Source organism: Podarcis bocagei (assembly GCF_964188305.1).
Source record: "Podarcis bocagei genome assembly, chromosome: 8".
In the NCBI taxonomy this organism is placed as follows: Eukaryota; Metazoa; Chordata; class Lepidosauria; order Squamata; family Lacertidae; genus Podarcis; species Podarcis bocagei.
This window is the reverse complement of record NC_138133.1, coordinates 44,251,231-44,489,790: the sequence shown is the minus strand read 5'-3', so window position 1 is coordinate 44,489,790 and position 238,560 is coordinate 44,251,231. Positions and strand designations below refer to the sequence as shown.

General features: G+C 41.6%; 2 protein-coding genes and 1 long non-coding RNA gene across 27 annotated transcripts; 1 reads left to right on the top strand and 2 right to left on the bottom strand.

The window, feature by feature from the left end:
• Positions 1 to 20,860: 20,860 nt before the first annotated feature.
• ZBTB14 (zinc finger and BTB domain containing 14) lies at positions 20,861 to 29,503 on the bottom strand. Of its 2 annotated transcripts, none has more exons than XM_081205642.1 (3): positions 29,328 to 29,503; positions 26,108 to 26,188; positions 20,861 to 24,987 (listed from the first exon to the last, which is right to left on the bottom strand). In XM_081205642.1, exons 2-3 carry the CDS (start codon positions 26,108 to 26,110, stop codon positions 23,644 to 23,646), a joined length of 1,347 nt encoding a protein of 448 aa, XP_081061768.1. In that variant the 5' UTR covers positions 26,111 to 26,188; positions 29,328 to 29,503; the 3' UTR covers positions 20,861 to 23,643. The 2 variants fall into 2 exon arrangements, with proteins under 2 accessions (XP_081061768.1, XP_081061767.1); XM_081205641.1 differs by lacking the exon at positions 29,328 to 29,503 and adding an exon at positions 28,597 to 29,262.
• A 5,646-nt stretch (positions 29,504 to 35,149) lies between these two features.
• Positions 35,150 to 171,437, bottom strand: EPB41L3 (erythrocyte membrane protein band 4.1 like 3). 24 transcript variants are annotated; one of them, XM_081205561.1, is made up of 25 exons: positions 127,509 to 127,665; positions 99,268 to 99,488; positions 96,038 to 96,235; positions 79,901 to 80,005; positions 79,282 to 79,324; positions 75,835 to 75,910; positions 74,334 to 74,552; positions 74,004 to 74,091; positions 72,695 to 72,847; positions 71,428 to 71,525; positions 69,992 to 70,167; positions 66,038 to 66,258; positions 59,563 to 60,126; positions 54,517 to 54,570; positions 52,837 to 52,872; positions 52,640 to 52,705; positions 51,789 to 51,980; positions 50,844 to 50,918; positions 47,672 to 48,388; positions 47,036 to 47,158; positions 46,160 to 46,543; positions 45,047 to 45,178; positions 44,341 to 44,439; positions 41,047 to 41,127; positions 35,150 to 39,066 (listed from the first exon to the last, which is right to left on the bottom strand). In XM_081205561.1, the coding sequence occupies exons 2-25, from the start codon at positions 99,475 to 99,477 to the stop codon at positions 39,061 to 39,063; spliced, it is 4,116 nt and encodes a 1,371-aa protein (XP_081061687.1). In that variant the 5' UTR covers positions 99,478 to 99,488; positions 127,509 to 127,665; the 3' UTR covers positions 35,150 to 39,060. The 24 variants fall into 24 exon arrangements, with proteins under 24 accessions (XP_081061687.1, XP_081061667.1, XP_081061666.1 ...); XM_081205541.1 differs by lacking the exon at positions 127,509 to 127,665 and adding an exon at positions 171,161 to 171,437 and having other exon boundaries at positions 38,986 to 40,781; positions 99,268 to 99,467; XM_081205540.1 differs by having other exon boundaries at positions 38,986 to 40,781; positions 46,460 to 46,543; positions 127,509 to 127,668.
• A 119-nt stretch (positions 171,438 to 171,556) lies between these two features.
• LOC308593374 lies at positions 171,557 to 177,755 on the top strand. Its single transcript, XR_014010930.1, has 2 exons — positions 171,557 to 171,927; positions 177,125 to 177,755. It is a non-coding gene; the product is annotated as an uncharacterized lncRNA (long non-coding RNA).
• Positions 177,756 to 238,560: the final 60,805 nt, after the last annotated feature.

Below are 238,560 nucleotides of genomic sequence, written 5' to 3'. Positions count from 1 at the left end.
ATTAGATTCATGGGATGGAATTTTTACTGTTTAGTATTAGATTGTAATGGATTATTGAATATTGCTTTATTTGATAGAAGTTGTTTGTTTTAAAGTTATTGTGACTTTTATATTGGATCAGATTGTTACTATTAATGTCTGATGTCTTATGTTTTTATATGTGTTGAAAGCTGTCCAGAGTGGCTGGGGCAGAGTATTGTTGTTGTTGTTGTTGTTGTTAATTTGTTGTTCCCCACCTCACTGCTAATTAGATATTGTGATACCAGACATAAGCTGAGTAATGGTGGGATTATTTGGAAAGTGCATTTTTCTGTGTGGGGAAAATGTAAGAAGTGAACTGGGCTTAGAAAACATTCTGTAGGATTAACTCCCTCTGAACAGCCATACAGGAAACTGTCAGTGAACAGGAACTATAGTGCAGCACCTCTGAGAGTCAGGGGACATTCACCAGTTGCAGCACAGGACAGAGATCCCTGCTTGGAATAAGACGCTTCCAGTCACACAGAAACTTGAGAACCTTCTAGGTACAATGTTCTGAAGAACATTTAAATAATTAAGGACATGGTGATCGAGCAGCTATTTTTGCAGGCACCATTTTTTCTTTCTTTTGCTCTTTGTGGAATATATGGGAGATTGTGACGCCTTGCCCTTTCCTCAGACGTCTGTAAAACATCTGATTGATGACTCATTTGCAAAACCATGCTGTGGAGCCATTTTCCATTTCTATTATGAGCACTTTAGCGTGTAATCACTTGCTCCTAAAATATGACAGAATTAAGTAGTTGGGTTGAACCCATTATTTAGTCTCTCTCAGATCTTAGTCATGGTGGCAGGAGACACGCTGGCCATTTTCGTTTCACACGGCATAGACTTAATGGAGTGCAACAGACATTTAGACTTGAAACTGATACTGCTGCTCATGTACAAGCTGTGTATATGATGCTACAGAAGGTCAGAGCTACTTCCAAATCCCAGATTAATCGATGAGATCTCTGAATACACATGATCAGGAATAGGATGGACCTCATGCACACACTATACCCTGAAAGCACATTCAAAGCACATTTTCTTGTGCTTTCCACTGTACGCCCTCTTTTCTTCCTCCTCCTTTTTCCTATAAATACAAACAAAAATGTGCAGTTGAAGGCCAAGGCCACATCTAACCAGACCCTTTCCAGGCCTTTTAACTATCTGAGTCATCTCTACTGCTTTTATCTTCCATTGCAGCTTTATCATGCATTTGGCTTTGTAGTTTGTTTCATAAAGTAGTCCTGAAAATGTTTTCTTGAAGGCAGGACAGGCATCCTTAATCAAATAAAACTTGCAGCTGTTAATGTTGTTTCTGAAGCAACTGGGCTTGGGCTTACATCAACAGCTAGGACAGTTGTTAAAGTTGAAAACAGATGCACCTCATTTGGCTCCAATACTCATATGTATGAACTGTGTTGTTCTGAAGTAATTTCTGACTGCCTTATCTATGTTATTTATCTTATATTTGTAGATAGCCTTAAAATAATCTGAGATTATTGCAATAATATTCTAACCTATCATATCAAAAATATTCTAACCTATCATATCATAAAAAGCAGAGACATCGCCTTGTCAACAAAGGTCCTTATAGTTAAAGCTATGGTTTTCCCAGTAGTGATGTATGGAAGTGAGAGCTGGACCATAAAGAAGGCCGATCGCCGAAGAATTGATGCTTTTGAATTATGGTGCTGGTGGAGACTCTTGAGAGTCCCATGGACTGCAAGAAGAACAAACCTATCCATTCTTAAGGAAATCAGCCCTGAGTGCTCACTGGAAGGACAGATCGTGAAGCTGAGGCTCCAGTACTTTGGCCACCTCATGAGAAGAGATGTCAGAGCTGCTTCCAGATCCTAGCTCACAGAGGATCACGCTAGCCAGCGGTCATTAAGTAAAAGTCTTTATTGAATTACAGTTTCCATTCTCACGCTGCTGTCTGCAACTCTACGTCTACTAGCTAGATCGGCGAGGCTCCGTCTGAGTCTCCGCCCCGTGCGCACCAACTTAATATCCTAGCCTTGCTCCACCTTTTCCTCCTGACTGTCCTCCTCTGGGTCCCTCTACCCCCCGGGGCTTCTTCCTTCCGGGATTCTTCTGACGCTGACCCGGACCCTTCTGCCTCCTTGCGCCGGGCTTTAGGACCTGGTTCCCTTTCGGGGCTGCTCACTGCGCCGCCTTCCTCTGCATTTGAACTTGGCGCGCGCGCCCAACCTTCCACTTTCCTCTTAACCGTTTCTTCGCTCCCTGATGGAGGTGTGGCCACTCCTGACTCCTGCCCTCCCTCCTGTGGTGAGCTGCCAGCGCTTCCCCCCTGGCTCCTTTCCTCTTCCCTGCTTCCTGGCGGTGACGCTGGTCCCGATTTCCAGCTGCTCCCCCCTGAGTCTCCTCTGGCTCTATCTTCCTGGGGTGCCTCCCTAGACTCCCCCCTTGCCCTGGCCACTGGTGCTCCTTTCTGTGAATCCTCTGATTCACTGGAAAGACTGGGAGATCTCGGGTCGTCGTCATCACTCATCCTTTCCTCTGTCTCCTCCCCTTCGCTCTCTGTTTCCTCCCTTGCCCGTGCCTCTGCACCTAAACCCCTGACATCCATCCCCCCCTCGAAGCCCCCCAGTCCCCCCTCCCCTCCTTCCGGTGCTGGAGCTGGGGGCTGCTGTTGCAAAGGGACGAACGTCGGATATCGGTCGCTTCCCGTGGCAGGCCTCCATCGGAACTCTTCCGGGTCTTCCTCTCTGCTCTCGTTGACGACAGTCACCTCCTCTTCCATCTCTGTGCCGCCGTGCTCGAAACCCGGGTCGTCCCCGAAAATGTCCATGTCCGTCTCTCCCGCACTTCCTCCAGGCGGCGTTGCTCGGCCGGAACAGTCCAGCCACTTCCTGCGGAACTGCTCCTCCGGCCTATCGTCCCACCAATACGAGGGTTCTGAGACAGATCCCGAGGGTGACCCCTCCGGGGAACGGACGTCTCGTGTTGGTTCCTCGTCCGAGTCGAACCCCCTGAACGTGCTGTCCGAAAGCGTGGGCGTGAAAAGCCAGTCGTCGAAAAAGTCTGCTGGCATAGGTCTATGTGGGAAGAGGGCATGAAACTCGTCTTTGAGCAGAGGTTCGTCCAAAGCGTAGCCCGGCACCCAGCTGTTCGCACTGGCCGGGGTGCCCTCCCTGGCGAGAAAGTATTCTACTCCCTCTTCCCCCCATCTGGAGTCCAAAATCTCCGTGACTTCGTTGATGCGCTCCTCCTGTGCCACTCCCGCGTGCCCCGTTCCTTCTCTGAGCGGACTCGGCGCCGTTCCGGGTTCCTGGAACCTGTGCGGTGCCTTGTAGGGAGTGAGCACCGATCTGTGGAACACCGGATGCATTCTGGAACCCTCCGGAAGCGCCAGCCTGAAAGCCACCGGGTTGACCTGCTCTTCGACTTGGTATGGCCCCAGTTGTTTATGCCCTAGTTTCTTCTTGGCCAACGACCTGGCCGGCACTGCGTGGGCTGCTAACCAGACCCAGTCTCCCACGTGGAGCTCTTCGCCAACCCTTCTGTGTTTGTCCGCTTGTACCTTGTATGCGTGTTTAGCCAGCTCCAGGTGGCGCCGCAGCTGATCGTGGACTTCCTGCAGTTCCGACGCGAACGCATCTGCTGACTGCGGCTCCCCTTCTCCCCTGCATTCCAGTCCCGGGAAGGTTCTAGGGTGCCGCCCGTTGTTGGCGAAGAACGGCGTGACGCCCGTGGATACGTGCTTCGTGTTGTTGTAGGCAAACTCTGCAAGCGGCAGGTAATCCACCCACGTCGCAGGCTGTTGGTTTGCATAACATCTCAGGTACTGCTGCATGATGGCATTGGCTCGCTCCGCTTGCCCGTTGGTCTGCGGGTGTCTCGCCGACGCCAGATTGATCTTGACGTTTAGGAAGCCCATCAGCTTCTGCCAGAAGTTCGAGATGAACTGCCGCCCGCGGTCGGACAGAATAGACCGTGGCAGACCGTGAACCTTGAACACGTGGTCTATGAACAGTTTGGCGGTTTGCTCTGCCGTGGCCACCTTAGCACACGGAATGAAATGCGCCATCTTGGAGAACAGGTCCACAACCACCAACACTGCCGTCTTGCCCCTTGAGCTGGGCAGATCCGTGACAAAGTCCAGAGCCACCCTTTCCCAAGGTTCGACCGGAGTTTGCAGCGGCTCCAACAGTCCAGCCGGCGGTTTGTGCACCGGCTTTGCCCTCTGGCAGGTGTCACACCTCGCCACGTAGTCTGCGACCTCCCCTCTCATTCCAGGCCACCAGAAATCCCTGGCTACTAATTCCACCGTCTTCTCCTTGCCAAAGTGCCCGGCCGTGGGTGCGTCGTGCAGCTGCTGTAGCACCTTGGCTCGAAGTTCGTCACCCGGCACGTAGATGGCCCCTTTACGGATGAGCAATCCATCTCGTAGCTGGAAACCGTCGGCCGCTGCCTTGCCCCTTTGCACCTCTGCCATCTTTGCTCGTGCGAAGGAGTCCCCCTGCAACGCTCGCCGCACCGCCTCTAGGTCCACGGTCGCCGCGGCGCACGCCCACACTGTCGGTGCAAAGATGTGCATGGCGGCCGCTGGTGTTGCGTCCTCCAGATACTGTGGCTTGCGGGAGAGAGCGTCTGCCATGATGTTGGTGTCCCCCGGGACATACTCAATGCGGAAGTCGAAGTCCGCAAAGAACTCAGCCCAACGTATCTGCCTCTGGTTCAGGAACTGTGCCGTGCGCCAGTGTTCCAGATTCTTGTGGTCCGTGCAAACCTGCACCGTGTGCTTGGCGCCGATCAGAAAGTGCCTCCACGCCTTGAACGCTGCATGAATGGCCAGCAACTCCCTGTCCCATATGGTGTAGTTCTGCTCGGACTTGCTGAGCTTCCTGGAGTAAAACGCTCCCGGCCGCCACACGCCCTGCGGGTCCTTCTGCAGCAGGACCGCCCCCACTGCTCTGTCCGAAGCGTCTGTCTCCACCCTCATCGGCATGCTGGGGTTGACATGAAGCAACTGCTCTTCCGACGCGAAGAGACGCTTGAGGGCCTGAAAGGACCGCTCCGCCTGCTCTGTCCAGATGAACTTCTTCTTCTTGGAGCTAAGGGTGTCAGTGATGGCCGCCGTCTGCATCGCGAAGCCCTTGATAAACTTGCGATAGAAGTTCGCAAAGCCGACAAACCGTTGGACCTCCTTCCGGTTGCGTGGGCTCTTCCAATCCAACACTGCTCGAACCTTGGCGCTGTCCATGGCGAGCCCCTTGTCAGACAGCTTGTAGCCCAGAAAATCCACCTCCGGCACGTCAAATTGGCACTTCTCCAGCTTGGCGTAGAGCCTGTGTTGCGTTAGCCTGCCCAGCACTTCCTTGACGTGCTTGTCATGTTCTTGCTGCGACTCCGAAAAGATCAGGATGTCATCCAAGAAACAGACGCACGTCTTGTAGAGAAGTCCCGCCAACACGTGATGCATAAATGCTTGAAAAACGTGAGCGCCATTTTGCAGTCCAAAAGGCATAACTCTGTATTCGTAGGTACCCAGTGGCGTGAACATGGCTGTCTTCCACTCATCACCCTCCCGCATGCGAATGAGGTTGTACGCCCCCCGCAGGTCCAACTTGGTGAACACCTTTCCCTTCCGTACCTTCGCCAGGAGGTCGTCGATGCGGGGCATGGGGAAGTCCGACGGCTTGGTCACACTGTTCAAAATCCTGTAATCCACTACGAGTCTTTTTTGGGGCGTGTCTCGCTTCTTAACAAAGAATACAGGACTGCCCCCCGCTGCCTTAGACTCCCGGATGAAACCGCGCTCCAAATTATGATCGATGAAGTCTTTGAGTTCCTGCAGTTCGTCCTCAGACATGGAATACAGCTTCCCTTTAGGCAGCGCCGCCCCCGGCAGCAGGTCAATTTTGCAGTCATATGGTCTGTGAGGGGGTAGCCTGTCCGCCTCCTTCTCGCAGAAAACTTCCAGAAATTCTGCGTACTTGTGGGGAATCGCTTGCAGCGTGCCTAGCAGCAGCTGTGACTCCTCTTCGTCTCCTTCCTGCCTGGGTACGATGCAGTGTTCAGCACAAAAGGAAGAGCCGAAGACCAGCTGCCTCTGGAACCAAGCCATCGTTGGGCTGTGCTTGTCCAGCCAACTCATGCCCAATACAATGGGCGTGTCAGACAGTTGAGTGACGTTGAAGCTGATGACTTCCCTGTGATTCCCAAGTCGCATCACCATTGGTGGCGTCTGCTTCACCACTTGCCCCCCTAGCAGCTCCCTGCCATCCACCGTGACAACCTGCAGGGGCAGTGTGGCCGGCAGCAACTGCACAGCGTGCCTGTCGACAAATTCCTGCCCTATAAAGTCCGCGTTGCTGCCGGAGTCGATGGTGATTGGCACGTCCATGGTGATTCCATTGGGCAGCTGGAGAGATGCTGTGAGCCTCACTACTGGTTTGGGCGGGAGGGGGTTCACTGGCTGTAAAATTTCTGGGGACTGCGTCACTAACACGTCTGGCTGGGCCCCAGTGCCTCTTCCTCCAGCCAGACATCGTCGTTTCCCTGCTGTGGTCCTCCCTGCTGCGTTGCTGCAGTCACCATTGCTGAGGCTGCAGTAAGCTTGTGGGGCCTCTGGGGACACTCTTTCGCCATATGCCCTGGCAGCTCACAGACGTAACACTTCCTGGTCCCTCTAGGAGGCTTCGCCTTCACTGCTGCCGGTGCTAGGGCTCTGGTTGCTGACTGAGCCCTTGCACCTCCAACCTCCATAGGTTCGGCTCCTCCTCCTGGCGGAGGCGTGGATTGCGCCCGCGCTGCTTCTCTGGGAAAGAAGGAGGGGCCCCCGGCTGGTTCGCGCCCTCCACGTCCTTCGTCCTTGCTCCACGGACGTCCTTCCAGCCTCACCCCCACTGTCAGTGCCCTCTGAACGACCTCCTGGGTGGTTCGGGGTCTCTCCCCCCTCGCTATCTCATCTTCAATCGAGTTGTGCAGTCCCTCCCAAAAGAGGTCTCTTACAGGAGCCGAATCTCTGTCCCATTCCAGGGCGCTGACCAAGGCGAAAAAGCGGGCATGATACTGTCTGACGCTGGCCCTCCCTTGTCTCAGCCCATGCACCTCCTTCCGTGCAAGATCAATGTCAATACTTGATAAGAAACACCCATCCATCGCTTTAATAAAGGCATCCGCATTCTGGAGCGCCGGATCGTTATCTCTCCATAAATTGCGCAACCATGCTTTCGCCTCCCCATGCAGATGGGACATGATGAACCCCACTCTCTCCTGTTCATCTCTAAAGTCTTTATGTAACAGTTGCAGTGCACACAGTACGTCGGCTCTAAAGTTGGGATACTGTTGCAGGTTCCCATCGAAGTGAGAGAGCAGCCCGCCTGTCCGTCTCGCCAACCCAATTCCCTCCTGCCGGGGTGTTTGCTTTGCCAGTACGTCTAACCTGACCTGGAGATCCCTGCAGGCGGCAGCTGCCTCGTCCTCTCTCTTCCTGGATGCAAGAACCTCGGCGTTCAGTTGTGCCACTGCTTTTCTGAGGTCCTCTATCTGCTGCTCAGCCGTCATGTCTCCTGCCGTTCGTGAGCTCGCTAGTGGGCGCCTGTTTCTCTCCCCTCCTCGAGGCTGCAGATGCCCACAATGTAGAGACGGAGCCTACTGTCAGAGCTGCTTCCAGATCCTAGCTCACAGAGGATCACGCTAGCCAGCGGTCATTAAGTAAAAGTCTTTATTGAATTACAGTTTCCATTCTCACGCTGCTGTCTGCAACTCTACGTCTACTAGCTAGATCGGCGAGGCTCCGTCTGAGTCTCCGCCCCGTGCGCACCAACTTAATATCCTAGCCTTGCTCCACCTTTTCCTCCTGACTGTCCTCCTCTGGGTCCCTCTACCCCCCGGGGCTTCTTCCTTCCGGGATTCTTCTGACGCTGACCCGGACCCTTCTGCCTCCTTGCGCCGGGCTTTAGGACCTGGTTCCCTTTCGGGGCTGCTCACTGCGCCGCCTTCCTCTGCATTTGAACTTGGCGCGCGCGCCCAACCTTCCACTTTCCTCTTAACCGTTTCTTCGCTCCCTGATGGAGGTGTGGCCACTCCTGACTCCTGCCCTCCCTCCTGTGGTGAGCTGCCAGCGCTTCCCCCCTGGCTCCTTTCCTCTTCCCTGCTTCCTGGCGGTGACGCTGGTCCCGATTTCCAGCTGCTCCCCCCTGAGTCTCCTCTGGCTCTATCTTCCTGGGGTGCCTCCCTAGACTCCCCCCTTGCCCTGGCCACTGGTGCTCCTTTCTGTGAATCTTCTGATTCACTGGAAAGACTGGGAGATCTCGGGTCGTCGTCATCACTCATCCTTTCCTCTGTCTCCTCCCCTTCGCTCTCTGTTTCCTCCCTTGCCCGTGCCTCTGCACCTAAACCCCTGACAAGAGAAGACTCCCTGGAAAAGACCCTGATGTTGGGAAAGATGGAGGGCACAAGGAGAAGGGGACGACAGAGGACGAGATGGTTGGATAGTGTTCTCGAAGCTACCAGCATGAGTTTGACCAAACTGTGGGAGGCAGTGGAAGATAGGAGTGCCTGGCGTGCTCTGTTCCATGGGGTCACGAAGAGTCGGACACGACTAAATGACTAAACAACAACATCATATCAATTCCCCATGAGAACTTCTTTACTGAATTTAGTGAATACGTCTAGTTTCTCCTAATATTACAATCCTATGCAGAAGTTTCATTGAGACCAATAGGACTTGCTCCCAGGTAAGTGCATATAGAATCACAGCCTCAGTCTTAGCTGCAATCCTGCATATCTGGGAGTATGCCACATTGACCTCACTATGAATTACTTCTGAGTAGACATGCATAGGATTACTTTGTTAGCCTTCCACTGATGTGAATCCAACCACTGCTTAAACACCCCAATATTTCCAGTAACAAAAATTGGAATGCAACAGCAAATGAGATATTTTGTGAGAGGTTAGTTTCTTCTCAAATGCTATTGTGAGTCACTATTTAATACCATGAAACAAACACTTTATTACCATATGGCATGTGCACTGCGCTATATATCAGTTCTCCACAAGTCTCCAGAATGACTCACCCTGCAGTCTTGATAAGAGCTTGTTCTGGGCTGACACAGCAGAAAGGCAGAGCCGTCTGACACATGAGCTCAGTGCAAGGTAAATCCAGATACATGATGGCTACAGAAATATTACATCAATTAAAATTCTTCCCACTTCATTGCTGTTTTCCCAGGTGGGGAACCTGCAGATCAGGTTCTTAATACAGATATGTAACTCTTAGAAGAAAACATTATCCCTGAAGTGTTGCCTTTGTTTCATTACTAGGATAACATCAAAGGTAATGTGTTCTTCTATACGTAGGAGCTATAAGTTTGTGTTCTACACCTGGAAGAGCAAGGCAGAGGAATGCAGATGTTTAATCCAAGTGAATACTTGTGAAATTTAGGTGGCCATCCTCAATCCACTTACCTGGGATTCTGGGAATAAGCTCTTCTGAATTTAGTGGGACTTACTTCTGAGTAGACATGTAGGGCTGCACTGTTAGGCATAAAAAGCACATGGTGAACCATTTTATCTTGCATTTATTAGCTTCCTAGTGATTAAAAAAATAAACAAAGCTTATAAAATAAACTGCATTTTTAAAGACATTTTGATAATTCCAGATTTTTCTTAATATATATTTATTCAGAAACATTAAATCAGCCCCAGGTGATACATTAGACTGTGTTTTAATATATGATTGCCTTTAAACAAGAATTATGCATAAGGACAAGTATACCAGTCTGGAAGGCTCCTGTGGATTAAAAGAATATATAAAGCCCATTATGAAGGAAATGAAGTTCTTTGTCTTTCCCTATATGCAAGGAACTCAATGTAAAGCCCATTCATTGAATTGGCTATCTATTTCCTTGTAAGATGGGATTCTCCACAGAACCCAAGGAGGGTCTTCTGCCCATGGCACCGGACACACGATATATATGAAGTTCTATGGGCACTTGGGAGTTGCTTGCAGACAGCCCTCTGCTCTTCCAAAGAAATATGCTGAAGGTTTGTAAATAAATAAAAATAAACAAAAGCAACAAAGGAGCAAAACCCAGAAAAAGTTGGTTGTGTTTAATTCCAATGGAAATAAACTGAACGTACTTATAAAGAGTTTGAAGTGCATGGATTTTAAGGGGCTAACATTGCAATCCTATACGTGTTTTCTCAGAAGCCCCACTGAGGTCAAAGGGAATTATTCCCAAGTAAGTGTGTGTGGGATAATACACATTTTCTCTGGGTTGTGCCCAATGTCCCATTCATTTCCCATCATTGAATACTGATTCAGTTTTGAATTAAAAATAAAGTTTTTAAAAGCACAAGAACCTAAATCAGCAGCTTCAAGCTTGTTTAACTCTGGGTTGGATTAAGGAGAGAGTATGTTTCTGAAAGACTCATTCATAGATTTCATTTGGTCATTTAGCACGCCACAGTATTCACTCGAAACGTGGTGTAGGTTTGTGCTTCGAGGAGTTTTAAAGCACATCTTTGAACAGGTGTGTCAATAGAAAGGCTTCCTGGAACCCCTGAACTTCAAGGGACATCTACTAACCATCTGGAGATGATGACACACACAACAGTACAGGAAGTCCTTCAGGGAGTGTCCTTTGAGAAGGACTTGCGCTTAAGACTACTTCAATGGCCACAGCATTATTTTGTTACGTGTGTTCAAGGCACTGCATAAATATCGAGTGGCACTACCTAATGCACTTAAAACCCTATTTCTCAGCTGAGGACTATTGCAACGGTATACATCTATCGCTATGTGCTGATTATACTTGGATTTGCTTTTTCTGATGTAGTGCGGTACTGGCGACACAGCTGATGCTGAGAAGGTGGAAGTGCTGCAGACTGGAAGATTCCCTGAGAAGAAACCAGGGCCCTTTACTTCTTCTCATGCTTCTTGGTTAGTTGCCCTCTCTCTAGCTGCAGGCTCCCACTGCCATGCCTCGCCTTCTCCTTTTGCTGGCTCTCCTGGGAGAGCTGCTGGACAGCTTGCTGAATGACTGTGTGGACAATCTGCTTGCTCATGTTCTGCAGCTTTGCCTCCTCTTGTTCATTTCCACATTTATCCCCTGACCAGGAAAGAAGAGAATATGAGTTTAATTCACACACACACACACAAACTGAGCCACCCTATATTTCAAAACAATATTCCTTTCTCCACGAGAGTGGTCTGCTATATAACCATGCCCATGACACATCTGCCCCCTTGCTAAAGCAAGTCCGGAGTTGTTTGGCTGTGCATCACAATCTGTACTCATGAACAAGCTCCCATAGCACAAACCCTTTGCAATTATTTTAATTAGGGGTGGCTGCTGTCCACTGATTGTGGCTGCTGTCCACTCGAAGCTACCAGCATGAGTTTGACCAAACTGCGGGAGGCAGTGGAAGACAGGAGTGCTCTGGTCCATGGAGTCACGAAGATTCGGACTAAACAACAACAAGCTGTCCACTGAAGGGATGCGGGTGGCGCTGTGGGTTAAACCACAGAGCCTAGGACTTGCCAATCAGAAGGTCGGTGGTTTGAATCCCCGTGAGGGGGTGAGCTCCCGTTGCTCGGTCCCTGCCAACCTAGCAGTTTGAAAGCATGTCAAAGTGCAAGTAGATAAATAGGTACCGCTCCGGCGGGAAGGTAAACGGCATTTCTGTGCGCTGCTCTGGTTCGCCAGAAGCGGCTTAGTCATGCTGGCCACATGACCCGGAAGCTGTACGCCGGCTCCCTCGGCCAATAAAGCGAGATGAGCGCTGCTACCCCAGAGTCAGCCATGACTGGACCTAATGGGGTCACTTTACCTTTACCTGCTGTCCACTGAGACTCATATGGTGGAAGCTAGGGAGGACAACAGTAGGTGGAGCCAGAGCAAACAGCAGGTCCTCCTCGCTAGTTCTACAAGGACAACACTGAGACTATGGAGGAGGAAGCTGACAGCTAGGGCCAGCCAATGGACTGGTTGTTATAAGTAAGACAGCCAATAGGTATAGGCTGCCTGTGGATGGGCCAAGGTTGGTGAGGCAGTGCTCCATTTGTTGTAATAGACCAGCCTACATTGATTTTAATTGGAAATTTAATTTTCTTAAATTTCCTAGATTGTACCCATATTTCTTGAGATTTCTCATCCTGGCAAGTGGCAGTGTCTGCTTTCTAACTTCACAGATAATATAACAAATAAAGAAGGCTATTTAAAAATGACACTCATCATATGAAAGGGAACAAACATTTGGGAATTACAAAATATCCTTCCTGCAAGAGCAAGGTGAAAGAGAATCATTACATTAAGCAAACATTGGCCTGTGAGTGTGGAGAGCCTGTTCCTTCTGACACAATACTCACAAATGGCACATTTATTATCAACTTATCAGCCACTGGAAATAGTGTTGTTGTCTTTATTGTAATTATAATCTCTGGCTGCTGTTCTCCAGCCTCATGTGTTTGCCTCAAAAACAGGCTGTGAATAATGATGTGGACCATCTGTGCTCTTAGATAAAGGGTAATTAGAAGAGGTGTAGAGACTCTGGAGGGTGCTGCTGGCAGCAAAGGATTGTTGGGTTAAATAAAGTTGTCCCAGGTAAAAATGTCTACCAATGTGTCTTGGAAATAATCAGCACACTGGGCAATTAAAAAAAACACACACATTTTAACTTGTCAGAAACTGATCTCTTTTTGTTGGTGTTTCACTTTAGTCCCAATACATTATTTGGAAGTAAGTCCCATTCATTTAAATAGAAATCCCTTATGGATCTCATTCTTTGAATTCTTGTAGCACATGCAGCAATTGTGGCCTAGGCTGCAGTCTTTTTTAAAAATAATAAATGTCTGAGGAAAATCCAAAAAGTTGAAAAAATGACTTGTGGTTGTGGCACTGGTTTTTGTTTGCACAACGTGTCATTTTATACATAGATGACTGGGGCTGAGGGATCAAATATATCTATATCTATACTTTTAATAAATTATTTCACTAAATGATTTCTCATGCAAAACGCTGTGTAAGCTTGTACCTTTGTAGGGCATGAGTGCTAATTACTTACCTAAAATTGGTTATTATATAACATATATCACAGTGGTTTTCAAGAAATCAATGTGACTTACACCAAAACTAACTTGCCCCATTGATTTCAGTTTGAATTTAAGTTCATTTTACTTAATCTGGATATTGCTGCACAGCTCTGAAAGAGAATAGGTATTACCTGGTTGAAGCTTATAGGCCTAAATCTGCTCTACATGTTAATGAATTTTAATGAGTTATTAATATTTCTTTTTAATGTTTTACTATTTTGTTATAAAGTTTATTTGTTTGTCCTACATTACACAAAGCTCCTTTTAAGGAAGGGCAATTTATAAAAATCTTAAGTACCCAAGTAAACAAATCAGAATTTATTTCAATGAATAGTGATTCTCCTGCCAAAGAAATCTTCACCCAGAGAGCAAGAATAAATCTTCAATCCTAAACACACTTACTTGAGAGTAAGTCCCATTGAATTCAGTCACATTTACACCTGAGTAACCACATTGTTGAAAGCATAGGAGTTTCTTGGTTAAAACAGACCTTTTAATAATCCTGTTTGCAATTATCTGATTGTTCCTTAAGCTACATTCTTCAAAATCGATTTCGCACCCTAATGGGCTTAACTCCAGAATTAGTGACTTGAGGACTGTGGACAGAGGGAAGAGAGCATAGGAATTCAGACTAGACCATAACAGCACAATTTCATGCATATCTACTCAGAAGTAAGTCTCATTGTGTTTAATGAGACTTACACCTAGAAGAGTGTGTATAGGATTTCAAGCTGTGATCTGTAGTGGTTAGAATACCAGGCTGGGAAAGAGTTGAGTCAAATCCCCACGCAGCCATGAAGCTCCTTGAGGACCTTGGGACCAGTAATTAAAAGACCCTGATGTTGGGAAAGATTGAGGGCACAAGGAGAAGGGGAAGACAGAGGACGAGATGGTTGGACAGTGTTCTCGAAGCTACCAGCATGAGTTTGACCAAACTGCGGGAGGCAATGGAAGACAGGAGTGCCTGGCATGCTCTGGTCCATGGGGTCACGAAGAGTCGGACACGACTAAACAACAAGAACAACATTTCTGTGAAGAAAAAATGGGGGGGTTCCCTTACAGTGCAATCCTAATTATGTCTACTCAAAAGTAAGTCCACAGAATTCAGCTGAGATTTCTCCCATGTAAATGGAGTTAGGACTGCAGTCCAAGAATGCTACTTTGAGCTGCTTGGAAGGAATCATTGAATCATAGAGTTGGAAGGGAACCCAACGGTCATCTAGTCCACCCCCTGCAATGCAGGAATATCACCTAAAGCATCCATGACAGATGGCCATCCAACCTCTGCTTGAAAATCTCCAAGGAAGGAGAGTCCACCACCTTTCGTGGGAGTCTGTTCCACTGCCGAACAGCTCTTACTGTCAGAAAGTTTTTCTGAATGTTTAGTCGGAATCTCCTTTCTTGCAACTTGAAGCCATTGATTTGAGTCCTACCCTCCAGAGCAGGAAAAAACAAGCATGCTTCCTCCTCCATGTGACAGCCCTTAAGATATTTGAAGGTGGCTATCATATCTCCTCTTAGTCTCCTCTTTTCCAGGCTAAACATACCCAGCTCCTTCAAACACTCCTCATGAGGCTTAGTTGCCAGACTCTTGATCATCTTGGTTGTCCTCTTCGGCACATGTTCCAGCTTGTTAACATTCATCTTAAATTGTGGTGCCCAGAATTGGACACAGTATTCCAAGTGTGGTCTGACTAAGGCAGAATAGAGTGGTACTATTACTTCCCTTGATCTGGACACTATACTTCTGTTGATGCAGCCTAGAATAGCATTAGGTGTGTTTTTTTTGCTGCTGCATCACACTGTTGACTCATGTTAAGCCTGTGGTCCACCAAGACCCCATGATCCTTTTCACATGTACTGCTAGTAAGCCAGGTGCCTCCCATCCTATATTTGTGCATCTGGTTCTTCCTGCCTAAGTGCAGAAGTGGGAGATAATGCAGTAAATAAATAAATGAGAATAAATAACAAGATCTGCTTGGGGATTATTATTTTTTTAAGGTGACTTTAGAACCAGCTTTTACTACAGATAATTTTTCTCCTCTCTCTAAATAACTAAACAAACAAACAAACATGATTTGGAGAAACTTTCAAACTAGGGAGAGAATTCCTTATGTCTAACCACCATGTGACCTTATGATTCAGAGAGAGGGAGAGAAAGACTCCTATAAGGACAAACCGCTAGTAAACACTTTTTAACACACAGGCACAGCCCTGTTTTCCTGCTGAAGAACAGTCGTTCCATTTATCAGCCTCCCACTAACTCAGACTCCTCCCGTATGCTTCCCCGCAGTTTTCTTTGGCCCAGAGCTGTTGGGATTAAGAAGAAGAACTTTATTTCATCTGGTCCCAAACAAAACTGACTCCACAATAGCTCCAGATGGTCCTCTGCGGCGTTTCTGCCCGCATGTCTGTCGGGACAGCATATCAACAGTCCCGGTCTGCATTCGGGTGGAGGTGCGCGCGTGTGTATGTGTGCAGGCACGCATGCAGGCATGTACGTACGTATGTTTGGGGAAGAGCTCCGCCCCTGCTTCTCAAGGAGAGCAGAAAAGGCCCACCGTGCAACGATCTAAGGGAGTGAATGCGTGTGTGTGTGTGTGTGTGTGTGTGTGTGTGTGAGAGAGAGAGAGAGAGAGAGAGAGAGAGAGAGAGAGAGAGAGAGAGAGAGAGAGAGATATGAAGTAAATACGTTACCTGGAGCAAACACCATGGTCTCTTCCTGCCAAGGGAACAGTACAGTATACTGAGAGGACGTGGATAGCAGGGGGGAAAGGCGGGAGCCGGTCGAGCGAGAAGCACCAGAGCGCGCGCTGCGCAAGGACTCCCAGGAGAAGTAGCACCTTGGACAGCTCCCAGAGTAGGACAGCGGAGTCAACGGCGCGGTGCTTCCTCGGCAATTACCTCCACAATGCACCGCTCTGGAAAGGAGGAGGAAGAAGAGGAGGAGAGGGGAGGGGGAAAGAGAGACCGGGACTCAGCTCATATCTCATTCCTTCGTCTGCTGTACGCACAGCAATGCTGGACTCTGCAGCAGCAGCAGCAGCAGGGGAGGGGGAAAGGGAAGCGCAGAGGCTCTCGGCAGGAGGATAAACTAATTGCTCCTAATTAACTCTTCTTGTCAACCTCAGCGCTGGATGCAGCAAGCCTGACATTTACGGGGTATTTTGCAAGGGTAAGCTTAAAAGCCCCTTGTTAAACAGGCTCTGTGGAGTTTTCGGGACGCTGCAGCTTAGCATCTCATGTAGGTTCACCACCGCAAAAAATAAAATAAAATATCGTAATTAGCTGTAGATCTTTCCTGGGTCCGTCCACTGTAGGCAGTTTCAAGAGAACAGAAAACAGCCTCTTGAAACTGGAGCTTGGGGGTGGGGGGAAATACGATGCAGAAAATATTTTCGCTGCTATCTTTTTATCCCAGTGTAGTCTTAGTATTGCCAGATGATCACGACTTAACAGAAGCAAGAGTGACTTCTGAAAACGTCTCATCACTTGAGCTGGTTATTGCATATGCCACTTTCGGCATGCAGGAAAAACAAATATACTGTTATGGGCTTGGGGGTGCCAGACCCCTCTAAATTGCTGAATCCAATAAAAGCTAATCAAGCCAGGCTAGCCTCCTGGGTTTTGCCTGGGTGATGAGCCATTAAGAGAGCAAAGGAGAGGGGACTCTGTGCCAGATAGCATCCTCCAGCTCTTAGACAAAGCCTGAGTCTTGAGGGCAGAGTTTGCTGTGATGTGATGTAGAGGAAAAAGCTGCAGGCTCAAGCGAGCACCATGGTTGATTTCTGCTTAACACACAGTGTTGCATGCCACCCCAATCTTCAAGCAGTGCAACATTCCAGGAGTTCTGGGTACTCACTCAAGATAAGGCACTTACACAGCGGAGACTATGGTGTCTTTATGATATGCGGTTAATTTACACATATATACAACCTGAACCTATGATGAAAGGGTTCACAGGATTAACATCTCAAGAAGGTTCTGCTTCTCTCATAGTCATAGCCTTGGATTCAAGTAGAAATAAGCCAAGGCTCTTCCTGCTTTTCCAGCCTGAATGAAGTTCATGTGGCACTGGTGGTCCACAGACCAGTTTGGCGTCTTACTGTTCATCTTCATGATCTTTAACTTCATTCTCACCATTAAGGCCGACCCACCCATGAGGCAACATGATGTGAGACTGGCTGAGGCAGCAGGATCCACAAGGACAGCAGATCCTGCTGTCAATCTTTCTTTCCCCACCCCCACCCCCACCCTGTTCTTGGGTGTAGATGTTCCCTCATCCTTTCTTTCCTGGTGGTGGGGCTTTTTGGGAGTGCACCTCAAGTGCCAAAATGAGCCATCCCTGCTCACCATTGTGCCTGAACTATTGGGCCCCTGAGTTCTCCTTCAACCCCTTGACTTGGCCCTCAAAATGCAGCTTTTGGCAAGCATATCCTGTTGTATAATTTCTGATTATGATGCCCGATTTGCGTTGAAGCAAAAAATAAAACAAAGTTTATGTGGGTTGTTCCAAATATTCTGAGAGGAAAGGCTTCATTTGTTTGTTAAAGTCACAGCCTCTTTCCTGAAGGACAAAAATCGCAAAGTAAGAAGGCCAAGGGATTCAATATACTGTTTATTTATAGAAATGATATTTATTTTCAGAAGTTGTGTTCATGCTAGGATTTCTGGTACCAGATCAATGTTCACTAAAATAGACTCCGTTATGAACGACATCTAACATTAGGTTACGGCAAAGTTGAATACTTTTATAAATATATATAAACAGATCCAATGTCATCCAATGACTGCAATAAATAATTGAAGCTGGTCCAATGACCAGCAAGAAAACTACCATATTTTGTCCCATCCCAATGATTCAGGGTAGCATTCAAGATATTAAAATCTAATAAATTAAAATGCCACCTGGACTCCCTAAATGATAGCACAAATGTCTAAGAATGTAAGACAAGCCCTATTGGCTCAGGTCAAAGGCCCATCTAGCTCATCATCGTGTTCTCAGTGGCCAATCAGATGCTTCTGAGAACAAGCAGAACATTGCAAAGCAGCACCATCCCTACTTGTGAATCTCAGCAATTGATATCCAGAGGCATATTGCCTCCAACATTTAATCTCTTTGTCACTATCTACCTCAATTCCTATTCTTCAAAAAATTCATCCAGACACAGGGATCTGCACTATTGCTCCCATTTTGAAGACAAATATTTCATTGTTTCTCTGCAATCTTCTTCTTCTCCTTTAGAACGCTTTTGTCATCCAAAACTCCCAACCGCTTCCCAACTGGGCTTCCTGCCACAAATGTCTACAAAGCATTTTGTTGCTGTTGATCTTGATGTTTTAAACAAAGTACTCCTTGAAGGGTTTTGTGTGAGAGAGCATGTATCAGTTATGGCTTACTTGTATTTCTCTTGCCAAAGTGTACAAAAGATAATGAACAAGGCATGTGTGGGTAACGAAGAGGTCACAACAGTGGCACAACTGTCATTTGACTTTCAACTGAATTTGCTTATGTGCCCAAAAATCCCAGAAGTTGTATGATCTGGTTTTTTCCATGCCATCTCAGGCTGGTTACCTTAACACTAACTTCTGCAGCCTGAGAGTCAGTCCGTTTCTTTTAAAATCACATTTCTAGCCATTAAGGGCATACATTTTTATTCAGGAAAGGAAAGGGCAGGGTTAGGAATGGCGTTTACATCACAGAGATGAGGACACCTGCTCAAAGATCAGTCCAATCAAAATGTACTCAACTACAGTAAGAATTGAATTTACTGCGTTGCAGTGTGCCACTTTACCACTTTTTATTTTTAAAAAACTTATCCTGCTCCTTTTATCATCAGTCAGGTATTTTTTTTTCTTACCACTTACCTCATCAATAAATGCTTACTCAGTTTCTGAACACCAGAAGGATGGATAGAAAAAACCAAGGGCCAGCCTGCTTCACAAAACGTGGACATAATTGTTTTCCTGTCTTCTGTTCTTCTGGGTGCAACAACCTACAAATCTTAACCTATAAATCGCTACTGTGGTGGAAATATGGCCATGGTCAAATATTGAATGGTCCACGAGAAAGCAATCAAAACTGTAATAATTATAGTCTATCAGTGGGAATGTGACATAAGTCATTATCGTATTGAGGCTTAACATTCTCAAAATCCTGAAGCTAGAATGTCTCCTGGTGTTTTGAACAAATAAATATGAATACTAGTAGATCTCATGCTTGCATTAGCGTGTTTACAAGGAGACATGCTTTTAACAGAAATGTACATGTTGGATTGAATGTATATCCTTAGTCTTTCTACAAATACATGCATACAAGGGGCTGCTACCTGCTTGCCAACCCCGGTGTGATGGCCTGGGATTTGGACTCGGAGGCTGAACCTGAGGAATCCCAGCCTGCACAGGATTCCCCGCCTCCAGAACCAGCTGAGCCGGGGCTGGGGCTTGAGCCTGAAGGGTCCTCACCTGTGCTGGATCCTCAGGTGCAGGCACCAGCTGAGTCTGCTCTGGCTCCTGAGGTGATGGAGGACCCATTGCCTGCAGGTGCTCCACTCTCAGCACCGTCAGGGGAAGAGGAGGTTGCCTCTGGGTCCGGTAACCCTCCAGTTTCTCCTGAGCTGCAGAGGCTCAGGGCAGAGAGGCGGAGGGAACGAAGTTCTCACAGGAGGAGTGCTCGCCTCCAGGCCAGGAGAGGCGAGTCACCTGTGGACCGGGGCCGCCCTATGCCTCGGGGCAGATAAAAGCCAGTTAGCCCCAGTCCCAGGATGCGGGAGCAACATTGTTGGTAGCCTGTTCCTGCCTGCTGGAGCTCCTGACCTCACCCGACTCCCTGCCTTGGACCCTGCTTCAGCTTTGATGGACAGCCTCCATACTGCACCCTCAACCTCGGACTGGACTTGGACCTCGCCGCACGGTTAACCCTTGGGACCAGCACACCCGCCTAGCCATCAACACCCCTTCTCCCACATCTGGCCAACTCTTCCTCCCTTTACACATAACCAAAGACATTTTACATTTCACCCATCCCCTTGCCTTGCCCATCCCCTCAAAGCTCTCTCAAGCCTGCACTCCTCCTTACAGCTCACCCCAAAATACCCCCTCATCCACTTTAGGAGCATGTGAGGGACCTTAGAGAAGGGTTGAGCAGACTGCTCTCTGAATCCCTGCCATTCAACACTGCTCCAGTGATGTTTAAAGAGTAGGGTGCTTCAGAAGTTTGCCAAGCACCTCCCACTCCTCTTAAAGGGCTCGCCTGTGATGCCTGCAACCTGCACTGCTTGCCTGCCTGCTGGTGTCATACTGGAGTTGCCATGAATGTCTATTGGCAGCCAGACAACTGCTGTGTGAAGAGAGCTTTACAGTTCTATTATATGGTAAGATATTATGCTATTTATTTGCATTTTGTTATATAATTATGAGGCATAGCTGGCAAATTGTTGCCGTGTACATGTCTAGTGAGTGTGTTACTTAACAATATGCATGATAAGTTTCAGTACTAAAGTCATGTTAATCTGTTTATGTTACCTACAGTAATTCATTTCAAATACTAAGGCAGGTGCTCCAGTCATCATTCACTACTTGTTAAGCACATAAATTGGATCCTTATAGTCATCTCTGTCTGACTTATAAACCAAGCATCTTATAAGCAAATTGGTTTTAGGTTATATAAATTCACTGAAGTTGCATATCAGACATTCTAAAACCAATATATCAAAAAGTAAAATAAAATAAGAATGCTGTAAAATGTATAGACACATTACACCATGTATTCTAAAATATTTGTGTTTTATTTACAAGACAATTTTCAAACAGTTGGCATTTTAAATTTAACTTAAACTTGTCTATTCATTGAATGATTCACAACATTGTAACAAAGATCAATAGTTAGATGCAATTTTATTCTAATACTTAAAAATGTTAGTCTTAATTATTATTTAGAAATGCAATAGGTGATTTGACACACAATAATTTATAAATACATATTCTAATAACTAATTCTAACCCAATGTTATAAACATTTTTTGACCAATGTTAATTAAAATTTAACCTTGATAATAGAAGTGTGTTAAAAATGTGTGGGGAAATTTCTTTAAAGACTTGAACGGACTTCAGCCTTCTCTTACTGCATGGAAATCCCATCCTATAGTTCATTACAAATGCAATTGTAATCACTGAGACATCTTAAAGCATATCTGAATGGTAAGTTTGTATTTCGAATAAAACTGGTTCATTAATTCAGGGCAGGCAGGCTAAGGAAGCTTCACAAGCTTAAAATTTTCTTCTACCCAAAATGATCCCAAGATCATACATTTCCTATCAATTCCCTGAAAGCATTTCGCACTAGACATCTCTGGAAGAGATATACAGGACCTGTTCCAAAAAGCTGATGATTTTTTAAAGCAGCGTAACTGAACCTAAGCTCTGACACTAAGCTGCAAACCGAAGCACACTTCATAGCAAATGAGCCTAACTGAACATTAAGCCTAGCTGAACTTAAGATTGCTTTCCAAACAGAAATGCTTAGGATTGGGATGTAAATCTCAAACACTAAATATCACAGCTAACTGTAACGCAGCCAAAAGCTACAAATCTATACACACTAGCTAGGGGGTGATCTCCACTGAATTCAGTGGGATTTCGGAGTAAACACACATAGGATTGCACTGCAAGACTAGTGGAATTCTTACATTACTGAGCAGGGAATATGGTATGAAATCATAACAAAATGCAGCTGTGTAACTCTAAATGCCTTAAGGGATATTGATACGTGTTGCCATTTTCTCTATCCTTTCCTAATCACCTTCCCATCATCCCAGTTCCTCCAGGTTTCATGAAAAGGCTGCTCAAGTAGGCCTAGTTCTTACCAAAGTGTTGGGCTATACACTTTACAGACTGCAGGTCAAGCTCAAATGAATGCTCCCCATAAGGAAAACGACAATGTTCTGGAGAAGACTAGGCTATAATCTTTCTTCTTGATGTCTAATTTTCCACTGAAGCAATTTGTATAGAAGAACATCATTGTGAACTGCAACCCAGCATGAAGAGGCATCGTCTATTGAAAACCAGGTTGTAGAGTCTTTAAAGCTATCCTATAGTAAGCTTCAACCCAATTGCCTGTTGTTCTGAACTATTTGCTTCAGATCTTCAAGCTATACCTAATTATCAATCATTTAAGAACAGTAAAAGAACCTTGAAAGAAAGCAAGGATTTACTACAGCTGACTGTAGCAGAGCAACACTGCCTTCCTTGAGATGATTTTCTCTACTTCTTTTCTTCCCTGTAACAATATGCCTTGGCTCCTTTTAACTCTGCACTGGAATAAATTATGCTGATGGAAGAGCAGGATGGTGGACCTGCGCATTCTTGGACAATGGCCATGGAGACCAGAAAACCCTGGGGATGGAACCTGAGTTTGTCAAGTAGTATTTGCACCTTTCCAACTGTAAGCAGCAGTGCAACAGCTGTTCCCTGCCATTTCCATTTTCTTAGGGCTAGGCTCCCTAACAGAATACAATTAAAGGCCTCCTAAAATAAGACAAAGACAACTGTTATTTTTGCCTTGAGCTGAAGACAGGAATAGCAAAGCAAAATGCAGGCACATAGGTAAGGCGGACCAGGGAGGAAAAACATCTGCAAGACAGAGAGTGGTTCTAATGACCTTGGGATACACCAACTCACCAGCTGAGGAAACAAGATAATTCCCAGTGTTCAAATGCCCACACAGCTACATTAAAAACTTGTAGTGACCATCACAGTGGATTAACAGACAACTGCAAAGAGCTATTATATAAAGACTAAAGTCATACCTTCATGAGTTTTGGTTAGAGGGACAACAATACATTTCTTATTTTAAAATGATTTTTTGCACTCATTGTAATTCATAATTTCAAAGTAAAAAAAAAACTGTTGTAGCAGACATTATTTATTTAAACTGTTCAAATACTCATTAATAGCCCAATCTTCAGGCCGATGGAACCAAAAGACTTGGAGTGACATACTTACATGGAACAAATTTCCACTGAAATCCATGAGGCTTACTTCCACATTAACAGCTGCAATCCAGTGAATCCCTAATGGGCACACCTTTTGGTCCAGCAGCTTTTCCTGTCACTTGTCACCATCCTGAATGGACAATCTCTAAGGTATTTAGAGATTCCCTTGATCACAGGAAGCATACTTATGATTGGGGTGCCAAAGCAACTGAAATCAATGGAACATAAATAGTTTAAATTGAAATATTTTAGTGTAATTTCCCTGTGCACTGGAGTGTAAGGCCTTCCATTCCACATGCGTAGAGTTTACTAGACATGCAATGAAACCCAGAGTTTTAAGAGGAGTAAAATACTGGCTAGAGTCTGACTCTGTTTTTGATTTATGCCTGGACTGTTGCCTAAATCAAAGCCTTCTCCCATGTTTAACGTCACTGATAGGGTAGTTCTTTGCTGCAAATTTCAAACTATATTTCTACTCTCAAAATCCCTTTAAAAATACTTTTTCCAATGGTGAGTTATCAGACCAAACATTTTTCAACTTGTGGATTCTTCTGCTTTTAACTACAAGCTATAGTTTCCAGCTGTTGTTCTGCCTCCGCAGCCATAGCTGCTGCCTGTAATTGTTCTGTTTCACTTTGGAGAGCACTGGTTGTGGTTACTTGTTTCCTTTCGCTGTGCATATTGTTCTCATGTCTCTTTAAATCAGATGCTTTGGCAAATGCTTTAGTACAAGAACCACAGACAAAAGGCTTTTCGCCTCTGTGTCTTCTTTCGTGGTCTTTCAGGTGAGACTTGTGCTTGAAAGCTTTGTCGCACATGTGGCAGGCAAACGGCCGTTCGTTACTGTGAACCCTCTCGTGCTTCTTTAGGTCTGGAGCACGAATGAAAGACTTCCCACATACTTCACAGCTATATGGCTTATAGCCTGTGTGGATCTTTAGATGCTCTTTCAAATGGGCTTGGGTGGTAAAGCCTTTAGTGCACATTTCACAAACAAAGGGTCTATCCGCAGTATGAAGTTTTTCATGTTTTCTCAATCGTGCTTCGTCTGAAAATGTTTTGCCACATGCCTGACATGCAATCTGCTCTCTGTGACCATAAAGCAAATATTCAAATTTCATGTCGCCAGCTGCTGTTGTCCATGCTGGCGTCTGTTCGTCCTTGACTTCACTGATGCCATCGTTAAATGCTAGAGCTTGAGGAGTTTGAGATCCTAGTTCTTTTGTTTCGGCAGTGTCTATGGACTCTACTTCCTGACCGTAGCAGTTCACTTTTCGAACCTCTTCACTGCCCAGCTCTTTCAGAATTGCTTCCTGAACTCTCAGAGTCGCAGTTGGTGACTTGCCATCTTCTTGACTGGGAGGGGTTCCTTCCATTGTCATATCTGATGGGCTATCATCATGATCTCCAATTTCTTCAACCTCATCGTCTTGGTTATCATTAGATTCACCCATTGATCTGTTTATTTTAAGACAGTACTTATTTTTTGATTGCGAATTATCTTCCGGACTAGAAACATCACGTTTCTGAGAACAGAGTTTGTCCAAGAATCTAATCCCAAGAATCTGACCAGACGACATCATTAAATTAACGTCTTCTTTTTTAACTGAAATCTTGGCTGTGTACATATAATTTAGCACTTCCTCAAATATATCTGACCGAAGGAAATCAATCTCTATTACTGATGAGCTGTCAACTTCCAGTTTTTTGAAAAGCTTTTTAAAATAGGTACTACAAGCAGCAAGCACACACCTGTGGGCCCTGAATTTCACGTCTTCAACAACAATAGCGATGTCACAAAATTCTCCTTCCAATCGCTGCTCATTTAATGTTTTCAGAAATACAGTTTTGTGATCGTCGTCATTATATTTAATGGTTTCAGACATACTGAGGAAAAACTCCTGCAGAAAAATTATGAAAAGATTTATTTGTAAGCTACTCTGACAAAACAAAAGACATTTTGAGAAATGTAGTATTAGATCTGAACTTTATAACTCAGATTTACTCAACAACATTTCAAGCAATTAATAACCTTTAAAAATCTCAATACAGTGGTACCTCGGGTTACATACACTTTAGGTTACATACGCTTCAGGTTACAGACTCCACTAACCCAGAAATAGTACCTCAGGTTAAGAACTCTGCTTCAGGATGAGAACAGAAATCGTGCTCCGGTGGTGCGGCAGCAGCAGCAGGAGGCTCCATTAGCTAAAGTGGTGCTTCAGGTTAAGAACAATTTCAGGTTAAGAACGGACCTCCGGAATGAATTAAGTACTTAACCTGAGGTACCACTGTAGACAAAAAGTTGATCTACCTATTATTGTATAAGCATCACAGGAAAACAACAACAACAGTGCCATTCTTCTCTAAGAAAGTGGGCAAGTGAACTGTGGACCACAGTAATAAAAACTCTAGGATTTCCGGCTTGCCTGCAAGTTGTCCACTAGTCTGGATTGAACATCATCTGGGATAATGAAAGGTTGCATCCCAACCCAATGCTCAGCAGTGCGGCCAAACATATAAATCCTTCCTTCCAACTATATTAGGAAGGCAGCAACAACAAATCTGAGTTTGACGGGCAAGAGCTGAAGCAGGAGGAGTAGAGAGTGCTGAGAACGGGCGAGGAAGACAAAAGTGAGGAAGAGGAGAGGCAAAGAGGAAATGGTCCTCCCTTCTCTTCGCTCTTCCCAAATATGCCCCATCATTTCACTGGCAAACTTGTACAGTCATACCTTGGAAGTCCAATCAACTTCCAAAGTGTTCAACTTCCAAAGCGTGCTTCTGATTGGCTGCAGGAAGCTCCTGCAGCCAAACAGTTCCCTGTTAGACGTTCGGCTTCCAAAATAACCTCAAAAATTGGAAAAGTCACTTCCGGGTTTCGATTGTTCAGAAGCCAAAATGTTCGAGAACTAGGTTGTTCGAAAACCAAGGTAAGACTGTATAGGCAATTACCTAATGACTAAAATAATTTACTGAAGCAGAAAATTAAGGAAATGCAAAAAAGAAATATTAAGACTGTACCATGAACAATGAAGGATTTTTTTCTTAATATCTGAACAAAATGTTGACGGTAGGTTAACCTTTATCCTGAGGACCCTGAACCTGAAAGAGAAAACGATGAGGTATCTTTTAAAAGAGTATTATTTTTCTATTATCCCATTTTTCCTTTAAAGAGAATGGTCTACCAGGTTGTCCCTTTTATGATGAGTTAGAGGAGGCTGAGAGGACTGGTGAGCTTCATTGCTGAGTAGGGATTTGAACCCAGATCTGACTCTGTAATTTACACCACACTGGCTTCCATGGCTTTATTGCTAGTATAGTATTTCTACATTAAAATCAACACAACTTATTTCTGAAAGCAGAATCTTTTCATACTTGCAAGGACAAAATGCACAACAGATCCTATAGTTCCATATAATCCTACTCTCTCACAATTTAGGCCACAATTTCCAAGATAGGCCATTCTCCAAGCTGAGGTTCTGATATCAGAGATCAGGCATGTTCAGGGTAGTATAGTTGTAGACTAGGCCCTTCTATGCCTTTAACGTGAACATCAGCAACTACTCACCTATAGGCCTGCAGGATATTTATAAAAACACTAGTAACTTGTGTGGTGGAGACTTGGGGAAGAGCAGGAACTGCACACATATGTGTACGTGTGTGTGTGTGTAGAGAACAGGAATGTGGCTCATGTACATATGATTCAAAGGGGGGGGTTCAAATTGTTGCAGCTATGGATAACTTTTATTAAGCAAATTATTTTTGCAAGTATATGAAATATTCCACTGTAAAATCTGGTACAGCAGCAACTGTATGGAATTTTGATTTTGTTGTTTATCCTTTGACTTTATTTTTAAGCAGTAAGAAGACCAAGAAATGAAGGGAAATATATAGATGTTTTTATCTCTTAAAGCATAAATCGTTGCCTCTCGGGTTTCTAGTTTTTATTTTCATTTGTTCCACTTTTTCTGTTTCACAAAATCCAAGCAAGTTATTCATTTGTATCCGACTTTGGTTGCTCACAGCCATTAGCAAAGGTGTTACCGTATGTCTGATGTGTGTCTTGCCTAATACATGTCCTGTGCGCTTGCTGGCTTTTATTTCCCCTCCAAATAGCATTGCAATGCAATGTTGCAGGTAATGTTTAGCCCAGGCTTCCTCAACCTCAGCCCTTCAGATGTTTTTGGCCTACAGCTCCCATGATCCTTATCAGGATCAGGCATGTTCAGGGTAGTATAGTGGTCAGGAATGATGGGAACTGTAGTCTCAAAACATCTGGAGGGCCGAGGTTGAGGAAGCCTGGTTTACCTTCACAAAAGCAAGTAGTTTAGACTTGTGTGTGAAAAAAGTCTTGTCATGGGCCATGCCAAGAAGGTGGGACCACCTGCCATTGTCAAGCCCACAATGGTTGATATTGCAGGAGGTGCTTCTTTAAATACTTTGGTCCAAAGCCATTTAAGGCTTTGTGCGCTAGTACTAGCACCTTTAATTATTACTATTAACAGACAACCCTAGGAGCGGATAAGAGGGGATGGGTTGCTCCCCACTAACGGAATGTCCACCCTGATGAGATGCATCTGCTTCCTTCATTATCAACATTCAGCATGCCTTCAAAAACATTCTTGTTCTCCTGATGACTGAACTGTTACTGGAAACTCTGAGTTTCTGAGTGTTACATTTTCATATACTTTTCATTTTTAGGGAATTCAGACAACACCTCTATCTGTTCAGCCCACATGAGACAGGGTTCTTGGGCAGATGGCTTGGCATATCCATCTGACAAATCAGAGCAAGAGGCAGGACTAGTACAGGTGGCTCTGCAACCCACACATCAAATTTCTTGAATATATTGGGAGAGGAACCATCTGAGCGTAACTATTGTTAAGTTTGCTAGATTTAAGAAATACAGTATGACATTTTTTATATAAAAAAACCTGCATGTGGGAATCCTGTTGCAATCAATTAAGATTTTCCCCATGTTAACAGATTTCAGTTTTGTTTATTTACTGAAATGCCTACACCTACCCTTCAGTAGCCACCCAGCCTTCTCAGAGTAAGCAAATATATTCAATCTAATGGAACTAAAGCAAGACTAATAAAGCAATCCCATAACTGTCTGCTTGCATCCAGTTCAGTAGCTTCGTCTGAAGGTGATCTTAAACTCCTATATCTAGGGATATATAAGTTTAAGATCACCTTCTAGGGACCTTGGACAAGCTACTTTTTTATGTACTAAGTATTTTAGTTATCAAAGATACCACTTTAAATTTACTCACATAACTTTTTAAATAAAATGTGATGACGTACACTTTTTGTGCTTTTAAAGGAAACTAAAATTGAGATAAACCCTAACTGCAGCAATGTTTATTTAAAGAATATGGTTTACTACCATCGCAATAAGCACCATAGACTAGTTTCGTGAATACACCCTCAAACAATCCCCCACCCCACCCGCGCGCCCTAAATCAGATTTGAATTAAAGAGGGCGAAAGCATAATAAACACTCTTACTCGGAAATCAACACCGCGACAACCATTATGAGTCAGTCCCGATTCCTATTTGTTTCGTACTGAACCGATGGCGATTTTTTCCTCTATAGGCGAGCAAGAGCGTGCATTCGCGGCGTGCACGTACTGGAACACAACTCCTCCTCCGGCAAGCAAGCGAGCAGCGCGCGAGTAACCATGGAGCAGACGTGCACGGTGCATACTCGGTGCATGCGTGCTAGTGCCCGTTCGGGGACGATGCCTGTGCCCCCGCTAAGAAGGGGCTGCAGCGGAGTGGAGCGCACCCTCGCCTCACACGCGCGGCTCCCCCGTCCTATTCCGCCCGCCACCGAAGAGGCGGAGCCCAGCAAGGCCCGCGTGCGCGGGAACGGAGCGAAAGGCGCTGCTGGTCCCGCAGCCGTCGCTCGCGCTCGCTCGTCAAATGGGGGGCGGCGGAGAACGGAAGGAAGGCGGGGTGGGGGCGCTGCGGCAATCTCGGGCGCCGAAAGCAACCGCTTCCCACCGGAGAGCGCCCTCGGCCGCCGCCGAGAAGGCGGCCCTTTCCTGTCGGGACTGCCCCGAGTGGCGCGAGGCAGCCTAGCAGGCCCGAGCCAGGCGGCGCGCGCGGGAGCAGCTGCTGCAAAAGGGCGGCGCGCGGCGGAGCCTCCCCAGTGCACCTCCCCTCCCCCTCCTCCCGCTCGCCCGGTTCCGCCAGCCTAGCCTCGAGTGCGCGCGCAGATGCCCCTCGCGCTTACCTGCCACGCTCGGCGAAGGGACAAAATATGGGGAGGGGAGGGGAGGAGGAGGGGGGTGGCCGCGGCCGCAGCAGCGCTCCGCTCCGAGTAAAGGGATATTTTGGGGGGGTTGGGGGGGGATGGGATGTAAGGGGAAATGGCGCGCGTCTCTGACCGTTACCGCCGCTTCCTGCACGAGCATTCAGTGCGCGCGCGCGGCGGCCAGAGGAGGCGCGCCAGAGGCGGGAACGTGCATGCGCGGTGCGAGCAGGGCGCGCCCCCCGCAGGGAGAGAGCGAGAGAGAGGAGGGGGCGGGTGCTCCGATGAGGAGGGAGGCCGCTCATTCGCGCAGGTGGCCTGGAGGGGGCAGAACGGGGAGCCCGACCAGCCATTCTGAGGCGGCCTCGGCGGGCTCACGCACACGGGAGGGCCGGCCAGGCGCTTTCGCCGCGCGTCGCCATGGACGGGGCCGCGCCGAGAGTTGAAGCGGCCTCGAGAACCATATTAAAGTGCGTGCGCGCGTGCGCGTCTCTCGCTCCCATTCTCTCCAGAGAGAAGCGTCTTGTCTGCCTCGGCGTGTGAGCGCGCGCGCGCCATTGCTCGCCGGTGTGATGTCAGAGCGAGCGGTTACGTGGGAGGGCGGCAGTGCCCGCTTTTGCCTTCGCTGAGGGAAGCGTAACAAAGCCGCGGGCTGAAAGCCCCGAGTCTCTCGCGGCTACTGCAGTCGAAATCCTCCCCAACACAATTCCACGGCTGTGCTATCCGGGTCTTTGTGTCTCTCCGCTTCGCCTGCATCTGCCATTAAGTCTGAGGGGGCAGAGCGGGCCGCGCGCACTTCGCGCCCCTTCGCGGAGGTTTGGGCTCCTCAGACTTGACTCCCTTTCTTTCCGGTGAATATCCTCGTTTTTCTCGCGCCCCCAAGAGCGAGAGAGAGCCTTGTATGTATGTGTTCCTGTGCTGCGAATACAGTATTAAAAAGATAAAAAGCACGAGTTTCCTGGTTGGGAGGACCTAACTAGTATTCAGCAGCCCTTGGTACAGTATTCAGCAGCCCTTACATGTCCTTTATCCTTGGGTGCAAATTAGTTTGTGAATGAAAGCTTTCAGGCTGCTGAGCCACTAGTGCTCGATCCAGGTTTTGTGAGGCCCTTGAGCAACAATACCTCAAATATCTGACCTTGTGCGTTCTTTCAAGATATCGTAATCTTAATCCTCTATTCCACCACGTCCAAAATCGTCTAGTGGTTAATTTATTCTCTCCTTCCTAGGGCTGAATCTATCCATATTTTAAATTGGCCCCCTATTAACTGGCTAGAGTTCGGTGGCAGAGCATATGCTGTGCATGCAGAAGGTCCCTGACATTTACTGGTTTTTTAATTTATGTATATTTATTAAATTTGTATACTGCCTTTTATCCAAAGACCACAGTTTGGTTCACAACATAAAAATACTAAATGAGAATACTAAATATGTAACAAACAACAAACACAAATCAGTAACTCCCACTTCCACAAATGTGTTTAAAAACCGTAGATGGTTTATTTACCCAAAGGCCTGGTTCTAGAGAAACATTTTCAACAGGCACCTAAAAATACTGTAATGAAGGTGAGCCTCTCTGGGGAGAGCATTCCACAAGCAGTGAGCCACCTCAGAAAAGGCCTGATTGCAACGTATTTTCAAAAGCTCTTTGACCAGTGAATTTTTTTTTGCTGTGAAATCATTTGGAAGCAACGCCATAGACTTTCAGTTTTGCTATTTAAAGCTGAAACAGGTGAATTTTGTGAAGACCTTTCCCCAGAATAGTGATTGAGGTTTACCCTAGTGCAGAACTGGTCCTGTTTCGGGTTTGTATGCGATTGTTGTATGTTAGGGGTTGTATGTTTAATCGTAGAATCATATAATTGTAGAGTTGGAAGGGACCATGATCATGCAACCCCCTGCAATGCAGGACTCTCTTTCCCAGTGTGGTGCTTGAATCCTTGACCCTGAGGTTAAGAGTATTCATGCGGTACCAACTGAGCTAAAGCTCAGTGTAGAATAGAAAGGTGGTAGAAGGACTGGCTGAGCATTCAGATTCTCATCTGGCCACACTTGCTTTAATAGGACTGTATGCTAATTTTTAAGTGGGATTTTATTTTAAAATACAGGTTTTCCCCCACTGTACTTATTTTGTTTCCTGTTGTCTCTTGAACGTAGGGCTGTTGCACACATTGAGAAAGCATTACAGCTGTTTCTGTCAGATTTTTGAAGTGTAATTCATGTACAGTATCTAATATCATGAAAAACACCTTATGAATTATCAACTTGCTTGTGTTTTGGACACAATAAAAGGTTGGAGTCCATGTTTTGTTGCTTTCTGAATGAAGTTGAAGTAGCTGGGGTCTATGTATATTGGGTACAATTCTATGAACCCGTAATGAAACCACACTGAACACATTGGGGCTTGTTGCAAAAAATAATAAAATGCAAAAGAATAAATTATTAGAGAGCCAGGCACCGCCCCACACATTGTGAAATGCTGCCTTGAGTCTCCCGGAACCTAGTCTAACAATTATAAACATTTCACTACATTGGCTTTCTTAAGTACATGGACCTTGTTTTATTGTTTAGTAATTATTATATACCGCTTCCAAAGCAGAGAACATGCAGTATACATGCTAAATAAAAGGCACTGGATTGTGGCCTTCTGTTTCAAGTTATGATTCTCTCACATACCCTCCAAATGTCCCGATTTTCCAGGGGCAGTCCCAGAATAATGAAAGCCATTCTGGATTTTGATTTGATCCCAGAATGTTCCTTTTTCCTCTGCTAGTGTTGCTGTTGCTGAGCTCAGGGAGTAGGATGAGCTGGCACTTGTCCCGAGTTACGACAATGGGGGTGGCAAGGGAGCATCCAATTGCCTCTCTGTGGCTGTTACTGCTGGCCTCCTTCATTGGGCATTTCATAGCTGCTGGAGAGTGGACCCAGACCTGCATGATACGCCAGCTCTGAGTGGCAGGCATGGGCAGGGCTGCCCTGGGTGGGAAGAAAGTTACAGTGGAATGGAGATTGAAGTCTTGATTTTTTTAAAAAAATGCTTTGTGTGGCAGCGTCTAATCTTGCCCCTTCTAAAATTTATAAAATCAGGATTAAGCGGTTTTCTCAGAACAGTGGAGGGTGTGTGTGCTGTGTCCCATTGGTGTAGTGGTGGTAGCATTTTCCCTTCTTCTGATATGGAATGCTGTGGTGAGGGGACAAAAATGGGGAGCTGTTAAGGGTCAGGCGGCGGGGAGTGAGAAATGTCCCTATTTTCATCTGAGGAATGTTAGAAGATATGTTCTCATGCTGCAATGTAATAACTATACCCTTCCATTTTGGAATAACCAGAATTTTTTATTTTATTTTATTGCGGCAATCAGTGAACTCATCCAAGACATTTATGGCTATTTTAATATAAATATGAGTAGAGACAGGAATCCTGACAGAAGGTGGGGCAGGAGAGGCAGAAGATTGCAAATACAGCCCTTACAAGAAAATTAGTTGTGATCTAAAGGATCAGTTATATGCAGAAATGGAGAATTGGTGGAGCAGGAAACTGCTGAACTGGCAGTAGAAGCAGGAGGGTTTCGGAACATGGACAAAGGATAAAGACAGTGTCTATGGCCAGAGGAAGGATGGGATAAAAACTGGAAGAAAACATAAAAGGACTTGGCTTAAAAAGGCCCAAACCCAGAAAAATGTGACCAGTTCAAATATGCAGTTTTGGGTTGATCACAATTATCCAGTTTATTAAATGATTTCTTCATGAAGACAGCTAAGGTTCAGTTTTTAAAGCTGACCTTCAACATATACCGTAAATGCACATTTAGAAATGCTTATATTACTTCACCTTAGTTTCTTTCATAGTCTCAGCGTTTAGAAACATGGCTGTTAATTTGTTTCTAGGAGTATTTTATTTTATTTATTGAATTTATATACTGCCCTACACCTGCAAGTCTTAGACTAGAACATGTTGATTTGGAATTCAAAATGCAACATGTTGCATTTCAGTTCCCCCATTCTGGCTGTAGCCTTTCAGGATGCCAGAAATCTCACCCAATTGCTTTTAGGGCACCCTTCTATCGGACATAGCATTTTTATAAGAAAACAAGAACTTACTATCCTTTCTTCCATGTGCATGCAAATGTACTTTTCACCTGGGGTCTGTGGATCCTGGCGACTATATGTAGACATGTACCGTATTTTTCGCCCCATAAGACGCACTGGCCCATAAGACGCACCTAGATTTTAGGGGGGGAAATGAAGGAAAAAAATTTTATTTCCCCCCCAGGTGCGCTGCGCTACACCAGGAGCTTGGGGCGTGCGGCGCTCAGCGCGCCCCAAGCTTCTGCGTGCCGGCAAGGTCTCCGCTAGCGTGGGAGAGCCGGCGCCTCTCCCAGGGCTAGCGGACCCCTGCGCTAATCCAGAAGCTTGGGGCGTGCTGAGGTCAGCGCGCCCCAAGCTTCTGCATGCCGGCAAGCAGTCCGCTGCCGCCCCAAGCCTTGCGCACCCGGCGGGACCTCCTGCCGGGTGCGGGAGGCTTGGGGCGGCAGCGGACTGCTTGCCGGCATGCAGAAGCTTGGGGCGCGCTGACCTCAGCACGCCCCAAGCTTCTAGGTGCGCGCAAGCAGTCCGCTGCCGCCCCAAGCCTCCCGCACCCGGCGGGACCTCCTGCCGGGTGCGGGAGGCTTGGGGCGTCAGCGGACTGCTTGCCGGCATGCAGAAGCTTGGGGCGCGCTGACCTCAGCACGCCCCAAGCTTCTAGGTGCGCGCAAGCAGTCCGCTGCCGCCCCAAGCCTTGCGCACCCTGCCTTCAGGGCGCCCGACGCTCCGAGAAGCAGGCTGCTATCCGCAGCCTAGGCAGCCCTGTGGGACCTCCCACAGGGCTGCCTGGGCTGCGGAATGGTTCCCGAAGCGTCGGGCGCTCTGCCTTCAGGGCGCCCGACGCTCCGAGAAGCAGGCTGCTATCCGCAGCCTAGGCAGCCCTGTGGGACCTCCCACAGGGCTGCCTGGGCTGCGGAATGGTTCCCGAAGCGTCGGGCGCTCTGCCTTCAGGGCGCTCGACGCTGCGAGAAGCAGGCTGCTATCCGCAGCCTAGGCAGCCCTGTGGGACCTCCCACAGGGCTGCCTGGGCTGCGGAATGGTTCCCGAAGCGTCGGGCGCTCTGCCTTCAGGGCGCCCGACGCTCCGAGAAGCAGGCTGCTATCCGCAGCCTAGGCAACCCTGTGGGACCTCCCACAGGGCTGCCTGGGCGGCGGAATTGTTCCCGAAGCGTCGGGCGCTCTGCCTTCAGGGCGCCCGACGCTCCGAGAAGCAGGCTGCTATCCGCAGCCTAGGCAACCCTGTGTGACCTCCCACAGGGCTGCCTGGGCGGCGGATATCTTCCTGAAGCCTGGAGAGCGAGAGGGGTCGGTGCGCACCGACCCCTCTCGCTCTTCAAGCTTCAGCGAAAGCCTGCATTCGCCCCATAAGACGCACCCAGATTTTCCCTTCATTTTTGGAGGGGAAAAAGTGCGTCTTATGGGGCGAAAAATACGGTACATATGCTGTATGTATTTGCTGACACACACCCCAATTTTACTACTCTCTGGCTATGTGGCATGGCCCTTTATCACAATAAGGCAGAACTGACAACCCACAGTGCTGCATCTTCAGAAATTATGATCCCTGTTGTAATTAGAAGATTTGCCCTTGTATAGTTCTGTGTAAGAATGATGCCTTCAAACAAGGCTAGTCTTGTTACAGTTACTTTGTATGGATCACTACATGCATAAGAGCTGGATGAAGACCAACAAACAAGAAAAGACTGAGACAAAAGGCAGCTGTTAGAAACAGGCAAGAGCTTTTTATTTCATCTGGCACAGGATTAGGCAGTCAACCCAAAAAACAATCTATCAAAAAGAAACATTTATTTCCCAGGAAGTACCCCCACACAAAGTTCACTAACATTGAGCCATCATTGTGCACTTCATTCTTATTCTAGCAGTGAGTACCCCTTTGAAGTAATCTTATAAATCAATGAATTAGCTTTTGATAGCGTTCTTATTTTGATATGCCATGCTAAAATGTAGGCAATGTAGCAATAATCGTGGACAGGAGGTTACTGTCCAAGCACAAATTCTGTGCAGAACAATACAGAACAACCCTATGCACGCTTACTCAGAAGTAAACACCACTGTGTTCGGTGGGGCTTTCCCCCTAAGTTGTGTGCTTAGGATTGCATCCTTTGGGTAGATTCTGATGCCGTGCTTCAAAATAATGATGATGATACTATTGCTTGTGTAGTGAAGCTTTCCCAAGCCTGGTACTCTCCAAGTGTTTGGACTACAATTACCATTTCAACATTGTGACTACGCCTGATGGGAGTTGTAGTCCAAATTATTCAACATTGTGACTACGCCTGATGGGAGTTGTAGTCCAAAACATATGGAGACTATGTAGGGGAAGCCTAGTGTAGCGGCAACTGAAGGTATAACATTGTCACATGAACCACTGTTTGATTGTCTGAAAGAAGCTGATACTGTTTTTCACTATGACCTGACCTAGTTCTGGGAATCCACCTTTCAGCCACTTAAAAATAACTTTTCCCACATTTTAATAGCAAGTTTGAAACTGAGCTATGTGAACGTGTTGTTACAAATGGAATAGTGGACCTGTTCAAGGAAAGATACTTTTATCATGGGACGTATCAGTTAAACTGACCAAGTAGTTCTTATTTATTTTTGGGGCTGTTTTATAACCCACTCTTCATTAAAATCAATATGAAAGGCTTACAAAGCAAATATTGTGACAATGGAAAAGGAATCTGGTTTCAGAATCTATTTTTAAACGCTTGATGCCTTAACAAGGAGCATGGTCTCCTATCCCATCAACAGCTGCCACAGGTAAAAAGCTGATTTGGCATTCACAGAAATGTAAGATTATACTTGGATACTCTATTCCAAAACAGCACAATATGACGAGGGAAAGAAACAGATAATCTAAAGCCTCACATAACTAATCAATCTATGCTTGTTCACTATGTAACAGAAGATGATTGTGCTGGAAGGAACAAGTTAAATATGCAAATAGGAAATCTTCAACAATAAATTAATTTAAAATGATTGGATGAGTGCTGCTTCCTACATTATAGGAGGAAGAGAGTTCCTGTGAGTCAGGTAGGAGTGGGAACACAACATAGTAATGTCTGTATTAATTATGTAGGATAGTAGAAGGTGCACCAACTTACATGTGTTATTAGAGTAAAAGAAACACTTTACAGCACAATCATATGCACATTTAGAAGTAAGTCCCATTGTGTTCAATGCAATCAGCATTGCATTCTTATACAGAAAGCTCCCTATTCAACTGGGAATGTATTATGCAAAATTTTCACTGTTGTGCATTACCTGATCGTGATTTTCACTGGGTTAGCTAAGTATATTAGCTATTTCTCCATGATATTTACAGATATAGGAGTCACTTATTAAAATATGCCTATTGATAGAATATGGAAGATAGTTCCAAGAAGAAGGTCCCAAAGACAAGACAAAACCTTCATCCCAATTGAAAGCTTTGTAGGAGCTGCAGTGAACAAAGGAGACACAAGGATGGAGCTGTCCCCACCATATTGGGCATCAATGAAATGGCTAGCAAACCCATCCCAGCCTGTGGATGTGTACAGGGCCAGTGGCAGATTTGTGACCTAGCTGAGAGAATGTGACACCAACTGTGAGCTAGACATCAAGCAGCCATTATTTATCTTGCTCCTGGCCATTGGAATCACAGAAAATGTGATGGCCATGTATTAGCTCGCTCATAGGTGCCAGTTTATACTATCAACCACCATGCATTCCAGCTGGGTCACAAGCCCATGGTGGCCCTGCGTACTCCTATAGATGATCACTGGGGTGGAGTGAGCACCTAAACTTGGCCTGAGATTCCACACATGCAAACACTACTGGACAATGGTTCTTAATTTTTATATAATTTATCTATAGATTATTTTCTCTTGATATATACTCTTTAAAAATATTTTTTTTTAACTTTTGATCTGTGCTGAGTCAGTTTTACTTCACAGAAGCTCCTACCACTCAATTCAGTTGGAAATCTGTGAATTTGGCCTTTATCAGTAAAAATAGCCATACAGATGGCTGTTTATGTATTTCAAAGGCTAAAAAATAGACTTTCATTTTTTCCTTCAATGAAAGGATACCATGAATGAACTGTGAATAGAAAGCTAAATCAAAACAGTAAAGGACATGACCCAGCCCAAATTAAGTAGTTTTAAGTCCCACAGCTTTTAGCAAGAGAACATGAAACACACACTTAACTCTCTTATTGGAATGGAACTTAGAAGTGCTTAACTATGGCTAGATTGTGCCCAGATTATTTGCTGAAACAAATAGTGCTCTAAAGTTTTAGAATAGAAAATATAATATATATATATTTAAGCTAATACTCAAAAATAGTTAGCTGGTTGTACTATTACCTTTCGCTAACATGAAGCACATTACAGAGCTAAATTTCACACAAGAAATTAGAGGGCACCTATTGTATGTGCAAAAATTGTACAGAAGGAATATATTTGTACAATATTTCTTTAGACTTGCTCTTCTATTTGTACCCATCTAAACACCATATTGTGGTCAATTGGAAGAATGTCTCTGTAATGTACATTAAAATGCCTGTTACATTAAACAAATGGTATTGATGTTTGAATACAGAAAACATGTTTTTTAGACATAGACAAATACAAATTTTGGTGCGTTTACCACTTTTATTTCACTATGCAGAAACATACATTCACCATGTGTTGTGATGTGACTGACAGTGTAATGAAGACAGTATCCCTCAAGTGAATGTGAAAACCAATACCAAATAATGTTTAGTAGGTGTTCTGTACAGTTTAAGGCTTAACTCTGACCTAGGAAATGCTGACCAGACTCTGAAAATAAACATTTTTCTCTGAGAACAGAAGGGAAATCAATACAAAAAATGTCAAAAAATCAGACTAATATTTCTGAAATGGTAAGGAAAACACACATTTTCTTTAAAATAACCACAACGTAATTTATAGAATGAGGGTTTGTGAAGGGTGACCGAATTTCTAATTTTAAAGTCCTAACAATGCTAAAATTATTACTATCTATTAAAGGTCTCAAACCAGGTAAACAAAGCACATTTTGTAAGCATTTAAATAAGATTACCGATTTGCCATTGTTTATTGGACAAGAGTAATAAAACCAGATGAAAACAATTATATGATTCAAGTTGTTTACTGAACAGTGTGTGTTATTGGCACATCTAACGTGATAAAACATTATACACAGTACCTATACAGCTTCTAGCATTTCAGGGCAATCTTCACTTACCCTAAACAAAAGTTTTGCCACCTAAGAAACTGTGGTTTGTTTAGATTTTCAATAACTGAAGGCATGAACTGATTCATGTGTAGCATGAGATCACTGTTTTATATTGTTGATGAACGTGCAGGTATAGATGGAAACTTAGTTTATGAAAATTAAAATGCTGTGTTTTTTGTAATTTGTTCATTGCTTCATGCAAATATTGGGTTGCTAATGCTGATTCAGATTGCTGTAAATGGGACGATATTTCTGCCAGTGTCTTTAGTAACAATCAAGATTGATTCTTCCACATTGAAAATTTCTCTGGAGAGATGCAAGCCTGCTGGATTAGAACCAAGATTGTAGGCTCTGGTATTCCCACGTATGACTGAATTCATAAGGAAGCTACTTTATTCCTGCAGTAGAGAGAGTGTAGTTAAGATCTGGAAGCAACTGATTTAAAGCAGTAAATAAAACAAAAGTATTACAATGATTGCCACTAAAATTAAGACCAGATTCAAAGCCAATTGCAGTTAATGAGATTATAATTTGTATGAGGAATGTTTCAGGCTTATATGCTTTTTTCTAGAACAATATACAGAATACATTAAATTATTCTTGAATTAATTTAAGATTCTGAGTTTTATGAGGACAGGGATCTATCTTTTTAAAAATGATTAGATGACAGTAGACAAAACAAAGCCCTTGGATATTTTAGATCAATAAAAAGATATGCAAATAAAATTTGCATCTCAATTATTTAAAGAGTTTAAAAATAGGGAAGGAGCTATAGTACAGTAGTAAATCACGTACTCTGCATGGAGAAGAACTCAGATTCAATCCCTGGTAACTCCTATTGAAGGAACTAAGGAGATAGGCTGGAAAGATCCTGCTTGAGACCTCAGGAAAGCCAATGAGTACTAGGCCAGGTGGACCAATGGTCAGATTCAGTAAGGTATATTGAATTGAAACAATTGTTGAATGTTCGGAACAGAAAATTATCTTTAGCTCTCATTTTACTAAATGGGCCTAACCAAGGATGTTTTTTCTTTATCAGGTACTGATCTACTGGCCCTGCCTTTCACCTCAGAACAGCTTTGTCTCCTCTTCTCTATCATTACCACACTTCTAGCCAGCAGTTTGTAAATCTGCTAAGGCTACACAATGCACTGTCCTAATATTCCATATGAAAACATAATTTATATCATTATTTGTGAATACTTGTTGCTTGAAAATTATGCTGTCGATTCAAAAAAGCAGAAAAGTCTTTTTCCCCTCCTTTTTTTGCACACAACATTCAAAGCCATCTACAGATGATGTAGTAATAAGAGCTCTTGCATAGCATGTTAGTATGCACAATATATTCTAGCACATGCATTCAGTAACTGACACATTTTCAAGATGCCCATTTAGCCAGAATTTGTCAGCATGCCTTTATTGAATTGCAGCAATTAGAAAAACTATGAATGTCTCCCTTCAAGAAATAATGTAATTATTTGGGACGAACACAAACAGAGACAAAGACATTCATACCAGCACTTATTTCTCAGTAAAACCGAGAAAATGATATCATTTAAACGAAATGTCAACCATACCTGAACAGCTTTGCACTGAAAGTCTAAAATTAATGTTTCTGACCACTATATGGTAAGATGCAGCTGTTTTATTTTGCAGGCTTTTTATGACATTATTTTATGAAATGCTTCCCTTCCCCCACAAGCCAAATGCATACAGTCTTTTCAGCTTTGGAAATTACAGAGCAAGATACTGGATTGCGGAAAATGCATAGCAACCAGCAAGCAGACAGAAGCAAATGGGTTTCTTCTATTTCTCTAACTGGCATTAATAGGGAGAGTGGGAGAAAGCTCTGCCCCCAAAACATAACTTTCAGAATCACTGTTTTCACAAATGCCAGAGAGAATAAATAGAAAGGGTTAGAGATGAACTATGAAGGAAGAAATGATCTTTGACACATGCCAGCCCACGAGTGCCTGGGAAAAATCTCATCTTCTTACCTGTATCAATCCTCCCCATCTTCAGGTGTGATTTCTGTTTCTTTATGTACCACTACTTTGGTCACTGACATGTCAGGGTGCTGCTCTTTGGCCTCTTTAATTGCCTGAGCCAGCGCCTAGCCCAAGGAAACCACAGAAGGGCAAAAACAAGAAGGAGGTGGAACATGCATGATCAGTAGCAAGGTGAAGAGAGATTCATGATAAATTACACAATTTGCAAATGAGGAAAAGTGATTCAAAATAGGAATTTCATCTTTGATCTAAGTACTAATAATCCAGTTTAATTTAAAGGCATGCCAGTACTAATACTGCTTTTTTTCGGTTTACAGTTAAAAACAGCAGATTAGCTTATGGATAGTTTTAGTTGCTTATAGATCATACCTGATCATGGTCAATGTCTGCATCTCCTGTGATGACTATTCGCTTTTCAATTCTTGTTTCTGATATGCCTCCTTTCACTGTCTAAAGGGAAGGAACAAATGTAGGCTTCACATAAAACATACTTTTTGCTCTTCAAAGAAGGGGAAAATCCTTATTTGAGTTTTGCTGAAAGAAATGTATGTTGAGTGTTTCAAAATGGTTGACATCAATTATAAATGTATTTCTGTAGAATCTGTATCTAATATTTTGTAATGTTGCTTGTTTGTTTGTGATGCAGTTTTGGACACCTCTTAATATATTGCAACCAAATTTTGCATAACAGTTCCTGAGATAAAGGAGCAGTTTTGCTTTTCTGCTAAATGTTCATCCTGGATCAGGACAGCAATCACTCTTTCCATCATCATCGTTGTTGTTGCTGTTGCATTTATTAGTTGCTTTATACAGAAATAAATAGCTCAAAGTGACTGAACAGAATAAAATACAAACTAATAAAATCTATTAAAAAGTATATGGTCCAGGCAAAGTGGGGAGGGTACTCTGTGTAACTGTTCACAGTGGACCGCTGCTTCTTTTCCATTTCTGTATTGGCACTTAAAGCCACAATGCATCTTATTTTTTGTCAGCTATTTTGTATAAACAAAAACAGACATTATAATTACAAATAATTACAAATGAACTGTGTGGCTGTTGCTTGTGCCTGTAAGCATATGAGATAATAATGGTTATTACTGGTCACTACTGAATTCTTCAGAATTAAGCCAAGAAAGGTCATTACAATAACATCTGAGGTGCACAACTGTTTCTAGTAAATATCCCTAAATCAACTGCTTTGTGAATATGCATGTAAGATGAGCACAGCAGCAGATCTGGCACCCTTTATAAAAACAACAACAACAATAATAATACAGTGGTGCCCCGCAAGACGAATGCCTCGCAAGACGGAAAACCCGCTAGACGAAAGGGTTTTCCGTTTTTGAGCTGCTTCGCAAGACGATTTTCCCTATGGGCTTGCTTCGCAAGACGAAAACGTGTTGCGAGTGTTCCGATTTTCTTTCGCTCCCCCCCTTTTTCTAAGCCGCTAAGCCGCTAATAGCCTTTTAGCCGCTAAGCCGCTAAGCCTTTAATAGCCGCTGAGCCTTTAATAACCGCTAATAGCGCTAATCCGCTAAGCCGCTAACAGGGTTGCTTCGCAAGACGAAAAAACCGCTAGACGAAGAGACTCGCGGAACAGATTAATTTCGTCTTGCGAGGCACCACTGTGATTTCTTATTTATACCCCGCCCATCTGGCTGAGTTTCCCCAGCCACTCTGGGCAGCTCCCAATCAAGTGTTAAAAACAGTACAGCGTTACATATTAAAAACTTCCCTGAACAGGGCTGCCTTAAGATGTCTCCTGAATGTCAGGTAATGACATCTGATGGGAGGGCATTCCACAGGACGGGCGCCACTACTGAGAAGGCCCTCTGTCTGGTTCCCTGTAGCCTCACTTCTCACAATGAGGGAACCGCCGGAAGGCCCTCGGCGCTGGATCTCAGTGTCCGGGCTGAACGATGGGGGTGGAGACGCTCCTTCAGGTATACAGGACCGAGACCGTTTAGGGCTTTAAAGGTCAGCACCAACACTTTGAATCGTGCTCGGAAACGTACTGGGAGCCAATGCAGATCTCTCAGAACCGGTGTTATGTGGTCCCGGCGGCCACTCCCAATCACAAGTCTAGCTGCCGCATTCTGGATTAATTGCAGTTTCCGGGTCACCTTCAAAGGTAGCCCCACGTAGAGCGTGTTGCAGTAGTCCAAGCGGGAGATAACTAGAGCATGCACCACTCTGGCGAAACAGTCCGTGGGCAGGTAGGGTCTTAGCCTGCGTACCAGGTGGAGCTGGTAGGCAGCTGCCCTGGACACAGAGTTAACCTGCGCCTCCATGGACAGCTGTGAGTCCAAAATGACTCCCAGGCTGCGCACCTGGTCCTTCAGGGGCACAGTTACCCCATTCAGGACCAGGGAATCCCCCACACCCACCCGCTCCCTGTCCCCCAAAAACAGTACTTCTGTCTTGTCAGGATTCAACCTCAATCAGTTAGCCGCCATCCATCCTCCAACTGCCTCCAGGCACTCACACAGGACCTTCACAGCCTTCACTGGTTCTGATTTAAAGGAGAGGTAGAGCTGGGTGTCATCTGCATACTGATGAACACCCAGTCCTAACCCCCTGATGATCTCTCCCAGCATCTTCATATAGATGTTAAAAAGCATGGGGGAGAGGACGGAACCCTGAGGCACCCTACAAGTGAGAGCCCAGGGGTCTGAACACTCATCCCCCCCCCACTTTCTGGACACGGCCCAGGAGAAAGGAGCGGAACCACCGTATAACAGTGCCCCCAGCTCCCAGCCCCTCTAGACGGTCCCGAAGGATGTTATGGTCGATGGTGTCAAAGGCCGCTGAGAGATCCAGCAGAACTAGGAAACAGCTCTCACCTTTGCCCCTAGCCGGAGATCATCAACCAGCGCGACCAAGACAGTTTCAGTCCCATGGTGAGGCCTGAATCCCAATTGGAATGGTCCGCATCCTCCAGGCATGCTTGGAGTTGTTTGGCAACTACCCACTCAATCACCTTGCCCAAGAATGGTAGATTTGAGACTGGGCGATAGTTGGCCAAATTGGCCGGGTCTAAAGATGTTTTTTTAAGAAGCGGTTTAATGACCACCTCTTTCAGCGGGTCTGGGAAGGTCCCTCACAGAGGGAAGCATTCACCACCCCGTGGAGCCCATCGCCCAGCCCTTCCTGGCTTGCTTTTATCAGCCAGGATGGGCAAGGATCAAGGAGTCATTTACCGTATTTTCCGCCCTATAGGACGCACTTTTTCCCCTCCAAAAATGAAGGGGAAATGTGTGTGCATCCTATGGGGCGAATGCAGGCTTTTGCTGAAGCCGACCCCTCTCACTCTCCAGGCTTCAGGAAGCTCTGTGCAACCCTTGGGAGACCGGCGTGAAGTCGTGGATAGCAGGCTGTTCTGGGGGCTGGGGTCGGGGGAAGCTCGTGCTTCCCCCGTGCCAGCCCCACGCCTGGGGGGGGGAGAAATAATTTTTTTCTTTATTCCCCCCCCCCCAAAAAAAACTAGGTGTGTCCTAAGGGGCGTTGCGTCCTATGGGGTGAAAAATATGGTAAGTCTTTAAGTCATTCCTGAATTAATTAATTAAAAACTTTATTGAAAAAATCAAAAATAATTACCAGACACAAAGTTTTGTCTTCCAAAACAAATACATATTTGAGAAAGCAGAGTTCTGAGAAACTTACTTTAGTGATATGTGTAGTAGTTGTAGTACTGGTAGTTTCAGATGTGATGGTCTGTGCGCTCATCAGAACTCCTGGTTCAGAATCAGCACTAGGATCCGCCTAAAACAAGCAAGCAACTATTACCCTAATGTGATGAAAATATTGTTAATCATCTGAATATATTAGTGTACAGTGGGAAAATACTCATTTAACCTGGGATTTAATAGGCTACAATTTTTAGTACCGAAACACAAAGGGAATGGCAATTTTCTTATCACTGAAAACCAAATAACAATGTATCACAGGGCAAACAGCTTCCTTATTATTTTAATATAATTAATATACCATTCATCTTTCACTCCTGCTAGCTTGATTGTGAGTCATAATTAGGAATATGTTGCATGCATTCTATGCAAATTGGAAAAACCCTTCGAATAAGCCTTTGAAAACTTGATATGAAACTAACTTGACAATTGAAATATGAAGTTTAACCTGTATCCTCTCTTGAATATTTATTTCTTTAGCACAAACATGGCAATATTATCTAAAGTGTATTCTAAAGTATTTTTTTAAAAAAACAAAAATGGGATTTACAGCAACAGTTAGGACGTTACTAGGTCAAAATTATATTGGAGGTCTCTTAGTCCAGATTCAATTAGATTTTGTACACACATTGCATTGGCTTTGGTATGTCGCTAGCATCTGTCTGTGTTATGTTATGTCTCACCTCTGAGGACTCATACGTAATGGTTTTTGTTTCAGTATGAACGATGGGCACTTCCTTCATAGAAACTTCCAACTTCTCCCCACCTGAAGAAACACTGCCAAAACTGACTGACTCAGTCTTCACAATTGGTGACTGTTTCAATGAAAAAAGGTAATTGTATGATATATCAAAGTAGTTCAAGTTTTGTAGTAATTGCAAAGGAAAAATGTAAAAGAAATGTTCTCTGCTACAGCAAGAGAAAAAGGATCTCTATTATACAGAAAGAAATACTCAGAAACATATCATAAGCACTTTAAAGTACTATTTATATCTCTTTCAGGACTATACTTATTTGGAGCCATCTTTAGAAAATAGGCAGCTATGGACTTTTCATACCTTAATTTTCATTTTGTTGTAGCCCAGACTAGCTTAAACTTATTTTCTTTCACTAACATATGCCATGTGTAATCAAATCCATGTTTATACCCATAGCAATTTGAGAGATGGGGGATTCTTATTAATGAGCTGAAAAATCTATACAGTAGAGACCATTCTTCGCAACTTTGACAAGTATAGTGCCTAAATAAAGTGACAGCTCTTGATGTTTCCAGGGAACAGCCAGCAATATCCTTAGGCTAAGGATCAGGTAAGACCCATTGCAATACCAACATGGATAGTCCCTGATCCTCAGCACTATGGAATCTTCTTTATAAATTGCATGATGCCCAAAGAACAATAAAATAAAATAAATGAAACCAGCAACAAGCCTCAAGGCTGCCATGCAAGGGGGAAAACATGGACTGCATCATGAGACATTTGCTACACAGAACACACACCATCATGTAGGAGAACAGCTTGTACACCATGTGAATATTGCCACATGTATTTCATCTCATGAACATGCAGTGCTAATTGCATGCAATTGTGTACATGTGGTCTAAACTCAACTTTTTTACATGGAAGCCATCGCAGCTAGGAAACCATCACACATGACTATGTCATTTAAGGTGAGAAACAAACTGCTTACAATAACCGTCTAGCATTTGTTTTAACACTTCGTTAGTGAATCTGATTTAAAGAGGACACAAATGTATGCTTTTGTGCAGAATTGGCTGCTCAGATATTTTTAGTTACCTCAAAAAGAGGTTTTCTTTCCAGTGCATCCAAAGCATGGGCTGCTGCACTCTCCTCCTGATCGTGAGATACAGTAGCAGTTTCTTCCTGTTTGGTTAAAGCTTTTTCAGCCTCCTGCATCTTTTCCTCTTTAGCCCCCTCAGTCACAGCAGAGCCCTCCTTCCCTTTGATGCTAGAAGCCACATGCGATATTGCCTCTGCTGTAGTATCCAGCTGAACGCCAGCCAATTTAGCAGCATCCCCACTTGCATGCACACTCATCACATGTCTCTCCTCCACCATTACAGTTTCCTGCACAACCTTCTTCACAGCCTCCTGTTGCTTCTCCTCCTCTGTCTTCTTCTCACTAGAATGTATCTCCTGATCGGTTTTAGCTTCTGTTCTCTGCAGGGAAAAGAAGTTGATATCAAAAGCTAATGTGGCGTATAACTACAATGCTAAAGCATATTAGTCTTGGCCATTTTTTTTTTTGTTTTGCTTGCTTTTTTCCATTATACAGGGTGTTTGCTTGAGTTCTGAAAAACTGGATAGTGATACAAAAGCTAACAGAATGTAATTTATCCTCATTTGAAATACTCATTTAAAGTCTCAGTGTACTTCCAATATATTAAACAGCTCAGAATGAAACAACAGAAAACACTCGGTTGTTCTTTTCAGGGTTTTATGTGTGATCTAAATTGAGGGGAAAGCTAATCAGCATATGGTGTTATATTTTCCATGCAGATTTTGAAGATAGTAATGTATATAAAGTAACACTAGTACACCTACGTGCAAAATAAAAATCCAACTATCACCACAAAGGTTTTTTTTAAAAAAATCCCCAACCCCATCAGGGTAAAATAATAATAAAATCTAAAGATGGAATCAAATGGCCACCTGTGCCCAGCTATGTGAAGTAGATGTAACCCCTCCTATGAACTCAGTTGGTTTTCTTGCAGACTCTATTAAAGTGAAGATATCTGAACCATCCAGAGCTTTTTCACCGGAGAGCTGTTTTGTCTAAATGGACAGAAAAATGTAGAGTCACACACAAGCACATACACACAAATAGAAGCAGATACGCACTCGCACGCACGCACACACACACACATACACACACATTATGTTAATAGACAAAAACAGACAGACAAAGGAAAAGAGGTAAAGTGGCGGGGATACAGAGAGGAAAATAATGGGAAAATAAATTAGCACAAGTCTGTAATGACTATAAGCAGTAATCTAAAATTAAAAAAACAAAGTTGTTAGCATTAGGATTTTGCTGGTCTTGTGAAGTATTTCCCCCCTTCCAAAACAAGCCATAGCAGCATACTACTGTTCAGTAACATTGAAAGCCTAAAAATGCCTGGTTTGTATTGTGTTAATTGGCTTAAACCATGAGGAAATAATAAGAAGCTGGGTTGGCTGTTGTCAACATAAAGCCAGGCAGCAAAAGGACCGAAAGGCAGGGTAGTGAGGGTATTGCCTAAAGAAGTCATGCTTTTATCTTTAAGCTGTGGCAAAGTTGCATGTTACCACCACTCTTGATGCTGATGATTCAGTAACATAGTGAGCAGTAGCAATGGTCAAGGGTGGTTCTCTGGAATACTTCCACTCAGATATACTCTTTTCTTTCCGACCAAATGCCTCTCCTTTTAGTCTTTCACTGTCAAGAGGTTTCTCAGCTCTGGAAATCTGTATGCTGCCCAGTGTATCACGCAACTGCAAATCCTGGTCCATCTTTAAGGTCTTCTTCAAACTTTCGTCTTCAGGGCTCTGCAGCCGGGAGTCTGTCTCTTTAATAGGTGTCAAAGATTCAGATACCCTTCTTTTTGAATCAGATAATTTTCTGGCTCTCTCATCAGTAATTGGTTCTAGAATTTCATATTCTGCTACTACAGGAATGATTTTCACAGATTCTGGCACTGCCCTTTCCATTTTTTGAAATGCTTCGAGTGATGATGGCGCAATTTTTTCTCCCTCTTTTACTTTAGTGGTCATGGTTAGAATTTTCCCAGAAACAGTATCGTAGGATTTTCCTAAGGTGTACATTTTCTGCTTATTGTAGTCTTTCGACTGCAATTCACCTTCCAAGTCCTCAAAGCTCTGTATGTCAGTGGATTTTAAAAGCTTGCCAGGGATGTCACCAGTTTTACTGCTCACAGTCATTACTTTGTATGTCACAATGGTTTTCGATTCACCATCAACTACCTCAGTGGGTACTTTGTCTACAATAACCCAATCCTCAGTGCCCTATATTTGAAATATAAAAGCTAAATTAGAACAACTAGTGGTTTACCTTTGTGTTAGGAAACTAAAATATAATACCTTTTAAGAAAGTACAATAGCCATCTAGAGATGATATACATTTTATCCTGTGTAGTTTTCAAAAGTCTGTAGGCATCTTAAGTATTTCAACTTGTAGAAACTAAACTTAACAACATAAGTAATATAAGAAGGAACATCACATTATTATTCCTAAACAAATTTACTTAAAATATATTGACTACTGAAAATATTGTATATTGCAGGGTAGTCTTATCAGAAGTTATTTACAATATTGTACAGTTTTCTATTCAGTATACATTACATTCTAAGGATTCAGTCCCAAACATGCATACTTAGAATATGTAGCAATGAAATAATTTGCACTTACTTCCAGTAATAAATGTTTAAAACTGGCGTGCAAGTATTACAGAGTTTGAATGAGACAAACTGGATCCTTGTTTGCTGAGAAGTGGTCAACATAATCTCCCTCTTGCAACTTAACCTTTAGTTCCACTGGCTAGGGGAGAAGTCTACAAGTTGCTCTACATTACTTTTTAAAGAGTATTCACAAAGGTATGATCCTTTCTCACATGAGCACAGAAGGGATTCTCATAAATTTATTTTCCCCAAACATGACTGTATGAGAAATGACCTAGGACAGCACTAGGATAGGGGTCACCAACGTGTCACCTGAAATGTTATTGAGTGGTGTCCCCAACAGCGGCCCCAGATTTTGAGCTTTCATTTTTTTTTAAAAAAAAGGAAGTCTCTATCCTTCCTAGAAAGAAAGTTATGAAGCAAAATGTGTAGATACCCTTCTATGTGATTTCTGTGTAATTAGCCAACCTGTCAGTGTTTCTAGTCAATGTGTGAATTCAGAGTGGTTTTGGTAAGTGAGTTGTTTGAACACCAGGCAATAGGAATATCTGTGGAACTGAGGAATCTCTGGAATCTCTAAAGAACTGCTGTTTTTTCCCCTTCTCCTTTGTGCACTTTTCCTGCTTTGTCTTATTTTACAGGGTTTTTGGAATCCGTATAGCTTGCTCTTTACTCTTTTCTTAGCAATCAGTATGAATATTTTCTTTGGTGGGTTCTTTGGTGAGATCAGGTACTCCCTGGAATTATTTTCTGCAAATATTATTGTACTATAAGTACAGATGGAAGTTAAAGAATGCTCTCAAGTGGCAAATACAAAATGTGAAAACTCTGCAAAGAACCTTAGGACTCAAACTCAATGTACTCATTCGCTGTATAGTTAATTGGCCTCCACAGTCACTTACGGACTCATTGTTAAAACTGTGTTTATGGAAGACAATCTTACACGGCTACGAGTGATCACTAAAGGAGAAGAGTTAACTTACAGTATAGTTATATATTTGTCTACTCAGAAGAAGAAGAAGAAGAGTTTGGATTTGATATCCCACTTTATCACTACCCGAAGGAGTCTCAAAGCGGCTAACATTCTCCTTTCCCTTCCTCCCCCACAACAAACACTCTGTGAGGTGAGCGGGGCTGAGAGACTTCAGAGAAGTGTGACTAACCCAAGGTCACCCAGCATCTGCATGTGGAGGAGCGGGAAATCGAACCCGGTTCACCGGATTACGAGTCTACCGCTCTTAACCACTACACCACACTGGCTCTCGAAAGTAGGTCTCTTTGTATTTAATGGAGCTTGCACCCAAGTAAGTGGATAGAGGAGGGCAGCTGAGGCTTTGGTTTAGGTTTAGAATTGGGGGAACCAGGGTTAATGTGCCTTTCAGCTGTATCTCCACGATTAGGACCAGCAGGACATAGCTCTCCCAAAATTCAGGTGTCCAAACTGGCTGGGAATCCTTGCCTTAGGGCAGTCTGGGGCTTAGCTTGCACAAATATGTCATTTAGGATATGTGCCCTCTGAAGAACTTGACCAAGCATAGGGAGAGAGGCGAGTGAGGTTATGGGTATGTGTGCAACCTTTCCCTGTAAGCCTCTCTCCCTGCCTGGATATATTCGCATGTGGAAGAACAAGAAGAGAAAATTGACTTTCTTGAATCCTATTAGGATCTTTGATTGGGGACACCATACTTGCATACTTACAGATATTGACAATAAACATTAACATCTGGCAGCAGAAAGTGAATGTGTTCAAACGTGTATGATAATGAGAATATTCATGAAGAAGCTGGGATTGGACATGAACCCCACCCCTTCCAGATGAACACAGCATAGTATTTTCAATGAGACATTTACACATGCAAATGCGAACGAAGGGATTCTAAGCTGCAGATTTCACAGACCTTTGCAATGTATTCATTTAGTCTTGCATTCTGCTTGACAATTTCACCTGCTACTGACTTTTTAAAATAGAAAATTGCTTAGAAAAAGGAGTATGATGTGTTTATAAAGCCAGTACCACAAAATGTGGCCTGTTTGAATCATAAGAAAGTGTGCTGCTTTTTACCTGAGAATCAAGGTATGCAGTGCTTTCCTTCTGCAAAAATATACGCTTTTCAGATTTTTCTCTTTCTTCTTTGGTCTAATGAATAAGAGGTATTGGGGGACGCATAAATATATGAGCTTTAATAAACACGCCTTATCTTTTCACTTGCTAAGGCACAAGTATCATCATCATTATCATAATTCCCTGCCCATCTCACTGTGTTTCCCCAGTCACTTACTGAGCTATCTTGCTTAGCAAGCGAAGGAGAAAACTGATTTTTGAGCAATGTGGGGAGAGAAGCAAGTCCATCAAACATCAAAGCTAGCATTTCAGATGCTGGCTTTAAAAGCTCATCTTATGTAGAATTAGCCATTCTTAAGTTCATTGATTTCAGTGGTCTAAGGGATGCCTAATTCTGCACAGGATCATTATATGGGACTGCACAGTGCCTGCAGACGTTCCTAAAATTATGAATGAAAACAGGATGCAAACTAATTCCCTGTCAGTAGTCTGTAACTAATTTTCATCTGCTACCAGTTACCTTATGGGGGGTGTTTCTTCTACAGGGCCATAGGTCTCCCTACAGTAGAGGTGGGGAGGCATGTAGGAGACTGGTCCCCTGAGGGTTAGCAACAAATAATAATCTTGACTGGGTTATGTTTTGTATATGTTATGAATTCAGGAACAGGAATCCTCTATGCTTGGCTGATCTGTGACCAAATTACCTCCTAGATTTGCTTGGTAGAATAATAAAATTCTACCATCTTTTCTTTTCCTCCAGCTACCAAAAAAAATATAAATATTTTTGTTTCAGATCTTTAGCATATCTTGGCAATTTTGTACCCTAACTGGTATTTATGGCAACCTAATTTAACATATGCATTTTTTTAATTGAAATTGGTTGGCCTATTAAGCAACTATGAAAGTTTTACTGGACAGTTAAAGGTTGAAGGACAGAAAGATCACCTCTTCAGGCACAAGTGGTTCAATCATAGGAGCTTCTTCATGTCTTGCAGCGAGCCGGACTGGTGATGTAGAAAGCCTCTTCTCCCATTCATTGGTCCCTGAGGTATCTGCGGAAGTTTCCAAGAATGTCCGTTTCAGCTCACTTATATTGGTTTGGTGTTTCATCAGGTCTTCCTGGTTTTTATCTAGTTCCTGAAAAGAAAAAAGAAAAACAGCATTTTAAAAAATACCTACTTTATCTAAATTGACAAGATATGAAAAAAAAACACCAAGTCATGTGCGTTAGTCAGCAAAAGAAACCTTGACAAGATTATGTCTCACAACACTAACACAACACTCTTGGGAAACTGTGGTGTTTCAAAGGATAGTTACATATAAACTCTCAGGACACTTTGCACATAGCATGGTGGCAAACTCACCCTTGCCGCTCAGGGTACACTTGTGAGGGATCTCTGCAGCCAGTCCTAGCTCCCTGGCAAGTTTACCTCTATTAACAGGCATTTCTACTTTATGTTTTTACACATATGTGGAAAAGATTTTATAGGCTTACTTCAAAATGCAATGTGTAAAGTGGTCCTAATTCATTAAGCATCAAATATTCTTAGGATGGCCAGATTTTATACACACTCTACCTGTTAAGAGGTACATCTACATACCCCTGATCTACATATATACAAACACAGTCCTAAACAACAGTGTAACAGAAAGTCATAATCATAGGAGAGAGAGAGGCATTTGATTTATTAGCAAGTGAAAATACACATCTCATGCATCAGAGTGCAGATCCACAGCTTAACCACTATATTCAAATCACAAGGAGAGTACATGCACTGGTATATACCAATACCAACCTCTAACATAAGATTACTATGTTTGACATACACATTTTCACCCTTTATGCGCTTAATCAGACTATTCTGAAAAAATTGAAAGAGAAAGGGAAAAGTAAGGGCCATAGTACTGAAAGGATACAAAATGCTGTTCTAGGTAAATAGGTAGAGGAAGAGTACCAACAATTAAGCATAAGACAAGCCATTCTTCCACCTACCTGTGCCTTGAGATCACCATCTTCTTCTTGATCAGACTGTTAATATAGGAAAGATTGGGAAAAAATACTTTATGTCTACAATAATTATAATAGCTTTTAAAAGTGATTCATATACATTATCTCAGTAATCTGGCCCTATAGAAAATGGATGTGCACACTGCAGTGTACCTTGGACACTCAAATAAGGAAGTTATGGTTTAAATAACTTGGATAAGTGAATTCCAAAAGTGTACAATTAATTGTATGGTGCTGATTGGCTTATTTCGTTCTACATTTGTATTGTTAATTGCAATTTTCATATTGTTTGTACAATAGGATTCTTGAATGAAGGGTGGACTAGATTGCACTGAAGCAGGTTTTGAATCAGTGAAATGCAAATAAGCTCCTCTCTACCTTAATAGTTTTGGACAGTAAAATAGTATTCATACTTTTATTTAGTATGTTTTTTTTAAAATCTTAAGATAACACTGAGGCAGATGGTTCTTTCTGTCTGAACATTCAGAAGAAGGATTGAAGAGGCTTCCTAAATTAGGAAGGTATTTAGAAGCTGGAGACTATGGACTGAATTCAGACTTCTTGTGAGTGGACTTTCCAGGGGCTGAGGAGGTGTTTCATGTGCCAGAAATAGAAATCAAATCTGAGAGCATTCAGCACAGTAGCCCCTGTATTATGGAACACTGTCACAGTGGAGTTTGAGGCAGGTGTCAACATTGTATGGATTTGGGTATACTATGAAAATTCAGCAAATATTTTTTAAAGAATGCTAATTTTATGTGGTTGGTTTTAATCAGTGCTTTTTGTTGAGATAGTGCTCACTTATGGATTACCATCACTTCTTTTTTTGCTACAGCTTTTTTATTTTGCAGTAAATCATTTAGGAGAACTCTGATTATAGGCAATTCACTGTCTGTATTTATGTGCAAGCTATATTTCAGAAGCCAAGTAATGCTACTATATGAATTAGTTACCTTGCAACAGGTTGCTTTGCTGTTGTTTTATTTCTATGTAATATGTTTCTTTTATTCTAAAATAATACACAACAAAGGGTATTTGAAACATTGAGTTTTTAAAAACACGCCACAGAAACAAAATGGCTTAGGATGATAGAAGTAGGCTTCACTCTCAGAAGCTGAAGAATAAAGGGCAGAGAAATGCAATCCTTCCCATGCGAACCCTTTAAGTTTCATATAAGTGAATATCATTCACTAAGGGAAAAAGCTGCCCTCCATGCATGAGACTGACAGGAATCCCATTGTGAAGTTACTGTGTTTCTTGGTGCACAGCATACAGAGATGCACTGTATCTTACAGGAGCTATTTCAGTATACAGACTCTGACTCCACCCCCTCACCTTAGCTCATCATGATCATAGGCATTTTGCTAGTGTTTTATGTATTTGGGCTCCAATATCTGGATACTACATACATGAATAGCACCCAACTGCAGCTTTTCTAATTAGTACTTGTACTTTGAGATGAAAAGCTGCAAATCCTTCATGTATGCAAAATGTGTGTGTGTGTGTGTGTTGTGTATTAATGTATCAGATCCTGAGCCCATATTGTGTTGAAAAGGGTGTTCTGTTCCATGAATAATAGGCAAAACAGTGCTAATGTGAAAGATCTGATGGGAGAAGGTACATGATACACTCTTTACCAACTATGTGATTATCAACTGTACAAACCTCTGTGGCAGTGGTTTCCCCATCAGCTGCAGTATCTGTCCTTTCACTGTCAGTCTGTTTTGTTATACAAGTAACCAGGTTCCAATGGGTAAGCAGGAATAAAGAATAAACCCAGTTTGTGAGTAAACACAAGTCAGAGGTTGATTTGCCAAGTCTACATCCCTGTGAACTGCACTTGAGTTGATTTTCAAACTATAGGCACTTTAAAAGAAGCAAAATCAGGGGGGGAAACAGACCAGACTCAGAGGAAGGCTCAAGGCATACTGTACAAAGAATATGGCTTTTGATTTAATACATTATTAGCCAAACAAAATAGTACCAGAAAAAGTATGTAAGTGTAGCTTTTAATTCTACTGAGGAAAGCCAGGTGGCTTTAACAAGAAGTAAAACTTCCAAAAGCAATTAGTCCAACTACAATGCACAAAAAGTATGTTTTTAATGAAGAATTAGGAAAATGTTGGTAGTTTATTGAGTTCATATTTGAAAAGGGAAAAAAGCAGAAATAAATTTGCTTGTATATATACATATACATAGCTACTTTAACAGTCACCTGACTTTCAGCCCCTCATTTGTACAGATTTTATTTTCCTCACATATAAAAAAGGGTATAAGGCTGTCTGCATTACCAAAGTGTTTCAAGAGATGGGTTAAATGTAACAGAATCTGCTATTCTTTCTTTGAGAGAATTGCAATTCTCAACCAACATATGAAATGCTGATACCAATTCTAACACTGTAAGGACATATTTAAAAATAAAAAAGACAATACTTTCCATTCCAATTTACAAAACATGACAATTATTTCTTTAAAAATAAAATAATAATGACATTTAGTAGGTACAAATGATCCAAGTGAAACAAAGCACAGCATTATCCATCCTAATCTACTGGTAACTAAGAATGTATCAAGAACACCTTTGTTATTAGTGCCTGAAAATGAATTACTACATCCAGGTATTATCAACTTTTAAAAAGTTGATGAGGTATTGGGATGGGGTTAGGGAAATCTTTCAGATTTTACAAATAGTGAAACTCTTTTTAAAAAATCCTAGATATTTCACACACTTTAAATTATATTCTTGCTGTGTTAGGATCATCAGATGGGCAACAAAACTGGATTCTGCAAGCCCTTATAGTTGCAAAGAGGCTTATACAGTATTTTAACAGTATTTTATACAGTATTTCAAAGACTGATGGATAGATTCCTGCCACCCACTACTCAGTGGTCTTGCTGGCCTTTCTGTGTTCTGAATATATATCTTATAATCATTGCTCTTGTTTAGATATCTATTTGGACAAATGGACTACTGATATTAATATATTTGTAAGTTCAGCCCAGACACTGAGGTCTAGTTCTGAGGGCCTTCTGGCAGTTCCCTCATTGTGAGAAGTGAAGTTACAGGGAACCAGGCAAGAGCCTTAGAGCATCCGCTCACTAAAACACCCTTCCATCAGTTGCCAGAGAGATAAACAATTATACAGCCTTCCATAGACATCAGAAGGCAGCCCTGTATCAGGAAGTTTTTAATGTTTAATTATGTGGGTGTAGGTGGGTGGGTGTATTCTGCTGGAAGCTGCCCAGAGTGGCTGGTGCAACCCAGTCAGATGGATGGGGTACAAGTAATAATTTAATGGTATTATAAGTTAAGAATGGGAGATTCTTTTTATAGTTACTGTGACAATATTTTATACTTTTTGTATTTGCAAAATAAAAAAAATTATAAAAGAAAACCAAATTATTTTCATAAAAGGAAAGCTGTATGGTAGCTCAGCGCAATATAAAGCTTCCATTCTCATCTGTACCGGTTTTGCCAGACAACACAATGTTGTAAGAATATGTTAGATAGTTTCTGATGGCACCATGCCAGTTGCGTCCAACACTGAGTACAATAAATATTTCAAGGGCTTGAATAATCTGTAAAAAGACCATGTGTGAGCAATGTCAGGCTCCAAGAAGATATTCTGAGAAAGTAGAGATTCTCACAGCCACTCAACTTGCTACAGTAAACTGGTAGGCTGTTTGGTTTGATCAGCATGAAGGGTACATGTACATATATATTCCCTATCTTGTACTGGGCTTGACCTAGACTGGGACCCCATCCCCGTGTATTTGAAAGGGAAATGCATGCAACAAACAAACAAACAAAAAGTCACCAACTCAGCACACACATGCCCTTAATACTTGAAAAATATTTTTCACCCAGGAAACCATACCGCAAAACAAAAGCATGATTTCCTTTCCTTTCTGAAGTTAAGCTGGCCCACATCTGATCAGTGCCTGAGGCAGTCCACATGGAGGCCACATGTACATCTTATGTCCCACGATATAAGAATGGTGAAATATAAATAGAAGTTAGATACAAGTCCAGGAGTCAGCAGCAGGCCTGGATCTATACCAAGGGAAAATCTTCACTTAAGCAATATCCCTTACATGCTAATGCCTGTGCTGCCTGGGGCTCAAAGGATGTAGACCAAAACATTTGGTGGACACGATGTTGTGTGAGCCTGTTGTTCAGATCACTTAGCAAGGCAAAGTTCAGTAGTGAGTTTGTGAATGGCAGAACTAATAGATTTGTATTACATATTTAGTATGACACTATTCTATAATACTAATTAAAATGATTTGCATATTTTAATTGTCACTGGGGGTTCACATGAAACCATCTACTCTATTGACAACTTTTTGTAAAAAAATCAACTAACCCATTTTATTAAAAAAAAATGAAAGTAACAGGCTGCAGTTCTATACACACTTACCTGGAAGTATGTCCCATTGAACTCAGTGGGGCTTACTTCTGAGTAGACATGTACAGGGTTGCACTGATAGCGAGTTTTACATGTGTGGGTTAATTTTAAACTATGAATAATTTAAGTATTTCCTCTGGTGTAAAATATAAGGACTGAGTTTGGCTTACTTCTATCAAGGTATGAGTAACCATATGCTAAGTATGCTGGTGGGCAGGGTCTTAGGAATACTGGTAATTAACCCTGCAGTATAAAGTGCTATTTTCTGCACAGGAAAGCAGAAGCAATATCTCTAGAAATGCCTTTCAACTAATTTTAGAGGCAATGTTCAAAATGGAGATTCTATCCCCTTTTACAGCTTTTATCAATTGAAGCAAGAATCTGAATGCTAAATTGTATGTCTGTGGATGAAGCACACTCAAGGTATACAAAGCTAACAAGTTGCTAGCTGAGTGAAGAAAGCAAACCAATGCAAAACAGTAAAATGAAATCTCAAGGGGCCTCAAGAAAAGCAGGTTTCCCCAGGAGCAGGAAGTTGTAAAAGGGTAAGCAGATAATCACTGACCAGCATTAATTTTGAATGGTACACTACTGCGCTGGAACTAACAGACTGAAATGGCCTTTTCAAAGAAAATGTAAAATAGCTTCAAAATATAGAAAATTCCAGCCACCTGTTTTCTAACTTGTCATACTAACTGCTGTGTTTTGTTTTGCTGGTGTAATGCAGACATGCCCAAGTTTGAAATAAAGTAAACTTTCATGCAGTATGTCCAACAAGAGAAGCACCCTGGATTAGGCACAAGTCTGTATAAATCTATTAAAGAAGTCCTGGTCCTGAGATTATTATAGGGCTGGTTCACATATAATGCCAGAATTTGGTATCATGCATGTGAGCTTAATACTTGTGAACCCTGACCCCCCCATCCCACTCTTTTCCTCCCACTGTGCACTTCATGTCAATTATTTACTTTAACTTTGGTGCAAATCTTTGTTTGTTATAGTATCTGAACTGGCAAAATATAGTTTGCCCTGTCTTCCAAATGAGGATTGATCCTGGTTTGTTGGAGAAACACAACCATAGTCTTCCAATTCAGATATCCTAGGAAACAATCATTTGGACTAAAGTAGGAAATTTAAGTGGTGGACAAAAGAAGGGGGTGGAAGTGTGCAAACAGAAGACTAATTAACATAACACCTAACCATGCTTTGACTCTATATCTGAACCAAGCCAGTTTCAAAAACCTTTCACATCCAACCCAATTTTATACATTTTTACTTAGAAGTAAGTAATGTTGAATTCATTGGAAATTAACTGACAAGTTAGGTTTGGAATGAACTCTAAAAAACATTATCCTGATGTCACAAATGGAAAAAGGGGTGTGTTCTGGATTGCAGCCTGATTAACCTAAATATTGTTATATTTTTACTTGGAGAATACAACATATTAATATGATTGTTACTATTAATTGTTATTTGCAAGGTAATATAAATGGCAAATTCTGTTTAAGATTTTATGCCAGTACAAAAAATGACCAGATCTATGGGCAGAAGATTGTCATCCCTTTTAACTGTAATGTCCTTGGAAACAACAATTTATGGATAATTTATTGCCAGTCTAGACTATTTCCTTGCTAAACATACTGGAAAGTGCTCTTCACTGTGATTATAGAAAACATTAATTTTGGCAGTAAGTGAAGCATAGCACATGGTACCACGAGATAACTGATAGTTATATTTTCTGTGGGGACTATTTTATTCATTCAGTGGGTCTATTTAATGAAACACCAGCTGGATTTACAGGAAAGAAGTTCTAATACCCACAATGAAATAACAAACACCTCAAAGATTCAATGTATTTTATTGATGCTGAGAGACTGGCTTGGTGTCTTACAAAAATAAAAGGCTACTCAAACAATTCAGACCTAATTTTAATTTTTACCTACTACAAATGTATAGTTGGAATATATAGTGTTTCTAATTCTTTACTCTTGGGTGGCACTGAAACCTGTAAAATAGATTTTGGATGTACAAGTACAAGAGACAGCTAGTTAAAAGTTCTTGAGTCTTAGAATAAGGTGTTTTTTTTTTAAAAAAAGTTGATACCACTACTTCATAAATATAGCATTGTGCCTAACCCTGAGGCTCAAACTACACTCAACACAACAAAAATTAAAAAATTCTGAACATATCAGCACAGACAGAAATGAGGCTCTGAAAGTAGGACCACTATTGCAGCATTCTAACACTCTTTAGGACTGAAGCAATGAACACCAAAAAGTGTGTTCTGTGCCGAGGTACACACCTCTTCCTCTGAACTGTCACTCAGGTCATTGTCAAGTGAAGCACTCAAGGAGGCCGCCTTGGGCTCCAGGTAGCAGAGGCACATAGCCAGAGGAAAGGAGAGAGTGAGAGCATATGGCACTGAGAAAGAGGCAGAAAGCAGAAAGAAAAAGATGAAGAGGAAACAAGGCACAAGGGATGGTGAGCGAATGGGAAGGAAGTGCTGCACACTTTCTGGCAGAAAGTTGGTTTCAGAGAGATTAGGAAAGGATAAGTAGCCATCATCATCCAGGAGTGTGGGGAATGATTCTGGAAGTTGCAAGGAGAAGGAAAACAATGTCCCGCCTTTACCAGCCTTTTGTTTATAGCTGAAGGCCATATCTTGTTCAACTGAGCAAACTCTTCCTTTTCTTTCAGAGTCCAACTCAGACTCGTCAGGCTTTTGAACAGTGTTTTTATGCGACTTGCAATCTAATGGTTTTCGACCACTCTCCTTACATCTCCTACGGGGCTTTGTTGAAGATGCAAAGGGACCAGATTGTGAGGATGGTGAGGTATGTAATGGATCTGTACCAAGCAAAGGTGGCTGATGAAAAAGAAGAAAGAGCAGCAAACAAAGTGCAAGAGCAAAAGGACAAAAGAAAATTGTAATTAGTTAATTTCCTCTGTATATAAAAAGTTAATTACATAAGTTTTAAAAAAACAAATTTATTCACTGGATTAAATTCCCTTGCCACATGCCATAGCTATTCAAATGAAGGAGAGCAGTCCAATAACACAAATTCGAAGGTCAGTGGGTCTGTTAACAGTATTAGACATCTTATATTTTAAAATATTCAAATGTACATATTCGGTAGAAACCCAGCTACTACATTTGGTTAATAAACTAGATATTCTTAAACATGAAAGCTCAATTGAGATAGTCACCCAAACCATGATTTGAAAAAATGGAATTGTGTTATAGACCAGATGTGAGGAACCTTTGGCCCTCCAGATTTTCTGAATTGCAACACTCATCAACCCCAGCAAGCATGGGCAATACCCAGGGTTGATAGGAGCTGAAGCAGAACATCTGGAGGGCCAAAGGTTCTCCATATCAGCTACAAACCTTCATAGTCCTTCATCACCTTGGTACATGCACCAATTCCCTCTTCCATTTGCAGTCTGCTCTAATCCTATTTTACTATAACATACCTATTTGCACATCAAAGCTAGTGCCAATTTCCAGGCCACTGTTTACAAACCCACTTCAATCCCATGGTTTGGAGGGTTACCACCACCATATTTTGCCCAACTTAGTCATTACTTTAAGCTACAGTTAGAAGGAATTGGAAAGTAGAACAAGACATTAGCATGAGAGAGAAGCTGATCCTCGCAAACATTCTTTCCAATGAATGCTTGGAATTGTTGTTTGGAGGCAGTTAAGGATCTGTTAAAGAAAATTTTCATCACCTAGGAGTCTTTTGAGAAGCTGTTAAAAGTGGGATAAAATTTATGTATGTTTGTATAAATGTAGCCAAACTGAGAAAAAGAGGTTGGTATCAGCCTTCTTGGGAGAAATACGAAGGTCCGTAGAAGTCCAAAACATCTTGAGGGGTGGGGATTTTAAGGGGTGAAATCCCCCAAACCAAAACATGCTCAGTGGCTATACAACACTGAGTGCTTGTTGGGAAAATGGATGAGGGCATGGCTGGCTGGCACCCTAAGCAGAAGCACGCCACACTGCAATGTTTTGTTGGCCATCCCACTTTCTATAAAGAATTTCCTTATGAGAAGTACAAAATGTCACCGTATATTACAAAGAAGGAACTACAATGGAAATCAGGTGACATGTAGCTTGTGTATAGATAGTAAGTGTTCTTGGGAAAATACAATCTGTCCCAAACTACCCATTCCCTGATAATATACAGGTAATGTGCTGTACATGGAACTGCCTTTCTAGACTATTGGGAAATTTCAATTACTTCAGACGAAAGTGGAAAAATCATTATCTGGACCATCTAGAAATGAGTATGGTCCATTTTAAAGATCTGTTTACATATCTTTGCTGCCTACCAGACTTTCCAACCAAAAATCAAAATGCTAGTTTTAGGTCTAGGAATAGGGAGCCTGAAAGACTTCTCCCCTATGAACTTGCCCAGCCACTGATACTACTGGAGACATGACTCTGAAAGCTCTCACATTCTAAGATGGGTGACTATCAGAGATTATGGTAGTAACATCTCAACTATGTAATCTTATCAAAGGATTATGTTCTTGTGAGTTTATAATGCTTTCTAACAGTTTAGTCCAGAGGCTTTGGCTTACACAAATTATCTGTCTACAGGTAGAAGTACCCCAACGGTGATGTCTTATTTATCTGGACACTTTCCATTTGTAGTTACAACTATACCAGCTGACAAAATTTTCAAATCTATTCTTACACAGCAAGCTTTAGATGAATTGTCTTGATTCCAGGGAATCAAAGTTACAAACTGGATAGGTTCAGCCTGTTAGTGGATGAACTACTGCTGGTAAAACAGTGTGAATGCACAGTGCTTTGCTGGATCCAGTCAAACTCCATGTACTTCACTGATCTGAGGTTTTTTACACTCACACTGTGTATAAAATTTATGAAAAAAATAAATAACATTGTATTTTCAAATGTGGCCTTCTAGATGGCTTCGAGATGTTCTAAAACATAGTATGATAGCTATTCCTAAGTCAATCTGAGTTATCCTTTTACAAAGTGTCCTGCAGCTTTCATAATTTTACCTGCCTTTGCTTTGGTTTAACAATGGAGCTTGTGTAGAAACCCCCCCACCTTTTCCTGTTAAGTTGTGCCCTATGGTAATTTACTACACTGACATCAAGTTTTTAAGTATTAAACAAAAATGGTAATCAAATAAAGGATGATGAAGAATCTGAGTTAGCATAAGTAAATGTATAACATTAGCAGATTTGGAAGCTAATGCATTAGTCAGATATTAAATGGAGAGGGAGACATAAGGTGATATCCAATTAAGTGATGCCTAGAAGAGTGATTGTTGGCCTCCATCTGTCTTGAGAGACAATGGAAGAGTGCGTCTTCAGGGGTAAAGTGAAACTATTGGAGAGTTACAGCACCTGCTGTGGCTGTTGAGACCAAAATTCGACAGTGGAATTTGCTGCCAAGGAGTGTGGTGGAGTCTCCTTCTTTGGAGGTCTTTAAGCAGAGGCTTGACAACCATATGTCAGGAGTGCTCTGATGGTGTTTCCTGCTTGGCAGGGGGTTGGACTCGATGGCCCTTGTGGTCTCTTCCAACTCTATGATTCTATGATTCTAAAATGGGAGAGACATGTTTTGTTGCAGCTGGACAGATCTTCAGTCGAGCACCAGGGAGAAATATATGCCAAAGAGAGTTGGGGCAAGAACACATCCCTGTTTTACACTGCTCTTTATAGGAAAGGCGTTTGAGGATGAACCATCATACTGGACAGTGGCATGCATGTTCTTGTGGAAGGCTACAATCATCTTGTGGAGCTTAGGTGGGCATCCTCTTTTGTTGAGTAATGTGAAGAGTCCTTTTTAACTGACCAAGGTCAAAGGCTTTTGTCAGATCTATGAAGGAGATGTACAAGGAGGATTTCTGCTCTTGGCATTTCTCCTGCAGCTGGTGCAATGAGGAAAACATGTCGACTGTTGACCTCTGAGCTCTAAAGCAACATTGTGACTCTGGATAGACTCTGTTGGTGAGAGACTGTAATCTGTTGAGAACTACAGGGGCAAAGACGGTTTCTACAGTATTCAGCAGGGAGATTCCATGATAGTTCTTACAATCATGGCAGTCACCTTTGTTCTTATAGAGGATCACAATCCTGGGGGTCATGAGAGGTGCATTATGTTGGAGGAACTGAAGCTAGCTTTCAGCACTTCTGTTGAGATTCTGTCCTGTCCTGGGGCTTAACCTTATGCCTGAGAGTTGATGGCATTCTTCAGCTCATCAAGGAAGGGGGGAGCATCCAACTCTCCAAGACAAGCCGAGTCTGAATGCTGTCAATTGCTGTGCCAGAGACCATGTTTTCCTGTGAGTACAGTTCTTCATAGTGCTCTGGCCATCACTTCATCTGTTTGCTGCAGCCTGTGATGATCTCTCTAGACAAGGTTTTTAGCAGTGCAGTTTTCCTGACAGTCTAAAGGTTAGACTCAAGTAGACTCACTGAAATCAATGGTCTTAATTTAGCCATGAGTAACTTAAGTCCATTTATTTCAAGGGGGCTGCTCTAAGTACAACTTAATTGGATGCCATGTATACTGTACATATTTAAGTTATTTAGAGCACAAGAGCAAATTCTATGACAATCAGTTTGATACAGCATTTTCATATATGTATAGTGCAGGCCTATGCATGTCTTATCACAAGTACGTCCTTCTAAATGAGGAACCCCATGGAAGCTTTCAATAAATCTCCCATACTTCTATGATATGGTAAATGGAGGTAAAATAATTAAAAAGAGAAATAACTAATTTTAAAAGGATTTTTTTTAAAGAAAAGAAAATCCAACAGATGCAGCTAAGCAGTGTGTGTGTGTGTGTGTGTGTGTGTGTGTGTGTGTGTGTGTGTAATGGATGGATCAAGTTGCACTTTAAAATAAAAATCAACAGAGCTGCTATTGACTTCAGTGATCATAGCATCCGCACACAGGGCGAGTTTTTGGTGAATCAGGTCCATGTACCTGGTGGCTGCCTTGTTACCTGGTGGCAGAATTCTGACCACCTGTTTGAGAGGCATAATATAGTTTATTTTTCTTCTGCTCTTAACAGGTAATTGGCACTGTCAGAGCTGACAGTTACTAACAGTTTGGTAGGTTCATATGTAAAGTTATTTGCACCCAGTCTACTACTGTGCACTGGAACCCAAGACATAAAATCTTGAATTTAGAAGAAGACAACTTTTTCTTATTTTCCTATCTTACTGTATTTATCTCTGTTCATCTAATTTGCTTGTATGATTTAATTCTCTTAATCTAAATATATGGTCCTCTTAATAAGCTGTAATACTTTCTTATTAGTAAGAGTAAAAGTCATTTTAGAATTCATTAAGCATCACCATTTAGATTTCCGAAAATTTCTTCAACTTCCAAAAACGTTCAAAAACCAAGGCGCGGCTTCCAATTGGCTGCAGGAGCTTCTTGCACTCAATCAGAAGCCACAGAAGCCCCTCCGGACATTTGGGTTCCAAAGAACGTTCACAAACTGGAACACTCACTTCCAGGTTTGTGGCGTGTGGGAGCCTAAACGTTCGAGTCGCAAGGCAGTCGACAACCAAGGTACGACTGTATAATAAACACACTGCTTTCAGTGCAGTTTGCAACAACAAATTTTCTTCTTTTTAGCCCTACAATTGAATTAAAAGTGCAGGGTGAATGCTGTCGCTTCAGTTTATTCTTACAAACTTATTTCATTTGCCTGGAGCTGCAAAATCAAAAATTTTAAGCAACCGAGCAGCTATGAAGACAGAATTAAGAATTTGTACATTTATGTAAAAGCTTTACAGCCATATCCTGTGAGCTTCCTAGTCAGCAAAGTAATTAGAAAAGGTGCCAGCAACATCACAATTTGGGGTGACACTGCGCTGGTGTCAGCAGCCAACCTCAGACTGTCATACAGGAATGGCTGTGTGGACCAGCAGTGCAGTGCAAAGCTGCTAAAGCAGAGTGGTTGTGAAAGAAATGAACAGCGGGCATGCAAAACTAGGGATAATAAACCTACATTGTATTATAAAAGCATGCTATTATTGGAACACACTGGCAAAGACCTAGATGCCTCAAATTTGAAAAACAGGACTGAAACTAAAGAAGCAGCTCAAATGGAATAGAATGCTGTTTAGAGTATATGTGGCTGCAACATTAGGCTGAAGCTCCTCATTTACATTGTTGATTGAACCTATTGGTTGTGTGCAACAGACACTGAAGGAGACCTACTGGCTCAGAAAATTGCTTGGTTTGCTATGGATCCAGAATTAGTTAAAACCTATTTCTCCAAGTACTGTGGCTGGCTGATGGAATGAAATGCCAAAACCTACACTTAAAAGTGTGCCAGCAACACTGATTCCAACAACATGAAAAGGAAGGTAGTGATATTTTAGATCAGAAAAATAATAATTCACACAAGAGCCATTTGGATAAACTTCTCAGGAGTAATTAAAAAAACATGGTAAAAGTGAGATCTTTTAAAAAAATTACAAACATAAAAGTCCTGGTCTTCTAAAAATAAGAAAAATGTGAAAGCCATCTCAGTCCATAATAGCAAAGCTATTTACATTTTTGCAGAGTTCATCATAATGCTTAGAAATAAACCATTTCTCTATAAAATAAGATGTGTTGCAAGTCATCATATTCAAATTGCAGAAAAAGACTCCACAGGATCATAAATATATTTCCTGTTGAATATGAATATATATCATGACAAATGTTTCTTTCTACCACTTCTAATTTTGCTTAGCTAGTGGAGCTAAATATAAACCAGAAAACTATACCTTTGTATCATGCCGTATTGTTGAGACTGGAGTGACTTCTTCTGATTTCTTCTTTTTATTCTGGTCCTCATCCTTCTCCTCTTCCGCCTTTTTCTCTGGAGTCACAGTGGTTATCAAGTTCGTTTGAGAGATGCCCTTTGTCGTGGCATACTGGCCAGTACCAACCTCTGCAGCAGACATAGAATCCTTCATGTACATTTCATGGTTTTCATTGACTGATGCTAAAAGCAAATATAATTTGAAGAGGTAAAGTCTAACATAAATTGCGCTGCAAAGCCAAATAAAAATAAATGTGGATTAAAGCAATTTGCCAAGGAGCTAAGAATATCATGTTTCAGAAACATGCAGAAACATGTATAATTACTAAGTAAATTTGCAAAGGGATAAATATACAAGTGTGCATTTGCATACACACATATTAAGGCTTTATATGTATTCATACACATGCAGATGCTCCATAACACATATTCAGAATACATTTATAATATTAGTTGCTAGAATGCTCAACATCAAAAAACTAACATGATTTGAGCACGTTGCAGCGTTTCTTGCTTAAGAAAACGGTGTAAATAATAATCAATATGCAATGCACATAGCAGGAAAGGGTTCTGTTTACTATTTTCATTATAATGTAACCAGATGCAATGCAACCAAAATGGAGCCAAATAGGAGGACAGTATAAACCTAAAAAAATAAAACTGTACATCCAAAGAAGATTCCATAATTTTTGGAAATGAAAAAGATTTTTTTAGAAAGCTGAGTATGTAAAAAACAATTTATAGGACTGGTATGATTGCATTGAAACATTATGATAAAAAAAACACCTCTAATAGTCCAAAAATTGTATGTTATTATGAATCAAACTTATACTTCTGTGTATATTACAGACCTTTTCCTCTCTCCATATCAAATGTCACCACTCTATGGCAAATCGATCTATATAGCTGTTTCAGAATTGCACTGTAAATCATAATGGTAGAAACCTTTTCCTAGAGTAAAATTCTGGCGGTGAGAAGCTATAATAATTTCCTTTCCATTTTTGTAGACTTAAATGATACCATGGTACTCTGCAAGACTGCCAATGCGGGGGGGGGGGGACAAACTAGATGTGTGACGTTACTCAAGTTGTTAGCCCTTGCATGGTTGTTGTTTTGAAAACCAAAAAACAGCTTTATAGGAGGCAAGTAAGTCAGATCAGAATCATGACATGAGGCTTTATCACATTCCCTCTGTTACAGTCCTGATCAGAACTAGGCACCAATGGCAGTTTTCACTCCACTAAAAGTAGCAGGCATAGTTCCACTGACACCAATCAGAGAAACATCTGTCCAAGCATTAACTCACTTCCTCCTTCCCATTCTAAGGCCCAAAACTGGTTTGACCTCCCCATTCATACAACCTGCTACTTATTAAAGAACAAACAAACTGCAAGCACTAACTATTACAGTCCCATTTGTCCCTCCATGGTAAGTCCTGGGGAAACAGTCTTACAATAACTGGTTCTGTAAGATTTCCCCCCATTTCCACCCTTATATATTGAACTTTCAAAAAATCTAATTTTTCTTTCCAATAAATCAGTGAGCCTCCTTTAGATCTGTACCAGAAGCAATGCTTTATGTTTATTTTATTGTGCCTTTATTTTGGCGTTTTTCAGTTGTTAGATTCCTTACACAGTGTCCTGATGGGTGGCCTAAAAATCTTTTAAATTAATAAAATTATTTTTTTAAAATTTTCAATAAAATTATTGTCTATGGCTATATAGTGCTAAAGGCTTCCATTTAATTTCAGTGATGCACATGGATGCCAACTGAAAGCTGAGCAACAACTTTGAAAGGAATAATAGTAACAATTATATGCATAACTTTTCTAAGATGTATCTGGCCTGAATAGAATATAGAAACTGGAAAACTAGAGGTTACACTAAGTATAGGCTTGAATCCAGAAAACCCAGGATCAAATCTCCTCTGTACTATGAATCTCACTGGGCTTTCTTGAGCTAGTCACTATTTCTCAGCTGAACTACCTCACAAGATTGTTGTATTATAAGCTGAGCTCTTTGGAGGATGAGCAAGATACAAATGAAATAACCAAATAGCCAGGTGTATACTTGTGCCATTGAATTCATTGGTAACTTTACACAAGTATGCAGTTCCCCAAATTAGTAACCAGTGCAAAGTAAACCTACTCCATGGTTAATATCTAATTACCAATTTGTAATCATGCCATGTTCCACCTTTTTATATGCTTCACTCAGAGTGATTTTTCAAATTAATATAGTCATAATTCTGTTCTGCCTCAACAAACCCTTTGGAAAAAACCTAACCTGCACTTTTAGAATTCGAGTATATTATCTGAGATTTAGAGATACATGTACATTCAATTTGTATGCACATCAAAAATTATTGGAGCACCTTTCCCTCTATTAGTAAACTGAAATCACATTTTACACCCCCTATGTTTAAAAAAGGGGCTCATGTTCTGCCCAGAAAAAAACACTGTCCAATTAACCATGATGTAACCTATGCATGCATACAAGACAATGATTAGGGTTATTCTGATCTGATTTTTGCTAGAGGTATTTACTAAATAAAAACTAAGCAAAAGAAAAACAACACTGAGAACAATTTGTACTCTGAGATGCATGCATAGCAGCAAGGTCACGAGTTGCTTGGTAACCAGCAGGAAGCATATTAGTACTCAAAAGGATCAAAATTAATGAGTGATAAGCACTCATGTTATCAGTTTCAGCAGGGAACACCAAGGATTATCACTAATTTATATGGATCACAATTTTTTCCATTGACCCCGGCAGTTTCTTGGTATCTGCTTTATATTCTTTTTTTTATGTATAGAAATTTGAATAGCAGCTTCCTAGAAGACAGTTACATGCCGATTTTCTATCTGCAAATAAATAGTATTAAACTGAAAATTGATTAGGCGAGTTCACATTTTGAGCATCATGTTTTGTTAGTTTTAAAGGGTTGCAAATTGTCAATAAGCGTAAGCAACAAAAGTAGCAGTAAAGAGGGAGGAAAGAGCTAGCTCAGGAGCCTTGATTTGTCTTTCACAACATATATTAATTTATTTACACTGTATGCATGCAGGCGAGGCCGGAATCTAGGCAACACCTGAAAATTAGAATGCTGCTTACCTGGGACTCCATGGAGGTAGGGTTTGTGGCCTGGCCTGGCAGGAGCCTGGATCCGAGGCCTTCTCAGGCTACAGGTAGCCATTGAGGGATGCCAGCACCTCCCTCTGCAGCCATGTGGCATGCCCAGAGGCCTTGTTCAAGTGAGCCAGTCAGGAACGAGCTGAGGGGTAGGGCTGTGGACCTGACAACCCTAGTTCCCAGTTAAATCCATCTAATATTAATAAATACTAGCTGCACGCAGCCACCTCAGCTCCAATCCTTGCTGAACTTCCAACCCACCTGCCCTGTTTATGGGTCCTGACTATAGGTGTGCAGGCAGCTATATGGAAATGACTTAATTTCCATATAGGCAGGCAGACAACTGGTGTGACACCAATCTGAAACCTAAAAATGAGTTCTGGTGGCAATTGTTTTATGTATTTATTCGAGTCTCTTTGGGATCTAGGTCAACTATCGAGTACATATTTGGTTGGAACACCCTAAAAAGCTGAAGGAAACAGAAAGCATTTCGGTAACTGGAGAAAGACTGGTGGTTGAAGGAATAGGTGGGCCAAGGTTGAAGTTTCATTGTTCTTCTTTCCACAGCTTTTGTGTACTGCCGTATGAATAAGCCCAGGAAAAGCAGAAGGCTAGTATTTATTTAATGGGCATTTTATAATGAATGAAGTATCATGCATATACTTACAAGCATCATCCGACAGAAGCTCAAGGGACATGAGATTACAAGAAGCTTAAATCTGTTCTCTAACAATATAAAAAAATTAAGATAAAACTCCAAATAAAGACCATCAAGAGCATCTTACCCCCATCTAAGCTGCGAGACATCGTATAGCGTTTGCTTGATGAACGCTCAAAGTAAGGTGCTGGGCGGTCTATCAGTGCACTTGCTCTCCTTGTCTGGGCTTGTGTCCTTCCACTGTAGCGAAACTTGGAACCCAGTGTAAGAAATTTTTTGGGAGGAGCCTCTGGGAGCAAGAGCCTAGAACATATCACACAGAATGCTTGTGACGAATTCAGGTTTTAAATGGGAAAAATGAAGTGAAAAATAAATTCTGGGCATCCATGTCTCTATTCCATAATCCTTTATTTGAATAGATACGGTTATAACACAGTGCTCCTACGCATGCCTCCTCAGATGTAAATCCTGTTATATCCACTGGTACTAACACCCAGGCTAGGTGGACACAGATCTACAGCCTTAGTTTTATGCTAGAATTAAATACTGTAGAACCTTCCCATCCCTCCCCTTCTGTCCCCTGCAACACGCCAGTCACCCTCAAAATCTACTCCAGAGGGTTCTGCACGTGCAGTGTTGGATACAACCCATAAATTATAGTTAGAAACAGCTGAATATTTTGAAGTCTTTGTCTAATAACAACAACAACAACAACAACAACAACAACAACAACAACAACAACAACAACGTCTGTTATTCTTTTCAAAAACATGTATCAACAACTGCTTCTTCACAAATATATCTACATATCCACAAACACATCAAACATCACATACCCCAGTCATTTTGTGTGGCACTGACACTGATTATGTATTGGCTATGATATATAAGATATTATATCTAGGTGAACCAGCATACAGGTAGACTTCTCTCAAACCCACCACTACAGTAGTATTAAAACTTTCCACATGAACTTTGCCCCAGAATTCACTCTTCATTCTGGAGTTGGTATCCCTAATCTGACCCCACCCTAAAAAAGAATCCCTAGATAATATCAACTCATTATATAGTAACTGTTCTCCCACATCATTGGTGAAATTATCTTCATAGATGTAGTCCTGCCCAGCCATGATTCTGGGTTTGGGGCTTATCCAAGGAAGAGGAGTGGGGCTCTTGCAGAGGCCTCAATTACCACCAGGGACCATGAAGTGCATCCTCTTACAGTCAAGCATATATTTTGATTTTTTCTCTACACCAACGATCAAGAAGAATGCTACATTTTAATGGATTGTATCCAATGCTAGCCCTACTCAAAGGAGACCCATTTGATGTAAATGGACATTATGTTTCTACCTGCCCAACAGAACAACCTCCCATCTCCTCTGCTGTTCTGGGGTTTCTGGGATGGGGGTGGGGAGTCGAGAAAGCCCTGCTGCACTAATAGAAGCCAGTATGCTGGCTCCTGCAAGCAGAACTATTTAGTTGTATCCTTCTTAAATACATTTTAGTTTTTATTCTTTATTTCTATGTGTCATGTTTTAAAATATAAAAGAGATTGTATACCTGAAAAATGTATGATGTTCAACACATACTTTCCATAAACGCTTCGCAGCACGATGATTTGGTAATTTAAACCCAATTGTGCTTTCAAATTGCTCAAACTAGGAGAGAAAAGAACATTTAATTTCGAGTTAATATGTAACAAATATACAATGAAGCATATTACCAACTCAAGAAATTTGTATACATCTGCATATATTACATACAAGCAGACTGGGACAACACTGTTAGGGTTGCCAATGTAATATGTATGTAATAATATGCAGTGTATTCTAGATTTATGGCTGCACATGAAACCTTAATTTGGTCCCTTGCAGCCTAGGTTGACTACACAGACATTCCCAGGGGAATATATATTGTAAGTAAATATAATGGCATAAAACCAGGATCAGTTCTGGTTTGCTAATAAACACTGTGTCAGAGTTCCTCTACACATTTCAGATGTTGCTGGACTACCAGTGCCAGGCTGATGGGAGCTGAAGTCCAACAATACCTTTAAAAGTTGATCACCACGGACTTAGAAGAACTAGCATACAAAATCCACAACTATTTAAGAAAGGGATATTTGATTAATGTCTGTCAAAATATATGAAAGTGCATCTTAACTGCTATTAATAAGTTTTACTGGACTCGTGGACCAACCATGAGATACGTCAAGTGCTGTAGAGAAGAAACTTAACACATCAAGACAGTATTATTGCTACATTAATCAACTGTGACATAAGATTCTCATCTTGCTGCCACAAAGAAATCAGCTGTTATTTCTGACAATGTGGTGCTCTGGGGTTTAAAAGTAGGAGAACAAAGTAACTTCCTACTCAGATATGAAGTTTAATAACAGCTTCAACAACTCAATATCCCCATTACTAACCCAACCTTAGAAATGTTCTGATTAATAAATTATACAAGAATTAAAACATGGGGGGGGAGTGTCTAAAATAATGTGAAAATGATGATCTTGGTAAGTAAACGTTTGTCTAGTACAAAGAGGGTGAGGAAGAATGAAGCAGAGTGCGTACGTAAGAAAGGGCACAAGTGTATGCTACAATTCCTACTTGTGTTAATGCTGCCATATGTAGTTTGGCCCTCAGAAAGGCAAGGGGGTGGTTCTGGCAACAGGGGAAATACAGCATAATGCCATGACTGCCATGGACTTGGTTACATACACTTGCATGAACTCAGTTAAAGATTAAATGAAATTGGGCAACTGGAGTAGTCCAGTTTGCAAAAGGAACACTGAAATACATTCGGTTTGCTGAAGTCCACTTACTTCCCCTGGTCGGATTTTGATATAGAAGTTATTCCTCTTGTATGAAATTTTGAGAACCTTAGGCCAAGCAAATCTGTTTATTCTGAGTCTGTCCCGATATATCAAGAGACCACTTGCGCAAACCCCTAACATGATTTCAACTCCTTCAGAATCCTAAAAAAAAGATGTTTCAAAAGATGTTATTTTTTAATCTTTAGCGCATCAATGGTTCATTTCCATTTTCACAATCACAAGCTTTTTGAACATCAGATTGGAGGTGGACAGCATTCCTTTGTGGGGAATGCCATCCACTGAATCACAGAGTTATCCCATTTCTGGCAAAAACAGTTAATGTAATTAACAGAACACAAAATAAAAGACTTTCTTTCACTCAAATATCTATGCAGATTTCCTTCTGAAATGCCCTACAGTACTTTCAAAACCTGTGTATATATTATATACATTTATCTAAGCTTTCGAAAAGATTTTATGCAGAATGCACTCAGAATAACATGCACTTCATAATTTTCTTCTGGTCAGCAACATTTTGCCAAAAACATGATCCATTTAATATATAATGACTAAGATGTAAACGTGTGATCTTAAATTGAGGAAGACTAAAGCCACATGTCAAGCCAAACCACTTTTTGCAGACACTGTTTCACCATATATAAGTACAGTACATTTTGGTTCGGTTAACTCTATTCCATGGCACCGATTACAGAACTTTCCACAGGTACGTAAGACAAAGGGCCGATTCACACACAATGGTAAGCCAAATCATGGTCTGGAAAGAATGAGCAAGCATGAGCAAGCTCAGAGAGAAATTCATGACTGCTTTGGCGCTTCCACAGTCATCCTGCTGCCCTGATACCTGGAGCTAAGCCATAGGTTGGCTTAGCTTTTCATGCAAACTCAGTCTCAAGGTTTGTCTCACTCCCCAAAAGCCATGAGCTGCAACCAATGGTTTACCATTATTTTCTTACTGATTACCCACCTGCTTGCTTGTCACAAAGCCATGGTTTAGCTTAGCATTACATGCAGAAGAGGCCAGAGCCTCTTCAATGGCTCTGTGGACGCTGCACAATGTACCACTGAAACTACATGCCAGGTGAAGGATAGGACACTCTATAACATAGATCTGACTGAATTTCCCTTTTAGTTAAAAGTGCTTTAGCATTCTTTTTATTTTATAATCATCAGTTCATCAAAATATATTCAATAAACTAGACAATAAAATCAACAGATTATTTGCAGACATATTACTTAATGAATGAATGGCAACACTTCTAAGTTTCTAATCTGAACCATCCTGCTACTTAGACTGTACCTTGGCATGGTGCAGATCTACTCCGTACATGGACAATTTTTTTGCATTCTCCAAAAAATGCATCTCAGCTTCTGCAGGTGTCATTCCCCTAAAGATAATCAACATGAGTAGAAATAAACACACTTAAAAATGAACTTGTTTCCCGGAAAATAAATGTGTCCTTTATGATGATTTAAATGATTTCATGCAGTTGTCTGTTTTACACTATTATTCACTCCATCCAATCATTTCCCCCTCAGTTTAATGCTTTGAAATTCAGTACATTTTTCTTGAAGGAGGATAGATTTCCAAAGGACTATCTTGTATACATTTCCCACCTGCTAATATTACCTGTGGCTTTTATGAAGCTCTATTACTTTGTCTTCCAGTTCTTTAGTATGGTTTGGTGCAAAGCGAAATTCACTGACGTAATCACTTCCGTATTCATCAGGATCATAATCTCCAAGCTCTGACTGAACTGTATAGGAGCCCAATAGTGCAAGTGTAACAAAAGAACATGGCAGTCGTCCAGAAACTATGTCATCTCTCAGCTGTAAACAGAGGTAGTACCTGCAAAAAAAAAAATTGTAAAAAAACCCCTCATTAACACCTCCATACCTCCACAAGTTCTAGCAATTCACAAGCAGTTTAAAGGTTCCATTAAGCCTAGACAAGTGCAGAATCTTTCCTTTAACCAAAGCAGTAGGAAGCAGAAGAAAGGACAAACAGGAATGTGAAAGAAATCTCTTCTTTCCGTCATAGGGCAGTTGGGGGATGACCAGTTAGGTTGATACATAATGGAGCACTTGAAAACACAATCCCAAGAAGTGGTGTGCACATATGAAGAAACAGTAGATGCAGTCAGAACTCCAGTTTTTATTTTAGGCACAACAGAGTTCTACCTCCCCACGCACTATATATTAATTAGAATAATTTATACATTGAGCAGAAGTGCCAAGGCTGTTTACAAACAAACAAAAACAACAAAATACCGCAACAGAACCAGCTCAATAAAACAAAGTTGAAATTTCAAGTCACAATAAAACATTAGAATATCAGTCATAACAATCAGGAATGGTGGGAATTGGTTCTTCTCAGTATGTCACTGCTGTATTATTTTAATTGCAATTCATGTTTCCTCTTCTGCTTACTTTTCATTTAGTGCTAACCACAAGCGGCAATTTCAGAAATATGTCTTTCACCTGCTAATGGTAGCAAAGAACTATTCCCTCCGTTTACTGCAGCATCTTTATATGTTCATGATTATGTGAATGCCACAGCCACTGTTAGGGACAGATGAGGTCTCCTAAGCTCAAATTTTCTGAGATTTTTCAGAGAAAGCACAGAGTTTTATTTGAGATGCTGTGGGAAACCCAGCCTTCCGCTATGACAGTTATCCAACCCTTCCCCAAAACTTACTGTAGGCAGGATGGGTCAGTCATTAACAAGGAAGTCTGGTTCCCAGCAATGGAGGCTCATGAGTATGTGCAGCAAGCATGTGAAATGTAGTTTTCAAATGCTCTTTGCTACACTTCACAGGATGGATGCCATAAGGCTGAGGTGTTGTCTACTGCAAGCCTAGCCTAATACACCTACCAACCCTTCAACAAAGGTAAGGGGATGGCAGTGAGGCAAGCTTATTATAAGTTAAACCTTTGGGCAGGGGGCAGGTGGATAAGGTTGATACAGCTCCAATATCTACATTTCCTTCCATCACCCATTATCAGTATGGTAGTAAATAGTGTTCACCTCACATTATACAAACAATTTTTTAATAATTGTTAGTCAGAGGTTGCCACTACCAATAACTTTTCATGACCAACTTATAAAGATTGCTGGGTGTTTTAAATACCTGGTAATATCTTCAGAAAGCTGGGCAGGATCAGGAGGATAGAATTTCACATTAAAAGAGAAATGCCAAGCGCCACCTATAAGAAAACAAAACTTAATTAGGATTCTCTGCATACCGTGTCCAATAATGGTTATCCAGTTGTCTGAACCATTTCCTTTGCTTTCATAATTGAAGATTGAAGGCTCCTAACTTAACAAAAAATAAATAAAAAGAATTGTCCCTTGGCAAACAGCAACTTATCTGAAGTGTCTGCAAAAACATGTAGACCCAGGACAATTTTCTTGGCTAAGATACGGTTTACACAATCAAATACAAAGATAAGAACAATGCCACCTAAACATTTAGCAAGGTTGTGCCCACAACTGAGTGAAGCATATAGTTATTTCTATAAACACATTCATCAGCACCTTGGGGATATCTATCTCAGCAGAATTTCTTTGTCCTTCACCATGTACAAAATTGTAAAGATAAAACATAGAGGTCATTACTCAGAATCAGCCCTGAAAGCCTCAAGATGAGGCAATAATACCACTACAGTCAACTAGCCAGCTTAGTTCCCCTGCTCCGACCAGTTACATTGCTTATTAGTCTTAAAATGGTTCGGTCTTGCTACAAGAACGCTCTGACAAAGCAAAGAGGTATAAACATTCGCATTTTACAGCCTGATCTTGTATACCAGAAAATAAAATAAAATGAGAGGTTGTTTTGGTTTGTTACTATAGTATGTATCTTTGTGTTTTTATGTTGTAAACCACCCTGTGTTCTTCAGCTGAAGGGATGTTTAGAAATTTAATAAATAAAATAAATATCACCAGTGCCCCTTCTTGGGCCTGGCCTCAGTCATTCAAGTTCTAATGACAATCAGGTTACCATAATGCACTCTTATGTGGGATACTCCCTTGAATGCAGCCTGGAAACTTCCAACAGGTTCATAATGCAAAGCTGCCAGAGTTCTGACTGGACCTAACAGAACAGCGAATGCTGATGGGGTTGTAGTCCATACCATCTGGACAGCATCAGGCTGGTGAAGGCTGCAATGTACTGATATTACACACATCCTTTAACCACAACACCGTGTACCAATTTTTTTTCCTCGATTCAAAATTGCTTTTGACCTTTACAGCTCTCAGTGGCCTGTAACTGGAGTATCTCTAGATTAATCTTCCTTCCCATGAGTCTAACCCTGAGGCTTTTCTCCAGATCACCTCACTATCGGATACCTGGTGAGAAGGGGAAAGTGCCTTTTTGGTTGTGATGCAACTAAACTTCTGTAATGTTCTTTGGAAAAGGTACACACAATTTTTAAAAAACACGATGCTGCTTTAAATAAGGATTCGACTGTTGCTGTCTTGTAAGTCTGTTTTTAAAACATGTACTGTAATCGTTACGTTTCTGCTTGCTTGCAGTTTTTATTATTTATAAGATGCCTTGAATATTTTAATAGAAAGACAGGGTAGAAATGTTTAGAAATAAAACATATAATAAATTCAGCCCACTAAGGTAAGTAAATAAGCTTTATTGTACTAGCCAAAGGCCATGACTAAACCATACAAACACTATGCGGAAAAGGAATATCTATATGCCTATAAAACTATATAAAAAACAGAGTCTCTGCCTGAACCATCAAAATCATAAAATGCAGATGAACATGTAGACTGGGGACTCCACACAACATACAATATTTTTCTATTTAGACCTCTGAATATCCCTTACAGTTTACTGAAATTCTGCCCAAGTTCTTCTTCCACTAAGGTGCCATATATCTTACCAGCAGAAGCTGTGTAAAGTATATCTTTTAATTTCAGTTTTAAGTACTTTTTTACTTTGCAACATCCTATTTTTAACTATTTAAACTGAGCACGTCATGATGAATATGCATGTTGAAGGTGTGTCAAGTTTCATTACTGAAGCCTTGGTGTGCTTGACAGTAGAGGGGTCATGTTAATCTTGACAGTACAATATATATTAAATTGTGTGCAAATTTCCTACAGGTTTTGTCCTTTAGGGTCTGGAATGTTATATACATGAATGAACCTCTGCCCTTAAAAAATACAAAGACTCTCTTTTCTTGGTCCTTCCTTACATATATTTCTGCCTGAACAAGTCCTTCGCTTGAACAAAGCTCTTGGTTTATTCAGGAAAACAGACTTCTAAATGGCAATTAATCAGAGATCTTAACAATCCTGGTGTACAAATCTCTGAGCTACTTTGTAAAATGTTTGGATTCCATTCATTTGTTTGGGAAAAGCAAGAAAGACTTCAAGTAAGCCTGCTGTGCTGTACTGATTTTAGAAAAAAGGCAGAGTCCATATTTCTTTCCCACATTGGGTAAAACAAAGAAACAGGGTGAGAAAAACTGTATACATACTTTTGCCAAATTTTCTTATGTGCCATTGAACATTATTACTTTTAACTGCAATGATAACTGGGTGCCTTTCAGGGTAGAGGAGCCCAAAGGAGATCCCGTGTGCTAATGAATTTTTGTCTATGATTTGCATTCTTAAATTATCAGTCAATAATATTTTATGTCTGGAAATATTGGGTTCCTAAAGTAATTCTCTGAAACAGCAAGTTTTGCATTTTATATGCTACAACTGCATCTCTTCCCACTGTCAAGAGCAGGACTAGACTTTGCTGTTCAGGATAATCTCCTGCAGTTACCATTGTTCACATTTGGCTAAGAAGTCTACATCAGATGAATCTACCATAACAAACACTGCACATTTTCTTGACTACATCAATACTGATTTTTAAAAATGGCAAGCAGCTGAAACCATTGCTGTCACATATAAACCTAGTTCAACTGAAATCCATGTGCTTAGGCTTTCAAAACAGGTTTACATAATTTGGCTATTCAAAGCAGACATTTCTTTACAGAAATTTTGATGTTTTAAAGCATTTACAACATTTTATTAAATATTTCTCATTACAAGTGTACCACTTCGCTCATACTATAAATTAACATTTGTAAACCAGAAACCATGTTTTAATTCCAGATGGAGAATGCTTCCTACCAAATGTAATTGCTTGCATATACTTGGCCACTGGAAAGATTTTATTTGTGAAGCGTGATTGAGAATGAACACTGACATCTGTTTGCTACAGCAAATTCCATGTGTATGCATTACACCAAGTTTGTAGAAAGGATCTTAAATATTCAACTTGGTTGCCTTGATGCTTAATTTATGCTGGGTACTTTTAGGTTTCTAAAGCAGTTCACAAGTACATTTACATGTCAAGCACTGGTAACAGGAGAAAGGAAGTATAAAATTGGGTAACAATGTAGAAAAAGAAATTTAAAAATACAAGGTAGAATCACAGATATATAGACCTCTTCTACAGGTATAATCACATCTTTTAGGCAGCATTCCTAATGTTACTTACCTGGAAGGAATCCCTATTTAAAACTTACAGTTAATGTCTTTAAAATGATTTAGCACAACTTACTTCGGATCTGCTTTTTTATTTCCTTGGCTGGGTCCAACCAATTCTGAAAATAAGTATTTAAAATATTTGAATGTACAAACATGTTTTTAAAATCATCAAGAAGAACAACAGCAACTAATCATTTGTTTATACCTCATCCATCTGACTGCGTTGCACCAACCACTCTGGATGGCTTCCAAAGTATAAAAACACAACTGTGCATCAAATATTAAAAACTTCCCAAATACAGGGCTGCCAGCAGATGTCTACAAAAGGTTGTGTAATTGTTTATCTCTCTGACATCTGATGGGAGGGCATTCCACAGTGCGGGAGCCACTACTGAGAAGGCCCTCTGCCGGGTTCCTTGTAACCTCACTTCTCACAATGAGGGAACCACCAGAAGGCCCTCGGAGCTGGATCTCAGTGTCCAGGACTGGCAGGGACCCCACTCCATTATGAAAAGTTCAACACTGTTGCTGACAGGAGGATGCTACTGCCTCCACTCTGACCAGTTTTGAAGGCTGATGATTCTGACAACACAATCTCAGTATCATTAATAAGACTGAAATGCTTGGATTTGATATATTTTCCCTATTTTATCCTTTCTTTATGAATTTCCTAAATTCTTGTCTAATTTTACCTTTTGGCTTTCCATATCTTTGTATGTTAACCCGAAGTAATCTTTTTCCAGCAGGTTCAGATGTTCACACACTTTGTCAAACAGCACCTGGCCTTTTGAACGTTTCTACAGAGAAAGGATAGGAAATAAAAAGTCTGAGTATCAAAACACATGAACCTTTAAAAAAACCAAGACAGCTTAAAATGATTAAGTGAACATTCATTTAATTTCATGCTAAAAGTTTGTTATTAACTGGGTCATAATATGAATTTTCCATGCCTGAAATACTTCCTTCTATTGCAAGCTATGTTGCCTTACCATTAAATTATTACTTTAATTGCAATAAAAACATAATGGGAAGGATCCATCCTACGCAGCTCACAAAATTCAGTTTTCCTGGCCCCTTCTCCACACTGAACCCATCCCAAAAAACAGAATGGCACAGGGTGGGACATGGGAGACTGCAGCAGGAAGGAGAAATTAGCAGAATTGGGGGGAAGAGGGTTCCCCTAAATGCCGCTTTCGATCCAAGTCTGTTCTCTTCAATATTATTTGCAACAGGCCCAATGGTAGGGAACATTTTCAGGACATATGCAGAAGTTGAAAGCATTAACGTCTTATTGGCTCTCAATGGAACTGTCCTGATTTCTGAAATTAACTTGGACTTTTTGTAAAACTGAATATAACTTACCTAAAATTAGAATGTCATGGTCCCAGGGCTAGGAACATCAAGTATGCCTAAAGGGCAGGATATGCATCATGCAAATGTATTTTTTATAACAGTGAATGCATAGGGGTTAAGGAAAACCAAAGCTGATTGTTTCCCCAGGGGTGGGGGTGGTGTTCCTCTTGATCAAAGAATTCTGCACACAATCCAAGAGAGGATTTCATGGTTGTCTAGATAATGCATTGCCTTCCCTGCACTTGCAAAGGAATTTCCAAACAGCACTGCAATAAGACATTATTGGCCAATTTAAAATGAAGAATTCTTTTTTTCAATACGGCATTCATGACTCAATTACGATTGAGCCAGAGGGACTTTGCTCACCACTAGACGAAATACGTTGGGGTGGAAGAGTTTAAATTACAAGATAACACAGATGTGATAATATCTAGTAAGATGAATAACTATGACAGCATTTTGAAGGAAATGTAAATTACTGTAGCATTTTGAAACTTTTGAGATAATTTACTGGAGATTAAATGAAAGCAGGGCAGGGGTTTTATAAGGCTATCTGGAATCTGAAATAATATTCACTGTTATCTGGCCTGAATTCACCATTTTGAGAATTTTGACAGCATTAACAAAGAATAACACACACACAGCACACAAGCATCAACAATCAAGCAGAACCGCTCCCTGGTCTCCAGCCTTTGACATCTTCACCTCTGCAGCTTAAAGGTACCCTGCCCGTACGGGCCAGTCTTGACAGACTCTAGGGTTGTGCGCTCATCTCACTCTATAGGTCGGGAGCCAGCGCTGTCCACAGACACTTCCGGGTCACATGGCCAGCGTGATGAAGCTGCTCTGGCGAGCCAGAGCCGCACACGGAAACGCCGTTTACCTTCCCGCTAGTAAGCGGTCCCTATTTATCTACTTGTACCCGAGGGTGCTTTCGAACTGCTAGGTTGGCAGGCGCTGGGACCGAGCAATGGGAGCGCACCCCGCCGCGGGTATTCGAACCGCCGACCATGCAATCAGCAAGTCCTAGGCACTGAGGTTTTACCCACAGTGCCACCCGCGTCCCTCTGCAGCTTAGCCAACCTATAAACAAACCTCAAGCTCCCTTCATTGGAGATGCAACTATGGACACTTCTCAGTATGCCCCTCATTCCTTTGTGGCAGATGTCACTGCAAGACGTGCACACTCGCCCAAACACTGGCACTCTTCTCAACAGTTACAAACTGGAGTTCACCTCCAATCTGTCTCTGAGATTCTTGCTGTCTTCGATATCCAACGATCCACAAAAATGCTTCAGTGAAGCATCTTCTACAAGCAGAAGCCATAGATCCAGGGAACAATTTTGCTATGGAATCTGTTCAACATTCTTTGTGGTTCTGAAGAAGGAAGGAACATAATGGAGAGCAATCCTAGATCTAAAATTCCTCAACTGATCCATCCAGTACAGGAAATTCAGGATAGAAACCCTAAGCTCTCATCAAAGGAGTTATCTACCCTCAGGATCTGTTCAAATCTATAGCTCTCCAGGAAGAAGCCTATCTTCACATCCCAATCTGTTCTGGGGTGTGTGGTGAGCAGAGGTCAGAGGTATTGCTTCTGGTGAGGTTTGTTGCACAAGACCTGACAATAAAGTTGCAATGTTCTACAACTGCTTTGAGTTTCTGAATCAATATTTTAAGCTACAATATGTGCTATCTACATTAAGTGGTTAGAGTTCATGTGCTTTCCTTTAACAGTGCATGTATGTTTACCTTTTTGAAGAAACTGTTTCTATTCAGAAAGAAGTTTGAAAATTTGGGGGTATTATATTAGTTTTCAGATTAATCACTATAAAACAGAGTGATTATGTAATGTGTACTCTTGATTATTTAACTGATTTCAGCATTTGTATGTCAGCCCAGAACATTTAGCTCTCTGCGTGGTTTACAACGAATAGTAAAATAAAAATAGAAATGTAAATATATGAAATAAAACATGAAACCACAAAAAGAAAGCTCTTCATACCCCCCCCCAAAATCAGAAGCACAAATTTAAAAACTGTGAGGCCCAGAATATATAAGATATTTAGGAAGCCTAGCTGAACAGAAATGACTTTGGTGATGAAAATACCACAAAGCTGGTGCCACGAGAGACTCACTGGGGAGGATGTTCCATATCCGTAGTGCCACTGCTAGAAAAGCCCCTCTTCCTGTTGCCTACCTGCCTCATTTCATTTGGTGAGGGCAACTAAAGCAGGATATATCTGAATATAATGCTCTAGAAAACACAGGAATTATTTTGATTGTACACCCTTCAGACTGAGATTTCTGAACTATTTTGTTTTAGGAAACATAAACACAGCCCCAACTGTTAGGGGAAGATGCCTAAAAACACCCAAAAAGCTTTATAACCGTGAGGTACAAAACATAACAGGAATGCACTATCTGCATTAAAAATAATGAGTAATCTCTACAACATTACAAGTGCCATTATTAAACTAATTTGTACTGAAACAAAATTATGCTAATTCATTTCATTCCACAGCTTCCCCCAAAGGCTATACATTTAGCCTCAAATTATTAAAGTTCCTCAGAAAGAAATGATGAAAAAGGGGAAGTCACTATGCAATTATCTATAGTGTCCTCAAGAAATCATTTAGGATGATAGAAATGGGCAGCACATAGGAAGAAGAAAATTATGTTTTCCACCAAACTGTCAACTTTGCCTGAGTTTTTCCAGGTAATTTTGCAAAAGGGAGAAAAGATTTTATTATCTCCATTTAGAAGACTGAGAAAAATATTTAAAAAACCAATAAACCTCTCCAAGGTGAAAAACAACAGGGGACAGATACTCTTTGTGTTCCTTAATTGCTACACATTCTAGATTCAGTTTTCACCAACATAAGGCTTGTACTAAACACCAACTAGTTGACAATCACTTAGGGATGTAAATTGAAGGAACTAATTCAAGACATAATTGTCAAGAGCCATGATTGTGGGTTTGTTTTTCTGTAAATCCTTTGCAACACCCTTTCATATACACCTAGCAAGAAGTTCCAGATCAATTTAACAGGGAACAGGATACATGCTAAAAAGAACTATTTCGGTAATATCTAACACCATATGCTTTCAAATATGGGTCAGTAGCTTGAAGTACTACAGTGTAATTAGACAGTAAGATAGAGGTACTTGCTTAATTGGAGGAACAAGTGTGATACTTGATTTTTCTGGGATTTTGTTGTCCATTTTAGTATCTGTCAATGCAGATGTGCTAGCTGAAAGACTGTTGGCAGATTATTAACAAAATTGCTGGGCTCAGAATTATATTAAAATTCAAGGGTGCAATTTGCATCTATTTGCATTTTCATGATGACAATACAGCACCTTGTCAATTTAAAAGCCAGGCAAGGTCAAAAATCAAAGATGTTTCAGCTGGCAAATCCATATGCTGGCACAGCTGACTGCTTTGATAAGCAATAAGCAGTTGCTGGTTAAAGGTGTTTTACTGGAGGCCTGCAGGAGGCAGGTGCCTTTTTTAATACGTAACTTTACGAGGTGAACATTCATTGGCAGCAAATATACAACAAGTGACCAAACATTGAAATTCAAATTACCATCAAAACCCCATTGTGTTGGATAGGAGAGGATAAGGGAACACACAACAATGGTTTGCAATATACCAGTTAAATTAGCACATCATGTAATTTCTGATGTGCACATTCCACTGTGGCTTCATCTGACTTATAACGAGATCAAGCAAACAAAAGTATATGCTTCTTGGAAACAGATATGCAGGCAACCATGTATATAGCACATATCTACAAAATGTGTTAATTAATTTATTTAGAAAAAAAATGTATGAACTACTTAATCAAAGCTGTATACAGAAAGTAATATAAAATAATTGTCAACGATACACCAAAAAAAACAGCTTTTTTAAAAAACAAAAACAAATATGCAACACTAAATTACATGCCTTGGTAGACTTGTTGAAATAAAAATGAAACAATATAGCGTGGGTGCCTGCCTAAGAAGTGTTCCAAAGCACAGACATTGCCACACTAAAAGATACAATGCTCCACAAAAGAGGAACAAAGACCCAAAAAGAGAAGTGGCTGAGTAAGTAGATGTGGAGCAAGGTGATCCTTCAAGTAAACTGGTCCCAAGCCATTCGGAGCTTTATATACCAATAGGAAAACCTTGAATTTGGCCAGGTAATAAAGAGGAAGTCAGTGCAGGTCTTTAAGTAAAGGTAATATTGTGGTAAGATCTCAGTCCTGCCAGCAGTTGTGTTGCGTTTAGACTGTAACTAGTAGTTTCCTTCCCTACTAACAGCACAAACCAACTCTAGGCCTGAAAGAATTAAGAGTCTGGCAACACACCATTCAATTATTATTTTTTTAAAAAATCAACGGTGGCAACAGGACTAAATAATTTATTCACCCCAAACCATTATTTATTGTTGCCTTTGCTGAAAAGAAAAGGAGATGGACAAAGAGAGACTCTAGGCCCCCCAAGCTCTAGATCTTAGTCCCAAAGCATTTTTATGTTCCAGATTGCTTTCACCAATCACTTTTGCAGTTTCCTTTTGCTTCTCAAGTCTTTTAAATGTATTCTTACAATTTTGCCTGTTCTTCTGTCTATTAGGACAATTCTTCACCATTTCACCTTAGCTGCTATTTACATTACAAAATGTGCATATTAATTCCATGAGTACAAATGATGTCTCAAATGGTTTGGCCCCTGACACCAACAATTTGTTTAAAGAGCTGCAATTTTAAAGCCTCTATGGCATAAAAAGTGCTGTATTTTAATCTATTTTAACTGCTGATTTACTGCTGGTTATATTATAAATGATTTGCATTTGTAACATAACTAGCAATAAATTGTACTGTATTGATTTTATAGTCATTTGTATTATACTGAGAGCCGCACTGGCTGAATAATTGTATACAAATACACAAAATGAGTGAATAAGTATAAGAAAGCAGTCAGTTTAACTAAAGCTAGTCCATGGACCTTAGAATTCAGCTTCTGAACTTTCTCAAGTAACCTTAAGCACCCAACAGCCTAGTACTAATGTATCCTGGCCCATAGCCAACAGCAGCCTGAAGGACCATGGTGCCCTGCCCTGGGAGCCCACCCCCTCATATATTGAGCAAATCACACTGGCATTGAAAAAAGCAGAGGCTGAGAAGACATTGCAAGCCTCATGGCATTAGAGGAAAAAGTGGAAACAATAGGGAGGAGGTTTGACTACAGTCACAGTCATACTGATGAGTCCTTTGTTAGTCTGCAAATAAATATATGGGTTATCACAATTTGCAGCAAACAATGTTAAACATTAACTCGTTAGTATAAAGTAATTTGTGTTCTAATATACACACACACACACACACACACACACACAGGTAAATGAATATGCGGCAAGTGGGAAGGGTTCTGAGAAAAATGACTCTGGCAATCCCACCCGCCATTGAACCCAGTAGGTTTAGACTTTATGTGCAATCCCCAGAGTGTAAGTTGAGAATTCCCTGTATGTGTATGCCATTTACAATACCAATAATTTAATGTCACAGTTCTTAAACAGAGTTTTCTTCCTTTTTATGTATCCTTTGAAGAATGTCACAGTTCTTAAACAGTTTTCTTCATTTTTATGTGTGCTTTTGAAGATATGTATCGGTTTGAAAATGGCTCAATATACAGCACCCACATAATTTAGCAATAATGATTGAAGTATGCAAGGAAATATTGACTACAAATTAAACATCTGGTGGATTATTATAAATGCCTATTATTCAGTTTAAATACTAGGGCATACTTTGGGGAAATTTCTTAGGACAGAGAAATAATGAAGAGATAAAGCAATTTTACAAGCTAATTGTTCTCCCTAAACTGTTTGTGTCTCGGACTTTTGCACTGGGAGAATGTTTAATAGAGTATAAGCTCAAGACTATGGCTCATTATATGACAATCTCTACAGAGTGTTTCTCAGCTACAAAGGGAACTGTGGGACTTGCTATTTGCCATATAACCAATAAATCTACACCATGGATAGATGCTCTGAAGCAACAAGCCCTTCAAAGTGTTCAAAGAGTGCTGTCATTCCCCTTTCGGTCTTCCTCTTCAGGGTAAATATGCCAAATCCCTTTACCAATTTTTCATAGGAAGGGGTATCCATAATGTTAGAATCTTCACTACCCTCCTATGGATCCCATCCAAACTTCCTGTATCTAAAAGTAAAGCACCCAGAAGTGGGCACTGTACTGCTGAAGATGACTGTGTAATGCAGAACGAAGTGGACCTAAAATGAAATAAGCAAAGAAATACGTCACACCCCCTACAAAAGGGAGTATGCCAGTGAGCAAACTTCTAGACTAAATAAGAACATGGGTCCATCCAGACTGAAAGAAAAAACAGAATGCAGTATAGACATTATATTACCAGGTAGCAAAGAGGAATCAATAAGCATATCACACACATACCCTGTGAGAAATAGAAAGAAAGAAATATATATACACACAAAAATACACACACCTGTCTATGTAGGGCAAGGACAGTTAACCTTTTTTCTGTTAAAGGAAATTGAGGACTGGCCACCTCTCAGAGGGCGACATACCTGTGGTGGCTATGGCCAATGCACATGTGTGGAGGCACACACACAGCATACAGAAAGGCAGGAAGGCATGCACACCGAGTCACACATTCGGGCATGCAACACTGCAATGAAGACTTTAAAATGCTTTGGTTCTGCTCTCTCACAGCAGTGCTAGAGTGGGAGGCTTTCCTACTCAACTCTGCATCTAGAGGAAAGTGAAAGCATTTCTCAATTGCAGTGCTAAGAAATGAGGCAATCCTACCTCGGCACTGTAATGGAGAAGAAAAACAAATCAATGTGTTCAATCATTCAATCAACACATTCAAATGTATTCTTGCCTGGCAAAGGCACCTGTTCTGCTCTTCTGGTTTGGTACTACTGCAAAAAAGAAAAGAAAGAAAGCTTTCCTTCCTGTTTCCTGAGCTCAAAAACCTTGCCATTGTACCATTGGGAGGGAGAAGTGCCTTTGTAGGGAAAACTGAGGCAGAGGCTCCTGATTTCTGGAGCACTGGTGATACCCTACAGTATCCCTCAGCAGAACATTTTTTAAACAATTAACTGCCAAATTATTGAGGGTCCTGGGAGCCACCCAAACCACTTGGGGGGGGGGGCAAATTCAGCCCATGGGCCGCAGATCACATACCCTGATCTAGGGTCAGGCAGTAAGTATAAACAACTTGAAACATCACTTTACCCATCCTAAACCAACTATAATGATCCCTTTAGTGAAGAAAAGCCTGAAGGTTTAGCCAGTTGTCAGGAATACTTTGTCTGTAATACAGTAATAGCACATGTCCACCACTTCCAGTTGACTGATTTCAATGTTTACAGTAGGTCAGTCATATGAACTGTTGACTTCTGGGCAGAAACAATTTAACTGTACAAGTTCCTTTCTTGTGATATAGGCATTTAAAAGCCCGAAAAGCTAACAATGTTCCACCAAACTTTGCTCTTAATGCAGGAGGTCTAGGTCAAGAGTTTGCAAGCAGAACAGTATGTAAAATTTAAGGGAGTGAACATTCAGAGTATGCCTCTATTTGCATTTCCCCCCTTTCCCAATACTAATATAGCGTTTTTGTAACAATAGTGGAGTGTCCCATCCTATACCAGCCTAATCTAAATAGCAGGTTTGCTCATGTGTGAGTGAAAGAGAGTGCACACAGGTGACAAGATTAATACTACCCAGTTTCATTTTAAATCCCATGAGATTTATGACACAATGTTGCATAACTATTTCTTGCAGTAAAAATGTCACTGCACATATACATTCCTTAGCATTAGAACATAGGAAGATGGCTTATATACAAACTTTTACTGACTAAACACCCATTAGCTTGTTCAATTAGCTTGGTATTGTCTACACTGACTTACAGGGTCTCATAGACTTGGGACTTTCTGCATGCAAGGCAAATGTTCTGTCCCTGATAATCTCGTAGTGAATTCTCTCAGTGCAAATATAGAAAATACAGAATTACCATATAGCCTTGTGTCTGAATGCTGAAACACCTATCCTTTGAGAATGGATGATAAAGTTTGACAAAGAAGCTTACTGCTAACGTTCTTCTATCAGTTATCATTCTATCAAAATATGAGTTTTGTCACTTTCCTTAAGAACTGCAGGCAGTCAACAAAGTCAACATTTAAACTAATTGGATTAAGCTAAGAAATGGAAATACCAATAAATGAGGCAATAATAATAATAATAATAATATGCAATACTTTAAAGACTTGTAAAAATTCACTGAGTTATCCTGGTACTGCCACACAGGGAACCCTCCTTTGAAACAGTTGCAACACAGGCAGCTATTGATGCATCATCTTTAGCACTGATTTTTAAACTCAGGGTTAGCTGAAAATCCTTTGAACATTCTTAATCAAAATCCTAAAATACCCTTGGTTCACTTCTGTCAGGAAAAAAATGCTTCACAAATGCACAGACATTCCTTAATATGTGGCTTGTAAGGAAGAGCAAGGTGGCAATTTATACACATTCATGGGAGTAAGCCCCATTGAACTTAATGGCTCTTACTTCTGAGCAAATGTGCACATGATTGCGCTGTAACCTTAATGCAGGCTAGGTTGTTGGCCTGAATTAACACCTTGTTTCTATCATGGCATTTATTCCAGACTATTTTCCTTTGTTCTCCTTCTTCATTCACAGGACATTGCATGCATGCCAGCAAATGAATTATCTTGAATAAAATATTCGTTTGTTCTAAGCACAAATACACAAAGAGAAGTAGCGTTTGGCATTTCTGGACATGTTGTTCTTAGTCCACAATAATAGTTTTGCCATGTAATGTAGAAATCCCATAACAAAAACTTGGTGACAACCTTTCTTGCTACTCAACTGGCAACAGCTAAACTCATTCAAGCAGCAAACTAAAATGTTAAATATCTGTTACCTAAAATGTCACATGGGAACCATTAATTTGTGTCTTCTAGTTATCCAAAATAATGGCCTGTAGTAACATGCCTGTAGCACAATGAGTAGCTTATTTTTGTTTTATAAAGAACTTAGTTCAATAATACTATGTTAAATTTCAATTTGTGGTCTTCAAATGTAGATATTTTAAACACACATTCTTTTGCTACTCTATCATAGATTGTTTCTTTATTCCATATAGCATGTTTGGATCTGTCTGTATTAAAAACAATCCTTGCTGTGCAATTTTTAAAACTTGCTTAAAATGTAATGCTCATGATATGAAGGAATAGTACAGCACAATTCTATGCATTGTTTACCCCAATGTAAGCCCCACTAAATACCATGTGTGTACAGGATTGCAGTCTACAACCTCCACTGAATCTCATACTGCCTCTGTGTTGCAAGTACACATTAATGTAAATTAAGCTTCATTAGAAATAAACTTCTTATGATCAGTTAGAAAGTGTTGATAATACTCAGTTAAGGGCTTCTGATTTTTCCATTTAATTTCACACACACCCTTTAATCTATTAAACAAACAAACAAACAAAAATAGTGCTGGAGACAAATGGCAATGCTAACAATTTACCCAGCAACACAGTTGCATTATATCTGCATTTAAAATGTCTTCTTCTAATAAATTTTCAGTGTGCAGATCAATGTCTCACACTTTTGTATATTATAGTAACAATCATACAAGTGTCAGTGACATTGTATAATATGGCACACTTTCTATTAGGGCCAAGAGTTTATTTTTAATAACCCTTGAGCTCACAATCCTAAAAAGCCAGCACTAATCTAAACAGAAAAAAAGCCCCAACAACCAAAGGATTGCTAAATCCCAATAAGAAGATTGGTGACCTAGTCCTCATTTTGGAATCAGACCAAATTAGAGCCTTTTCTCATGACATCAGCAACAGAGCTCTCAGCAGGCCTAGTATTATGAACGAAAACTGTAATATTCAGGATGGTTTCTTAAATTTTATAAAATTACACATGCAGAGGCAGAAACAAACATGTAGACACACATCCTCACACATACAAGCTACCCACACATGGTTTTATAATCTGTCTGAAGCTATTAGTATGCAACAGACCCATGCTAGTTACTCCAGCCTCTCTCTTTCAAGAATCCCAGTGCGGCAACCCTTGTAGCTTGAATTCAAAGTTCTAACCTGTAACCTGCTCTAAAGCTGCTGTGCAGGTAAGGGGGAAAGAGAGAAAAGGCAATTCAGGCACATTTTTTAGAATAAGTGGATTGAATGGAACAGTCCAGGGAGAAAATAAGCCCAATTGAGCTGGTCCCCCTGCTAACTCACTTTCAATCTTGCCCAGGTGGTATCTCTCCCTTTGTAATGACTACTGCTGGTTGGTAGCTGAAGGAAAGAGGAGCCACTTCCAAGTTGGCCCACTTCCATTTCTCTCTGTGCTGTTATAGTCTGTCGGGTGGAATGGTAGCTAAAAGCTGTATATTGTTTGAGAAATATTAGCAAGAAATTGTTTGCTGGTAGTACTCGAATCTTGTAAGATCCATAGACAAGAAATTTAATATGAAAGCTCACAAAGATGAGTGCAGCATAACAAGCTTGTTATCAATATAAGCTAATGCTGGCAAGATTGTCTGTTGTATGTCAAAATATTTTGGGTTTCAGAAATAACAACGTTAAATAGCAAATTTGCCTAATTGTACTCATGATTCACTCAAACTGGTCAGATTCTAATGCATGAGTTGTTAACACGGCTCTGGCAGGCATTCCCTGGTGCTCACAGGGACCTGTTCCACACACTCCAATCTGGCTGAAATGGGGCTTGAAAGAAACCTTGTAAAATAGTCAATAGAAGACATTTCTCAAATCCATTTGCAACATGAAGGGGTTAACTCTCCAGCTGCTGACTCATATGTTCAGAATTCGAGAGGGAAGACAGTTCTCTTAGAAAATGTGAATTCTACTTCCAGTCAATATGAGAGCATATTCACCACCACATGAACCTCCATTTCAAAAAGAGAATTAAAAATGGGCAAAAAGTTATAGATATTATGTTAAATCCATTATGAAAAACTGTAACAGACACAGTAATATACAGTTTACCTCAAATGTCAGTGCAGCTAAGAACATCTCAGGCGAGGCAAGCAAAAGGTAGGTAATTTGCTAGCAGTGGGATGGTGGCAGCGGCAGCAGAAATGGTAGTGGATGGGATCAGAAGTACTTCACACTCTTTCTCTTCCAGCCTTCTCTTCCCTACTTGATGCTTCCTCAGCTGGTTAAATCTCACCACCACCTTGTGATTCTCATCACGACTGGTGTCATGCTACTATTAAGGCCCCCCCCCCATAAGCTTAATAACAGCATGAATGCACAGGGCAGATAATTTCAATCAGAACTATAGATTTAAAGATTTAAAGCTCCTGAGACGCTTCCTCTTCTCCCTCCCTGCTGGGTTGGCTACTTACACAGAAACAATTAAATACCCTTCCTTTGCATTGGAAGTCCTTGCTGCACCAACTATCTTAGTCACAGAATAGAATGAAACAAAACCAGGTTTCCCTACTAATTCAAGGAGAAAATAATCTGACTTGGCAAAATATGACCATTGGGTTCCAAGATGCGTGTGCTGTGGGAGGAAGGGGTGGACAGCCTTGCCATTCAGCCTTGCCATTCAGTGAAGGAAGCTAGACACAGATATTTTTACAGCCTCTGTTCCTTCATCCCCAACTGAACCTGGTGCTTTGGATAGTTGTTTCTGTGTTGGAATTGTTTTGCTTTTAGAAGTTTTAATTGTTTTATCACCTGTGTGCTTGCTGCCATGGGTTCTTTTGGGATATAAATTTAATAAAGTTCTGGTTGCTTGCCTTGGTCCCGCCTTCCAGGAAGGAGAAGGAAATCCTATCCCTGTTTTATATTGCAAGAGACTCTTGACCTATGCTGCTACCAGTACTGACTAACCTAGAAAGCACATTTTTTGCTGAGAATCTATTGACCTTTATACACAACAAAATCTTGCAGGCTTACACGACCAACATTTACATTACTCTGTCAATGCACACCCACACTTGGGATTTCCCCCTCCATTTGAAGAGAAACTCAAATATGAATAAACTGATTTGTTATTTTCAGTGTCCTATTTTCAGCAAAGGCCAACCAGATAACTTCAAGATACTGGCCATAAAGGAAACAGCCCTCCCAATCATGTTGTCTCATCCCATTGAGATCTGGTTGGACACTGTCACAACAGGATGCTGGACCAGATTGTATTTGGCCTGATATAGCAGGGCTCTTCTTATTTTCTATGTCCCCTCTGGCATCATACGCACCTAGCAGGACCAGCACGGTTCTGGGTGAGACCTTGGAGGAAGAGCTGGTCCAATTATTAATCCCACTTAAGGAAGCCACAGTTCTGATGGAACCAACACAAACTGGCTGGCATCAGCACCAACCCACTCCCCACACTCAGAATCAGAAATCTGATTGCAGGTCAGGAAGGGGTGCAGCAGCTAAACCAGCTATAAACCTGCTTAGTTGGAACGTAGCCAGAATTGAAGCAACACTGTATCCTGCTATGCTCTCTGCTGGACAACTCTATTATCCTTACTACAGTGGTACCCCGCAAGACGAACGCCTCGCAAGACGGAAAACCCGCTAGACGAAAGGGTTTTCCGTTTTGGAGGCGCTTCGCAAAACGAATTTCCCTATGGGCTTGCTTCGCAAGACGAAAGCCCATAGGGAAATCTCCGGGGACCTCTTTTAAATGCTAGCGGTGGGGAGCAAAGCCTTTCCCCCCCCCACCGGCCTTCAGAAGAGGTCCAGGAAGGCTGGCAGGGGCCGAAAGGCTTTGCTCCCCAGCGCCAGCATTTTAAAAGCAGTCCGGGATAGCAGGGAAGCGCTTCCTGCTATCCCGGACGGCTTTTGAAGGCAGGAGAGATCTGCGAAGCCTGGGCGCGCTGCGCGCAGGCTTCGGCATGCCGGCAAGTCTCCGCCAGCAGCGGCAGCGCTGCCGCTGCTGGCGGAGAGGTCCGCGAAGCCTGGGCGCGCTGCGCGCAGGCTTCGGCATGCCGGCAAGTCTCCGCCAGCAGCGGCAGCGCTGCCGCTGCTGGCGGAAAGGTCCGGGAAGCCTGGGCCGGACAGCTTTTGAAGGCAGGCGGGGGGAGCAAAGACTTTCGCCCCCGCCAGCCTTCAGAAGAGGTCCAGGACCTCTTCTGAAGGCTGGCGGGGGGCAAAAGTCTTTGTCCCCCCTGCCTGCCTTCCCAGGGGCTTTTAAATCGCCCCGACAGCGGAGAAGTCCTCCGCTGTCCCGGGGCGATTTTAAAATGCCGCCCGCCAGCATTTTAAGATCGCCCCGGACAGCGGAGAAGCCCTCCGCTGTCCCGGGGTTTTTTAAAATGCTGGGGGTGGGAAGAAAAGCCCTTGTCCCCCCCCCAGCCTTCAGAAGAGGTCGGGGGACAGACTGTCCCCGGACCTGGTCTGAAGTCGGTTTCCCTAGGAACGCATTAATTGATTTTCAATGCATTCCTATGGGAAACCGTGCATCGCAAGACGAAAAACTCGCAAGAAGAAAAAACTTGCGGAACGAATTAATTTCGTCTTGCGAGGCACCACTGTATCTTGATGTCTCATCCCTAGATGGCTCATTGGTCTCTCTGAATTTTGAGCCACGTGTAAGGGATGGCTGGAATGGGATACAGCAACTGGTATTCAGTGGTAGATACCCTATAAACTAAATCATTTAGTTATAGCAGCTAATAGCCGCCGATAGACCTCTCATCCACATTTTTTAAAGTTCCTCATGACAATGTGATGCGGCAGGCTTGACAGATGTGCCTGATGAGCTGCCCATCAACTGGAAGGCCCCTTCTCCTTAACATAATATAGGGAAAGGGGGGGGGGAGAGAGAGCACACAGCTTCGCTGACAGTTGAGATGTGTCAGAGAAGTTAGGTGACGTCTCCCAAACCTGTCCTTGTTACACACACAGCTGTTCTAAGCCTTTACTTGAGACCCTAGGGATAGGAATAAGGTAGGTAGGTAGGAATTGTTAACAAGCTTGTTTGCATTAGAACTGGAATGTATGTTCTATAAACTAACCCCTTTCCCCAATCATCAAGCTCTGTCCTTTTAGTCTAGGAATAATGTTAAGCACTATTTTTGGAATTTGGTGGAACTGTGGTGGACTCCTGAATGGAGAAATATTTCCCTGCTGTCTTCTCCCTTGATGCCTGACCTTCTACCCTGCTCACATTGTTACGATTTATAAGGAATAAGGGTGCTCTCAGCCCAAGCAGAGAAAAGTAGCAAAACAAGGAGTAGTGGCATTAACCTCACTGGGGCAGAAATAGGATGTGTTTTGCTTTTTATTTAATGTTGGAGAGCCTCCTAGGTCCAAGGTGTTGGGTGTCAAGTTTCCCTTTTAAAGTAATCATCACCATAGCTTATGATCACAAATTCCCATATGAACTAAGCATTGTGAATAAGTACTTTTCTTCTGAACTGTTTGTTAATCAATTTCATTTGGTGACTCTGAATTCTACTACTGTAAGATAAAAGGTCCCTAGTCATTTTCTCTACATAGGCAAACTTTTACAAGCCTCTATCCCAGCTCATTATAATTTTCATAAACTACTATCATATCTCCACACTCAGTTACCTTTCTTCCTAAGCTAAAAAGCCTCTACATTTCCTATTAGGAAGGTGGTCCAACCACTTTATCACCTTGCTTCCTCTGTCTACACCTTTTCCCAGTTCTAAATATATGTATATTTTAAATGGAGAGCACTACAAATACACCCACAACATATATTTATTATACTGTACAGGCATTACAATCTTGGTGGCAATTTTATTTTCAGTCTATTTCCCAATAATCCCTAGCACAGAATTGGCTTTTTTTACCACTGCCTCACAATAATGCCTTTGATGCTATACAAATTGCTTGCTCTTTCTGAACAGTTATCACCAAGATCCATACCCTGAGAATAAAAGTGTGAAATTCTAGACAGGCCTTTCTTTGAAGAGTATGTGAACCAAAAGTCTCTTGACTGATAGAAAGCCTGAAACAGCACACTTCAGATAGATTCAGACACAGCTATAGAATCCAACTGCGGTACAGAATAACCAGCAGTTCCCTATCTGTATCGTTACTGTCTCTTTTCCTTGCTGGTGTTTCCTGCTGCTCTGTACTCTCACTGCTCATCAATATCACAAGGGCAAATATATTTTGAGGGAAAGGCTGAATTGCTAGGTGAATTATCACATAGAGCCTTGGGAGAAGGACTATTCAATTTCTGTTTTTGTTTTCTACTGCCAGTATTCCAGACTGAATACACACAAACCACATGCTTTTTTATATTTCCTTTCTTACAGGTACTCTCCTTCTGATATAAAAGAGAAGTAAGTTTCCTTTGCAATCAGCCTTCACCAAATGAACACCTTAGATCATATATAGTAAAAAATCTTCCTCCCTCCCTTCCAGTATTTACCTCCACTTCACAGCCGTATTCTGAGCCATCTAGAAGGATTACTTTGCACTGCATATTTTTCGGTTTTTTGACAATCTTTAGAGGAGATCTGGAAAGCTTGCTTGAGGATGATTTCTGAGAGAGCTTGTCGTCTTCAAACTGCTGGTATTCCAGTTGTTTTGCTGCTGCAGCAGCAAATTCGCGTTCTTTGTCACTGCCCTACAAAGAGAAAATAGGGAGATTAAGTTCTAATTTCAGATTAAAAAAATGTGGCCGATTGCAGCGAGCTTTCAGAATCACAAGGTACAATCAGACATCCCTTACAGAGGACTAGTTAGAGCCACGTTTTGAAACTGCAACGTAACTGCAGTGCAGAGAAATTTCATTCAATATTTTGAAAAGCTTTTCTAGTCAATGAAACTGCTGCTCCATTTTATAACTGCTAATTCATGGTGTAAAGTGTTGAGAATTATCATTTCGGTATATGACATATATTAACCTTTGCAGGAGTCTTGAGTTTTATATTTCTAATAATTTAGTTTTTTCATCATAGGTACACACACAATATTTACATTTAATAGAGAGATCAGATTTGATTATTTATTTTTATTTCATAAAATGTATATGCCACTTGATTGTAGAAAAACCGCAAAGCAGTTTTTTTAAAAAAAAGATATAACAATAAAACTATCTCTAAAAAAATTGCGACCATAATCTTAAACATACAGAAGGTTAAAACTGCAGTGAAATAGACTAAATTAAAATGCCTACAAACTTTCTAAACATCTGGGCAGAGCTGATAATTCATAATGCATAAAAAGAAGTCTGAGTTTAAAAGATCCAATGTGACATATGGCTGAATGCAATATGCCCCCTTTCAGGAAAGAAGGGGATGACGATTATATTCCAGCCAACACAGTGTGCTCTTCCCACCTGGCAGTTACATTCCAATGGCATTGCCACTTTAGTAGCAGCTAACTCTGTACACAGCTCTTCCACAACTAGTTCAGAAGCAACATTTCAGCAGCAACTGAAATGTAGTAATACGTTAGTTAAAGCTTAGAAATTTAATCTTATTTTCATCTGGCCATCATAAAAAAAAAAACAAATCTGATTCAGCTCGAAATGACTTCATAGTAAGTCAGCAGCCTGCAGAACTGACATCCATCACAAATTAATCCTCCAAGTCCATTTCCTTCATTGTAACAAGTCTCCATGAGAATGAATCAAATCTGGCCAAAAGCCTTAATCTGCTTTCAGAGCCAAAGAATTGTGTGTTGCACAATATGTGGGAAAGTGCAGGGCTTCTCTGAATATAGTAGAGCACATGGTGAAAGGAATTACATTTGCTTGTGAAAACGAGTGGGTGGTGCAGAGAAAACAGATATATATACACACACAAACCTGCTGGTAATGTTTAGTTTGAACTATAAACAGGAGCATTAGTATTTCAAAAGGGAAGGATGTGGATACCAATGTCTAGAAGTAGCTAACCAGGACAAAACTAAGCCGGGGAGAATTTATCCAGGTTAGACTGTCACAGAAGAACCTTTATAGTAATTTGTGCTGTGCACAAAAACATGCCAGGAACTATTAGAGCAGGACCCCAAACTGTCAAGATGTGTTCATGCACCTTCACAGGGAATTAAGTCTCATCTTCCTAAAGAAGCCTGACATCCTGTTCATGCAGTTATCTAGGGCAAAGTGACCAGGGAGACACAACTTGCATTCAGTATTTTATTTTTTATTTTACATGCATAAATGCACATTGTTTCATGTGTGATGAACTCTTTTTCAAAGGTTATTTATGATGCATTCCACAAGCAATTTGATTATCTAGCTAATGGCACCATAAATTAACATCTAACAGGGAAGAAAAAATGTGTTAAGGCTCTTTTTGGATCAAGCTACCTTCAGCTAGACTCAGAGCAACACTGAAATTGCTCAAATTTTCACACAGGAGGACTTCCCACTGCGTTTTTTGTGTGTGTTTGTGTGGGGGGGGAATCTAAATATTTATTTCTAACCGGACTAATCTATACATTTTGGTTTGTAACTTTGGTTCAAAGTTTGATATAATAATGTCTGATTAGCCCAACAACACCTGTTGTTGATGGAGTAAAGAATGTATGCATTATTCTAACCAAAGCCTACTATATAGCTAGTTAGAGATGGGGAACCTATTCCATACCTGCCTTGTTTTAAAGGGGGCAATGCAGCTGGTTATCTATGCACACCACTCTTAGCTTAATGCTAATACAGTACACATACCATCTCTTCAAACAAAGTTGTGGAGTATTTAATCCCAGTCATTACTGTTAGCCTCCTTTGTTTCCTTTCCCAATAACAACATTCTAATGTGATGCACCTTGTTTATGTCCCAAAAGCAATGCTTTGTTAAAGAGGGGGAAAGCCTCAGGGCTGAGTAATTATTCAATGTTAACACAACTGAAAGTAGTTAAAATGTAGTCATTTTGTAAGTATAGGTAAAGGTAAAGGGACCCCTGACCATTAGGCTCTGGGCTTGCGGCGCTCATCTCACTTTATTGGCCGAGGGAGCCAGCGTACAGCTTCCGGGTCATGTGGCCAGCATGACTAAGCCACTTCTGGTGAACCAGAGCAGCGCACGGAAACGCCGTTTACCTTCCCGACGGAGCGGTACCTATTTATCTACTTGCACTTTGACGTGCTTTCGAACTGCTAGGTTGGCAGGAGCAGGGACCAAGCAACGGGAGCTCACCCTGTCGCGGGGATTCGAACCGCCGACCTTCTAATCAGCAAGCCCAAGGCTCAGTGGTTTAACCCACAGCGCCACCCACGTCCCCATTTTGTAAGTACCAGGCCTTAATGAATGGAAGGTTTTGTTAGTTTCAAACATCACTCAACCCCAAATAAAATGGGATTTCAACAGGTGTCAAAGCTGAAATGTGTTTCCAACCTCTCCAAAATTTGCAGTTATCTAACACTGTGATGAATAGCGAAAGGTTGCCCCCCTTTTAACAATGGCAATAGGTTTTAAAAATTAAGCCCAGCATGTAAGACAATCTGACAAAAATTACAAAAATATTATATGACTGAAATTGAGAGAGGGGAATAGTATCTAACCTCTCCCCTCCATCCCCAGCAGATCACCAATCAGTGTGCAAGAGTACTGTTTAATCAGACTGATATATGTGTTGAAGTAAAGTTATGCGTTGGCTTTCTAGTGTATGTTAAGACTTTTAAAGAAATTGTCCAAGTTCTGATCTTACCGGTTCCTTTTTGACAGGAGTGCTGTGAGCTGCAACACCAGAAAATTGTTCTAATGCATTCTGGTGCTCTTCACTCAGCTGCTGTTGTTGTTTCTGTTGCTGTTGCTGTCCTTGGGCCCCTGTCCCACCCGATCCTTGTTGACCCGAAGCTTCTTTCTGCTCTTGATCCTGATCCTTTGATTCAGAATCTGATCCAGATTCTGTAGTCATGGTTGATTATTCTACAACACAAATAAAACTATTCAGTATCATAAAAAAATCAAAAGAAGGCAAAAACTGAATTGACAAACAAGTAAGATGGTTTTAAGTGTCACAAAGTATGGGTGGCAAAGTTAAGACCATTTGTGGGTGACGGGGAGTCACACCTACCCACCTACCTCTACATACAAGGGGATTTTTTTTATTAAGTGTCTTCACACTTGCTCTCCTGTCCCCTCATCACACTTAGGTGGTCTGAATTTGTTGGAATGCAGGTTCTTCTTAACTCTGGTCACTGAATCCAGCTACCAGAACTAGTCCTACTTAGGGACTTAAGATTGTAGAGGACTATAAACCATTTGTCAGATAACTAATCACCCTTTGTCCAACTCTTCCAACAGAACCCCAAGGAAATTAAACTGAAAACATCCTGTTCCTGCTTGGTGCAAAATCTCTGTGCGACTCAGGGATATCACAAAAATAAGGGTCTCATCATGGCCTGGCTGTAGCCTATGACACACCTTTTAAGCATTTAGACAATCTTAAAACTCAAGAGTAAAAGTTTTCAGATGAATAAATGCAGCATTGTCACAATTTGAATCTATCAAAAACAAAAGTATGACCCTAACGATCTGATTTTGTTAATCAACATGTAATTTGCCTTAAATCTGGTAGCCATAATAATTTATTTAATTGAGGAACTATGCAATTAACAGAGGGGAAATACTCCTTTAAAAAGAAAATCAGTATTTTTGCTGGTAAGGACCTGTCCACTACCTACTGCTATGTTCGCATTGTGATGTTCTTCACTAATCATCAATTATCACTGTAGGGGTCACTTTAGTAATGACTCAAAATCATCACTTAGATGGCTCACCTCCAACTCTTCCCAGTTAAATATATTGTATGGGGTTGCCTATCTTCAGAAGGGTGGACTAAAAGTATAACAAATTTTAACTATGGTTTAATCATGTGATGGCTGAACCAGGCCACTGTATGAAAGTCTAGGATTATAATCTAGTAAAACAGCCCTAGTAAAAATAACAAAATCCATTCTTGCAATCCTATTGAAATTTACTGTGAAATATAAGCTCACACGTGCCAATGTATCAAAAGTTATCTATGGACGTTACAGAGCAAATTGTACATTAAAAAGTTTATGAAAATAGGTTTGATGTATTTATTTAACAAAATTTATATATCACTTGATTGTAACAAAAACCTCTACACACTTTACAAAAATATAAAATAAAAACATTTAAAATATAAATAAAAAAACAGTAAAACAGGTTTTTTAAATGATAAAAGTGCACGGGTTGGGGGGGGGTTGTAGCCTAAAAATTTCAGTCTGCAAATAAACAACAAAGGAAAAGAACTGGAAACACGGGGTGCAAATTCTCACATGAGGTTTATTGCAACATTTCTTTTATAAGTAAACAGCAATAATAAACTTATTTACTTCACTCCATACCAAAAGCGAAAAGAGTATTTGTGAAAGGCATTATTATAGCCAGATAGCTCTGGAAACTGAATACAAATGAACAATAAATATTTCATCAAGCAATTAAGGAGGAAAGAAGGGTTCACTAAAATGGCTCATTACAATCCTCAATAGACTCACTTTTTAAAAAAACATTCAGGTCTAATCTTCTTTTCTGACCTTTTTTTTTTTGGAAAAAAAGTATTTTTCTTCTGATTTCCTTCCTGTGCATTAGCTTTCTTCCTTTCCCTCTGATTGATGACTACAGTGCACTTTCTGTAAAGGCTTCACTGGGATAGTTCAGCTTATTGCCTCATCACTTTTTTGTTGAAGAAACATCATTAGTACAACCTACTGCTTCTACAGTTGCTGTAAAGTGCCTTGCTTTCAAGGGGTGCATGCACACACATTATCCACCATTTAAAAGCTTGATTAATTTAATGCTTTTAAAGACAATACAGTGGTGCCCGGCAAGACGAATGCCTCGCAAGACGAAAAACTCGCTAGACGAAAGGGTTTTGCAGTTTTTGAGCTGCTTCGCAAGACGAATTTCCCTATGGGCTTGCTTCGCAAGACGAAAACGTCTTGCGTTTTTTGCAAGTTTGCTTCCTTTTTCTTAACACCGTTAATACAGTTGCGACTTGACTTTGAGGAGCAACTCATAGAACACGGTGTGGTAGCCTTTTTTGAGGTTTTTGGTGATTTTTGAAGCTTTTCCAAAACTTTTCCGACACCGTGCTTCGCAAGACGAAAAATTCGCTAGACGAAAAAACTCACGGAATGAATTAATTTCGTCTTGCGAGGCACCACTGTATGTGTTTGAGACAGAAGTTTATCAGCAATTTATCCCAGCTATGCACAAAGTACTGTAATTCTCTGTCTTTTCTCTAGTATGGAACATGTAGAAATATCATCAATGATCAAGATTTTGCCCCTGAACTAAAATGTGACCTGACAACTACATAGCTGGTAATTATAAATCACTAACGTTTCTTATATTTCCTATTTATTATGCTTGAGTTGCTTACATCTTACTGTATCCTAGAGAAGAGCATGGCTGACAGTAGCAATCCTCCCAGGGGACAAGGATATATACTGCATTATTTTGTAAGTTTATTAAAAGCATGAAGATCTGCACGCCTGCCTAGCCAGCATGAGGTTACCTGTATATTTCATTTCCCCCAATACTATCACAAGCTCCTGAAATGAGTCTAAGATGTCTAGAATGTCTAAATATCCTATTCTGTTTTTTTCTATGTGGATCATATTGAACTGTGCTAAAACATGCAACAGGAAGCAAAATGTCTATATTTTAATAATATAGTAAATGGGGCCCAAATTTTCAAGAAATAGCCACATGGTTCAGTGATACAAGAATATAGAAAAGGCAACAGGAAGCAAAAAAATCCCATACAATCTATGGGCAACTGCTTATATGTATTGTTTTTAAAGCGATATAAAATAAAAACATTTGAACACAATTTACATTAATGGCCGCTCGATCACTGGTGTAAATTCTGTAAAGATCTTAGGCAACACAGCTAACATTTAATCAAATCAGTAGTTTTTAACTATAAGAATTTAAGGATCTCACGACACCCATTTTCTGTTCATGATCATATTATGCTCATTAGTGCTGTCATATATTCAGTTTATTTTAAAATAATCAACAGTAAAATGCCAACAGAAACCAAAATGATGTGTCTTCAAGAGACTTTATTTTTCCTTTGTTCTACACATTGACTACTACAGCACAAACAAAAATACCCTTACTTTATGTAAATGAGGTTATTTAAGCATTGCCTTTTAGTTTTGCTCATCTAGGTAGATATGTTTCTGTGAATGTCTCTCTATGCTCAACATCTAAATGTGAATGAGACTGCCTCACACTTTTAAAATGGTTATCCTAAACTTAACATATACATACTAATAGGCTCCAACTCCTAGGGGCCAAGGTCCTTTTGCCCCCCCCCCAATTGAATATTTTAGGGGGCTGCCTCCCCCCAAAGTTGTGCATTTGCCATGTCTTGTGGTGGACTATGTGGGGTGGGGCTTACATGCCCCTCCCCATATTGTATTCAAGTTGGAAACCCTGCTAGCAATTAGAAAAACAGTATATATTAAGGCAGCCTTGATATTGAACCGTGACACTGGGGAGAGATTTTTAACAATTCCCTCTACACTGAGGGAAATTTTTTAACATTTACATTGGCCACAGAAACACAGTGCCAGCAGACCTTCAAGACACACATGCCCACGTTAATGCATAACAACAGCTGTTTCCTATATATGATTAGCCTATGGTTTTTTGGGGAATCCCTTTTTAAAAAATCATTGAAACCATTTGCGAAAAATGGACATTTGAATTCAAAATTGTAAATACCATTCTTATTAATTTCAGGGCTTAAGTTTAAATTTGCAACTACTCAAACATTTCCCCCCCAAAATGAACTACGATCCCCTAAAAATGGAGTTTGTGATCCTTCTTTGCTCTAGGTGTAACGTACAAACAAAGAGTAAAAGGCAAAAGTAGGGCACAAAGACAGATGTTCTGTGCCATCAAGCATCCATCACAGTGGTTGAACAGAAGATTAAATCTTAGGTTATTTTCCACATTAAGGGGAAAAATCCTTTTGAGTTTAACCATGAACACTGGTCTCTCTTCAAAGTCATATAGCTTGACCCTGAAAACATCTTCCAGGTGCACCTTGATCAATTGCAGATGTTTCCAAGATTGAACTAGCAGCTGCAACCACAATCAGTTTCAACTGAACACTGACTAGAGTAAGCAAAGTAAACAAACCCTAACTTTTACTCTTAGTCACCAAAAGAATTGTTTAAAGAATTTTCTCCTCCCCCACAAATCATCTCTTTTTGTACCTACTGGGTTATCCTAATTTATGTTCCAATTTAGTACACACACTACAATATGATCCTTGATGTCTGCTTGCTTTCGTTTAAACTTTGTAATTGTTTGGGATAAAAAAATATTAAACTCCGGATAATACACTCGTCTTCAATTCATGGGTCAGATCCTGACTAATGATGGGTATAATAGTAGCACTACTGTCATATGAATGCATAGATAGATAGCACTATAAATGTTAAACACTGCTAACAGAAACAAAATCTAAACCATTTCCATTTCTGTCTTGACTTCAGAAGCTTGTGGAATATGAGGGGATCTCCGATGCAAGGCTAGCAGTTGCATAATTTATTAATAGGTTGAGAGTAAGTTCATGTCCATTAGACGAGCAAATTATAGTTGTATCTATGCAATCTGTTGGTCTCCACTGGAATCAAGTACATTAAAAGGAACTGCTTCTGCCAGCTTGTCACTTCTGGCAACATATGTACATGGAAATTAATAATCACTCACGGCACAAAAGAAACGGGGTATTTCTAGAAGATAATTATATCTTTTGGGAAGTTTTTGTAAATACATGCATGAAAAGTCGAATAATGAAATGAAGACGACAGTAATTGCAGAGCATAACCCATCAGATAGTTGTTTCTATTCTAGTAACTCACTCTTTTCATTTCTATTGGTGCATCTTAATTAAAACACGACGTACAACCAATTTCTCCATTCTGAGTGCAAGATCCACTTATACTGCTTGTCTGATCCCACAACAGAGTTTGAGTGGGATTTACAGACAAAAGTGTGGTGATTCAAGCTGAACGACTTTGCGTACGCAGAGGCTATCTACACTGACATAAATTAACAGCAACACTATTATAGCAATTCAGCATTCTTTTTTAAACTTGGGTGGGGGTGGTGTAAAAAAGTATTAAGCAGATAATGGCTTACAACAGTAACAAATTAGGAACATAGGAAAGCTACCAAGTCAGACCATTAGTTCATCTAGTCCAGTACTGATGACTACCTGCAGCATTTCATGTTTCGGACAGGATTGGGTAGTTTTCCACTCCACCCAAAGGTACCAGTAACTGAACCTTGAAGTGTACCATTCCTTCCTAGAGGTATTGAACCAGGTATTGAACCTAGGCATCCGTGCATACAAAACAGATGTCCTTGCCCATAGATAACCACAGAGCAAATAAAAATCTTAAATCCATAGAAATTGGACAATTTCTAAGCACGTTATTTATTATCGTTGTTGTTTCAATAACTCATCTTTCGTCCCGAAGGAGCCTACCTGTATGTACAATCCAAAATATTAACCTACCTGACTTGGATAATATTTGTGAAAGGCAACCCCTTTCCCACACTTCCTTCATCTGCTGTGCAGATTTGCCACAGTTGCTCTGCAATAATTACCGTGGGTACCTCATCTGGGAAGCAATCCAGAAAATGGCTCAACACAAAGTCATGTAAAACTGTTCTAGTTAGCTGAAACACCAGTTTCCAGACAAAAGATAAAGGCACAAAGGATGCTCTGGTGCTTGCATGGAAGTTCACTCATGCTGTCCTAAGTAGTTATTATTCTGGATCGGCATGATTATGAGCTCGCTGCTGCTGTAGAAGAATGTTTCAGGGATGGGAGCAGGATTCCTGAGCAAACTATCATTCAAAGCCTGTACGCTAGAGTTACAGCTAGAACAGGTTTTCCCGTACTGGTGTTTTTAACAGGATTAGGAGAAATGGAAGAAAACACAGTAATCTGAGCAAGGAAGCAAAACAACACACACACACATACACTATCCTGACTCCACATTTTACTATTTAGCATACCATTGCTAGAAAACCTGTTTTAGCTGCAACCCTAAAGAGAGAACCAACAAGATCTGCTTATTAACTTCAATTAATTATTTCAAGATATATTTTTTTCTATGAACATGGTTAGTTGATTCCTTACTAGGAAAGGGTAGAACCTCTTTGCCACATTTTGTTTGGTCTTGGTTCATTCCGACCTCAGGAAACCCCTCTGGTGAATCCTTGTCCTGAATTTTAAGTACTTTGTGAAGTGCTTTCTTTGTCATACGAAAGACTTTACCAAAGAACACTAGCACTTAAAAAGACAGAGGTGCAAGTACCTTTTGTCCTGGCATGTTGAGGAAAATTTCACTGGACTTCAAAGCTAGCAGTAACTCACTTAAAACAATTGAGCTTTGATTTGAGCCATGTAATTGAGTCAAGAGTTCTTGGACTTTGAGACATGGTTATATGCCTCAAAATATCATTGGGAGAGCAAAAACTGATGCTTAACAATGTTTAATTTAATTTATGCAGTCCTCCAGGCCTCTTTCTCTTGCCCTCAAGACTCTCATTAGGCCATGTCCCCTCACTGGTCCTGCTCTGCATCCTCCTTGCATTTTCCGCCTAGCTGGAACTTGTCCCTGAACTGTGATAATGTCTCTTGTTGACCTGAGAGGAAACGGGAAAGTGGTGTTTGTGTGTTAGTTGCATCTCTGGCTTCTGCATGAGTGAAATTTAGTCTACCATACAGGTAAGAGAAATATCACTGCCCATTTTTTCCCTGGCCCCACTGAAAGTGGAATGTGGCCCGTGGTAGATCCCCATGAGGGAATGTGCCCCTCGGATTTATAACTCCCAAATTATAAAGTAATTCAGGGCAATTGTCATTTGGACTTCTCAGAGATGCAAGCATAATGAGAATAAAAAAATTCCTTCCAGTAGCACCTTAAAGACCAACTAAGTTAGTTCTTGGTATGAGCTTTCGTGTGCATGCACACTTCTTCAGATACACTGAAACAGAAGTTGCCAGATCCTTCTATATAGTGAGAAGGTGGGGAGGGGTGTTACTCAGAAGGGTGGTGGGAATGGGAGATAGGCAGATAGCTGGGAGAGCCTGTTGACGACTCTTAACGACTGTAATAGGTCTTACAGGAGAAGGCAAGGGGTGAGGAGGTGAGAAATGGTTTAGTCATGTATAGTGAGCACTATACATGACTAAACCATTTCTCACCTCCTCACCCCTTGCCTTCTCCTGTAAGACCTATTACAGTCGTTAAGAGTCGTCAACAGGCTCTCCCAGCTATCTGCCTATCTCCCATTCCCACCACCCTTCTGAGTAACACCCCTCCCCACCTTCTCACTATATAGAAGGATCTGGCAACTTCTGTTTCAGTGTATCTGAAGAAGTGTGCATGCACACGAAAGCTCATACCAAGAACTAACTTAGTTGGTCTTTAAGGTGCTACTGGAAGGAATTTTTTTATTTTGACTATGGCAGACCAACACGGCTACCTACCGTATTTTTCGCCCCATAAGACGCACCGGACCATAAGACGCACCTAGATTTTTTTGGGGGGAAATAAAGGAAAAAAAAATTATTTCCCGCCCAGGTGCGCTGCGCTACACCAGGAGCTTGGGGCGTGCGGAGCTCAGCGCGCCCCAAGCTTCTGCATGCGCGCAAGCAGTCCGCTAGCCTTGGGAGAGCCGCGGGGCTCTCCCAGGGCTAGCGGATCGCTGTGCTATACCAGGAGCTTGGGGCGTGCTGAGCTCAGCGCGCCCCAAGCTTCTAGGTGCGCGCAAGCAGTCCGCTGCCGCCCCAAGCCTCGTGCACCCGGCAGGAGGTCCCACCGGGTGCGTGAGGCTTGGGGCGGCAGCGGACTGCTTGCGCGCACCAAGAAGCTTGGGGCGGGCTGAGCTCAGCTGGCCCCAAGCTTCTCGGTGCGCGCAAGCAGTCCGCTGCCGCCCCAAGCCTCGCGCACCCGGCAGGAGGTCCCGCCGGGTGCGCGAGGCTTGGGGCGGCAGCGGACTGCTTGCGCGCACCTGGCCCCAAGCTTCTAGGTGCGCGCAAGCAGTCCGCTGCCGCCCCAAGCCTCGCGCACCCGGCAGGAGGTCCCACCGGGTGCGCGAGGCTTGGGGTGGCAGCGGACTGCTTGCGCGCACCTAGAAGCTTGGGGCGGGCTGAGCTCAGCCGGCCCCAAGCTTCTAGGTGCGCGCAAGCAGTCCGCTGCCGCCCCAAGCCTCGCGCACCCGGTGGGACCTCCTGCCGGGTGCGCGAGGCTTGCAGACACTTGCCCGAAGCAGGGGGAGCCCTCCCGAGGGCTCCCCGTGCTTCGGGCGACAGGCTGCCGCCCCAAGCCTCGCGCACCCGGTGGGACCTCCTGCCGGGCGCGCGAGGCTTGCAGGCATTCGCCCCATAAGACGCACCCCGATTTCCCCTTCATTTTTGGAGGGGAAAAAGTGCGTCTTATGGGGCGAAAAATACGGTATCTACTACTGGAAGCATAATGAGGTTATTCAGAGACTATGGCACAATCCAAATTATATCTTTTGGGGAGTCATTTACTGGTGCTAGGGCATAGTTTTGTCTTGAACAACAAAATACTGGTTGTAAATAAATACACACTGAATTTGGCTCTACTGAACATAAATTTAAGCTCTGAAAATCATTCCATATAAACATGCTCCATGATTTCAGAAATGCCCTGGGGTTTTATAATGCTTAAGGCACATGTGCCGGACATTACACTTTAGTCACACACCACACACATATTCTCTTTGCCTCTTGGGTCCTGCGGCAAACAGCTGTCATTAATATTCACCCCTTCTGCTAACACTTTCCTTAATCCCAGTAGGGCTTCCTAGCCTATAATTAAACTTTCCAGCTGCTGCACTGCTAGACAGAACCCAAATGGATCATTTGCTTTTAAAACATTCCCTCTTTGCTAGTCCAAGGATGAATTTGAAGAAACTTTTTTCACAATGTCATGGTTCATTCTATTTCTTCCAACCTATGTCATGTACTAAGTGCTTTGCATTCCCTAACATTACGTTCTGACATGAATGGGCAGCATTTTCAAAAGTGCTACCTGTTTCATGTTCAGAACTACTTAGTGAGAGCTGAAAAATTTGAATGCATGGATGTGATGTTAGTATCCGAGGAAGGGTTTTGTTCAGTTAGAGTCAGGGAAAGCTAAGCTAAGGGGTAACAATCGTAGTTAGGCAACAATCATAGTTTAATGGCAATTTTAAAAACCAAAGTAGCAGAAACACAGTTAAAAGAGTGATGTACTATTTACATGCCAAAAATGTCAAATCTTTAAAAGGAATGAATACATCCACAGAAATGCTCTTTAAAAAATTAAGAAGGTACTAGGAAATTGTTGCTATCCAATTAACGAAAATTCTGATCTTCCTTCAGACAGGGAGGTGCAGCACATACACCCCAACAACAACTAGAACCAGGATATATATATATATATATATATATATATATATATATATATATATATATATATGAATGAGAGAAACTTCTTCAGCTTGAAGCCTAACAACCCTATCATCAAATTACACCCCAAGTATTTCAGTGGAGCTCATCTGAAATGTCCTTGAACATCTCATCTAATTTCTCTCAGCATCTTCAAAACATGCTACCTGGCCTTGCAAATGAACTTCTTCCCCAAAAGCCAATATTGTGTTGCATCACACACACTCCCAAAGTGTTTACTAAACAGGGATTAAACTTCTACATACAAGCAAATCCTATGATTCATTCTGAATCAAAATATAATCAATTTTCAAAAAGAAAATCAAAGGCACTTCTCCCACTACAAAAAGTAGTACTGCTACAATAAATACATTAATTTTTATTGTTATTTTAAATATATTGTTACTAATGATTACTTGGTTTACTAAAGTGTGCCCAATGTCTCTTTTTTCAAGCTACATTTTCTACAGATCAGTTTCATTTGTTGAGATCTTAGTGTTACATTAGGAAGAAAATAGGGAAAGAGGTGGAGGGGGGCATGGTGAGCGGGGGGGGGGTGGCAATGCTTCTATTCTACTTAGTATATGTGTGGGGTTTTGTGTCAGCGTCACTTGTGTGGGAATACCTTTATGAACTCCATTCAAAGGAAAACTGGCAAGTGCCCACCAGCCATCTCAATAAAGCACTGCCCCAAATGAATTGCTTAGCCTCCTGACAACAGCAGCATTCTAGGTCACTTACCCTTTTTGTCTCCCTCAAAATATTTAAAGTGACAACATGCCTTGGCTGTCCATTTTGAACTGCACAGCAGAGATAAAAAGCAAGTACTCCGGATACCCGGGATTTCATGTTGGAAGTGTTTAACAGTTTAAACTGAGATATTCTCCTTTTCTGAAACAGTCTTCTGTTTAAACAAGGGAAGATGCCAAAGTATAAATTTAAATGGTGGTATCAAGCTGGTCTTCTTTCACTTATGGAGATGATTTTGATCAAGTTGATGCCTTTGCTAACGGAGGAGGCAAGGTTAGTGTTTTGCCAGCAATCCCCTTCCAAAAGCAGCTCTAAGGAGTTTGGGGGACCCTCCAAAACAGGGTAGAAAGTATTGCCAGAGCTTCAAGGTGAAGAACAAACTGGCACGCCCTCCTCTTTCATTAGTGGAGGTGTTCGGTGGATCAAAACTCTTCTGTAAATGCAAGGGCACCGACTGGATTCCACCCACTGGAATTAACACTGCTAATTGACCCATGTATAGATTATGCTATTTTATTTTCAAAAGGCTATCTCCATTTTGTATGTTTAATAACTAGACAGCCCTTCACATCTGTGGTGATTTTACTTCAAAACGATGGCTCTGTTGTTTATTTTACGAGTTTACAAGATACTTAACTTCCCGATCATAAACATGCTAGGCTAAGAAAGTAGGTGGTTATCAGCAGGTTTACCAGCAGCTGCATAATCAAAACCTTTATCAAGTCGTATAAAGGCATATATATATATATATATATATATATATATATATATATATATATATCTCACTGGATGAGAGTTAGAAATGTAAGGGATTCCAACTGAGATTTTGCATTAAGGAAGTGCAGCTACTGTATAGCTATAGCCCAGGTTCAGCATGACACATCCATAACATAAAATGTGAGACATCCCTACATCAAAGGACAGGCTATGGAAAACACTACTTCACCCTTTCTCTAATTAACACCATGCCGCAGGCTTGGAGAAAGAGAAATGGCACACTACAGCAACTGCTCTTTAGGATGGCACGTCCATTGCAGGTGTTTAAAAAGCTAAGCCTGTGTGAAATGTTTACAGCTGGAAATTTAAGCATGTAAAAGATGTAATTTGGTAAAATATATAATTTTTTGTTAGCTGTTGTAGATTTGGTCATAGTTCAGACTGGAAAATGTTAATGGACATTAATAAAAATATATATCATTTCTGGTGGCAAAAGATTAGACCGTGATGAACATGTTCATTCAGATTAGCTGATTATATAAACAAACAACTCCTTTTGGTTGTTTTTATTTTTAATATTGGGGGGCCTCAGTGTGTGTGTGAAGACCTGGTGAAAGAAAAACAATAAAACGGAGGAGAGCAGAACAATTTCTGCTGTGCAGCAACAGTGATGTTTCTAAGAACAATAAGGGGCTGAGGATAACAATTTCTTCTGCATAAGAGATAATTAAAGAGAAAATAAAAATAAGTAGGAACTTAACACAAGAATGGGCAACAATACCACTTTGACAGAGCTGTACTTGATGCAGGAACTAATAGGCTCCTTGAACCAGCTGTGTGCAAATTACAATGTCATTAACTGAACACAATTTACAGCCAAGAATATATAAATGCTCTTAAAAATGTATCCCCCCCCAATAAAAGGAGAGTATATTGTTCTGATACTTTCTAAAAATTTACTTCTAGTCAAAGTTGTTCTTACAACAGCGATTCATGCATAAGTTCCTCTCACATCCTCTTGTCATATTTATTATTTCATATCACACAACCATCTCTCTATACAATTGTAGCTCTCAGTAGTTTCCCAGATATCATTAAAATTAGATGGCCTATACAGGATGACTTAAGAATGCTCCCTACAAGAACCTTTTGTACCTCTTGTATCAACATGACTAAAAATTTAAAACGAGCCTTTTACTTGCTTCAACTAGCATTACTGGGACTTGCACATACTACCAGATCTGCATGAAGTCACTACAGCCAATACAAGAATTTGAATATCGTTTCTTAACAAGAACTCAGTCGTTGCTTCAAATCTTTCAACGGAATATATTAAAAATGCCACTGAGACCATTCCAATGTCACTCATTTATGCTGCCTGTCTCCTTTTGAATGATAATGTGGGTGAAAGTTTTATCAAACTTCTCTGTTCTGCAACAATAATTAACAATGTATGGATAGTAAAGGGAAATGGAGAAGAGTACACTTGGAGATACACAGTGTACAGGAACATTTCAAAAGGTTGTATTACTTCCTTGGCTTAGACTGAAGCAACTACAGCTTTTATAACTTTTTCCAGTGCTGACTGAGAAACAAACTTTTTCTTTTAGTGCTGCAGATGGCATTCATCTCTATCTTTCCCTATCATTGAATCTAGATGTGGTAGTGCAACTGATGGGAGTTGGGAGGCCAACAAGATTTAGACTCTACAGAGCCACATTCCGTATTGCTTGTGCTCTGCTGTAGCAAATGCCTGATCTCAAGATAACTCCTGGTACTCAAGTTTCTGAAATGCTCATATTTAGTAGGCTCAAACCATTAAACTTAGAAATGATGACGCTTCCGGCTCTCCTTTTATGATATAAAAATGCAATAAAATCTCTCAGGTTACCACAATGGCAGGCTAAAATTGCATTCCATGTTTTTTAAAAAATTAAAATTTGAGAAGCACAAGTTTGCTCGGTGTTCCCTATAAACAATGCTATATAGGGTTCCATGGCTTTTGTCTTGCTTATAACCCTGAATATTGGTGTATACGGTACATTAAAATGGCATTTTTATAACTTATCATTCTTGACATTATATATTACAGTTGCTCAAATAAATATCTATAGTTTTATTATGAAGACAGCAAAAATAGTAAACTATCATAAAAACTTCAACAAGGTAGAGAAGTACAAATGTTAAAGTTTACTAAATTTTGGATGCAAGTTGTAGTGCTCTGGCTCAACAATCGTTGGATTGTGCCATTCTTCTTTACTAAAGCTTATTTTCATCATTTTTGACAAAACAGATTTAGTGACGTACACACAGAATCTAAACCATTAAGTTCAAAAGAACTGGAAATCCTGTTCTCTATTCTGCACTCTCAGTCTGTTGCAGTAGAGAGAATTACGGTATTCACATTGCTCACACTGCTGCTCCAACAAAGTAATCAAAAACAGCAATGTGCTGGCACCAAACTAAAAGGCCCTTATAATTGCCATGTTTCAAATTCCATTTAGTCAGCCCCTAGCAAAGAGGCTACAAAACTCTTTAATAAATCATAAAACCAGAGGGGGGAAATTAGGTCATCTTGTCCATCCCCCAACATTTTAAACTTGCATTCTCCATTGTACTACTGAATACTCGGTCAACTTGTAAATGATTCAAGTGATGGGATTTTTACTGGTCCCCTGGAGAAACTGCTCTATAGTCCATGAGTGAGCTCTTTCCTGATAACATTTTCTCCACCTATTTACTCATTTTATAGGATAACATATTTATTATATTATAGCCATTACTATTTTCACATTTTTCGATAATTTAGCAAAAGACTTTGCATTGTTTACTGATCCCCACCACCACAAAAACCTTACTGCTACTTAAGAAACATTCTGTAACCCATTATAATTTGCTGCTATCTATGTAATTTAGGGGCACAAACGAATCAAAATGTGTTACCTACAACAATAGTAGATGTGTGTTATTTCATTTATTTAGTAGATTTATATCTCACTTTTCAACTGGAGTTCCCCCTAAGCAGCTATCAAGCATTTATAAAACACAACACATGCTCAAGAAACAAAACAACCATGCCTCCTGAAGCATAAACCAGCTTTAAATATTCCTTCCTACAGGGCAGTAGCTAAACATTAGCTCTTATGATGGTCAGCCCTGATGCTCCCTTTGTCTAACTCCCTCACTGCCTTCTTCCTTTTCACAGGGCACTTGATGTCAGTTGGCTCTCTGACATTGCTTTGATATCAGAGAAAGCAGATTGTTTCCTGAGCAGCAATACTGGATTGGGAGGGGGTGGGGAGGACAGTGGACAACCAAGTAGGTGACCAAAAAAGAAGTGCTACTGAAGAGATGAAATGTAAATATTTGTATTTATTTATAAAATTATTTATATACTGCCATCTCAGAAAATATCAGGATGATATACAACAACATGTATACAAATCATAAAACACCATTAAAAACAGTGCAAAATAATCATTAAAATCAAGAATATTTTAACCAACTGCTTAGGCCTGTCTGCATAAAAAGGTCTTCAAGAGATGCCCGAAAGTCAAAAGCAAGGGTGTCTGCTGAACCTCTGCAGCAAGAGTGTTCCACAGCATGGACGAGTGACACCAAATACCCAACTTCTATTGGAGGCCAGTTGGGCCTCCGTATCTAAGGGAACAACCATCAGTGTCCATCTAGATGATCTCAGTAACTAAGCTGAGATATAAAGACTCAGGCAGTCCTTAAGTTATCCTGGATCCAAGTGGTTCAGGGCTTTGTATATCAACACATGAGCTTTGAACCTGACCCAGTATTGTATGGGCCTGCAGTGCAGACCTTCTTTCAGAGGTGTCACATAATGTTGAAGGTCTGGCCCCATCAACAGCCTAGACGCTGATTTATGCACTAGCTGGAGCTTCCAGACCAGGCCCAAGGGCTGACCACATAAAATAAACATGTACTGCATACAGATTATCAAAGTCCTAAGTTAGAACACGTAGAATGCAGACTTTATGCTTGGTGGTTTTTCTCCAGCTTTTACACATCTTAACCAAACAGATACAAGTGTGGAAGTACTCGTATAATATTTAATGTACAATTCTTCCTGATATCCAACCATGGTTATTTCCACCACACATGCATGTAATGGTCCTATTTTAAATAGAATCATAGGATTGCAGAATCGAAAGACACCATGAGGGTCATCTAGTCCAGCAGTGTACAATGCAGGAATCTTTGTCCAACATGGAGCTTAAACCCACGACCCTTAAATTAAGTGTCTCATGCTCTACCGACTGAATACATTTATATTACTTGAAATTGAAAGTGAACAAACTTCTTACATCAACCCTTATGTGAAAGCATGCTACTTCTTGTTCACTTGAAACTGATTGCCCTTCAATTTTAAAGCAATTAGCTAAATCCTGGCTCTTGCAGTGTGAGACACCATGAGACAAGAGCTATCTTTCCACACACTATTACTGATCTTATCTGCTAGTGCTATTATATTCTCTCTTTAGTCAACTCTCTGCTAAGCTGAAGAAACAATCACTATTTGTTACATTAGCAGGTCCACACCTCCTGTTATCTGTTTGACCTCCTTTGTAACTGTTCACATTCTAATGTAGTCTCCTTGAAGGGGTGTGTGTGTGTGTGTATGGCATGTATAGCCACACTTTAGTCAAAAAATCTCTTAGAGAGCCTACAAAAATCAGTATTAAAATAGTGCCTGTCCTCAGGCTTACAACCTAAAAAGACATCACACATAAAGAAAAAATAGAATGAGAGGGAGGAGGGAAAAACAAGCTCAAGTTCTTAAAGTTAAAATTAGATATAACAAGAATTTTAAATTAAATTTTAACATCTCTATTCTATATCTCACATTTATAATTTCTTTTTATTTAAAAATATATTTATTTTCTTGAAATTATATCTAAACAGCTGGAGAAATGCAGTACATGTAATGAAATTCATTTGCACACAAAACGTCAGTATTGGGAACAGCAGAATATTATTTCTCTTCTTGGGTTGCACTGCTAAATGACCTTGAGTGGTTATATCACTCACTGCTTTCTTTTTCTCCTCTCTCCCATCATCTATTTTTATCATGCATCTCTTCAATGCAGGTACCACTGTGTATGATATTTATAGGCTCTTGTGCATTAGAGATTCCACAGAAGAGGATGAGAAACAGAACCGTAATTTCAAAAGGACTTACTGTTCAGAAGTACCATTAAAATTGGAAACTACTCATATTCTGATTGACACAGGTTTTGGCTTCAACTTAGCTTGCCTTTAAATAAATATGAACTGCTTATATAGGCATGAATTCAATCACCAGATACCGATCCTGAGCTGGACATGGTGCTAAGAATAACAATCCATGTCTGAAAGTAGAGCTATATACACTGGAGGAAAGAGCTTGGATTTTGGCCAGGGCCTGATGTGCCTACAGACCCCAAAAAAAATATTTACGGGGGCCCTGGGGTCCCCAAATTCGATAAGTGGTGCCATTCAAATGGTGTTTGCGCACCATATATTGTGATCAATTATGTGTGGTGGGGCTTATCTGCCCCTCCTATTTTATGTAAGATGGCACCCCTACACACAATTATCTCCATGGTGCAATGGTGTTTGACACAGTGTGTGTTGAAATCCACTCACTGAAGGATAAACGTGGCCCTTTGTGTAGCGATACATTGTGGAAATGGGCTGATGCTATGACATAGCACCCGAGGAGTGGTCCGCAGCAACCACCATGGCCCTAATGATGTCACTAGCCCATACTGGGTATTGCTAGACACTTCTTGGGTGCTAAACTAATGGCATCTGCACAACAGTATTCAAGCCACAGATGTTCCTCCTACTCTGATGTCCTGAGTGGTGTTGTTATATTTTACAAAGTGAGAAAATTGCTCTCTTTAGGCTTTAATGTATGCTTTATTTAGGCCTAAACCAAAACTGAACAGAGTCATGCTTCTTCCACCATATATAAGAGTTCAAAGCTACCACAGATGAATAGCAGATTCTTTTTAATAAGTGTTTCTGACATGAACTATATTTCTGTTATCGCACAAATGATGCAGTTCAGAGAAGCATACTTCTACCACTGCTAATCCCTAACCATTCAGGCAAGAACAAATCTATATAAATAGATAAAAGGAACTTACAAGTGTCTCTCATACCTCCTTTTGCCCCCATTCAAAATTACCTGCTCGTCCAGTTTTTAAAAATCTCCTAACATCCAGTGTTTGAGGGAAAAGGTCAACTGAATGCCAACCTAGCTAAGCAATGTTTCAATACTTCAGTTTCAATTTGCAAAGGGTTTCGTAATATGTGTTTGAGAAGCTAAGAGCGCAATAAAAATGGACACCCCCAACATGCTTCCATGTGCTGTAAAGATCTTGTTTGAAAAGGTTACAACAGAAAAATCCATGGGAAAGATGAAGAGTTCAGACCAAAAATAATTTTTTTATTCCAATATTAAATCTGAACTAGTAGCATTACCTTTCCTTCAGTTTCCCTGAGACAAAAGAAATCTGCCCGAAAAAAACAGCTCCCAATAGGCTATACATCCAACACTTGTCAAACTAAGAGGAGACCCACTGATTTCAGTGAGTTTACTCTCAGTATGACTTAGTTGGATATCACCCAAAGAGTTTAACCTGCCTTACCAATTACATACATACATACATACATACATACATACATACATATACACACACTCTCTCATACACACACATACAGGAGTTGCTAGTGAGCGTAGCTATTAGCCATTGTACAAATTTGCTACAGCTCATGAAGAATGTATGGAAGTGAGAGCTGGACCATCAAGAAGGCTGATCGCTGAAGAATTGATGCTTTTGAACTATGGTGCTGGAGGAGACTCTTGAGAGTCCCATGGACTGCAAGAAGATCAAACCTATCCATTCTTAAGGAAATCAGCCCTGAGTGTTCCCTGGAAGGACAGATCGTGAAGCTGAGGCTCCAATACTTTGGCTACCTCATGAGAAAAGAAGACTCCCTGGAAAAGACCCTGATGTTGGGAAAGATGGAGGGCACAAGGAGAAGGGGACGACAGAGGACAAGATGGTTAGACAGTGTTCTCGAAGCTACAAACATGAGTCTGACCAAACTGCGGGAGGCAGTGGAAGACAGGAGTGCCTGGCGTGCTCTGGTCCATGGGGTCACGAAGAGTCGGACACGACTAAACGACTAAACAACAACAAATTTCTTAGTCAATATACATATTCTCCAACAGGCCTTGGGCATTGTTAATATTTCAACAACCTTTTATGAATTCTCTGGCCATTGTGCAAATGCCCCAACAGAAGTTGGGATATGTGCCTATCTCAGCTACATTTTTACATTCTCTGGGCAATAGTGCCTGTTCTCCAGAAATTATGCATACATGCCCTTGATTTCTATCCCTAGTTGAAAACTGGGCAAATCATTGCCTGCAAGCTGCAAGCAGCCTGCAGTTGGAAAGATATACACATTGGTCAAAGCCTCTTGGAAAACATGCATACTGACTGGGAAATGAGTACAATTCTTTCTTCGTGGACATATGTGCACATTCTCCACAAACTGTGAATGTACACAATGGCCAGTTGTTATGTGCATTTGCTGTTCAGCTCACATTCCCCCTAACATTTGTACATTTCACACCTGGGAACAGACTTTACATGATTTATCTTCCGTGGAGAATACTACATTCTGGTTTAAATTTGTAATCATCCGGTCCTGGAGGTGCTCTTGAATATGATCAGAGGGGACCGGTTGGTTGAAGGAATCCAGGTCGGAGCTAAACAGTACAAACTTAAAGCTTTTGCAGATGACTTGATTTTGACATTACAGGAGCCAGAATCTAGTACGAAAAGGGTGTTAGAATTGATTCAAGAATTTGGTCGGGTGGCGGGATTTAAATTAAATAAGCAGAAAACTAAGGTTTTGGCAAAACTTGACAACTTTAGAAAAAGAAAGGTTTCAGAAGGAGACAGACTTAAATGTGGTTAAAAAGGTGAAATATCTAGGGGTTAATATGACGGCTAAAAATTTGAATCTATTTAAAGATAACTATGAAAAATGTTGGTCAGAAATCAAAAAGGATCTAGAAATTTGGTCAAAACTGAAGCTTTCCTTGTTGGGTCGAATTGCTGCTATAAAGATGAATGTATTGCCAAAAATGTTGCTTTTGTTTCAGACCTTGCAGATTGTGGACAAGATGGAATGTTTCAAGAGGTGGCAGAGAGATATTTCTAGGTTTGTCTGGCAGGGCAAAAAGCCCAGAATAAAATTTAAAATACTAACTGATGCTAAAGAAAGGGGGGGGGGTTGCCCTGCCAGACATGAAACTGTACAGTGGTGCCCCGCAAGACGAAATTAATTCGTTCCGCAAGTTTTGTCGTCTAGCAATTTTTTCGTCTTGCGAATCACGAAATCCCATAGGAATGCATTGAAAATCAATTAATGCGTTCCTATGGTCAAAAAAAGTCCAAACAAAGCCAAATTTGGTACAACAACAGTTTATTAACTGCTCTTTAAAGTCACACATACTGTAAAGAGCAGTTCAAAAACTGAAGGGAAAATAAATTAACTTTATAAACAAAACATGTCTTTGTTTTTAGACAAAGGAAACAAAGTCGCGAGACGTTTTTGTCTTGCAAAACAAGCCCATAGGGAAATTCGTCTTGCGAGGCAAATCGAAAACGGAAAAACCTTTCATCTAGCGAGTTTTTTGTCTTGCGAGGCATTCGTCTTGTGAGGTACCACTGTATTATGAATCAGCAGCTTTCTGCTGGTTGAAAGATTGGCTACTTCTAGAGAACACTGACATTTTGGATTTGGAAGGGTTCAACAATGTATTTGGGTGGCATGCATATTTGTGGTACGACAAGGTTAAAGCTCACAAAGCTTTCAAGAACCATATTGTCAGGAAGGCAGTGTTTAATGTCTGGACAAGATATAAAGATTTATTAGAAAGTAAGACCCCAAGGTGGTTGTCACCAATGGAAGCTAATGCTCAGAAAAGACTCAATATGGAGGCCAACTGGCCAAAATATTGGGAGATAGTAGAAAAAAATGGAGATACATGGAGATTGCAGAGTTTTGAGAAACTGAAGGATAAAGTGCGGGATTGGTTACATTATGGTCAGATCAGGGAGGTTTTTAATAAGGACAAAAAATAGGCTTCCAGGTGGAAAAATCAAAACTAGAAACAGAACTGTTAGAACCAAAAACTAAGGTACTTTCAAGAATGTATAACTTGCTGTTAAAATGGAATATCCAGGATGAAACAGTTAAATCAGCTATGATAAAATGGGCGCAAGACATTGGCTATAACATTATGTTCGCTGACTGGGAACAGTTGTGGACCACCGGTGTGAAATTCACGGCATGTAATGCCTTGAAAGAAAATATTATGAAAATGATTTACAGGTGGTACATGACCCCAGTCAAGCTTGCAAAGATATATCATTTGCCAGACAATAAGTGTTGGAAATGTAAAGAAACTGAAGGAACATTCTTTCACCTTTGGTGGGCGTGCCCAAAGGTTAAGGCCTTCTGGGAAATGATCTATAATGAACTAAAAAAGGTATTTAAATATACCTTCCTCAAGAAACCAGAGGCCTTCCTTTTGGGCATTGTCGGTCAGAGGGTGCTAAAGAAGGACAGAACTTTCTTTATGTATGCGACAACAGCTGCAAGAATACTTATTGCAAAATATTGGAAGACAGAAGATTTGCCCACTCTGGAAGAATGGCAGATGCAACTGATAGACTATATGGAACTGGCAGAAATGACTGGCAGAATCCGAGACCTGGGAGAAGAGACAGTGGAAGAGGACTGGAAGAAATTTAAGGACTACCTGCAAAAGTACTGTAAATTGTATGAATGTTAGAATGATGCAGGATACAAAGATAACTTGGCATTAGTAACTTAGCGGAAAGAAGTATGAAAATAACCGAACTATAAGAACAAAGGTGAAATCTGAATAATATTATGTCAAGCTTAAATATTTAAATATTTGATAACAAAGGGTAAAATTGGAGACATAATAGTTGAAAGGTACAAATTTAAAACAAGATTTGAGAGAAGGTGAAGTATTGCTGAACATGATATTGTAAATGGGAACACAGGAAAGGGAGATGTGAGGGAGTCCGAAAGGAGGGTTATGGAAATTTGGTTTATGAAACCTAACCACGCTGTATGTTTTTTATACGATTTTTTTTCTTTTGTTCTGTGTGTATTTTTCTATTTTGGTGTTGGTGTTTTTGATTGTTTTTGGGTTGTATATGTGTATGGTGTTATATTGTTTAAAACCTTTAATAAATATTTTATAAAAAAAATAAATTGTAATCATCATAGAAACTTTACCACAGGGCAGATACACATATTTTAGTTTTACAGTGTGATATTAAGGTTGTGTTGTTTTTTTAAAAAAATCTAACTTCACTGTTACTTGCTCCTTAATAAATGTGCTTAAGATTGCAGCTTTAAGATGCAATCCTATATGGATTTGCTTGGCAACAAGTCTCACAGCAGTCAGTGAGGCCTACTTGCAGTAAGTGTATATAGATGACGCCTGCAAATTTTACATTTTGTTTTACATTTGTCATTGTCCTCTCTGCCATATCTTTCTGTATGCATTCATGGTTGCCAATCCCATTAGCATCTATATTACTTTTGATGTGGGATTCTCAAACCTAAAAGACAGGTTGTTCATCTCATTTCACTTTATACAGAGCAAGGCCTAGGAGAAACCATGGTCATACCAAAACTAGTTTTCTTTCAGATGCTGTTGGTCATGCTATATATTTTGTTGTTATTTCATGTGGTTAGTTAGGAGATTTCATATTTCTCAAGACGCCAAGTTGTATATTCATCTCAAATCTCAGATCAAATACAACTTCAATCTATAACTAGAAATCTTGTCCAACACTTTTGCTGGATCAGTGCAAGCCTATTCATTGCTATTCAGTTGGACGTGCCCTTGAGGTCAATGGGATTTACCTCCCAACAAATATGCATAGGATTACACATATTTGCAAACCTCAAGAGACAGACTATATGTAATTGGTAAGGTGACACTGAATGGTCAGAGACAAAGTATCTTGAAACAACTAAATTTTAGTTTCTCAGAAATCCAACAGATTACATTTCTCTAGAGGTCCCTCTGCCCCCGTGCCTATAGTGACAACATGGTAGGAGACAGAACAAAAAGCCTGCAGAATCTCCCTTGAGGAAGCTATTAAGATGTGCCGGACTCTCACTTCCTACACTCTACACTGTTTCTCCTCTTGGAGGACTACAGAAAACAGCAAGGGGTTGGGTTTTTTTTTTTGTTTGTTTTTTTACCAATAATAACCACAAAGGTCATCTTCAGACCTTATGTCCACAAACAAAGCAAAAGATGCTGTGTTAAGTTTTATGTCTTTGGACCACAGGAATACCCAATATCTTGTGAGACTAGTTATTTTGTTCATTGAATGAAGAAATAAATTCAGTAAGATTTATTTTGGTTTCAGCTTTGTGAAATCAGACCTCATATTTATCAAAAATCAGTCTAAAGATAGGAAGACATTAAGCATATTTCATAAATAATTCTATCAGCATTTCTACTGGATAAGTAAAAGGTTAAAAAATTAATGAAACATATTTTATATAATATTAACAATAGTAGGCATGTTTTAAGGAGTCAATTTAACTACTAAAAATCTAAAGTCTGGAGAGGAGCAATCATGAGCAGCCTGTTATAGAAATTAATTTCAGTTAGCATTTCTCTCAACATCCCTCCTAGCATACATTTCTTGGATGTTTTTACAACTCATATTTCTTTGGTGAATGAAGTGTTAAAAACTCATATATAAAAATTTACACACACACACATATATGCACTAGGTGTCAAATGGCTCCTTAAAGGGTTACAGTCATCAAAATGGAATATCTAGTTGCCATTTTTGAGCGACAGGGCTCAAAAGACTTTTGGGTTCCTGAAATCTGTTCTGATTGTACAGATAAAATAGTACAGATAACATTCTACAGGATATGCTGTTGGTATGTGAAAACAAGCAAGATCCCAGGCATGCACTTCCAGGTGGTGGAGATGTCAGGCACCATTCAGGCACCCAAACATCTTCACTTGGTTGCAAGTGGTCGATAGCCAGGTGCAAAATGTGCCTGGCGAATTTCGATTGCTGGGTAAAAGCAATCCATCAATCTACAGGTAATACATTCTGGTGAAATAAGTGTATCCCAGTTCTAGACACAGATGGAATGTAATCATATTTACAAAGTTGTATGTTTGTTTCTGGTTTCTGGTAGAAAAATAAACCAATTTATGTGTGCAGTCACATGGCATCTTGCTTTACTTGTTCATGATTGCTTTCAGAAACAATTAGACTGAATTATTTCTCTCTTTTGTTAAACTTAAGGCACTGGCCTGATCACCTACACATGAAATCATATTGACATGAGTTCACTTGATTTAACTGGAGTTGTTGCACAACAAAATCTGCAATGTATTTAAAAAACAACTGATTTATTACTACTACTAATAAAATATTAATACTAATAATATTAATACTACTACTACTACTACTAATAATAATAATTTCTTATACCCCTGCTATCTGACTGGGTTGCCCCAGCCAGTCCGGGCTGCTTCCAACAAAAATATAGAAAATATTAAGAAACATAATAATTTTTAACCACACAGACACACACAGCTTGGATAAAACTTCTGTTACAACACAACCAGAATTTGAAACATACTCTAATTTCTTCCTGTCTCAGCACTTCTTACTTATTTACTTATAATACAGTAGTGCATTCGCCTGAACCATATAATCTTGTAAGTGTATTTTGTCCCATCAATGGTCTTCACAGACAACCTTCTCATCTTAATAATGTGGTGGATATATTAATGTTAAGAGAAATACATTCATGTATGTTGCTGCACATCTATTCTTCAAGGACAGCTTTGCTCACTCAACCCATTACCATTCCACATTCCTTACCAAACAATGAAATTTTCATAATTATAATTTGGGGAATAAAATTGTAAGTACATGGGCAATGAACACCGCTTTGACCTTTTGTCTTCAACTCAGCTTGTTTTATTTGCAAACACATATGCAAGCACAAACTCCGCATTCATCTCTCCTAGCCCCTCCTTCAAATGAATGTCCAACAGGGAAACAGTAGTCACATCTATTCAGCATTATGTATTATGATAAAATATGGCTCAGACAGACTGTGTCACTGCCCCACCCTCATTTCCTTGAGCCAAAGTGATGTCATGGTCAAAGCAGCAATAGGGACTCCATTGCTACAATTCTAGAGACTTCTGTGTCTCCACCCTCTTTTCCTATAACATTAGACTACAGCAGCAGTTAAGGTCCGCTCAAAGTTAGCTTACAACATGGCAGACACTTCCTGCAATAACAGATAGTTTTATAAATCATCCACTGGCCTCATGGGGAGCTAGTTCAAAAACCAAGTGATATGAGTGTTGGCGGCATTAATATAATTAACGACAAAACATTTATTTCTACCCATGCCAAAATGTATTTAAGGTGACGTGTTGTTTCTACCCATGGACCACTGCTATTACCAGGATAATGACCACACTAGGTTGCAAACCATGCTGCCAGACACACTGTCAAGTGGAAACTAGAAAAATAAACTTGTAGCAGTTTCTTTTCAGGATAGGTTGTCTCTTTCTCCTGATGTATCAATTTTACTTCCACTCTAGCGCTCCAGTTCAATTCAGTGGTTATTAAGATCATGATTAGGACTGACATCCTAAATACATTTAACTGGGAGTATGTCCCATTAAACCAACTAGGCTTACTTTTTCATGGAATGTAAAAGGCTGCTCTGTAATATCACTACTAGCAGAGTACCAATATCACACTGAAATGCAATGATACATTTTAAATGAAGGAATTTGGGGCAGTTGAGTTTGCAGAACATAGTATTTCCCTTTTAGCCTATGTAAAACAGAACAACATAGAACAACAGAGTGACAAGTATTTTTAAACATTAAAAACCACCAGTTAAGTTTGATAACTGAAGTATAAAACTAGGGAACCAGCAACTAATCTTATACATTTTTGCTCAGAAATAAGTCCCAAACACTTCAATGAGACTTAATAGATCAGACTGCCTACATGTACACACCTTGATTCATCCTAGTCCTCTTTTAAAAAATGTATATTTTAAGTAACAACTGAATATGAAACTTCTCTAGGGTAAAGTCAAAGCTACTTTTTCCAGAACAAGAATAAATGTGCTTTCAGTTGCAATGAAACTGATGTGAAGAGAAATTAGTCCTCTGAATACAAATTTAAGCTATATTAACTATACATCAGCTAAAATCACTATTCAAACAACACTAAACATGTTTTATAGAAGGTAATGAAGCAACCTACAGAAAAAAATCGCATATGTAACTTTTAAAAATTATTGAAATAATATTTTTTAAGCATTTTAAAATAAAATCCAACCCAGTTGATATCTTTGACGTCTTTTAACAAGAACAAGCTTCCTTGCAAGTTTCACCCACATGCTCAAAGATAGGACATGAAACCAGTTTTAAATGCTCGACAAAGTTTGATAACTGAACCACACCCTTTAAATACCAACCCTTCTCTCTACTTGCTACTACACTATGCATCACACCGTCCTCAAACCCTTGGCATCAAGAGGATCTTCATCATCACAGGCTGTAGAATTCACCCCACTTTGCGGTCAGGTAAGCGGTGGTGATCAGCTACTGAGTCATTCTTTCAAAGTAGCACTTAGGAACGAGGAAAGTAACACTTCCAACCCTAACCCGCGATTTAAGCACTTTAAGCGCTCCGCTTGATTCCCGACTCAACTAGCCCTCTCCGAGCGCCTCTCTTTTTCCTCCCCCATCGCACACGTCTGATTAATACCAGCTGTTTCCCTCGATCTTTCCGTTTAAGCTCGCAGCAGCAGCTTCTTCTTCCCCAACTTTAAGCTCAACTCTGCAGCCGAGAGACATGCAGCCATAGGGAACCTTGGGATTGGGAATGCGAGAGAGAGAGCAGGAGGAGACAGCGCTTCCACTGCAGAGGTCCAGAGCTACAATTTACTATATAACCACACCCACCGCATTGCAGAAGCCACGAGCTGGGGAGAGGCGAAGTGGGGAAGGAGGGAGGGGAGAGAAGGAACAAGCAGGAACCCACGGGCGAGGCGGGGCGAGACATAGCACGATGCCAAGGCCAGTTCCCAGGCACGGGCTGAGGGCGGAAGCTTCTTTCCCCGTGCCTGCGGCACTCTGCAAAGGAGTTAACCGCCCAAAGTTGAAGGAGGCCCAGCAGGTAAGCAAGGAAAAGGGATGCACGATGTTGTGCTCAGCAAAAAGTCTGCCGAGAAGGAGACCTGCTACATCAGACCACATGGAGTTGAAAGGGAGGAGAATGTTGCCACTTCCCCCACTTTGGGACGCCATCCTGCTACTGATGCGAAAACTGCTTCATAACCATCACCAGCGAAGTTTAGATAAGTTTTGTAGGGGTTTTTTGTGGGGAGGGTGTTTATTTATTTACCTCACATCACATCCACGTCCCTCCACCTTTCGGCTCCCTAACGTTACTCAATAAAAGAGTACCACAGCCAGGAAGGTCAATATTGCCATACTGGAAGAAATGGAAACGGCCAGTAATGGTGGGCGAAGGGGGCAACCTCGAGAAGATGCCCACGGCTGCGTTTGGGCACCAAGAGAAGGCGTATGACAAGCAGGACATCCCATCTCCTAGGAGTCAAATGAAAGGCTGTACAGAAAGGGGGAAAGGCCACGAAGCCCCGTGGAAAGGCACCATCTGGATGGCCCCTGGGACAGCCCGATGCTGGATACTAGATGGGCCTCTGGCCTGATCCAGCTGCGCGCTTCTTAGGACGGGCACTGCTGAGGAAGGTAAGCAAGGCAGCCCCAAGCAGCCAGCTCTCACGGTGAAACGGAAGGGCAGCGCAGGCAGGAAGGAAGGACAAAAGCTTCTTGGTACCTGGGCTCGGTCTGTGCAGGTTTTTGCTATGCTCGTCGAGCCCGACGCAAGCGTCCTTTTCCGCCAGCTCGCCGCAACCCTTCTCGCTCGTCTCAAGCCCAGACGACAGCGCCCTGCCCCAGCCGCCCCAGACTCCCTTCTTCCAGAATTCCTAAGCCCCAGGCAACTCCGGAGGGGGAGGCACTGCAGAGCCACAGCCACCCCGTCGCAGCAGTCAACTCACGCGCAGATTGCAAATGCTGCCCGTTCGCTCCATCATGCTCCACCCGCGCGCGCGCGCACCGAGCTCCCGGCCATTCCGCCGGCGCCCGGCTGCAGCCTAGGCATACCTTTCCCCGGCTTCCAAGGCAGACCGTGCCTTTCCGACTTAAGCCCCAGGCCATTCCCTGTTACTGCTTTATTCTGCTGCCTGCCCCCCCCCCCGGCAGCGCCCTTCCTCCTACCCCCATTCATTTCCCTAAGTCAGCAGGGAGACCTTGGCCGGCGCTAGCAAATGCAGCAGACAGCGAGTTCCCCGCCTAACTCAGATCTCCAAGCTCCTCAAACCAGGGGGACCACCAGGGGCCAAGGCCACAAAGCAGCCCCTCGCTCGGGGGCGCGGGGAAGCGGCTTCCCTGCCTGCCAGCTCCTCGCCAGGGAGGAAGCGCCAGGAGAGCAGCTGCCCACCCCGCAGCCCCGGCTTGGCGCCCTTCTGCAGGCCGAGTGCATGCGAAATGTTCAACCACGGACAACTGTTAACTTAAAAATGGCTTCTAGAACATGCATCACGATTCACGGGAGACTTAAATCAATCCGAGCAGAAGGCGAAGGCCTTCGAGAGCCCCCTTTCCCTCCCCTCCTTCCCAGAGCCGCTTTGCAGAAGGAACGCGCGCAAAACACCACGGGAATAACGAGCAACCGCAAAGACTCAGAGGTCTTGTGTACCTTGTCAAAAAGAGCGCTGCGAGGAGAGGAAGAGCCGGGACTCGGGATCCAAGTCGGCTTCCAGCACGTCACAAGGACGTGCAGCAGCTGCAGCAGCAAGAGCCACGCGTCAGCAGCAGCAGCAGCAGCACAGCGAGGCTCTACCCAGGACGAGCCCTCTGCGTTTTTCAGCAAATCAGAATTGTGCAGACGCCTTCCCAGACCCCCGAAAACGGAAAAGCGAAGCAAGATCCTGCCAGCTCTTTAAAAAAAGAAGACGACGAGCAGAGAAAAACTAACCTTCCAGTAAACAACAAAAAAGGACCATATGCTAAAAACAACCCACCAAACGCACTTGTCTTCATCAGCAATGCAGATGTCTGGATTTACAAGATCCAGCTAATTTTGGCCACATCTCCTGAACCAAACATACCCCAAAGTCAATGGTGCAATAACACAATTGCAGTTAAAAGGAATAAGATCAGAAGCTGGCTTGACACAAGTCGACAATCTAGTGGCATGTCTACAGTAATGATATATACTAGCACTTCAGCACTACTAGCATCCTTTTACTTGGAAGTAGGTCACATTGGTTTCAGCGCAACTTACGTTTATGTAAGTATGATAAGGATGTCACATGTAACACTTAGCATTATACTGCACTACAGAGTGTTCAAAGCATTTTACATACCTGATCTTGCTATAATCCTTAGAACTTATTGCCGGTGGAAAAGCTACAGTCAAAATGGATTGTCTGAAACCACATTATGAAACTGGAGGAAGCAAGATTCAAACTGGGGACTTGCTACTTCATAGCTCAGCCTGCTACTGGCCAAATTAGTAGAAACCTGCTAGTTTTCGTGTCCCAATTCACACACAACACTGTCAAAACCATGGCTCAGCATGAATGATAAAGTTTGTGGTTACCTGAGCAAAAATCACAGCAGCAGCTTTAACTTCTTCCCTGGTTCTGCTGCTGTTGCATTACCAGGAGCTAAACCATGGTCTGGCTTAGCTTTAAGTGTGAACCTTGACTCATGGTTTTGGTCTTCCTCAAATCACAACCAGTAAGCCAAGATCAAGACTTGGCTATAGCTCAGCTATAAACCTTACAGTGCCTGGATGCCCTTCATATAGAAGACGGAATATGCAGAGCAGGGATGGGGATCCTGTGGCCCAATGTTGTTGGACTCCAACTCCCATCAACCATAGCCAACAGAGCCAGTAGTCAGGAATGATGGGTGTTGTGGTCTGTTCTCACTCCTGTGCTAACACTGGAGTTTCTCATTCCCGGTGCAAACCAGGGGGACCACCCTGAAGTAGAAAGTGGCAAACGCTGCTTACAAAAAATGCACCTTACAAAAGGCCTGCAGGTCTTATACTGGTAAAAATGGTCCCAGGAATGTAATGGAATGGGATATATTTGTGCAACAAATATATTCCATCTGCCCAACTCTGTAGAGGTTGTATTATTTCTGGTAATTAGACCCCCAGTTCCGTATGAATGTATCTCTCTGGGGACTGACTGGTTAGAATGTCAGATATTGAGTTTTGTGCATTGGAAGTACTATGCATGTATGATCTCAGTAATCCTTACAACAACCTTGTAAGTTTTGTAACTATTACTTAAGGTTCTGCCAAAGGCCACCTAGTGAGATTTGAATCATGGGTATCTCAACTCCTAGCATACAATTCTAGTCATCACAGTACCTTGGCTTGCAAAGTACTGTCAATGAGACCTCTGAACCAAGTATATCAGTGGCATTATTTATATCTGTATTTTCCCCTTCCTCTAAGGAACTAGGGCATACATACTGGATTCTCTCTTTCTTTTAAAACGAACTCAAAACATGGGGGAAAGGAAAGGAAAAAGGCTAGAGAGTAGTTCAGACTCGGGGCAGGAGGGTGGGGGTAGGCAAGAGACAGAGATGAGTCAGCCTGCTGAAGAAGCCAGGGAGTCTGTCTCTCTTGCTGTGACCAGCTCCCCTCCTGCCTGGTCTCCAAGAAGACGAAGATAAATGAAGAGGGCAGAGCAAAGAGAAACAAGACGGTGGAGTCTTAGGCTGCTGTGGAAGTAACCAGGGGAAGAACCTTAGAGAGCGGGAAGCTGGGGATCTTCAGTCCTCACAACTGCCTCATTTGAGCAAGACCTACTGGAAAGAGGTGCTGCCATCACTAGGTCTGTGCTGTTTTGGTTTCTCTGAATAAAGGGTTAATTTCACTGACACCGGGTGTTTTATTGCTGAGCTGCCCCTGGTCAGCTCCTGCTCCTGACAGCAGGCAAGAAACAAAAGGCTTATAGAAAAGTGATCCATTTTTGAAATATATTGTGATATAAATTGGTATTATAAAGGTATAAATTTATATTAATTAATGAGGATAGGAGTGCATGGTACACCACATGTGTCCCTTTGGATTCCAGCCCATCTGGGCTTACAAAATGGTTAAGAATACAATACTTTCTTATTGTTGAAGGCATGGCACATTCCTGGTTCTTCTATTTCAAGTAGAGAGAACAGCATATTCACTTTACCTATGTATACAATCTCCTTGCCGGGGTAAACAATCTTACCTTTGTTCTCCTCTTCTGAATTTCATTCCTTCCCTTTTCCTTTTTAAGAGATGAGATCACTGGTCTGAACATAATGTTCCAGATGAGCATGAGCTATTGATTTGTACCACAGACTTCTAATAATTAGCTGCTTTTTTCCATATTATTCTTACTGAATCTTAGCTGAGCAGTAGTCTTCAATCAACTGTCCTCAATTACCCTTCTAATAAGATATCAGAATAGGGATGGAGTTGGGGAGTTACTAAAGCTGCAAAACCTACATGGCAATATTTACTCAGAAGTAATCCCCACTGAACTTAGACTTTGAGGAATACATATTAATATTAATTGTTAATATTAATAAATATTAATTGTTTTTCCCAGTTAAAAACTTGGCAGTCTTCTAGCTAATATTACATGGAGACCGGACTGCCTGTGATGACTCAGTGGTTGTAAGAACACATATATGCACATGTTCAGAAGTACTTGTTTCTTTACTATTGTTCAGCTGTTGCAAGTCTGATACTACAACCGTATAGTGCATTCAGAAGTAACGCCAATTGAGTTCAATAAGGCCTACTTCCAAGTAAGTGTACATAGGATTGTATCCTATGCCCCCACAATGAAAACAGGTGTGGTGACCCCTGAATTTATTCCTATTTAGTAATAGTATTTACCTGCCTCTCTGTTCAACTTAGCTAAATTCCCTCAATATCTTATTTGTAGTTTACTATTAGGGATGTGCACAATTCTCAAGGTTCACCTTGGATCTGTGTTTTAAGTAGGTAAGTAAGTAAGTAAGTAAGTAAGTAAGTAAGTAACCTGGTATATTCTCAATACTCTCTCTGCTTCAATCTGTACCACTCTTTCTAAAATAAAGATCTGTGCTCCCCTATTATTATTATTATTATTAGAGCAATCAAAAATTAGCTATAACTTTGACTCCTTTTGACTAGTGGATGGAATTTACATTAACCCTTCTAGCATGGATGCAGCCTTTCAGAATTCATTTTCCCACAATAATCCTTTACAAGGGAGAAGGGAGATTGTGCTCTTTCTTACTGTCAGATGAGTGGTGTGGAATCTGGCTTGTACAATTTTGAGAATTTTGCAGATTCATCTCAGACCTTGGACACATTCAGAGCATACTTTTAAAGTGCTGTCCTACCACTTTAAGCAGTCGTGCCTTTCCCCAAAGAATTCCAGGAGCTGTAGTTTGTTAAGGGTGCTGATGGTTGTTCCCCAAAACATGTAATTATTGGGTGAAACTTAACACAGTAACCATTCTTCTTTTGATCTTTACTGAGAAGGCAGAAGACAATTCAGGAGCTGTTGAGTAATTAATGAGATCTAATGTGTACTCTTTCTTTGCTTCATTTATATGCATGGATTATGTACTCTTCTGAAGCCGCAGTAAATTTATGTGCAATAAATTATCCTAAATTAGTGGAACTATAATGCATCTTTCATTGCTTTAGACATTGTATTACTTAAATAATTATACCAAAAACTATAAAAAGGCAAAAGGGGTCTCTCATTTTCACCCTCTTCTTTTAAGATTGGTAACATTTCTATCTAGCCTCTTCCAGAAAAATGTAGCACCTGGAATGTGACAATGGTGATGCTTAGCTATGAACTGCAGCAAGACTTCACATCCCTGTTTTGTTCCATTGGGTAGGACAGGAGAATTTCAGATCAGGCTTCTACTTCAAGCAGTTATGTTAGATTCCAGAGCTTTCAGAGCACAAAAGGAGAAATTTTGCTTAATTGTGCTTAATGAGAAAAAGAAAACTTTATTGATAGGTAGGAGATGAAAATTGTATAAAACTCAGGCAAGTATAATTAAATGCAGAATGTAGCCTTAAAGCAGTTGCCCTCCTGATGTTACTAGACTACACCTCCACAACCCCTGGCCATTGGCCATGCTGACTGGAACTGATGGGAGTTGGAGTTCCTCAACATCAGGAAGCCTTCCAGCCTTACCCTGGACTAAAGTAAAGTCTGCTAAAAAAAACCAGCGAGTTTTAGGAGTACCTAACTTTGCAGAATTGTTTTACAGTACTTTAAAAGGCAAGTTCAGTTGAGCTGCTTTATTTGTTTACCTCCACAGAGAAGCAAATTTCCTACTGCCCATCTACCAAAATCCTAATGGACATTTCTGCATTTTGTTGGAAAATTATTTACTATCAGACAAATATTACAACAGTTGAAGTAACATGGATTAATTCAGGGACATTTTACCAAATAGGAATACGTCACATAATTCCTGCATTGAAGACTCAGATTATTGTTTATGGAGTGAGAAAGTGGATTTTTAGGAAGAACATGGCTGCACATGTTTAATAAATACTTCATATGCCTAGAAACCTGAGGCCTCGAAAAATAGTCTAAAGACCCCAAAAGAATAGTTCCTGAATTCAAAGCACGTTTGAAGGGATATCTAAGTTGAACTATCAGATTTATGGAGAAAAAATAAATAAAAAGCAATTAAAGATATATTAAAAATGTTAAATTAAAACACGCACACCAATTTTGTGCTACATTTATACTGAAGAACAATCATGGCAACCTCTGAAAACAATCAGAATTGTATGTAGCGGTTTTGAATATTACACTTGTGCATAATCAGTGTCCTTCCTTTAAGGTCCTTTTATTATGTCTGCACTGCAGATAGATTTATCTTTGTATGTTTATATTTCCCGATTATCATACTGCTTGGGCAGGCAAGGACATTACGCCATGAAACAGAAAATTGTTAAATGCCAACTTCTTTTTCCATTTTATCAGGGTGCTTTTCTACAAATAAATCAACTGACTTCAGTGGAATTTTAAAACAGGCATACTTATTACTGTTATGGCAGTTTTTACCATTCCAATTTATTTGTGTAAACTGACAATTTGTTTCAAAGTATTCTGGAAACTGATTGCATTTGGTAACCAATTAAAAGTAAAACGTGATTAAGGGTTTTAAGCATTGTGCTCTGCTGCTGTCAATGCAACTTTGAACTCAACATTACCATAGAATGTAATACCCAGGCTACAGGGCTGATTGTTTGAAAGTGCTGAAACAGTATAAATGAGACCTCAAACAAGTTAACAGGACATGCTGACTGACTGCCTCAGAAAACAAAACGAAGGCCACCATTCTTCCAAAGAATGCTGCTTCCACAGAACATGACAAATGCAAAAAACAATTATGAAAGCTATTGGCAGAGACATAAGAGAAGATAAATGAGAGACAATTATATTGTTGGAAAGGAACCGCGAGTCCAATCTATTAGTTTTATATAGTACTATTATATAATACAATCTATTAGTATTAACTAGAATCTAGTTACTCAATTAACTTATTGAAGGGGTGTACCTAAAATATAAATACCAGGCTGTGCAAAATGTTAGCTCTACTCAGAGTATACCCACTTAAATTAATGGACATGATGGGCAAGACAATGCGAACCTATCCTGGCTTTACTCAGTGGTGAAACCATCTGCAGCCCCATTGTCCATGCCAGCTGGGGCAGTAGGTAGCAAATTCCTGGGCCCACCTAGAGCTGGTACAGTGCAGACTGACTCAGGATGCAGCAGATCTAGGGCTGGCTCAATGTCCCCACTCTCTGCAAGTAGAGGCTAGTAGGGATGGGTGGAGGGGCAACCCACAAGCTGGAGCAAAGGAAAGTTGGGTTGTAGCCTACTTTAGGTCATTTAATTTCAGTGGATCTACTGCAAATATAACTTAGTCGGATACAACCCAATGATTTGGATCTCTAACTTCCATAACTGAAGCTCTGCTCATGGGATAGGCCTTTCTCACCCTTCCCTTCCTGTTGCGATGCACTGCACATGCTCCTTCAAAATTATTTCTCAGTTTTGGAAGATCTTCCAAAAGAGATGTAGCATGGATGTGTGCTCCCCAGTGGTGTCAAGGAGCAGGACTGGTCTGGGACAAAGCACTGCCACTTCTTTCAGGAATGATTATGTTATCTCTCAGGGCATTATTTGCCAGTCCTCTGCAGCCAAATAAATAACTTTACTTCGAAAACTTTTGAGTCCACCAAAACACTTCATCAGGCTAGATGTTAATTCAAAGCTGGGGGAAGGGTGTGAGAAGAGAACTGGCCCACTAATGAATGCATAATATCTGTATTGCAATAAGACTCTGGATTGCTGTCCCTTCCACTTTCCCCCAGAATAAAACAGGGATTTACCTTCTGATTCCTAGTCCACAATACAGGAAGTGGAAGGTATTTACCCACCCTAGTAACTATTTGTGACTTCACATAACACCTGCCTTGGTAATCTGATAATCTGCTAAAACTCATAACTTGTACTTTGACCAATAGTAATTTGATAAACTACAGAAGCTTTGGGAAGCTTCCCAAATGGGGGCAGGGGACCGCTGGTCCTCCAGATGTTACTGGACATCAGCTCCAACTCCCCTAACATGAGGTTGATAGATGAGAATATCTGGAGGTCCCCACCCCTCTTCCTGTGTCTCCCCACCCCTCTTCCTGTGTCTTAAAAAAACCACAAAAAACCAAAAAAACAGTTCATGAGGTTTGTGAGATAGGAGATTGAAGCAGGAACGATCTGAGCATATAATGAACAAACACTTTCTGCTAACAGAGTTGTCCTCTGTTTACACAATAAGCACCTGTAGATTCAAACCTTTTTCCCCACACTGTTATATCTAAAAATATAACTGGGCCCTGATGGTGAATATTTTTTTATTAACTATCATCTAAAAATAATAAAATTTTTATTAAATCATTCAATCTCTCTCCTGCCCTTTCTCCCAAACTCATCATGACCCAGCGGTCACATGCAAATCTGACATGAAACTGAGAGACACTCTCCGCCCCCCATCCTTAAAATGCACCGCTGGAGAGACAGCATCCATCCAAATCAGTTCTTAGGCCCACTTTTGAATTTGTTTCTCCACAATATCATACATTAATGAATATAACATAAGAAAATATTTTGGCATTTCTATAGCACCTAATCAACTGTGTCCCCTGAGCAATTCACAATTTTAAATCCACATGTGGATTTAATGAAATATGAGAATAGAACTAATGCAATTTTCATGAACATAGAAGTCTGTATTTCAAGCATCGCTTGCTTACAGTAGTTTAGATACTATGTGAGCTCTCTCCCTACAGATGCAGGTGGAATCTACACACATATTTTAAAAGTTCTGAAAATGCTTTTTTAAAAAAATACATCTTGTGTCCACAGTGCTCATACGAAAAGTCCATGAGTAAATAAAATGTGTATATAAGTAGCTGGCTGTGACTGATAAATCGGCCCTCAATGAGATTTCTATCTGTTTCTTATGTCACATCATGAAACTATAGAACAGGGTTTCCCACGTTTGGGTCTCCATTTGTTTTTGGACTACAATTCCCATCATCTCTGACCACTGATTCTGCTAGCTAGGGATGATGGGAGTTGTAGTCTAAGACAGCTGGAGACCCAAGTTTAGGAAACCTTGCTATAGAATATAAGTCATTATCTTTTGGGTATTTTTAGGGGAACGAAGGATTTCACAAACATTTTTAAAGTTTGTAAGTCATCTTCATCATATATTAATTAACATTTACACTAAATACTTATCTATGCAGCTTTTTTGTTTGATAGACATGGAGATATTTTGGGCACCTTAATTTTATTTATTTATTTAAAAAGTTAACAAGATAGTAATAAAATGATTTTTAAAAATTTTAAAAATGATCTGGGACACTAATTTTCCTAGAGAAGTTTCACATTTCTCTCAGTACTCTTAAATACTTAACAGTTTGACTTTTTTTTTACTATCCCAGAGAAAAATACTCCCCTTAATCCTTTTTTCTTAGCAGCTCTTTACTATTTCCATGTTGCCCTTTCTGAGAAGTGCAACCAACAGGCATGATCGGAAGAGCATGTTCATTACGCACTTCAGTTCAAGAGGCCAATTAACTGCTTGTCGCTAAATACAGACTGAGCACACAAGAAAATGCCAATGTGAGTACCCCCACACGTGTGAATGTAGGAGAGTTATTATTTATGAATTCCCTTTTGTATGTACCAAGATGATTTACAAAAAATAATAATAAAAGCAGCTAAAAATAGTTTTTAAAACAGTACAAAAATAACTCAAGATGGTTTATAAGCAATACAACTAACAATACAACTAAGGCATCCAGTTGGGAAAAGCTTGTTGAGACAAAAAAAGTCTTCAGTTGTTTTCAGAAAGTGCAGATAGTGGCCATGTGTTGTACCTCAACAGGAATGCTGTTGCACAGAACAAAAACCTCTGCCCTGAGTTACTATGGAGCAGGCTTCTGATACTTTGAGGACTTGAAGGAGAAAGTCACTCTAGCCATCATCCAGGCTGTTTCCTAGCATGTAGCGCTGCACTATAAAGGTAAAGGTAAAGGTACCCCTGCCCGTACGGGCCAGTCTTGACAGACTCTAGGGTTGTGCGCCCATCTCACTCAAGAGGCCGGAGACACTTCCGGGTCACGTGGCCAGCGTGACAAGCTGCATCTGGCGAGCCAGCGCAGCACACGGAAACGCCGTTTACCTTCCCACCAGTAAGCGATCCCTATTTATCTACTTGCACCCAGGGGTGCTTTCGAACTGCTAGGTTGGCAGGCGCTGGGACCGAGCAACGGGAGCGCACTCCGCCGCAGGGATTCGAACCGCCGACCTTTCGATCGGCAAGCCCTAGGCGCTGAGGCTTTTACCCTCAGCGCCACCCGCATCCCTAGTGCTGCACTATACCAGGTAGCAAAACGTGCTCCACAATGTTAGAATAGGTGCTAAGGATTGCACCGTTCCACAGCAAGATTAGGGCTTCTGCAATATCACCAGCTCTATGCTCCACAAATAAGGCACATTCTTAAAAATCTGCAGCCATGTTCTCTGTTGTATGGTTAAGATTTGTCAGCATTACTTGCCTGTTCTAGTACGCAGGGACATCATGCAGGGTTGGACTAGAAGACCCTTGGGTACCTTCCGACTCTATGATTCTATCTGTTATTTGAAACATCTATTTCAACATATTTCTGTGCCTTTTCCTATCCAAATATGCTAGGCATTTGCTAACTTCATTCTACCCCGCCATACCTTTTCTTGTTCTTCCTAGCACAGGTATATCCATGGTGGCATAATTAAAATACTTATGGTGGCTGTTCCACTTGAAACACCCCACAAAGGTAAGTGATGGCTTGGAGAAAATGTCTTGCACCCTTTGCAACATGCTGCATACATATGCTGTCTGGAGAGAACCACTACAGGGAGTTATTCAAACAGGCCTCATAACAGCTATTTTATTGTAGGCTACTTAGATTGTCAGTCTGCTTGTGTTGGCATGCAACAAGTTCTTTTTAGAATTTTGGAGACAGTACCTGAGAACTATCCTGATCCATAATACACACACTATTCATTCATTCATTCATTCATTCATTCATTCAATCCCTATCCTGACATGTTCTCTGGCCAGCTTGGGTGTTGTTATGTTTTTAGGTTCTCAAAGCTATACAAAAATGCATGTAAACTATAAGAACCTCTTCAGAAATGTTTACTCTTGCATATATCTTAAAACTGCAATCCTATGCATACTAATGTAGTTTCATATCCTAATGAACCAAGTAGATATGTAGAGATATGCTTCAGGTTAAGAACTTTGCTTCAGGATAAGAACAGGTACAGTGGTACCTCGGGTTAAGTACTTAATTTGTTCTGGAGGTCCGTTCTTAACCTGAAACTGTTCTTAACCTGAAGCACCACTTTAGCTAATGGGGCCGTCTGTTGCCGCCATACCGCCGGAGCATGATTTCTGTTCTCATCCTGAAGCAAAGTTCTTAACCTGAAGCACTATTTCTGGGTTAGCGGAGTCTGTAACCTGAAGCATATGTAACCTGAAGCTTATGTAACCTGAGGTACCACCGTATAGGATTGTGATGTTAATCACAGAATAAACCTCATTTACTTGTTCTACACATACAATTGCTCTTCGCAAACTTTTCAGGTCTTTCATTTTCAAAAAGGTCATAAAGCTAGTATTGTCTTCATTACATTGAAGCATTTGTTCATCTCTAATGCAGTGGAATAAATGCTTCGTGGCATGGCAGTCATAGTTTCCTACATCAAACAAGTGAAATACTAATGACATTTTCCAGCTCAGTCTCCAAACTGATCCACAACTTTTGCATGCAATGATCAATTATATACTCAGAATCTCAGCTGAATATTTATTGAAAATGCATGGCCACAATCATCGCTTTTGTGTTCATTGAAAGGATATCCTACAAATCTTATAGTCAGGCTGGTATGTAATATTTTTAAACATCATACAAAAAGAAGGCCCTTTTAATTCTGTAAAATCAATGATGTAGGCTCAGTGTAATAAACTAACCTACTTAGTCAACAGCATTCAGGCACAAAATCCACAAACTAAATTAAAACACCTCTGAGGTATATGAGCATAGAAAAGAAACTACAGTACAAACTGGAATCCTTCTACTTTTCTTTAGCACTGTTATTTTTATGGATAAGGAAGAAAGTTGTTTGCAGCAAGAAAATGAAATCCACAACTGTAGTCTGTACAGGCATGGTTTTTTTTCATTTGTTACCAACTTCAGTGACACCCCCCCCCCCAATTTGTGCTATCAAACAAGAATCCCATAGCTAGACAGAAGTGATTCAATGAAGCAGTAGAGCAAATGGCCACCTCTAACAAAACACGACTAGGAGCTCTCAGACTAAAGAATCATGGAACTCCATATTCTGAAGGCGCGTCTCCACCCCCATTGTTCTGCCTGGACACTGAGGTCCAGCGCTGAGGGCCTTCTGTGGTTCCCTCACTGCGAGAAGTGAAGTCACAGGGAACCAGGCGGAGGGCCTTCTCGGTACTGGTGCCCACCCTGTGGAATGCCCTCCCATCAGATGCCAAAGAAATAAACAACTATCTGACTTTTAGAAGACACCTGAAGGCAGTCCTGTTTAGGGAAGCTGTTAATATTTGATGAATCATAGTATTTTAATATTCTGCTGGAAGCCGCCCAGAGTAGCTGGGATAGAAATAAATTATTAATATTAATTCTAGCTATGATAGACATAAATCTTGAGGATGCCACATGTCAGGCAATTATAAAAGCAATTCTACACCTCTCTCTTCCATCCCCTTACCGGACAATACCTAAACTGATAAGTCCTCTCTATATATATTATTACCAAATTGGCTATATCATTCAGTATGAGCTGTAACAAAATCAACCAAAACATCTGTTCTGATTGACTGGTGTAATCCTGCATTAATTCATTTGAAAAACATATAACTAAATGTGTAAAAACAAATAAAACCAAAAAAGAACAAGCTGGATAGGAAGCCAAAGATTTATGGAATTGTTTATAACCATATTTGGACCTAGGTTTTACAAACCGAAGTATCTGTACACACAACAGATACGGCAGTGGGAATAAAGAGTGAACATTCATGTGCATACTTTTGCCTGCATGTACACTTTTAACTATATTTCCTTTAAGTGGAACCAGTGCCACAAACTCATTACATGCTTGTTCTCACAGGTCTCACTCACCAAAGGAATAAACCTGGTCCTTATTGATAATGAGGCCCTAAATAATTGTGGTCTCTTGAAGAAATTATCTTGGTTAAACAGTTTGATAGGCAAGTGATTACTGACTAAATCTTTATTCATTTCGCTTCATTTTCAATGAAAATAATAAAGGCCATACAAATAAACAAATAAGTTACATCAAAAGTTGTTCTTCTTCATGCTGTCTCCGCTGCTTATATGCATATTGCTCTATATTTAAGAAATTTCTCAATTTGTTTCCAGGTGCTATACATCATATACATGGTATCCATTTTTCAAGACAATCCATAACACTTCCTTTGAAACTAGAAGCCGAGAGCCAGTCTGGTGTAATGGTTAGAGTGTTGGAATAGGACCTGGGAGACCACAGAGTTTGAAGCCCCACTCAACCATGAAGCGCACTGAGTGACCTTGGGCCAGTCACTATCTCATAGCCTAGCCTATCTCATAGGGTTGTTGTGAGGATGAAAAGGGGAGGAGGAGGAGGAGAACCATCTATGCCACCTTGAGATCCTTGGAAGATAAAGGTGGTATATAAATGCAATAAATAAATAAAATGAAAGCTGTATCCAATGTTACTCCTATTCAAAGTAAACCACTGAAAATAATGAACACGACTAACATGGGTCTATTCATTTATCTACTCCAAGTATAAGCTATATCTCTGTTCCATCACTCATATTCAGTTGAAGTTTCACTTTTATCAATTGTTGTGCTAAGTCACTGAAACAAAATGTTTCAGTAGCATGCTCTGCAATTCCCAAGACACCTACAAATTCTCAGGATTGGTGTGTTTTTTATTCAGCTCTGTCAAGCAGATGAAACTGTAAAGCTGTGCAAAGAGTAACAAAACCAGCAAGAAGCTAATGACTTTCTAAGCAATCATCATTTTATCTCAGTCAAAGCCCAAAAGGCTTCTTAGGCACACACTCTACACTGGTTCCACTTTCAGAAACACTAAGCTCATTCTCTAAAGTCAAAATTGTGTGGATAATCAATCAGATTTGAGGAACTTCAACATGCTCTAACCCAGTCAAATTAAACAAAACAGGCAGGAAATAAAACAGAATTATTCCATAATTCTAATTGGGGAACATGGTCATCTGATTGCCAGCTCCTAAGGTATAGGATCTAAGGGATCACTATTATTTGTTATTTGTGTGAGCACTCTGCTATTCCGTTCCTGCTCTGTGCAACTTGAATTCCTATGAATAGGTTGTCATTAGAGGATATGACTAGGTAACGTTAAATACAAAATGTGAAATATACTAAACTACTTTTTTAGTCTATAAACTCTGAGTTCTACCCAAAGTTGTCTTCCCTACTTCTGCCTGATAGTCATTATTGGCATTTTTATCTAAGGTTCTCATCACCACTCATTGTGTTGAACAGATATATTGGGGTGAGGAAGGAGGAACTAATGAATTCTTGGATTTGAAAGTGATGAGAACCTTAGATTTATCTAAATTAATGGACCTAACTTAGTCATATTAATTAATTTCAATGTGTCTACTCAGAGTAAACCTTGAAAATCAAACTATAAAAGAAGTAAACAGGCAGGAACTTGGGATACCCAGTTGCCTCAAAATCAGCAATAATGAACACCATGAGGTTTCTTGAAACTGGGCATCCTATGATGTTAATTTTCTTTACTAGTAATGTGTTCCACATCAACAGATACTTAACCTAACCAAATAAGATTTGAGAGAAATAGGAATGCCTGCTTGGTCTCTTTAGAACATCATTCCCTTTCTTGAATCCCAGCTGAAAATGTATCATTGTAGTGAATGTGATATTGTCATAATGCTATATACTTAATTGATTTGTCTATGTAACAAAACCATGAGACAAAAATAAAAGCCAATGAAGACTGAGAGCAATGCTTCCTCATTTGGTTATGAATGTGACCACAACCAATTCATTCACATATTGCCATCAATCTGTGGGTGAACACTTCCATCCTCTTTCAGTGCCGTGTCCAACCCATTTCCCAAGGGTGTTTCTTCTTCTTCTTCTGAGCCACTCTCAAAGGTGTTATCAAAAACTTTCTCTCCTTTAGGCTTAGTCCATCTAGAAATCTTCTCATCTCAGCAGAATATTGGATACTACTTTTCTCAGTCCCAGATACATAGGAGCCAACTCTACAGGATGAGGTCCATTCAGCCTGCCCCCCACTAAAATATTTGAGGGGGCCAGGTACCTCCAAAGTTGATTGCCGTCGCCATTCAGATGGTGTGCATGTGCCATGGTTGTGTGATTGATTTTGTGGGGCAGGGCTTACCTGCTCCCCCTGCAAATATTTTATTCAAATTAGCATCCCTATCTAGATGCTAGCGTCTGATTTTTTAAGGTAATTCATTTTTATTTGGAATCTATTCTTAAATGGGAAAAGATAAAGACAAGATTAAGTCCAGCAGTATCTTCATGGTAATAAATTATATAGCAATGAATTTGAGGAAAGTTTGAGAGCAAATACAATTAGTAAGATGGAAGCATCTAATTAGAGAGGAGAAATTTATTCATATCAAGAATTAAATGAAAGGAGAGATAATCACAGATTTTGATTATAGCAGTTTATTTTTCAATTAAGGAAACAGGTTTCAGAATAAATTGAGAAAGAACAATTTAAGGGGTAATGTTCCTAGAAACTGATTAAGCAAGAAAAGGGGATATTGACATCTAAGATATACAATATATTAACAGGTATTAACAACTGGTGAAACAACTATTGTGATAAGTGGGGAGTAGATTTAAGGAAATATGTAGCAGGTGAGATATGGGAAACAGTGAAAGCATAATCCTAACCACATCTTTTCAGAAGTAAGTCCAAATGAATTTGATGGTGCTTATCACTAGGTAATAATCTCCCCACCCACCTCATCCTGTCCTCAGGCAGGTCCCCCTCCCACCTTCTTTCTTATATCCAGTCTCAGCGTTGCCCTTGTAGAACTCAGCAGAGAGAAGGACGGAGACAAAACTAGAACTAGTTGGCTCTGTCTCCTTTCACTATTGGCCCTTCTGTCCCACCACTCCCAATGGGCACCAATGGGACTACTGGTGCCAATGCATCCTGCAGTCTATATAAACCAAATGGGATAGATAAGTTCTAAGATCTCAGCACAAAAGAAGGGCTTGAATGTATTTCATTTACTAATAGCAGTTACACACACACACACACACCAGCCCTGCTTAGCCTCACAAATAATATGAATTGCATTAGATAGGAAACATCTAAATGTTAACCTATTCCCCCCACCCCCTGGTATTGGCATATACAATTTTAAAGTGGCGCCAACAGTCTGAAATCTAAATTTGTAGATACAAGTTTATTCTAAAGTTCTTCTTTGTCTATGGCATTCAAGGGCTCCATAAGGTCAATAAATGCCACATAAAATTTGGAGTTCCTGACATACTCATAATTTTCTACGAGTACAAAGTTGTGATCAATAGTGAAACAGACAGTCTGAAAACTGTCCTTTCGGAAATATGTCATATTCCAGGCCCCATTCTTCTGTAAAATATTTGTTGCTTTGCATAAAATTTGACACATTATTCATCAAACTAATGGGCCTGTAGTTTGAAGGTGACCCTCTTAACAGGATTTTAAGAAACTTTACTGATATTCTAGAGATATGTAGCCAGTTTGGCTTACTAGTTGGCTGTAAACAATTCTCTACCGGTTTCAGTTATTTTTAAATTCTCAATAGATAGTCCATCAACCCTCAATCTCTACTTAAATTTTCCACCACTAAAAAAATGGATTGGCAACTTCATTGCAAATGAAATGGAAGTGTAGAGACTGTCTGTATATATTGAATATATTAGAAATGTCATTCCAATGCCAGTCTTGAAACATTGGTATGTGATGAATTATTATCCTAGTTTCCACTCTGTTTCCAGAAGGTGGCACTAATCTCCAGTTTTCAGCACATTATCTAAATAAAGCCATCTATGTTTCTGATAAGAGATCTTTTATTCCAAATTGTCTCTGGGTTTTCTTTGAAACCCAATTGATGTTCCCTGTGAAACTGATATGACCCTAGGAGATTTCAATAAGCAGTCACAATCTAGATGAAAACTTTTTTTTTTAATGATATTTTCATTCCATTGGTTTACCAGATGTTACAATCACCAGTTCTGGGGGGTTAGGTGAACAGGAAGATAAAACCATTCTAAGACTCTTAACTGTAACATAAAATAAATAGCCACTAACCTATTAGAGTTCTCTGAGAGTGTGAACAAGCATATAGATAGAGGTGATCCAGTTGGCATAATCTACAATATCGTAGTGCTGTTATATAAATATAATAGTGCAACTAAGGGACATCCAGGAAAGCTGAATGTTGGAAGACTCAGGACAGATAAAACAAAGTCTTTCACCCAGCACATAGTTAAATGATGGCATTAACTCTGACAAGATGCAGGGATGGCTAGCAATCTGGATAGCTTTAAAACAGGAGTAGACTACTGGTAGTTCATGGGACATTTGGCTATCAGTGGCTACTAGCCAAAATCGCTATGCTCAGTCTCCACTGTCAGAGGCAATATGCCTGTGTAGAAAATCACAGGATTTTATCACATTTGGAGGGGGAGACTTGTTTTTTATAGTCTGATAAACTCCCACTCTCCCCCCCCCCCATGTTGTTGGGGTGGGGGGAAAGAAAAGAAATTACTTGTAGGGTGTCCATATTTTACTTTATATCTGATAAAATTAGAAAACCAAAGTAATAGCTTAGCCATCAAAAAGATCATCAGAACTACTGCTTACTGTGCCTTGAAGATTAGTGCTGGTAAAGTGAACTGAGATACTTTCATGATAGGGTACAGTCACACAATCCTCATCATTTGGCAACTCCAGCAGTATATGTATGTCCAACTGTTTTGTAGCTTCCACTGCAATTACTATAAAACTCATAACCATTCAAAGACATACCATCATGAAATATTACTAACATAGTAATGTTACTCCCCATATGGCAAGGAACAAGAAATAACTGGTTCTCAATGAGAAAGAAGTCCTTTTGCAACCAGGGACCACTTCCTCCTCCTACTCTTGATCTTTGCAATAGCAACCAAAACCGACTACATGCATCTGATGACCACTACCTAAAGATATGGGGTTGCATCCAAAGTTAGCCCCTATCAGAATATAACTACTGAAATTAATGGAGATTGCTAACATACCAGTAAGTTGTGCTTTTTTCCCTTAGGCAGGCTACTCCAAGTATGCCTTAACTGGATACAGCCCATTATATTTATGGAATAGTTGCTTCCATAACACAATTGCCTCAATTGATTGGCTCTTGTGGTCCTTCAGTAATATAGGTTTGTTGAACCCATGAGAGCTGATCTGATCTAACACTAGTACTCTGCTTTCTTCAATCACATCTGTGAACACTAGGAAAATTGGATGGATCTCTGTGCAAATCCCATGACCTAAGTCTAAGGGTTACTGTTATGTTACCAGCCTTTGTTTATCAAGACTTGGGAAGGTTACAGACCAATACACTAAGCACACAACCGTTTCCTATTTCTTTTGTGCTTCTGGGGAATAAATGAATGCAAATATTACAAAGAGCTCGCCAGCCATGCATCTTTCTTAACTCCTGTTTGAACATTCAGCCACCACCTAGCCCTCCACAACCAAAAAGAAAAAAACGCCCTAACTACCTTACAAAAGCCTGTGCTATTTTAGTCAATACCTCTTGCTCTGTGCTTTATTCTAAGACACAAATAAATCATGAAAGGTTTGCTTCGTCATTATACTTCAGCTATAATGTATTCCTTGCAATAAAAAATATGTCAGAGCTTTAAATTATTCATCAGAGCATAGTTTGCCAAAATCTCTTGAGAACAGCCGCTATAGTTAATGCTCTTTAGATGCAATAGGACGTATGAATTTGTCCACAAATTGTAACAGAGATGCAAAGTGTTTCTGCAAAACATATGTCTTAGACCGAAACCATGAAAAGTTGCTGCTCTGTGTAAATGACCCATGACACTTTCAAAATGAGTATAGGAAAATTTTTCATTAATGTTGAATTTGGCAAGGTGGATGTTCATCTAGTAATGCTATTTTTACATAAACAGCCACCATTTCAAGTGTGTTGAAATGCCTTTCTACAGCATTGTGATCCAAGTTCACCTTTTGTCTCATGCAACCCCTCCACCCAAACACAAGCCTTTAAGTGCCCCCCCGCCAAGGAACCAGATTGTTCCACCTGTACGACCTGCCAAGATGTTCAGGAATTCAAGTCACTTGGAATTACCTAGCATGCTCTGGGTTGGTTTGCTCCAAGCCCAGCTAGCACCTCTCCCCCTTTACCTTGGTCCCTTGGCCCATCTGCCAGATTTTCATAGGTACCAGGAGGCATCTATGGCTGACTAGCCACCCAGTAATTGTTACCTAGTCATTCTCAGAACCTCATTCTACAGGTCTGACCTAAACCTGACCTCAGGATCACAGTGAAACTCAGGAGAGCCACTCCTCCTCCTCTTTGTATGGTCCAAACTCTTACCATGTATGTGCATTTGAGCATCCTTGGTGCATTCAGGCCTCTATTGCAATCTAGTGCAACTTCCTGCTCCTTGTACAACAGCAGGAATGTTCCTTTGCTCTGTGTCTATCATAGCAACAAGTGGAAACTCTTGATCCAAGGCAGGGTAGGATTTGTGTAGCATGTGGATAAATTGTACTCTTTGTAATGATTACATTTTGGTTATCCGAAGCCATTTGAAATACTATATTCCTTTTGAAACCAAATTTCGACCAGTGGTTCTTTCTAATGGTAATTAAGGGTACAGTGCAACATCCTCGTGGCATTCCTATGCTCTTGAAACATAATGCCCCCATGGGGGTGTCTTGAAAGCATGTTAAGGTGTAATACATTATCAGAAGCACATGAAAGCTCTGTAACACAGACCTATTGATTTTAATAGGATTCTTCTTGAATAAATGGATTGTATATTGCAACAGAGTTAATTAATATTGGCAAAGGAGGTTTTTGTTGCGGAGGAAGGAGCATTGCTATTTATTGTCAATTTCTTAAATGTGCGATACATTATAACAATATTGTGTCAAAGTAAAAAACAACAACACCCCACACTGTTGGCTGAATAATACAAAGGTGATCTGAGGACCAGTGACAGAGTCCAATGCATGGGTAGGCAAACTAAGCCTTGGGGGCCGGATCCGGCCCAATCGCCTTCTAAATCCAGCCCTAGGATGGTCCAGGAATCAGTGTGTTTTTACATGAGTAGAATGTGTGCCTTTATTTAAAATGCATCTCTGCGTTATTTGTGGGCCATAGGAATTCATTCATTCCCCCCCCAAAAAATATAGTCTGGCCCCCCACAAGGTCTGAGGGACAGTGGACCGGCCCCCTGCTGAAAAAGTTTGCTGACCCCTGGGTCCAACACAAGGCAGAATTGCTTTGCGATCATACAAGGAACGGGAAATTTTAGGAACCAGTCCCAGGAAAACTTTACTTCTCTTCCCCCACTCTCCCTGGCCACCTTCTAAGTGTAATTGAAAGGTAGTACAAGTTTAAGGCACTCAGCCACGAAAGTTGAGAGGTCAAGTCTCTAGGTAAACAAGGACCTTCACCCCTCTTCCATTTACAGAAAAGTTTCTGATTTATCACAATGACTAAGCCTAACTAAACAGGTCTCATGCAGGTCACAGTATTCTATCACACTCCACCTGATACCTTTTCAAAACCATATCCTTCAGTTATTTATATAATGGGAATATTACTCCAAAAGGCTTCCAAGCCAGTGATGTAATGATTGCATTCTGAAAGAACAAAAATTAAATAAAATCCTGAGTGGTTGTTTCAATGGAAAGAAAATGCAGTGATTTTCTTTTTTCTAACACATGTGCCATTAAAGCAGAGATACAAGATTCCTTAGCAAAAGAACTTGTTATTGTTTTTGTCCAAGTTGCAAACCTATCCTGCCCTACTTTGGCCATAAAAACATTCTATTCTTGTCTGTGATGTATGCACACACTGACATTGTTGTTGTTTAGTTGTTTAGTTGTGTCCGACTCTTCGTGACCCCATGGACCAGAGCACGCCAGGCACTCCTGTCTTCCACTGCCTCCCACAGTTTGGTCTGATTCATGTTTGTAGATTCGAGAACACTGTCCAACCATCTCGTCCTCCGTCGTCCCCTTCTTCTTGTGCCCTCAATCTTTCCCAACATCAGGGTCTTTTCCAGGGAGTCTTCTCTTCTCATGAGGTGGCCAAAGTATTGGAGCCTCAGCTTCAGGATCTGTCCTTCCAGTGAGCACACTGACATTAGGTTTATATTATCACAAAGTCTGTTTGAACTCATTGTGCTATTCAAAATAAGTTCAAACAGACACTGTGATAATATAAACCTAACATTACATCTATACATCTTTGCATAGATACAGCATTCATAGGTAACAAGCAGTGACGTGAGCAGCAATGCACAGTTGCTTTACTAGAGTAATGGCTTAAACAACATGTGCTGTGTCACTTCTATATTAGCAATTGAGAAAACCATGTTCTAGGTCACTGAGTAAAGGAGGAAGAACATTTATTTCTATATTCAAGCCAGTTAGACAAGTAATGGGGTATCTCCTCCTCTTAAGCTCCCTCCCTACAAATCTCTACAAGCATGATATAGGAGTTTTCTGTATATCTCTAAATATTGCTGGAAGCTTTGTTGCAGCCTTAAGTTAATGATTTTCTTACTATCTAGTGAAATTCATCCAAATATACTTTTCATAGCTAAGTTGGTATGATAAATGAACATCAGTGTGCCGATTTAATTATTTGAAAGGGCAAGAGAGTTCTATTAGTTCATGGGTGGTTAACCTGTGGACCTCCAGATGTTACTGAACTACAATTCCCATCATCCTGGAAAACTGGCCATCCTATCTGAGGCTGATGCATGAACCACATCTGGAGAGCTGGAGGTTACTCGCCTATCCACTGGATGAATAGGTGGTCCATTCGTTATCATATTTCAATTTTCACTGTAGCAGAGAATATCAAAACACTACAAAATAATTTTTCTGAAGAAATAATAATGTTAATTCAACAGCTACTTTCATGTGCATCATATTCTTTTTCTTGAAACTTCTAATTCAACTAGTTCAATCCTACTACTTCAACACTAGGTGGAGCCAATTTCACAAAACTGAATATAAAAGAAGTCAGTAAGGTAACTTCTTATAAACTATACTTATGATATCTGGTCATTAAAAAAACAACCTGGATTTTTTAATTATTAAAAACCAAACAAACAATTTCACCTGCCATTAAAGCTTTAAATACTGCTATAACCGCAAGGACAAAGTAAAATGAAATGTTCCATTTGGAAAATTCATATATTTTTTCATAGTACCTTCTACAAAGAAGGGCATATTTTAACATATGCGTTTTTGAAGTGCCTTAGATTAATGTAAAATTAAAGACAGTTGTATAAGTAAACTAAAGAAAGCAAATATTTACATATCTCCTTTCTTTGTCAATAACTATTTGAATCTTACACAATTTAAGCCAGGGCAACAATTTAACTCACTGATCCACACCCTAGCGGCTTAGAAAGGGATATACTGTATCAATAGTTCTGCTAGTGCTATTTCACCAAGTGAGATACAGTGGTACCTCGGGTTAAGTACTTAATTCATTCCGGAGGTCCGTTCTTAACCTGAAACTGTTCTTAACCTGAAGCACCACTTTAGCTAATGGGGCCTCCTGCTGCTGCTACACCGCCGGAGCACGATTTCTGTTCTCATCCTGAAGCAAAGTTCTTAACCCGAGGTACTATTTCTGGGTTAGTGGAGTCTGTAACCTGAAACGTATGTAACCCGAGGTACCACTGTATTACATCAGCGTCTTAGGCAGGTATGCCAACACAACTACCACGGGATAGAATAAAGATCAGGAAAGTGTATTACTAACTGCTATCTAAAGAAGCATCAGAGTGGGTAGGTACTGTAGATTCAATATTAAAAAGTATTTCAAAACAGCTAGTTCAAGTGAAGACAACCTGCAGTCCTAAGCATATTTGGAAAGCCAGAATTACTGTCCAAGTTAATAGGACCTATTGCCTTGTAAATCATTCAGAACTGCTGCTATAGGATCTCTCTGGATATGCCACCAAAATTTATAATTCCTCCTGTGAGACTGAGAAAATGAAAAATGGTATAATCCATTAATATCAAACAGCAATATATTTCACTACTGCTTGATAGAATGCGCTACAAAGAAGAAGAAAAACCTCATCTCACTCCCCAGTCTGAAAATAACTTGTCAAACCATGCAAAGCGCAAGACATAAAACAGTAGCAGATAGCATTTGTTCATTACTCAGAAGTTTCTGCTGGGCTGATGTACTTTATCAACCTCTTCACCAGCTTAGAGGACAATAAACTTGCTGAAAGTCTAACACATGGTTTCTATAAGCAATGCAAGCTATACTTCTGCTGACAATTTTACTACTACTACAGATTACTTCAACCTTTGAACTCAGCAGGCCACTGACCTCACTGACACTTTCTGCAACAGGCCTGTAGGATCAGTGCAATAAAGATTAAGATAAGCATGGATGCAATTAACTGTGGCCTACTTCTAACTAAGGAGGCAACCCTTAGGACTCTGGCCTAGACCCACTCAAACAGCAGGTGGGGGAGGGGCTCGCACTGAGTGCTCCTTCGCACATACCAGAAAGTGTTTCACACAGGAAACTAGCAAAGCAGAGAAGAGGGGGAAGAGGCATCTATAGTAAGGTTACCAGACGTCCCCATTTCCCAGGGACAGTCCCCGGGTTTACAAATCAGTCCCCATACAAAATTCATTGAAGTTGAAAAGGGTCCCCGGATTCATTGAAAAAAATCTTGTAACCTTAATCTATAGCCCAAGATGCAATGTAGCACAAGTGGATGTCTGCTCACACAACAGGGTTTCTTATTTCTCTCCTCCCCCCTTCAGCTGGCTTCATGGACCCAAAATCTACAGTGAAGGGTTGGTGGACAATCCAGAACAGATTCTGAAGGTGTGCTGGGGGCTGGAGGGGGGAGAAGATTAAGCAGAAGTCCCATTGAGAAAGCAAATTTCCACCAAGCAATCAAACAGACATCATTGGATGTCACCCATTATGTTTTCTTGTAGTTACCATATTTTTCACCCTATAGGGCGCACCGGCCGATAGGGCGCACCTAGTTTTCAGGAGGGGAAATTAAGGAAAAAAATATGACACCCCCCCCCCCCCCGTGCAGCTCTGGGAGCAGCGGACAGGCTGCACGCAGCCTGTGCGCTACTCCAAGACCTTCTCCCTGCTTTTGCGGGAGGTGGCGGAATTCCCCCACCTCCCGCAAAAGCCCACAGGAGCCGCGCGGGCTTTTCGACCAGGAAGGAGAAGGGACTGAAACGGCCAGTCAGTCCCTTCTCCTTCCTCGGGGAAAAGCCCCCAAGAGCGGCACGCTCTTTAAAGGGTGTGCGGCTCCTGTGGGCTTTTCTACAGGTTGGGGGGATTCTACGAGGTGGGGGTAAGTGCTGCTTACTTCCAGGTTTACCACTTTGGTGAAAAGTTATACAATGACTTGACAAATTTTATTTATATTTAGTGACCAATTAAGAGAAGGTAAAACTAGTTGCCATGTTCTGTGTTTGTCATATTGTCAGCTCTTTTCCTAGGAGGCTGTTCATGTTGTGTTTTAGCTCATGTGAGAACTCACTAGCCAAAATAGAAACTAAAATGTCCCTCTTACATGTTTATGAACATTTCGTCTGTGAAAGCATTGCAACTTTCTGGGTGGAATGTTCTCCCCTCTCCTGCTGACCCTTAGGGAGACAATTCTGAGGAGTATGGGGAGCACACAGAGGGGAGAAACTCCATTGTACAAGCAGAGGTCTGCCGGGGGAGCATTAGATGAATCCCACCCAAAATACAGGTTTCCCAAAGCAATAATTTATAGCATGGATTTAATACTCCAGTTCTTGCTGGATTACAACTCCCACCATTGCCCAACTAGTTGCTATGATACCTGGGGTGGGAGGGAGTTGGAGCCAACAACATCTGAGGGTCATAGGTTCTGCACTCCTAATTTATAGGAAGAAGAAAAGGCATCAACATTTCCATACGTCCTTAGAATGTGTGCAAAAAGTTTTTTTGATTACCCCATTTTCTGGAACATAGGGCAAGGGGGGAAATAGTAATTTATCAATTAAACCTACTGTAATAAATTTGGGGGATATGGGTGGTACTGTGGGTTAAACCACAGAGCCTAGGCCTTGCCGATCAGAAGGTCGGCGGTTCAAATCCCCACGACGGGGTGAGCTCCCGTTGCTTGGTCCCTGCTCCTGCCAACCTAGCAGTTTGGAAGCGCGTCAAAGTGCAAGTAGATAAATAGGTACCACTCCAGTGGGAAGGTAAACGGCGTTTCTGTGCGCTGCTCTGGTTCGCCAGAAGCAGCTTAGTCATGCTGGCCACATGACCTGGAAGCTGTACGCCAGCTCCCTCAGCCAATAAAGCGAGATGAGCTCCGCAACCCCAGAGTCGGTCACGACTGGACCTAGTGGTCAGGGGTGGGTCTCTATCTTACCTTCAAAAGATTTGAAACAAACTCCCCTTCCTGCACAACAGTGTACAGAGATGGCAGTAATATACGGGCTGCGACTACAAGTGGCTATGCATATTTCAAAGCACTACAAAATGTAGGTTTTAGTTTTACAGCGGTTTCTTCAAATCAGACTATAACCCTAAAGACTGCAAATCTGAATCTGACATTTGTTCAATATCAAAGAAACTAGGCTGCTTAGCTGAAAGACACTGGATGAACTGGAGTAGAGTGGATGGGGCTTGAGAAAAGTGAAATGTATATTCTCCTGCCCTCCCCCAACTTAGATGCATATGGACACACACACAGAGCCTCAGAGTGAGTACTCAGCCTACAGTGAGTAGTCAAACAGTCAAGTAGTGCTCTTCATAGATTTAATGGGAAATTTCCCCTGCTCATTTCACCAACAGTGTCTAAGGAGAAATGCTGCTTTATCCAAAACACTTCAGAACTGATGGTTCAGTGTTCTCATGGGATTACTCCAATACAGTAGCAGCAACAGGAGGATCCCTGCAATCTAAAAAACTACCTCCTACAGCAAGCATTCAAAAGAGCCAAAGAGAGAGGTACACCTGAAGGACTGGAATAGAGAATGAGTCAGTAGGCAGGTGATAAAACAAGGTGACATGGGGGTGGGTGGGGGGGAGGTGCAAGCATACTTCAAGCTTCCAGTGCATTTCAGAGTGATTGCCATATGGATCACGTGTACCTTTGTACCTTTTCTTTCATGTCTCTACTTTGACATTGGCAAAACTTTGAAAAAAATTGTGAAGAAGTTCTTGCCCAGCATTTTCCGTCCACTGTTTTGGCATAAGCAGAAACTTGCACAGTACCGGTTAAAGCAGTATCCCATGTAGGCAAATGAGAGCCAAGCTATTTCTAAGAAGCAAGGGGAAGCATTCACTAATCTCCAATCTGGCACAGCACTGTGTTAGTATCGCAAGGGGAATAACTAGAAGTCACATGCTAATGTATGCAATAGTGCCCTAAAGCTTTTTTCTTTTTCTTTTTTTAAAGGAAAACTAGTCTGCGAAGGGGATTTAAAGCAACGAAAGAGGGATGGGGTTGCTGAAACATTTTCACATCTAACTTTTCTCTGCTGCAAATTGCCCACCAAGTAGCTAATCCCTTGGAGTTCAAATTGCTGCTTTTATAGTATAAATTCTCATTCCCAATGTGACTTTGTTTTGTCAAGGAACTGTTAGCCTGGAACATGTAGTTTGCTCCTTATAATAGAACACATGCCCATGGAGGCAGTCCCATTTCCTTCTCCTGAAGGAAAAAGGGCTTTGGAGAGAAAGAACAGATTTGTACATATCAGCCTTTAAATTGTTGCTTAAGAATTTTTATTTTGTTAGCACCAACGGCGCTCCACTGACCTTATGAATCAATTGTTTCCTCATTCTGCTGACACATAAAGTGTGGGCCATAACTTGCTGTTTCTTCCCAAATAGTACCATTTAACTACTTCCTTATCATGAACATCTTCCTGTGCAAGTGTAATTTAGAAACCTTTGCCACTGTAATTTTCTTTGCTTCATTCTCTTTAAAGCTAAGCCTTTATGCGACAGACAAAATACTCATTCATCAGCACTATTATCTCTCCAAGAAATGAAAATGAACAGCTATGGTTTAAACACAAAAAGAAGGGACCAGAGCAAACAACTTATGTGCATACATGAAAAAGAAATAAAAGGGTGTTTTTTAGAAAGAAAGAAAATCATTTTGCATGATTTGGCCACTGCATGCTGTGTCAGGCAAACAGATAAGGAAAAGGAACTTTAAATATAACTCTGGGACAAGTAACTCTGAACAAGTTATAAAGAAGAAGCAATATACCTTCTCACAATAGATAATAATTTCGGCTTCCTGAAAGATTCTGAAGCAACATCCCTACTTTGCCTTTTCCTTAACCTCAGCCACTGCAGGTGTGACACTGGACACCACAGGGCAAGTGCAACAAACTCTATTGATGTGTGGGTGGGAACAGATGGGATAATGGAAAAAGAGAGAGGAGAGTCATCAAATGAAATGGTGGGTGGACAACTTCAAAGTCCCATTTGGGACTGCTAAATCTGTTCTCTGACCATAGGGAGAAGTGGATCAAAATTGGAACAAGTTCTAAAAGGGAAAACTAAAGCAGCATCGTGATGCATACGTGGGACTTATTTCAAATAGACAAGTAAAGTAGGTTATTTTGGAGCAGCAGAATCTTGGCCATATTGCAGGGCTAGTGGATCATGTTTCAGGCAGCTCTCTCTTAAAGTATCCATCCATTTCAAGCATAAATATTTATTCTGTTGCAAATTAGGATCCATTAGTTCCCAGATCATAAAAAGAGGTCAACAAGATTCAAAGGTTGTGCAGGGCAGGCAAGCTTGGTGAAGAGAAAGGTTTGATGACCATTTAAAAAGTATGCTCACCTATGCAACACATGTTTAACAGGGGGGGGGGATACTGCAAGGCAGACCCACTTGTGGTGCCCCTCCCTTCAGTAGATACCATTGCCCATAGGACTACATTACATTCCTAACAGAACCAGAACATGGTTTCTTGAGCAATACATTTCACCATGGTAGGAGTATTAGAGCTTGGAGTTTGTTGTTGTTCTGACTTCTCCCCACTTCTTGGTACCATACCATAAATTTAGATTTGAATATGAGGGTCGCGGGTGGCGCTGTGGGTAAAACCTCAGCGCCTAGGACTTGCCGATCGCATGGTCAGCGGTTCGAATCCCCGCGGCGGGGTGAGCTCCCGTCGTTCGGTCCCAGCTCCTGCCCACCTAGCAGTTCGAAAGCACCCTTAAGTGCAAGTAGATAAATAGGTACCGCTTTATAGCGGGAAGGTAAACGGCGTTTCCATGTGCTGCTCTGGTGCCGGTTCGCCAGAGCAGCTTCGTCACACTGGCTACGTGACCCGGAAGTGTCTTCAGACAGCGCTGGCTCCCGGCCTCTAGAGTGAGATGAGCGCAAACCCTAGAGTCTGTCAAGACAGGCCTGTACGGGCAGGGGTACCTTTACCTTTATGAGGGTAATCTCATTAAATGGGATTCCTGTGAGCCACGGAATTCTGAAAAGCTGGGTTGAAATCCACGTTCATCTCAGGTCCAAACTAGACACAAAATACACAGCATGCAGCTTCGTTTGTTTTGTTTTTTCCTTTACTAGTTACAAGCATGGGAAGTCAATTTCTCATTACAAAGGCAACAGGAAGGAAGGGGAGCTTATCTCTTCACTCAGCAATTGAAATGGGAACATTGCTTGCTTTATTATTTCTCTATATTATGCTAAAAACTCTGTTGTTATATAAAAAAAAATCATTTAACTACCCAGGTTCTCACTTCTTTTCAAGAAAGCAGTTCATATACTAATGGGAGATGTCATATAAAAATGGGGGAGGAGGTGTTCTTTTCAAGTTGATGAACTGAAACACCAAAGGCATCCAAGTGAAGTCTGTTAAAACTGTTTTTAAATCAGTTTCAAAGGCTTAAGTCCTTAACACATCTGTCAGCTACACTAACTTCCAGTATGTCTTCAGGTCCAATTTAGAGCTCGTCCGACACTCGAGTAGGACCCTGGCAGAGACACATGCCCGACTGGCATGTTCTCTCCCTCCTGGTTGATAGTTCGGGAGCTTCAAAAGCTTTCTTCAGCCCAAACATCACAGTGACCGATGTCAACATGTTATCCTTTTTTTTTATCCTTTAAAGTCCTGAATAGTTTTGGCCTGAACTATTTGATAGACCACGTTCAGTCATACCATCCTGCCTTCACAGAGATCACAATCACAGGCCTTCTTGGTGTTTCTACCAACCAGGTCTCTGACAGTGATAAGCATGAAAGAGAGAACCTCTTCTGTGGTGGCTCCACACCTTTTGAACTTCTTCCCAGTAGAGCTGAAGCAGGTACCTACACTTCAGATTTTTTTGAAGGCCTTAAATAATCTGATGGTGTTCTGATTGGTCACGCCAGAATAATTTTTGTTTGTTTGTCCCTGTCACTGATGGTGGATGGAATTTTATTATGTTTTTGGAGTTCTGAGTTAGTTTTTAACTTTGTAAATCTGATTTATTATTGATCTTAGTAATGCTTTTTAGGTTTTTTTAAAAATATACTTCAACTTTTTATTGCTTTTAAGTTGTTTTGGGTGGGCTTTGTCCAAAAGAGTACCAAATCAATATTTTAAAATAATAAATAATAGATTGCAGGAGGGACCATTTTAGACGCATCCAATTAGTGCACCATTGCTGATGCACAGGTCCTTTTGGACCCAGAAGAAGGCAGAATGGGCCAAGGCATACTTATGCACACTCCGCCAATGCACCCGGGGGCCAGGAATGAAACCCCGGCACAAAAGGGTCACCTGAGCCTGTTTACCTTTTCCAGTCCTGATGCACTGAGTTTATGATATATTGCCAGTAAAGTTGTATGTGGATTTGCATGACTTGGTGGCTAAGAAAGGGAAAGGACTAGTCACTCTTCTCCAGGATGAAGAGGAACCATTGATGAGCACCCTTTGGGTTCGGTCAGTCAGCCAGTTACAAATCCACTGAGTGGTAGCATAGACAAGACCGCATTTTACCAGCTTCTTTACAAGAATATCATGGGGCACCTTGTTGAATGCCTTGCTGAAATCAAGGTAGGCTACATCCACTGCGTTCCCTTCATCTACCAGGCTTGTAATTCTGTCAAAAAACGAGATCCGGTTAGTCTGACATGACTTATTTTTCAGAAATCCATGCTGACTATTGGTGATCACAGCATTCCTTTCTAGGTGCTCACAGACTGTTTGCTTAATGATCTGCTCCAGAATCTTCCCTGGTATTGATGTCAGACTGACTGGGCGGTAATTATTTGGGTCCTCTCTTTTCCCCTTTTTGAAAATAGGGACAACATTTGCCCTCCTCCAGTCTGCCGGGACTTCGCCTGTTCTCCAGGAATTCTCAAAGATGACTGCCAGTGGTTCTGAGATCACATCTGCCAGTTCTTTTAATACTCTTGGATGCAGTTCATCTGGCCCTGGGGACTTGAATACATCTAAACTAGCCAAGTATTCTTGTACTATCTCCTTAGTTATTCTGGGCTGTGTTTCCTCTGCTGAATCATTTGCTCCAAATTCTTCAGGTCAGGCATTGTTTTCTTTATCGGAGAAGACTGAGGCAAGGAAGGCATTGAGGAGTTCAGCCCTTTCTGTGTCCCCTGTTTGCATTTCACCATCTTCTCCTCTGAGTGACCCCACTGTTTCTTTGTTCTTCTTTTTGCTACGGACATACCCATAAAAGCCTTTTTTGTTGCTTTTAACCTCTCTAGCAAGCCTGAGTTCATTCTGTGCTTTAGCTTTTCTGACTTTGTGTCTACATGTGCTGGCTATTTGTTTGAATTCCTCTTTGGTGGTTTCCCCCCTTTTCCATTTTTTGTACACATCCTTTTTTAATCTTAACTCAGTTAAAAGTTCTTTAGATAGCCACCCTGGCTTGTTTAGGCACCTTCCATGTTTCCGTCTCATTGGTATTGCCTGAAGTTGTGCTTTTACTATCTCCCTCTTAACAAACTCCCAGCCATCATGAACTCCCTTTCCTTTTAGTATTACTGTCCATGGGATCTCACCCAGCACATCCCTAAGTTTTATGAAGTCGGCTTTCTTAAAGTCAAGAAATTGAATCCTAGTATGCTTGGCTGCTCCTTTCCGCTGTATAGTAAACTTCAGAAGAGCATGATCACTCGCGCCTAATGATCCTCCCACTTCTACCACACTAACCAGGTCAAAACCAGGTTAAAGCCGGGGTAGTTTGCATTCTAGTTCTCAACAGAGAAGAAGCAAAGCCACAGGTGACACTACATTGCACTAACAAAAGCAGAGGTGGTACAGGTGATTTGCTTTGCTGTCAGCCTGCAAAACCTCTTCAAGTCAGTCTGCATCATGCTGGACTTGGAACACAGCAGTCAAATAAAATTAAGATGTCCAGGTGTATTGCAACGATACTGAGGTAAATCACATTTATGTTGCATAACTGGTCTTATCACATTTCCAATGAATGCATATGCTTATTACAGTTAACCTGTTTCAGCTCTACTAATGAACTTCGCTGTTATCAGACACAGAACATACTCCTGTTGCCAGGCTTGTCATTCAAGCTTGTGATTCCTCTAATCTCTTTTTTGCTGTTGTTCTTTTACTCTAGACATGACATGCATTCCTATTATTTCATGGAGAGAAATATATGGTTCTTCACATTTTCAAGATGACTTCATTCTATCTTAAGACAAAATCTGCATTTACTTCTTTTTGTTGTTTTAAAAACCCCACTACTGCTGTAGCTGCTGGAGTCAGCCCAGGTACAGCTGAACAAAGATAGCAAAATTGCTCACTTTAATAATCACTGCATGACCATAATTCAATATGCAGTGAAACATTATAAATGTACTTTAACACAGAAAAGGCTACTATCATACACTCCTAGGCAGCATATTAGCAAATATAAAAACAAAACAGTTAGCTCTCAGAAATGTAGACTCTTTGATTCAGATGTTGAGCAAATAAAGTGAAGAAATATGCAACATGTATATTCCTGAGCTCAGGAACCATTACTCTTTCAAGCTGATCAAGGCTTCCTTGCTTCAAAGAAGGATCTGCAGCAGTTCACTTACAGGACTCACTGCTACTCAGTCATGAAATTACCTAGCACCAGTCATGCAGGAAAGCCACTTTAACTGCATTTCTAGCCACATATCAGAAAAAAACAACAAGAATCCCATAGAATGGGTCAGGGAAGAGATTAAAGGTGCAAATGGCATCCCTTGTAGTCAATGGCAAAACTTCCATTGATCTTAATAGGTTTGGATTGTCCCCTAAAGCAGCATAGCAACATATGTTCAACTAGCATGAAAGGTCATATGAAAAATGATGAGCATCATTAAACTCCAGCTCCATGACCTCATATTAAAACCATAAGACAAGCAGCTCCACAAATACAGAGCTAGGATATGAAAAGATTAAGAGACACACTACACATATTTGCACTTGTGGATTTATAACCAGCACATAAAAAAATATTTGTTTCTAGCTCATATGTCAAGCAGTCAATTAATATAAATCTAAGATAATAAGAACACTCTGTAGCAGTATCAATGCACATTTAGAATGTATCACAGAAAATTAAACCAAACAACTATGCACATTTCCCAGTTATTTTCATGCAACTGAAAAATATTGGCAATTAAATTACAAACTGCACTCTTGAATCCAGGGAACCATACTAAATCATGTACTTAAATAACACAAAAGTAACATCTCTCATATATCATTAAAATACAATGTGACATTTAACAATGTGACAGCAGAATGTGCCTTCAGACTGTGTTCTGGACCCCATCAGTGGGATTTAAGACACTGAACATACTGCTGCACCATCCTTAACTATTCAACTAGGATTTGAAACTTCGTGAACTTATCATATCAGTTATTAAACCTGGTGCCCCTGATATAGTTATAGTCACACATTTTTAAAAAATTGTTTAATACATGACTAGCTGCACAAGAATACAGATATGGATGCATGTTCAGATGTACTTTAGAATACACTGCCATTCAGAGAAATACAGAACAGATTAAAATCTATGCTTATTCTGCTACACATTCAGATGTGTAGCAAAATACACATCTAATACACATCTGTGGTTCCCAATACAGCAAACGATAGGCATGTGCAAGCCTGCTATTAGTGAGAATCTCCCCAAACAGTACTACTGGCCAACGCAAACATAAAATGTGGGTGTTGATGAGCAGAGAATATGGCGTAATATATCATAAATATGACATTCATATATACATACACATATTTTCTAAACCACACTTTCCTCTAAATTAGAAATACTAAAGAGCCATTTTTCATGTCTCAGAGAAAAATATCTTCATTCCATTACATTTTTTTAGAACTTACCAATAATTTCGATATGATGACCATCACCAGGCCATTGTAGTATGTTAAACATTGTAGTAGTAGTCAGTGAAACATACGAGTCAGCACATAAAAAAGAAGGGGAGGGGAAACAAGTTAGTAATATAATAGCAATGTCACCGGTTTATAAATAATACGTTAAAAGATAACAGTCAAGTGCTGGTATCAGTTAATTGCAGACATCAGCTCCATTAGAGACACCATTAGAGATACCAAAAAAACGAGCAAGATAATATCCTTAAATACTGCATTGAGTCGAGAATAGTGCAGGAGCAATGAGCTAGACATGGAATGAAAAAGAACATTGTTATAACACAAAGATTGTGGCTGAGGGAACATGTCAATTTGGGGAGTCTGGTCTAGGCAAACTAGCCAAAAGATTGAAGCAATAACTTGTTCTAAGTTCAAGCCAGAAGGAGAAACAGGTCCTTAAGGATACCACAATGTTCTGGGAATTGGAATAAAAGAGCTGGACAAGAAATGTAGCAAGAACTAAAAGATTGACATTGTAAGGAAAAGGCACACCAGGAAGGTGGCTCAAAACAATCAAACAAAACACTTCAGGAGGAGGGCTCTGTGCTTGCCCTCTTCTGCCCCCTCAACATTCAGGGCCCCCGGCCCCTTACTCCAGATATTGAGGGGGCTGAAGACCCCTCAGCCCCCTGTAATTGGCACGCCTGATTTCTAGGATAAAGGCAAAACAAGAGGAAAAGTAACTAACAACTGGTACTTTAAAAAGCTGTGTTGGAAACAAGCTGATGACTTTGATATTTAATCACTACTAGTTATGTTCTCAGATCATGGTCAGAATTAGAATATATTCAAAAACAGAGTGCATGTAACAGTGCCAAGATTTCAAGTGTTCCAAGAATCCAGTGTTATTGTGTTGTCTGTCACAGTCAATCTGAAAGTTTTGCCCATCTGTTATCTTAGGCCTAAAACTAGCTGACCTTGGAAAATATATACCACTGCATAAAATGTAAGCCCTATAAGAATTTCCAAGCTAAGCCAAAACACTGGATGGCAGTCAACAAAGTTTTAGTCAGAGTAAACCTACTGAAATTAACATAGTTAATTTCGCCTTAACATAGTTGTGCTCATTAATTTCAGTGAGTCTACTTTGAGTAAAACTTAGCTGACGATCACCTAGTATCACTATTATATACCTGGAAATCTCTAAACCACCCAGGACATATACCAAAAGCAGTAGTTACTTCTCTGCTAAACAGCAAGCTCAGGGAACCCTTAAGATTCACACGACAGCAGCAATATAAAATATACTTAGGGGGAAAATCACCTAAAGCATCACAAGTAATATATTCCTGTCCTAAGCCACTAAAACACTGACTGCATACAAAAACCTAGAGTCGACTCAGACTTCTTAACTGCCACCTGGAGGCCACTTTTACATTTCCTCAGTTGGCTATAGGCACAATAGAGTAAGCTGTGCGTGTCCAGTTTAGAATAGTAGCAGAGGTAGTAGTAATAATAATGTGACTTGTTTTACATCGCCATAGAACATTTTTGTTTTCGCTATCTGTGATGATCGGGGAAAAGGTGGGGTATAAATAATTAAATATTAATAATAATAATGGGGACAAAATGGATGGTGCTACATGAACAGTGTATGGTACTATTTTTTATTGTTCCTCCTTTTTCTAAAACAAAAACAAAGACCCCCTGCTTTACAAATTAAAACACAAGTGCATAACCTCAAAAAGCAAGACTCTGCCTAGTCCACTTCTTGCCCATCATGTTTCATCATTATCATTAGTAGTGAGTCTGATTCACAAAGGAAAACAAGTTTTTAAACTGATTTCCCATCCTTTGATGCTCAGAACTCTACTATTATAGTCTGGTCATTCATGTGTATAGCAAATAAATAATTGAGGGGGGTCAAGCAGGGACAGGCCAGTAGCTAAATGCTTCTGCCATCACTGTTCTCATTACTGCTCAAGTTGTGGAAGGTGACTGTCTGGAATGGTAATGTATCCATGGAGGTTTCAGCTACAATGGAGGTTTCTCATGATTTTCCAAAGTTCTAAAATATGTGGAGAACCTCCATAGGCATAAAACAATCCCTGCTTGAGGCAATCACCTTCCATGAGTCAAAAATGACTATGGACAAAAAAATGGAGGTAATGTGCTCATCCCTGCTGTATTTTGTGTGCTGTGTCTGTATTAACTTTTCTCTAGTTGCAACACCTAAAGAGGAGTCTGCATTCCTCAAGCACCCCTGCAACTCATACATATTTCTAATCAAGTGCTAAGGCCATAATTTGGATAAGCCCATGACAGGTCAGACAGAAAGCCATGCTACAGAAACGGGTTCTCCAAGAGAAGCTGTTCACATTGGCAAGAACACTGTTTTTTAGACATTATAGAGCCCAATTGCTCCCCGCACAGCAAGTAGCTAAATGCTTCACGGAACACTGGTGTGCCAACTCTGTGTCACTCTTGTCATTTATTCTAAATATAAATCTGAAGAGATTCAAAATTACGCTTCTACTTTACATTCCTGAAATAGCTGTCAAAACAAGAGATTAAATGGATTAGTTTGCTATTGTAGTCACACTGTTCGCTTACCAAGTCCTGAAAAATACTTGCTGCGAACTACTGAAAACAATGCTTTCTCAGCTGCCTAAGCATATAGGTTTGTGTGTGTGTGTAATATATTAAGCTGTATATAAGAAAAAAATCTATATTTTAGGGCATGGAATACATTCGGTAATTTATTAGCCAGTAGCATTAACTTTTTTCTCTTAAGGAAGGGAAATGAAGGTTGTAAATTGTTGATCTTCATTACAGTGTCAGGAATTTTTGCCTTCTATCTTACAATGAGGAGGGCTTTATGTCTCCAAATAGTCTTTTCAGCTACAATAGGAGAACAGAACAGCTATCTATTTCCTGATATTACCTTTCTTCAAGCAAGCAAAAGGCTTTATCTAGCCAGTATAAAATCAAGTGATTATATTTTGCAAAGCATTTGAAATCAATAGTTTACTGAGAAAATGTTCAGGATATATTCAACATTTCCAGAATTTCTGGAGCCATACATATATTTCTCAAAAGAAAAAATAGTACATAAAATTGTACTGTTCAGAATACTTCATGCATTTTGGATATGCACATTCATTTTATTAGAGCAATACAACAAGAATGAAATCAATCAACCCTGCTAAAACTTTGCAATTTCCTGGGGGCATACACAACCATCCTCATACATGCCTGAGGGTCTCTAACCTAGTAAAAGGTTATGTGTGGTGCTTTTAACCTTTGCTGCATCTGCATCGTGGTGGAAGGTATTTGGTTAAGCAAGATTAAGCAAAATGTCAGCCCAAACAATGCTGTTCCTGGATCCAAGACCTTCAAGGAATTCACTGGAGACCTACTACAGTCCAGGGTGTTGTGGTAGACAGTGGCGGAGCTTCATGCTCTGGCACCGGGGGGTGGGGGGCAGAGAGCAGGTGGGGCTGGCGCACGTCCCGGGGGCATGGTGTGCTGCATGCAGGGGTGTAGTGCATGTCCTGGGGGCATGGTGCGCCGCCTGCGGGGGCGTAGCACCCAGCGTGGGGGGGGGCCAGCCGCGATGGCACCCACCGGGATCACGCTGCAGTGTGCTCCCCCCGCACTCCTCTTCCTCCGCCAGTGGTGGTAGACTTACCTTCATATCCCTCAAGATCTCCAAGGCAGAGAGAATATGACTGGATAATCATGAAATGGAGAAATGGTCTGGGTGCTTGGAACAATGGCTTTCAGCACCCTCTAAATGTGAAAAGTTCAGCCTTCTTGGTTCTCTTGGGACAATGACATGAAAGGGTAGCTAGCAGGAGTAACAGTGGAGAAAATCTCCACTGTTAGAACTCATTCTGTAGCCTACTCTGTAGCAGTGATGATGCTCATGTCAACAATATCCAGCCAGTAAACCATATCATCCCAGCAGAGTGATATCCATTCAGAGCTGACCTGAATGGTGTTACATATCAAACTCCCATTAGCTTGCTGTTACTAGTTTGTAAAACATCTTGCCGGTCAAGATGCTCACATTTGCATTAGATTCCACATTAAGCGGAGTATCTACAGCTGTGACTCAGGTGACTCAGGAAAACCAAAGTTTCTTCAGCCTAAGGATGTGGACAAGCTGCCTGAAGAACTGAAGCCAAACAGTTCTTCTTTGGATCCTTACCCATCTTGGCTGAACAAGAATACTGTACCAGAGCTGAGTATGTTTCCTTGCATGGGGACTATGTTCCAATTCCAATACTAAAAGAAGGACTTGTGAGCCCTCTTTCACCTCCACTATCCTTATTTGTTACCAGCTAGGCTTTAACTTCCCATTTTTTGAGTAAGGTGTTGGAGAGAGTGGTGGCAACTCAGCTGCAGGTTGGATTTAGATCTGTTCCAGCCTGGCTTATCACAAGGCTGAAACCAGCTTAATGACTTTGGTGGGTGACAGGAGCCAGACACTACACAGGGGGGAGTCTTCCCTGCTGGTTCTGCTGTACTTCTCGGTGGCTCTGATATCATCCTTTTATAGGATTTCCTGCAGCAAATGGAGCAAGTGGATGAGTTGCCAATGGATTACATTCCCAGAATTTCTATCTTCAAGCATTTCTGCTGTAGTCTAATCATGAAAGTGATGCCAGGTTGATGATGAAGCACCTTCCACATGGTTTGAACTGTTCAATGTCCCACGCAGAATGGTTGCCATTGTATCTACTTTGTCCCTTGGCTAAGTGTGGGGAGTAGCACATACACGGCACCTTCTTCCTATCTCTTATATGCTGTCAATTCGGACCATCTCCATCTCTGTATAACGAAAGTTATGAAGCTGAAAATGTTGGTTCAGCTCCATGCAGCAATTTTAGGGGCAATTACTTCTTCAGCCGACACTGAAATTACAATTTTTCAGGCATCACGTCAGCTGTGAATATTTTGGAGCACAGTGGATATGCTATTTTTATAATGTATAACAGAGCCCTTCATCGACCCACCACCCTTTTTTCCTTTTTTTTTTGTTTTGCTGAAATATCTGTTATTGTCCTAGAGTGCTAACTGCCCAAGATCTATTACTTCCCAACTTATTTGATAGTCAGAGAAGCAGCACAATATCCCACTTCATGGTAGAACTATATACCGTATTTTTCGCATCATAGGACGCACCGGACAATAGGACGCACTTTGTTTTAGAGGGGGGAGAACAAGAAGAAAAAAATCTCCCCCTCTCTGCCCAGCGCCCCTTCAGTGAAGCGGCAGGAGGCGCTGCACAGAGAGGGGGAGAACTATCCCCCTCTTGTTTTCCTGCTCTAAAACAAGGTGCCGTTTAAGGTGCGTTCAGGCGGCTACCTTGGAAGCCTGGAGAGCGAGAAGGGTCGGTGTGCACTGACCCCTCTTGCTCTCCAGGCTTCAGGTTCCTTTCGACCTGCTCTTTGGGGCGGGGGAAGCCCACCACCAGCCCCAAAGAGCAGGTCAGGGAGCAGCGGAAAGGCGCAGCGGAGAGGCTCCTGCCATAGCCGCGCGTCACCTCTCCAGCCGGGAGAGGGTTGTGGGGCTATGGCTTCTTTAGCCCCGCACGCGCTCTCCCGGCTGGGGAGGTGACGCACGGCTATAGAGGCTCCTGCCATAGCCGCGCGTCACCTCTCCAGCTGGGAGAGGGTCGCGGGGGGCTGCTTTAGCCCCGCGCGCACGCTCTCCCGGCTGGAGAGGTGACACGGGGCTGTAGAGGTTCCTGCCATAGCCACGCGTCACCTCTCCAGCCGGGAGAGGGTCGCGGGGCTATGGCGTCTTCGCTCCATAGGACGCACACACATTTCCCCTTCATTTTTGAAGGGGAAAAAGTGCGTCCTATAGAGCAAAAAATACGGTATTTGGTAGCTCATTCGTCAATAGGCAGAATACAAATAGTGCAGGTAGAAGTGTGAAAAATGCTTTGGATTTTTTTTAGATCATTATGACTCATATTTTATCCATCCAAAGTACGGATGAGAAAAGTGAGAATGATTTAGCGATAAATGAATCATATGCACCAAATATGCACATTGGAAAAACTGGTAAAGGAAACAGAGCAATAAAACCTTGATTCTGCAGCTATATTGAATAGGATTTTAGTGAGCAACTCACAACACAATTGTCATGCTCCTACACAAAAGAAAGTCCTATTGAGGTCTATGGGACTTACTCCCAAAAAAGGGAATAGTATTACAGGCTCAATAGTAAAGTCAAATATTGAGGTTTGTTGTTTACTTTTTTTACTGTAACAATACACACAAAAGGACACCACAGAATTTTTGCATGTTTGGATTATGCATCTAAATTGCATCCAGAACAGAAAATTTCTAAACAAAATGTAGTATTTAACAAGCCCCCTCCAAAAAGAAGTTGGGCAAACGAGGCTGCAATTCTGTACCCACTTAACAGGGAATAAAATCCCTTGAATTTAGTGGGCCTTACTGCTGAATAGGCAGGTATAGGATTGCACTGCTATTCTCTTACACACACACTTCAAAAAAAGAAAACTGACATATTGTTCCCTTACAGATTTTACCCACAATCTAGCAAAGTTGGAGGCATTCAGCAATGCGTCTTAATTCTAAGTAGGCTTGTTATCATTAGAAAAATAAGCATTATTTGTGTAATCCTATATGGTTACTCAGAAGAAAGTCTTATTTAGTTTAAAGAAGCTTCTGAGCAAAATTTAGAAATAATTTTAGTCACTATGGTGGTGTTTTTTTTTAAAAAAAGAAAAATAGTGAATAGTATATGTGGCATAAAATTCAAAATGTCAGTCCCAGATTTTGCCTCATTATCATCAATGTCACTGCCATTTTTCTATTCTTTGCTTGATTTCATGCTGTTAAACCTCTTATCTGTGCATCAGTGTGATCAGGATTATTCAGCAGTGGCAGCTGCTGAATAAGGCCAAAGCATTTCAGTTGATTTCTGAAACAACTGCATTTCTAACCTCTTTTGACCCACTCTACAGACTAAACAGGAGTTCAAAATTTAATTCCCAATCTTGTTCAATGTTTTTGTCACTCACAATAATGTTAAGCTAAAAATGTGTCAGTGTTAAAAGATTGATCTCCTTCCTCCTCCCCACCCTTTAGAAGTGCATTTATGCTGCGATCTATAAAGAGACACTAATATGATCAACTTACAGGGATCAACAACATATGTGGTGTTGCTTACATTACAAGAGCAAATAATGAAGCTATATTTAGCCTCTTATAAAACATTCTGAGTATTTGGGCGATGGTAACCATTACATACATAAAGACTTAAGTAGATACACTGAAATTAAAAATAGAAGCGTTGGGGTTCAGGAACCATTCTCCATCTAAACATATCCATAGATCAATCAATATAAGGCACAGATACTAGTAGTCACATGAAATAAGGGCTTTCTAGTAATTAATAAACATTGTACTGTTCAAGTGCAAGCTCAGATATGGCACGGAATCTGCTTTGGCCTGTGAAATAATGTGTCTGTCTGTCGGGGGAGGGGTGCAATGACTCTTACAAGTGCTGCTCCGAGACTCTTAGCATGCTTAATACCCTGGCTGGCTGTGACGTGAGGAGGGGGACAAAAAACTAGGAGGGAAGGTGGAATTGAATGAGTGCCCTGGAAGACGGCAGCACCAGCTGGCTGAAAACCTTAACAGGAACACTCCACAACCACAACATTTTGTTGGGCGTCTCTCTTGGCTCACCAATTCTTTAACTGCATTAGAAAAATGGATAAGGAAATGGGTCTTGCAAAATACATCAGAGTTTATGTTCTAAACATGTCACAGACCCATTCGCTGAAGTCAGTAAGTAATTGCAGGCAGTAGGTTCAGCATTATCCACAAGTGCAATCAGCTGTTTGTGTAATACTACTGAAGACTCAAGAACTTTCCTGACACAGGCAAAATGCACCTTGAATCTGCTGACACAGCTTTTAAAGTTTGTACTCTGATCATTATTAGCCATTGATGCACCATAACCCTATCCAGCCTGCAGATTTCCCTTCTGAAACAACACCCTTCAGCAGAATCCTAGCCCAACCTTTTCTAGGCTTCCAATTAGCCGGCCCAGTTGACTGATCTCTGACTAGTCCCTCACTCCCCTTGTCTTTAGCATACTTTAGCATAATGAAATGCAACTGCCCATATGCTATTAGTACTATACATCTAACAACGCTCTCTGACAGTCAGCAATTAGCTTGGGCAGCCACAGCCTATAATGTCGCACAAGCAGTATGTGGAGCAACTGTGTTCTACAGAGAGAAAGATAAAAAGGCACTCTTGGAAGCAGTCCAACTTTAAGAAGAAGAACCCCAAAGTGAGCTTACTAAAAAAAGAATCCTAATTACTGCTGCAGATAAGGCAGGCCCTTTAGAGTTTACTCTTCAGCCCCCTCACAGCTAAAGTAGCTGAAGACTGCTATGTTTATTAGTTAATGTTTCTCCAATTCAGTCATTCTTTTAATTCCTATTTGTAGTAGCTAAGCTGAGGTGAGGAAGCAATCTAGGCAAGAAACAAGTGTTAAATGAAATATATTTTTCTACCTAGCTAACTTTATTTTCATTTCCTTACCGTTTCCCTGGAATATCAAGCTGTATGGAAGGAATCACATATTTACTAGAATGGAAATATTTACATACATTCATTACAAAAAATGTAATGAATGTAAATCCATTAAATGAAAATTTAGAGTTTGTGTGTGTGTGTGTGTTTACCAGTTGAAAATGTAAAAGACTTTACTGCTACCTAGTAACTTTTTCTTTTACAAACAATACTCCATAACTTTTAACAAAGTGACAAATGGAAGACAGAAGGGATACAACAGTGGATTGAAGAGGGAGAGGGAGAGAGATTATGGTTAACAACTATACAGTATCTTCATTACTACCAAAAAAAGATGATTATGCATTTTGGCAAAACAAATACTGAAACTTGTTTCACAATTTGGAAGGAGGCAGTCTATGCATTAAAACTTAATTATTTAACCTACAAATTAATCACTAAAGACGGGAATACTTTCATATATGATTAGTATAGTCAATAGTAAGTCCATACCACCTAAAAGCCAACAGTTTATTCTTGTAAAGCAAATCATCTCTCATGCACGCATGCACGCACGCACACATCTGTTAAGGCCATTTCCTCCTGCTTATGTTTCTATCAATGCTGTGACTCCAACCTTCTTATAGTGTCTAATAATTGTTGTCATCTGATTGTTGTTGTCCCACAGATGGCGCCACAGAGTGCCTACAGTCTCTCAATACATTAGAGCACTATAACTCCTGGTGGGTGAGACAGCAAGAATCTTGTGTGTCAACTCATTCCAGAAGAGAATCAATCCATAGTCCAGCCCAGCACTCTGCCGAAGATCTAGGAGTTTAGCTTGCTTCGGTCTTGTCCCCCTTAATGAAATAACTGGAATCACAATACAACCTAAGCAGTGGAACTGCGGAGAATTCACACAGTACAATCTGGCTTTCCCCTTCCTCTCTTCCCTTGACAGAAAATTTCACACTCCCTGTATGGTTTCCTCTAGTATTTCGGGGAGGACAAAGAGGGAAATGGTGATACTAATAGACTTTGATCTTCCCCCAGTGCTTATCCATGGTTACATCCCTCACATTATCATATCAGTTATACAGACATATGCTAAAACCAAACTCATCCGTCCTAGTGCTGAACTGGATGTAGCCAAAATAGCACCATTCACACACAAAGGAGAGGCATCAGCAGTTTGGGGAAACCCCAAGGTTTGCAGTCTGGCAGAAGAGAGGAAAAAAGCTTTGGGAGAGGAAGCCCAAAACAGCTGAATGAGGACTACTGAGGGGAATGCTGGTAGGCTGCTGGTGAAGGGGAGGAAACAACAGAGTGGAACATCGAGGCTGAAATCCTGGACAGAAGCACCGCGCACTGCAACATTTTGTTGCAGCTCTGGCGAGCATTGTTTTGCAGTCATTCCTTTCCTATCATTACTTTCCATCGATCCTTGTGCTGAATATTACAGATCACATACAGTACAAATGCGAATTTACTGAAAATAATAAAAAGAGGGATGGAAATATGCAGAGCGCTTGCTTCCCGTTCACGCGCACATCTCACGGAGCGCAGAGGGAGGTGAACACCTGCTCGAGTGCAGCAAATCTCAACATCTGCCAGAGTTCAGCATGCAGGTTGAAAAGCCCTTTGGAAAGAGGTGAACGAAGTGAAGAGATCCTCACCCTTTCAGCTGTGCTCCACAAGCGCTACGAAAATCAAAGCGCGAAGCTTCCTCGCCGGTTTCCGAGAAACAGACGGGCGAACAGCAAGTCCCTCCCGGAGCCAAAGTTCCTCCTGCTGCTGCTGCTTCTGCGCTCCCGGCTTGTCTGATTCCAGCAACGGGCTGGACCCTCGTTGGAAGAGCGGGGAGCGCAGAAGGCGCGGGAAGCAGGCGAGAGGCTACGCTGGGCGGGCAAGGAGAAGAAGCATCCGGGACGGCAGGGCTGCGGCTGCGGCTGGGTGGGGACAGGACTCCGAGAGGATTACACACACACACACAGAGCCGAGCGCCGACCTGGGAAGGGCGGGGGAAGAGCGCGAGCGAGAGGCTAATGGACTTCTTAATCTCGGCACGGGCGGCCGGAGAGACTCGCTGAGGGGAAGAGACGCTCCGCAGAAGCCCACGCGCTCGCCCTCGGAGGAGCTGCGGGAAGCTGGGCGGCGGCGGCGGAGAGCCCCCCCCCCCGCGGCATGTTTTTCTCCCCTGATACCTACCTCGCTCCCTTCACCGCCTCCTCGCCGGACGGAGACGCAGCAGGGCGGCGAGAGCGGCATCTGTCCCTTGCCCAGCCCTTCCCGCTGACCTCAAACCAAGGGCAGGACGCCGCTCTCCGGCGACGCATCGAGCAGAAGCCGCTCGGGTCCGCCGCCCGCCCTCCCTCCCTCAGACTTGGCCGCGCGGGACAGGAGCAAGAAGCGGCGAGGCGCCTCACCTGAGAGACCCGCCGCCAGCAGCAGCGGCCGCCGAGAGTCCCGCTCAGCCCCCGCTGGCCGCTTCCTCCTGGGAAAGTAGCGCGGGCGCCAGCCGGCGGCAGCTTTCGCCCAGGCTCCGAGGAACCAGGGTGGCGCGGCTCCGGGGCGCGCTTGGAAACCCTTCAGGACGGCGGGAGAGCGAGCGAGCGAGCGAGCTGCCAAGCCGGGCGGCTTCTCCTCCTGAAGCTCCTTTCCTGCAGCGGCGGCGCTCGCAGCCCTGGGAGCCCGCCTGACAGAGCGACCCGAGCGCCGCGGCCACGCCCCTGCTCTCCAAAGCGCCTCCCCATTGGTGCGCCGTCGGATTCCCACTGGCCGCCCCGCCTCCTCCTCCCCCCCCCCCCGGTGTGCGCAGTCTGGACGCCGCTGCTTTCCGCAGGGAGAGGAGAGATTCTGATGGGCAGCCAGCCCTGGAGCAGACCTGTCGGGCCATTTGCTCGCGATGATGGATGGCTCTTTGGGACGGAAGAAGCGAAAGCTAAATGGAACTTTTATAGAGCTGGGAGAGGAGGAAAGCTGCAGAGCGAACTCTGCTCGTCTGGCTTCCAGAGGTTGCTGAACTGCAGCACCCAGCACCCCTAGCCAGAGGCATGATGAGGCACCCTTGGCAAGAAGCGGCCCGGAGAGCACGTAGCTCCTGACCACTCTGAGCCAAAGTGGAGCGGCGCTATTTTTGCAGCCCTCCCCTGGACCTGCGCCCTTGGCGGGGATCAACCTGACCAACCCCTAGGTACGCCCTTGCCCCTGCCCATTGGCAATGCCGACTGGCACGGATGGGGTCCTTCTGGTTGCAGCTCCTTGCCACACAGGTAGAAAGGGACAACTCGGATAGTCCGGAGTTGCTACTAACCTTTCTTTCATCTTCCAATGACATCACAGATTCCCATCTCTGAATGCGTAAAGCAGAGATGGAAAACCTGTGCTCCTTTCCCCGATGCTGTTGGGCTCCAGTCAGCATAGCCCACCAGAAATACACCCGGAGAGCCACAACTGTGTGCTTACAAGATGACTGCAGCCAAGGGATACCTTTTCCACACACTTTATCAGCCCCCTCCTAGACTCACACAGCCTGTGCCACAGAGAGGAAGCAAGTGGTCACATTCGTGCAGAGTGCATGTCAAGAAAGTGAGCAAAGCCATTGCCTTTGTATTAAATTATATGGCCGAGGAGTTAGGCTTCTGGTAAATGCTGGTCCATTGAACAGGGAGGGAACACAGAGGCTAAGACTTGTGGGAATGTTCAGGGGTGCAGGAGAGGATATATTGTTTGATTATAGCCTTTCCAACTTATGTTAACAAGTTCCACAATTTAGCAGAGTAACATTCTCCCTTTTAAACCCACAGAGGATGCATTTGCTCAGGCTCGCTACAGCCTCTACAATAACTGTCCTGGTATTTTCCCTTTATTCCCTCATAAAAGATAAGACACGACACAGTCTTCATAAAAGTATAAAAAGAGTTTACTCACATTCTGTTCACAGTTGGATCCCAGAAAGCAAACTTAGCTTAGAAAAGTAACATACACCTGGAAACTATCCCATAAAGAGACAGCCCCTTTGTTCTCTCTTGGCTGGAAGCCAAGAGAACATCTTTGGCTAAGCAGATGTTGCTTTTTCAATGAAAGTAGTCAGAGAGAGAGAGATGGTGGCCAGTCCTATGCTTTTGTTACCTGCACAGGTGAGGCCATGCCCACCTCTGGTTGCATGTAAAGGAATTCTGTCCCAGACAGGAGAAACAGGAAGTTTCAACTGGCTGGTCCAGACATCCTCTTTTATGTCCACTCTAGGGAGGTTGTACTTGACTGCTCTTGTATTTCACATCCCACAAGACTAACCGCAAGATCAATCCATTAATTCATGGCAGAGAACTCAAAACATACAGAGCAAACTTCCACAGGGCAAACTTCTGCCTACCTTTTGCCTGCTATCAACTCTCCCTTTACCACCACAGTAGTCAGCAGGCCCTTTTACCTGCAACTCCTTGACCTTCAGGTAGAAAGGGGCAGCTAGCATAGCCCTGCTTTCTCTTGCAGCTGCAGTTTTGACACCAGTTCCATACAGGGATCAAGCAAGAATGTCACACTCCCTTGCTATGATCGGTGTCTTGCTCACTAGCCTAAAACTTGGTGGCTACATGCGGCATGTGGCCATTTCAAATGTTGCAATCATGTTTTACATACCCACATTTTGGGCTTTCCTTGATCACTTTGTGTGAGTGCAGTCCATGTGTGAACAAAATTAACAGTCACACACAATAAAGCTTTTGTCTTTCTTGTCTGTCAATGGGTGCCCTCCAGTATAGGAAGAAAAGGGAATCTCCCACACACAAAAAGCTGGCAGTTCAACTTGGGTTGCACTGATGGGGTAACACCAGGGAATTATTCTAGGTTTATGCCTATGTAAATGAAATCAACTTGTACTTTGTTCTGTGTTGCTAAGAGAGCCTTGCAGCTTTCTCAGAGAGCTGTCTCAATACAGAAATAGGATGCTCTATAAAAGCAGCAAGGATTTGATTTTTCTCTGCCCACGCTTTAATGCTGTTTAATTCTTCTTGGTAATGGCATTCTAGATTTATAATGGAAAGGCTAGTTCAGTAGTTGGCTTGCCTCAGTTCTATTTTATTTAAGATTCTATTGAGAAATCAGAACGTCCAGGCACTACTTCAGTCTTCTGGAGCAGGTTCAGGAAAGTCAATACCTTGTAGACAAGTTTTCCAGTAATCCTCCCTCCCTTTCTCCAGTGAAGTTTGATTTTAGTAAAAGTGATCGCCCCCCCCCCCCCGATTTATCAACTGCTAGTTAAATTAATTATTGAATTCCTTAAAAGAAAGAAAGAAAGAAAGAAACCAGCTTAACTGGTAGGTAGATTGTTGCCTACAATATCAATACTCTTCTATTTTATTCTAGGTATGTCCATGTTCTTCACAGGAGTATACTCTGGATCCCTACTGAATGAAATAGCTTAATCACCCTGCAGCAACACACAGTCTTTCTTTCCTTTGCAGAGACAACACTGAGTAGGTTAATGGTATCCATTGATTGATCCATGCAGACAGTGACCACAAAGGAAAGCACAGTCTACTTTGCAATTGCTAATAAGCAGGAAAGATAAGGCACCATAAAGCAGCTGAGCTGACATAGCAGGGAGGCAAAGGAGAAGGGAAATTCATTTTGCCACCCTTACAGACTTTCAGCAGTGCAAAGCCACCTTCTGGCCCCTCAGTCCTTCTCTTTGCCAGCGCCCAGAGTTGCTCTAATTTGGAAAAATAAGTGCTTTGTGCTTCAGAATATTCACAGCCTTATAAGACTGGCTGTGACCTGGGAATTGTCTAGTCCACTCATGTGCATTGAAACAGAATCTCTATACCCTATGCCCCAACATTAGTCTTTATCAACTTGATTCTAGTGTGCAACAACTAGCAGAGAGGGAGTAACCACAATACTCTGGTATCCTTCACAAAAAGCTGTAACTCAAGAGATGGAGCAAGTGCTTTGCATAAATCAGTTCTCCCTCCTCCAATCTTCAATTAAAGGCACCCTGAGTCATTGGCCAATCGTATGCAGGAAGGAAAAACTCCACACAAGAGATGGGAGCCAAGGAGTGCTGTTGACAACTTGTAGTGTCCATTCGTGCTCATGGATGAATCAGTGCAAGAGCCCCAGGGGCTGGGTCATATTACGTAAATATTAGTCGCTTTAGAAATACCTACTTAGAGTTTCAAAATAAAATGTCAACCTCTAGGTTTTTCCCGCTTGTACAGCATGAAAGAAAATGTCACTGATTTGAATTTGATGTAGGGATAACAGCTTTTATGCCATGGAATGTTTTCCTTCTCCGCTCAGTGGTATTTGATTTCTGAAGGAGTAAAAAATGGTTCTCTAGGGACAATTATATATTTGAGATAGGAAGATGTGGTAGACCAAGCAGCTTATGGAGTGACTGCGTGAAGTACAGACAATTTGCTGCTATAACACAGCTGCAAAATAGCTAAGTGAGACAAAGTATATTCTGCACTGAAAAGTTCTATAGGCCTGGCTTAATGATAATAATGAATGTGAGACAATGTCGTGCATCTCTTTTAAAGCTGAGAAAGCTAGAACTATTATGCAGTATATACAGGCCACTGCCTTTTTGCTACCATTATTACATGTGCTGCCATTTGTGTACTAAGAGGTCCAGATGCTTGTGACATATATATATATTAATGCATATATTAATATATATATATTAATGCAAGACTATTACAGCAAGATAATAATAATAAAAAACCCTCCTGTTATTTATCACAAGGTACTCAGAATCATGTTTGGTGGAATCTCATTTGCAGAATCCCTTCCTTAGTGATGGAAGTCCTTTTCACCACTGCACTAATCCCTACACATGTGAACACATTATTTTTTCTGAGATCTGCTTAGAAGAATAGATGATACAACATGACAATCTGTGATCACACCCAATTTTTATTTTAAAACATGTGAAATCTGGACCTGCTTTAAGAAATAAAGAGGTGGCTAATGTTTTTGTGAATAGCATTTATAAATGTTCTCAGCCTGACAAATTTTGTGGCTAGAGACCAATGCTGCAGAGACATCTGCAGCCGGGGGAAGATGAAGGTGTCTAGTTGTGCTGCTGCACATGCACCATGGCGTGTCTTGTCTCTGCGCTGCTCCCTTCAGCCATTCCTAAAATTCACAAAATGTGTTCATAAAATGTATCATTTTATGCACATATTATTTCAGTGCAGAGCATGAGAGTCATACTACGCAATTGATCGTCTTGGGTTTCTTTCTAGTGTTATTTGGCTACAGCAGAACAAATAGCTTCCCAAGGTATATTTTGATGGCTGTGGCATCTGTGGCATGAGAAGGCAAATTTGTTGATGGAAACTCTTCCTCTTTTTTCATCTTCTCAGTCTACCCTCTTGCCTTCTGTATGGAAGATTATGAGGCCATTCTCAGAACAGGCCACTGCCTTTTTGCTACCATTATTACATGTGCTGCCATTTGTGTACTAAGAGGTCCAGATGCTTGTGACAGCTTGATTTCCTGGAGCAACCTACAAGGACACTGCAAGAAAGGCAAAATGCTTTAGCTTCAGTGACATGGAGGGGGAAATATTCTGCAATGTGACAGTAGCAATGCTACAATTTCGTAACACTTTCATCTCAAATGTTTGCTTTTCTTTAGCTTCTGACAGCCTTAAGCATCACCCTTTCAGCTAAATTTCTTCTCCAGGCTGGAGAGATTTATACTTGTATACATTTAAACTGACTGTTTTCTATCAGTTGTTTTATTTGTTTGTTTATGTTACATTTTTTTCTACAGTTAAAGAGATAAGATGACTGTTATTGATTATGCCAATGCTTCTCAAACTTGGATCCCCAGCTGTTGTTGGACTACAACTCCCATCATCCCTGACCATTGGTCCTGCTAGCTAGGGATGATGGGAGTTGTAGTCAAACAACAGCTGGAGACCCATGTATGAGAAACACTGGGCTAGCTATATCATTCAGTGCTGCATGTGTGTATTGTAAATCAGGGATGGAAAACTGTGACCCTCTAGGTGCTGCTGGTCTATAGTTTCTTTGATCCCTGACCATTGGCCATACTGGCTGGGGCTGATGACCAGGGCTGAGTCCAACAAGATCTGGAGGGTGGCAGCTTGGCCACCCCTGTCTTAAACCATGATTCCTAAAGTTCAAGGAAGATCTCTATATACAAAACTGCAAGCACTAATTAGGAGAACTCTGAATTCTTCTTGAACTCCAAACCTCAATTTAGGTGTCTTGTTTGGATGAAAACGTGGGCGTGCTGCTTCCCCTCGTCCAAATCAGAGGAACACAAGCAATTGTCTGGATAATATGCCTTCCTACTTGTGCTGATTAGGAGTGCTTGGAATTCAGGACAACAAATGCTTCCCTCCCCTATAGGATTTCCTCTGCAGTTTTATTCTCAGGGCGTCCACATAGAGTTGCAGTACAATGACAGTTAGAAAAAAGGACCAGTGAGTACTATCAACTTCCCCCTATAATAATGCACACCATCTGTCTGAGAATAAAGCAACTAAGGGGGAAGTATGTCTAGTTATTCTTTTCTGTGAATTGCCAGGTTGGGCAGGGCATGAAAGAGTTCACAGACTCATCAGGATTTTTCTTCCTCTGGATTTAAAAGTTTTGTGACATGTAGCTCAGGATGGATAATTGTGTTGATTTTGTTTTGTCTCAGATTCTAATTTTCCCAGTCTTAGGTTTGGTTCTCCACATTTCTGCACCAGTCCTCCTGAAGATATATTAGCATTTTAGTACAAATTTCTCCTATTATCACGGCTGGCTCACTCATGGGGGCAGCTTCTGAGGAGTGTGCTGCTTACTACCTCCTGCGTTTGTCAACCTCCTCTGTATATCCTGCATGCCCTGATGGGCAGAGTGGCATTTTCTATATTGCTTCTAGTGGCAAAATGTCTTGGGGCTGCCGACCAATAATGCATGTCTTTGTATGCAATATTGCCGGATATACCAATTTTTGCAAGCCATATCCCCTAATAAAATGTATTTAAGATTCTGTTTTCTCTTATTGATCACCTTTGTGCACACTTTACCCTATTATGCACATTATTTGATTGCAAAGGTAAAGTAAAGGGACCCCTGACCATTAGGTCCAGTTGTGACTGACTCTGGGGTTGCAGAGCTCATCTCGCTTTATTGGCCGAGGGAGCCGGTGTACAGCTTCCGGGTCATGTGGCCAGCATGACTAAGCCGCTTCTGGCGAACTAGAGCAGCGCACGGAAATGCTGTTTACCTTCCCACCGGAGTGGTACCTATTTATCTACTTGCACTTTGACATGCTTTCAAACTGCTAGGTTGGCAGGAGCAGGGACCGAGCAACAGGAGTTCACCCTGTCGCGGGGTTTCGAACCGCCGACCTTCTGATCGGCAAGTCCTAGGCTCTGTAGTTTAACCCACAGCACCACCCGCATCCCTTATTTGATTGGAAAACTACATAGCAAAATTCAGAGAAGTGTGAATTTTGAAAGTTTGCATATTGTTACAGAAGGTGTAAATTTCTTCTCCATCTATCTATGGATAATCTCAAATAACCCCTTGGAGGAGATAGATAGTTTGGGGTTACCTCATTCATAAACCAGGAAGCCACATCTAACATGCAAAGCTTCAAAGCCCCAAATGCATTTTACCTACTTTTGAAGTAAGGTAATCTGGGAACAATGTATTGGTTAGAAAAGGCCTCAGAGATATCCAGATATGCGATGGAAGAAACAAAAGTATTTCTTTTCTTGATTACTTTGATTACAACTGCTCTCATGAACAGCTCAGAATTCCTCCAGTCCCATGCAGGCAACTGCAGATTGCATAGAATTATTTCCCTTCTGATTAAGCTCATGAGGATAAGCTGATGGAGCACATATTCCATTAATTGTCCAGTTCTTTAATATGAATTGCTTCAGTAAAGCCCCCCTGGAAGAAGAACTAGTTTCCTCTCTCCAACTTCTCCCCACTTCAATCACACAATGCATTCTGTTGATTAAGTTTTGAAGAACGTTGGCATCCATGTTTTAGGGTGTTGATCTCAAGCATCCCTAATCTTCTCTTAGCAAATTCAAAGAAGGTTGGGTTACATGGGGCTCAGGACACAAATTCTCCTCTGCCCTTGTGCTTGCAGAATGCTTAGCTTTTGTACAAGGGAGGCAGCATCTTCTTAGCTCCTCTGAAGTGATACTTGTAGACAAAACAGACCCATGCCCCACAGCTTCAAGGACATTAGAACCAGATTACTCAGAAGGTTGTGGTTTTTTTTTTCTTTTTACAAGCCACCACCTTCCAGGAAACATTGACCTAATAACATAAAACCCTATCAAACCATATCCAATATACATTAATTAAAATGACTGTTTAAAATCTATGGCGCCTGATTTTTTCTGACTTCTTCTTACTCAAGGCAAATAAAATATATTTAAATTCTGCCAGAATATTGTCAGGGAAGGACCTGATCTGCCCCAGGAGGAAGTTTCAGAGACAGGATGCTGTAGGACAAAAAGCCCCCTTTTGTGCTTTCACCATCCATGCCATGCATGGTGGCTGTGCTATGAGAAGTGCCTCTTAACCCATTGCCCAATCTTAGCAGGGCTCCACTTCAACAGATGTCACTCCCCACCCCTACTAAAAAAGAGCTCATCCCCCCCACTATGCAAATAAGTGCAGCTGCATTCACTTCCTCTGGTTAAGGAATTAAATAGCACGGTGCAGGCTCACTCTTTCCCCCAAGGATTAAATTACACCCAAGTCAGGAAATGCAACATTAAATTCACGGCAGCACTGATAGCTCAACTACATGGTGCTTCTGCTAAATTTAAGATTTTGCTTGGTGTAGGTGGTTTTGTAAAAGCTAAGGGTTACTCCTACTATAGTTTTATTACACTATAGCAACGTGAAATATGTGTCTTGTTTTAATATTGCATCACAATACAATGCAACAGACAATAAAATGTAATGTAACATAAAATGCAACTAAGTAATTGCCATTTTTGCTGCTTTGGCTAGGCATTTAATGACTTAAACTATGCTGTTTTCCCTAGGAATATTTAACACACTTTAAGTTGTGGGGCTGGGGAGTAAAGATTGAAATCCCTATATATGACTTTCACATATTCAGCTTCAAGGTCTACCACAGTGACCCTTCTGTCCATTATGGCATAGCTCCTCTTTGCCAGCACCATCCATTTTCAGAGTTAGTTGATTACGTACATGCCCCTTAACAGAGTCCAACTTCTATGGCTATCAACCAACACATTTTCCATGGTCTCATAACTGATGACTGCAGAGGCGGATTGAGGGGAGCACGTCCAGTTTGGTCACACTGGGTGCAGAGCCTCAGGGGCACTGAAGGGGACACCACAACTATTACAGTGGTACCTTGGGTTACAGACGCTTCAGGTTACAGACTCTGCTAATCCAGAAACAGTACCTCGGGTTAAGAACTTTGCTTCAGGATGAGAACAGAAATTGTGCGGCAGCGGCACAGCGGCAGTGGGAGGCCCCATTAGCTAAAGTGGTACCTCAGCTTAAGAACAGTTTCAGGTTAAGAACGGACCTCCATAACGAATTAAGTTCGTAACCCGAGGTACCACTGTATTTAGAACGAAGCACAAGAGGTGGGGGAAGGGTCCCAAAATTTGGTGTCACAAAGGATGCTGCTGAAATTGGAGACCCAAGGTCTGCCACTAACATAAGACACCTTAAGCTTGTCTTGGTTCATCCTGAAGCATCATTTATGGTTACAAAAAATGGTTCACCATTCCATGCAGTGAGTTGGGCTTCTTGCCCATATCAGGTTTTAGAAAAGGTTGAGATTGTTTTGGCCCCAAGACCTAAAACCATTCATTTTACCAGATTAAAGCAGGGGGAAGGTTCAGGTGATGAGTGCCAACTGCCCTGCAGGAAACTTTGAGGAGAACCAGGGACTATATGGTTCGATTAGTATTTTGTCCCTGTATCCAGGTCAGACTGCTATGATAGCTATTCAAACATAATTTAATGTTCTTTCCAAATCTAATCATAAACTATTTCAAACCATGGACATTACTCTCAAGTTAACTGAATGGACAAAGATCTCCTCCTGAGTTTAATTCTTTGAGTTTCTACTTACATATAAGCTGAACGTTTATTCATTTAGGCTTTCATCCATGGAGAAGTAAATGTTCTGTTCTCCATGCATCATCTTCCAGGTCTGTTGACAAAACCTGGCACAGGTTGCTTCTTCCCTGAGTGGATCAGTGTTAATTATTTGAGTGAGATACTTGCAATGTGTCCTCCCTGTTTCTACTCTGTTCCTGGCCACTCCTTCTCTCCACACCCACCCCTCACTGAGCAAGATCTCACTTGGGGTTTGTCTCTGCTAAAAACTCAGATCAGCCTGGGAGTGGGGTGGGAGGTGGAAGGGATGGAGCTGACTTAGGGGTGGGGCAAAGTGCTGCCCACTCCCATTTCCAAATGTTATGTAGTTCAGGAGTTCCCTTTCATTGCCGCTTTCAGAATCAGATTCTGCTGCTTTTCCACAGACCCTCCAAGTGTCCCTATTTTCCAGGGACGTCCCTGATTTAGAGAAGCCATTCCAGTTTCTGATTTGATCCCGGAATGTCCCACTTTTCCTTAGGATGTCTATATTTTCATTGGTGAAATGTTGGAGGGTATGGAGTTCCCTGAGCCGTCTGAAGGCAATCCTGTATTGGGAAGTTTTTTAAAATGTTTAATGTTTTATTATTTTTTTCTATACCTTGGAAGCTGCCCAGAGTGACTGGGGCAACCAAGTAAGATGTGTGGGGTATAAATAGTAACATTATCATTATGGAATGGGTCGTCCCTATTTTCATCAGAGAAATGTTGGAGGGTATGTTTCCATTGTGACACTTTCCTCCCAAAAAGAAACCCCTTCTATGCTGCCTGCCCCAGAATGTGGATTTTGTAAATTATGAAGTCCGTTGTGCAACATTATGTGCATTTCAAGTAGGTTTCTTGGCATCAGGTTTCAAAGCTACGGGATCCAGCTACTGGGCAACCATAGTTTAGCTTTCTCTCTCAAATGGCCGAATACGTCTTTCTCATCCCACACAGCAATGCTTTTTCTGAAGGCATTTTCAGCATGTTCAAAAAGAACATAAGTGAGGTTCAAAGCTCTTTAGGAAAGTCACCAGAAGGACAAGCTTCAACCTGAGCATATGCAGAGCACATGGGAATAAGAAATAGTTTGTGTGCAGTGATGGCAGCAAAAAATCAATGTATTTAAGAGTTCCAAATGCAACATCTGATCCCCAAAGCAAAATCTTATCTGTCCCATACAGAGGCTTGATGGAAAGAAAAGAGCAAACTTCTCAAAAAATTTAAGTTGAAATCGGGATTGGCTGTGCTCATGTTATGGCCTTCAGTCATAGCTGGGAAGTTATGTGGGAAATTTTGCTGTTTAAAAGCTCCAGTTGAAAGTGGAAGCAGCAGCACTGAAGAGCAATTGCTTGTTTGGTTGCATGGCAGCTTGTAATGAAGACTTTCCACCCATGTGGTATTTATTTATTTTTCAATAATGTTTATTTTTTATAATGTTGTATTTACTGTTAATGTTGTATATGTGTACACACAGAAAGAGATTTAATTGTATTTATTAATTTGAGTTTCCCCCCCTCTCAGGCTTCCCTAAATACAAAACTTAAATTCAAACATTTCTGTGCTTAAAATATTACGGTTTTGTGTGTTTCCACTAATAACTTTTGGATCAGCAAAAAATGTTTAAAGGAGTGTGTCAGGGAATTGACATCGGAGCTAGAGGCAGAGGGAAGGCTCTCAAATGATGCTGGAGAAGGGGCCAGCAGGGAGAGAGGCAGCTCAACAGATGGGGAAGCAAATCAGCGCAACACCAGGGATAAAGGGGGGCAGATGGGGGAATCGGAGAGAGGGCTCCAGGACTCTTCACCGGACACCAGCGGGGAGAGCACGGGTCCTCTGCTACCCACGCCCTCCCTGCGCAGAAGACTTCCATGCAGGGAGAGTAGGAGGAGACTTGGCGTCAAACAACTTCTATGTTGGAAAAGTTTTAAGAAACGCCCACTGACGGATTCTGCTAGCGACTGAGGCAGCCACGAAGTGAAGGGCTGTCCAGACAGAAAGGTTTAACAAGGCAACACAGCCAGGAGTGGCAGTAACTTACGCACGAGCAACCCCACACTCATTACACAGTGATACTGACGTAGAATAGAATGTCCCTATTTTTATCTGAGGAATGGTGGTAAAGGTAAAGGTAAAGGTAAAGGGACCTCTGACAGTTGCGAACGACTCCAGGGTTGTGGTGCTCATCTCACTTTACAGGCCAAGAGAGCTGGCGTTTGTCCGCTTCTGCAGACAGTTTTTCCGGGTCATGTGACAAGCATGATTAAGCCGCTTCTGGCGAAACCAGAATAGCACACAGAAACGCTGTTTACCTTTCTGCTGAAGCGGTACCTATTTATCTACTTGTACTTTGATGTGCTTTCGAACTGCTAGGTTGGCAGGAGCAGGGACTGAGCAATGGGAGCTCACCCCGTCGTGTGGATTCGAACTGCCGACCTTTCGATCGGCAAGCCCAAGCGGCACAGTGGTTTAACCCACAACACCACCCTATGAAGAATGGTGGACGGTATGCAAATGGTAGGTCTGAGTTATATTTTTTTAGCTTTTGGAATGCACAACCATGAAAAATGTGTATGCTGATAAAGTAAATTAAAATAAAAACCAAACACATTGTTCTGATTGTACTTCACATGTTTGAAATGATGCTTGAGCACAACGCTGGGCCTTTGCAAGATTCTTGCTGTTTCAAAACGTTCCTATTACTTGACATATCTGATATCTTTCTATATCTGAAAGCATTTCTATAGCTCAGCTGCTCACACTGTTAACTTAGATTGTGGCTGTTCCTAGGAAAGGAGAAAAGCATTATGGAATCCAAAGGCTGCAGAAGTAGCGGAAAGACATTTCATTATCCTTCTCTCTTTGATGAGATTACTCTTAACACTCAGAAAGGAATACAGACAGAATAATTCATAGTGACATTTTTATAATAAAAAAATACAGAATAGGCAAACAACTACTCAAACTATGTGCTAAAAATAATAGCCATCATTGTTTAATAAAGATGTACATCATTTAATGAGTGTATAGGAAAATAATCTATGTCTACTCTTATTTGGGTTGAAAGAATTAATAGCCACATTTACCAGTTCCTAATTACAGCACCAATAGCACCATATAAGGCAGAATTATCTCCCTGGCTATAATGGACCGATGTCTAATTTTGACATGAACTATATCACCTAGTAGTATCTTTGCCTAACATTGTAATCTCAGCAATTTAGTACATTAGTGTTCTATATTATAATGTCCTGAAAATTCCTAATCACACGAATAACTTTACAAATATATATTTTTTAAAGACACATGGAACCAAGGAGATTGGCGGGTGGGTCTGATATGCATGTGAATGAATGCTACAGACAGAACTCATGATTTTTATTTGTGCCGTTTGCAGCATTGCATCATAATTCATCCCAAATTATAATCCCAGATGTCCTTTTAAGAACAGCAGTTTCATTCTAGAACACCACAGCCTCTTACTTTCAAGTTTGTATAGAGCCCAAAGCATATCCTTTAGGCAGAATTCTAACATCCACCCATTTTAAATTTTTTGTTCCTAAAAGCCTTATCTCCAACATGGTGCCCTCCATATGAATTCTATTACAACTCACAGCTCAGGTGTATTGGCTTGGGGTTCATGAGAATTGTAATTTAAAATATCTGAAAGGCACCTAGTTGATGAAGGTTGTCCTAATTTTTCTTGTTTCTTAGTATTGCTTGGAAGCATCAATTTCTTTGGATGTTGTGATGATTGGTACCAAATCCAGTGTCCTTTAAGTTTTGCAGTCCAACAAATGAGATCCAATACATCCTTATCACTTAAGACAGACCAGCAACCCCCCCCCAGGTCCCTCTCCGCCTGCTGCTCCATCTCCTTCTGACCTCGCCCCATGATACTGTGTGTGTTTATGGGGGAACCGCTTCTCACTTCTAAGCCTCCTCCTCTTCCTCCTCAGCCCTGATGGCGCAGCACTCCTGCTCCCTGCCCAAATGCCTTGTTCTGAGGAGTGACACAAGCATTCATCCTCAGTCCCTCTGTCTGGGAATAACCAGGTTTTGCTACCATGGCAAAGCAGTGGTTTGAGCCCTTTGTAGGGGCCACCTCACCCCATAGTGCCTCACTCCAAGGAAGGCATGGGATGGGGCTGACAGAAAGAGATGGCTTTGGAGATCCTTAACAGCGCCAGACACTTCAAGCAGCTTTTGCCAATGCAGCAAAATGGTGACGGCACTGCTATGTAGCAGCTGCCGGTGGCTATTCAACAGTTTCTCATAGACACCTGGTTGCCCACTATGAGAACAGGATAATCTGACTGGGTTGTCTCAGCCACTTTGGATGCTGGAATGTATGGACCATTGGCCATTGAATCCCGCAGGCTCTTTGTAAGTAACAACAGGCAAGCATACCCTAGCATAGGCTATCTCTCTTGGACTGGAGCTGGCAGGGTATGTGGACTGCTGGGCCAGGACTGATGGTAGAAGAAGGCCCTGCAGCTGGCTAACAGTAACAGAGAGCAAACAAAGGGGCACAGTCCTTCCTGTCCTGCCACTTGAGTGAAGAGCCTCCTCACCTTAGCTCATGGAAGGGATAAGCCTGTACATAGATGCACATCTGTACAGCTGGGTGAATTGGGGGCATCTTTCAGCCATGCGCCTGATATATGAAACAACCGAGTTCAGGGATGGAGAAACTGGCCTGGCTACAAAGACCAGAGAAGCCTTCAACTAGATGCAGGCACAGTACTGTCAGATTAAAATGTTGCTCTTTTTTTTTAAAAAAAAAAGAAGACAAAATTTAATCCATATCTCTTTTGAGTCCATTATGGAGGAAGTCAAGTAAAAACAGCAGCACCACTTCTAATATATTTTGGAAGATACAGACCTGAGCTAAAGAGTTATTGATTCGTTTATTTATTTTTAATCATAATTCAAATCTATTTCAAGAGTACAGGGCACCGTTATATATTTTTGTGCTCGATCTATATTTTACATGAGGGTAAACTGTACTAATGAGAAAAAATATCAGTGCTCACTCTCATCTGGAAATATTTTCTAATTAAAATTGATTGCCCTAGTCCAGCTCTAGTCATGCTAAAGAAAAGGTATTTATGCCAGCATGTGGAAGGGGTGTACATTTTAAGGCCCAACCCATTGAATGCAGTGCAGTGGAAATAAATTATATCCACAGACTGTTGTGCATTTATGTTCATCGTTCCCAGGGCTGCATGTAAGTCTACTTGCTCAGATCTCCTTAGCTGGATTGGGGCATCTATTTGTTTCTTATGTTTTGATGAGGGTGGGGGGAGGCCTTCTGTTTAATGAGATGCAGTGACATTTTATGGAAATAACATGGGCTGAGATCCAAACAGATCTGACTTCCCTATGCACATGAGGACTTTTCCTGCCCTTCTTGCTACCTTTTGCTATTACCAGAAAATCTTAGATGAATGGTATTAATTTTAATTTAATTTATATTATTTATACCCCACCTCTCAGAATACAAACCCTATCAAAATGGAACTTTCTGAAATGCCAAGCAATGCAAGGGAAGCAGCATCTTCCAGTGCTTCCTCTGTTAAATGTGCAGTTTCCGGTGCAGGTGTTGACAAATATGGCTATATTGCAGGGGGTTGGACTAGATGACCCTTGTGGTCCAATCCAACTCTACATTTCTATGATTCTATGATTCTGTGTGATGGAGCAAGAGACTGGGGTCACATCCACACCATACTCTAATGCACATTTATACTACTTTAACCGTCATGGTTTCCCTATTGTCAGGGAACTGCCATCAGCTCAGAGGCGAGAGGTGGAAAGGCAGTTGGGTTACAGGGAGCCTACGAAGATCTTGAGAAGCAGCTCTTCTTTCAGGGAGGAAGAAAGCCATGCCTCCAGTGTGGAAGGCATGCAGGGCTCAGAGGATGCAAGGGAGAGCCATAACTCCGAGCCTGAGCAAAGTGGGGGGGGAGGCAGGTCCCCCTTTGCCCACGCCCTCTCTGTGCAGTCGTTTTATGTGCAGAGAGAGGGGAGGAGTAGAATGGGGGTCAAAAGACTGCTCTGCTGGGGAAAGTTTAAGGACCGCCTACTCCCAGATTCTGCTAGTGACTGAGCAGACATGGAATTGAATTGTTCTGCACTGTGAATGTTTTTGCACTGATAATAAAGCCTTGAAAAGACCAGTGGGGGTCTTGCCTGTTCGCTCTCGAGCAACCACGCCGGCACGCACCTAACACCTATGCAACAAACTGTTTCCAAAAGTTTAAAGGGTTTCTTTGAAATTCAAACAAAAATTAGAAAGGCTGATTGTTACCTGTACTGTAACATATTCTAAAACATGGTCAAATTTACTACAGTGGTACCTCGGGTTACATACGCTTCAGGTTACATACGCTTCAGGTTACAGACTCCGCTAACCCAGAAATAGTGCTTCAGGTTAAGAACTTTGCTTCAGGTTGAGAACAGAAATCGTGATCCAGCGGCGCAGCAGCAGCAGCAGGAGACCCCATTAGCTAAAGTGGTGCTTCAGGTTAAGAACGGTTTCAGGTTAAGAATGGACCTCTGGAATGAATTAAGTACTTAACCCGAGGTACCACTGTATAAGCAATGTTTTTAGATGATCATGGGATGGTATCCAGAAAAATAAATGGAAACTATTAATAAATATACAGTCAACAGGACCTTGGTTATGTTTCCTCTCTAGAACCCATTTCCATTCACCTCTCATTGCAAAATTGCTTCTGCTAGAAATGAATGCCAGCTATAGATATATAAGCAATAATAATCATATTTCACAGTCATAATGTGCAGAAGTCCCCATTTGGGGGAATAGGGGGCAACCGTTATAGCTCAGTGCATTCTGGGGAAATTATATTCAAATTCATGATGTAAAACTTCATCAGGGAACACATGTCAGTCCATTATACTCCAAGGCATGCAAATTTAAATTCAGAACAGAATTCCATCTCAAATATTTAGCAAGAGCCTTAAGGTACAATAAATGAATGAGCTGGGAGTGGGGGAATCGAAGTCTAGTAGATAAATAATAATAATTTTTTGACCAGTATTTTCTGCCGTCATCAAAAATTTTAGCTGAGAAATGGATTCCATGCATTTATACCCAATTAAATTAAAAGGAAAACAATTAAAATTGCAATTTGCCTGTTGCTCTTGAGGCAACTATTCCGATGATAAGTGCATATTTTAAAGCAATATCAGTTTTTAGACTTCATGTAAGCTTAACTTATTCCGAGACAAACCAAACCAAAACCCTACAGCCAGGTTTGCCCTGATTTTTGCTAGTGGAAAAGATGCCAATTTTAAGTCAGCTCTTGAAAAATTTCCAGGCATGCTGACTGGAACACAGCCCCTACAAAGAATGCAGAATATGAATATCTATCTGGTGCAGTATTTCTTATGTGACTGAAATATTCCATTTTCAGTGTGGAAGATTATTTTAATGTGCCCTTGATGTGCCGCAAAGGAATCATTTGGCAGCTTCACCAGGGGAGACAGGTGGTACTTCTGGCATCCACTGAGGACATGGAGGCACCCAGATAGAGGGATAATCGCATGAGCTGTTTTTGTTCAGGTTACACATTCAGCAGATAAATATGGAATAATATTCTCTTAAAATGATAGCTGGAATGATTAGTCAGTAGTCTACCTCATAGCTCAGCGGTAGAAAACATGTGTTGCATTCAGAAGACCCCAATTTCAACCTGTGGCATCTTCAGGAGGAGAAAAGAAGGATTATGCCAGGTGCTCAGATAGTATGCAGATAGGGAATAAGGTAGTTTCCTACAGCACTATGCTGCCTACACTGAGTCAGCAGGCCTTTAGACCTGCAGATGGCACCTGATTAAATCTCTAGTAGCAGGAGGAGGGTGGGGTGTTCTGTCATGCGAGCTGTTCGGCTGGGACTGCCTGCAGTTCCCCATTCCAAACAGTTGCCCTGGTGGCCAAAAGAGGGACAATATCCGATCCAATTTGCATGGCTGACCACAGGGCTGATTTAAAACAAATTCCTTTCATATTTTCAATGTGATCATAGGGTTGTCGTTCACACGCAGCAAGGAATTGGATATATGAGCTATCATTTCATGGCATATGCAGCCACAGAAACATAGCTGTCAACTTTTCCCTTTTCTTGCGGGGAATCCTATTCAGAATAAGGGAATTTCCCTTTTAAAAAAGGGGAAACGTTGACAGCTATGCACAGAAAGCATTTTACTTGCTTTTCTTTCTTTTTACATTTTTTAAAATATAAAAGCAGCCCCACTCAAGTCATAGACTCTGCAGCATTAAAAGGAACCCATCGCTGTAGAAAACAAGCATGCAAACTGCTCCAGGAGATACAGCCAGATAGGGGTCTGGGTGGGTCCCAAATACCTTCATGGGGCTGAGATTTATACATTTCCGTGGGATTTCTGAGTAACAGCAAATGAGTTATTTGGTGGGCAGGTCCTGCTTGTGGGCTTTCCACAGACATTTGGTTGGCCACTGAGAGAACAGGATACTGGATTAGATGCTTTGGCCTAATCCAGCACAGGTCTTCTTAATGTTTTTATTACAGCCACCATCCATAGCAGAAATGTAATAATACTGGCATTCCTTATTGGGTTGGTGTAAGGATTATGGAGTGTGGGTGGTGCTGTGGTCTAAACCATGGAGCCTCTTGGGCTTGCTGATTACAAGGTCGGCGGTTTGCATCCCTATGAAAGGGGGAGCTCCCGTTGCTCTGTCCCAGCTCCTGCCAACCTAGCAGTTCGAAAGCACGTCAGAGTGCAAGTAGATGAATAGGTACCGCTGTGGTGGGAAGGTAAGTGGCGTTTCTGTCATGGTGTTCTGTTGCGCCAGAAGCGGTTTAGTCATGCTGGCCACATGACCTGGAAAGCTGTCTGAGGACAAATGCCAGCTCCCTCAGCCTGAAAGCGAGATGAGCACCATAGTCGCCTTTGAGTGGACTTAACCGTCCAGGGGTGCTTTACACCTTTACCTTTCTTATTGAGTTAATGTATGTGATGTGGTTTGAACATTCAGGAGAATTTCTTATCTTCATCTGAATGTGTATATTTGTTTTAAAGGCATCAACAGTAAGTAACTTAAATGGATTTTTTTAAAAATAGAGCTTTCCAAGCACACATTAATGCAACTCTTCTATAGTTAATATGGCCCAGTGTATATGATATATATGAAAAGTCTGGAGAATCAGAGGGTACAATTTTAGGACTGCCTTCATTTTTGATGCTATACAATCCTATATACTTTGGAGTCAATACCATTTAACTTGATATATTTTACTTCTAAATAATCATGCATAGTTTATGTAATCTCCTTGAGCCTACAACTGTTCTGATTTTTAATATCTCATCTCATCCTGGCCAGTCAATGAATAGTCCATTACTGCACATTAAGCAATTCAGTGCACCCTTCCTTTATGCCCGAGCCCACTTACTTCTGAGTAAATGTACACAGGATCCAGTTCTTCGTTGCACATATTATATTAAAATCAAGAGAATTTACTTGTAAGAAAATTGAGCTCAGTCCTGACATTCCGAACTGCAATCCACTTCTCTTTAGATATGTATGGAATTGTCGATAAACAACAGAGGCTAGAATTAAGCCATAATTCTTTTGACTGAATCAGGGCTTCAGTTCTATTATTTTCCTGTCAAAGTGCCTTGATGAAAATGTAGTGCACTGACAATGCTGCCTTATCTCACCCTGATTTACAAACTTTCTATTACACTGACAACAGTTGAATGCTGAACATGAAGCACACATACGTTCCTGTGTCAGATGTTGTGGGCATTTCGCGCTATTAGCCTCTAAACTGGGGTCACAATGAATTTTCATTGGGGTTGTTTTTCACAGCAAGCAGGTATCATTTTAAGGGACATGCAGTGTCCTCTGAAACAGTGTTCCCCTAAAGGGGGGGGAATCCCTACTTTGTGTTGCAAGACTGTGATCGCCTCCCCCCTCCCTGCTTGACAAAACACGGTACCCATGGCGTGGGTGGGGATTTCATAATGGTACAGACTATTTCCAGCAAACAGAAGCATTACAGCATCCTCACAGCATCCTTACTTTCTCCCATTAAGTACTTTGCCAGAAGAAGGCCAGGATCACACCAGGCAAGCACCACGTGTTCCACATGGTGTGTTTTTAAGTAATTGTTGCTACATTAGAGGAAGCAATCTGCTGTCAAAAGATGGGGGGAGGATCACACTGCGGGGGCCTCCTTTATAGTAGAATTTCTTCTAAATAAAGGAGGTGAACACTTTTACCTCTGCTTGTGAGCCCCCCCCCCCCGAGGTAACTGAAACAAGGGCTCCCTTTTGCAGGAGAAAGGGAGAATGTACTTTTCAAGAAGATGCCCCCACGATTCAGCTCAGCCATGCTCTAAATCCCAAATGCCACTTTCCTTATGTATACGGATGCGCATTCTGCTGTCAGCACAAGGTACACTGTACCTTCTGCTTCATTCTAGTTGTTAGGAGATGTACAGAATATTATTTTCAAATAGACAGTAAAATTACTATTGGAAGGGGAAATCTAAGCTGATGAATTCAGCTTCTAGGTGAGATAATTACCAGGTATCTTATTTCATTTGCAGATGCAATAATCCCACTGTTTTTATTACATGAATGGGGGATCTTTGCTGCTCCAGATGCTGCTGAACTATTTATAATCCCCCACCATTGGCTGTGTTGGCCAGGGCTGATAGGAGCTGGAATCCAATAACATCTGGAGAACCAATGGTTCCCCAGCTCTGTTTTAATGACAAACTCAACTCCCCCCAGTTGTGATCTCTTCCCGTTCATTGATGTCAGTTGTGCAGAAGAGGTGGACTGACTTGAAAAGGGAATGTGCGACAATGCGATCCATTGGCCAGATGGGATGTTTGCCCGTGACCCTTGCTTGGAGGAGTCGCCAAGAAGCCAGCTGCTAGGCATCGCCAGCCCTGCTTTCTTGTCATTTTAACAGGAGCTCCTCATTAGGAGCACTTAAAGTGAAGCAGTGGTGCAAACTGCAGGCTGGAAGGAAATTAGTGAGTACAGTAGTATTCAAATGAAAGTGAGGAGGGGGAAATGGGGATAGTTTGCGAGAAGGAAGAGTGGAGAATTCTAGTCTGGTGCCTGAATTCCTGGAATCAATCCGTGAGAGATGAAATGTTGATTTTGCAGCCATCCTATGTCTGGAGAGCCCTTCTTCTTTGAGAGGTAATCTAATGCCATTGTGAGCAAAAAGAACAAGAGACAGCAAGGCAGTATTGATCTTCCCTTCTCACTACTATAATTAGATGTCGGCTTATTGCTGCAGTTGAAGCTTCCCCCTCGCTCCACCCCGTCTTTTCCATTTCCTCTTCCCTTTCTCAGATTCTGACAAATAACTGGGATTCTGTTTTCTGCTTTGGCTAAACAGAAAATATCTAGAGGGTCTTGCGAAAATAAATTGTGTGCTTCAACCCAACCTTCCATTTGTTACACTTAGAAGGTGAAAATTAAAAAGTAGTGATCAAAGAAGCACTCGGGATGGATAGTTCATCCCTCGGGTTTAAAAGCACTTGATTAAGCAAAGCAGTTCTCTGGAAATAACTGTTTCAGAAGAGTAGAACACATACTACAACAACAAGGCTGAAATCCTATATCTTTACCTGGGAGCAAGGCCTATCAAACTGAGCAGGACTTGCTTCTGAATAGAAATACATAGGATTCCACTGTAAATATAGAAATTGGAACAGAAGAAGAGTTTATACCCTCACTTTCCCCACAAAGCACAGGTCTTTAATCTATAAATAACCAGCTCTTCCTTATCTTTTCTTCTTGAATAACTAAAAATCATTCCGCTCAGCTTGTTTTGATTACTTTGGTAGGTAGATAAATTAAGCAATTCAGCTGTTTGCGAGTTAGAGCCTGCCAAGTTATGCTCTGCTGCCATATTTTTTAATAAGGTTATAAACTGGAATCTTCAAATCCTGATTGGTGTGGACTGCAACCGCTATAAATAATGGATACTAAAACCATACAACTGTTAGTGATATGTGGAAACTTGAATTCAGAGTGCCCAGTTTACAACACTTCATCATCTGTATGTTATCTGATATTTTTTCAAAGCCAAAATCATAATAATTAGGATCTTCTGGATGGGAGTTTATTATGAAATTGATGCTGTTCATGCACACAAGTTATTGTGTGTGTGTGTTGCTTTTCTTTTCTTTTCTTTTTTGCAGCTTGTACACATCATCACTATCAAAATGCTAGTCATTAATAATAACGTGGATTTCCCTTACTGCAGAAACCAAATATAAAAACAACCCATTATAACCTGCATTCACTGCTAACCTGGAAGCTTGCTAGTGCATTGTGGGTGGGGGTAGTTTGTGGGTGGCTTGCATGGTGCCGCCTTCGGTGGGTAGTCTCTCTCATCTCATCTGGGCTTCTGTTTACTTGTCACTTGAGTACATCCTTGTTTCTAGCAGCCCACATTATATCCCTCCCCCCTCAAGCAGAAGTCTCCAATTTGCCCATTATGAAACATGATAACTAGGATTGGTAACATTTGCTCCTTCACACCATCCTTGGATTTTATTTTATTTTTTAAAGGTTCATGTGCACAGATACAGAAATACGTGTATACCTCCTCAGAACAGAAAAGGGTAGAGGATGGCAGGGGAGGAATAACTGAAGTGAGCCCCCCCTCCCCCTCCAATCCTGGATACATTAGGTAAAGATCCCCTGTGCTGCTGTTGATGAAATTCAGATGAACAGCAATAATGGGTATTTGTGGCTGGGGGAAAAACAGAAGCTAAAATAGGAATGTGTGGAAGCTAATGTGTCAAACCTGCACAGAGAAAAATCACATCTGAACAGCCATTAGAAATACAACACCAGGGCCGTCTTACCCATAGGTGCTAGGGGTGTGGGGAACCCGGGTGCTGAGCTCTCAGGGGTGCAAGGCCGAGAGTCCGGGACCCAAGAGTTGAGTCCAGGGAAGAGCCCACCCATTGGTTGGAGCACCGAGGCGGGCTCTTCTGCTGTGCTCTCTGCACCATGAGTTCAGGGGCGACCGAGCCAGTGAGACGCTGAGGCGGCCAGCCAGCTCTGCCCTCCTGCGCACGTGGGACTGGGTAACCGGGGGGGGGGGGCGCCAGGTGGATCTTTGCATCCCAGCACTGCATATGCTTAAAACAACCCTGTACAACACACTAATCTCAAAGCACCTTCAGATGCAAAACTGGTCTATTACTGTTACCACTAAAATGGCATCCTCTGGACTGGCAGGGTGCTGGCTGGGTAGAAGGAAGACATACACAATCACCCTCACCCAGATTAGGAGGGGGGGAATACCGTATTGGCCCGAATATAAGCCACGCCCAAATATAAGCCGCACCTTTAAAATTTGGGGGGGGGGGAGAGAAAAAGACAACACCTGAATATAAGCTGCTTCCTCAAAATTCAGCAGGCACTCACACCCGTTCCGTTTTACTGTATGTCTGTTTCAGCAGCATTTTTGTAAGGTTGCAAATTTAAGCCGCACTTTAACTTTTCACAGTCAGAATTTGGAAAAAAGGTGAGGCTTATATTCAGGCCAATACGGTATATATTACAGCCACATTCTTACAAGCACAGTGTTGAGACTATAGCTTTGCATGAGGTGCAAAAAATGCTGCCTTCTTTACCCCTTCCTCCCCCAGAGTATCTCCACCATCTGCCACAGTGGATTTCAGCTTTAAAGCAGCAGGGGCTCTTTCCTACCTTCTGGTTTCCAGACCCTGAATTTAGCCAAGTACAGAAAGCTGGATGATACCAAAATGTATTTTAAAAAGTCAGGTATTGGTTTTTGTGTGTGTTTATGATTCAGTGATGATGCCCTTAAATTCCTTGTTAAGATCTTGTTCCAGCCAGGATTCCAGAGAGACTATTATGTAAAGGATAAGTTTTGGAAGAAATTAAGTCTGCTTTTGGCTAAGGTTCAGGATAAGAGAGGGGTAGTCACATGACCTATGTACACAAATTCAACTTTTGCCTCTAGTCAATAGGCCACCTGGGTTTTTGCATTGTTTTGAAAACCCCGTAAAACTCATTTGCCTAGTTGTGATGCTGGGAGAAAAATTATACGTAAGTATACTATGGGAATTACAGTGGAACCTCAGGTTAAGTACTTAATTCATTCCGGAGGTCCGTACTTAACCTGAAACTGTTCTTAACCTGAAGCACTGAAGCACCACTTTAGCTAATGGGGCCTCCTGCTGCTGCTGCGCTGCCGGAGCATGATTTCTGTTCTCATCCTGAAGCAAAGTTTTTAACCTGAAGCACTATTTCTGGGTTAGTGGAGTGTGTAACCTGAAGTGTATGTAACCTGAAGCGTATGTAACCTGAGGTACCACTGTAATGTTTATCTTAAATCATCTTCAGGTCTTTTTATATACCTTCAACAGAAAACTTACAATAGCATCACAAAACATCTTTGCCCATAAAGTCTAGGAAATATATGTAACTGGTGCAGAAATTATATTAAATTTCCAACAAAGGATATTTTACTTTTCAGATTCCAATTTACATTGTATTGCTTAACAGCATGTAGCAAACAGTAGAACTAAATGATCCATTTTTCCGCAGTTTTTCATAATGAACACACTTGAGCCTCAGGGGTTTTATTTTTTTGTTTTGTTTAAATTTTAGTTGCCCCTGGTACAAACCATTAAGCACTGCTTGAAAATAAGCACCAGCAAAATGAGTTGAAGGTAGGTGGATTGAGCCAGTTGAAGGCACCATTTCAGCTGAAGCTGCTCTCTAAAATAACATATATGAGCACAATCACTCAGAATTTTATATCATTCTCATATGGTAGAGTAAGTAGGAGATTATTCACCACTCGAAACAGCAATGCATGTAATCTTGAAGGGAAATTTCACTCTTCCCTAATCATATCTTGAATCTTCAAGGAGGGAAATGGTTTTGCAGATTGCTGACATATCTCAATCAGCATGTGACATTTTAGAAGCTATATACTTTGCATAACTCAAAAGTAGATGCAGGCCAGCTAGGACTGTTAAAGCACTTCTGCAGCATAAATACATCAGAGGAATGGAGTAGACTCAGTAGACGAAAATGTCTTGCCAATCTGATACTCAGACTGGTGCCACAATTGAACTTTCAGACAGTTTTGTTACATGACTTGTTATGCATTCCTGAATGCATGAATGGTACCAGAGGGAGGGCAGGGGGCAAATGTCCTTCCAAACAAGGAGCTTGCCTCCCACCCCATACAGTGGTACCTCGGGTTACATACGCTTCAGGTTACAGACTCCGCTAACCCAGAAATAGTGCTTCAGGTTAAAAACTTTGCTTCAGGATGAGAACAGAAATCATGCTCCAGCGGCACGGCGGCAGCAGGAGGCCCCATTAGCTAAAGTGGTGCTTCAGGTTAAGAACAGTTTCAGGTTAAGAACGGACCTCCGGAATGAATTAAGTACTTAACCAGAGGTACCAATGTACTTGCTTCCCATTACTGGACTCCCGTCATTAACATAAACTGTTATTTTTCTTTCAGAGATCTTAACATGCGGGACACAACTTTCCCATCTAGAAATATACTTTGCCCTTTCTGCCCACCACAATTGTGTGTTTGTGGTGTCACCACTGCCTGAATGTCACTGGTTTTCAAAGTGGCAATAATGAGAACAGACACAATCAGCACATGGAATTCCCCCCAATTATTTCACAAGTATCCTCAAAACATTACCAATATGATACAACATAATATAGAATATGCAGTGATAAAGATAATTGCACAAGAGATTTTCATCTTACAAAAATGTCTGGATTCTTTACTGAAATCCTGTACACACTTATGTAATAAAATTTCTATCTCCCCTTTCTCTGCCATTAAAATGCAAAATGGCTAACAAAGAAAACGGGCAATAAGTTTCATTAAATTCAGTGGAACTTTCTTTGAAGTAAACATGGATAGGATCAGGCTGCTCATATTATCAAGTTTCTTTAATTGCTACTCTTGGAGAATGGATTGGGGAAAGGGATCAGTTCAGCATATTATGAGACCTTATTCAAATAATTATTCATATCAGTTATATTCCAAAAAGCATTGTGATCTGAAGTCCTCAGGAATTTCAAGTCAATACTGAACCAAGTCAACTTTATACAGAACAACCCCTTACCTGTGCTGGATGTTATCAACTCTTTACAAGACCAATGGCACATCAACATTTCCCCCTTGAACAGCCTACCTCAGTGCAATTGCTTGGGTATACAGTTATAAACAAGAAAATTCTATGGGGATAGTTTTGCTCTGAAAAATCTTAAGCTACATTCCATGCCTTACACAGCAGCTGCCATCTGTAGAGCAACAAAGAAATTCAGATATCTTTTGTGCTATGGTTTGTAAAAGCTAGAAAAAAAGAAAATGATCATTTAGAATTAATGCAACAAAGCGCATAGCAGCTAAAATTAATTGGCTGTGGTCTAGAGAATTTTTGATCACTCCTGGACCACAAAATTAAAAGGATTAAAATTATAGTAACCTAAAGGAATGTATGGCAAGGATAGGAAAGGCTACTGCACCAGTAATCTTTATCCACCAGCAACAATATACACCAAAAATATCACCTATTTGGAAGAAAAAAATACTGCCAATGTGAAGTGGGCCTTTACAAAATGCTACAGTAGGAGTACCTACTCTGATATAAACCACCTCAGGCTCTATGATTCCCAGGATAGGCCCTTGGTGGTGCCACTACTTGGCACTACACAGTTAGCATTGACCAGTGACTGGGCCTTCTCAGTGGCAGTTCCCTGTTTGTGGGATGCCCTCCCTGGTGAGTTGTGCAGGGGAAAGAAAAGCATGCATTTCAGGGACAAATTTAGAAGCAAGAAGGTTGGCTTCGTCTTATAGGATTGAAAAAACTGAGAATGTTATTGCATCCAACTAGTTAAGATCAAATAATAGGATTGTTAACTGCCCCAAAAATATATTTAAGCCCACCCACCCTTATTCTGATAATATGTTCACATGTATTCAAGAATATTCTCAGTTAAACTAGAAAAAACAAGTAGTTTGATCCATCTTTTAGATTTAGGGGAGCTAGTCTCAAACGTTTGTTGGGGGAGACCTAGGTTTTTTTTTTCTTGTGGGGGGAGTTATTTGTCCTGTCTTCACGCTTTTTATGATGGAGGACCGCTGTAGCCAGCCCCAACGACACGTTCTCAGGATGGAGAGGGAGGGAACAGCTGGTCGTCTGCAGTCCCTGCGCAATGTTTGCCATCTTACCAAAGGTTGCAGGCAGCTTTACCTGCAGCAATTGCATGTTGATTGCCCTCTTAAAAGACAAAGTCCAGCAACTGGAGGAACATGTAGCTACGCTCCAAAGAATTAGATTGCTGGAGCTCTTCTTGGAAGCAACAGAGCACACCGTCTCCACCAAGGAGGAGACAGGGGACTCCCCTGAGAAGGAGGCTAGTTCACCAACACAGGAGCCAGATATATGGAGAAACGTGACTCAAAGAAGTAGGAGGCCCAGGGTTCGCTCTGACTGTTTAGAAATACACAATCGCTTTGAGGTCCTCTCCCCTAGCATGGAAGATGAAGAGCAGACTCCATTTGAGGATCTCTCCCTCATTACAGTCGATCAGGTATATGAAGACGAGCAGCAAAGTCAGTCCTCAGGGAATGTGCAGGCGACCTTGGAACGGACAGCTCACGGAAGAACCCCGACCAAACCTAAGAGGAGGCGTGTAGTGGTGATAGGGGATTCCCTACTGAGGGGAACAGAAGCAGTGATCTGTGGGCCTGACAAGATGTCTCGGGAAGTGTGCTGTCTCCCCGGGGCTAAGATCCAAGATGTAACTGAACGACTGCAAGGAATCATAAAACCCACTGACGAATACCCCTTCCTCTTGGTTCATGTGGGAACCAATGACACTGCAAGCAATAGCCTCCAGAAGATCAAAAGAGACTACGAGGCTCTCGGCAGGAAATTGAAGCAACTAAATGCACAAATTGTCATCTCATCTGTCCTCCCAGTTGAACGACGTGGCCCAGGGAGAGAGGGAAAAATAGTGGAAGTGAACAGCTGGCTTCGCAAATGGTGTAAACAGGAACAGTTTGGATTCTTAGATCACGGACTGCAGTTTCTTGAAGATGGACTTCTGGCAAGCGATGGGCTGCACCTCACAACGGTTGGGAGAAATGTTTTTGCCAAAAATCTCAGAAACCTCATCAGGAGGGCTTTAAACTGACTAATGTGGGGGAGGGAGACAGTGCTCCTGAAGGTAGGAGTCTATCAATTGATGAAGATGATCATCCAAATGTCATAGACCAAATGGAGCAAACAGCACGCAGACCTAGTGGTGGGAGGAAAAAATCCTTAAATAAGAGACACGGGGGAATGATTAATGGACTTCAATGTCTGTACACTAATGCGCAAAGCATGGGAAATAAACAAGATGAGCTTGAGCTCTTGGTACAGCAAACTAAATATGACATAATAGGCATCACTGAAACCTGGTGGGATAAGTCCCACGATTGGAATGTAATAATGGGGGGATACAATCTATTTCAGAGAAACAGACCAGACAAGAAAGGAGGAGGAGTGGCGTTATATGTCAGGGATGTGTATACCTGTGAAGAGATCCAAGATTTAGAACCTCAAAGCCAAAGTGAGAGCATTTGGGTCAAAATTAAGGGAGAGAAGAATAACAGAGACCTCATTGTGGGAGCTTACTATAGATCCCCAAGTCAAACGGAGGACGTAGATGATGCCTTCCTGGAACAGATGGCCAAGCATGCAAAAGGAAGGGAGATAGTAGTAATGGGGGACTTCAATTACCCGGATATTTGTTGGATGTCAAACTCAGCCAAGAGCATAAGGTCAAACAGATTCCTCACTGGCCTTGCAGACAACTTCATTGTCCAGAAAGTGGGAGAAGCAACAAGAGGAACAGCCATTTTAGATCTGGTCCTAACCAATGTTGATGACCTGGTTAGTGGGGTAGAAGTGGAAGGATCATTAGGCGCGAGTGATCATGCTCTTCTGAAGTTTACTATACAGCAGAAAGGAGCAGCCAAGCATTCTAGGACTCAATTTCTTGACTTTAAGAAAGCCGACTTCATAAAACTTAGGGAAGTGCTGGGTGAGATCCCATGGACAGTAATACTAAAAGGAAAGGGAGTTCATGATGGCTGGGAGTTTGTTAAGAGGGAGATAGTAAAAGCACAACGTCAGGCAATACCAATGAGACGGAAACATGGAAGGTGCTTAAAGAAGCCAGGGTGGCTATCTAAAGAACTTTTAACTGAGTTAAGATTAAAAAAGGATGTGTACAAAAAATGGAAAAGGGGGGAAACCACCAAAGAGGAATTCAAACAAATAGCCAGCACATGTAGACACAAAGTCAGAAAAGCTAAAGCACAGAATGAACTTAGGCTGGCTAGAGAGGTTAAAAGCAACAAAAAAGGCTTTTATGGGTATGTTCGTAGCAAAAGGAGGAACAAAGAAACAGTGGGGTCACTCAGAGGAGAAGATGGTGAAATGCAAACAGGGGACACAGAAAGGGCTGAACTCCTCAATGCCTTCTTTGCCTCAGTCTTCTCCGATAAAGAAAACAATGCCCGACCTGAAGAATTTGGAGCAAATGATTCAGCAAAGGAAACACAGCCCAGAATAACTAAGGAGATAGTACAAGAATACTTGGCTAGTTTAGATGTATTAAAGTCTCCAGGGCCAGATGAACTGCATCCAAGAGTATTAAAAGAACTGGCAGATGTGATCTCAGAATCACTGGCAGTCATCTTTGAGAATTCCTGGAGAACAGGCGAAGTCCCGGCAGACTGGAGGAGGGCAAATGTTGTCCCTATTTTCAAAAAGGGGAAAAGAGAGGACCCAAATAATTACCGCCCAGTCAGTCTGACATCAATACCAGGGAAGATTCTGGAGCAGATCATTAAGCAAACAGTCTGTGAGCACCTAGAAAGGAATGCTGTGATCACCAATAGTCAGCATGGATTTCTGAAAAATAAGTCATGTCAGACTAACCTGATCTCGTTTTTTGACAGAATTACAAGCCTGGTAGATGAAGGGAACGCAGTGGATGTAGCCTACCTTGATTTCAGCAAGGCATTTGACAAGGTGCCCCATGATATTCTTGTAAAGAAGCTGGTAAAATGCGGTCTTGACTATGCTACCACTCAGTGGATTTGTAACTGGCTGACTGACCGAACCCAAAGGGTGCTCATCAATGGTTCCTCTTCATCCTGGAGAAGAGTGACTAGTGGGGTGCCACAGGGTTCTGTCTTGGGCCCGGTCTCATTCAACATCTTTATCAACGACTTGGATGATGGACTCAAGGGCATCCTGATCAAATTTGCAGATGACATCAAACTGGGAGGGGTGGCTAACACCCCAGAGGACAGGATCACACTTCAAAACGACCTTGACAGATTAGAGAACTGGGCAAAAACAAACAAGATGAATTTTAACAGGGAGAAATGTAAAGTATTGCACTTGGGCAAAAAAAATGAGAGGCACAAATACAAGATGGGTGACACCTGGCTTGAGAGCAGTACATGTGAAAAGGATCTAGGAGTCTTGGTTGACCATAAACTTGACATGAGCCAACAGTGTGACGCGGCAGCTAAAAAAGCCAATGCAATTCTGGGCTGCATCAATTGGAGTATAGCATCTAGATCAAGGGAAGTAATAGTGCCACTGTATTCTGCTCTGGTCAGACCTCACCTGGAGTACTGTGTCCAGTTCTGGGCACCACAATTCAAGAAGGACACTGACAAACTGGAACGGAGGGCAACCAAAATGGTCAAAGGCCTGGAAATGATGCCTTATGAGGAACGGCTAAGGGAGCTGGGCATGTTTAGCCTGGAGAAGAGGAGGTTAAGGGGTGATATGATAGCCATGTTCAAATATATAAAAGGATGTCACATAGAGGAGGGAGAAAGGTTGTTTTCTGCTGCTCCAGAGAAGCGGACACAGAGCAATGGATCCAAACTACAAGAAAGAAGATTCCACCTAAACATTAGGAAGAACTTCCTGACAGTAAGAGCTGTTCAACAGTGGAATTTGCTGCCAAGGAGTGTGGTGGAGTCTCCTACTTTGGAGGTCTTTAAGCAGAGGCTTGACGACCATATGTCAGGAGTGCTCTGATGGTGTTTCCTGCTTGGCAGGGGGTTGGACTCGATGGCCCTTGTGGTCTCTTCCAACTCTATGATTCTATGATTCTATGATTCTATGATTCTAAGTATACCACCTCAAGTGGTTTGTTGATTAGTGCACTTTCAGAATATTCAAAGCTGAAACATTTCTTTGATTTGATAATGTATTGTTGCATGCCACCCAAATCTCTCAGCAGTGTGAGATTCCAGCGGTTCCAGGCATTTACCCAGGATTCATGTTTCCTTTTGGAAATGAGGCACAGCAGAGACTGTGGTGTCTTTATGATATATGGTTTATTTACACACATATACAGCATAACCTAAGCCTACAATGGAGGGGCTCACAGCATTAATACCTTAAAAGGGCCTCATACCCACAGCCTTGGATTCAAACAGACATGAAACACTGTGCTCTCTCTCTCTGCCTTTTCCAGCCTACAAGCTCTCCGCCCACCCCCACCCCCACCCCCGCCAGCCCAGGTCACATCACAGCCAACTCTCAACTCTGGATTTTGTTTTTCCAATTCTCTCAGAGCTGGAGGAGGGGCCCCACTCAGTTGCTGACTGGCTCGGAGCCTCTTCTCCTTGGCTTTCTTAATGGCCCATCTTGCAGGCAACCTTCTGAACAAGAAAAGCTGAGTGTAGGGAGTAGGTGTCTGGCATCTAGTTTAACTCCCCAAGCCTTGATTAAATTCAAATACCTACTGCAGCAAGGAATTTAGAGGAGTCTGGCACCCGCAAACCCATAACGCTATGAAATTTTGACATAATATTCCTTATGATGGGATAGAAATAATAATTCACCCTTGTACTAAAACAGATTGGTGGAAAAGGCAGTGACTGCAATACTTAAGCTTTCCAACTGGCATTCATACGAAAATGATATTCTGTTTGTTTGGAGGCAGCAGTGTCAGCACCTCTCGATATAAATCATTGTGTATTGTTGGCAACAATAACACTGAACTGGTACTTGGAGGCGGCTGCTTATGGTTTCCCTTTATAAATAACCAAGATCTGAGAGAATTGTGGCATTAGAAACAAAGTACGGTACATCCATCTCCTTCGAGCTTCAGACATTCAAGGGAATCATGAGGCAAATGCAATATGTCCTGAGTGGTTGTAAAATTGTGTGAGTGAGGATCCCTAAGTGAAAGCTGGGAGGACCTGGGAGTGGTGATTTGGGTACCCTGAGTGAGAGATAGTGGGGGGTGAGAAGAAGAATTCTAAATACTTTCCAGACCAGGAGATGTTGATTCTCTTAAATGTCTGAAGTCTGAAAGGAGATGGATGCAGCTCGCTTTTAACTCTCAGAGTACCATTCAAATGTTATTGTTGTCAACATTACACAAGGCACTAAGGAGCATTTGTGTGGTATGTGCATATGTGTGTTAGTCGGGTGTGAGGTTACAGCATATGTGGCTGTGTGGTGGCTGTCTCCATTTGTCATCAACCCAACACATAGAGCAGGTCACCCCCTCAATTTGGTATCTGGCTTGGGATGAGAAAGAGGTAGTTTGGAAATAGTTAAAATATCTCCATTGTCATGGTCAGACATCTGATGAAGTTTGGAATTGCAGTGGGTTTCCCCCCTGCAGGGATGGTGGTCTGAGTCTATCTTCAACTGTTCAGTGGTGGACTCCCTCTCCAAGAAGATTCAGCAGGTGATGTTTTTTCCTGTATTTTCAACTCTGTTGTTGTTTAGTCATTTAGTCGTGTCCGACTCTTCGTGACCTCATGGACCAGAGCACGCCAGGCTTTAAACTCTAATGCTCTTTTAGTATGTTGTGAGCTGTTCTATCTTAGCTTGATTTTTTGTTATTTGTATCTTGCTTTTGTAAAGGGCTCTGGAAGCTTGGCTGGAGGATGGTATGGTAAAGGTACCCCTGCCTGTACGGGCCAGTCATGTCGGACTCTAGGGTTGTGCGCCCATCTCACTTAAGAGGCCGGGGGCCAGCGCTGTCCGGAGACACTTCCGGGTCACGTGGCCAGCGTGACGAAGCTGCTCTGGCGAGCCGGCACCAGCGCAGCACACGGAAACGCCGTTTACCTTCCCGCCAGAGCGGTCCCTATTTATCTACTTGCACCCAGGGGTGCTTTCAAACTGCTAGGTTGGCAGGTGCTGGGACCGAGCAACAGGAGCGCAACCCCGCCGTGGGGATTCGAACCGCCGACCTTTCGATCAGCAAGTCCTAGGCACTGAGGTTTTTACCCACAGCGCCACCCGTGTCCCATGGGGGATGGTCTATAAATAGTTTAAATAAATGTTATCAATGCATCGTTGTTTTTTTCCAGACAAGAGTGCTGCATGATCCTTGTACTTGCTGCCTTTTAAGCTAAAATGCATCACATTGTACAAGCTTCATCTGTCGTATTAGGCTTGCTTTCATTAAATCTGAACTTTTTCCAGAGCTTATTTCATTAGTTTCCTGGCATCGAAGCCCAAGCAGACATTCTGAAATGCCAAATAAAATAATTCAGGTATTTAATGGCTTGTCACTTGTGAAAAAAGAGAGGAAATGCGGGCAGCAATGGATTTGCATGGTGGCCATTCAAAAAGAAGTCCTTCTTATTACCATAGCTTCCCACACTACGTGGAAACTAATTAAAGAACCATGGGGTTGTGGCTGAAGTGATAATATAACATGGCAGGATCCAGGCCTCTGTTTGTAAAATTCATTAAAAGGATTGTAGAGATGGACAGACGTAAATTAGTCCTGTCCTTCTCGGTTCAGTGTAACCATTTATCTGAATGGCAGTGGTGCAATTTGCATAGGGAATGTACATCCTCACCAATAAAGATAAAAATTGCAGTGTGGAACTCTTTACTTTCTTGGCTGTGAAGGAAAGAACGCTTGTTCCCCACTTATAATGCATGGTAAAATGGTCTGAAATCTTTCTATTTTATTGTTGCAATTATTCTCCCAGAATGGCAAGAGGAATTTCATAGTTTGCTTTTGCTCTTCTGGGGATGGGAGAGGAATTAGATGTGCAGCAAGAGAATGCCAAACTCCACTGAAAATGCATTATGCTTTTAGATGTCTGCTGCCAATTTCAAATTATATCTTGTTTAGATTATAGTGAGTAAATTTGCTTGTGGAGGTAAATAATGGCTGTACTGCAGAAGAACAATTTAAGAAGGCTTTAGGATCTTAGGTTTACCATCTCAAATATTATGACAAATCTGAGTAGTGATTTTGAGATATAAAGGAATCCCATTGCCGCTCTTAAATACTTTTATCCTAGAACAGCCATTATTTAAATTTGATCAGCCATGGATTGTGTGTCTCTCTGTGTGTGTGTACAGAGTGTATATTTGCGGCAGCAGCCAGGAATGTAAATCTATGCTTGTAGATGTAAGTGTATTTACCAGCTTTATCTGTGTACCGTATTTTTCGCTCTATAACACGCACCAGACCATAACACGCACGTAGTTTTTAGAGGAGGAAAACAAGAAAAAAAATATTCTAAACGAAATAGTGGATATATGATTTTTGTGGTTCATGCTGTGGCCACAGACATGTGATCTGACAGTGAGTTTGGAGTAGCCCAATGCAAAAATCCTGAGGATCCATGTGGATCCATGCTTTGTAACCACGGAGGAGGGAAGGAAGGGGAACCATGGATCCTCTGCTCACGACTGCAGCAGATCCCCCCCGCCAGCCGCAGGCATTCGCTCCATAACACGCACAGACATTTCCCCTTACGTTCTAGGAGGAAAAAAGTGAGTGTTATGGTGCAAAAAAATACGGTAATTAGAAAAGTCACCACTTAGGAAAATTAAATGGTTTTTTAAAAAATTAATGTGTTCACCTTACACAGCAAAGTCCAAACTAAAGTCATGCCAAATATAAAATAAAAACTGCAGTTGGGTGGAAGAGAGCCCCACTCTTCTTAACCACTCCCCATATGAATGCATGTGGACATTGCAGGGGATGGAGGATGAATGCTTATCTACAGGGTCGTCTTTAGCATATGTGCTGCGGGGTGCAAAGATCCGCTCAGCACCCCCAAATTAACTTTTATTGAGCTTTTTTGGGAGGGGAAGCCAAAGTTGTTGACAAAAGCTGCTTTTGTTTCCTGACTCTTCGGGAATATTTGACACTACAGAGTAACAGAGCGATGGAGGACGAGGGTGGGGGCTTTCGCTCCATTGCTTTTCACTGCTGCCGACCGAGAGGGACCGGTATACAGTAAGTATACATTTTGCACTCCCCAGAATTCGGCGCCATGGTGCCCCGCACCCCTTGCACCCCTGGGTAAAGACGGCCCTGCTGACCTACACTTTCTCTTGTTATGCTGCTTTCCCCAAGAGAGAATCACTGTTTAGTGTTCAATTGGAGCAGATGGCAATTCAGGTGTTCTCCAGATTGACATTGGCTCTGATTTAGAGATAAAGGAGAGGGGTTTCCCTCAGAAAGGAATGGGACAATGGGAAAACTGTTCAGAGCCATGCTTTCTTGGCATGGGACAAGTGTGGATGAGCCCTAACTTGCATGGCCAGAGACCAATCGTTGGATGGGCATACAGGGAAGAATGCAGAAAATCTTCCATTCTTTGCTGCTGTCCTTTGTGTGGCTTGCCTGCATGCCCATATAGTCACATTGGTAGGGTAGCAGGGAAAATGGGGGGGGGGGGGTCTGTTGAGGCTGGTGGTGTCTGCACATGGGCACTGCATCCCCACTCAGCTGATTCATGCTTTGATCTTTTCATTCCTTCTGTCCCCAGTGGCAATTCAGCGTTCCCCTCAACTGGCATGTGTACCAACCCAAAGCATATTAAAGCTGAGTTGATTGAGTTTTTATGTGATGCTAGAAGACCAAGGCTGAGAAAAACCAGACGCAGAATTCTAGAATTGGAGCATTTGGTGGATAGAGTACAATTCCCAGCTCAAAGCAGGACCAAAATATAAATGGAAAGACATTTGCTTTCCTGATTTTGAAGCGCTAAAAATTCAACAAAAATACAAGTTAACATTGCTTATTCATCAATGAAAGCTGCTTTCCACAATGTGGTACCAACAGAGCCAGTTTAGTTTTAGGATGCCTTAGATAGCAGGGTGTGTTTCATTGGCACAAATCAAACCAACTTTTACTGCATGGGACCAGCCCAGTGACTGAGACTGGACAAAGATGCAACCTTTTAGTTTTTGTTTGTGGGCAATGATGCACCCACATTACCTTTATTTGTGGGTTTGTTAATTTATTATTTTCACAGTTGTTGGTTAAAAGAGGGCTACCATGAGGTTGGGCGAGTGTAACATATTGAGGCCCAATCCACAAACAAAGGATTCGTTTAAATGAATGGGAGCTGAGCAAGAGACCTTCATATGTCCTTTGTGAAGATCACAAATATATTTGCTGTAAGATGCTACAATATTTGCATTTCTAACCAGTGATCCTGAGTTTCAGGGCCCCTGATGAAAAAATAACCAAACTCTGGCCTGAGCAACCACCTACCACACAACATGAAGTCTTCATCGTGTGGGGAGTTTCATATGAATGAAGGTGGTCCTTCAGTCTAAAGCTTAAAGCTCCAGAACAGTGGAGCAGAGAGTATAAAAAATTGTCTCTTCATTGATAACTAAAAGACTTCAACATATGCAATATGCCAATAAATTTGTTCATGCATTCTAATGGATTCTGGAATTCCGAGCCTAGATTGCCAACTATAGAGGGGGAAATCTGGTAACAGAATGACTTTGTGACTTTAATGGATAAAATATGAGGTTTCGGAGATGTGGAAATATTTAATTCTTAAAATATTTACATTAAATAATAAATGAGCACCTTGATTTTCCTTTGTCAACCTGATTACTTAAAAGGCTACTTGTAAGTTCCATCTTGGTTAATCCAGGATATTTACATTTCCCTCCAAGCAGTTAAAGCATAGGTTTGCTCATATGAAGATCAAAGGAGAGAAGAAACTTTAAATATAAAATCCTGTGAATATTTATTTAGTGGATTTCAGTTATAATGAATTTCAGAAGCTTAGAAGAGGTCCACACTTTCTAGTATTGGTGAGGGCTTCTCGTTTTAAGGGTTTATCCCTGCCCTTTGGAAAGAAAGAAAATGAAAAGTTTTTTTTAGAAATCAAACAGTTTCTTTTTAAAATGATGGAATATACTTCCCAATCTTGCATATGTTTACTCAGAAGCAAACCTCACCACTCTGAATGGACATTAATTCTAATCATGCAGGCTTTGAATTGCTATGAAATACCTGTGTAACTATTGAAAGAAAAATAGGGTAAATATATGATACTGCTCAACCTTAACTCTTCTGTACAGCTTTAAAGTTAAATTAAATTATGCCAGGAACAGATGTACAACAGAGGTGGAAGAATTGTTGCTATGCTACAACTTCCATCATTTCTCATCATTAACCATGCTGGCTAGAGAAGGGAGTTGGAGTCCAAGAATAGCTGGAGGGCCACATATTTCCTACCACTGGTTTTGTTAAAAAGCCCTATTTAGATGTTATTCATGTGTAGTGCGGACGCGGGTGGCGCTGTGGGTTAAACCACAAAGCCTAGGACTTGCTGATCAGAAGGTCAGCGGTTTGAATCCCTGCGATGGGGTGAGCTCCCATTGCTCGGTCCCTGCTCCTGCCAACCTAGCAGTTTGAAAGCACGTCAAAGTGCAAGTAGATAAATAGGTAACGCTGCGGTGGGAAGGTAAACGGCGTTTCTGTGCACTGCTCTGGTTCGCCAGAAGCGGCTTAGTCATGCTGGCCATATGACCCGGAAGCTGTACGCCAGCTCCCTCGGCCAATAAAGCGAGATGAGTGCCGCAACCTCAGAGTCGGTCACAACTGGACCTAACGGTCTGGGATCCCTTTACCTTTACATGTGTAGTGCAGTGGTGTGTGGACTCTGGAGTAGGACCACACTTTCAGACTTAACATTGGTTTTATTTCTGTCTGTAAAGTATTCTCAGTGTGTGAGCACATGTATAGGGACTCTGCACAATTGAGTCACCTAGTAGTGCAAGTCAACTGCTTTGCACAGAGCCCTGACACATGAGCAGCAGCTTGCATATTGAGTTTTCCTTACAGATTACTCTGTGCAATACTCAGTTGTTCAAGAAAGCAGACGTGAGGTTGAGGGTGGTGATCCCAAGTTAACACACCATTGTCCTACATGCAGGAACAGGGCTAATGTCAAACTATCAGTTTGGTGGTTAACAATTTAGCTCATTAAATATTAAGAGGCCATGGTAAATAGGAACGCTTCTGGCTTCCCTCCCCAAAGGAATATTGTGTTGGGCTGCAGGGCAACATCCTATTAACTTTACCAGTCTGATACTTAAACAAATGCGTATGTTGTCGCTTGTTTGCTGTACAGCAGGGGTGGGGGATGTGTGGCCCTCCAGGTATTGCTAGACTACATCCCCCATTATCCCTGATCACTGACTATTTTGGCAGGGAGCAGCACGCCAGCAACATCTGGAAAGCCCAATGTTTCTCACCATTGAACTGGAGCTATTTGCATGCCTTTCTGCAGCCTCTCTCCTATAGGCAGACTCCATATTGCACTGTTGGTTTTGTACTGGAATTCAAAGTACTCCAAGCACTTCATTCCTTCAGCCCAATTTAAATGATCTTTCTCTATGATTAAAGTATATGATCAAACCATAGTAACCGGTGCATTTGGTGTTAAGCCCAGCTTACTCTGTCATAGATGGGTTTAGGTGCATAGAAATGTCCCAAAAAATAAATAAAATACCACCACTTTTCACATCTGATTTTCAGAGGTACCTAAAGATATTTGAAAAGACTACAGCTCCAAAACAATTGTCTAGAAGGCAATTAACTTGAAAAGTTTTTATTCTTTTTCATTCCTGTACAGAGATGAGAAATAAAAGGAAAAGAGAAAATGAAGATAAAGTACGCAACACTTGCTTACGAGAGTAGGTGCCTGATCTATAATTTGCAATGAAATATCATGAACTCTGTCATGCTACATAAGCGTTTAATTAGGGTAATTTAACACATTGTAACTTACCAATGGATTCGCATTCAGTATGTTTCAAACAGCTGAGTTTTGGAATAATGTAGTGATTTCCTCACCACTGAAACTTCAATGGGCCTCTGCAGCTGTGGAATCTCATGAATTTGACTTGCTCACAGGCAGACAAATGATTTTCGAAGAACTTGAGAGCCACAGAAATAACAACTGCAAAGCTCTCCAGCTCTCCCCCCCACCCCCCAGCAGCAAAATGGATTAAGCAGTAGGGCTCCTGTTATAAGTACTCAATACTGATTTGTAGCTAAAATCGAGAGAGCGGGTGTGGTTTAGTGGTGAAAAATTGGATCAATACTAGGGAGGTTCAGGTTCCATCCAATCCTCACTCAGATATTAAGTTCACCGGGTGATCTTAGACTTGTCACTATCATTCAGTCTAGCCTACTTCACAGGGTTGTTGTGAAGACAAAATGAGGGCTGCAGAACCATGTCTTTAGCACTTTGGAGGAAGGTTGGGATATAAAGTTAGACATCAGGTGAAAGTAACTCTTTTCTGTTGGGCCTCTGGCTAAGTCAGAGATTGTGCTGCATCTCCAAAAAACAAACAAACATGAAAGCAGAGATCCTTGCTTGTCTGATTAAAGCAAGAGCCTTTCTAGTTCACCCATTGCTGTTGCTGGGTGGGGATGGCGGGGCAGGATAGGGAGGGGGCTGAATAACTTTGCAGTTGTTTTTTCTGTGGTTCTCAAGTTCCTGAAAAAGAGAACAGCATAGCTTAAGCAGCAAACACATGACTCAATGGTGGCGCATTGGAAGATGGCCGACAATAACATCTCTCCGACCCATACGAGGTAATTAAGAGGCTGCTATGGGAAGTATGCAGTCTTCCTGCCCCCCCCCCCAAGGAGATGGGGGGGACTGCCTTGCCAGCGGTGTCCATAACACACTCCCGGATTCAAAAGAAGGGGGTGCCGGTCACTTGGCATGAGCCCTCGATGAGGTCGGCTCTTCCTGACACCGGTTCCAATCAGCGCGTGCTGGTTCGCTTTAGCTCGAAAATATAATTGGAAACATATAATTGGAAAGAAGCTAAAGCACATACATCAAGCAAAGTACGGGAGATAAGACTGCTGATTAATGGATCTCTGTGACCGGAGCGACGGATGGGATAAATAAATCAAGTGATGAACCACCATTAAGAGACTGGTATGTTTGGAGTGAAAAAGAAGGAGGGTGGAGGAAAAAACTTTTCTTTGCCTTATGTGAATATTAATAACCCTCCACCCCAGAAAGAAGATCGTTGCGTTTTATTAATCACAAGCAGGAATTCAAGAACTGTGTGGAGTGGATTATAGTTAAAGAGATGATTGGTAAACAACGGAGAACGGAGGAAAATTTTATGACGCAGCTTTAAATGGCATCTCGCTAAGACAGGCTTGTCTAAGAAAGACGGGGGGAGGAGGATCAGGATCATTGGAATGTGAATGATGATTGGAATGTGATCTTAGCCTGACAGAGCCCTCCTGATATACTTGGCAAGCCTGAGAAAATTAAAGGACAGACCGAAGATAAATTTTTTATGGAAGCGTGGAATGGCGGCTGTCCCTAAGTGATATGATCTTTGGAGAGTGCAAAACCCACACAGAGGATGTCTGTTTCTAATCCACTTGTGAAGATTATCAGAGATCGCAAAGAAAGGAATATATGATAACAACAAGAAGATGAAGAAAGTAATAAAGGACTATCTGGATTGAACTGGATAGAACTGTTTAATTAAAGCAGCAATATAAGTGATGTTTGGACCTGTTCGGAGTTTGATGTATGGGTACCCCCAACAAATTTTAAAAATTTGGCTGTATAATTTGGAACTAATGTGATTTGGATAATGTGATGTGATTGGCCTGTTAATAAAAATTATTATTATTATTTTTTTAAAAAAAGAGTCATGCTTCAGGAGTTCAAGAGCAGGACAATAATGGATGGAAGGAACAAAGGTCTCCCAACAAGTTTCTGTGTCCTGCCTACCAAGCTTTTAAAGATGAGTGTGATGGCCTGGAATTCAGACTCCTAAGTTCCCGCAGGAGGAGTGCTTGCTTCCAGGCCAGGAGAGGCAAGTCACCAGAGGATCGGGGCCGCCCTATGCCTCAGGGCAGATAAAGCCGGCCAGCCCTGTCCTGCTTTCCTGCCTGAGCTCCTGACCCGCCCTGGCTCCCTGCTTGCAAGCCTGTTCCTGACTTCACCCGACTCCCTGCCCTGCACCCAGCTTCAGCTACTACGGACTGCCTCCACGTTGCACCTTTGACCATGGACCGGACTTGGACCTCGCCTCTCGGGTAACCCACGGGACCAGCACAATGAGGCATGATACACTCACTTGTGAGACTTGCTCACCTTCTGGAAATGTCAGGCTTTCAAATGTGTGCTCTTATGGGGTGGGCAGGCTGCTCCCATCTGTGTAAGTGGCACATGGTTCAAGATGACAAAACTGCACCATCCTGTTCAGGCTCCTGTTCTCTCATTGCTGCCTCTGGTTCTGCCTGCCTAACCTTGGCTGCTCCAAATCCTCCCAAGCTTTTCCAGAGGCTCTCCATTCTGTAGGAAAGTCGGGGTCTGGGGGGAACATAAGAATGTAAGAAGAGCCTGCTGGATCAGTGCAATGGCCCATCTAATCCAGGAAGAGATGGAAGTCAGGATGGAGAGCCTTGCTTCTCCAATTCAGTTTCCTACTATTCAGCCCTGCCATGTCTTCCTCCTGTGTAAGAGCCTGCCAACCCAATCCCAGCTGTAACGGTGTTGTGAGGCCAACATGATGCCTTCCAGAAGTTGTTGGACTACTGCTCCCATCAGCCTCAGCCAGCCTGGTCACTTGTCAAGGATTATGGGAGCTGGAGTCCAGCAGCATTCGGATGGCACCACATTGGCTACCCTATAGTAAGCAAACAGTCCTGGCAAAAATGGTGGAATGGATGGAGGATAATATATGAAAACTGTGTATTTTAAAAACTGTGTATATTTTACTGGTTGGTTTTAATTTTATATGTAATGACCTGCCCTGAGATCATTTTACGATAAAGGGCAGAATATGCATTTTAATAGCTGACTCAATACATGTAATCAATATTTGATTACATTTGACATTGTGGGTTAACTGCCCTCTTGATTATTGTTATCAAATTATAGCGTTTTTAAATGCCATTCTATTGTTCTCCTCCCTGAGATAAGTTTGTTAAAAAATGATTTCAACATATAAAATACCAGAGCGGCGTGCATTTCAAGATTTGAAGTACAAAATAAAATGCAGGAAAATGCAGGAATACACTCCACAGGGGAAGCCTGAGATAGGATGCTGAAACACAGCATCATAGGTACTTCTCAGATGTCCAGTGAGTGGGAATTCCACAAAATAGGGGCAGTGGTTCCAAAAAAAGTTGCTCTGGGAAGTCATGGAGCAGATCTCAGGGACATGTGGCAAGCTTACAAGGATGAGAGAAGGAAAAGATCAAGCCTGTCCCCTTGCACTATTATTCTATATTTTTTAATAATAATTTTTATTAGGTTTTCCATTTTAACAATCCAATCAGATCACATTAAATATTATACAAATTATACAAATACATATCATAAAGTCCAAATATTTTGCCAAATTATAAATTTTTGTTGGGGCTTCCCATGCTTCAAGTTCAGTGGGGTCCAATCATCTTATGTTTCTACTGCCTTGAGTTTCTAATAGTTCCTTCTTTAAATCTTCCTGTTGTTATCCTTCCCCTTGCACTACTATTCTAATGACCCCCCCCACCACCCATTTTCTTTTTGTCCTTTTAGGGGAAACTTGCAATCAGCTATGGGTGAGAGTGCTGTTGTTACACACACACCCCACCCAGTGGCATAGCGTGGGTTGTCAGCACCCGGGGCAAGGCAAGTAATTTGCGCCCCCTAACCCATGGATTTGCACCCCCTAACCCTAAGCCCCAGATGATGCGCCCGGTGCGGCCAGCCCCCCTGCACCCCCCACGCTACACCACTGCCCCCACCCAACCAGCACACAGAAGTCTTTTCCATTAGTTGATTGATGAATTCACTCTCCCCTTTTGGAATGGAACTGTTTAAATGGTGTGGAGTGTGGCTTGGATATTAAAAACTTTGTTCTAAAGCATAATCTTAGGCTAATAAAGTTTAATTATCCACTGTATCTCTAAGATGTCTGTCTAGGGAATCTGACCCATATGGGTAATGTCATTGTTACAATTTTCTTTTTTTTTTATAAAATTTTTATTGGTTTTACAAAGTTTTATAGAACAAACAAACACTTAAAAAGACAAACATACACGTATAATTTCATATCATATTTTCATAAACCTCTTTTCTGGGACTTCCCCATACCCCCCCTTTCTGCATCCCAATGTCCATAATTTTATAGCAACTCCCATTTGTTACTTTCCAACCTCTGTCATCTTTGTCATCTCTATATTCTGACCTTATATCACTGTATCCCTTTGTTCCTGAAAACCACAACACTCTAACATTCATTAAGTTTATAATAGTCCTTAAGATAACTTTTAAATTTCCTCCATTCTTCTTCCGCCGTCTCTTTTCCTTGGTCACGGATTCTGCCTGTCATCTCGGCCAATGTCATATAGTCCATCACTTTCATCTGCCATTCTTCCAGAGTGGGTAGATCTTGTGTCTTCCAATACTTTGCGATGAGTATTCTTGCTGCTGTTGTAGCGTACATGAAAAAAGTTCTATCCCTCTTTGACACCAATTGGCCGACAATGCCCAAGAGAAAGGCCTCTGGTTTTTTAGGAAAAGTACATTTAAGTACCTTTTTCATTTCATTATAGATCATTTCCCAGAAAGCCTTAATCTTCGGGCACGTCCACCAAAGGTGGTAGAAAGTACCTTCAGTCTCTTTACATTTCCAACATTTGTTATCGGGCAAATGATAAATTTTTGCCAGCTTGACTGGGGTCATGTACCACCTATAGACCATTTTCATAATGTTTTCCTTTAAGGCATTACATGCCGTGAATTTAATACCGGTGTTCCATAACCATTCCCAGTCAGCTGACATAATGTTATGACCAACATCCTGTGCCCACTTAATCATAGCCGATTTGACTGTTTCATCCTGTGTATTCCATTTCAGCAACAAGTTATACATTCTGGATAAATTCTTAGTATTGGGTTCTAGCAATTCAGTCTCTAGTTTTGATTTTTCCATCTGAAAGCCAATTTTCCTGTCCTGTTTAAAAAACTCCATTATTTGATGGTATTGAAACCAATTTTGTACTTTATGTTTCAATTTCTCATGACTTTGTAATTTCAACTTATCTCCATCCTGTTCCAAAATTTCCCAATACTTCGGCCATCCGACCTCCATATTGAGTTTCTTCACTGCCTTGGCCTCCACTGGTGACACCCATCTAGGGGTTTTATTTTCCAACAGATCTTTATATCTTATCCAAACATTGAACAATGCTTTTCTAACAATGTGATTTTTAAAGGCACTATGCAGCTTGATTTTGTCATACCATAGATATGCATGCCAACCAAAAGCATTGTTAAAACCTTCCAGATCTAAAATGTCTGTGTTCTCGAGGAGCATCCATTCTTTCAGCCAGCAGAAAGCTGCTGCCTCGTAGTACAATTTTAAGTCCGGCAGGGCAAAACCCCCTCTTTCTTTAGCGTCTGTCAATATTTTAAATTTAATCCTGGGCTTTTTGCCCTGCCAGACAAATTTCGAAATATCTTTCTGCCACCTCTTGAAACATTCCATCTTATCAAGAATCTGCAAGGTCTGAAACAAAAATAACATTCTAGGCAATACATTCATTTTAATCACTGCAATTCGGCCTAACATTGACAATTTCAAATTTGACCATATTTCTAGATCTTTTTTAATCTCTGACCAACATTTTTCATAGTTATCCTTATACAAATTCGCATTTTTGGATGTCAGATAGACCCCTAGGTATTTCACCTTCTTGACGACCGTCAACCCTGTCTCCTCTTGGAATTTCTCTTTTTCCATATCTGTTAAATTTTTCCCTAGAACTTTGGTTTTTTGCTTATTCAACTTAAATCCAGCTACCTGGCCAAACTGTTGGATTATTTCCAAGACCTTTTTTGTACTAGTGTTTGGCTCTTGCAAAGTCAGTACTAGGTCATCTGCAAATACTCTTAACTTATACTGTTTAGCTCCGACCTGCACTCCTTTAACCTGCTGGTCATTCCTAATCATATTCAGCAACACCTCCAGAACTGAAATAAAGAGTAATGGGGAAATTGGGCACCCCTGTCGTGTTCCTTTTTCTATCTTAAGTTCCTCAGTTACTACATTATTTACAATCAATTTAGCTTTTTGTTCAGAATATATTGCAGCCATACCATTCTCAAAACCTTGGCCTACCCCCATCCCATGAAGATTCTTTATCATAAAGCTCCAAGAAATATTGTCGAAGGCTTTCTCCGCGTCCACAAAAATCAGTACTGCTTTAGTATTTATATTCACCTCTAGCTTTTCCAAAATGTCTATTATATTCCTTACATTGTCTGCTAGGTGTCTTTTTGGGAGAAAGCCTGCTTGGTTCATATGAATCTTCTCCATCAGCACTTTTTTAAATCTTTTTGCCAAAATGTCTGCAAAAATTTTGTAATCCACATTAAGTAGTGATATTGGGCGGTAGTTCTTCAGTTGAGTCTTTTCAGTCTCTGTCTTTGGTATGAGTGAAATATATGCTTCTTTCCACGATTCAGGTGCCTTTTTTCCCTCAAGGATCTCATTACAGACTTCTTTTAGCGGCTGAATCAACCATTCCTTCAGCGATTTGTAGTATCTTGAAGTCAGTCCATCTGGTCCTGGAGATTTGCCCAGTTGCATATTCTGAATGGCAGCCTCTATCTCTTGTTCTGTTATTCTCTGGTTCAGATCCATCTTACTTTGATGAGAGATTTTTTGTAATCCATATTTATCAAGGAATTTGTCTATATCTTCTTCATTTTGCGGGCCTTGAGTATAAAGTTTTTTAAAATAACTCAAGAAGCAATTTCTAATTTCATTAGGTTTAGATATGTTCTTTCCATCCACTTCTAGGCTTGTAACTGTATTTAGTTTCTGCCTTTTCTTCAGTTGCCATGCCAGAAGTTTGCCACATTTATTTGCTGATTCAAATGTCTTTTGCTTCATCTGCTTTATCTTCCATTCAATCTCTAGGTTCATCAATTCCATATATTGTGTTTGATATAACTTAATCTCTCTTAAAATCTCCTGGGACTTTGGTTTTGCTCTTAATTTTTTCTCTCCTTCCTTTATCTTTTCCAAAATCTTTTCTTTTTTCTCATTTTGTTTTTTCCTCTTTATTGAGTTTTGTTGAATCAAGAAACCTCGCATCACCGCTTTGCTTGCGTCCCAGATCACTCTTTTCTCCACGTCAGCCCTCAAATTTATTTCGAAATAGTCTTTTAAAGTTTTTTGGGCCTTCATAAGGATCTCCTTGTCTCGAAAGAGGGTGTCATTCATTCTCCATCTAAATTGACCAGTTGTTGTAAGTTTCATTTCCATCTTCACGGCGTTATGGTCGGAGCAAGTTTTTGGGCAGATTTCTACCTTCTTAATCTTTGGAGCCATGCCACTAGTAATCCAGATTTGATCAATTCTGGTCCAGGTCATCATTGCTTGGGAGAAAAAGGTTCCCTCTCTCTCCAGAGGGTTCCTTGTTCTCCATATATCTATCAAGTCCATGTTTTCAGTCATTTCAAAAAAGGTCCTAGGAAGTCTCCCTTCTTTGGTAACTGTTAGTCTTTGTGCCTTGTCCATGTTAGTGGAGACCACACCATTCATGTCTCCCATGATTATCATGTTGTAATCCAAATAGTCCGTCAGAGTTTCATGAAGTCTCTTGAAGAAGTCAGATTTACCTTCATTTGGTGCATAGATTCCAACAACTAAAAGTTTTTCTCCTTGTACTTGTATCTCCACTGCCAGATATCTCCCTTGCTCATCTTTAAACATCATTTTTGGGGCCCATTTCTCTTTCACATATATCACAACTCCTCTTTTTTTAACTTTGTCTGATGAGATGAATTCTTGTCCTAGTCTTTTGTTTATAAGTAATCTCCTGTGAGCTCTGGTTATGTGGGTTTCTTGTAAACATATCAAGTCCAGTTGTTCTCTGTTCAAAATGTTACAATTGTTACAATTTTCAGCTGTGGAATCCTAGCACTATTATCAGGTGGGTAATTAAGAGAACGATTAACCTACTTGAATATATACTTGTTTTTAAGGAGTCTGTAAAGTAAAGAAGCATCTATTGTGCACAGAATTGCAGACCTCCATCAGACATACTTGTAAATATCAGTGGGGGTGGGGAAACCATTGAACTCAAGTTGGTCCTATCCTGATTAACCACTGGCAAAATTGAATTATGGAATTCTGTTACTAAACAAAATGATTTCCCATTAGGGTGGGTAGTTGGGAATCTTTCTGCACTTTTGGGATTAGAATTTCTAAGTGAGAGTCCAGGACTTTAGGTAGGGTGGCGGCCTTGGTGTTTCTTGTTCTAGGACTTTATAAAACCCACTATCCTTCATTCATTCCCTGCTCCCCAATGCCAACCTATAGGCTCCATGTCTATCCTCCAGCATCTTCACTATTTCATTATTCTTCAGATCCATTTTCAAGTTGTTTCCTACAATTTACAATTTACTTTTGAGACTAGCAGAATATAACCAGGCTAAGGACTTCTCTGAGTGCTGACTTACCCCAGGAAGAACTGAATTGGGAATTATTTCTAGACTTGCTCGGGGCTGAAAATATCTTGTTAATTGGAGGCAAAGCAGGCTGTCATGCTTAAAGGGGCTTCCTGAAATTGCTGCTTGGGGACACAATGGACCATCTCTATGTGGCTCTGAAAATGATAGCTCAGAAGTGCACTTTGTTTGTTATTCTGCTCTTCCAGTAGCATTGACAACTAAGCAGCATCTCCTCTAGACTCTCGGTATTTTGCAGGAAAGAATTGGCCACGTACTGGAAATCAAGGTTTCCACAATTAAAGTGGATTAAAGTGTTTTATCACTCTGGTGCAGCAAAATCACTCTTAAAATGCATTGAAAAGTGTGGGGTAATCAATTGATTAATGGCAAGGCGTATAACACAAGAAAGCAGAATGTATGCTGATTGTTGTATACCCTCCCTGTAAACAAATTAGAGGTATGTTCAAGGAACGACAGATATCCTCTAACCTCCATGTAAGCACTATGCAAGCAAATCAGGGTGAATGTTCAATAAACAGGTTGTCTGGTGGAGCCCAGGTGAAGTATTTATCCACATACATAGATGTAAATGTCACCACCTGTTAATGTCTCCATATCAAGTAGTTGTGAATTGCTCAGTTACAAAGGCCAAATTGGCAAGCCTGGGTTAAATGCAATGAAGTCATCTCATATGTGCAATGACTTCTTCTTGTGCAGCAGAGCTGCCCCCCCCCCCATTTACTCTCATGGGTTGGGGAAAACCCCAGAATAGATTGGGGGATGTAGGTTTTTTGGATCCAATCTGCCAAATCTTGACAGTGTTTCTTAGGCTGGATTTATGCAAGCAGGAGGTATCACTTGGACTACTGGCGAGGGATGCCACCTTTTGAATGCTTTTTTGTGAGGAAAAATTCTCCAAAAATAGAAACCTAGCATATCAGAAAGAAAGCCTTGCACTTTACATGCTGTTCTGGTTTTCTGTTTTAATGGAGCATTAAAAAATGTGTTGCCTCACTTCAAGTCCCATGTTATCACCTTATTCTGATGCTCTGTATAGAACAGGCATCAGATTCAGGATTCAGGATTCATGCCGTCTTTCTGATGTCTTTCACTTGGATTGATTGCAGGGATTCTGAGATGCTGAAACATTTTGTTGCACTACTCAGTACAAGACAAAGGCCACAGAAGACTCATCAAGCTCCTTAATTTGCTAGGCTTATATTTCTAGAGCAGTTTTCTGTGCCTCGAAATCCCACTGTGTGTGTGAAGCATTCAACACTGTTTGATGGATGTTTCTGCTGTGGAAGTCTCTCCGGCTTTTTATTGAAATCTGCTGATGCGTTGCTTTTGCCTCTCCTTTTTGCAGGTGGAACAGCAGGGTATTGCCCAAGTCTCTTTTGAGACAGTGTGATTATCCTGGGCCCATAAATTGGTAGCACTCTTGCTACAGTTTCATAAGAAATCAATGGATATCATTTGCAGGAGAGATCTAAATCCATGCTGGGTTGTTGATAGCAACGTTGAGCCTTCCAATCTCCTTAATATACATAATTGTCAGGGAGGACGGGAAAGAAAAGGTGACAGAAAAGAGCTTCTTGTTTTGAACGGTGACATGTGTTATTGCATAATTGGTAGACAGCATAGCTATAAATGGCTCTTTTTTGCTATTTGCCTCAGTAACTGTCAGTGCTCAATTATCCCTGTCTATACTATATTGGCTGGCTTCATAGAAATCAACAATTTCTGCTGTGGTCTGCTGTAGAAACGTAGCCTTGTTAAGCATTGCTTGAGATATTCCAAGTCTATCAAAACTTGAAAGCATTATTTTTGCAAAAGAAGATCATGTTTGTATGTGAAGCAAGCTGTTCTACAAAAATAGGAGACACATCTCAGAAGAGCGGGTTGCAAACACTCACTGAAACGTCAGCCGCCAGCCTTGTGGAGGCCTCCCACTTGCCTTTTAGATGCACATATTCATACAAGCAGTTTGTAGTCCCATCAATAATAGTCAGGCGATGTACGTGCAAACATTGTGTGTCATTAGTTGTTTCTGTGAGTCTCTGGACCTATATGACTGTACCAAATAATTAGCTCTAGTTTTAACACTGCAATGTATTTAGCAAACAGATGGAAACAGGTGTTCCTTGCCACACATTTCACAGTTGCAATCACGCTAACATAGCTAATAGGACTACATTCTTTACAACCCTCTTATTTTCTTGGAGGTCCAGGGGCACTGAGTGTGAACTGCACGCAGTTTCCTGAATGGAAGTTTGTTTTCAATAGAAGCACATCAGTGATGGCCATGTGCACATTGATGTGGTTGTAGAGGGGATAGGCACAATGTATTTGTATGGGTTTGACATGTATTTATGGGAAATGTGTCTTTTGATAATGTATTTTATATATATATTTGCTAAGATTGGGATGGGCAAAAGGAAGTACTTCTTCACATAGTTCAACTTCTATGATAAACTATGCAATTTGCTGTCAGGAGGTGTAGAGATCATCACTCACTTGGACTGCTTTGAAAGGGGATTAGACAAATCCATGGAGGGTAAGGTTACCAAGGCTGTGATTTATTTACTTACAAAATTTCTTATGAGCCCTTCCCCATGAGGTTCCAGGGTGGGGTACATCAATATAAAATACAGTTGTAAAAACCCCCAGATAAAACCATTGAGATTATAAGCAGCCATGTAAATCTGCCCACCCGCTGGACTTTTGAGAGTGGAAGAACTACCAAGAGAGCCCCCTCTGCCCATCTTAACATCCAAGGGGGGCGGTGGGACTTGGGGCCTAAATCATTTGAGGCTTTAAAACTCCAATGTGAGCACCTTGAATTGGGATCAGAAACAAACTGGTAACCAGTGCAGCTGTTTTAAAACAGGGCTTATATACTAGCTCTAAAAGGAACCCAAGCCAGTTATTTGGCCTCTGTGGACTAGTTTCTGAATCATCTTCAAGGGAAGCCACATGTAGAGGGCATTGCAATAGCTCAATCTAGAGGTTGCCATAGTGCAGAGTACAGTGGTCAAGGGGGGCTGTTATTAGTGAACCAGCTGTAGCTGGAAATAGACCCTTCAAGGCACTAAGGCCATCTCAGTGACAGTACTGAATCCAGGACATCCTCAAGCTAGAGACCTGTTCCTTCCAGGGGAGTGCAACCCTGTAGAGAACAGGCTGTCTCCTACCCACTGGACTTGAGAACTCAGAACACACAAGACCTCTGTCTCTTTAGGGTTCCGCTTCACTTTATGCTATGATATGCTCACACGGTCAGAAGATGTATGCCTCTGAATGTCAGCTGCTGCAGATCACTAGTGGAAGAGTGCTATGGAACTTGTGTTCTGTTGTGGGCATTCTCTGGTTGGCCCCTGTGAGAGTGTAATGCTTCACAGATTGGCCTTTTGTCTCATTCAGTGGGGCTCTTTGTAGGTTCCTACAATAAAGAGGAGGGACCATGTGTGTTGCCCTGAGCATCTTGGATGAAGGGCGTTTGATTTTGGAGGTTGCTTTTCCAGCCTGGTTCGTTGCCTGCAGAAATGTGGAATTTGGAGGAAGAAGCCATTTGCTTTGACTTGTCAGGATGTGCAGTGCTTCTTTCATTTCTGCTGCCAGTCTTTCCCCCATTGATTGTGATTGAAGCAACTGTTATGTTTAAGTACGACCAACAACAACAACCCTAAATTGTTCCATTAAAGGGGGGGTGGAGTCCAAAGGCTAATATAAAGTACAAATCCTAGTATATATTATAGTTCATCTTATTTTAAATATATACGGTTTTGTGTTTCTGGATAAGGTTCAGCTCCATTAAAATGAAGAGATTGATAGGTATGCTGTATAATATATAGACAAAAAAAAAGGTTGCCTTGCAGAGAATTGTGCAGAGAAGGAACACTGCAATCCTGCATTTGTCTTGTCAGAAAGAAAGTGTTCAATGAGGTATAGGATTGCAACTTAAATCCAACTGATTTCAATGGAGCTGAGTCACTTATGACTTGGGTATAGTGCAGCCACGTGGTGCCTGGTGGACTACATAGCAGCAATATATTTAGGGAACTGATGACTTATTGTGATAAATCTGCTTCAAACTGGGGTCCCAGTGTAACAAGAAATCTCTCCAACTATGCTGTGTTCTGGCATATTTCCCTGGGTAGAACACACCCGAGCTCCTTTTTCAATTGTATGCAGGCTATAATTCATTGGCTATCATTTTACTTCAGGAGAGAGTGCCAGCCATTTTCCTAGCTAATGGAAACTTTGAATACAGCTGACCTGGAAAGCTTGAGCAAAAGAATTTTGTCTCAGTATTAGAAAATAAGCATAAAGAGTGGGGGGAGGTATTTAAATTCTGAAAGGGAAGTGACATGCTGTTGCCCACACTTGTCTGTACTTGAGTAAGCGGTAAGAGTAGAACCAGGACCTGAGCAGGATGACATGAAAGTGGGCAGCCCTTCAAATATCCTGAGCACTTTACATGCACACTAGGAGTCGGGCTTTTTGCAGAACTGCTACAAATCTTGTTAATAATATACCTGTAGGAAAATATGCAGTTATTAGAAATTCTATGTTTAAACCTTGCTATTTTCAGCATTCTTTGGATCTTGTTTGATAGCAGGATCCAAAATGTTGGTGTCTTGGGCCCTTTGTGTCTTGTCTATATGTTCTAGGTTCCCTGTCACATTCAGACTAGTTGGAGTTAATATTTTATTTGGAAATATGTTCATTCTTCCTAAAATGAATATTTAATGTACTTTTTATTATGCAATAAATGAAAGGTGTAAGCCATAATGACATTTCTAACTGATGAGATTTATGCTAAAAGGTGACATAGTTTGGAGCAAAACTTAAGCACTGGTCTAAATTAATTTTGTGAAACAATGGTGAAGGCACTGGAAAGGAATGGCAGCAATCGATAAATCTTTGTACTGTGAACGTGTTATTTTGGCTGGCTATGGCCCCTGAGCTTTCTTTCAACAGATGCTTCCCCGTTTTGGTTTCTTTAAGCACCCCCTTCTTCTGCAGAGTGAGTGTATAACAGACTAATAGTGTGTGTGTTTGCGGTGGCAACAATGGAGAAGCTTAGCGAAGGCAGAAGACTGGGAAGAATGGCAACTTTGCATCTTTTCATTGACTTTGTGTCTGCAGCTTAATACAATACATTATAGCACATTGAGGCTGCAGTCCTAAGCCCACTTACTTGGGAGTAAGCCACACTCAACTCAATAGGATTTACTTCTGCATAGACAGGATTGCAGTGTCAGATGCTTAACACTGATGGTAAAGGGAAACGTGACCAGCTCAGTATCACAGGGCATGGAGCTTTTGGGGCATCACAGAAGGTGCTGCCACTATTGTGTCCAATGGAAGGCAAAAGGTGGGGGCAGTGGTGGATTTTGGCATTGCACAAAGCACCATTGAAATTGTATATGTCAAGGTCCACCATTGCTGGTAGCGGCTGGTGGAGGAAAAGATCAGAGACATGCAACTTCAGCCTCCTATAGTTTATGGATGGCAAAAGCTAGAAGGCTGGTTTTTTGTCTTGTTTTTAATTGCTCTACTTACAGCATCTGAACTGACACACTGTAAATCAGTAAGCGGAAGACGCTCCCTACCTGTGTGCACAGAGAGCTTGAAGTTTCAGCAGCAATATGCTTAAAGATCTGCACAACCAGATCTTAACAAGTGCTCTGTACAGATATAAATCCAGTGGTAACAGCTTTTTTCTTCTTTATCTGTTGCTTCTACATAATCATCACCTGGGAGATAGGATGGCCATTTAAATGTATGTGGTGTTGCAATGTGAGAAGGAAGGGAAAATTGGGGGCCTAGCCTTGGTTTAAAAACTATGATGTTGGTGACAATTATGGCACTATTGCTACATATACAAAAACACGTAGATGTCTGGCTTAGGTCTGAGTGCTTTCTTGAGTTGCAGGGGTGTGTGTGTGTGTGTGTATTAGATTAATCTGTTTAAACACAGGTCTTGGCAAAGTGTGAAAACTTCTTAAAATGTGGGGCAAAGTCATTCAGTGATTAGCTCCTATGGAGATGTTTTAGTGTAGCTGCTGCTTTTATTTCTTAAAGCATATTAACCAGAAACTGCACAATCATTTTGTTCTGTGGTGCACTTAAAATGCTGGCTGACTTAAATTAAGACATTGTGGAGTTTCTGTAATTCTAGCTTTACTGAATAGGTATTCCTAACAGCCCGGGCTTATGGGAAAAAAACTATTTTTATCCATCAATATATGCATGATCTTGGCAACTGCTGTGACCACACATAGCCACTACTTTTTATATATAAAAATGCAATGAATTGCTTAAATAATAATTATGCGATATTAAAAATTTATATCATGACAAAGCTTAACAAGATCTTTCAGTGTGATGAGCGGTGCTTAATATTAGTTAATAACTAAGTAATAGTAAACTTTGCCTGATATTCAGTGACTAACACTGGATACCCCCCATAGTCATGCTAAGAGTAGACCCATAGAAAGAAATAGGCTTAAGTAACTGGAATCCATTGATTTTAATGGTATACTCTGAATATAACATGAAAAATCATCCTGTGTTTGTACTAAAAGTAGAAAAGGAACAAGGTGACATTCACTAGTAGAACTTTGTTTTTTTAAGCATGGATATGAATAGAAAATTTTCAACAGGTGTTACCAGAGGATGGTAGGAACAGAAGGTGGGGAATAGATGGGTCCATGTTTCCTGTGCTTTTATATATTTAGGAATGTGAATAATGTCTCCCTCCAAGGAGGAGGATATTTGGGCTGGGTGTCCAGAACATTGACCCCAAATATTGAAAAAATCCCTGCCCTTTGTTGTACCTGGAAATGAATAGAAGAGGTTGCACAAACGCATGCAATTGGAGAATGATACAGAATGCACGAGTCCTAAACTGTGAACACACACCTGCATGCAGAAAACTGTAATACACGTGAGTAATACATCTAATTCATGCTTTTATCATACAGTTTAACTCCCACAGTCCCTTTTCTGGAGCATTGGCAATGATTTGTGCTCATGATGGTACTGGGGTGGTCATAAGTGATCCAACTTGCGATGCTATTTGTGCAAAAGTTTTGAAGCAGCCATACTGCACCTTTTCCAATCACTCCATATCCCATAACTTCCTGACAAAATCATGTGGTACCTTTCATGTTCTGGGCTTGTTTTTTTGTTTTTGTCTTGCTTCAGTGGTGCTGCATCCCCTCCAAGCAGCAATAATGTGGTAGCATTGCAGAACAAGTCATAATGCGAAAGAAAGCCATCACAAATGCACTATAATGTATTTTTGGTTTCTCTGGAAGCCGCCCAGAGTGGCTGGGGAAACCCAGCCAGATGGGCGGGGTACAAATAAATTATTATTATTATTATTATTATTATTATTATTATTATTATTATTATTATTATTATTTGTTATTATTATAACTGTTCAATGACATGTTGCAGAATATGCCCGAATAAAGCACCAGTCTGGAGGGACGCTCAACTGCACATACTAAACAGAACCCCCTTATTCCAGTCCTTTGCCAATTTTGTCAGTTTTCCTTCACCAGCCTTCCTATACCTCCCCCTGCCACACACACTCAGTCGCTGAAATGCTAGCAATAACACAAGAAATTATAGCTGCCTGGTGAGGATTGTCCTCAAGATCACCAGTTGCACATTACTCAAGTGTATACTGGCTGACTCCTTGCCATTCTCAGGGGTAATAAAGCAACCCAAATTAAAAGCTCTACTCCATTAAATTCTGTCTTCGGATTTGCTGACATACCCTTGGATTTAGCTTTAATTGGAAACAAAATGGAATATGTTTTGTGACCTACTGTGCTGATTTACATGAGACTATTCAATTCAATACTGGAAACGTGCAATTTTTAAAAAAGAAAATCCATTAACAGCTGGTTCTCTGACCCCACATCTCGACTCTTGGCAATGGAAAATGCAACTCTCAAAATTACAGTATTTGGAGAAGTCTATTATGCATTTTGTGTACCTACCAGACTCCTATTAAATTCAAAGCCATTAAATGTGCCTCCTGGAGTGGTAGGAGGGGAATGAAACCTCCAGCCACATAAATAGTTCCAGGTTTAGCAGCTTAGAAGGGGTTTCTCTGCTCTAGTTATGTAATTATCCTATGACTCATTCTAGGTGGCACAATTTAGAATACTAAGACAAGGCAGTGATTCCCCCAAAACCTAAGACATCCATCTCACCTTAGAAGTTACCGTATTTTTCGCTCTATAGCACGCACCCGACTATAACATGCACATAGTTTTTAGAGGAGGAAAACAAGAAAAAAAAATATTCTAAACGAAACAGTGGATGTATGATTTTTGTGGTTCATGCTGTGGCCACAGACATGTGATCTGACAGTGAGTTTGGAGTAGCCCAATGCAAAAATCCTGAGGATCCATGTGGATCCATGCTTTGTAACCACGTTTTTGCACCACTGCGGCCCCAGGCAACAGTGGATGCATGATTGTTTTGGTGCAAGATGTAGCCACGGACATGCTATGTGATCTGATGGTGAATTTGGGGTGACGCAGTTCAAAAATCCTGAGGATCCATGTGGATCTGTGCTTTGTAACCACGCTTTAAGTGGGGAGGGAAGGAAAAGCACTCAAGGGACAAGGAGGCACATGTGGGGTGTATGGAGAAGGATGCTGCTAATAATGCAGGCGAGGGGTTTAAGGGGAGAAGGAACATGCATGGGGTGGGTGGAGAAGGATGCTGCTAATAATGCAGAAGAGGGGGTTAAGGGGAGAAGAAGCACGCGTGGGGTGGGTGGAGAAGGATGCTGCTAATAATGCAGGAGAGGGGGTTAAGGGGAGAAGGCTCCTCTCCTCTCCCACTTTGCTCCTTTAAAGCAAGCAAGCTCTGCTTTTCTCCCTCCTCCCCGCTCATCCCTGGCTTAGCGAGCTGAGAAACTTTGCTGCTATGTAGCGAGCTGAGTGGGGAGGAGAGAGGGACAGAGAGCCTGCTTGCTTTAAAGGAACCAACCAGACAGGAGCCGCTTACACTTGTGTAAGCGGCTCCTCTCCTCTCCCGCTTTGCTCCTTTAAAGAAGCAGGCTCTCTGTCCCTCTCTCCTCCCCACTCAGCGGCTCTTTTCCCGCTTTGCTGTTTCAAAGCGAGCCACAAAGGAGGGAAGGAAGGGGAACCATGGATCCTCTGCTCACGACTGCAGCAGATCCCCCCCGCCACCTGTAGGCATTCCCTCCATAACACGCACAGATATTTCCCCTTACTTTCTAGGAGGAAAAAAGTGAGTGTTATGGTGCAAAAAATACGGTACCTTTAAAATTCTCTGGCATGCCATGCAGCTTTGCCTTAAGCACACTAAGCTATCAAATCTCTCATTTCTTGGAAACTTTGCAATCTCCTTGCTAGTAGGTGGCAAGAGGCGGGATATATTTCCTACATCAAAAGTTCCATATCTCTGTGTCCCTTGCCCTGTCGTTTGGAATCTCAAGAAGTTTCCATTTTCATCTCTTATGTGCTGAAAAACCACCTCTCTCTCTCTCTCTCTCTCTCTCTCTCTCTCTCTCTCTCTGTCTGTCTCTGTCTCTCTCTCTCTGAAAAGGTAGCTGTGCTGGCCCCATATGCAAAGTAATAATATAAAAAAATCCACATACATCTATCCAGTGCTTTTTTTCTGGGGGTACGCAGGGGGGTACATATACCCCTAAGCATTTTGTGACTCTTTGTATTTTTGTCCATTTACTGTATTTATTTTTCCTGATTTGAACTATAAAATGGTGATATTCTTGAGTCAAAATGAGAGAACCTTTAAACTTTTTTTTAAAGAAAAAAAGCACTGTGTCTATCCCTTTATTATGCCAACCAAGATATCACAAAGATAGTGTACAAGAGCTTAGACTAAAATTGTCTGGAGCAATACAGCATGTTTAGCTACATAGCAAGTCTTGTGGTCTCACTAATTTATTTGATTTGCTGGTTTTACTAATATTTTGTAATATTTTGTGCTGCATGTGTTGTAATTATACAAAATATAGCTTGAGGACTGAGAAGAAAGTGAATTTGACAGAACATCCCTTCCTTGATGCTGACATTAGAGAAATATTTGAAAGTAAGTATCATGCTAAATTGCATATTTTTCTTTCTCCGCTGTGAGCTTTCTAGTGTCATCCTATGATTTTCATCACAGAGACTGTTTCCTGAAGTCTTATATATTGTATCCATTTACAGTATAACACAGATTCATGCCTGTCAAATACATATATTCTGGTGCTAATCATTCCATATTGGTTTTGCCTTTAAGCAGCTGTTTTGCCAACTTGGCTCTGTAAACTGTTCCTTGTTCTTATCACTCAGTTTTCAGCATCCCCGAATGCTTGTGACACTTGGACAACCTGTGTTCAACCAGAAATAATGTGAACCAATATGGTCCTACTGTCCTCATGCTACTTTTTTTTTTAGCTTAGACCTTCCTCATGATGTGTTACAGTGTTACAATCAAGTGGAGTTATTATTTACCTTTTATTCACAGTTTTGGAATTTTGTGTTAGCATCTGTCCATTTCTCAATCTCTTCTACAAAGCAGATTTCAGACCTAGAAAAAAGGACAATATTCTGGAGGAGGAACCCATTTTGGAAGAAACAGTGTTGGTGTTGTAGACTAAAGAGGATGGGTCAACAGCAGCTGTTACCGTCTGAAGAAAATTATGGGACTGGGAAGTTTCCAAAGCTTCCAGGTCAATAGGCAAGGGTGGGAAATATACAATAGGCCAAAGCAAGGTCTACTTTCGATGTAGCTGTGCAAACTCAGACTGAGGAAAAGAAGATGCCATCTGTAATGGTTCATGTCAACAAAAACAACAGGGGAAAAGAGATAAAGCACAGTATGTGACAGTGACTGTTCAGCAGCAACGGAATGGAAGAGGAGAGGAGAGGTTCCCGAGATGACCGTACAGGTACAACAAGGACAAAATATGCCATCAGTAACAGTCAAGGTGTAACAATAGTGAAACAAAATTGGAGAGGTATCATGTGTGTCTGTAAAATCGCAACAGCAGATTGCAGGAAGAGAGATGCCCCACCCATGTGTACAGCGGAATGGTCATGAAGGAGAAATTCCTTGTAAGGATGCCCATTGGCAACGCAATAACAGGTACAAGGATGCACCTCATGAAAAAAATACCAGCAGCAATCGCAGTGCAAGAATGGGATGATAATGGAAGAGGACCAGGAGCAACAAGATTGGGAAGAGACAAATCTGTTGGATTCAAAGTCTCTGTGGAAGAACACGAATCAGTCACTGGGGAATGAGAGCTTGCAACAGCAGCATAAGTGGGACCAAAGCAGCACAGAGCAGCTAAAGGCCGAAGACCTGCTACAAAGAGAGCAAAAAGAAAGATTAGAGGTGATGGTGATGGAGAAGAAATTGCATGATGACAGCCAACATGGAGAACTAACAAATATGCTAAAACTTCAATCTTGTAGTATGAGAGAGGAAGACACACAACACACAACCACATAGAAGCAGCAGGGACATGAAAATGAAGATGACTTTTCCTCTCATCATCAGCAACATGGTTCAGATGAAGGAACCCAAAAGATGAATGTAGAAGAGAAGGAACAGGAACACAAAGAAAAAAATGTATCTAAGAAACACAGAAGGGATATGCCTAATGACCAGGTAAGGTGAATTTGGTTTAATAATTGGAATGCTGTGATGTGGATTAAAAATAATTAAGCCAGATGTGGGTGGCACTGTGGGTTAAATCACAGAGCCTAGGACTTGCCGATCAGAAGGTTGGCGGTTCGAATCCCCGTGATGGGGTGATCTCCCGTTGATCAATCCCAGCTCCTGCCAACCTAGCTGTTCGAAAGCAAGTTAAAGTGCAAGTAGATAAATAGGTACCGCTCTGGTGGGAAGGTAAATGGCGTTTGCGTGCGCTGCTCTGGTTCGCCAGAAGCGGCTTAGTCATGCTGGCCACATGAACCAGAAGCTGTACGCCGGCTCCCTCGGCCAATAACTGCAACCCCAGAGTCGGTCACGACTGGACCTAATGGTCAAGGGTCCTTTACCTTTAATTAGTACTTAATTTGATGTAACTATGGGCTCGTCCACACTTCCTTTTATGCCACATTTCTGGGCACAGGTCCAAATAGTGGTTGTTGTTTTTCGCCCAGTGCTTTCCCTGGGAAAATCCATGTTTTACTGCTGAATCAGAGCAAACGGCAATTGCAGATAAATAAAAAATAAATACAAATGCTCGTACACAGACCTGGAAAACCCAAATGTCAGGGGGCTGCATCAGCTGCATGACGAGTTCACTGTGGTGAATTCAGTCATGCAGCCAATCCCTGCAGGATGCAGCTTTGCCAGCCCTAGACTCAGGATAAGCCCTGAGCGCTGGGCTGGCAGAGCTCCTTGCAATGCTGTCAGGTGATGTCAGCCTATCAAAGTGGGCACACACAGAAGTGTAGGAAGAGGTTTGTGGTGTGTGTGGTCCGGCCCGGGTGTCATGACTGTGGGGTGTGTGTGACAAAATGGCAGGCGAGTGGGCAGCACACCTGGCGCCTGGTGGCAGCAGCTCTTCTGACCCGGCAGCAGAGAGCAGCCCACCTCAGCCGTGGCGAAGCACACCTGGCTGCAGCAGCTCCATTGCCGGGTCATGTCTGACCCGGCTGCGGAGAGCAGGAGCACAGTGAGCAGCAGCTTCCCCACCCCTCTCCTACCCTGAACTGTGGCACATGGAAGGGCACCCTCTGCCCCCGCCCCCCTCGGGAGTGCCCCCCATGCTCCACCCCCTCAGGAGCACGTCCGCCCTGGGCAGCACGGGAATATGCTTCTCCGCTGGGCACACAGGGATGGAAACAGATGAGGACATGGCTTGCCAGACCAATAAGGTTTCCCACCACTGGATTAATCCATCAATTTAAGCAGGGCTGGGAAGCCTCAGGCCTAGGGGTGGTCTGTATGTGTCCCTCCAGGCTTCTTTCTCTGACTGTTGGATGTTCCTCCTGCCACATGGGCCTTGCTGCACATACTCCTTGAGTGTTTTTGTCTGAACGCCTCTTGCTTGCCTGAATTAAAGCTAGAGTAAACTGTGAGTGTGTGTAGACACGGGACTAATGTGCAAGTGTGGAATCCACATTTACTCCACTCACATTGACCTCTGGCCCTGTTGACTACAGATGTGTGGCCCCCAGAAAGGGATGCATCCCTCAGGCTGAAAAGGGGTTTCCCACCCCAGAATTCAAGCCTGCAGCACTAATAATAAAAAGGGGGTTATGGAATATAAGGACACCATTGTACACCAGGCCACTTGAATGCCCTTGAACAGCATGTCTATATGCTTAACTTTTTTTGTTGAAGTATAGAAAATATTATGGTCTGGTTTTGGTGCCCCAGAAACATAAGTGCATTTTTAAGTGAACAAAACTGAACCACACCAATTAGAATTATAACTTCTTTTCAGTGCATGTTTAAGCTTCTGGCCATTGGGACATCCCTCTCCTGGTTAAATTCATTCATCTTAATCCTAAGAATGCTATTGAAGGTTCTTTCAAAAAGCATAGTATTTTTTCCTGCAGCTTTTCAGCTACGCAGATGAAACAGACTTGGAAAATGCTGAGAACGGGCTGTGCAGCTCAGCAAAAACAATGTCTTTAAAAGTGGCAAATTTAGTCATCTGAACGGATTTATTTGCCATCACAGTTTCCCACTTGGGAAAAGGCATCAGTTTCTTCATGTAATCAGAAAGTAGCACACAATTAATTATGGAAATGCTATTCCATTTTCCAGTCTGTTAACAATTGGCAGCTGCATAAGACCACACCAATAATTAGTTCTCTTAGTTTTGTGCCCTCAGTGAAGCTGAGGTTCAGAAATAGCACAATCAGTTTCTGCTTCCTCAGAATATACTCTATATATTTAAAATTTAAGGAAAGATCTTATTGAAATTCTGGGATTCAGGCAAAGGTGAAGATGCATTCTGCATTCTGTCAAGTAGATACAACTCAACTGGAAGTTGCACATAAGAATTATGTATCAAGAATGTGTTTCTTAGGGATGGTAAATCCGGGATCCCTCCCCTCCCAAAGAACTTTATTTTTAGAGCCTAAAAAAGTTCCTTATCTCAGTCTGTTTTCATGAACGCCAAAATGAGTTCAGTTTGATGTTAAAAATTGCTTTTGGTTTAAGAGAGATAACTTCAAATCACTGCCTAGCACCTGGAGAATGACTGAACACATCTTGAACAGGGACACTTCCCAAGTGTCTTAAGAAGCTAAATAAATTATCTCTGGGTCTAGGGTTCAAACGTTAACAAAGTGGGTGCATTATTTTTGATAAACCTCCTTTTTATCATTAGATTTTAGATAAAATTGAAGATGTCCAAGAGTTGATATTCACCAAAGAGCCTGACCTCTTGATAGCCCCAATTCCAGATCAAACGGTGCATTTATGATTACCGTAGCTCATCTGAGGACAAAATATGATGTGAGAAGGTAAGGGAACTTAAAACAGGGAGAGGAAATAACTTAAAATGTCGCTTTGCAATGAAATGAATGAATGGTTTTATTCCTAACACATTTTGTGTTGGATACCATGGTCAACATGGGATCAAATGCCACTGCGAGGGTTGTGTTTCCCCTGTCCATTTTCCAGCTTGGGTCAGCCAAGGTAGTAAGTTTATTCTCTGTGAGCAATATCCAGTTAACTAGGTTCATCTGTCTAAGATTTTCTGCTTGCACAGTGGAACCCTCCCTCTCCTCTCCCTGTGCACACACCTCCCCTTCCCCAAATCTACTACAGAATAGATTTAGGGGGTGCCTGGGGAGAAGGAAAGGAAGACAATTTCTGCTGTATGAGTGGAAATCCTTCCACTGACTGAATGTGAACTGGTCATGGAATCATAGAATTGTAGAGTTGGAAAGACCCCAAGGGCATTCTAGTCCAACCCCCTGCAATGCAGGAATCTTTTGCCCAATGTGGAGCTCAAACCCACAACCCTGAGATCAAGAGTCTCGTGCCCTACCGACTGGCGTTGGTGACATAACCTTTATTGTGAGTTACTAGAAGACTGTTATAAAATTGAAAGCTTCATAACATTCCAAGTATTCAGGACATGATAACCAGTGGTCTGATCCTGTTTTGAATAATAAACCTGGCAGTACAGAGGCAACGTGAGGCAAGGCTCCAATGGTTACCTTGGACAGCTCTGTGCAAGGCACAGGCAGTGGAAGCTCCACGTGAGCTGAACTCAGTCGCTGCTTCCGCAGCTCAGTTCATCCTCAAGATGAGTGTTAAATAGGAGACTGTGGCTCCACTAGGGCTTCTGGGCTGAAGTGCTGTGAGGTGGAGGAAGGCAACCCAATGTCCTTGGTTCGGAGGGGTCCTGGTATAGCAGACTCTTATCACACAAGTGTTTCTGATAGTTTATGCCTGAGGGCAATCCTACCCATTGGAAATAATCAATATGTCTGTTTTTGTAAATGTATATATTATAAAAAATAAACTTGCGCCGCTATATGAATAGCACCTCATAAAATTAAATGGAGCTCTACAAGGTACCTTCAGAAATCTCTTAGGGTTTTATGTTGCAGAAGCTATTTTAAACAATGGCTTATTTAATATTTATGTTTATCTTTTATATCTCAGAATTTATCTTTAGGAGTATGATTAAAGTAACTGGTTGAGCTTCAGGTTTAGAATGTATGTACAGTAGTACCTTGGATTAAGAACATAATTTGTTCTGGAGGTCCATTCTTAACTTGAAACTGTTCTTAACCTGAGGTACCACTTTAGCTAATGGGGCCTTCCGCTGCCTGAAGCAAAATTCTTAACCCGAGGTACTATTTCTGGGTTAGCGGAGTCTGTAACCTGAAGTGTCTGTAACCTGAGGTACCACTGTATGTTTTTGGGGTTTTAGCCTGACAGGAAATGAACGACTAAAAACGGAAACCTATTGTGGAGCTTGCAGTGTAACAGATAATGATCAATTAAATTTAATTGAATAATGGATTTGTTCTGGGGTAATAGTAAATAAACAGTGTGTAATACAATGATGTGGTACAATTACAGTTTAATATTATACAGGAAGAAGTCCAATTTATTTTTCTAAGGCTTTTAAAGGGCCTGCTACCTTCAACACAAGCAGAACTTTCAACACAGCAAACATTTTACTTGCTTCTTCAGTGCTTGATGCTTGGTAACTTATCAGACCTAAGCATACTTACTTGAAAGTAAGCAAACTTGAGGACACTTACTACAATGCCAGCATGGAAGACAACAGAGGACAGTGCAATCTGTGGATGAACCTCCAATATCTGAGGCAGGCAACTCATAGGCCACCAGACCCAGAGGAGCTTCCCTACCTTCCTTTTGCTGCTCAGCTGCTCAGCCATAAGTTGGAAAGGAGGGCAGTATTTCATGTGCATCCCTGCAGTGCTCCCAATCCTGTAAAGATCGGTGTCCCTGTACTGCTTAGACAACCCCTAGGAGAACAATCTCCTGCATTTTGATGAGCAGATGGACACACAGAGATGGTCTTCTCCATTCAAGGGAAGAAGCATAATTTTAATGGGGAGAGGGGGACAGAGAGAGATGCGAGGGAAGAGTTTTCCCTGCATATTTATCTTCTCATTAAAAATGTGTCACTAGCCTACCAAACAGCTGTTGGTCAGGCAGGCTCCCTCAGTTTTAATGTGGCTGACTCTGGCCACATACTGGCTTGTGGCGAATGTACACCCACCACTGCATGTGACCTTCAGGACCAAAAATGTCTGATCCAGGCTGCTGAGGAGTTCCCTCCACATTTTGCTGCACCTTCCGGCACCATGCCCTCTGAAAAACTGCTCCACAATGTTATGGGATCCTCTGTAGCGGTGAAGGTGGTGCTGGGCATATGTGCAGAGGAAATTGGTGAGAATTGCTTCCCACCTTCCTTCAGTGGGAACCTCTGCTGGATCCTATTGTGGTCAGGGAAAAGCTTATCTAGATCTATCCCATTTTGTTTTCTTATGCTGACCTTGTGCTTTTGCAATGAATATTTTGCATCTATGCAAGCAGACGTTCCAAAAAGCCATCTTGACCTTAGTATTTATTTCCAAAGCTGCTTGGCTGGTGATTTCCTACTTAGGAGTGTGTTTCTTTCGTTTAAAGGGCTGTTTCTGCTCTGGAGCACAGCAAGGCCAAAGTGCAAGCTTTGTTGCAGGGAAAACTCTTCAGCGTGGCATTTCATGGGATTGGCAAGTTTAACAACCAAGTGATCTATATTAAAATGTCAGAGGATGAACAGCAAATGCTAAGCAGAATTGTGGGGTAGTATTTAAGCATTCACAATTTGCATGAGATTACTATTTCAGTGAAACACTGAAATAGCATATCAGCGTTGAATACAATTATGGATGTTGATTATTTGAGTGTAAAAAGTAGATTTCTCCTGCTTCATTAAATTTCTGTTAACATATATTAAAATAGACCCTGTTTTCTTGGGCATCCAAGTCTCTCCACTGTTGCCATCATGTTTCAAACTCCCTCAGAACAATGTAAGCACGTGTAAATTGATACACAAAACTTCACATATCTGCTAAAGGGGTGTGTGACTGACCAGGAATAGACCTTGGGGTTTTAGTGGACAACTCAGTGAAGATGTCAAGCCAGTGCGTGGCAGCTACTAAAAAAGGTGAATTCCATGATCATTAGGAAAGGGATTGAAATGCTGATCCATTAAATCTACTGCAATGCACTGCACTGCATGTGGGACTTCCCTTGAGCTTAACCTGAAGCTGCAGGTGGTGCAGAATGCTGCATCTAGGTGGGTGATTCCTCAGCAGTGGTGTTTTATGCTGTCCACGGGGCACCCCATGGACACCATAGAACACCTCTGCTGGAGGAACTGCACCAGCTGCCAATAAGCTACAAGTGCAGTTCAAGGTCTTGCTTTTAGTATTAAAGCTCTAAACAACTTGGGACCAGGATATCAAAGGTACTGTCTTGCCCAGTATACTCCTGCCTGGCAATTGTACTTCTCATTTGGGGTACTACTAGGAGCACCGGATACCCCCAGAGGAGCACTTAACCTATACTAGAAACCAGGCTTTTGGTGTTGCCATTCCAGCTCCCTGGAATGAATGACCAGCTGAAGGTAACAGTTCTTTACTTGTATTCTGGACAGCCTGTAGATATGGCTGATCTTACGGTGCTGTTCAGGTATTATTCATACTAGCTCTTCACATTTTGCCTCAATAATTGCTTTAAAATAAAGGTTCCCATGTTTGCCAAGTAAGATTGCCATGGTATGTAAATAGACGAAGAAACTGTACACCAATGGAGCATATGGTGTGTTTAGTCTGCCTCCCTGTTTTGCTTAGAACTGCTACGGAGTGCCTGTATCTGAATGTCCTGTAAACAAATGTCTTTTATTTTCATCACTTGTCTCCTAGAAGCTGTGGTGAGTTCATTCACCAGAATGAATGTAGGCATCAGAGGCAGCAAAGATTTCAGACCCCACCTGACGATTCTGAAACTGTCCAAATCACACACATTGAGACGCACGATAATTAAGCAGATGGAATTATCTCCTCTTTGTGCTTTGTTTCCTTGCCCCTTTAGAACATTGAAAAATGTTTTGGATCACCATGTTGCATGCAAAACAATGATATATCAAAATGTTAGGAGATTTTATCTTATTCAGGGCATCGTGAACTTCTCTCACATGACTTGACTTGACCTCCACCCACAAAACAGCAACGCTCCAGTCAAAGGTAAACAGAAAATTAAGACCCAGAAGCCTGGGAGAACAAAAATGTTTTTCCCTGGAGCCTAAAAGCAGATGGTGATGGTGCCAGATGTTCCTCCCTGGGGAGAGCATTCCATAAATGGGGAGCCCCTCTGAGGAGGCCTGTTCTCCTGTTGCCACCCTCCACACTTCCCTTGGGGGGGGGGCTGGAGGTGCTCATATGATGAAGGAAGGGTCTGGGTTGGTTCATGTGTGGCGGGGTATTCTTTGAGGTACTGGGGTCCAAGCTGTACAAGGCTTATAGGTCAGAGCCAACACTTTGAATTGGAGCCAGGAACTAATGCAGTCATGCAAGAATTAGTGTGATTCTTCAGGCCATCTTGCCCTGGTCAGCAACTTGGCTGCTGAATTCTGCACCAGCTGCAGATTCTGAGGCACTCCTCAAAAGTAGTCCCACATATAACCCATTGCAGTAATCTGACCTAGAGGTTACCAGAGCCTAGATAACAGAAGTTAGGCTATCCCTGTCCAGGTAGAGGCCTTGAAAGACCTACATTGGCTCCCAGTACATTTCCGAGCACAATTCAAAGTGTTGATGCTGACCTTGAAAGCCCGAAATGGCCTCGGCCCAGTATACCTGAAGGAGTGTCTCCACCCCCGCCATTCAACTCAGACACTGAAGTCCAGCTCTGAGGGCCTTCTAGTGGTTCCCTCACTACAAGAAGCAAAGTTACAGAGAACCAGGCAGAGGGCCTTCTCGGTAGTGGCGCCCTCCCTGTGAAACGCCCTCCTACCAGATATCAAAAAGAAAAACAACTACCAGACTTTCAGAAGACATCTGAAGGCAGCCCTGTTTAGGGACGTTTTTAATGACTGATGTTTTAATGTATTTTTAATCTTTTGTTGGAAGCCACCCAATAATAATAATAATAATAATGGCTGGGGTATAAATAATAACTTCTTCTTCTTCTTCTTCTTCTTCTTCTTCTTCTTCTTCTTCTTCTTCTTCTTATTCTTATTATTATTTGACCAGCCAAAACTGATGGAAAGCACTTCATGCCCC

Excerpts from the sequence above, each read along its gene's own strand:
- EPB41L3 (XM_081205538.1), bottom strand. The coding sequence starts at position 99,477 with ATGACTACAGAATCTGGATCAGATTCTGAATCAAAGGATCAGGATCAA. Across the intron at positions 72,848-74,003 it reads TAGATCTGCACCATGCCAAG|GATTCTGAAGGAGTTGAAAT; the intron begins GTACAGTCTAAG and ends TCTTTTTTTTAG. Across the intron at positions 51,981-52,639 it reads ATAGTAATCTTATGTTAGAG|GAACTAGATAAAAACCAGGA; the intron begins GTTGGTATTGGT and ends TTTTCTTTTCAG.